Source organism: Canis aureus, chromosome 26, assembly GCF_053574225.1.
Source record: "Canis aureus isolate CA01 chromosome 26, VMU_Caureus_v.1.0, whole genome shotgun sequence".
Lineage (NCBI taxonomy): Eukaryota > Metazoa > Chordata > Mammalia > Carnivora > Canidae > Canis > Canis aureus.
In genome coordinates, this window is record NC_135636.1 from 52701372 (window position 1) to 52967493 (window position 266122).

Genomic DNA, 266122 nt, shown 5'->3' on the forward strand with positions numbered 1-266122 from the left:
CCCGGGATCGAATCCCACGTCGGGCTCCCTACATGGAGCCTGCTTCTCCCTCTGCCTGTGTCTCTGCCTCTCTCTCTCTCTCTCTGTGACTATCGTGAATAAATAAAAATTAAAAAAAAAAAAGAAAAGAAAAGAGTAACAGGAGAGGAGTTCTGCCAAATATGAAAACACCCTGTGCAGCTGCTGAGTGTGGTTCTGGAGCACAAGGGGACAAGCCGTGGGCAGAACAGAAAGTCCAGAAACGGGCGGACTTGCAGAGCTCCCTGCGCAGCGGGAGACCGTGTGGCCGGGAAAAGCTGCTGCCTCCCACCAGCTCTGTTAGGGCTGCTGCAGCTCTACGATTCCGCTAGGACAAGGGGCTAGCATCTGGAAACGAAAATAGGGCGGGGGATCCTCTACACAGGACCTCGCACCTCAATAAAATAGCAGACGGATCAAAGATTTAAACAGGAGAGAACGCTCCTCCTCGGCGCCGCCTGCGGAGGTGGCAGCCGTCGACCGCCGGGCATCACGGCCACCCTCAGACCGCTGGGGAAGCCCAAGATCGTTAAAAAGAGGACCAAGAAGTTCATCCGGCACCAGTCAGACCGATATGTCAAAATTAAGCGCAACTGGTGGAAACCCAGAGGCATTGACAATAGGTAGCAGAAGACTCAAGGGCCAGATCTCGATGCCCAACATTGGTTACGGGAGCAACAAGGAAACAAAGCGCGTGCTGCCCAGTGGCTTCCGGAAGTTCCTAGCCCACAGCGTCAAGGAGCTGCAAGTGCTGCTGATGTGAACAAATCTTACTGTGCAGAGATTGCTCACAATGTATCCTCCAAGAACCGCAAAGCCACTGTGGAAAGAGCAGCCCAGCTGGCCATCAGTCACCAATCCCAGTGCCAGGCTGCGTAGCGAAGAAAAGGAATAGACAGCTTATGTGCGTGTCATATTTGTGTTAATAAAACCATAAAAATAAAAAAATAAAATAAATAAACAGGAAAAAACCGCCAGCCGGAAAGGCACAGAAGGAGCCGTTTGTGCGGGGAGGTGCGGGGGCAAGGCCCTGGTCGGGGGCGCTCTCGGGCAGCAGGTGCAGCGGCCGCCACGTCCCCAGCTCCTCGGACTCGCTTCACTGACGTTCAGGTGCTGGTTTGAAATCCGCCGCGGACGCTGAATCGTGGCTCTCTCTTTCCCCCTCAGAGCGCGGGTAGCCATCTACCAGCACGCCACGAACACATTCAACCACGCGAAAATAAAACAATTCTTTTTTTTTAAAGATTTTATTTATTTATTCCTGAGAGACCCAGAGAGAGAGGCAGAGACACAGGCAGAGGGAGAAGCGGGCTCCATGCAGGGAGCCCTACGCGGGACTCGATCCGAGATCCCGGGGTCACGCCCTGGGCTGAAGGCAGATGCTCAACCACTGAGGCCCCCAGGCGCCCCTGCACCTTGGGTTCAAAAAAAAAAAAAAAAAGGAAAAGCATATAAAGTTCAGGGGCACCTGAGTTGGGTGAGTAGCTGACCGTTGATTTCAGTTCAGCTCATGGTCTCAGGGTCATGGGATCGAGCCCTGCCCTGCTTAAGACTCTCCCTCTGCCTCCCCCACCCTCTTTCCCCCTCTCACTAAAAAAAAAAAAAAAAAAAAAGAAAGATAAAGAGAGAGTGCGCGTGCACGAGCTCGAACTTCAGCTACAGAATCAGAAGAACCAGAAGCCAACTGCGTGGCCGGGGCGGGAGGAAGGCTTTTGCCCTCTCCTTTCTCGTAGGCCTGAGTTTATACTAAGGGCTCGCGATCCTCACTGAAATAGGAAGGCGGAGGGTAAGAGGCGCCGTGCCCTGGATGGTGAAGGCTGCAGAGCGCCGGTTCTTCGCGGTTCTCCGCCGGCCCGGCCCTCACCTTTGGGCTTTGCAGCTCCTCCCGGCACTGATGGGGCCTACGCGGTCATCTGGCGCAGGGCTCCTCCCGGACGTGGACGCTCGCACTCACGCCGTCCTGGCCTCTTCGGCTTCTTCCCGGAGCGCCAGGCAGGCACGTCACTCGATGCTGGGCCCACACCTTCTCCTCTTGCCGCCCCCAGATGGACAGATGGGCAGCCCATCCTCCCGGGGGTCCAGGCGTCCTGGACCCCTCGTGCTTGCCACGGACAAGCGTTCAGACGTCTCCCGGCCTTGGGATCAGGGCTCATCACCCCCACAAGGCAGACACATCTCGCATGGGGCACGGCGCCTGGAGGACACAGCCCCTCCCTGAATTTCCAGACCAAAATGCAAAACCTCTTATCAATCAGGCGGGCGCCTGGGCGGCTCAGCCTCAGCGGTTGAGCATCTGCTTTGGGCTCAGGGCGTGACCCTGGGGTCCCGGGATCGAGTCCTGCATCGGGCTCCCCGCAGGGAGCCTGCTTCTCCCCCTGCCTGGGTCTCTGCCTCTGTCTCTCTCAGGAATGAATGAATAAAATCTTAAAAAAAAAAAATTCACAAGGAACCATCACAGACTCTACTAAATGACACCCCCTGCAAAACCGTCCGGGTCATCAAAGACCAGGAGAGGCCGGGGCACCGCAGATTCTCACACTAAAAACCGCACGTGCGTATATATCGAATTAGGAGGCATCGTTAAAGGGGAAACGTGGATGTGAGCAACCGCCCAAGTCTCCTGGTTTAATGAGTGACAAAGTACACCTTCTTAGGAAGCAGACACTACGAAGTCAGGGGTCAAGGGTAAAGGGCCTGACGTCAGGGGTCAAGGGTAAAGGGCCTGACGTCTGCAACGTGCTCCCAGAGGGCTCAGACATAAGTTTATTTATATAATAAACCAAGCGGGACAGATGTCAGAAATTGGTGAATCTAGGGATCCCTGGGTGGCGCAGCGGTTTAGCGCCTGCCTTTGGCCCAGGGCGGATCCTGGAGACCCGGGATCGAATCCCACGTCGGGCTCCGGGTGCATGGAGCCTGCTTCTCCCTCTGCCTATGTCTCTGCCTCTCTCTCTCTCTGTGACTATCATAAATAAATAAAAATTTTTAAAAAATTGGTGAATCTAGATGGAGGACATAGAAGTGCTTTGCACTATGTTTGCAACTTTAGCCTAAGTTTGTTTGAAATCACATCACATTAAAAATAAATAAGACGTCCACCCAACACCTCCCCCAGTTAACCAGGCCTTCCCCACACAGAGGATCTCCTAGTGGATAAAGCTCGGCCCTCGCCGTCCGCGGCCCTCTGCTGTTGCCAGAACTTCGGGAAAGCCCCGGATGCCCCTACAGACACCACTTGGGCTTGTGGAGGTCCCACTGCGGGGCCGTGGTCCGGCCCGGGCTTCACATTACCCCGTCTGGTCTCAGGTAATCCTTCAGACCCACCTAAAGAGAATTTGAATACCCAGGTATGGCCCCCAGGGACCTCCCAGGGACCCACCCAGCCAGGAGGTCACACCCTGGCCTTTGAGTCTAGGAGTGGGAGGCTCCCAGGGCACAGCCTGGAGGGTCTGTGGAGCGGCCCTCATCCCACCTGACCTGGGGGCAGGGGAGGGGGAGGTCTCATCCCAGGAAAGGTCTACACAGCTCTTTGTCCCAGCTGCTCTCCCCGCCCCCACCCGACCGTGCGGCTGCCCTGCGCCGCCCTCCGTGCACCCCCACCTCGAGCCTGGAACCCTTCCTGGAGCCCCTGAGAGTGAGCTGTGCAGAGTGACGAGGATGGCCGTGGTGAAGACTGAGGACAGCCCCCGAGCCCCCGATGTGGGGGAGGAGCTGGCCAGCCTGGCACAGAGCGCACAAGTCAGACTCCTCCCCACCGGGTCCTCTAGGGTCACCGGTTGGGGGCAGGGCGCCGCCCCGCAGGTGGAGGGCGTGCCGGCAAGCCCTGCAAGGGAGGAGCCGCTCCTGTTGGAGGACTGGCCTCTGGGGACGTCACACACCTGCCTTAGATCCCGGCGCTGGCCCCCTCCCCTCGGCTGGACACCTGGTGTGCTCCCTTGGCGGCTGTACCTGCCTCCACCTCCTACCCATTGGGGGCAGAGCTGAAGCCCCGGCTCAGGATGCGGGTCGGGGGGCCAGAGCCCTGGGTCTCCTCCAGGCCACACACCTGGCCTCTGGGCCTCCCTCCTCAGCTCGCAGCCAGCTCGCCCTGTCCCCTCCCAGGCAAAGTCCAGTCCCCAGCCACCCCCACCCGTTGCCTCCAGGACCTGGCTTGGTCGTGTAAAGAGAAAGTTCAGGACAAGGAAGGCTGATTGCATGGCAGGCGCTGGGCAGGCTGCGGAGCCGCGGGAAGTCGCCCGCCATCCAGAACCATCCAGAACCGTGGGATGCTGGCCCGGTCCACCTGCAAAGGTCAGGAGAGCGCCCAGGCCTGACCCGCAGCCCGTCTTCTCCAACGGCACCAGGGCAGGGACGGCTCTGCCGAGGACGGAGTGGACCCCAGCCCTCCGTCACACCACACTCACTCTGCGTGGATCCCTTCAGTGTCAGGGCCCGACACTAAGGCTTCTAGAAGAGAACAGAAGAAATCACCACAGCCTCCGGGTAGGCAAATACTTCTTTAAAGGAACATGAGAAGCGCTCATATAAAAGAAAAAGTTGGGGCAGCCCTGGTGGCTCAGCGGTTTAGGGCCGTCTTCAGCCCAGGGCGTGATCCTGGTCCTGGGATCGAGTCCCGCATCGGGCTCCCTGCATGGAGCCTGCTTCTCTGTGTGTGTGTGTGTGTGTGTGTGTGTGTGTGTCACATGAATATATAAAATCTATAAAAAAAAATTCCCTTTCAAAAAAAAAGTTGATAAACTGCATTTCATGAATAATCAAAAATCTCTGTTCTTCAAAGACACCAGTGAGAAACATGAAAAAGCAAGACACGGGCTGAAGGAAAATATTCGAAATACACATACCTGATGAAGAGCTCTATGCAGATTATTTTTCTTAATCTTAAAAACTCAGTATTTTTAAAGCATTCTTTTAAAAAATGAACAAATATTTGAACACATGCTTCATACAAGAAAATATGCAAATGACCACAAGCCCGTTAAAAAGGGGCCCAACATGCCTTCAGCTCAGGTCATGGTCCCAGGGTCCTGGGGTCGAGTGAGTCCTGGTCCGGCTCCCTGCTCAGTGGGGAGCCTGCTTCTCCCTCTGCCTCTGACCCTCCCCCTGCTGTGCTCTTAATCTCTCTCCAATAAATTAATAAAATCTTTTTTTTAAAAAAGTGCCCGACATCACCAGGGAAATGCAGATTAAGTGAGATGCCACTCAGACTACAGAAGAGCGGCTGACTCTGAGAAGACTTGGAAAACAGTTTGGTGGTTTCTTCTTCCTTTTTTTTTTTTTTTTAAAGATTTTATTCATTTACCCATGAGAGACAGACAGAGAGAGAGAGAGGCAGAGACAGGCAGAGGGAGAAGCAGGGAGCCGGATGCGGGACTCGATCCCAAGACCCCAGGATCACGCCCTAGGCCAAAGGAAGGCACTAAACCGCTGAGCCACCCAGGGATCCCAGTTTGGTGGTTTCTGATAAAGTTAGATGAGCTCCCAGGTGTCTACCCAAGAGAGAGCAACATGCTGCTCCTGCTCCTTCCCCTGCTTCTTCCCCTTCCTTCTTCTTTCAGAGACAAAGAGCGGACAAGTGAGGACAGGCTGAGGGAGAAAATCTCAAGCAGACTCCACGCCCAGCACGTAGCCTGACCCCGGGCTCCATCTCATGACCTTGAGATCAGGACCTAAGCTAAAACCAGCAGCTGGATGCTCCACCACCTGCCCTGCGGGCGCCCTGCATCTTCATTCCTGGCGAGGCCTGGTCAGCGGAGCTCCTCCTGCGGTTGCAGGGGCTGGTGGCTGTCCTGGTCCTTGGGCCTGTGGGTTCATTGTAACCAAAATCTGGAGACAATGCAAATGTTCACAATCAGGCCACTGGATAAACAAATTCTGGCGTGTGTACAATGACACTCCACTCAGGAAGCCACAGCATTGCCGACGCTCACGAGAGCGTGGATGGATCCGAGGGATGTTCTGTTGAGCAAAAGCATCCTGGCCTGAGAGAATACTTAGCGCATGACTCCATGTAGATGAAGCTCAAGAAAGAGAAATGATCACAAGGTCAGAGAATTACGGACTCATCCCGCCCTCGTGGTGCAGGCTCCCAAAGCACAGAACGGTCACGTAGAGTCTCATCTGGAAACCACAGGGCCTGGCTGAGGCCACAGCAAAACTGTCTTGCAGATGAGTGTCCAGCTAAGCTGTTCCAGCAGACAGGAAACCAGGGGACAGCCCCCTCCCCAGGCCACCAAACAGAGAGTAGGACCCAGACGTGGCTCAGATGGAGAAGCTGATGAACACAAGTATGTCCCAGGATGTTATATGGGTGCCTGACAAGGGACCCCAAAACTCACTTAAATCAACCCACCATGTATTACGCTCCTGAGGTCTGTGGGTTGGAACTGGCACGGGGCCAGCTCCAGTGTCCAGAGCGTCGGCCCAAAGACTCCTGTTCCGTGGTTGGGGTCATCCGAGACCCCTCACTCCACGTCTGGCACGTGGGCCACGGCTGGGAGCGCGGGGGCTCCTTGAGGCTGCCTCTATCTTACGTGGTCTCTCCAGCCTGGCCCCCCATGCTGCAGACCAGCCGCATTCTGAGACACGGAAAACGGAAGGTGGATCTACCGTTGCCCATCCCTGGCCCAGCCCCAGAAGTCACGGCCCTGGATGACCTTTGCCTCGTCCCGGTCGTTAAACGTGAGTCACTAAGGCCAGCTCACAGCAAAGGGAGGGAGGTCCACCTCCACCTTCCGTGGGACGAGTGTCATAGAATCTGCGGACATGGTGTAAAGCCATCAGGCAGAAGAGAGCTGAGCGACCCACACGCTAGGGAAAAAGGGAGGAAAGCAGAAGAGCACAAGGCAACTCGTCACAAACACTTCAGCCCCTAGTCAACTTGGTAAGAGACCTGAACCCAAACACATCAGTACAATAAATGTAAAAGGACTACATTCTATCAAGAGATTGAGAATCTGAGAGAGGATTTTGAAAGAAGGAAAGTCAGAGATGCCAGAGATGCACCCAAACGCAAAAGCCTAATACAGTCAAAAATAAAAAAGGAAACAGGTACGCCAGGCATCTACCAACCAAACATAAATAAGTCAACGCTGACATAGCAGTATTAACTTCAGACGATCTAGAATTTAGGAGAAAAAAAAACACCCACAAAATAAATAGATATAGGAACACGACTTAATGAAAGAGGGGATCCAGCACAGAGTGGTCTTCAAGCTTTTTTGACCAGCATCACAACCAGAGTTTCCAAAGTGCTGCTTTTCCTACGAGTGGCCCCTCTGTGGCTCAGAGGGCCTCAGGGCCGGATGATCGGGTGAAACACGTCTTCATGTTTGTCCAAATCCACAGGTGCTGTGACACCAGCAGTGACCCTGCTGCCCACCTTCCAGCGATGGCCTCTCCAGGTCGCCCGAGCACGGACACTACCTGGACTCCCTCTCGTCCCCTCCGCCCCCGGAGAGGGCTGTGCTCCTCGTTAGTACCCCCGTGACCGCTTTCCCTCCCGACCCTTCCTGTTGGGTGGCCCCCTAGGCCACAGGACATAGACCACCAGCTTCACAGGCCCAGCTCCCGGACGTCCCCAGGGCAGGCCCCACTACCCGCTGCTCCACAGCCGAGGACGAGGACGCAGGGGTGGGGAGCGGCCGCGTCGGGGCTTGCGGTGCTCCTGAGCTGGCGGTTGCTGGGGGGGGGGGCTCCCCACACACTTCACCAACAAGGGCGAGGGGACCCCTGGATGCGGGGCCTGAGAGGAGTGGGGAGTCTTCAGAGCACCGCAGCAGGCGTCTGGTGGTCAAGGGAGCCCCAGAAGGGGCTACGGCGGGCAAGAGGTGGAGGGTACAACAGAGCCCGCAGACCCCCTGCAGACGATGTCCTGCTCCCAGGGCCCACACAGGCCCCCCGGCTGCCCGTGGGGGTCACCCCTGATGCTTCTCGGTCCTGGCGGCAGCTCCCCACCAGGGGCAGGCAGCCTGCTCCCAGCCAGGCTGTGCCACCCTCTCCTGCCAAGTAGCTCAACCTCCTCCCCTGTGTGAGAGGGGGGTCAGGCCGTCCACTGCATGCCCACCGCGGGAACCCCTCGTGTCACCTGCAGCCTGTGGTAAGCACGCACCACCTCTGGGGTGAAGACATGCACACACTCTGCTGGCCTCCTGGGGGTGGGGATGGTGCCGACACGACAACACCGGTGACCTCAGGGACACAGGGAGGGAGGGCCTGGGCCCCGACCACAGTCTCCCAGGGCAGGTGGCATGGCCTGAGCGCCGTCTGCGCAGGACACGCACCTGCACCACCGTGACCCCCTCCATGAGCTCTCATCACAAGACTCAGACACACGTTACGAAAAATGTTTTTACTGTAAATCAAAGTACCAAGCAGATACTTGCAAAACATACAAAGTAGAACCCGGATGCTTCCCTTCCCCAGGCTGCCTCTGGGCCGGCAGCCGTGAGAGAAACCAAGTCCAGTCCTGCTCCCCAGAAGCAGCCCGCGGTCCCGCCCGGGGACTGGAGGGGTGCAGGCGGCCCCCGCGGCCCCCCGACAGCCGGGACTCGGGGCCCTGCCAGGCACAGGTGTCCCCCCGCCCCCCGCCCAGGTGGAGGGAGGGGCTGCAGTTATTTCTGAAGCTGCGGCTTCCGTGCTATGGCTCGGATGTGCACTTCCCTCCAGCCCTGCGGTCTGACTGCCGGCGGGGCGGCGGCTTCAAAGGGGCCGCTTGTCTGACTTTGACAAAGGCCCCAAGGGCAAGATGTGCTTTCTCGCACTGCCCGAGCTGGTGCAGACGCACAGGACAGGACAGGACGCGCCCACCCCGCGGTCACGCTGCCACAGGCATCGGGACTCCGTAACCAGCAGGTAAACACCGTGCTGAAACCAGCTGACCCGTGACCACGGCAAACAAGTATGTGACAGAAAGAAAACAGGAAGGAGCGCCTGGGAGACTCGGGGAGGTGTGGGGCACCTGGGATGGAAGGACAGACAGACAACCCAGTTCCCTTCGAAGCACAAAGTAGGGCAGTGGCTGCGCTGGAGCCCCCTCCCCTTCCGGCAGAGAAGGGTCTTCCGCAGGCAACTGAACTGGCCGCCAGGGGAAGCGTGGCCGCGGGGACGTCCACTCAAGGGCTCGGGCGGGCCCTGGGACCCCTGCTGCTCTTCCTCCTGGGTCCACAAGCAGACCTGCGCATGGCCCCCGGGTGGCCCCGCCGTGACAGACCCTGGTCCAGACCACCCAACTGCCACCCCACACGCCCTCGGGCACCAGCGCCAGCCAGCAGGGTGCACCTCCACCCCTGGGTGGGGGTCCCGGAGGGCCAGGGGCTAAAGCTGTCACGGCGGCCCCGCCAGCAGGCTGAGCACGGGGTGGATGACGAGTTCCCCAAAGGCGGGAGCACCTCGCCCCACGCAGCCCCTCCTCGGTTCCTGTCTTGCTGTGTTCGCACCCGCACCCCCGGAACCAAAGCCGCAGGGGCGCACCACCGTCACCGCCACCCTCCTCCGGGCGGCCCGCCGGGCGAGTGCTCACTGCCGGAGCAGCGGGAACCACCAGCGCAGTCGCCCCGGGGCGGCGCCCACAGCTGCCTCGTACTGAGCACTCTGGAGCCCAGAGCGATGCAGGAAGCCTAGGCACTCAGCATTGCTTAGGATGAAAATGCTAGAAATCTGACTCTTCCTAGAAGCCTACTAATAATTCACTTAAAAACACCCACGGCGCGTGTGCAGGGGCCACCCGGGGGGCCCGAGCGCCTGCAGGGCGGAGGGAGGCGGGCAGACGGCAAACTCAGCTGCTGGGGCCTCTGGGCCCTCTGCTCAGGCGGGTGCCCTGGGGGTGGCACTCCAGCCCCGGGTGCCCAGGCGCCCCTGCCCAGGGCCGCGTGTGGACCTGCAGCAGCACGGCGCCCGCTCCAGAGACGGGAGATCAGGGTGCCGGGACCCGCTAAACCTACAGAAAACTGTGGGAAGAAACCAAATCCATAGGATCCATGGGTTTCCACACTTGGGGACGGTTCCCAAGACTTGTGTTCGTGATACCCCCCCCCGGGGGCCCCTCGCACCCACGGGGTCCGCGCCCTGCTCCCCGGCGGTGCCTCCTCGTCCTCTCTGCCTGGCTCCTCATCAGGCCCAACGTGTAAACAGTATCAATAAGCAACAGATGGAAGAATGTATTTCCTAAGAAAAGGGGGAGGAAGTTCGAGGGGGAGGCTGACTGCACAGGCCTGTCGCTGGCGATCCCTTTCTCTTCCGTCTGTTTGGTGTTCCCTCTCTTTGGTTCAGCCCGACGTGACCCGCGGGGCGGCGGTGCCGTGCTCCCGGCCGGCCGGGGCTTGAGGAGAGGCGGCCAGCCCTGTGCCCACGAGGGGCCTCGCCCTCCACCAGCGTCTACTTGTGCTCGTGGCCCTCCGCCATGGCGGCCACCTCAATGGTGGCCGTGTGCTCCTCAGGCCCCGAGGCGGCCACGGCGCTCTCGACGGCCCCCGTGGGCACTGTCACGATGGTGCTACCCCCAGGTGACACCTGGGTCACGTTCTGCAGGGTGGGGCCCAGGCCCGGCAAGGTGAGCAGCTGCAGGGGGCTCACCACCTTGACCACAGTGCTGCCGTCCTGCATGGCGGCTGTGCTCAGGACTGTGAGGCTGGACGCGTCCGGGTGGATCTCCACGGTGCTAGGAAAGGTGGTGCCCGACGAGGCCAGCACTGTGTAGCCCCCGAGCAGGGGCGAGGCTGGAGAGCTGGCGGAAGCAGCCTGGGGGGGTCCCTTGCCCAGCACGGGGGACGGCAGGGTGGACACCACTTTGCCGAGTGGCACGCCAGTCAGCTGGGAGACGGGCACGCCGGGGCTGAGGGCGATCTGGGCAGACTGGGTGAGCACCTGCGAGGCGATGGCAGCCGGCCCTGATGTGGCCCTTGCCAGCCGGGGCCGCTTCGTGGGGGGTGGCAGGGAGACGGGGGTCAGCGTCATGAGCACGTTGCTGAGGTGCTGAGATTTGTGCTTGAGTTCCTTGGCCCGACGGCGGTGCTCGTCACACTGCTGCTCTAGGGCTGTGGGCGGACAGGGGCAGAGTGTCACTGGGAGGGGCGGGGGGACAGAGCATCACTGTGGGGGGGACACGGGACAGAGCATCACTGCGGCAACAGGGGGACATGGGGGACAGAGCTTCACTGTGGGGACAGGGGGACACGGGACAGAGTGTTACTGCAGGGAGGGGGACACAGGACAGAGCATCACTGCGGCTACGGGGACATGGGACAGAGTGTCACGGTGGGGACAGGGGGACATGGGGGACAGAGCGTCACTGTGGGGGGGGACACGGACAGAGCATCACTGCAAGGACAGGGGGACATGGGGGACAGAGCGTCACTGCATGGGCGGATGGGGGACATGGGACAGAGCATCACTGTGGGGAGGAGGAGTCAGGTGGGGGGGGGGGACAGAGGCCAGTGCGGACACAGGGAGGGAAACACATGTACCCTGACCAGTGATGCTCTGTCCCTGTCCCACCCCATCTCCCCCCAGTGACACTCTCTGCGGTGCCTGTGCTGACTGCCCCTCCGAGAAAGCAGAAATGTCATCTCAAAGGCGGCCTCTAAGCTGCCAGACGAGGACAGACCTTCCCCATTCTAACTTTCTGATCTTTCTAGAATCTGCACAGAAAGTTGCTTTTGTGAAGCATGAAGATACAAAATAGGTCAAAACCACACACGTGAGCCATCTGCTGCACACGAGCGCCCTGGGAGCGCCAGGAAGGAGAAACACACACGTCAGAGAGTGACTCTGGGGGCCCCAGTGGCACGGCCTCACCTCTCCCACTTTTCTCCTGTAAACAGTCGCAGGGGAGCCGAGGGCGGGCCACCTAGGCCCTGCGTGGCTTCCCCGTGAGACGGCGCTAGGCTCTCCTGGTCCTCCCCCCTCCAGACTGTGCCTCCTGTGCTCTCTCAGGAGCAGCTGTCCCACCAGGCAGTGACCAGGGACGGCCACGGGAGCACTGGGCCCAGGGAGGCCCTGGCCACCCGACGTACCTGCCAGGTCTCGGGCGTACTGCTCCCGAGAGCGGTCCATCTGGCACTTGTGGCTGGCCAGCACCTTCTTCACCAAGTCCAGCATGCCGAAGTTCTGCACGATGTTGTTGAGGAGGACGGCATCTTGAAGGCGCGAGCACACGGTGAGAACGGCCCCCACAGAGACGTCCCGCGGACACAGTGACCCAGGGGGCCGGCCGCCGGCCTCTGCTCCGCCCCCTTCCGCCACCAGAGCTGAACCAGGCCCAGCCGGGTCCTGAGTCTACAGGGGCACGGCAGGGCAGGAGGGGCAGCCGGGGAGCGGGGGGAGGGTGGTGCCGGGCACACAGAGCCTCTCACCTCGGAGCTGCAGGGGGGGGTCCTGGACCCGCTGCTGCAGGCCTTTCATGGTCTCCATCAGCTCCTGGTGGAACTCCTGTATGACCTCGTCCAGCAGGCCTGCGTCCTTGAGGCCTCGCCAGAAGGAGAACGTGTCGTCTGTGAGGGGCAGGGGGGCTCAGAGGGCAGGAAGAAGCAGCCACGGCAGGCTTCTCGCCGCAGGCCGGAGCAGAGCTGCCAGGAGGCCTGGGGCTGGGGGCCAGCGTGCACAGGTCTGCATGGGTGGAGCTCCACCGCCGCACTGGCACTTCCTCCGGGAAGCCCCCCGGGCCTGCCTGCAGCCTGCCCAGGGCCACCCAGCACATCCCGCCCCTCACCCCCAAGCAGCCCAACCAGAAGGACTGGTACCTCCGATGGCCGTGGTCCAGTCGCCAGGATCCTCACAGGTCTCTATGGTGATGGTGGCGGGAGACCCGTTCACTGCAACCCAGACACGGCCACCGTGAGCCTCGCCAGCCAGCGAGCAACCCTCCCAACCCACCATCCCAACACGGGCTCTAAAGCTCTCCTTTGCACCAATTTTTTTTTTTTTAAGATTTTATTTATTCACGAGAGACACAGAGAGAGCGAGAGGCAGAGACACAGGCAGAGGGAGGAGGGAGAAGCAGGCTCCATGCAGGGAGCCCGACACGGGACCCATCCCGGATCCCCAGGATCACGCCCTGGGCTGAAGGCGGTGCTAAACCCCTGGGCCACCAGGGCTGCCCCTTTGCACCAGTTTTTATAAAATCCACAAGCACACGTGTGCCAGGGCAGTCAACAGGTTCATATCTCTGAGGTACACCTATTTTTAAGCTTCTGAACCGCACACATCATCAAACACACATGAAGGAGAAAGAACGGAGTCTCCCTGACGCCACCACCAGCCTCGACAAATTCCCACCACTGCACTCGTCTCCAGGCGCTTCCGACCTGCCCGCACACTCCTCGGACCGCAAGGCCAGCACCCGGACCGCCCCTTCCCCGCGACCTCCGCTAGGTCCACAGCGCCCTGACCTCGCGTGTGCCAGCGCCGCCTCCCGAGATCAGGGACCTACGCCGTCCGCTCAGGCTCACGCCCCGGTTCCGCTCTGGTGCCCGCACAGCTGCGGACACAGCGGGCACCTGGCCGCTGAGGCTGCTTCTGATGGAGGCCTGGCTCCACACAGACCCCGCTGAGGCACAAGCCTGCGACTGCCTAACATCTGCGTAAGCTCCCCAGCCTCACACGGGCCTCCTACGACCAACAACGTCGTGCTGAAAAACGCTATGTGCTTAGAATAATTCGGGGCAAAAACACATCTTCTCCATAGTCTAGGTGACACAAAATCTTTCACTAACTACACAACTGGCAAGATGTTCCCTGAGAACTCTGGCTGAGCAGACCGCACGTAGCTAAGTAAAGGAACACACAGCCTCGTCCAGACCGTCGAGACATGACAGCGTTCAAAGAGCTAAATCCTAAACCTGATGTGGCCTTCACCGGACGTGGTGAGTGCTGACTGGAGCGCTCAAAGCCTGGTCCCTTCTTGGAGACTGGAGACCCGTCGTCCCAGGCGGACTCTCATGGCGGAGCAGGGGGTCTGGACCCATAACCCGGTGTCAGCCCTATTCTCACGAAAGCTACGGCCCACTGGGGGTGCAGAGAGGGCTTTGGGGTGACCCAGGCCCTCCCCACACTGCGCTGTGCCTTCCAAGGAGCCAGACCAGGCCCCAGCCTGGGGCTTTGGCCCAGAAAGAAGCCCAGGCCCCAAGGCCCCACATCACTGCAAACTGTAACCAACGGATGAGGAGAGCTGACAAAAGAGCAGCCGGCTCGTCTGACTACCGGCAACTGTGTTCCTGGAGTTTCCAGGAGGGGCTCTGAAGTTCGGCCAGCCAGCCCGTGCCGGCGGAGTGCAGGAGCGGAGCTGGAGGCTACGGTGGAACCTCGCTGTTGTGCCTGAGACTCTCCCCCATCCTCCCAGGACCCCTCCACTGGCCACCGTCTGGCCAGTGACAAGGACAGTCCCTGGCCCCATGGACTGACAGGTATAGTCAGGTTAGTTCAGGTGACATCACTGGAAATGCACCACCTCCAAGTTACCAGCAGGACCAAGGACCGAATTTGCTCTAACTGCAGTTTTATTTTTTACTTTTTTTTAAGGTTTTATTTATTTATTTATAAGAGACACAGAGAGAGAGAGAGAGAGAGAGAGGCAGAGAAGGCAGAGGGAGCAGGCTCCACGCAGGGAGCCCAACATGGGACTCGATCCTGGGACCCTGGAACCACGCCCTGGGCCAAAAGCAGGTGCTAAACCGCTGAGCCATCCAGGCGTCCCTCTAACTGCAGTTTTGTTTTTTTTGTTTTTTTTTTTTTTTTTTTTTTTTTATGATAGTCACAGAGAGAGAGAGAGAGAGAGGCAGACACACAGGCAGAGGGAGAAGCAGGCTCCATGCACCGGGAGCCCGACGTGGGATTCGATCCTGGGTCTCCAGGATCGCGCCCTGGGCCAAAAGCAGGTGCTAAACCGCTGAGCCATCCAGGCGTCCCTCTAACTGCAGTTTTTTTTTTTTTTTTTTTTATGATAGTCACACAGAGAGAGAGAGAGAAGCAGAGACACAGGCAGAGGGAGAAGCAGGCTCCATGCACCGGGAGCCCGACGTGGGATTCGATCCTGGGTCTCCAGGATCGCGCCCTGGGCCAAAGGCAGGCGCCAAACCGCTGCGCCACCCAGGGATCCCTAACTGCAGTTTTAAAAAGAATTTCCTTCTAAAAGCTGGAAGGCTTCCTGGGAACATGCGCATCTACCAGCCACAGCCACAGGCGTCATCGTGGAAGGATATGGAGGGTAGGTCAGCCGAAAGCCAGGAGGTACCAGCACGTGGGCCGAGCACCGGGTGCTACAGGCAGCGCGGGCCTGCGACACAGCTCAGCCCCGGGGCTGAGAGGAGCCCACGTCTGCCACATGGGTGGCGTCCCTGGGTGAGTCGGAGCTGGTGATGGTCACTGGACGTCTGCACTAACCTTCCTTCTACACTTCTCTACTCACAAATTATAACAGTTTACGTTAAAAATGACTAAGAAAAAGTACCCGAATCTTCCCTGTCAACGACAATAACAATCGAGCTAGACTCTCCACAAAGAAGGTGGCGGTGGTGGACACCACAGGACCAGGGCGGGAGGCCAGGCTCCACGAGTGGTGTGCAAAGGCCCACCCCATGGCTGTAGCTGGAGTGGGAAGGCTCAAGCCCCGGTGAGAGCAAAGGCTCCAAGCCAGCACGTACCATCAGCCGTGGCAGGTGTGAGGGGAATGTACTCGGCCGAGGTGGGGCTGCTCAGGGACACGCGGGCGCCTGAGAGATCGATCTTGGTGCTGCGGCAGGTGTTGGAGCAGACCTTGTCGTGCTGATAGAAGTCCAGCTCCCCAGAGTCCATGATCTTCCTGTGGCAAAGGAGACCAGGGACGGAGGACACGTCCAGAGAACCAGTGGGTGCGGGTGGACCTCAAGGTACCTCGCTCCCCTCCCTTCCCCCCACTCCAGCATCCTCAGGTCCTGATGGCAGGGCAAGGAAGGGCTGGCCTGGCGGCAGGTCCCTGGGGAGGTGGCGGCTGCAAAGTGGCCAACCACGGGCCGGGAGCTGGGTGCCCCTCGGGCTCCAGACAGGCCGTGACAGCGCCAGCCAGGGCTCCCTAGGCCAGTGTGGGACCTCCAGCTGCCAGCACAAGTCAGAAGTCCATGGGGACCGCAATCACATGGCTGGTGGCCAGGACAAAGGAGGGTGCTGGCAGGCAGTTGTCCCAGGGATGCTGGTCACGCCCTGAGCCCTCCGGGGATGTTCCGCCGCCTGCCAGCCGCAGGTGAGCAGACCCCCGGCTAACAGAAGAGCCTGACGGCGCACCCACAAGGTGACCGTGAGGCAGAGGGGGACGAGAAACCCTCCGGAGCAGCCCGGCCCTGTGTGTACAGCAACACAGGACGGTGCTGGTGCCTCTGGCTTCTGGCTACACACTCAAGGTGGCTCGTTTCCCATCCTCGACTGCAGCAGGGGGCACGGCACGTCCCTCACCTGCCAGGATCACCCTCCCAGGGAGGCCCTTTATTACAGCCTCTCTGGAGGGCCTGGGTATTTTTTTTTTTTTAATTTATGATTAAATAAATCAGAGAGAGAGAGGCAGAGACATAGGCAGAGGGAGAAGCAGGCTCCATGCACCGGGAGCCCGACGTGGGACTCGATCCCGGGTCTCCAGGATTGTGCCCTGGGCCAAAGGCAGGCACCAAACCGCTGCGCCACCCAGGGATCCCTGGAGGGCCTGGGTTTAACCCTGGGAACACCTCAACTCACCCCCCTCAACCTGTGACAGGGTCGGGGGGCTTGATGGGGCCTCTGCACGGTGTGCCTGCACTGACCTCCAGGTGAGCAGCTGACCCACAGTGCACCTCCCCTGCGTGCTCCTCCAAGGAAACAGCCAGTTGCCTTCTCACAGCTAAGCCACCAAAACACTTTCTAGAAAGTCAGGAGCACGTTTAATGGGTGGGGCTTAGGAGCCATGAGCACGGCAGGATGGGACCCAGCCAACTGCAAGGGTGCCAAGCATGCTCTAGAAGCACAGGTATCAGCAGGCCGGCTGGGTCTCTGGCCGTGGGCATCTGGCCACTTCAAGCCCAGGCTGTGGTTCACAGTGACAGTGAACAGGACCGAGACCCAGGCCTCACCACAGGGCCGTAGGCACTCCTCTGGGCAGCAAACCCACACCCAAGGACAGCACAAAGCCACATCTCCCGGGAATAACCACATAGAGGAGAGCAGCCCCTTTAGCAGCAAAGTGACCCCGTCCAGCCTTGCCAGACACCATCAGAAACAGCAGCCATCTCTGGACTGGCCGGCAGGGGGGGCCACGGAGTGAACACAGGGGTGGGGTGGGGACCACCAGAGAGAGGTGCCCTCTGCTTCACCAGGAGGGGTGAGTTGTTACCACCAAAGCAGGAAATCCGAAAACGTGAAGACTGGGACTGACATTCTGGGCGTGTGAACTTAAAAGCCTAGTCTGTCCTCAGGCTTCTCAGAAGGGGCATCACCATTCCTGTTTCACGAGTGACGGGAAAGGGACAGAAGACCACTGGGGACAGGTCACACACACCCAGGGAGGGCTAGCAGAGCAGACATGGCCTTCACATCGGCTTGAGAATCAGCCCAGGAAAACAAGCGACAGGACCCTTGGGATGGACGCTGCCCGTGGAGAGACAGAGGCACAAATCTGTCTCTATTCTGGGATTTCATGTCGGCAAGGGAGCGGAGAGCCAGCCCCAACCTTTCTACAAATTCCTGATTAATCTCAAAGGGAAAACGAGATCTATGAGGAGTAAGTGGGCACCTGACCAAGAGGACACCACCATCAGCAGCCAGAGACGGGGCACCAACCCAGCACCCCTGACCTGATGACAGGAAAGGTCAGGGATCTAGACTAAGGCCCTCTGGGACCCACTGTCCTGTACCCTGAAAGCAGTATTGCCACAAAAGGTGGAGAATGTCCAGAAGACGGATGTGTGGCCAGCAAACTAGACGTAGTCTGGGTGAGACCCTCAGCAGGCAGACCGGCCGTGCCAGGAAGGGACAAGTGGCCAGACACACCACCCCACCCCAGGTGAGAGACCTAGGCCCCTGCCCAGGCACCCCTGGGTTTAGTGGCTGCGGTGGGAGATGCAGGATGCAAAGGGAGGCCGTGTGAGGACATCAGAATGAGACCACATGCCTGCAGGGCCGTGGCAGGTGCGGTCAGCTGGGTCAGCTGCGCTGCAGGGGACACGGTCAGCTCTCCTGTTCAGAATGTGCCTCATCTTATTAAAAACCAACAAAAAAGCCATAGAAGGACACCTGGCGCGGTCACTTGCACTCCACTGCGGAGGGCTCGCTCTCGCAGACGCCCACCTGAGCATGATGCCGTTCATCCGGATGGCCCTCTTCCAGTCCTTCAGGGTGGACTTGCCAGCCAGGTGCACAAACTCCTTTGGGCTGATCACATGCTCGTCATACTGAGGAGGGAAGCACAGCTGGGTCAGGACGCACATGTGACCCACCTCTCCCGCTTGCCCAGCCCGGGAGAGCAGTGCGGGGTGGCAGGGCAGAGTGCCACGGCCTGGCTCCAAGAGCAGCAGGCTTCTCCTCTCTGATGTTTCGGGTTCAACCAGTGGCAACCCTGACCATGGGAAAAGAACACTTCAGGCAAAATAAGACCTGGCCCTCCGCACGGGGGCTGGCATGGGGACCTGTGGCCGGCACTGCCCCCAAGCCCGGGGAGGGAGCCCAGCACCTGGTGCTGCCTCGAGAAACAGATGGTACGTCTGAGCCAGGGAGAGCTGAGGTGACACCACTCAGAACAGCAAGACGCTCTCTCCCTCCAGCTGGGACTCGGCAAACCCACTCATTCCATTAAATACTCACGTATGTGACATCTAACACAGGACGGTGCACAGGGTAAGCTGTGATTTGTCCCCTTCACCCCACCCGACCCACCGCAGCACCCTCTCACAGCAGGCATCTCTGGCCCTGACGCACACACATCCATTTCAATGTCAGGGTTTTGGGGCCAGTTTTACCCAAACCCACTCGATCGTGTAAAACAAGCAATTGTTGGAACTTAAGAATCAAAATAACACTATAGACAGGAGAGAGATGAGTCACTGGGACTCAGCAGAAGCAGCAACACAAGTGCCGCTGGGCCTCCCCTTCCCAGGAGGCCTCCTCCAGGGCCCTGGGCGGTGTGGGATCGTGTAGCGTACCCTGCTGGGAGCACGGAGCACCGAGCACTGGTACCTCCAGCAGACTGAGGTCAGAGCAAGTGCAAGCAGCCTGGGGACCCCTGCAGATGGGAGTCATTTTCCTAACATCCTGACCACCTACACACACCCTCTCACGGAGTTCACAAAGCCACTCGACCCCTCACTCGAGGGTCGAGGAGATGGGCTGTGAGCCCAGGCAGCGGAGGTAGACACCCCTCTGGCCCCTGCGCAACCAGCAGGACACTCACCCTGGGCCCAGCCTCTGCCAATACCTCCCACACCCCACTCCCTAGACGTGACACAATCAGTGTTCCCCCACCAGACACAACTCCAGTCTGTCCCCCCCAGCTAGTGTGACAGTGTCTGTCCCTCCCCCACCCCACGTGACACCATCTGTGCCTCGGTCCCTGGCCTGCCACAGCTGCACCCAACTGCTCCATCTGTCTGGAGTCTCGTGCTTCCATCCACTTCCCTGCGTCCACACGCTGCCTCCTCTCCTCTCCTGCCACCATCTGGGCTGAGCACCACTCTTGGAGTTCTAGAGTTTTCTCCAGTAGTTGGCATGTCATGCTCGACTCTCAGGGCGGGTGCAGGGCCTACGTGGACTATCAGCGTCCAGAGCTAACTGACCCCATTGCCAGGTGCCGCGTGTTTTATCTGGTCTGGAGTCTTCCTAAGACATGTTGTCAGAGCTATAGACTCACTCACACTTTGGCTCACCCACACATTTCCACTTCCTTTGCTCTGCACGCCTTCAGTACCTAACACTCCTATCTGCCGCAAGAACACTTCCTGGAACACCCTGCAGTGAGGACCTGCTAGTGGCCACCACAGTTCTGTCTGAAATGTCTGCATCCCCCCCAGGTCTAAAGATGATTCCGCCACGTGCAGCTCTCCTCTGTCAGCACAGGACACAGCTCCATTGTCCTCCGGGTGCTAGGACACTTTCGGGAACTCTGCCACAGTCTACTTCCTGAGGAAAAGGTTCAGCTGTGGAACCACAGTGCTCAAACTCAGGAAATCACCATTAGTCTGTATTATCTCATCAACAGGCCACATGCAGAACCTGTGAGCTGCCCCGACAACACCCTTTGGAGCAATGGGTCTCTGAAGCAGGACTCAGCCCAGCCTGCACGCCACACCTGCTCCCCGAAGACTCCACCTTCATCTTCCTGACCTGGACATTTCTGAAGCATGCCAAGTGAATTTCTTGACTGTCCCTCAAGTCTTCTCATGAGAAGAGTCAGGCTGTGCCTTCCTTGTGGGAATGCTACAGAATTCCCGCCTATTCAATCAGGAGAGCCGTGACGGAGGTCTGTCCTGACACCACTGTTATCACTTGGTTGAGGAGCTACCTGCCAGGCTTCCCCTGCAGAGCTGCTGTTTTTCCTCTACAATTTTTTTTAACTTTTTTTTTTTTTTTTTTTTTTATTCATGATAGACACACAGAGAGAGAGGCAGAGACACAGGCAGAGGGAGAAGCAGGCTCCATGCAGGGAGCCTGACGTGGGACTCGATCCCGGGTCTCCAGGATCAGGCCCTGGGCTGAAGGTGGCGCTAAACCAATGCGTCACCCGGGCTGCCCCTCCTCTACAATTTTTTAAAAAATATTTTGTTTATTTATTCATGAGAGACACAGAGAGAGACAGAGACAGGCAGAGGGAGAAGCAGGGTCCTTGTGGGGAGCCCTATGTAGGACTCGATCCCAGGACCCCGGGGTCACGCCCTGAGCTGAAGGCAGATGCTCAACCACTGAGCCCCCAGGTGCCCCTTTCCTCTACGGTTAATACCTAATTGATGGGGGATATTTTGAGCCTAGAGAACATCGTGCTCCCCAACCAGCTCTCACCAGTCAACTTCACTTCTTCCACCTCTACAGGACTTGACTTTCCAATGTAAGAAGCTTTGCTTCTATTTGATAGAAACAGCAGGAAATACACAGTAATAAACATAGACTTCTTTACTCCTACCTTCCAGTTCGTGAACTCTCCTCTCCCTTCAACCGTGTCTAATCTGCACCTATCCACTAAGTGTTCTATTTTTCATTCCTAGTTTGTTCTTCTAAATACGCTTATGCTTTTACGTCAAACTTTAATCTTGAGATAAATTAAACATATAATTCTTTTATGTTTCCTGTCTCAAAATCCCAATGTCTGCAGCATTATGAGTCTCCTATTTTGTGCTTTGTGCACTTGGGTGTTTGGTCTCCTCACATGCTCAGTGTTTCTGCTTGTTTTACACAGTGAGCTGGTTCTTCCTTGAAACTCTGTCTGGTGACATTACTGAAAACCTGTGACAAAGATGAGATCCTCCAAAAGGTCTTTTCATATGCTTGTCAGGCTCCTGCAGGAACTGTCTACCAGGAACTGCTTATAACTAAACACTTAGGATTTTCAGACCATCAGGCTCCCATGCAAATCCTCAAGAGGGTGCCTCTTTCCCTCAGTGCTAAGATGGGTGGCAGGCGGTTGGTTCCCTGTCCCAGGGGACAGGATGGGGCTGGGGCTGACAATCTGAGGTTAGGGGTCCACCTGACACCGAGGGGAGAGACCTTACAAGTAAGAGCCTTACAACCACACAGTTCAGGGAAGCCCTGGCTTCACCTTCTCAACTCCAGCCCTGTGAGGCTGAGAAAGTGGGGGGCCGATGAAGGCTATGCAGGCCAAAGCTGGAGGTGGCACTCGGCCTTCTCCAAACCCCGTTACTCGGGCCCCTGGCTTGAGTATTTCATCCATTTTTGCCAGCTCATGGAAGCATCTAAAAGATGCTTTAGTAAAGTATCTTAACCAGCTTTTTGGGCTGTTTTTAGCATAAGGCCAGTCTGGGCACTCAATCTAACATGGCAGAAAGAGAATACCTCTCGCATTCACCTTACTCATGGCTATTAAATGAGTCTTTCCAAAGCATACACCTCATTCAATCTACCAAAACAAGTAGCTCCCAACTTGGTGACTGTGGCCACCCCCCACATGACCAGGGCTACCTCCCTAGCCTCTTCCCACAGCTGCATTCCAGAAAAAGGAATCGACATCTGATGCTTTCCCCTGCGGCCCTCAGCAACAGTGTCCATCCCTGAAGGCTTACCCCTGGCTCCTCTGTTCTCCCAAACACAGCTGACCCCTGCCTTCTGCACTCCCCTGCACAGGTCATGCCCCCCTTGGACCGAAGTCTGACATTGCTGGTCTCAAGGGTGTGGCACCACGAGGGCCTCCCTCCCCTGTAGTCCTGGCACACAGGTCTGCACTCTGGTTATACAGAAGCCTCACCTGAACACACTTCACATTGATGCCCGGGCACACAAACTTCCTCCAAATCAGGTTGGCTCTGCTGTCTCCGCAGGTAATGGGGTACACGATTTCAGCCTCCAGGCTCTCCTCTTCTTCAGCCACCTTCACTTCTCACAAGGTGTGGTGACAGGGAAAGGGTAAAAACAAAACCAGTTACAACCTTTCCCAAGTACTTCCTTCAGCAAAAGCACCGACATAGCTGCCAACCAGACACCAGAAATTAAGATCCAGGAGGGACTAAGATAGGGCGCAGGTGAGCAGAACATTACTCCTTAGTCTCAGGTTAGAGTTTCAGATAAAACCACAAAAATCAATCTTATGATAATAATGTTAGCATAATTAAAATACAGTTCAATGGAAGAACCACTTAAGGAAATAAAATCAAGCTTTGTTTTGAATAATTCTAGAGAAGCTTGTCGTTTCTATTCTGAGGAGTTCCGAGGCCGTGAGCATTCACTGTGGTCTTACAACCACGGAGAGGGGGGGTTCGGCCCGCCACGGGGAAGGGCTGAGCCCCCCTGCAGATGCCAGCAGGCCACACCTGGGAGGACCCTGGGGCCTGAGCCCGCACCACCCTCGCTGCACCCGGGGCAAGAGCCAGCAGGAGGCCCCCCACACCCCAGGCCCCGGGGACCATCCAGGGGAAAGCGCGTCTGAGCCGCCCGCAGAGGCACCGAGCGGGAAGGCAGGCTCCCTACCTAACACAGCCTCCTTGAGCTGCGAGGACGCCGTGAACGCAGCCGCCGCGGCCGCAGCCGCATTTTCAGTCTCCATGCTGTCCTCCGCCAGCTCGCCCCTAGGAGGGAGGGACATATCAGCTTGCCCCGACCTGCCTGGCGCGCCCTTCTTCCCACATGCAGCCCCCTCCTGATGCGGCCCGGGGGCCAGCACCGGCCGTGCAGGTCGGGGACCTTGCGGGGACAGTCCCGGTGCTGCCGTCCACCCGGCGTCTCCCTGAGGGTCTCCAGTGCCCACAGCACGTCTGTGGAGACAATGGCACTTACATGGCAATTTAAAACCCCCTCCTCTTTCTTTAACAAAGTTTTTTATTTCAGGGTACCTGAGGGGCTCAGTTAAGTGTCTGACTCTTGATTTCAGCTCAGGTCATGACCTCAGGGTCAGAAGATGGAGCCCAGAGTCAGGCTCTGTGCTGAGCGTGGCATCTGCTTGGGACTCTCCTCCTCCCCCTGCCCCTCCCTCCACCTGCTATTATGATTTCAAATGGTTACAGAAACTAACAAAAAATATAAAATATTAGGAAAGGGAAAAAAATACCCAAGGCCTAACCTCATGTTGTACCAAAACAAATTACATAGGAGTAAAAAATAAAGGTAAAAACTAAACCACAACAGTGTCAAAAGGAAAAAAAAAATTAACAGTGGTAAAAAGTTTTCTTAATACAAAAATCCAGGGCACTTGGGTGGTGCAGCAGGTTAATATCCAACTCTTGATTTTGGCTAAGGTCATGATCTCAGGGCTCTGTGCTCAGTGGGGGGTCTGCTGGAGATTCTCCCCCCCCCCCCCGCCCTTTCCTCCCCACCTGTTCATGAGGGCAGTGTGTGCTCTCTCAAAAAAATAATAGTAATAATACAAAACCCAGAAATAAAAGATGTAAGTTTTCCTTAAAAAGTAAAAATAGGGACGCCTGGGTAGTTCAGCAGTTTAGTGCCTGTCTTTGGCCCAGGGCGTGACCCTGGAGTCCTGGGATCGAGTCCCACATCGGGCTCCCTGCATGGAGCCTGCTTCTTCCTCTGCCTGTGTCTGCCTCTCTCTCTCATGAATAAATAAACAAAATCTTAAAAAAAAAAAAGGTAAAAATAAGGCTCTCTGCTCCTCCCTGTTTGACAGATAGCCGCATCTTCTGGCGCAGTGCCAGCCATGTCCCTGAGACACGATGGTGAAGGTCACAGTAAACAGATTTGGTCATACTGGACACCTGGTCACCAGGGCTGCTTTTAACTCCGACAAAGTGGACACTGTCGCCATCAATGACCCCTTCATTGGCCTCAACCACATGGCCCACATGTTCCAGTAGGACTCCACTCACGGCAAATTCCATGGCACAGACAAGGCCGAGAATGGGAAACGTGTTATCAATGGGAAGCCCATCTCCTTCTCCCAGGAGCGAGATCCCGCCAACATCAAACAGGGTGATGCTGGTGCTGAGTATGTTGTGGAGTCCACTGGGGTCTTCACCACCATGGAGAAAGCTGGCACTCACCTGAAGGGTGGAGCTGAGAGGGTCATCATCTCTACCTCTTTTGCTAAAGCCCCCATGTTTGTGATGGGCTTGAACCATGAGAAGTAGGACAGCTCCCTCAAGGCTGTGAGCCATGCCTCCTGCACCACCAGCTGCTTGGCCCCTCTGGCCAAGGTCATCCGTGACAACTTCAGCATCGTGGAGGGACTCATGGCCACAGTCCCTGCCATCACTGCCACCCAGAAGCCTGTGGACAGCCCCTCCGGGAAGGTGTAGCATGGTGATCCAGGGGCTGCCCAGAACCATCATCCCTGCTTCTACTGGTGCTGCCAAGGGTACAGGCAAGGTCATCCCTGAGCTGAATGGGAAGCTCACTGGCCTGGCCTTCCATGTCCCCACCCCCAATGTGTCTGACCCGCCACCTGCCAAATATGATGACATCAACAAGGATGCTGAAGCAGGCACTAGAGGGCCTCCTCGAGGGCATCTTGGGCTACATGAGGACCAGGTTGTTTCCTGTGACTGTACAGTGACATCCACTCTTCCACCTTCGACGCTGGGGTGGGCACTGCCCTCAATGACCACTTTGTTAAGCTCATTTCCAGGTATGACCGTGAATTTGGCTACAGCAACTGGCTGGTGGATGTTATGGTCTGCATGGCCAAGGAGTAAGAGCCCCCTTGACCATGAGCCCCAGCGAGACCAAGAAGAGAGAGGCCCTCAGCTGCTAGGATGTCCTTGCCCGACTCCTCCCAACACACAGAGAATCTCCTGACTGCCAAACGGTTTCTATCCCAGACCCCCTGAAGAAGGGGAGGGAGGCCAGTAGGGAGTCTTCTTGTCATGTACCACCAATAAAGCATACTGTGCCCAAGCAAAAACAAAGCAAAGTAAAATAACAAAATAAAAATAAGAATTTTCTGTATGAAGGAAAAACACCATGAACAATTTCTTTTTAAAAGAGAGAATTAAAAAAAAATAAAAATAAAAAATAAAAGAGAGAATTGAGGGACAGGCATATGGTAGCACAAGAAAGACAGCTTGTTTCTGACGTTACCTAAGGAGCCCTAGGATTGACATGACAACCCTTGAGGACAACGGCCCAAGACCTAGGGCAGAGCCCCTGAGCCATGTCCAGCACACTCGAGCCGGAGACGGTGGGGCCTGGCAGGCAGGCAGCAAGATGCTACACCCCTCTGACCCAGACACGCACTTGTAGGGACTAACCCAACAGATAAGGTGCCCTCACACCTGCCAAGCACCATGGGGAAAACTGGTCTGGGGCCTGGACGAGGCTCACCAGGTGTATCCCCTCATGACCACTGAGGGCATCCGTGCACTTCTCTGTGGGAAAAGGTGTGGTCACACACAAAGGCCCAGTCAGGAATGGCTCACGGGCAGCCATTCACTTCCCCAGCAAACCACCCGAGCCGTGGCTCCTCTCACGGTCTCTGTCAGCGTCCAGGACCCGGCCAGACCTCTCAGAGCACGCTGGGTCTGAGGCTCTTCCCACCCAAATCCTCCCATCCCTCCTTCCTCCCCCAGGGTCAGACCACCTCCCTGCACCCTCCTTTGATCCTTCACAGGCGCTCCTCCTGCACACCGAGCAGACGCACAGCTCAGTGTGGCCTCTGACGGCAACATCCCCTCCCCTGCCCGCTGACGACTGCTCCTGCGGCAGTAGCTCCACAACCCTGCAGCACCAAGGATGGCTGCCCAGGCCAGGCCCACTTTCCCAGTCTCCACCTCCAGCCAGGTCAGAAGTGAGAGCTGACAAGAAAGGCAAACTTGGAATCTGGTCTTCGGGGCCTTCCAGGAGCGACTCCTCCATGAAGAATACTACCAAGGGCGAACATCGGAACTCCAACAATGGTGCACGGACTCAGAGGGAAAGTGTCTTTCCCAGCCATAAGGTGGAAGTGAAAAGGGTAATGACGAAGCTGGGGCACGCCCCTTTACACAGGAGAGCCCCTAAGAAAAGTGAGTCAGGAGTGGGACACAGGGAAGTGCCAACCAAGAGCCAGAGCCTGGCCTCACCATGGGTCTGTGCACAGAGGCAGTAAGCCATCCACGGGGACCACCCTGGGGACACCCAGCCCTCAGGCCCCGCCCTTGACCAAAGGGCCATCCAGGAAGGCAGACACGAGGGGCAGACCCCCAACTGCACCTCCCTCTGTGCCTGCCCACCACACACACCAAAGATCAAACCCCCCACTGCTCTTAGGACAAGCCAATTAACTGGCATTTGTTATTCAAATTTTATTTGAAAAATGTCCACTTAAATCAAATGTTTATAGGAACTGCTGGCTATCTACAAAATGCTACTCTCTTCTTCCCAGCCTGGGCCACGCATGCCCATCGCCATGGCAAAGCAGTGGGTGGGAGGCAGGCCTAGCCGGCTTTCCCGAATGAGGAACATTCCCAAGCTCTCCCCCGAATACCCAGCCAGAAAAGAAATCAGCACCCACAACGAGGTTAACTGGCTTCTTCACTCCACCCTTTTTGTTAAACACACAGCAAGAGGGAATCTCTGCTTCCAAATACTGGGACAGTAAGCAAGATTTCTCATAGACAAAGAAGAGAAATATCCTTGGGTCCTTTAAGATAATCTTGCCCCCACCCCAGCATGGGGTTTTGTTTCCCAGGGAGAAGGCACACACAGCCTCTCCTTTCCTCCATAAATGACCGACCAACATGGGCAGTGCCTCAGTACCCTGGCTCCAGGACCATGGGATACAGCCAGGCCCCGGTAGGTCTTGCAGCTCCCATGCCTACTACTGGAACCTTCCATTATGAAGGCAGCCAGGAAGCGGTGCTGGAGGGTGAGAGCCACGAGCAGAGCGCTTCTGCCCTTCCAGTTAGTGAGGGCGGGCACACTAGACCATCTGGCTGGGCCCAGCAGCACCAGCCTCGGCCAGAACCACTGCCTGGCCGGCCACCGTTTCCAATTAAGCCCCTGAGCATGGGGAGGCCATGCAGCAAACCTAACAAAGAAACTGTACCAGAAATGGTACAGCTGTCACAAAATCCTGGGAGGAAGCACAGAGATGGTGAGCAGGGGTAGGCTGGGGACGGGAGCGGCTGCGGCAGGCTTGGAAAAGGATCCTGCACTATACAGTAGAGGAAAAACTGGCAAAACGTAAGCCACAGTCACAGAGAAAGTGGAAAAGATCCTAATGGACTTGTGTGTGGCTCTCTCAAGGAAGATCTCGGGCAGAAGGCAGAAGGGAACAAGGAGCTTCTCGGAGCAGAAACAATCATGTGTGAAAAAGGGAGACAGTGATCCTGTGGGGTGCAGAATTTACCGGGAACACGGGAGTCCAGCTGCTTCACGTCTCCAGCTTCCCACCTGGCAAAAGACTTCAAGGTGAGAAATGGCCTCAGGATAAAGACCATGTCAAGGATTCGCTTGATGGCCAAAGGGCTTCGAGAATTTTTAGGGCACTGTCCACAGCAGCCTGCCTCCCAGCCTTTGAGGGTCGACCTCAAAGAACCCACGATGAGCAGAAATGGAGGAGAGATGAAAACATGTCAACGTAGAAAAGTGGAGACCACTGATTAACACAAAACCAGAACAAAAAGCACAATACAGCTTGATCGAGCTCATCTGCAGGACTGGAAGGGAGCCTGCGGGGGCTCAGGGGTGCTGGAAACATTGCCTTCGTCTCTGCTTTCTCCACGTGCACTACTATACCGAGTAACAAAAAGGCTTAGAGAAAGAAAGACTTGTGCCTTCGCTTCCAAGCAGGACACCTGGAGGGCCTGCTCCAGGGTGCTGGCGGCAGCAATCTCCAGGTGGTGGCAACACAACCTGCTTTAGTCTTTGCTCAACAATATTTCCTAATTTTCTACCACGTATTTCATAATAATAATTTGTTATTAATTTTTAAGAACCTATTGCAAACTTCCCAGTTAAATAGGAAATAAACATGAGACAGACACTCCACATCCAGAGGCTTGGGCACCGGCTGCCTTTGGCAGCAAGAGTAAGGGACGACAGAGCAGCTCTATCCCAGTCCCAGCCTCACCTGCACAAGACCCTAGAAGGAGAAAGGAGGCCTCCCACTGATAGGGCCTCAAGCACCAGGGGTGGGGAGGGGCACGGGGAAAATCCAAGCATCCTGGACAGTGAGACCCTGCCTGCCCCCAGCCCAGCCCCTAAAACACCAACAGCAGTTGACAGTCACCACCCAGGAAAAGGGTGAAAGTGTGTTGCCAGCGACTGAACTGCATCCTCCCCCAAATTCCTCTGCTGATGCCCGATCCCCAGGATGACTCCCCAATGTGGAGAAATGGCCATTAGCAAGTAATTCAGGTTAAATGAGGTCCTAAGGGTGGGCCCTAATGCAACAGGACTGTGACCTTGTAAGAAGGGGAAGGGAGAAAACTCTCTCCCCACCATATGGGGACATGGTGAGAAGCTGTCCCTGCAAGCCAGAGAGAGTCCTCGCCAGAACCCAAACCCTGCCAGCGCCTGATCTTTGACTTCCCGGCCTCCCGAACCACAAGCAGGTAAGTTTATTTAGTGCAGACCGTCCCGTCTGTGGTACTTTGTTATGGCAGCCAGAGCTGGTGAAACGCCTTGTCTGGGGAGTCTGAGCAGCCCAAGGAGACAGACCCAGACGCGCTTACACTGGCAGCCCCGGACAAAAGGGCAGAATGGTGTCACCCCACAGCAGCAGCCACAGTATCGGGGCCACTCAGGAGACTCTAATGTGGGGCTAGATCCACCCAGGACTCCTCCCTGCTGGGTCAGGCACCTGATGGGGGGGTCGCAAAGCTGGGCTTGACCAGGACCAGAGTACCTCCAGGAGAATGGCTGTGGATCAGGGCTCCTCACAGCATCCAGGGCACCAGGCAGGCAGGCGGAGGGGGCGGGGGGCAACTTACTCCTGACATGGTGAATCATCCCCCACAGGCCGTCCCAAATCCAAGGGAGGGCGCTTGGGTGCCGCCCCCTGGCGGGGAGGGACATGTTGGGGTTGCAACCTGGATAGCTGCCCACAGCAGGGGCATAGACAATGAACGCAAGACAACTTCGGTGGGAAATCCAATTGGAAGGCCCTGCGTTTCCTGCCACGGTGACGCAGCTGAGCATCCGGTCTGTCAAACCCAGGGGCCTAGCAGGAGCCAAGCCCTCCTCCATGCTGCCTGCAGGAAGGCGGGTTAAAAGGCCTCCGAGGCGGACAGCTGGGAGGGGCTCAGCGGTTTAGAGCCTGACTTCAGCCCAGGGCGCGATCCTGGAGTCCCAGGATCGAGTCCCACATTGGGCTCCCTGCATGGAGTCTGCTTCTCCCTCTGCCTTTCTCTGTGTCTCTCATGAATAAAGAAAATATTTTTTTAAAAAGTTAAAAAAAAATAAAATAAAAGGCCTCCATGGGAGGGCACAGCTCCAAAGTGCGGAAATGAGGCAGGAAGAGTCCAGGCGCCTGGAGCCACACGGCAACTCCAAGTTAGCTACACAAGGAGGAAAGAAAACCCAAGCGCCCTCTAGGCCAGCGACAGGGACCAGTGCTGAGGGCGGGTCCTGGTCTAGTACCTTCCTCTTGAAAGTTCTGTCAGACGGAGAAAAGGCAAAAGCTTCCCGCCGCTGCACGGATGTGCTGAGATCGGTGTGAACGTGCCCCATGCAGAAAGACGAGACAAGAACACCACCCCAGCCTAAATCCCTCTGCGCAGGAAGCACAAGGGGACGCAGGCCCCCTGCGCAGGGTCACCTCTTATGTCAGCCCTTCCAGAGAGGGCAGCGGTAGTGGGTGCTGCACAGGCAGGAACCATTCTGCCCCCACAGGCTGGCAGATTCATGAAGTCAAATGTGGACATTTTAGCCAACTGACGTGTGTGTGTGTGTGTATATATATATATATTATTTGAGAGAGAGAAAAAGAGAGAGAGAGGGAGAGAGGGAATATGGGGGGGTAACCTCAAGCAGGGTCCACGCCCAGCATGGAGCTCGGCTCAGGGCTCAATATGATGACCCTGAGGCCATGACCTGAGCTGCAATCAAGGGTCGAACAAGTCCTCAACTGACTGAGCCATCCAAGCGCCCCTTCAGCTAATATTCCACGTGCACCTCTATTACAAGGGATGAGGAAGAAAAAAATTCAGTTTTTGTGAAGAATGTCAAGAAAATCACTGACTTTTCAACTTCATTTTGAAAAAACAGTCCCCAATTGTTCCCGCTGTCCCTCTTACGAAAAAAGAAATTACCATGTGTCTTTAGAAATATAAACGACGTGACCACGTTTCACGTGGGAGAAAAAGGCAAAGATGAAGTGTTATCTTTGCTTCCTGGATGATGTGATGTTCCTATTTTTCCTTCACGCTCTCTACTGACATGGACATTCGACTCCAGTTTAGAACATTTAAGTAAGGGAAACTCCTGCCGCGTCCCCTTATGCCATGCCCAGGACACCCTCACAGGACAGAGGCCCCATCTCACCCATGAGGAGCCAGGTTGGTCGTCACCAGCACAGTCTTCACCTCCTCCACGCCGCTCCCGTCCACTGCAGTGTCTGGCGTGGTCACCACCACCACCTCCTCCATGTGGACACTCACATCCGGGGTTGCCATGGCTCAGCGAAGATGACACCGGAACCAGGAGTGTCACTCCGCCAGGGTCCCAAGCCCTAGAGAAACCACAAGGCAGGGCGCAGGGTCTCAGCGAACCTCTGTTAGGCACAACAGAGCTCCCAGCACCTGCGCCTCCGTACCTCCCAGGCCCGCCCTTCAGTCCGAGCCTGCTCCCTCCTGACACAAATGACAGAGGACTATCCCGGGGCTGCTGGTTCTGGTGAAGATGGAATAAGTACAGCCCACCCATCTTTGCCACTAGAAGAGCTAAAACCCCCAAGTAAAACACAGAGCTGCCGCACGTGGGCCCAAAACTCAGTGGTTATGTAGCAGGGGACAGAGCAGGACCCCAGGACCCAAGCAGACTCCTCCGGAGGCGAGTCCCGTGGCCTCCGCGCAGAGGCAGCCCGCATTGCAGGACCGTGCACAGTAAGCATATGGAGACGAGTACAGGCTCCGGTCTGCAGAGCTGGAAGGAAAACCCACACCAGACAGAAGAGAAGGAAACGCCCTTTTATTATTATTTTTGCTTTTACTGGCTCTGCCTTCTAGCAAGCCTCGGTCCCTGCTAAATCCCTGTGATGGCAGGAGCCCAGCAGGCACCTAGAACTCTGAGGGACTAGAGGCACACGGGTCCACCGACTGGCGGATCCCATTGCCCTCCAGTTGACACTCACCCGAGGCAGACCTTGTGCTGAGGTGTCACGGCACAGAGGACACACGAACACCAAGGTTTCTAGCCAGAGAAAGGGGGCCCTGGGGTCAGAAAATATGGCGGAGACTGTGCAGAGCAGGGAGGTATGGAAAGGGTGCCTGGGTCACCACCCCAGAACTGTCTATGGGGGTCCAGACCCTAAATGGCAAACCAAAGGTTTGGAGAACTCACCCTACTGGTCAGTTCCAAAGAGCACCACACGGGCTCTGAAGACGGAGCTGACGTAATGACCATGCCCATGGCAGGAGCTCCAAACCTGCGGCCTGAGCCTAACCAGGCTGCCTTCCTGCTAGGACAGAAATGTCTACACTCTGAGATTTAAACAAGACCCAGAGCTTCAAAATACGATATTCAAAGCACCCAGAATATAATCCAAACTTTTCTGACATAAAAAGCAGGAAAGTCTGGCCAATTCTCAAGAAAAAAAAAAAAAATCAAGAAAAGCCCACTCTGAAATGAATCGTCAGAGACTTTAAAGCAGCTGGTGTACCATGCTTCAGGGACAAAGCCAGACGTCTTGAAACAAGTGGAAAGATAGAAAGTCTCAGCACAGGAACAGGACCTACAGCCAAATGGAAATCTGAGAATGTGTGTGTGTGTGTGTGTGTGTGTGTGTGTGTATGAAAATAAAAAATTCACTGAAAGGACTCAATAACAGAAAAGAGATGGGAGAAGATGGACGTAGAACAATGAAATGAACACAGCCCAGTGCATCATCCAAACTGAACAACAGACAAAGGTGCACGCACAAAATGAGCAGGGCTGAGTGAACGTGGTAGAGAGGCGGACGGCTGTGTCCCTGGGGTCCCAGGAGGGACGAAGACAGTGTGAAGCCGAAGAAGCGTGTTTCGAAGAAATGATAGCTGAGCACTTTCCAAATCTAATGAAAGGTACAAACTTACACACTCAAGCCGCTCAGCAAACCTCAAACAGCTCCATGCCCAGATCCTAACAAATTGCTGAAAATCAAAGAGAAAGTAAGAACATTTCAAAGGCAGCCGCCAAACGGAACACACCACATTCCCAACAAGAAGCCAAGGGGCCCAGAGCCCTGGCCGGAAACCAGCAGGCCAGGGGGCAGGAGCATCCAGAAGGTGCTGGGGGAACAGAGCTGTCCGCCCAGGATTCGAGAGTGAAGACGTCCTACAGAAATAAAGACGTTCTCAGGGGAAGGAAAAGTAGAACTGGTCACGCGGAGACCTGCTCCAAAGGAGGCACGAGGGGACGTTCTTCCGCCAGAAAGGAGAGGAAACCTGTCCCGTCGGGGACGGAGACAGAGTACCTGGGACGGTCAGATCTGGGCCAGTACACACTGAACCGTTTTCCTCTTATGAGCATACGACGGCTCGAGAGCAAAAGCACTCGTGGTCTGCTAGGGCTTCCAAGGCGCCCAGGCCAGCCAGGTGTGCCGCGTGCCGGGGCCGGGGCAGGGCTCGGCTGGCGGCTCGGCTGGCGGAGCGGCTCTAAGCAGACCGGGAACCGAGTCCTTCAACAGGTGAGGGGATAAACGGGTGTTTATGCTCCACACGACGGAACATCATCCAGGGACAGCGACAAACGGGCTACGAAGACAGAAAAAGACATGAAGGAAGCTTAACTGCACACCGCTAAGTAAGAGGAGCCAGTCTGGGGAGGCGACACGGGGGACACGGTCAGATGAGCGGCTGCAGGGGCTCTGAGGGCGAGAGGCAGTGACAGTCACCGCAGGACGCCGTGATGGTGCCCACGTGATATCACAGAACATAAGCACCGAGAAGAATGTGACGCAAACCCCAGATTTTGGGTAGTTACGATGCGTGCAGACTGCGCCTCGGTCAAACACGCACCACTGGGCGGGAGATGCTGATGGCGAGAGACCGGGTCCTCTGCCATGAGGTCCCACGGCAGGGCCTCCAGGGACCTGAAGCCTGTGCTCAAACGCCTTAAACCAGGAAAGCTGCACGATGAAGTCACTGGCGCTGATGGACGCACTGCCCGTTTCTAAAGTAGAGCTGCTGTGTCCTAGGTCTAAGCGGTAAAACCAAAACCTCTAAACGAACATGAGTCAAAGTCTACCGTAAAATCGTACTTCTGGGGCACCCGGCTGGCCCAGTCTCTCGGTCTCAGGATTTTGAGTCTGAGCCCCACGGAGGATGTAGAGATTACTAATTACTAATTACTAATTACTGCCTGTGTCTCTGCCTCTCTCTCTCTCTCTGTATGACTATCATAAATAAATAAATTAAAAAAAAAAAAACTTTTAAAAACAATAAATTTGTTAATCTTTATTGCACTCAAAGTAACATTGAACCGGTTTAGCTCTCACCAGCAGGGAGCCCTGCTTTCAGTGGGTGAGCTCCGTGGGGCCACGAACGCCCCCTCCACGCGGCAGGAAGGCAGGGTCCTCCCTACAGCAGCTGCGCCCACCCAGAGCAAGAGGGGGTGAAAATGCACACAAGTGAGCTCCTGCCTCTCCGGTGGCAACTGTATTAAGTTTTCAGAACAACCCGGAGGAAAGTTACTTCACAGAACTCAAGGCCTTGATACAATGATGCTCAGCCGCGGAGCGAGGCCCGCAGGGAAGAGCGCGGGCTCCCCCCGGGTTCCCCCCGCAGCTCGGGGTCCTGCGAGCCCACCCAGGCTCCATGTAACGTTCGGGCGAAGGCGATACTGTTACTTTCCCGGGGGCCCTCCGGGGCGATGGTACGTGAATACTAGACAAAAGCGCTAGTGCGCGGTGGGCGCGCGCGGTTCAGCTCTGGCTTCCCACGGGGCTTGCAAGGTCAGGAACGTGCTTCCCTTCGGTAAAAACGCAAGGAGCGCAGCGGAGGCCGCAACAGCCGCCCACGGGCACCGGTTCTCAGATCCTCGCAGTTTTTTTTTTTTTTTTTTATAAACAGAAACAGTCTTTTTTTTATTTATGATATGGAGAGAGACAGGCAAAGACACAGGCAGAAGGACAGGGAGAAGCAGGCTCCATGCACCGGGAGCCCGACGTGGGATTCGATCCTGGGTCTCCAGGATCGCGCCCTGGGCCAAAGGCAGGCGCCAAACCGCTGCGCCACCCAGGGATCCCTCTCGCAGGGTTTCAAACGTTTTTAATGAGTTGCCGACTTTGTGGAAGTTCACACGGCTCGCACATGAAGTCCCGGGTTCCGGGGGGTCGGCCCGCGGGGGGGGGGGGGGGGGGGCGCCCGGCCAAGCGGCCTCCCTTCTCAGCTCAGGCACCAACCGGGTTACTTCGGGCGCCTGACCCCAGCCTGACCCGAGCAGGGCTCCAGGGCCCGCGCGCAGGGAAGCGCCGCTTGCGCCCCGCGCCCCCATGGGGCAGGTCCTCGGGCTCCGGGACCCCAGGGCAGGGCGCCCGCTCTGGCTGACTCGCGCCTCGCACACGGCGGGCGCAGCTCCCGGTGACCCAGCGCCCAGGGCGGGGCGCACCCAGGGGGCCGGGGGCCGCGTCCCACGGGAGCCCTGGAGCGCACGGCAGGTGCACGGCAGGTGCACGATGGCCCAAGGGCGGGCTCGCGGACGGGGCGGGGCAGCGGAGTCCCGGGGAGCCTCGGGCGGGTGTGGCCACGGCCCCCACAGAAGGTGCTGGAAGGTGCACCGCGTGCTCCAGGCCGCCGAGGTGCAGGGCAGGGCTGGGGTCCCCGCGCTGCTCCTCGCAACGCGCCCGCCCCGCGCGCAGGGGGCTCCCGGGGAGGGCCCCCGCCCAGCAGCCCGCCGCCCGCCGGCCGAGCCGCGCGGCTCCCGCCCGGGACCCCCACCCAGGGCCCGCCGGAGGCGCCGCGCGGACGTGGCTCCCGGTGGGGGCGTATGGACGCGGCTCCCGCCGTGGGGGAGGGGGGCCCGCGTGGACGCGGCTCCCGCCGCGGGGGAGGGGCACGCGGGTGTGGGTCCCGCCGCGGGGGAGGGGCACATGGACGCGGCCCCCGCCGGCCGGCGGAAGCGGGGCGGTCGCACGGTCCCCCGGGGCCGGGGTCCGCGCCCAGCCCGAGGGCCATGCCCGCCGCCCGGCCGCCGCCTTCCGGCAAGATGGAGGCGGACGCCGCCGCCGACGCCGCCTGACGCGGGCCCGTGACGCCCGTGACGCCCGTGACGCCCGCCGCGCGCCGCCGCCCCTCCCCCGCTCCCCTCCCCCCGCCGTAACGTCCTGACGCTCCGCAGGGACCCCTGACTGGACGGCGGCGCGCGGCGGAGCGAGAGGCCTCGCCGCGGGGGGGCCGCGGGCTCTTACCTGGGCCGCGGCCGGGCCTGCGCGGGCGCCGGCGGGCGGGCGGCGGCGACGGCGTCAGGCGGGCGGCGGCGGCGGCGGCGGCCGCGGGCTCCGCTCCTTGTTGGGGATTCGGCGGCGGCGGCGGCGGCGGCGGCAGCTCGGGCGCGCGCTTCCTAGTGACGCAGGCGGCGGGGCCGCGCACGCAGGGCGGGGGCGGGCCCGGAGACTTATTTGGCGCTCGAGGGGAAGGCGGGCAGCGCCAAGAAATAAGGCCCGGTGGGGCCCGGCGCGCGTGCGCGGGGGCGGGGGCGGAAGCGGCGGCACCTTCCCCGGGCCCCGCCCACCGGCGCACCTGCGGATTCCGCCCTCACGGGCGGGTCGCGGCCCCCCGACGCCGGCTCCGCGGGAGCACCTGCCTAGTTTAGTCCCGGGCGAGGGCTGGGCCGCGCCGGGGTCTGTGTTGCGCCGCCTCCGCACTGTCCCGCCGTGGCGGCGGCCCGCGTGCTCCGCAGCTTCCCCGCGCGCAGAGACGCCCGACACACCCTGGGGAGGGGGCGCCGAGGTCGCCCGCGCGCTCTTTTTGCTTAATTACAGGTAAAGCCCGTGCATTTCCAGAACGCAGGAAGGGACGTGTTCGCCAGTTCTCGCGGAGCACCTTGACCTTGCAGAGCATCTTCATCTTGCGGAGCACCTTGACCTCGCGGAGCATCTTGACCTTGGGGAGCATCTTCATCTTGCGGAGCACCTTGACCTCGCGGAGCATCTTGACCTTGGGGAGCATCTTCATCTTGCGGAGCACCTTGACCTTGCGGAGCACCTTGACCTTGCAGAGCATCTTCATCTTGCGGAGCACCTTGACCTCGCGGAGCGCCTTGACCTGGAAGCCGGGCACTAGCATCCTTGTGCCCCTCGACCCCACGGGGCTGCTTACGACAGTCCTCTGCCCTGTCCAGAGCAGGCGCGGTGGTGAGGCTTCCCGCTGTCGGTCCAAGGGCCCCGGGAGCCACTGCGGCCCTCCCCTGCCTGCGCAGCGAGGGGCAGGTCCCCGACGGCTCCGGCTCTGCTCTCAGAGCCCGGCACGCTCGCCCGAGCCCTCGGGATCCGGGTGCGATCGCTCTCCCTGCTCACCCCTGCCCCGAGTGTGAGCGCACCGAGAAGGCAGGAAATAAATGCCTGTTAGGGCCAAGCCATGAGCCCGCGTTCACCCTCAAGCACGATCATCACTGAAGACCACTTCCCAAATGGGAAGATTCAAGCAAACTTCATTTAAATAATGCTGTAATTCACTGTTTTCATAATTTAGAGTGCCTTTAAGCCAGTGATGGAAAAAAATTATACTTTTTTTTTTTTTTTTTTTTTAAGATTAAGCTATCAGGGTGCCTGGCTGGCTCAGGTCATTATCCTGGGGTCCTGGGATGGAGCCCAGCTTAGTCGGGCTCCCTGCTCAGCGAGCAGCGTGCTTCTCTCTCGCCCTCTGGCCCTCACCCACTTGTGTACTTTCTCTTTGAAATACATAAGATATTTTTTAAAAAAACATTAAACTGGGACACCTGGGTGGCTCAGGGTGTGATCCCAGGATCCGGGATCAAGTCCTGCATCAGGCTCCCTGCATAGAGCCTGTTTCTCCCTCTGCCTGTGTCTCTCTCTCTCTCTGTGTGTGTCTTTCATGAATAAATAAATAAAATCAGACAGAGAAAGAAGCAGGCTCCCCACAGGGAGCCCAATGTGGGACTCTTCCTGGGACTCCAGGATCATGACCTGAGCCAAAGGCAGATGCCCAACCGCTAAGCCACCCAGGCATCCCAACAAATAAAATCTTTTTTTTTTAAGATTGTATTTATTTATTCATGAGAGACACAGAGAGAGAGAGGCAGAGACACAGGCAGAGGGAGAAGCAGACTCCATGCAGGGAGCCCGACGTGGGACTCGATCCCAGGACCCCAGGATCACAACCTGAGCCAAAGGCAGGCACTCAACCACTGAGCCACACAGGCACCCCTAAAATCTTAAAAAAAAGAAAAAAAAAGATTAAACTATTGAGTTTGTGTTCATGCTGTTATTTTATTATTTGGTAAATATAAGAATGGTTGTGCACAATCTGTGTCTGTGTTATTTACCTGAGTTTCTCGGTGCTCGTGTTCTTGAGATAATACCGATACAGTTAAAGGGAGAAGGCCCCAGAAGGGCAGTGGTGACGGACACCGGGCCCATATGGCATGAGACTGTGCCTACACAGCTGCCTGCTGCCGTGGCTACCTGCCCTGGGAGCTGCAGGGCCACACGTGGGTATGAGGTGGGCATAAATAAGTTCAGCACAGACCAGTGGACTGATGGAAGCATATGAAAAGTTCACTGGCGTGATTTCAGACTCACATTGCGGCCAGCTTCAAAGGAACTGCCCCACGACAAGCTTTAGTTTGGTATTTAAATAAACAATCTATTAATACGTTCCTTCAATCATGGATTGAGGCCAAACTTATTCATCTGCTTCATCCATTCTAACTTTTTTCCCTAGGAAAATGTTGCTCATTTTGTTTTTGTTGTTGTTGTTTTTTTTTTTTAAGATTTTATTTATTCATGAGAGACGCAGAGAGAGAGGCAGAGACACAGGCAGAGGGAGAAGCAGGCTCCATGCAGGGAGCCTGACATGGGACTCGATCCTGGGTTTCCAGGGTCACGTCCTGGGCCAAAGGTGGCGCTAAACCTCTGAGCCACCAGGGATGCCCCTGATTTTTTTTTTTTTTTTTTAATGTAAGTATAGTTGACACAATACTGTTTTTCATTTCAGAATGTTAACATGTAATGGGTGTATCATTTAAATGATTTTTTTTTTTTTTTTTTTTCTGGGGAGATCCCTGGGTGGCTCAGCAGTTTAGTGCCTGCCTTCGGCCCAGGGCATGATCCTGGGGACCTGAGATCGAGTCCCACGTCGGGCTCCCTGCATGGAGCCTGCTTCTCCCTCTGCCTGTGTCTCTACCTCTCTTTCTCTCTCTGTGTCTCTTAAGAATAAATAAAACCTTTATACATAAATAATCAATCAATCTCTGAGTTTTAATTCCTAATGTGGTCACTGTCAATCTGTATCATCCAAATAAACAAAAAGTTTATGAGACCAAAAAATGGGCAAAGTTTTCTCAAACGCCCCAGTATATCCATAAACTAGATGACCACGCGGCCGCTGAAGCAGGTTATGACGTAGGAGAAGTGCTAACGTTACTGTGTGTAGTTGTCAGAGGTTTGAGCACTGGCTTCCCTCGATGCCCCTGATGGAGCGAATCCGCTGTGCAGGAAAGACATTTGGGTGGATCAAGTTTTTTTTTTTCTTTGTGCTTTGCAGTGATGCAGTGAACATATATTACTCATATAACCAGAAAAAATATGAATGTCATAAAAATAATGCCTACTCTGTTTTTTTCCTCATAGTGGGCATTCTGGAGATTAAAAATATGTTAAAGTGGGATCCCTGGGTGGCGCAGTGGTTTGGCGCCTGCCTTTGGCCCAGGGCACGATCCTGGAGACCTGGGATCGAGTCCCACGTCGGGCTCCCGGTGCATGGAGCCTGCTTCTCCCTCTGCCTATGTCTCTGCCTCTCTCTCTCTCTCTCTCTCTGTGACTATCATAAATAAATAAAAATTAAAAAAATAAAAATAAAAAAAATAAAAATATGTTAAAGTGCTTTTGAAAAATCATAAATTGGGGATCCCTGGGTGGCTCCGCGGTTTTGCGCCTGCCTTTGGCCCAGGGCGCGATCCTGGAGTCCCGGGATCGAGTCCCACATCGGGCTCCCTGCATGGAGCCTGCTTCTCCCTCTGCCTGTGTCTCTGCCTCTCTCTCTCTATGTCTATCATAAATACATAAAAATAAATCTTTAAAAAAAAAGAAAAATCATAAATTACAGTGAGTGCAGAGAGTCTCAGTGACTAGCATGAAAGTTCTCACGGGGCAGGGGCTGTGCTCTCAAATCAAGGGCATTCTCTAGAGTGATACACACACTTGTACTAAGTAGCAAGCACTGGCTAAAATGCTGAATATGTGAATAAATGTGTGAATGTTTTTAAGTTAACTATCCTGGAGCGCCTGGCTGGCTCCGTCGGTGGAGCGTGTGACTCTTGGACTTAGAGTTGTAAGTTCGAGCCCCCATTGGGTGTAGACATTACTTTAAAAAGAATAAAATCTTAAAAAAAAAATAAAGCTATGTGTTTGTTTCTACAACTTCTGTTTTTAGCTGAATCACGTCCCCCAAAGCTACATTGACATCTCGATTCTCAGTAACTCAGAATGTGACCTTATTTGGCAATGGGGTTATTGCAGGCGTAATTAGCTAAAAGGAGGTCATGTTGGATTAGGATGGGCCCCAATCCCATGACTGGTGTCCCACAGAGACGCACGTAGGGGAGGTGGCCACGTGACCACAGACATTGGTGTGATGCGTGTGCAAGCCAAAGACTGTGAGTGTCCAGCAGCAGAGCCACTGAGCTTCCCAGTCCCGGGGGAGGACCCCGGCTACGAGGAGGAAGGCAAAGCTCACGAGCCCCCGGGGTAGGAGTGCCAACACTGCCGCCCCCCGCACCCTGGCATTGCGGGTGCCCAGGCGAACGTGAGCAGTCGGGCGCTGACACGGCAGCTGTGCTCACGCAAGAGACACAAGGTGTGCTGGGGCGGCCGGTGGCGGGCACACGCCTCCCGGGCCGCAGTGGGAAGAGCCGAGCCCCGGGTCTGCAGGAGGGCACGGCCGAGGGCGCTGCCCCGGGGCGGCGGGTGGCTCACTGAGCTCCCACCGGGAGGCCTGGCCCGCTCAGGTCTGTGGGTCCCTACCCGTTGGAAAGAAGGCTTCCGGGCCCAAAGCCCATTCTTAGGCGGCTTTGTGCGGGGCCCCAAGATGACCTTTCCCAACAGCAGAGGTTAGGAGGGGCCGGGGGGACCCCAGCACAGGCTTCAGAGGAAGCGGGACCTTGGGACACCTTGATGTGGGGCTTCCGGCCCCAGAACCGTGACAGAGTACGTGTCTGAAGGTCGGGTCGCCAGCCGTGGTGCTGGTCACGGCAGCCCTGGGACCCCGCTGGCGCCTCGGCCGAGGAGTAAGGCCCGTGGCCGTGCTGATGCCCCCACCCTCGGGCCTCTGCGGCCTCCGCTGGGCTTGCCCGGCACCAGGCGGCCCTGCCGCGAGACTGTCCCTGCCACCAGACACCGTCTCCTGGGGCCGCCGCAGCCCCTGGGCACGGAGTGAACGCGCGTGTCCGGGCCGCAGGTCCCTCGGCAGCACCGCGGACCTGCTCTTAAACTCTGCGCGGATTCTCGCCATCCGTCCTCGTCGCGGGTGGAGTCCCCTGGGGCCAGCCGCCCAGCCGAGGACGTCCACGTGGCGAGGACCCGAGGCCGCCTGGGGCCCCGTGGGAGCACCCCCCCCCCCCGCCCCCTGCCCAGCCTCCAGCGCGCAGGGCCTCAGCCGGCGTAGCGACTGCAACCTCAGGGGGTCCCCGCGCAGGCTGCCCAGCTCCTGGATTCCTGACTTAGGACACAGCCGGCCGCGTGAGACACGGTGCTTGAGGTCACTAGTTACACGGGAGGAGGTAACCGAGGCAGGCTTGGCTCCCAGTAGGACCCCACCTGCAGGGAAGGCGTGGGGTCTGTGGAGGGGTCCCCATCCGTGCCCCATGCAGAGGCTCCACGCGGTGAGTGTGTCAAATGCTGTCTGCCCCTAACGGCTGACTAGGGCCCCCTGAGGGGTGGGGCGCCCTGGCCCCTGGTCACCTGGTCCTCTGGGGATGTGCCTGTACGTGGCACGCACGTGTCTGTGTGCCCAGAGTCCCGGCATGCAGAGCTCACGCCTCATAAAAGCATCTTCGGCCACTCCCGTCCTCTCCTACCGCTCTCCCGAATTTTGCTCTCGCAGGTTTCTGATGCCTGTGTCTTCGGGGGCTGCATGTCCCAGATCCTGACTTTCCCACCTCTCCTGGGGCAGGGGGAGGAGGGGACGTGGCGAGAGGTCCTTGGAGCCTGGGGAAGTGGCCAGGACTGCCCCAGGAGAGGCCCGGGAGTGGGGGGGAGTGGTCTCTCGGGGTCTTGGGGAGCCGGCACTTACCCAAGGCCTGAGCATAGCCTCCTCCCTAGCAGAGGGGTCCCTGCTGGGCACCCCCAGGGCCTATTTGGGTCCTAGAGGACAGGCCTACCACCCGTGAGTCTGGGGCTACATGCTCACAAGGAGTGCCCCGTGACCTGTCTGATCCCACAGATGTAGGATGCACGTGGGGACAGTACAGCCACTTAAACACACAGGTTTTGGGGGTTTTGTGTCTTTAATCATTCAATTTAATTTTAAGTTCACTTTCACTACGTGGATGAGATGGGTACATATCACACTAGGCTTCCACTACGAGAGAGCTGCCACTGCGGAAAGGAATCCAGCCCTCCGTTCTCTTTCCGCTTCCCTTTCTGAGTGGGACAAGTGGGACAACTGGGTTCCAATCCTGGCTTGTCACTCCCCTGGGGGCTGTGTGGGTGGGGACGAGGACAGTGGCATGGGTCACTACTTCCCTATTGTGGGGGATCAGTATCCACTGCGCTCTCTGGCTTGCCCTGGGAGTCCACTGGCGGTGTCCCTGTAGGTTTCTGCAGGATGGAAGCCGGTGGAGGGTGGGGGGCTGCAAGCCACCTGGTTTCTGAAGTGCTGGCTCTGTCCCCTCATGCTTTCCACCCAGAGGATGGTCAGCAAGGACCCTGACTTCAGTACTCCGCTACGGCTGGATACCCCCCATGTCCAGCAGGCGACAGTCCTCAAAAGCTGGTGCTGGGAATCTGTGGAGATTCCCCCTAGGCTGAGGGAGGAGATGGAACCCAGTCCAGGAAGGCTTGGCAGGAGAGGCCTGGAGCCAGAGGGGGCCATGGGTCAAGAATGTCAAGGATGGACTAGGCAGGAAGGTGCTCGGGGAACCCTGCCCCCCAACATCTGAATCTGCAGGCAGCTGGTCGCTGACTCCCCCTGCTGTTTGCTCCCGGGGGCACTGGTGACTGCCACTCACACCTAGCTACACCTGTCCAGAGGTGAGCCTGAAACCCGCGTGGCCCGGAGCATCACGGGAGCATCTTTCTACCAGGGTGAGGGCCCGGGAAGGGGCAAGGACTCCAAAGGGCTCTAAAGGTGGGGTCCTCCAAGGGTCTGTAATGCCCCGGCGGTGGGGGGGGAGCGGTGATGGAGGAGGGCACCCTTGGGAGTGTCAGGGCACCCCCAACCCGCGAGTCCAGGGTAGCTTGCTCATGGGTCCCTGGTGGGGAATGCCCACTCCCCTGAAGACTCGGCCAGGCCACATCCCCCCCAGCCCACTCCAGCCACAGGCAATGACTGCAGCCTCCCAGGCCAGCCCAAGCCTCCGACTGCAAGCCAGGTGGTCTCAGAGGACCCCCACCCACCAATTCCAAACGTTCCACTGCACAGGTGGCTCCCATGGCTGGCCATAGTGACAGGCTGACCTGGCCACACACCGCCCAGTCACCCTTCTTTCTCCACCCCAACCCGTGTGCTCAGCCCCTCCCCCAGAAGGACTTGCAGGTGGTGTGGCCTCTGCCTGTGGGCAGGGGGCTGGCTCAGGGGATGTGCCCTAAGTGACAAGGTGTTCGCAGGACAAGCCAGCATAAGGACCCACGTGTTCCTGCTACCACCACTGGATTTATTGAGGCTGTCACCACATCTGCTAAGAGGGCCACCAAGAGGGGGCCTGGCCAGTGCCTGGCCTGTGCCTGAACTGAGGGACCGTGCCACGCCCTGGTGGCTCCTGGAGGGCGCGCCTGTGGAGAGCGACATGCCACGAGGACTGGGCAGCTCAGAGCGGAAAGAGAAGCAGGAGCTGGGAGTGCAGGGGAGGAGGGAGCAGGAACAAGAGTTGCATCTAGACAAAGTGGGACAAGACGAAACCAGAGCCCGCGTGTGTGGACGTCTCCTCTCAGGATCCAGGCGCCTGCGGCCCGCAGCCCCTTAGCCGGACATCTCCTCCCGCTGCCCCTTGTTCCTGCGCACTTCGGCGGCGTGCAGCTCCTGCGGGCACGGGGGGGGGAGCCCCCACAGCAGGCCTCAGGGACCCTCCGAGGTGCAGGAGAAGCCACCGAGGAGGACACCTTGCCCAAGACGAGGCCCGCAGCACCCCCGTCCCAAGTGTGCCCTGAGTGGCGCTGGCCCTCGCTGCCACACGGGTTGCTCCCCAACCAGAGAGAGCTGGGACTCGGGACGTCCTGGGGTTTGCAGGCTCCAGGGTACCCCCCCGGGGGGCAGAAGCAGGGGCCACTCCTAGGGGGCTCCCGCCTCACTCTGGGCTGTCTCCGGGCAGGGCAGGGAGCAGCGGGGCTGCGGAGCGCTGGGAAGGGGCCGCGGGGGAGGAGGGGGCTCCTGGGGCTTCCCTGGCCCCGGCCCTAAGGCGGCTCCTCCCTCCTGTGGCTCGGACCCCATGCGCGTCCTTGGGGGCCGGGGCTGTGGGCGCCGAGTCCCCTGCGCGCCGCCCCCCCGCCCCCGGCTGCTGGGCTTCCCGGGGTCCCCCGCCCGGCCCGGCCCGCGCACCTTCTCCCGCAGCCGCTCGCGCAGCGCCGCCAGGTGCGCCTCGCGGATCTCCTTGCTGAGCTCCATCTTGTGGTTGAGCTTCTCCTCCGCCAGGCGGCTGAAGTTGTTGTTGTCCTCCAGGGCTTTGTGCAGCACCTCGCGCTCGTGCTCGCGCCGCTCCGCCAGCTGCTTCAGCACCTGCGCCTCCTGCGTCTGGGGGGGGGGGGGAGGTGAGCGCCGCCCCCCGCCCGGCCCGAGCTGGGGGGCCGAGGGCTTGGGCCCGCCGAGACCCGGCGCGGGGAGCTCAGCCCCAGACAGGCCCGGAGCCGCGGGGGGCCCCAGCAACGCGGGCCTTGGCTCCCGCCGCCTCCGGGCAGCTCCGCTGATTCAAAACCTCCGGGCTGTCGTGGAGCCCGCACCGTGCCCTCCGACGGCTGCGCCCCGAGCGCCAAGTAGGTGCTTGGTAGGCCCGGGCTCTGGGCCCCTAAGGGGCGGCGCCGTGCAAAGGCCCCCAGGGCTGCGGACACCCGGGCTGCTGGTCCCCACCGTCCAGCCCTTCTGGGGCGGGGACTGCCTGGTGGCCCGCAGAGAGCTGAGGGGCGCGGGCCGCCGAGCCCACCCACGTGTGGTCGCTGCTGGCCACCCCCCGCAGGCCCAGGTCCCCAGGTGTCACGGGGACATGCTCTAAGGGACTTGGAGCCAGACTGCACTCGTGTGTGTGTGTGTGTGTGTGTGTGTGTGTGTGTGTGTGTGTGTTTCCGGCTCCGTGGGGCTGGTGTGAGGGGAAGAGGCACTTCTCCCAGGGCCCAGAGCTCCCAGCAGGCCTGGGCTTTCGGTCCCCAACACATGGGGGAGTCCCCTTCTTCCCCCTTCCCTCCCCTGGAGAGGGATGCCAGCCCAGGCTCGAGTCCCAGGGCCCCCTGCTGGCCATGCCCAAGGACACCCCGTTCACCTCCCTGTCCCATTCTCATCTTCCAAGAGGAGAGCAGGGAACCACGAGACCCTCTCCATCCCCCCACAGCCCCCCACCCCAGCCAACAGCCAAGAGGCGGCTTGGAACACTCTGTGCTTCGGGGACCCATGTGTCCACCCTCATCGGGACCTGGGGGCAGAGGTGGGCTCCTCACCTTCCTTCGCTCCTCAGCAGCCTCCAGCCGCTTCTGCAGCTCCTCCAGGGAGGTGTCCTTCCTCTTGGGGGGAGAGGAGAGCACTGGGCTCTCGGGGGACAGGTCAGAAGGGGACTTGAGGATGACCTCGAAGCTCTGGCCAGAGGCCCTCTTGTCCAGCTGCTTCACCTCCATGTCTGCAAGACCACACGGGGGCTCAGGCTCTGAGGGGACACCTTCCCAGCTCCTGCCCAAATCCAGGGCCGCGGGAGGGGGCGCGGCTGCTCACGTGGGACTCCTTGAGCTCCCAGGGCCACCTCCCACCCGAGGCCCGCTCTCCGGACGCCAGCTGAGCCCAGGTGCGGGGAGGTGGGCGGGAGAGGCCGCGGGAGCAGGGAGCAAGGGGAGGAGAAGGAGGGCGCCCACCAAGTGGGGCACTCACCCCCATACTGGTAGATGGTGTTGGGGTGCGGCTGTGAGTAGAAGCAGGAGCAGATGAGCGACAGCACCGACAGCTCCTTCATCTTCTCCTTGTAGGCTGTGGGCGTGAGGCCAGCAGTGAGGGCGCCGGGCGCCGCCGTCCTTCCTCCCCGGCACCCCCCACGCTGCGTCTCTCTGGAAGCCTATTCTCTTGCCCCCTACACCTCTCCTCTTCCCGCCCGAAGCTGACCAGAAGGGGGCCTGGTCTGTCCCTGGGCGCACCCCCCATGGGCTGTCCTGCGTTCTTCGCTTAGTATCCACCTTCTTCCTCCTTTTCTTTCTAGGCATTTCTGCCTCTTTCCTCTCTGTGGCTGTGTTTTATCCGTCTCCGTTCATCCTCCTTCCTGACTCCTTCTGTCTCTCTCTTTCCGTCTCCGTGAGTCTTTGTCACTGTGTATTTCCGAGTAGCCCTCCTTCCTCCCCTTCCCCTCTCACAGGTATTAACCACCATACTCCTGCCTGGGCCAGCACAGACGTGGAGCTTCTGCAGGCAGCACCTTCTTGGCTTGTACATGTGGGTGGAGCCCTCAGACTTCCTCCTGTGTGCGCCCCCCTCCCCCGTTTACCCCATGACCCAGCTGAGACCCCGAGATCACCAGGCCGGGGCTCCCCGTCGGGCTCCAGCCAGATGCGGGGAGTTGTCTGCTCAGTACCAGAGCCGGCCCTCTGGCCTTGCAGAGCCCGTGCCCACCCAGAAGAGGAGCTGAGCTCGTCCGCTGAGGCCCTGCGCCCTGGCAGGTGAAGGGGAGGAGCCCACTGCCAGATGGAAATAATTGAGTTCTTTGTGACCTATTCGTGACAAGCTAGGCCCCACGGTAGACATGCTGGCCCGGTGTCTCACTAGTGCTTAACAATCTTCGAGCCCAAGACTGTCCCCCTGCTCCACTGAGATGATAGTGGGCCCTGGTGGCTAGGGTGACTTGCCCAGAGCTCCTCAAGTGCAATCCCAGGTGGTCCGTGTCCTTTCCACCACTCTAGCAGATCCCAAAGACTAGGAGGCTCAGAGACCCATCCTCCCCCCTCCCTAGCTGGAGAAGCTGGTGCAGGTCTCCAGAGAGGGGGTCTGGCTTCCATGAAGTGATATTCCAAGGAGCACAGATGAATTTGGACAAAGGGTTTAGATGAACAAGAAACTTCCTGATCAAATTTCACACCGGACAGTGTCTTAAAATTGAGTTAATGTGAGGTCGGGAAAAGTGTTGGTATAGAAACAGGACACGGGACAGAAATTATCAGGCTCTTGTCTGAGGGAACAGCTTGTGGTGAGCAGGGTTTTCCCACAACCACCGCAGAGAACTTTGTCATTTGATCTAAATGTCCTGATGACCCGGGTCCTCCTAGAGAGAGCCCCAGAGACTCTACAGGGAGCACGAAGGAATCCCGGGCAGGCAGCAAGGAGAGACTTTAAGGGGTGTGGAGGGGAAGCAGGGCTAGGATGTGTGTGTTGGTCATTGGCTTCAGGAGGCTGGGAGGCAGGGGGGCCATGGACACAGGCCTCAAAGGGGATTTTGGCTTGACTTGTCAGTTTTATTTTTCACAGGCATAATCTATTTGTGCATTACTTGTGCTGTTAAAAGTTAACTTTAAAAAGTAGGCAGAGGAGTACGTCACACTACATGGCTGGGGAGTTAGAGCGTATAAGACGAGGCAAGGCCAGCTCTTCAGAAGCAGCGGCCCGGGAGACATTTGGGCATTGGGAAGGCTGGGGAAATAGCCGGGCCCCTGCTCAGAGGGAGGCTCAGGAGGGGAACGTACTTGGATCCTGGGAGAGGCCACGAAGGAAGGGGCTGGTCTAACCCTGCCACCACCCGCCTCCTGGCAACAGGCACTGCCTCTCCCACCCTCCAGGTAGTCTTTCCTCACCACACGCGGGAACCCCCAAATGAGTTTAGCACATAGGCGGGGAGCTTGGGGCCTCACAGCTGCTCAAGCTCCTCTCGGCCTTGAGAGGAAGTGTTCCCAGGAAGACGAGCATTTATTACAGAGGAAGAACACGTTTACAGACAAATATTGGGGCAGCTCCCTTCTGAATAACTGTCACCCCTCAGCAGGAAGGGAGGCTGGGCAGCTGAGAGCACTGCACTGCTAGGATAGAGGGGAGAAGGATGGGGGGTGTGCTGGAGACTGAAGTCAGAGCTCTCGGAGCCCTGGGGGGCCAGTGTCCAACCAGGAAAGGGGAGGACTGTGTCCCGCGGCTGGTAATAGGGATGCAGCTTAGTGCCTGACGGTCACAGAGATTCTCCAGCTTTGTTTCTCCCAGGCTGATGGCCCACGAGGAGCTTCCTTCCCAGAAGACTCATCTGAAGGAGACTTGTGGGAAGGGGCACCCCTAGAAGGGGGCTTGGGAGGGAGGTTTGCTCTGTGGTCTGGCTGCGAGTCGGAAGGGACTGGGCAGCAGGTGGGGAAATTGGCCAATTTGTAGAGCTGGGGCTGGAGAGCAGGGCTGGGCCCAGCAGCTCAGAACAGCAGTGACACCTGTGTCCTCAGAGCTGCAGGGGCTTGAAGGCCATGTCTCCCTGCAGAGGGGAGAGGTCGAGGCCCAGACCCTTCTAGGCACCTCACCACAGACAGCTGGGATGTGTTTCTCCACATCACCAGCCAGGACTCGTCTCTTCCTTCCCATCACTCACTTCAGGGAGTCACTAAAAACAAGTCTCTGCCATGAGCTGCATTGCTTTCATCTCCTTCCTTTTCATAGTAAATGTGAAGTATGCAAAAAAAAAAAATGCACGATGGCCTTTGGATGTTTAGGTCCTAGATGAGCAAGAGTTAGAAGGCACCAGGTCAGCCTACAGCGGCACAGAAACCATAATGGCAGCACTCATGAGGTGAGTCCCAAGTAACCCTTAAGACCAGCCGACAGAAACCCTTGTCGGATTCATTTCTACCGAGGGAAGAGAGAGAGGGGGAGGGAGAGTGAGTCCCAGACAGCAAGGAGCCCACCCAGAGTCACAGCACGACAGCATGGGAGCCTGGTCAGGACTCCCAGCCTCCGACTGCACCTTCCTGGTGGGAGCCTCACGGCGGTGAGGAGGGGGCGCCTATCCAGACCTGGGAGGGCAGAGTGCCCACAGATGCCCACACCCCTAAAAGGGTCCCGAAGGCTGCTAATTGCTTCCTGACAGATGGAGCGGATTGCTACTCGGGCCGCCCTCTCACTAGTCAAAGTCAGAAGCAGGACTCTCCAGCAGATTCACCTTCCTCTGGGCAGGAAACTCTGGGAAATGAGGCTGCAAGAGTCATACGGCCCGGCATGGACTGGGCTCCCGCCTCTTGCCAGGCACTAGGCCAAGCACCTTTCCTGAAGTACCCTGTTCATCCCCCAAAACAAGCCCAGGAGAGGCGCTGTCACTATCACCCCCATCCGGATGAGGCCCTGAGGGTTTAGGTCGTGTGTGCGAGCCCTCTCAGCTCCACAGAGTTGCAGAAGGAGAGAAACATGAGCACGAGTCTACAAAAGTGTGTGAAGAGCCGAGTGGGAAGGCTACCAGACCCGGCCACCTCCCCAGGAGTCCCACCAGCACAGCCGTCAGCAGGCGCTCAAGGGAAAGGTGGAGCCACGGCTCTTCAGCCAGCAGAGGAAGAGAACGCTGAGGTCCACCTTGTGCCGACGACAAGGTCATCAGACAAGACTCTTCAAGACGAGATGAAGCCCGCCAGCGAGCTGGGGCAGACAGGCCACGAGGCAGGGAAGGTCAGTGGCTGCTCCAACCAGGGAGGCCTTTTAACAGACAAGCCCCTGGGATTCACTCCAACTGATTTTGGCCACAACTGACGTGCCCACGCAGCCAGTTCCGGGCCAGGCCCCCCGCCTGTCAAACCTCGATGGAGGTGAGCACAGCCGTGTACACATGTGGGCTGCACTGATGACGACACGGGAGGCCCAGCCCTGTGACTCTGGCCAGGGGCACTTCTCCAGCTGGCACATCGCACATCTATGAGGCGGTGGCCGTGCTGGACAAAACTGATGGCGCTTTGCTTTCCCTCTTCACGCCAGCAGCAACGTGGACATCCAGAAAAACCCTGGGACGAAGCGTGGGTCGGCAGTGCCCAAAGCCTGGCGATGGAGACTGGGCTGGCGCCAGGGGGCCGGGAGGTCAGAGCCTGCGCTCCCACCCCCGGGGGCCATCGCCAGGGCAGCTTTGGCTCTGTCCCTTCGCCACCTACCCTGTCTGCCTGTCTGTCACGCAGGAATAAAGCCTACTGAGGAGGGTTTTTACGGAAGAGGTGAAGTAAGAGAAAAGGCTGAGAGCATCTCCCACCCATGCTCGTTGTCTCCCACTGGGGCACGATCCTGAGCCAGGGCCCCAAGCCCTGCCTTGATGGGGGCACTGGGGTGGCACTCTGGCCGTGAGAAGGACAGACCACCCTCCGACCCTGCCCAAAGCTGAGCTGAATATCTCCGAGGAGATCAACCAGAGAGCAGGGGGCAGGTGAAGGCCCGGGTGCAGGAGGGGTGTGCTCAGTGACACACGTGGTCAGGTGCCACCTGGGGCCTGAGAGGCTGGACACGGCACACGTGAGAGTGGAGCTCGCCAAAGCGTGTGTTCCCCCTGGAGGGGACCAGGCTGGCTGGGGAGAGGGGACCCCCAAGAGGGAGGGGAGGGGAGGGGGTGTTGGGAGTGGAGCTTCGGGTCCAGGGGGAGAAGGGGCGTTGCTGGGGGGATCTGCTGCCCGGACGTCCCCGGGGGCCGAGGGCGCAGAGATGAAGTGGGTCCTGGGGCGGCCAGACAGGGCAGGGTGCGCCCGGGGAGCGAGCCCTCCCGGCCAGGGTGGCGGCAGCCCCGCAGGCGCCAGGAACTGCTGGGCCCCGCGGTGGCGGTGGCGGTGGCGGTGGCGCAGGCCGGGAGGGAGGGGGTCGCGGCCTCGGGCGGCGGATCCGCAGCCGGGGAGGCGGGGCGGCGCGCGGAGGAGGGGCGGCCCGGGGGGAGGCTTGGAAGCGGCCGCGGCCCCTCCTCCCCCAGCCCCGCTGCGCCAAGGGCGGCGGCTGGCTGGACCCCGGGCCGGGGGCGGCGGAGGGGCGGCGGCTGGGCTGGGCTGGGCTCTCCTCCCCCGCCTTCCCGCAGCGCCCTCCAGCCCCCGGAGCCGCGGAGGCCGGCAGCTCCCGCCGGGCCCCCCTGCCGCCCCCTCCCTCGGCCAGGGCCGCCAGGGGCCGCGCCCCCCCCCCCCGCCCACCCAGCCGCGCGCCTCCAAACCCGCCCTCACCCCGGGGGCTCTAAGGCGCGGCCCCCGCCCTGGGGCGCCCGGTGCTCGCAGCCCCGGCAGAGCGCGGGCCGGGGGCGGGGGGGAGCCGCCCGGGGAGTCGCGCCCCGCGCCTACCGGACAGGGTGCTGGCCATGGTGCTGGCGGCGCGGGCTGCGGAGGCCGGGAGGCGCGGGCGGCGGCTGGAGCTGCAGTCGGCGAATGCTGCAGTGCCGGGGAGGGGAGGGGAGGGGAGGGAGCAGGGAGGGCGGGAGGCGGGCGCAGAGCGAGGAGAGCCAGAGCCTGGCTGGCTGTGGCAGGGGCTCGCAGCCGTCAGAGGGAGGGGACGGTGGGAGGGGAGCGCCCAGCTGGGCCCGGGGGTGGGGTGCTTCAGCCGGGGCCCATCCACCCACTGCTTACCCCTTAGACCCCCCTGCTGCCCCAACTGGGCTTTGTGCGGGCTTGGAGGCAGGGTGGGCGGGGCGGGAGAGGAGGGGGTCCCCACATCAGGGTGGGGCTGGGGAGCCCACCTGGCCGGGAGGCGCCTTCCGTGTGCCCAGGCCCGTGCTGAGAGCGCGTCACAGACAGTGGGGGTCGGGATGGGTCGGGAAGGTCTCCGAGGAGCATCCCGGAGGGCGAGTCGGTTCTGAGGCAGAAAAGAGGGTCAACGGCAGGGGTGGCGAGGCCTAGAACAAAGCCCTGGGAGCCAGCTGGAGAGGAGAACAACCCCAGCTGACACCCCACTTGCCGTGCGGCTGGGACCCAGTTTCTGACTTCTTCATACGTCTGTTTCTCAAGTGTAAGAGGTGACAACAATGCCGGTGTCCAGATGATGGAGAAGAGGGGTGCACTTGGTCACGTGTGGGGCCACGCCTCCCCTCCTCTCTGGGCATAGGGTTCTGGTTGATACCTGCAAAGGGAGAGCCTGGCAGAGGCGGTGGGCCCCTTGCTGCAAGGGCCATCTCGTCTCCCTTTGGGCCCGGGAAGCCGTATGGATGGAGTGTCATTCCCATTTGAGGGGTGAAGCCACGGAGGTCAAGAGAAGCACTTGCTCCACAACCGAGTAGGTCCTAAGGCCAGGAATCAGACCGTGGAAAGCCTCGGGAGCCTGTGGAGAGGTGAGGCAGGCTCAGAAAGGGGACGGGCCGGGACAGACCGAAGGGTCGGGGGCAGCCTGCAGGCCCGGCAGACGTGAATACAGGCACACCTCCAGGTGCACACATGGCAAGTGGGACGGGTTAACGTGTCCTGTGGTCCACAGTGTACCCCACAGGGCCCACAAGAGCAGGCTCTCCATTCAGCTTTGTTGACTTGGCCAAGATCTCTGCGCCTGCTGGGCGGGGCTGGTCACCGCCCGCCTTGGGGCTGTTTCCTCTCATCTTTTGCGATTAGGTTCAGATGTGGCATCGCCAGTTATCATTTCTAGCGGGCTGGGCAGTCCCACAGAGGACGTGCGACCGGACACCTTGTGCGCTGGCTGTGGTTTGGGCCCAGGGGCCCCGAGCCTGTGGGTCCTGCCTTGCTTTGCCTGGGCCTCCGGGAGCACCAAGGCCTCTGCTCTTAGAAGACGCGGGGGGTGGAAATGAAGAGCAGGACTCAGGGCTCTGAGCCCCGGGGCTGCTGGCTTTAGGCGGTCTGCTCCCCACCGGCCCTGGACCCCATAAGGAGAGGATTTTTTTTTTAATTAATTAATTAATTAATTATAGTCACAGAGAGAGAGAGAGGCAGAGACACAGACAGAGGGAGAAGCAGGCTCCATGCAGGGAGCCCCACGTGGGACTCGATCCCAGGACCCAGGATCACGCCCTGGGCCGAAGGCAGGGATCCCATAAGGGATCCCATAAGGAGGGATTTATCTGAGAGGCCGTTGGGAGGACAAACCTGTCCACGCCTGAGCTGGACTGGAGCGGGTGGGACAGTCCTCTCCCCGCCAGCGGCCCCCAGGCCCCCCAAGCACGAGGCCTCCGGGCAGGGACGTCACGGGGCCCCCCCGCAGCTTCGGGGGCGGCGTTGCCAGGCGGCTGCGGGCTGCGGGCTGCGGGCTGCGGGCCGCGGGCTGGCAGCTCCCCAGAGGCGGCTTCCTCCCGGCGCCCTTCGGACCATGCTGGGGCGTCCGAACAGCTACGCCCAAGGGGTGGGCAGGCCCCGGGCCCACGTGACCCCCCGCGGACGCGGGTGCGGACACCGCCGGGCAGGCGGGGAAGAGCCCCGAGGCGCCCCAGGATGGGGCGGGGCAGTCCCACGAGCCCGGGCAACGCAGGGGCGCGGCCGCGGAGGGCGCTGGAAGGCCGGCGCCGGCGGACGGCGGGGCGGGGGAGGCCGGAAGCACACCACCCCCGTGGACGCGCGGGGCCCCAGGCTCAGGGCGGGGCCGGAACCCAGCGCGCGGACCCTCCACCGCGGGACGGTTTCCGCCCGGAGCCACGCCCTGCGGACCGGAACTGGGAGCGGAAGTGCAGGGCGTCCGGAGGCGGCCGAGCGCCTTAGCCCGCGGGGTCCGGACCGGCCGACGGCGGCCGCGACGCGGTGGCGGGGCCTCGGCTGACCTGGGGCAGATCCTGGGGGCCCCCCGGCCGCGGAAGGCTGTCCGCGGAGACGAGTGAGTGGCCGGCCGCAGAGACCCCGGCACCGGCGCCCCGAGCCGCACGCGCCTCCGGGAACTGCAGCTCCCAGCAGGCCCCGCGCCGCCCGGCCCGCGCGGGTCTGTGCCGCGCTGCATTCTGGGGCCGGTGGTTTTCCTGCGCTCGGGGGCGGGGCCTCGGGGGCGGGGCGGGGCCTCGGGGGCGGGGCCTCCGGGGCGGCTGCGCGAGGGGCCGGCGCGCAGTGTTGGCGCCAACTGGCTCCGGTGCACGGGCGCCCGGCCGGGAGCGGGCCTCCGAGCTCCGCGCAGCTGCGGGATTGCAGGCGCGGCGTGTGCCGCCCTGCTCGGCCCTGGCTCTTGCCCGTCCTGTGGGCCCGGCCGCCCCTCCCCGAGCTCGAGGGACCGGTTTGGGACCGGAGCGCAAGGCAGGCCCAGGGGCTGCGCCTCCCCTCCCCGGTGTCCCAGGCCGGCCGTCCCACCGCGTGGGGCGGCTGCGTCATTGCCCAAGTGGCCTGGCGCCCCAGGAAGGCTGGCTGCAGGCTCCTGGTGCCCCTCTGTGCCGTCGGGCCTCCCGTGGAGCACAGCGTGGGGTCCCAGCCGCGGGCTGGCATCGCTCATCTGCAGTGGCTGAGACCCCATGTTCAGAGGGGTCGTGTCTCTCCCACAGCCTGGGTGTCAGCCAGCCTGTGTCCTGAGAACGGGCCAGCATGCCCAAGATAACCCTGAACGGCGTGGCCGTGGATTTCCCATTCGAGCCCTACAAATGCCAGGAGGAGTACATGAGCAAGGTGCTGGAGTGTCTGCAGAAGGTACAGCCGCGGGTGGGTCAGCACGGGCAGAGCTTCAGCCAAGTCCTGACGCAGCGTAGCTCCACTCCCGGGTCACTCGTGCTGAGCCCTGCTGGGTACCAGGCCTCCTCCCCGGTGCAGGGCTCAGTCCTAAACGGGGCTGGTGTTCTAGGAGACACGGGAGACACGAGGACAGAAAGACCATTGTTGCTCGGAGGGAAGGTCATGAGGTCACAGGCTTGGGAGCACCTTGAGGGCCCTTCTGAGGAGGTGGCATTTGAGCCAAGGCCACTTATGGAGGAGCAGCCAGCAGTTTGAGGATCTGGGGGAAGGAAGTATTCCCACGGGGCTGGATACTCAGCGTCTCGTCCTCGCTTGGGAAGGGGTTTGAGCTCGGGGGGTGCTGGAAGGCAGAGGGGTGCAGGTCGCTGGCTGACTCTTGGCATGCTCTCGTGCATCCGGCTCGGGCCCCCGGCCCTGCAGCCCCCAGCCTTCTGCAGCCCAGCTCCTGGCCGCTGTTGTGGGCACGGACTCCCGTGCCCGGGCACAAGGAGCACGGCGGTGCCCATTTGCCTCCGTGTCTCCCCAGCCTGCTGCTCGGGCTCCCGTCTGAGGTGTATGTGGGTCATCAGGTTCTGTTCAGCACGGACTACCTGCGGCTAAAGTCACGGAGCGATGTTCTGTGTTGAGATTTGGCACCTGATTAGTCACCTTACTATTTATATCAAGTTGAAAAATACCGTCGAGGTTTGAGTAATGCTCTGCAAATTGTTTGCTAACGAGGGCCGAATTAGCTCATAGCTTTTGGCTGGTGGCCTGAGCGAAGCTCTGTCAAGTTATCACTGTCCCCAGGCCTTGTGCTACCTGCGGGGTGGCCTCCGCCTCCGCCTCAGGTGGGCTGTGGTCTGCAGTGCCTCTCCCCTGCTTCCCGTGACCTTGCTCCTGGCCCCATTCAGAGAGTAAATGGCATCCTGGAGAGCCCCACCGGCACGGGGAAGACGTTGTGCCTCCTCTGCAGCACGCTGGCCTGGCGGGAGCACCTCCGTGACGCCATCTCTGCCCACAAGATTGCTGAGAGGGTGCAAGGGGAGCTTTTCCTTGATCGCACCTTGTCATCCTGGGGAGATGCCGCTGCAGATGCCGGCGCAGGTGAGGCTCCTTGCACCTCCTCTGGGGCCTCTGCAAAGAGGTGGCCACGGGGTAGAGCGGGCTGGTGAGGTCCCGGTGCAGCTGCTACGTCCTCTCTCGCCATAGGCCTGAGGTCATGACCGTGTGGCCAAACGAGAAGGCCACACATGTCCCCCTAGGTCATTCCTCGGACTAGGGGCGCAGGGCTGAGGTAGTCAAGTGCCCCTGGGTTAACAGCACACCAGAACTTTGTGTCATGGAGGTGTGACCTGTTCTGCTTCCTTGTCCCCGGGCAGCTTGCTACGCGGACATCCCAAAGATCATTTATGCCTCCAGGACCCACTCACAGCTCACTCAGGTCATCCGCGAGCTGCGGAACACCTCCTACCGGTAGGTCGCGCGCTCACCCTGCCTCTGAGGTATGGGGGGGTGGAGGTGGCCTTGGCAAGGTGGCTCACGGTGCACTGTGCCTGGACCCCACTCTGAGGCTTTGCTGCGCTCCAGCATGTGCCGTGCACTGGGCTGCAGCCAGGGCCACGCTGTCCCTGCCGCCCACTGCTGACGAGGCAGCAGCTCCCAGAGTACGTGCCGCCTTGGGGTTAGCACCCTGCGCTCCCGGGGGGCGCTGCCGCCAGCTGTGGTGGGGGGCTGCGTGCCGGTCGTGTGGAGGGAAGGAGGCCGCCTCCACTGCAGGGCGGGGGCCGTCCCAGGGTCTCACACCAGCCTCGTGGGGCCGGGGGCCTGGTCGGCGGGTGTCCTCCCGTGTGTCCCCTGCCCTGCCTCCTTGCTCACTCTGGGCCGTGCGGCGGAGGAAGCGCCTCCCGAGCCCAGGGCACGTTCTGGCCACGGCCGCTCCCTTGGCTTCCCAGGTGCACACGCGGGTCACGTGTTGAGGTGCTCCGCGGTGGCCCCACAGCTCACGCTTGTGCTGCTGGATGGCACCAGGGCTGGTGCTCTGGTTCCTGGGCCCACGCTCTCCCTCCCGCCAGGCCGAGGGTGTGTGTGCTGGGCTCTCGGGAGCAGCTGTGTATCCACCCCGAGGTGAAGAAGCAGGAGAGCAACCATATGCAGGTGGGTTTCTGGGGTGCACGCTCGGCCTCTGTGGTTCCCTTGGAGCTCTCGGCTGCGCCCCCAGGGGACGGCCCAGGGAGGAGCCGGTGGGCCAGGGCTGGCACGGTGCCGGGCAGCACCGCCCGTAGCGAGTCCCCTGGCCGGCCGGCGCCCCGCCCTGTCTTCACCATCACGCTAGCCGGGCCTGCTGCCTTTTCCTCCCAGATCCACCTGTGCCGAAAGAAGGTAGCAAGTCGTTCGTGTCATTTCTACAACAACGTAGAAGGTAGGAGGATTCGTGGAAGCCACTCTTGCTGGTTGGCGGCACCCAGCCAGGTGGGCTTGGAGCATGTGCTGCTCAGGCCGCGTGGCCTGCTGGCTGTCCCGTTTGGGGCTCCAGAGCGGCCACGTCGGTGCTGCCGGATGAGGTGGTGCCGGGCACTGTGTCCCGACCATGCACCCATTGGATCGTGTGTAGAAGGGCTCGTACACCAGGGCAGGAAAGGCTGTCGTGTCAGAAGGGCGTCCTGGCAAGGCTGGCCTCTCGCGCCGGGGTCTGGGAGCTTGGATGTCCGGGGTCGCCACCCCCTGCGAGGAGGGGCTCTCGGGGCCTAGAGCGTCCTACGCAGAGCAGCTGCTTCCTCCCGGGAGTCTGGGGCTGGGGCGCGCGGCAGCCGCGGCATCTACGTGAGCGGCCCCAGCAAGAGCCCCGGGCTTCTGGCCGGCTGCCCAGCCGACAGCGTTTCACACGTGGCCTCGGCTCGTTCGGGGCATTTGGCCTGCGGAGGGGGTTCTGGAAGCCGGGCCTGCTCCCCAGGACACCTCTGCGGGCTTGTTTCCCGTCACTGATTCTGCTGTGTGTCCCTGGGCTGCGGTAGGGCCCCGTGTGGGTGTGGCTTCCCTGGGGCCCCCCGAGTGCTCGCGGCTCCCAGAGGTGGCTGAGGTGACGGCACAGGGGCATGACAATAGCTGGCCCCGCTGTGGCTTCACGTGTGTGACCTTAGGTGCCCACAGCCCTTGGTGCCTGCTGCTACTTTCCTTAGGCCCTGGGTGGACGGCTGGCCCTGGTCTTTGCTTTTCCCCGGGCGGGTGTCCCTCACATCTGTCCAGGAGCAATGGCAGAGGCGCTTCTCTGGGGGTGGCCTCTGTAGTTTCCTGTCTGCAGTCAGGGCTCGGTGGCTTGGGGGGGTTTCATTGGAGTGGGGTTGGGGTCCCCTGTTTCCTGCTTCAAGGTGGGGACTCAGACCCGGGCTCAGAGGTGACAGGCCCTCGGGCACGCACAGGTGATAGCGCTGGGGTTTGGCGTGCCCAGCATCCAGGGCAGTGCTTGCTCCCGGAGGCCTGAGCTGGGGGGGGTCCCTCACCCCCCAGGGAGAGGCATCCCTGCACCCTGTCCCGGGAACTCACTCCTCGCCACCGTGTTTGCTGTGGTGTCTGCTCTGGCGGCACCGGGGACCCTCGGAACAGCAGGGAAGGGTGCATGGGAGGTTGAGCTGTAGCCTGGCCGCAGGGGGCCTGGACGGGGGTGGGGTGGGGTGGGTAGGGGCAGCTGGCAGCCCGTGTGGCCTGGGGGCCTGGGTGGCTTTTCTCCTTGGCTGGGTCCGCCTTCTACTCACAGCCCTCCTGACTCAGTGCAGCTTTCCCATGGGCCTTGGGGCCCCCTATGGCGCTCATGGAGTCCTCTTGTGCCCCGTTGTGGCCGCCTCCCTCGCCCACGTTCCTGGCAAAGGCGGGGTTGCAGGTGTTCAGCTTACCATGTACAAGAGCCTTTGGGCGGAACCCGGTGGGACCTGCTGCAGCCACCTTTCCACAGCGGTTTGTGGTTCAGCTCTCCACTCTGCAGCCCTTGCCTGCACCACCCCCCCTGCACTGTCCTCACCTGCACAGCCCCTCACCTGCTCCGCCCCTCACCTACGTAGCTCCTCACCTGCACTGTCCTCACCTGCACAGCCCCTCACCTGCATGTCCTTACCTACATAGCCCCTCACCTGCACTGTCCTCACCTGCACTGTCTTCACCTGCACAGCCTCCCACCTGCTCCGCCCCTCACCTACACAGCCTCCCACCTGCTCCGCCCCTCCCCTATGTAGCCGCTCACCTGCAGTGCCCCTCACCCGCACTGTCCTCACCTATGTAGCCCCTCACCCGCTCCGGCCCTCACCAGCACTGTCCTCACTCGCACTGTCCTCTACCTGCACTGCCCCTCACCTACATAGCCCCTCACCTGCTCCGCCCCTCACCTACATAGCTCCTCACCTGCACAGCCCCTCACCTGCACTGTCCTCATCTGCACAGCGCCTCACCTGCACTGTCCTCACCTACACAGCCCCTCACCTGCTCCGGCCCTCACTAGCACTGTCCTCACCTGCACTGCCCGTCACCTGCACAGCCCACCAGCTGCAGTGCGCTCACCTGCAGCATCCTTTACCTTACCTGGTGGGTGCCAGAACAGGAAGTGGCTGGGAGGTGAGTGGAGGGGTGGGAGCCGATGGAAGTGGAAGTGACCCCCCTGCCCCCACTGTCCCTGGCCCTATATGGCGACGTGAGGGTGCCTCAGCTGTTCTGCTGGCTCCAGGCTTCGTCGGCCTTCCCCTGGCCCCCAGCCTTCCTGCTTTGCCCTGGTTCTTGCCGCGTGTCCTGTCGGATGTTCACGGCGCATCCTTGCTGTGCCTCAGCCTCCGCTGCCCTCCTGGCACGGGGTGTGCGGGGGCGTCGCTGGCAGCCACCCAGCCCTTGGGGAGAGTGAGCGGAGCCTCCGGGAGGAGTCCAAGAGGAGGAGAGGCATGTGTGGGAGGAAGGCGAGAGGTGCTAGGGCCAGAGTCCTGCCTGCCTCTGTCTGGGGGAGCAGGCCCTGCTGACCACCTGCAGCATCCACACGCAGGTGGCCGCCGTGGGGCCCCTTCTTGAGCACTTCCCTGCCCTGGGCCACCTGGGCAGCTAGCAGGGAATGGTGCTTATCCTGGGCTGCCATCCTGGGCAGGGGCCCTGAGTGTCAGGCGTCAGATGGGTTCTGCCTCGGGGCGCCCCATCTGCCCTGCCTCAGATCCATACTCCTGCCCTGTTGACGTCGGGGGCGGGGCAGGGAGCAGAGAGAGGAAGTGACTTGCTGCCAGACTGAAGCCTGGTTGTCTGACGGATGCTTCCAGGGCACGGCCTGAGGGCCTCTGGGATGGCGGAGTTAGGCAGGGGGCTGTGCTCCCCCTCCGGTCCCCACGGGTCCCCTGCCCTGTTTACGCTCAATCTCAGGCCAGCAGCTAGCGTCTGAGGTATAGAGTAGGGCTTCCTGAGGATTATGCAGGTTTGGGGTCCCTCCAAGGTCGCTCTGAGACTCACAGTGGCCTCTCGTGAGTCCCCAGGTGGTTGGGTGCCTGGGCTGCCCTGAGGGAGAGTCCTAGGGTGGCCGCTGCCGCTGCCTGGGCATCCCTCTGGGGTCTGTGGTGACTCACGGGGCCTAAGGACGTGTCTTCACTGTTGCCTGTGTCTCCAGAGAAGAGCCTGGAGCAGGAGCTGGCTACCCCCATCCTGGACATCGAGGACCTGGTCAAAAGCGGGAACAAGCACAAGTAAGAGCCCCGGCCAGGCAGCGGCGGCTGCGTCCCTTTAGGACAGGCTCTGCCGTGGTGAACGCGGGCACGCCACTTCCTGCCCTCTGCTGTCTTGACTGAGTGTAAAACTAACCGTTGTCAGGTGGGAAAAACATAAATGGTTTTGAGCATGATGGGGTCAGCAGGGAAGCTCCCCCTGCCTCCGGTGGCCCCTGTGCTGATGGGCAGCCCCGGCTCCCAGCCCGTGGGTTGAGCATTTACGCTTCTCTCCTTGGCTGGTTCCGCTGAACATGCTTGCCTTTCTGACGTTTGCTTTAGGGCTTCGAGTGGTGCTGAGACAGGACAGCATCTGCTTTCCGATTGCCTCGTTCCTCTACCCAGGGACGGGACTGGGGTTTCTTGTTTACGTAGATTTTTAGACGGCTGATCCGCTCACGTTAACAGCTGATGGTGTGAAGCGCGGTGCGGTGAGCCCTCCCAGGGTCCGCAGGCCCGGCTCCGGTCTGGGCCCCCCATGCAGCACGAGGCTCCTTCCTCCTGCTTGCCCATCAGAGGGCGCCTCGGCCGGCGGGAGTGCTCCTTGGTCTGGGCCTCCCTCCCGGCTCCGGTGCGTGGTGCTCACAGCGTCCCCTCTTTCTCCAGGCTGTGCCCCTACTACCTTTCTCGGAACCTGAAGCAGCAGGCCGACATCATCTTTATGCCTTACAACTACTTGTTGGACACCAAGGTGAGGTCTCCGCCCACGTGGTGGGTGATTCCTGATGTCGGGGTGTCCCAGGGCTCGTGAGGGGCCCTCAGAGTCTTTGTTGGTTCCGTTTCTGAGATGAGACCGTCAGAGCGGCGGGCGTGTGGGAGGACGTGGCCCGCTGCCTGGTCTGGGCCCAGTGGTGCCCGGCGGGGGCTGTGGGTCTGTCGTTCTGGGCTCTCTGGGCGTGGGCAGGCTGGTGGACTGGGGAGAGCCATGGCTGCCCCCAGGGCCAGTCCCTGGTGGCTCAGCTTTTCTCTTTCCAGTTGGGCTCCGTGAGGCAGGCCGAGTGTGCTCTTGCATGCTCTTGCCCTCCCTCAGTCACTCTCGGGATGCACGTGTCCTCCCATCTCTGCACACCCCTCTTGTGTTTTTTTTTTTTTTTTTTCTACTCCTCTTGTTTTAATGCGGGGCTCACTCTCCATGTGTGCAGCGGCTTGTCCTCCCTGGAGTGGCCCAGGGCCCCTGTTCTTTCATCCCCTCAGCACCGCTGCAGGGGAGACCGTCAGAGGGCAGTTGTGGGTGCCGCAGGGCTGGGAGGTGTCAGGAGCGCAGCTTTGGAGACCACGGAGCCAGCAGCCGCAGGGGTGCTGGAGGGGGCGGGAGCAGGCCGCCGTGGCGCGGAGCTGGGGGTTTGTGCAGGGCTTGTGCATGGTCTCGAAGACCAGGCCTGCCCCAGAACAGCTATGTCACCCTTGAAAAGGTGGTTCTTACTGATCCTCGGGAAGTGGAGAGAGGGGAGGAGCGGGGCGGTCTGACAGGAGGTCGGGGCTCCAGGCCGCGCTGCCGAGCGCAGACCAGGCCGCTGGCCGCTTGCACGGTGGCGCCGCCAGGGCACACCCATGTGTGGCCCTTGGTTTTCAGCAAGCTTGCGTAGGTATTTCAGCAGGAAAAGGTAGGTTGGCACTTTTTCTCCCTAAAAATTGGTGTTGCAGTAGTTGGATACCTGTTTGGAGAAGAGTGAACCTCAGCCGTTACCTCACACGGTACAGCCTCAAACATAAAAGCCAGAAACGTGACGCTCCTCTAGGACAGAGCAGGGAGGGCAGGCCGAGCTTTCTGAGCTCAGACGCACAGCGTCCTGGCCACAGACAAACCCGTACCTTCGACTTCACCGTAATTTAAAGCCTTGACTCTTAAAAAGAGTGGAAAATTCAGAAAATTACAGCAAGTCATAAAGGGAGAGGGTACGCCTGGTCTGTCTGGGTCTCGAAGGGCTGTGCTGCTTCCAGGACAGCGGGAAAGGCCGTGCACGCCTGCTGGCGCGGAGCGGGCCAGAGGTCGGGCGGCAGGGAGTGGGGTCTCCTGGCCCGGCTCAGTGCTCACGTCGACACCCAGCTGCGTACTGAGAACAGGCACTTTATTTTATGAAAATTGAACATCGTGTGCAGTCGAAGCCCAGAAGTACTAGTGCTGGCCCCCAGCCCGCTCGCCTCGCCCCTGCTTTGGGCGTCCTCCACCCCGTGGCTGTGTGGCAGGCATGGTGTGGGTCGGGCCTGACGTCCAGCTGCGTGGTGGCGGGTAGAGCCAGGTGGCCGTGGCGCGAGGGCCTTCCCCTGCCTGCCTCGTGCCTCTTGGCTCCAGCCCTGCTTCCTTCCCCTCTTGCTGCAGAGTCGCCGGGCACACAGCATCGACCTGAAGGGGACGGTCGTGATTTTCGACGAAGCTCACAACGTGGTGAGTGTCCAGGTGGTCTCTCCGCCACACCTGCCCTCCCCCACTTCCCTGCAGGGAGCACGCAGACCTTTCTGCCCCAGCCCTGGGTAAGACACGCTGGCCAGCCCGTGGCCCTGTCCACGCAAAACCTCCACGGGCCTTCTTGGTGGCTGCCTGGGCTGCTGCTTGCCCCTTGACACCACCACCTCGGTTCAAAGAGGCCACCTCCCGGCCCCTCGCTGTCACCTCTAGCCTGCTCCACCCACTCCTGGGGCGTCTGCTCAGGGCCCTGTTTTTCCAGGAATGGCTGGCCTTGACCAGGGCACGGAAGGAAGGCCACTTGGGTGCTCCGGAGCCTAGTGTCCTAGGTCAGCAGCGGCCACCCTCAAGCTCCCACTTGGTTCCAGGCGCTTGTCCTGGACGACCATAGGCCCAGTAGGCCGGGTCTGGCTTTTGAGAAAAGCTGGAAATCTACATACACTTTTTTAAGTTTTTTTTTTTTTTTTTTAAGTAACTTCTACACCCAGCTTGGGGCTCGAACTCATGACCCCGAGGTCGAGAGTTGCACGCTCTTAGACTGAGCCAGCCAGGCGCCCCAGAAATCTATATTCTAACGGGAAATTTTCCCATGACGAAATTTCAAACGTTGGCGTGGTCGTATGGCTGACGTTGGACCAGTTTGTGACGTGGCCTTAGAGACCGGGGTGGGGCTTGGGGGCCCACTGCTTCCTGTAGCCCCGCACCCCTGCCCCACCCACCCTCCTGGATCCCCGAGTCCCCGCCCGCACCGGCCGTAGCATGGTGTGCTTGGGCCCTCAGGAGAAGATGTGCGAGGAGACGGCATCCTTCGACCTGACCCCGCATGACGTGGCGTCTGGGCTGGACGTCCTAGACCAGGTTTTGGAGGAGCAGACCAAGGCGGCACAGCAGGACGAGCTCCGCTCGGAGTTCAGTGCTGACTCTGTCAACTCAGGTGAGCTCACAGGTGGGAAATGAAAGAGCGGCTGCGAGGTGGTCTCGGGTCCGGAGGCCAGAGCCTTCCCAGGCCCTCCTTTCAGTCCAGTCCTCGTCCGGGCACAGTGCAAACTTCTGTAAGAGGTTTCTAAGGACCTCACAGGCCAGGAAGTAGGTACCACCCCACCATTCCAGCATTTTCTAAGGACCTCTCTGTACTTTCCCAGCCAGTACAGACTTTCCTGCACTGGATAAAATTGAAAACCAGGGCCACCTGGGTGGCTCGGTTGGTGGAGCGTCTGCTTGGGCAGGATCCCATGATGCCCTGGGACCGAGTCCCACGGCGGGCTCCCTGCTCGGGGGTGGGGGGGTCTGCTTGTCCCTCTCCCTGTGCCCCCCACCCACACCCCCTGGCTCATGCTCTCTTTCTCTTCCTCTTTCTCTCTCAAATAAATAAAAATCTTTAAAAGAAAAGAAAACCAAACGTACTAACCGTGAAGTGTGCTGCTTTTGAGTGGCCTATGAGCATTGTTCGGGTATGACCTCCTCTTCTCACAGGTTCCCCTCCGGTGTCTTCCCTAATGCGAGGGTGAGCGGGGTGTGCGTGGACGTCTTTGCTGGACACGGTTTGCCCAGGTGTCCTCCACAGTCCGTGAGGGGCTGACGGGGACCCCGGATGGGTTTGAGCAGACCGCTCTGCAGTAGGCGTCTCCGCTACTTAGTTGCCAGAGGTCATGGGTTTGGGCGTTGTGCTGTGGGCGTCTCCAGACGCTTGCTGTGCCCTGCGCTTGGGCGTGGGCCCCGGCGTGAGCAGCTGGAGCTTCCTCCTTCCCTGCGTGACCACACACACACACACACACACACACACACACACGGACGGACCCCAGGGGGGCAGAGGCCCCGGGCACGCTCCGTCCGCACCCTTCTTGCCCTTCCGGCCTGGGTCTTTTCCAGGACTCGTCTGACTTGCTCGGTGCCTGTGCTGGTGCGGGGCTTGTAAGCGGCCTTTGTCTGGTCAACACAGTTCTCAAAAGTTTGGGTGTTGAGACCCTTTATGTTTTTTTTTTTTTTTTTTAGGAGTTTATGTATTTGGGAGGGAGGGAGAGAGAGAGAATGAGGTGGGGAGAGACAGGGAGATGCAGACTTCCCGCTGAGCAGGGAGCCTGATGCGAGACTTGATCCCAGGACACTGGGATCACGACCTGAGCCGCAGGCAGATGCGCACGCACTGATGCACCCAGGCACCCCTACCCTTTATGTTCTTAAAGCTCACTGAACTGGCTTCCTGTGAATTATGTCTCCTGGTAACTTCTATATCAGAAACAACTAAAAAAGTTACAAAGATTTGTTTATTCACTTGTCACAAGCCATCACATGTTACGTGAGGCTCCTGGGGCTGCTGTCACTCAGCACCGGAGCCGGGAGGCTTGGAACAACAGAGCAGTCCCCCCATGGCGCTGGTGGGCAGGACTGCGGTCCTCGCGTCGGCTCCACCCCACGCCCAGCTCCCTGCTCCCAGGCTCCTGCGGGCACGCTGCTCCGTCTGCACCTGGCTGACCCCCTGTGCGTCTGTGTCCAAATTTCCTCTCTCGTAGGACACCAGTTACTGCAGTAGGGCCTGCCCCATCCGTAGCGATCCCGTACTAACTTAGTCGTGTCTGTAGAGACTGTATCTCCAAGGTCATGGTCACAGGAACCAGGACCCGAATAGGTCCTTTTATTTATTTTATTATTTATTTATTTATTTAGAAAGATTTTATTTATTTATTCCTGAGAGACACAGAGAGTGAGGCAGAGACACGGGCAGAGGGAGAAGCAGGCTCCTCGCAGGGAGCCCCATGTGGGACTCGATCCCGGGACCCCAGGATCACGCCCTGAGCCGAAGACACCCCCAACCGCTGAGCCCCCGGGTGCCCCATCTAACAGTTTAAAAGCATGCGTGGTAATCTGGCTCCGTCGGAGGTGGTTGGGCCTCACAGCTTTCTGCTCTTGGTCTAACGTGGTACCGCTCGCGCGTGCCGTACGCCTTTGCTGGGGCCGCTCTGAGCGTCGCCACGGACTTGGTAGCCTGAAGCTACTCGGGTTTGTTGTCTCGAGGTCTCAGGGTGCGGTGGACGAGCCGCACTCCCCTTCTGGAGGCGCTGCCGGCCGTGGCTCCCGGGCCCACCCCTCTGGCCTCCACCGCCTCTGCCTTGGCCTCCTGCCTCCCCTCCGGTACGGGCCGCGGGTACCCAGGCTCCTCGCCCCGTCCCACGGCCTCTCCGTAGTCCAGTCTGCAGAGCTCCTTGGGCCGAGGAGAGTGATGTCGCCGCGTCCGGGGATCAGGACGCGGACGTGTTTGGGGGCTGTCGGCAGCCTCCGCCGTGTACCCCCTGGGGAACTGCAGCGCGTTCCTGAGAGCACCGGAGGGAAGAGGCGAACCGGGTGTGGTTTCCAGTGGTCGTACCGTGGGGGCCGCTCTGGCCTCGCTCCGCCCTGAACTGACGCGGGCCCCGGCCTCGAGCTCGCCCGTCGCCCGTGGGGCCCTGCCTGTGCCGCTGTCCCCCTGGGGCAGGGTCTCCGAGTGGGAGCCGCTCGGGTAAATCGCCGAGTGCCTGTGCGGTCATCCCGGAGCGGGTCATCTGGATGGGCGGTCGGACGCTTTTCTTAAACCCTGTATCTTGAAAAACTCCTTTTAGAAGCCATATGTTCTTTTAGGAATTTTCTTTTCTCTGAAGCCCTGTCACCAGTCATTGTGTAGAATGTTTCAGAGTTGACGTTTCCGGGCCGATGTCCAGCCTATGGCGCGTTCTTTGACCATGTGGTCTCCAGGGTGCCTTCAGTCTGGGGGCGATCCAGGCCGCGGGCACAGCGCCGGCTCCAGGCTGCGGGGACCCTCGCGGGGCCGCACGCGCGGTCTCCGCCCCCGGCTGCAGAACTTGACCACTCCAAGTCCTTTTGCTACTCTTCCCCGACCTCTAACAGAGGTGCTCCTTCCCCTCCCGCTGCTCTGGCTTTTCTCTTCCCCCTAATTTGACCTTCGTTTGTAAAATAAGTTTTCATTTTTCTCCTAATTCTGTTTGAGTTGTCACTTCATTTCTGAGTGTTTGAAAATTTCATTTATATTGTTTCATGTCTCGTATCTTATTCTGAAAATTTTTTTTTTTTTTTTTTATTCTGAAATATTTTTAAGACAACTTTTATTTTAAAACTACGATCTGGGTGGCTCAGTCGGTGAGGCATCCAGCTCTTGATTCCTGCTCGGGTCGTGACCTCTGGTTGTGGGATGGAGCCCACAGTGAGCTCTTGTGCGTGAGCATGTGCATCTGGCTTTTTCTCTGAGATACGTAAATAAGTAAATATTTTAAAAATAAGTAGAATAAAATAATTTCCAGCTTACAGCTAACTTGAAGGTGTGACTTGTCCACCCAGAGTCTCACTTGGTAGTCTCCTTTCTCCACGGACAGATAATCTCTTTTTCTGTACCCTTCCTTTGTTATTTATTTATTTATTTATTTATTTATTTATTTATTTATTTATTTATTCATTCATTCATTCATTCATTCATTCATTCAGACAGAGAGAGAGAGAGAGAGGGAGAGAGAGAGGCAGAGACACAGGCAGAGGGAGAAGCAGGCTCCATGCAGGGAGCCCGACGTGGGACTCGATCCCGGGTCTCCAGGATCACACCCCGGGCTGCAGGCGGCGCTAAACCTCTGCGCCACCAGGGCTGCCCTGCACCCTTCCTTTGACTGTGTCCTGGCGTGTGTGTCCCAAGAGCAAGGACGTGCTGTGTGGCCACAGTGCCCTGGTCTGATGGGAAGCCCCTGCATGACTGGCCGGGCACCTTAGAGTGTCTCTGGTTGTCCTCATCATAGCCAGAGGCACCCTCAGAGGACGTGCTCTGGGAGCCCCCCCGTCGCCGTATCTCTGCGGCCTTGGAGCTGTGACCTGGACAGAGTCTCAGGTGTCCTCTTCCTTGGAATAGACGCTTTTGAGGATGAAGCTTCGTTACTGTGCTGCTGAGTGTCCTGCACTGTGGGCATGTGTGAGGTGTTGTAGATTCTGTTCAGGTTGTGCGCACCTTTGACAGGTGTCCCCGGAGGCACAGCCCATCTGCCGCATGGTTGGGGGTGCTGACTTGGATTATTCCCTTAGGTGACAACTGCCACCATTGTCCCCTGTGAGGTTACTGTTCCTCCATCAGTAAGTCCTGAGCAATCTGTGGCATCCGTGGGCGACCCCCTCCCCCCAGAATTAAGGACTGCTTGATGTTTATGAAGCGCTGAGTCTCACCCCCACGCCCCTTGCGTCTGGGCCTGTGGGAGCGGCTAGCTCTCCCGCGCAGCATGGGGTGCCCTGCACACCCTGCTGTCCCGTCCAGCGCCGCGCTCGTTCCCCCGTGGTGGCGATTCCGTGCTTCCCCTGCTGGGAGAACCGTGGTCCCGCTTTCCTTGGCGTCTCTTGTGCTCCGTCCGCCCTGGGACATGCAGGCAGCTGTGTACAGCAGCTCCCCGGCCGTGACAAGGCAAGCTGCTCCCCAGAGCGTGTGCGTCCGAGTGCTGGTCGGGAGACCAGGCTCACGAGTCCCTGTTGCCCCCCCGCCCCGTGGCTGCGCTGTCCTTTTAGGGTCATTTCTTATTCAGTGTTTGTCCTCATTGATTCTGTTGCTTCGGTTTTCTTGGGCGCTGGAAACCTCTGTGTGGTTCTGGAGGCCGCGAAGTGTCTTCCTGGTTTCCGGCTTATTCTTGCTTGGCTGCGTTTGTCCCACGCAGGAGCAGACATGCGCATATTTTGTTCACGCTTGCTTCTGCGCTGCACACGGGCCTGCCCCCCGGAGAGCGCCCCCCAGGGCCGCCTGCCTCCCTCAAGGCGACGGCCCGCATCCGGGTCTGCTGCCGCAGCACTTGCCTGGTGATGCCGGCAGCTCGGCCCGGGGCCCGGGCGCCCGCCCCGTCGGCTGGTCCCGGCTGCTGGGGGGCGGGGGGCGGGGGCGGGCTGCCGAAGCCTGGGCCCCGCGTGGCGCCTGCTGACTTGGAGCGCCAGGCCCTCGAGCAACACGGCCCCGGGATGCTTTCGACTTGCTCCTCTCCGAAGTGGGCGTGAGCACTGTCTTCACGCATTTTGTGTTGGAAATGGCCATCCCGGCGGAAGCACAGTGGCTGCCGGTGCTTGGTTTTCCAGTGACGTCCTTGTTCTGCGCCAGGAAAGCCCGCACCAGGCATGTCCCCTCGGCCTGCTCTGGTCCGTGAGCTCTTGCTAAAGCCCATAGTTGGAGGGTCGCCAGGGCCTTTGGTGGCATGTGCCTTCGTTGGGAGGCAACTGTTTCCTCGTGGGTTCCCCGGGCTCTGGGATTTGGGAGAAGCACGGGTCCAGCACGGTTCTTGTCGCGCCCTACGCTCCCCGTGTGGCTGAGGACTGTCGCTGTCGGCTGTTTGTGTCGGGTTCTTCCCCGGTCACGGTTCGCCTCCTTCCTACCCCGTCCCCCGGAAGGGGCTGCTCAGCATGGCCCCGGCGGCTTGCACTCGGCACCCCCTGCCTGGGGCTCGCTCACCCCGGTGTCGCTCCCCGGGCTGTGGCCTCAGAAGTGATGCCGTGGGGACGGCTGGCCGGCTCGGTCAGTGGAGCGTGTGACGTGTGCTCTCTGGGGTGACCCCCTGGGTGGGGGTGGAGGTGACGAATAAATATGGAAAAACCTTTAAGGAAGGAACAAGTGCTGCTGGCTGAGAAGCACAAAGGAAAGAGAGACGCCCGACGTCATCACAGTCCAACTGTTAGGCTTCGGAGATGCCACCGGGACAGCGGAAGGACCGGCCAGAGGACGGCAGGTCTTTTTTGTGGATCACGTATCTGATAAGGAATTTTCATCCAAAACACACAGGAAACTCTTACTACTCAAAGAAAAGACAGTCCCGTTAAAAATGGACAAAAAGTAGGAACAGGCGCTTCAGAGTAGACGCAAGGGGTCAGTGCGCACGTGGAGACGCAGGTCTGAGCGCCGAGCGACGCCCTGTAGGCCCAGTGGCACGGCTGCTGCCAGGCTGATGGGCAGTGACCAGTGTCGGCAAGGGTGTGGCCACCGTCCCTTAGCTTCTGCGGGTGGCAGGCGGGTCCCAGGAAGGAGAGACCTGCCGTGGCCACGCGCCCTGCTTCGCTCCAGCCACCGACCTGGTGGAGCCGCAGATGGGGTGGCTTCAGTCACCGCACTTCGTCTCCGGAGGCGTCTCCGGGCGGCAGGTTCTCGCCGTGGCGACGGGAACACCGTTGCGCTCGGTGCTGAGACCCGGTGGTCACCAGGGCATTGACAGAGGGTCGTGTGCCCCCTGCACTGCTCGGTTTATTGGGGGGGTGACTTCGTCGAGGTGCTCTCACCTCGGCTGTTACTCGGTGACACCGTTCTCACAGGAAAAGGCGGATAGATGCTTGATATTTTGCCCGTTTTTGGATTTGGGAGTTTGAATTTATCCCTGACTTGTGTGATTGGTCCCTTGTCCCCTGAGGAGGAGAGCGTTTAATGTCGTCGGTGGTACTCGTGTCTAAACGCAGACGACAGCCTCGGTCCCGTTGCTGAGCTCGGGCCCCTCTGCAGATGTTCCATGGCCCTGCCAGGCTGACGGGGAGTCGGGACATTGCTCACTCGCTTGCGTGTCCTGCCCCAGACCTGCCATCAGCCGCGTTTCCCAGGAGCCCTGGTTCCTTGTCGCGGGAGATGGTCTCTCAGGACCCGTGGGCGGGGGCCCTGTGGCCGGGTCGGTCGTCCTGGGTCTCCGGTGAGCAGGGCTGGGGAGTGCGCCCACGTGCGTGAGCGTGCCACCGCGTGTCCCTCGCGCTGAGACAGCCCCTGAGCTCACCCTGCTGCCTCCGGCCCATGATCGGGCTGCAGGGATGTCGGATCCTCTTGTCCATGGTTATCTCTGTGCCTCGCCTACTTGGGGACACAGGCGGGAATCCAGCCAGAGTCCTGGCTCGTGGGGACGCGGTTGGCAGAAGTGGGACGTGACCACGCATTTGCTGCTTTCCCAGGGCTGCACATGGAGCTGGAAGACCTCGCAAAGCTCAAGAGTGAGTGCTGGCCTCCCCCAACGCCCGTGGCTAGGTGGGCCGCCCCTCATGACCCCCTCCCCACAGTGATCCTGCTGCGCCTGGAGGCGGCCATCGATGCTGTCGAGCTGCCTGGGGACCACAGCGGCGTCACCAAGCCAGGGAGGTAAGGGGCAGGGCGTGCGCAGCGCTCCCTACGGTGGGCCCCCTGCCCCCGGCCCCGCCCGCACGCCTGTGTGGTCTGATTTGGTTTCAGTGGCCCATGAGAGGCTTTGTACTAGGGTGTTGGGGCCTAGGGCCAGTGCGCGTGCAGGCAGGGCCCCTGTCCCCGCCGCCCCCTCTGGGCCGGCCCTTTACGCTGAGACGCCTCGTCCCCCCAGCTGCCCCTTCCGGCCTCGGGAGCCCCGGTGGCTCTGACCAGGGCGCGGGGCTGCGGTCTCAGCAGCCCGGGGCAGCTGGGGTTCTTTCCCAAAGGTCATGGTCTGGGGCTGGTTGTGGCCCTCCTCCGGGTGCAGCTGGCAGCCGTGCTGGGATCCAGGCTCGGGTTCTGGGGGTCTGGGGAATTCTGTAATGTGCTGGAGCACCGCTGCCTGCCTCCTCCCTGAGCCCGGCTGCTGTGCTCGGAGCCTCACAGGGCTCCACTTGCTTCCCAGAGGAGCCAGGCTGCTTGGCCCGCCCCACCCACCCCTCCACGGCCCAGACGGCAGGCTTCACTGCCTCCCACAACGCCGTGGGGGCCCGGCCTTCTCCTCAGTGCTCATGTCTCTCTCACCTCTGGGTTCGGCCAACTCTGGAGCCCTTGGCGCTCGTGTCCGACTGCGGGGAATATAAGGCCGCTGGCTGGCGCCCCGCATGAGGCCCATTCTCCCACAGCTACATCTTCGAGCTGTTCGCGGAGGCCCAGATAACGTTTCAGACCAAAGGCTGCATCCTCGACTCCCTGGACCAGATCATTCAGCACCTGGCAGGACGTGAGTCCCCAGCCTGCCCTGCAGCCTGAGGGGTGCTAGGCCTTGACTCAGGGCCAGAGCCTCCTGCATCCCCGAGAGGAGCGTCCCCCCCAGACCTCCCTCTCCGGCGGTGACACTGGGGCATCAGCGCTGTTGGACGGGCGTCTGTTTTGTAAAGCACAGCCCAGCTTTCCGTTTCTTGGTCGGGCCTTTAAAGGAAGAGTGCTGAGGGACCTGGTGGGTCAGTGAACCTTGGTGCTGAGCCCCCACATCCTGTTTGCACCCCGAGGCTGCCCTACGGGCCCACTTCTACTGGATGGGGTCTCGTTCTCTTGGGTGACCGGCGTTCTGGGCTCCCGGGCCCTGGGGGTGGGCAGGCAGGCCCAGCCGTACTGGAGCACAGGGCCTCTTTTCTCTTCCCGCTGACTCCGGAGATGTTCTGGGGGCAGCGTGGGAGCTGCTCCCCGGGGGCACGCCCCACAGCAATGCCGGGTTGAGGCTGAGCTTGCTCGTGGCTCCCGGGGGTGGGGGTCGGAGCCTCCCCTGGTGGGGCGTGGACGGCCAGCGGCTGCTGCTCCCACAGGCACGGGGCTGTTCAGCAACACAGCAGGCTTGCAGAAGCTGTCGGACATCATCCAGGTAGGGACGGGCCTGCGGCGAAGGTGCGGCGTCTCCCTTCCCGAGGGCTGTGGAGGGGGGCCTGGAGCTTCTACTGGCTCCAGACTTGGGGCAAGGCCAAGGTGCTTGGAGCCAGCAGCCCGTGGAGTGCACTTCCTCTTCCCCGGAGGCACCCTGCCCGGCCCGGGGGTGGGGGCGGAGGCGGGGGCGTGTCCTGAGTGTGAGGTGTGGGCCGGCGTCATCCCAGCACTTCTGCGAGGGGACAGCAGGCGCCCAGCCTGCCACCGCGCTGCAGCCACGGCCCCCGCCAGGCCCTGCGTTTGTGCTCCCCGTTCCCAGTGCCTTTTCTCGGCCCCTGCAGGGGAGCCGGCCCTGTGCTCTGCTGCCCCCTCCTGCCATGCCCTGCTCCAGGCCAGCCCTGCGGCCCCGGCCCTCACCCCGTCCCGGGCAGCGCCCCCTCCTCCCCAGAGGGCCTGTCCATGCCACAGGATTCTCCCCCACAGCCTCACTGAGCCCAAGCACCCGTCACCCTGAGGGTTTGGGGTTTCCTGTGGCAGCTGCCCTAAGAGGGCCTAGCAGATGACTCCGTGTCCCCTCCTGCCCGGTGCTGCCTGCGGGCCTGCTGCTCGCTCTGCTGTGTCCGTTCCAGCTGGATGGAGTGGGACTGGGCGGCGGCTCATCCCTCATCCCACAGCTGGCTCCCGTGGGCAGGGGGGCGCACTGGGCCAGCCCTGGGACCTCAGCGGGGCAGCCTGTGGTGAATACCTGAAGGGCTGCCCGGGGGCCCCCCGCCGGTGGGAGAGCCTTGCACTTCCCCAAATCCAGATCCCCGCGAAGTCGTGTGAGCAGGGGGTCTGCTGCTGACCGAGCCCGGGGACCGCAGGAGGCGGGCCTTGGAGGGACGGGGGGCACCGAGGGGGCATGAGACGGGCTCAGCCACTGGGCTGGCCCCTGATCCCCGGGCACCGCAGGCCCAGGCACCAGGCAGCACGGGCGCCCCCTCTTCACTCGTTGATGCGTCTGCTTCGGTGCCGTCTCCTCCTCGGCCCTAACCGCCTGTCACCTGGCTTTGCTGGCTCCGGAGTCGGGCAGTCTGGTGTCTGGCGTCTCTGCCTTCGTGCTCCGTCCACGATTTACCCGCTTGCTGCTTCTCCTCGGCTGGTCGCCTTGGCTAGAGTGTAGTTCTCTGTACTTGGATCAGGGATGATTTTTGTCCTTTTACTTGGGGGCTGAACCAGGTCCTTCTCGGGTCCCCACCTGCCACGGACTTGCCCCTGGGGGGAGCGTGCGGACCAGGAGGGGCCTGCAGGATGGCGGCAGGGGGGACTGCCGGGAGGCCAGGCGGCGTGCGCCCCCACCCTCAGCAGGAGGTCCCCACCCGGGATGCCGACCGCTCAGCGCTGGGCAAGGGGATGGGCATGTGTCCTGGGGGGGCTGCGTCCTGCTCACCATGTTTTCACGTCTGCTCTCCAGATCGTGTTCAGTGCAGACCCTGCCGAGGGCACACCCGGCTCCTTGGGGGGGCCTGGGGCCTGTCAGTCCTACAAGGTGGGGGCTCTGGGTGGGGGCCTCCCGTCCTACGAGGTGGGGGTGTGGGTGGGGGCCTCCCGTCCTACGAGGTGGGGGCTCTCTCCAGGGCGAGGGACTCCTGGGCTGGGTCTGGACACTGTCCATTCTGTCCATCCAGGTTCACATCCACCCTGATGCTGGTCACCACAGGAAGGGTCCTCGGTCGGATGCCTGGAGCAGCACGGCTGCCAGAAAGCCAGGCATGCGGGGGGCCCGGGGGCCGGGGGGCCGGGGGCCGGGGCCTGGAACACAGCCCTGCTCGCCCCCGCACGGCGCCGTGTCCAGTGGTGGGTTTCTGAGCGCGGCCTGCTCGGGGAACCTCACAGCTCACCCCCCACGCGGCCGTTGGAGACAGACCTCCGAGCACCTGCTGGGCGTCCACTGAGCCCGGGTACAGCCCGGCCCCTCACGCCTCCGGGGACCGATCCATGAGGGGTCAGCCCACAGGAAGGCCGGGGCGCGTGCTCGTCGGCGCAGGGGTGCTGCTTTCCCGCCATCCCACCGGGTGGACGCGGGCGGGGCGGGCTCTGGCGAGGCCACTGTCCGGGCCCACCCGGTTCCTCAGGTGCTGGCTCTGTTGCCCCGACCCCCCTGTGGGGTCAGGCCTAGCCCTTCGTCCCTGGGCTCACCTGCTTCCCTGTGTCCTAGAGCTGAGGCTGCTCGTGACACGAGGATGGGTCTGTGCTGGGCCCCCTGTGGCTTTTGGTGTGAAGTTGGCCTGCCCTGGCCGAGGTGTGTGTCCGCGGCGTCCAGCCCCGGCGAGTGTCCTGGCCACCGCACGCAGGGTTGAACACCCCTTGCAGCCTGGCCTTTAGAGTGGGGTTTGTAGGACGCCCCCGGGGCGCTGGGTCCAAGGTCAGGGGGCCACTCCTCAGCCGGCCCCGTGGCCTGCCCCCGCCTCCTGTGTTCCGGGCCCGGCCCTTCCACAGCTGCTGGCTGCAGGTCACTTGGGACCACACGCTTCCCCAGGAAAAGCAGGGCCGGGAACGGGGCTAGGGCAGGTCACCTGGCCTGTCAGCAGGAAGCAGCTTCCGGGGGAGGCGGGGAGACCCACGCACAGGAAGCAATTTGCGCCAGCGCCCGAGGCCTCACCTCACTGCGGTGCTGTCCCCGGGGGACACGGACACAGCCAGGGCGCCGGGGGCACGGCGTCCCGAGTTCGCATGCCCGCGAGCGTGAGTTCTCAGAAATCGCCGCTGCCGGGGTTGGGCGTTTGTAGGAAGTTGGTTCATGGCTGAGCTTACCGAGAAGCTAGGATGTGCGTGAGCGACGGGAGGGCCGGCCCTGGCCCCAGGCCTCTGCACGGAGGGGGGCAGCTCCCGGCCCCTACGCCCCCGCCTGTCACAGGGCCGATCCCGACCCATGGGTGGAAAAGGCTTCTTTGGCCCCAGAAACTGGTTTGCTTTTTATGGGAAACACGTCTGACCCGTGACTCCTGTACTGTGGGAGCGTCCTCAGCAGGAGGCCCCCCCTGCCTCCTTGCTTGTGACGCCGCCTCCGGTCCTGCCTGCCAGGGCGCGTGGGCTCCTGCTGGGTGGTTTGCGAGCGGGGGCCAGGGCCTGTGACGCAGCCGTGGTGCCCCGGGCCACGTGTCCGCCTCGGCCCAAGTCTGGGTTGGGGTCGGCGGTGCTCTCCGCCCCTGGCCCCCCCACTCTGGGTCTCCCTGCGCTCCCAGCACGCCCGAGGGAGGGAGGGAGCAGGGCCCCCCAGACCCCGAGCCTCCCCCTCCTCCCCTAGGGAAGGTGCTGAGCTACTGGTGCTTCAGCCCCGGCCACAGCATGCGGCAGCTGGTGCAGCAGGGCGTCCGCACCGTCATCCTCACCAGCGGCACGCTGGCCCCCGTGTCCTCCTTTGCCCTGGAGATGCAGATGTAAGGGCGGCCCCGGGCGGCTGCGGGTGCGGGGCCCAGGCCAGCCCTGGCTTGAGGGTGCTGGGCTCAGGACCTCACAGGGCCGCCCTGCCCCCAGCCCTTTCCCAGTCTGCCTGGAGAACCCACACGTCATCCACCAGCAGCAGATCTGGGTGGGCATCGTCTCCAGAGGCCCCGACGGAGCCCAGCTGAGCTCTGCCTTTGACAAGCGGTAGGGGCCTGGGGGGCGGGGGGCGGGCTGCGTGCCTCTGCCTCTGCCTCTGCCTCTGCCTCTGCCAGGACCCTGGTGGGGACCCTGGTGAGGACCCTGGTGACGCGGGGCTCTGGCTTTGCGCAGGTTTTCGGAGGCGTGCCTGTCCTCCCTGGGTAAGGCGCTAGGTGAGTGCGCGGGGGGCCCCGGCTCCTCCCGGCGGGCGCCCCATCCCCAGGGCGGGCCCCTGCCCGCAGCCCCCGTGAGGCCCTCTTGCTGACGAAGCCGTGGCCTGCAGGCAACATCGCCCGCGTGGTCCCCCACGGGCTCCTGGTCTTCTTCCCGTCCTACCCCGTCCTGGAGAGGAGCCTGCAGTTCTGGCGGGTGCGTCCTGGGCTGGGGCGCGCAGTAGGGCCGGCGGGGCCACACGCACCGTCTCTGACCGCGGGCCGGGCGCCCCCTTGCCTGTGTCTCGTCACAGACCCACGACTCGGCCGGGAAGCTGGAGGCGCTGAAGCCCGTGTTCGTGGAGCCGCGGAACAAAGGCGGCTTCTCCGAGGTGTGGCTCGGGGCTGGGGCCCGGGGAGGGTGCTGAGCCGTCCCTCGGGGGTGGGCGGGGCCCCGGAGCTTTCTGAGCAGGCCCTGGGTCGGCCTGGGCACCCGCGCCCTGCGGAGGCTCGGCCTGCTGGCTCCCCCAGCCGGACGGCCCCTCACCTCGGGACGAGACCCGGGGTGTCGCTCCCACAGACGGAGGGGCTGAGCGCCGTCTCCCGCCAGGTGGTGGACGCCTACTACGCACGAGTCGCCTGTCCCGGCTCCACTGGGGCCACTTTCCTGGCCGTGTGCCGGGGGAAGGTGAGGCTGCCCCGCGGGGGCCCACGCTCCCATCTTCCCCGGCTGGGCCTTTGTGGGAGGAAGCTCGCAGCTCTGACTTGGGGGCTGCGACGTGGTGGGAGGGGCGGTGCGGCCCCCAGGCCCCGGATCCACGGCCTTCCCCGGCAGCCCTCCCGGAGGCGCTGGGTCTAGGCCCTGGGAGTGGGCGCCGCTCTGGGCTCCTGGGAACGAGAGCTCCCGGGTGGGAGGCAGCCCTCCCCGCCCGCACATGGACACCTGTGCCCGGGAGGGTCTCGGCATGGGCGGACGGGGACAAGGGTGCCTACTGTCCCCAGGCCAGCGAGGGGCTGGACTTCGCAGACATGAATGGCCGAGGTGTGATCATCACGGGCCTGCCGTACCCCCCACGGATGGACCCCCGGGTTGTCCTCAAGATGCAGTTCCTAGACGAGATAAAGAACCACAGGGGCCCAGGGGGCCAGGTGAGGGCCAGAGTGGGCCTGGGGGTCGGGTGGGGGCCAGGGCGCCAGATGGGGGGCCAGGAGGTCGGGTGAGGGCTGCGGTGGGTGGGGGGCCAGGCGGGGGCACAGGCTTGTGTGTGGAGGGTAGGAAGCGCTGGAGCCCCCCGTGACCGAGCCTCCCGTAGCTCCTCTCCGGGCACGAGTGGTACCGGCAGCAGGCGTCCAGAGCTGTGAACCAGGCCATCGGGCGGGTGATCCGTCATCGCCATGACTACGGGGCCATCTTCCTCTGTGACCACAGGTGTGGCTCCCCTCTGCTCACCGAGACCCTTGTGCTTAGCCTGGCGGGTGCCAGCCGGGTGCTGGTCCTTCGCTCAGCGAGTGGGAGCTGGGGCTGGGGGCTGGGGGGTGTTGGGCCCCGAGCTGACAGCCGGCGCCCTCCAGGTTCGCCCACGTGGACGCCAGGGCCCAGCTGCCCTCCTGGGTGCGCCCCCACGTCAGGGTGTACGACAGCTTCGGCCCTGTCATCCGCGACGTGGCCCAGTTCTTCCGCGTGGCTCAGAACACTGTGAGTCCTTCAAGCCCAGCTGGCTGCGCCCTGTGCCCGCCGCCCTGCGGGGAAGGGTCTGTGCAGGACCCAACCTCCCTGTGACTGTCCAGATGCCTGTGCCCGCCCCCCTGCTTGCTGCCCCAAGTTTGGGTGAGGGAGCCGCTGCTGCCGTGGTGGCCGCGTTGCCTGGGCCCCTCTCCACCAGGAAGGCCAAGAGTCTGGACGTGCACGTCCCCAGCCTGAGGCGGACACCCACGGGTACGTGTGCCTGGGTGACACGGCTGGGCGGGGCTGCGTGCCGCTGGGGGCCTGGCCCGCCCCTTCCTCTCCTGCCTCCCGCGCCCCCGTGGGCTCTGCGGGTGAGGTCTGTGCTCCCGCAGGGTCGCCGGCTGCCAGGGACACCGAGAGCAGCCTGTGTGTGGAGTATGAGCAGGAGCTGGGCCTCGCCCCGCGGAGGCCTGTGGGACTGCTGGCCGCCCTAGAACACAGCGAGCAGCTGGCCGGGGGGCCTGGGGACAAGGCCCCCCCCGGGGAGGAGCAGGTGCGGGGCCCAGACACACACCCCCAGACTCCGGCACGTGGCCTGGGACACATCTGTGCTCCCTCCTGGAAACCTCCGGGCGGCCGCTGTCCCCGCGCACCCCTGCTTGCCCTTCGGGAGCTGCCGCAGCGCCAGAGGCTAGACCTGTGGGAGCCCAAGCTGTGCGGCAGGAGGGCTCCCTGCGCCCCGGGGCCTGCACCCCGCACCCCATACCCTGCACAGCCCTGGGCACATGCCCACCCCTGCCTGTCCCACTCCCTGGGCCCTGGGGAGCCCCGCTGCCACAGCGACCCCCACCCTGGCCATGGATGCAGTATCCCTGAGCCTGCGAGCCACAAGGGAACTCCCCCCGCCTGTGGGCCCAGTGGTGCATCACGGGCTCTGGGGGCGCTGAGGGCCTGGCCGGACCACAGCCTGTCCCCCTCAGGCACTAGACCTCCCCACCTCGTCCGTCCCACGTGAGAAGAGGGCGGCCCAGGAGCAGAGAGCGGGGCGGAGGAAGATCAGGGTGCTGGGTGACCGTCAGGTACGTGAACCGCCCGCACGCACGCCCGGTGGGGGCAGGAGGTACAGGCGTGCGGCCCCCAGTGCGCGGGGTGTGTGGCAGGGCCTCCTCGCTGCCCTCCCAGGGGCACAGCGTGGCCCCACGCCCTGGGCTGTCCGACGCCTGCGCCCCCCCACCCGCGTGGGCCTCGAATGTTTAAAGGAGCGTCGTTTCAGGCTGTCGTGAGCTCCAGGCCCCTCCGACCGGGGCTCGGGCTGCTGCCAAGCGCCCACCGCACAGGGCCCGACGACCTGAAGGGCGTTTCAGCAGCTCAGCGCCCCTGCGGCGTGCGTGCCTGACCCCGGCCCCACGGCGCCTCCCACCTGCGTGCCCCGTGCTTGCAGTCCCGCACGCTTGGGCCCAGCCCTGGGCCTTCCACTTTGTCGTGCTTTAATGGGACCGCGCTTCGCGGACGGCACGACGGTCCAGCCGACTGAAGGCAGGGCCCGGCCGGAGGCTGCTTGGATGTGGGGCCTGCATCGGGCCAGCTTGTCTGGGCTGCGCTGGGCTCCTGGTGCCGCGTGGGACGTGCCAAGCGTGGGGAGGGTCCACCTTCCCTGAGATGAAAGCGTTTAAGGGCACGGAGGGCCCGAGCCAGGAAAGCCCTGGAAAGCCCCGTGTACCACTTGCCTTCGTCCATCATCCTGGGCTTCTGGGAAGAAACGGGCGGTGCCCAGGGCAGGGCGGCTGGTGCCGTCTGGAGGTGGGCAGGGCGCCAGGGGCCTTGGCATCGGGCTGTGCTGGACGGGGACGCGGGAGGCTGCGGCTGTCCTGTGTGCTTCCCGGGCTTCCTGGCCGGTGGTCCGGGGCGAGGCCTGCGGGCTTGACGTCCCCCTCCACCCAGACGTCCCCCTTCCCCTGGGCTGGCTGTCCTCTGAGCCCGGGCTGCCTCTGCTGTTCCCGAGGGGCATGGCCGTCCCCAGCTGGAGCCACCCCCCGCCCCGGGCCCGCGGTAGCAGCAGCGGCCCCACCTGAACGGCCTGGCCCTGTGCCCGGCAGGAGGGGCCGGCAGCCGAGACGCAGGCGGGCAGGGCCAAGCTGTACATGGTGGCCGTGAAGCAGGCGCTGAGCCAGGCCAGCTTTGACACCTTCACCAGGGCCCTGCAGGACTACAAGGGCTCCGACGACTTCGAGGCGCTGCTGGCCTGCCTCGGCCCTCTCTTTGCCGAGGACCCCAAGAAGCACGGCCTGCTCCAAGGTGCGCTGGCTCGGGGGGTCGCCCGTCCCGGGGGGCACCAGGCTCCGCGCTTGTCCTGGCCCCTGGGGAGGTGGGGTGCTCGGCACGGGGCGCGCCTGCAGGCCAGACGCCCTCCCAACAGGCTTCTACCAGTTTGTGCGGCCGCACCACAAGCAGCGGTTCGAGGAGGCCTGCGTGCAGCGGACAGGCCGCAGCTGCGGCTACCAGCCCGAGCACAGCCTTCCGCAGCGGCGGGCGGCGGCCCCGGCCCCCAGGGGTGAGCAGGCCAGCGCTGGGCCCTGGGTGCAGGGGTGCGGGGTCGGCCCTGCAGGGCAGCTGGGTGGAGCTCCGCTGGCGGGGGAGGCGCGTGCCCCCGGGGCCCCTGGGGTGGCCCACGTGCGGGGCTCCTGTCCTGGAGGCCCCTCCCACACCCACCCGGGGTGCGCCCTGCGCCTCCACCCTTGGGAGCCCCTGTCCCCGTGGTTAGCAGACAGCTGGCCCTGAGCACGGACTCTGCGGCCTGGTGTTGCGGGGGCCTGGCTTAGGAGGATGCTCGACCTCCCGGGCGGGGACCCTCCAGCCTGAGTCGCCCGTCTTCTCTGGGCTTGAGGTCCACTGGGGCCTCTCTGAGCCGGTCCCTGCGGGTCCGGGTGCCCTGCTGTGGTCCCATAGGTCTTGTGGGTCTGTCTGTGTCCCCTGGACCTGCCTCCTCCCCGGGGAGCATGCCAGGCCTCGGGACCAGCTGGGTGGCTCCACATGTGTCCATGTCCTTCCAGGAAGCAGGGAGTGTGACTTTAAGCTGACCCTGTCCCAGGGGGTGGCCAGGCAGCTGGACCCCGGGCAGCACCTGAACCAGGGCGGACCACACCTGCTCTCCGGGCCGGCGCCTGCAGGTAGCAGCCCCTGGAGCTTCAGGCCAGGCCAGGAACAGCCCACGGCGGCTGGCGGGGAGGATCTCGCGGGTGGGGGCTGCTCCAGTTCTGCATCCCAGGGCGAGGGAGGCAGCCCATGTGACGGAGGCCCTGGGATGCCAGGGGGCCCCCCCGCCCCACGTGTCCCCTCCCCTCCAGGAGACCCCAGCAGCCGGCCCGGGGAGGAGCCGAGAGACGCCGCCGCACAGAGGCAAGGCCCGCCTGCCGCCAGCGCCTACTTGGCCGACGTCCGCACGGCCCTGGGGTCCGCGGGCTGCAGCCAGCTCCTGGCCGCCCTCACCGCCTACAAGCGGGACGATGACTTGGAGAAGGTGGTGGCTGTGGTGGCCGCGCTCACCACGTCGAGGCCTGAGGACTTTCCGCTGCTGCAGAGTGTGTGGCGCCGAGGAGGCCGCGGGGCGGGGGCCGCGGCGGGGGGGCGGGGGCAGGCAGGGCTGAGCCCCACCCGCTCCCCGCAGGGTTCAGCATGTTCTTGAGACCTCACCACAAGCAGCGTTTCCGGCAGACGTGCGCGGACCTGATGGGCCCGGCTGCCCCAAGCACAGGGGCTGCCCCAAGCACGGGGCCCGGGTCAGGCCCCCAGGAGGGGGCCCCCACCACGCCGCTGGACCTCACCCCTCCAGGTAGGCTGGGGCCCCGCCCGCAGGGTGGACCGCAGAGCAGCCCCGCCCCGCGCTCACTGGCCGCTGTCTCCAGGCGCCCCCCAGCAAGAGAAGCCGGGGACCACCCAGAGCAAGATCTCTGCTTTCTTCCCACCGAGGCCCGTCGGGGACGTGGGGGCTCCCAGGCAGCCCCCAGCGCCCCGCGCAGGCACGCACAGCCCGAGTGGGGTAGGTGTTGGGGGTGCAGGGCGTGCTGGCGGTGGGGGGACCAGCCGCCACGGTGCCCGTTCACAGACGCCCCTTGCAGCAGGCTTGGCGTGCCAGGGCTGCGGGCTGGAGGACACGGTCCCTTTCCAGTGCCCTGCCTGCGACTTCCACCGCTGCTGGGCCTGCTGGCGCCGGCTCCTCCAGGTTGGCAGCGGGGGCCCTGTGGCACCCGGTGGGCTGGGGGGTGGCCGGCGGCGCTGGGCAGCACTGTCCTGTGTCCACAGGCCTCTAGGACCTGCCCGGCCTGCCACGCCCCCGCCAGGAAGCAGAGCATCGCGCAGGTGTTCTGGCCAGAGCCCCGGTGAGCACGCAGACCCCGGGGCAGGTGGACGATTCCAGGACACACAGCCCGGACATGCGCTCTTCACGGGGTGTGGGCCTGCCCGGAAGGCCCCAAGCCGCCTCGGGGTCGGGGTGGCTGTCCGCGGAGAGGTGCAGGTTGGGAAGCCCCCTTGGCTGCTGACTGTGGGTGGAGCCCCGAGACCAGGACTGGAAGGTGGGGCACCCCGGTGCCCTGCCCTCTGGACCCCGTGGGGGCCCTGGACCTGCTTTTAATCAGGTGACCGGCCGCGTAATAAAGTTGCTGACACTGTCGCGGCTTGCGGAGGGCTGTGAGGTGCTGGGAGGGGGGCCCTCCTGCCAGGTGCACACACGTCCTGCGCGGCTCAGCCTGCGTCCTCAGGGTCGGCCAGGGAGGGACAGGGACAGCCCCGTGTTCACCCGTCCACCCCGGCTGCCCAGGCTGGTGGTGGGCGTGCTCACCCCTGGGGCCCTGGTCTCCACCCCCAGGCAGCCTGGCGCCAGGCGGGGGCAAGGGGCTTCCTGGTGGGGGAGGGGCCGTGGTGACGCTGCCGACAACCCGCCAGCAGGGCCTGGACATCGCGAGCCCTCCCCCGGGGGTGTGGCCTGGCCACCCCATAAAGGCCACCAGCAAAGCGCTTGTGGGAGCAGGCGGCCCGGGGAGGGGCTGCCGGGGCGGCTGGGGCCGGTGCGTGTCCTAGTGTCCCCGCCGCCAGTCACGGCCATGTGTGCACGGGAGAGGCGGGCCCCGCCGCCCCTGACCCCGCCGTGGACGCTGTCCGCCCTGCTGCTGGCTCTGGCGGCGCCCTGGGCGGCGGGCACGGGCGCGCTCACCTACCCGTGGCGGGACGTGGAGACGCGGGAGTGGCTGGTGTGCAGCCAGTGTCCCCCCGGCACCTTCGTGCAGCAGCCGTGCCGTCGGGACAGCCCCACGACCTGCGGCGCGTGCCCCCCGCGCCACTACACGCAGTTCTGGAACTACCTGGAGCGCTGCCGCTACTGCAACGTCATCTGCGGGGAGCGCGAGGAGGAGGCGCGGCCCTGCGAGCCCACCCACAACCGCGCCTGCCGCTGCCGGCCCGGCTTCTTCGCGCACGCCGGCTTCTGCCTGGAGCACGAGCCCTGCCCGCCCGGCAGCGGCGTCACCGTCCCCGGTGGGTGGGTGGGCGGGCTGGGCCCTGGGGGGCGGCAGCGGCTGCAGCGAGGGCGCGGTCCCCCTGACCCCGGCCCACATCTCGCCCCAGGCACCCCGAGCCAGAACACGCAGTGCCAGCCGTGCGGCCCCGGCACCTTCTCGGCCCGCAGCTCCAGCTCGGAGCGCTGCCAGCCGCACCGCAACTGCTCGGCCCTGGGCCTCGCCCTCAACGTGCCCGGCTCCCCTTCCCACGACGCCCTGTGTACCAGCTGCGTGGGCTTCCCGCTCAGCACCGCAGAGCCCGGGGCGGCAGGTGAGCAGCCGAGGGGAGGGGGGAAGGCTGGTGAACGCCCCATCAGGGAGCCCACTGCTCCCCAGAGGCCACGCGCTGGCCAAGTGGGCCCCAGCCCTGCCCCCTGGGGCCCCTCCTACTGGGTCCTGACCTCCCGCAGGGGCCGAGGAGTGCGAGCGCGCCCTCATCGACTTCGTGGCGTTCCAGGACTTGTCCTTCAAGAGGTTCCTGCGGCTGTGGCACGCGCTGGCGGGCCCTGAGGCCCCAGGGCCGGTGCCACCGAGGGAGGGCCGCGTGGAGCTGCAGCTGAAGCTGCGGCAGCAGCTCCTGGAGCTCCGCGAGGCCCGGGCCGGGGTGCTGGCGGGGCGGCTGCTGCGGGCGCTGCGGGAGGCCAGGCTGCCGGGGCTGGAGCGCAGCGTCCGCGCACGCTTCTGGGCGCACTGAGCACCCCGCCCCACGCGGGCCTCACCCCGGCACCGAAGGAACCTTGGCTGACCCACCGGGCTCCTGTTGCGCTAACAAAGTTTATTTTTATAAAGCTGTTTTGCGAAAGGGGTCGTGTGAAACCGTGTCTGCGGGGGGCGCGGCGGGCACGTCGGGTGGGCGGGCTCGGGGGGGCGCGGCGGGCACGTCGGGTGGGCGGGCTCAAGCTCCCTACACCCGCCCCACGCGGACAGACCCTCCACGGGAGGGGCAGCTGGAGAGGCCCAGTGGGCAGCAGGTGTGTCCCTTCCAGCTGTGGCCAGGACGGTGGAGGGCGGTGGCGCCAAGCGCAGGGGCTCTTGGGGGAGTGGGCAGGCTGGACGGCGCCAGCGCCCGCCGGGGATTTCCCAGGAGGGGCGCGGCCAAGCACCTCCCCCGGTGCTTCCTGGGCACTTTCTGGGAAACATGGCTTTTCCCCTCAAGACGGTCTCAGAAGAGGGCTGGACAGTTCCAGAGCAGCTGGGGGACTCCCAGCACCGATCCCAGGAGGAGCCCTGGGAGGGGGGGGGAACCACCCTGTGGCCCATGACTCCCCCTGAGTCACCTCACCTGCAGCTGCCTCCCCAGCCCCAGTCCTGACTCCTCTTTCCCAGTAACTCTCCCATGTTCCCTCGGGGTGTCGGGGTGGGGGGCTGCCAGGCTAGCGGGTCGGACCTCAGCCCCAAACCTGGGTCGCTGGCTCTGGCTCAGCCACGCCCACAGAAGCGGGAAGGCGGTGCCCAGGTAGGCCCCAGCTCCAGCCCAGGGGCCCCTGTGCTGCGGTCACCATGCCGACGGCCGGGACCCACAACCCAGGGTGGGGTTAGGAGGGCGATGGAGCGTAGCCCAGACCGCTGTGGCTCTGGACACACTCCAGCCAGTGCTGGCCCATTGGACTCATGACTGCAGCCAGGACCCCAGGCCACTGCAGGTCCCGGGGGGGGCGGTGTCTGGAACTGCCCAGGTTCCAAGGGGGGGATGCGTCCCGGGAACCAGCCTCACCTGGGGGCCTGTTAGCAGGCACAGGCCCAGGCGTGGGTCTCGAGACAGCTTGTTCCCAGACAGGACAGGGACGCCCCCCCATCCCCCCACTGGGAACAAAGGCCAAGCAGCCACCTGGCCCCACAGGAACGCAGCCTGCCCCTGCCTCACACTGGTCCCAGGTCAGCAGCAGACACAAAGGGGACACTCCTCCTTCCCCTCCTGCTGGGGAGCAAAAGGTGACATCAGGCCAGGGTGGGGAGGACACAGCCTCCCAGGCCGACTCCTGGGGCCTCAGAACCCCCGGGGGCCTACAGCCGCGACGGCAGTCCCCCTGCCTGAGGACACCGCCTCCTCCAGGCCCAGCAGGGACGGAGATGGGACAGTCAGGAGCCCAGCAGCCTCCCCTGCTGCCCGGAGGACCCCTGCCCCGGGGAAGCTCGGCAGGGGTCGTGTCGGGGCCCCGACTCCCCTCGGCAGAAGCCCCGATACCTACACTTTTATGGACACAGAAAAATTTGTCTTAAAGAAAAAACAAAGCAAATGAAAAAAACCCAGAGCAAAGCAAGCCCGCGCCCCAGGACCGAGGCACGGAGCCGGCAGGAGCGCTCCTCTGGCGCTCAGGACGAGCTGTGGGCACCCGCGGCACCAGCCACGCCTACGTGATGTCCCTCTGCCGCGGCGGCCGGTGCACGTTCCGCACGACGCACTTGACCATCCACTCGATGCCCTCGCGCACCCCTTTGCTGTGGAGACAGCGGGCGTGAGGTGGGGCCGGCTGGGCCCCCGCCCGGGGAGGAGGGCCCCACTCACCCCGTGAGGGCCGAGCAGGCCTGGGTCAGGCAGTCTCGCCTGCCGATCTTGGAGGTGCAGTCGCTGAAGGCCGTCTTGATGTCGGGGATCGACAGGCAGGTCTGGGGGGGAAGCCTTGAGGGCAGGACGCCGTCCTGCTGGCAGGGGCTGGGCTCCGGAGGGGAGGAGCGGGCGTGCGGGCCGCAGGACGCCAGGGGCAGACGCAGCCGGGCCAGCGGGGGCGCTCCCCGGGGCAGCAGGGCAAGGCCGGAGCAGACCCCCACCCCAGGACCCCCCTGCGCACAGGGTCTCCCCGCCAAGCCTCCAGCCGCCCCTGCCCTCCTGTGCGGAGAAGGCGCCCGCACCTGGGGAAGGTCATGTACACCCGGGACAAACGTGGCTACGGGGGTGTCTGGGGCAGGCCCCCTGTTGCCCTGGTGGCGGGGGACCGCCCCGCGGGGAGGCTCACCTCCACGTCCTGCTTGTTGGCCAGCACGAGGATGGGGACACCATCCAGCGCCTCACTCGTCACCATCTTCTCTGGAGCGGGTACAGACATGGGCAGTGAGGGCTTCTGCGCAGGTGCGATCACGTGCGCGGCCGCGGCGGCCACAGTCCCATCTGCCTGGTGCGGCCCCACCTCCAGCCAAGGGCAGCCCCAGGGGCACAGGCAGGTGCACTGGACCTGACCAGTCCCCAGCCCCCTCCCAGCCCTAACCCCCGTACCCACCGAATGCCCGCTTGGACTCCGACAGCCTCTCCTCATCCGTGGAATCAATGACGTAGATGACACCATGGCACTCCGCATAGTACTGGGGAGGGCAGAAAGCGGGGTGCTGGGCCACAGGCACCTGGCCACCCCAAGGCCAGCCCCCAACTGGAAGACCCTCCTGGGGCGCCTTTAGGGAGTGGGAAGGTGGGGCAAAAGGACGATGCAGCCCTCATTCCTTTAGAGAGGGCTTGCTGACCTTGGGCAGGGGGTGGCCACCACCCTCTGTCCACTTCCTGGGTGCTACACCCCCAAATCTCACTTTAGCACCTGTTCCTGGGAACTGCCCATGACTGCTGGCCTGACGGCGGCTGGAGGAGCCGAGCTAAGCGGGTCCCCGTGCAGTTAGGGCAGTGGAGGGAGGGGCACCAGCCAGGTCGTGTGCCCGCACGGATGGCAGGCCTGATGGCCGTACTACTGACGAGCCGCAGAAAGGCCACCAAGCGGACAGGTGGGGCTGAGGACAGAGCGGTCAGCCGCGGGCACACATACGGCAGTAGCGTCAGGGCCCAGGGCCCGGGAAGAGTTCTGTTGCAGACAATGACGGAAAGACAGATGCATGAAGTAGGGCACGCGAGGAGTGGGCCCTTGGAATGTGGGGCACGAGGGACACAGCCACAGACTGGGGGAGCCCCCTTCCTACCCCAATCAGAAGAGAGACCGGAAGTCTCCGCATCCGGCAAGCAGCAGCACCTTTGCCGCTTTGCCACACCTGCCACAAGAGCCCAGAAACCTGGGACATCTACACACAACACGACACCGGTGGGATGCGTGAGTGGCCAATGAGCCGAGACCCTGACAACCGGGAAACCCTCAGGGTGTAGCCAGGGCTCGTGGAGAGGCGGGCCCAACGCAGGCAGCCCCCTGGGCTACGCAGGCCGCGAGTCAGTCACGTGCGCACAAGCACTCCTGCAGCCCACGCCCTGGGTGCACAGAGGGCCGCAGGGGCTCTAAGCAGCACGACGTCTCGCTGCTGACAACTGGGAGCCGGCCGGCCCAACAGCAGGTGTCTGCGGCAGGAAGGGGCACCGCGGGGGGCGGGCAGCAAGCCCAGGGAGAGGCTCACCCCACAGCCCCCGCAATGTGTGGCCTGGCCCTGGCAGGTGATGGCCCAGAAGGGGGTGACAGATGGGAGCTGGACATCTGGGGCTGAGCATGACCAGGGCCGGGGACATGGCAGGCTGCCTCGACCCCACGGCACCGCTGATTCCCCACGGCCACACGATGGTCTTGCTGGTGTGGCCTGGAAGGGCAGAGGCCAGAAGTGCCCCCAGGGCAGGCGCAGGGAGTCCACGTCTCATCTGCTGGGAAGCTGTGGCCTAGGCTGGTACGTGGACAGACCACAGGCAGCAGCACTCAGCCTGGATGAAGGCAGGGGCCGTGGGGAAGGGCTACTGGTCACCTGCCAGGGACAAAAGGACAGCAAGCCCAACCACGTCCCAGCGCCAGAGGACGCGGGGGCCAGGCTGCGGGGCGCGGCACGTGGAGCTCTACTCCCTCCGTCCTGGGGACCCACAGGGCCTCTGCTGCCCTCCTCACAGCTCTGGCCAGGGGGTGGCTGGTGTGGTCACCACCCGGGCGGCCCTTTACCAAAGGCTCAGCAAGAGACCTGCTGAGTCACAGCCCCCGACGGCCTGCTCGGCACGTGCACCAGGTGGGTTCAGAGGCCAGCAGAGACCCCGGCCCAGCAGGGATACCTGCTCCCTCGGCGGGAGCTCATGAGGGACCCAGAGGTCAACCGCAGAAGCAGGGCTGAGGGACCTAGGCTCCGACCCTCGTGACGACCCACACCGCTGACAGGAGTGGTGGCTGGGGGGGGAGGGGACGCTGCCAGCTTCGAAGCCCCCCCAGCTCTGCCTGAGAGCCAGCCCTGGAGAAGCCGTGCCCCACTCAGACGTGCGATGGGCTGCCGCGACCGGTGCAGAACCCCGTGGCAGGCAGTGCACCGGGGGGATGAACCCGTTGGTCCTGCAGCACCTATTTTAAGCCAAATGCACCCTCCCCGAATCACAGCCGCCCCAGGCAGCCCACAGTGGTGACCCAGCCGGCAGCTGAGTCCTGGTCAGCTCGGCCTAGTGTGGGGCCGGTCTGAGGAGCGAGCGCCCCCGTGGCCCCCTGCCCGCCGGGACCTGGGCTGACCCTTCTCACCGCCCAGCCCCACATCCCCCCAGGTCCCCGCCCGGTGCTAGTCGTCTAACACATCCTGCCCTGACCTCCGCCTCACAGTCTGCTCCTCAGACCCTGGCCTGTGATGGGACGTGAGGACCCGTTTCACACCCCCGGGGGTCTTGGTTTAGAAGAGCAGGCCCTGGCCTCCTGCGCCTCGGTCCAACTTAACTGGCCGGAGAATCTGCTAGTGACCTTCTGGCTACAGGACAGAAGCTTGGCCTCGTCAATACAAGTCAGGACAAAAAAAACACTTTAGAGGACGACCAAGGTCCCTGCTGCCGCAGTCAGACCAGAAACCCCGACCTGGACACCCGGTTCTAAACACGGGGACGACTGGTAAGGGTCAGGGCGCACGCCTGCGCTCCCAGAAGTGGGGCTGCACCGGAGCCACACCGATCCTCCCGAGGGGCGGCCGAGGGCAGGGCTAGGTGTGTTCTGCTTGCACGCGCCCAACGCAAGGCAGCCAGTGCTGGGGGAGTGTGGGAGGAAGAGTGCACGGGTGTCCTGGACACGCCTCGGACGTCAGGGAGGCAGCTGCTCTAGGCCTCCAGGGGCACCGTCGCCAGGCGGGGAGGAGGACGCCGCAGAGCACAGGTCCTGAGGGAGAACCCGGGAGGAGGCCCCGGCGCTGAAGCCCAGCACCCACAGGCCTCCTGCCTGCCCGCACCTGCTTCCTGGACACCTCTCGTCTCGGCCTGTACTCATCAGAAGCAAATCTCTGAGTTAAAAGGGAACCGGCAGGTCCTCGCCCTCGAGGGTGGGGGCAACGGGGGAGCTGGGACAGGGCTGGGGGGAGCCTCAGGGACACAGTGGGGGACGGAGCTGAGGGGAGGCTGGGCCGGGGGTGTCCCTGGAGGAAGCGGTGCGGGGGGCGGCCTGGGCACGGCCGGCTTACCTTGTCCCACAGCGACTGCAGCTCTTCCTGGCCCCCCAGGTCCCAAAACATGAGGCGAGCCTTTCCCACGTCCACAGTGCCGACTGCGGGGAGAGGACAGAGGACAGCGCAGGCTGGGGACCCGCTGCCCCGCGCCGCCTCCCGGCCAGGCCATGGACGGGCGGCTCTGGGCTCCCCGACGCGGCCCGGGCGGCCCCCCAAGCCCTCCGCCCCGGGGGGGGGGGGGGGGGGCCTTACTGTTGAGGCCCACGGTGGTCGTGATCTTGGAGAGACTCATTCCCTTGTAGTTCTTGTTAAAGCGGGTTTTCGACTGTTCCAGGAACGTCTGCGAAGAGACGCGCGCGGGAGGTGAGGGCGGCTTCCCCGGTGTCCGGTGTCCGTCCCGGGCGGGCGGGGGGCGCGTGGGGGCGGGCGGGGCCGCCCGGAGGGGGAGGGCCGGGGGCGGGCACCCACCGTCTTGCCCGCATTGTCCAGCCCCAGGATCAGGACGCAGTACTCGTCCTTCTGGAACATGTACTTGTAGAGGCCGGACAGCAGCGTGTACATCCTGCCTGCGCAGCGGAGGCGGCGGTCGCGGCGGGCTGGGAGCCGGGGCGCTCCCCTCCCCCTCCGCTCCCCTCCCCCTCCCCTCCCCGCCCCCCGCGCCGCCCGCACCCGAAGGCCCGCCGTGACGTCAGGCTCCCCGGGCTGACGACGCCCCCGCCCCAGCAGGTGCCCGGCGGCCGCGCAGCGGGAGCCCCTGGCGGCGTCCGACCCCCCCCCCGGAAGCCGGGCTGCGAGGCGGCGGCCGGCGGGCGTCGCGGCCCGACGGCGGGTGCGGCCCCCGAGGCCCCGCCCCGCCCCCCGCCCCGGGGCGACCGGCCCGCGCTACCTGGCGCCCGTCGGGGCCGCGGAGCCGCCCGCGCCTGACCTCGCCGACCCGCGCCGACCCCGCGCTGACCTCGCGCGGCGCCCGACGGGACGCAGGCCGCGGGGGGGCGGGGCCGTCCCGACGCTCCCCGCGCGCCGCGTCCCGGCGTCCCCCGCGCGAGGCACTTCCGGCGGCGGCGGCGCCCGGGAGGAAGTGCCGGTGGGCTGCGAGGGCGGAGGCGGGGGCGCCGGCCGCTCTAGCCGGTGAGGCCGGCGGGGCTCTATGGCGGCGGCCCGGAGCCCGCGCGGAGGCGGGGCCCGGCCCGGGCGAGGGGGCGCGGTCTGGGGCGACGGGGCCGGGGCCCGAGGCGACGGGGCGGGCGGAGCGGGCCGGGCCGCGGCGGGGGCGGGGCGGGGCGGGGGGCGGCGCGGCGCTCAGCGGCTCCCCGTCGTTGCAGCCGCGCCGCCCGCCGGGCCGCAGGATGGACGAGGAGAGCCTGCAGGCCGCGCTGCACACCTATGACGCGCAGCTGCAGCAGGTGGAGCTGGCGCTGGGCGCCGGCCTGGAGCCCTCGGAGCTGGCCGACCTGCGGCAGCTGCGCGGCGACCTCCAGGAGCTCATCGAGCTCACCGAGGCCAGCCTGGTGTCCGTCCGGAAGAGCAAGCTGCTGGCCGCGCTGGACGGGGAGCGCGCGGCCCCGGGCGACGCCGACAGCCGGGGCTCCCAGCAGGCGGGGCCCGCGGCGCCCGCAGCGCCCGCAGCCCCCGGGGCCGCGCCGGACACGGCTCCCGAGCGCGAGCGCCAGCCCGAGCCGGCACCCAGCGGGCCCGGGCAGGGGGAGGAGGAGCGGGCCGGCGACGAGGACGGCGACGAGGAGGAGGCGCTGAGCGGCCGCAAGGTGAACGCGCCGTACTACAGCTCCTGGGGCACGCTGGAGTACCACAACGCCATGATCGTGGGCACCGAGGCGGCGCGCGACGGCTCTGCGGGCGTGCGGGTGCTCTACCTCTACCCCACGCACAAGTCCCTGAAGCCCTGCCCCTTCTTCCTGGAGGGCAAGTGCCGCTTCCAGGACAGCTGCAGGTGAGTCCGGGGCAGGGGCGCAGGTAGGCCGCGCGTCCTGGGAGGCACGGTGCCCCACCCTTCGCTGCTCTGGTTCTTTCGGGGGAAGCTTGCACAATGCAGTGTCGCAGCCCCGCAGGGCCTGGCGTGGGGACCGCCCGCTGCCCCCTTCGCCGCTGATCAGCCCTTCCTTGCCAGGCTCGTGTTTGCTCTCTCCTTTGTCTTCCTCCTGTTTGCCTGCACCGTGTAAAGGAAACCGTGGAAGTCACTGGTTTCTTTTTTTTTTTTTTCTTTCATCAATCGATGCTCAAGGTCGCATCCCTGACAAATCCGTAAGTTGGATCTTGTTCATGATGAGATTCACACGACTGTGGCAACGGTGTCACTCTTTCCCTAAAATGCCCGACTCGGCTTTTGCTCCTTATCGCTTCCATCTGTGGAAGGAATGTTTGCCAAGTCTTGCAGATGATTTTCTTTTTGAGTCAATAACCCAGGGAAACTCTCTCTAGTCCTTTGGTCTTTGTCTTTGCTTACGGACCGTTGTTGGGTCCAGAGCGTCCTTTAACACGATCTTCCACAATCCTTTCTTTCCTTGTAAGTCTGATTACAGTGTGGCACCCGTACGGGAAGGTGCGTAAATCATGAAACGTACTGGAGTTTTCACAAAGCAGACCCATCCGTGTGCTGCTGAACAAACAGGTCAGAGAACAGAGCAGCAAGCCCTCTCGTCCTCTCTGCCGTTACCCTCTGGGTGCCTCCACGGGCCCGGGTGATGCCCCTTGTGACGATGAGAGCTGACGTGTCCGTGTGCTGTTCCTCTAGGCCAGGCTCCGGGCCAGGAGTTTCACGTGTGTTGACCCCTCCGTGCAGCAAGCCCCAGGGGTGGGCTCCACCACGGCTAAGGTTGCCTGGCACAGACGGCGGCACGAGCGAGCCTGCAGCGGGCACAGGCTAGCTTTGCCTCAGCCCCCAACTGCTGTGCCTTGCTCTGTTGTGTTAGCTATAGGCACGACTGGCGCAGCCTACGACAGCCACTTGCCACTGCCAGACAGATCAACACTTTTCTTGCATTGCTTTGCATTTTTATTTTATTTATTTTTTAAAGATTTATTTGTGAGAGAGAGAGGGAGGGAGTATGCACCCTCCGTGTAGGGAGAGCCAGAAGGAGAGAGGGAGAGAATGTCAAGCAAACTCCCTGCTCAGCTCGGAGCCGACCCTGAGATCAGGACCTGAGCAGGACCTGAGCAGACGCTCTTAGCTCAGTAACCCACTGAGCTACCCAGGCGCCCCTGCTTTGTATTTTTAAAAATAAAAACAAAGTAGCTGACGCCCTTGAGTCCCGCTGTGTCACAGCCCCTTCTCCTCCCAGGCTGTGATCACAACTCCCTTGTGTTTACCTCGAGCAGATGTTAGCTCTCCGCAGACAGGAGCCTATATGAGAAGAGTAACTTTTCGTGCTACTTTTGAAACAAATGGTGTCACATAGGATGGTTTATTTTGCAACTTGCTTTTTTCATTAAGCAGGGATGTGAGAGGGCATCTGTGCTGGTATCTCCAGAGCTGTTTAATTGGTTTTAACTGCTATGTTCTTTTCTCTCACAAATGTGCCACATTTTATTATGTTCCTTTCTGATGTTTTCCAGTTTTTGTCTGTTACAAACAGCTTGCTGTGAACATCTTAGTAGTGTCTTCTTCTGTACCTGCCTGAGAATTTCCCTAGTATGGGACCGGTGTGTCGAGAGTGTGCAGAGTTCCCGCTTCCGTATGAAGGCCGGTGCCTCGTCCCTCATCCTCTCTATCACTGCCGATTCCTGCCTGCTGAGCGCTGGGAAAATGGGATCATGGTTGAATTTGTGTTTCCTTGGTTCCTAGTGAGATACAGTATCTTTTCGTTCATTTTTTATAGCTTAAGGTCTGTATTTCAATTTCTTTATCTGTAAAACAAACGAGAGTTGTCTTTCATAGTTGTTGGGACAATGGAATGCGTTACCACGTGCAGAGAATTTAGAGTAGTACCTCACAGGTTGTAAGCTCACGGTCGATGTGAACGTTTACGTTACTGTAAAGTAAAATCAGGAGTGGGAAGTAAGTACACAGTGTGGGGATTACTGTAACCCTGAGCAGTCACCACTCAGCTCACAACTGCAAATGTGCCAACCACCCCCAAGCCCCTCCGTGCACCTCAAACCAAATGCAGCCTGCTCCCTCCTCCAAAACGACCGCTATTCTGGACTTTTATTATGGTCACACTCAAGTGTGGCGGTGGTGCAAACACTGCAGTGCCATCTTGCTCAGCTGCTGTCTCTGGCTGTCCACACCCTCTTCCCAGCCTTTCCTGGCCTCACAGCTTTTTGGAGGACTGGGCCCCGGGCCCCATCATCAAACACCCCTGGTGCGGTCCAACACAGTCCTCTGCAAGCTGGCAGCTGGATTGAGGGAGCTGACCACATGCAGGTCCACGCTTTGACAAGACTCTAGGTGCTGTTCCTTCATCGGGACGTACTTGGTGTCTAGCTTTTCTGTTGTGATGTTAGCAGCCTTGGACGCCATTGGTGATCGGTGCCTGATGGCAGATTCAGCAGGGACTGCAAAGTAGAGGTCTTTCTCTCTGTTCATTTCCATTTGTTAGCCGTAAAGAGATGCTCTCCCGCACCTCTGACTTGGCTCCCAGTGGTACATAGAGAAAATACAGGATAAATGCTGGGCTTTCCTGTTCTGTTTACTTCATTTCTAAGCTAATAAATGGTTCTCTTTCATCCTGAGAAGGTAGTGAATTAGCTTTAAAAAAATATTTCTAGGGGCACCTGGGCTCAGTGGTTGAGCATCTGCCTTGGGCTCAGGGCGTGACCCTGGGGTCCTGGGATCGAGTCCCGCATCGGGCTCCCTGCGAGGAGCCTGCTTCTCCCTCTGCCTGTGTCTCTGCCTCTCTCTCTGTGTCTCTCATGAGTAATTAGATAAAATCTTAGGGAAAAAAAATGTATCTAATATTTTTATGGACTCAGGATTTCCATATATTTGACAAATTTCAATCTAATGAGATTCTAATTTTTTTTTATTGGAGTTCAATTTGCCAACATATAGCAGAACACCCAGTGCTCATCCCGCCAAATGCCCCCCTCAGTGCCTGTCACCCAGTCACCCCAACCCCCTGCCCACCTCCCTTTCCACCACCCCTTGTTTGTTTCCCAGAGTTCGGTGTCTCTCATGTTTTAAGATTCTGATTTTCTATACAGGTATCACCCACTTTTCAAAAGTTCGTGTTTTAACACTTTCATGAAAGGCCTGCATTAGAAACTTGTCGGCCTTTTGCTGTTTTTGGACCCCAAAATGAGTCTCATGGGTAGCATAGAATTTGATCATTCTTTTCATCCATCCTTCCAGTTCTGTCTTTTAATTGGAGTTTGCATACTTTGCTTGCAACTAAAATAGTTATTGATAAGGACACACCCCAGTTGTCTTATTATTTTCTCTCCTTTTTTTTAAGGTTTCATTTTTTTTTTAAGATTTTATTTATTTATTCATGATCTACACACAGAGAGAGAGGCAGAGACACAGGCAGAGGGAGAAGCAGGCTCCATGCAGGGAGCCTGATGTGGGACTCGATCCCGGGTCTCCAGGATCATGCCCTGGGCTGCAGGCGGTGCCAAACCGCTGCACCACCAGGGCTGCCCTAAGGTTTCATTTTTAACAAATCTCTACACCCAGTGTAGGGCTTGAACTCACCACCCCGAGATCAAGAGTCCCATGCTCCACCCGACTGAGCCAGCTGGGTGTCCCTTTGTTTTCTATAGGCCTTTAGGTTATTTGTTTCTCATTCCTTTCATTATCACTTTCTTTGGTGTTTGTTTTTTTCTACTTTATCATTTTGATTCTCTTTGATTTTTTTGGGTACACTTTTTTTAAAAGATTTTATTTATTTGAGAGAGAGCGAGCGAACAGTGGGGAGGGGCAGAGAGAGAGGGAGAAGCCGACTCTGTTGAGCAGGGAGCCCAACATGGGGCTTGATCCCAGGACTCCAGGATCATGACCTGAGCTGAAGGCAGATGCTCAACCACTGGGCCCCCCAGGCACCCCCCATGTTATTTTCTTAATGACACTCCCTGGATTATGATTAACATAGCAATCTAGTGTGAATAATGCCAGTTTAGCTTTAATAGTGTAGGGAAACTACCTACAGTCCATCCCCCCATACTTGTGTGCCTGGAATAGAGATTCAGGAGTGTTACTTCATGCATTTGTCTTTCTTTCTTTTAAAGATTTTTATTTATGTATTCATGAGAGACACACACAGAGAGAGAGAGAGAGAGAGACACACACACAGGCAGAGGGAGAAGCAGGCTCCATGCAGGGAGCCCCATGTGGGACTCCATCCCCGGTCTCCAGGATCAGGCCATGGACTGAAGGTGGCGCTAAACCGCTGCGCCACCCGGGCTGCCCTGCATTTGTCTTAAATCATATAGAGGAAAAACAGATGAGTTGCAAACCAAAAAAAAAAAAAGAAAAGAAAAAGAAAAAGAAAGGTAGTAGCGGTTTTATATTTACTTGTGTAGTTGCCTTTATCAGTGTCAGTATGACTTAGGGTCTAATGTCCTTTGGCCCTTTCGCATTGCTTGTAGGGCAGGTCTACTAGAAATGAACTCCCTTCGCTTTTATTTATATGAGAATGTCTTCATTTGTCATTCGAAGGATAGTTTTGCCAGATACAGAATTCTCAGTTGGCAGGGTTTTGTTTTCTCTTTAAGCCTTTAAATATGTCATCCGCCTGCCTCCTGGCCTCCATAGCTTCCAGCGAGAAACTGGCGGGTAACCTTACTGAGGATCCTTGTACATGATTCAGAATTTTCTCTTTGTCTTTGATTAAGGAAGTGTCCCCGTAACGAGCCTTCAGTGGTGTGGTGGTAAGACGTGAGAGAGGGAGGCACTCTAGTCCTCCGACGGAGTCCCCCAGGCGCCCCTCTGGTGCTTCCTTTCCCCTCCCTCTGCCAGGGCATGAGCGGATCTTTCTCCAGTACTCACTGTGGAAAGCTGGTCGAGCTGGAGTACAACTCACAAAAGCGTGAGAGCCCAAGGGTGCTTGGAGCCACTGCCTTCGGCTCAGGTCATGGCCCCGGGGTCCTGGGATCGAGTCCCTTGTGGGGCTTCCAGCTCGCGGGGAGCCTGCTTCTCCCTCTGCCGCTCTCCCCGCCCCCACCTGTGCTCTCACTCTCTCTCAAATAAATAAATGAAACTTAAAAAAAAAAAGTGTGAGAGCCCCTGTGGAGCCCCAGGAGTTTGAACTCTCAGACTTGTCCACGCGGAGCCTTTCTAGCACAGGCTCCTATGGTGGTTCCTGCCAGGCGGTGGGGGGGTTACCGTGGTGGTAGGTTGTGATTCTCGGTATCTGCCTGTTGGTGTCTCCAAATTTGGCATAGCAGTTTGCCCTGTGACCTTTCTTCTCTCACGGATCTAAGAAGAGTTAGTGATTTTTTCATTTTGTTCCGTTTTTTACCTTTGGTTACAGCAAAGGGGTAACTTCCCAGCTTCCTACACACCAGGCTGGAGACCAGCAGTGTCCCAGCTAGTGAGTTTCTCATTTCAGTTATTGACTTTTCACGTCTGTTGTCTTGTTTTTACATATTTTCTTTTTTTTCTTTTTATATATTTTCTATTTACGTTTTAAGATTATTTCTTGAATCATTGTCACATTTTCATTTAGTTCTTTGAACTTACCACAATCTGCTTTGAGGTCATGGCAGATTTTGGCACTTGGACCCACTGAGTCAGATTCCATTCACTGCTTTTTTCCCCTAAATATGGGTCCCACTTTACTGTTTGTGTGCCTGGTGAGTTTTTATTGAAAATGGTACATTTCAGGTAATGTCTTGTAGCAGCTCTGGGATTTGAATCGTTTTCTTTAGTATTTTGTTTTCTTTTAATATATTTTCTGGACCTGGATTACGAAGTCTGTCCCCCCTCATAGTGCGCAGCTTCTGATATATCTGCTTAGATCCTTAAATTTATATTTACTTTTTGACCTGGCTTTTTAGGGGTCCCTTCTGTGTCCGTGTGGCTTCGTGGCCAGGCAATGATGTAGGCAGAGGTTATTTGCAGCCACTCTTGCCCTCAAGGCTTCTCCCCATCAGTCAGTGTGTGTGGGCCGGGGGACACATTCCATGTTCAGCAGTCCCCATCTCCGTTCACGTGACGCTGGCCGGAGTCCTGACTGGTGCACCTTGTTTCCTGGAGAACCAGGGTGTTTGGGGGGGTGGAGCCCTTCTATGGTCGTTCCATTTTCTGGGTATCCCTGTGAATCGTAAGTGACCACTGAGCTGGGCTCACGGCCTCAGGGCTGATGGTTTTCCCAGGTCTCATCCCTGGTCTCACCCCTGCCATACTGCTCCTCGCGGGCACGCAGGGCATGTCCCCCACTGTGAAGCCGCAGACATTCCCACCTCCCATTCTGTCCCAAAGTTGGGCAGTTTTTTTGTTTTTTTTTTTAATTTTATTTATTCATGAGAGACAGAGAGACCAAGGCAGAGACACAGGCAGAGGGAGAAGCAGGCTCTCTGCAAGGAGCTCGACGTGGGACTTGATCTTGGGTCTCCAGGATCACGCCCTGGGCTGCAGGTGGCGCTAAACCACTGGGCCACTGGGGCTGAAGTTGGACAGTTTTTCACAAATAATGACTAACCAGTGTGTTGTCTGTTTCATTCCATTTCCAGAGTTCTGATGCTGTGAGTTTGGACCATTTTGCTTAGTTTCCCTGTTTTTCTCTACTTGGCCACAGCTGGAACTCAGAATATAGTTCTAAGTGCTTGTTTTCACATTCTAGTTTTATTCTAGAGTGTATTTCCATCCATGACTGTTGTGAGGTAGGTGACTGAGTTGGTTTGTCCTTTTTTTTTTTTTTTTTTTGAAGATTTTATTTATTTATTCATGAGAGACACAGAGACATAGGCAGAGGGAGAAGCAGGCTCCTGCAGGGAGCCTGATGTGGGACTCGATCCTGGGACCCTGGGGTCATGACCTGAGCTGAAGGCAGACACTCAACCCCTGGGCCACCCAGTTGGTTGGTTTTTCATTTTTTTTTTTAAAGATTTTATTTATTCATGAAAGATACACAGAGAGAGAGAGGCAGAGGGAGAAACAGGCTCCATGCAGGAAGCCCACTGTGGGACTCGATCCCGGGACTCCAGGATCATGCCCCCGGCTAAAGGCAGATGCTCAACCGCTGAGCCACCCAGGCGTCCCTGAGTTGGTTTTTCTTTTTTTTTTTTTTTTTTTTATTTATGATAGTCAGAGAGAGAGAGAGAGAGAGAGGCAGAGGGAGAAGCAGGCTCCATGCACCGGGAGCCCGATGTGGGATTCGATCCAGGGTCTCCAGGATCGCGCCCTGGGCCAAAGGCAGGCGCCAAACCGCTGCGCCATCCAGGGATCCCTGAGTTGGTTTTTCAATACGGGAAACCAGTTTCTAATCTTTTCCTTATGGAACCAGCAGTCCATCCTTTCCTGACCGGTGTGTAGAATTTCCTCCATCACATGTGAGGTTTTTCGTGTGTGTGTTACTCTTCCCAGGTGCTCGTGCTCATCCTATTGATCGCTTTGCCTGTTCGTTTTAGTTTTAAGTTCATTTTATGGATATGCCTTTAACTACTCCCCGTGGTTGGAAACTTAGGTTATTTCCAAGTCTTTTGAATTTAGTTACCATCCTTTGGGGCAAATCTTTGCATACTTTCATTATTATTTTTCTAGAATCAGTTCTTAGGTGTGTTTTCCTGGGTTCAGAAGGATACCAGATTTTCAGGCTTCTATTATCACTGGATATTCCTGCAGAGAAATGTTAATTGGTGGTTCTGGAGGCATGTGTCTGGGGGCGTGTGCTGAAGTGGGTATTTGGTTGAACTCAGTCCTGGGTGTAGCCCCCCCCCCCCCTTTTGGACCCATTGTCTTCCTCCTTGGCTGAACGAGGATTTTCAACCAGAGTCACCACCGCATTTGGAGCCCAGTCTTGGAGTTGCTGATGCAACTACTTGGGCTCCTACTTGGTCGTTGGCAGTGTCCTGAGGGCCTGAGGACCATCAGGTGTGAGAACGAACTGCCCAGAATCTTGCCAGGGGAGGTGTCTGAGGCCATCTTTGTCCACCCATAGGAGAGGACCGAAGCCCTTCCTTGGCGTTCCCATTATCACCACCACGTCCCGCCTGGAAGGGCTTGCCAGGGCCAGCGTCAGCTCTACGTCACCCAGGAAATGCCAGACCCTCATTGCTCTCGTAGGGTTAAAACGGTTTCCTCTTTGAAAGGCTGGCACGGTAGAGGGGGTATGTGGTTAGTCTTTTATGCCTTTATTTGGCAGAGTTGAGCTTGTCATTCTTTGTCCCCACATTTCTTCCTCTTTCTTTGCCTCCTCTTCTCCCCTCCCCTCCTCTCTCGGTTTTGGTTTTAATCTCACTGGTTCACTGACATCTAAAGATCAAGGCATCACTGTTACAGCTGTGTTCTCCTACTTGATTTGGGAAGGACTCAGTCCCATAAGCGCACACGCACAAACACACCCGCCTCGACGATCTGTTTGTGCCGGGGGGCTCCCTTCTGGTGGAGAGGCGATGGGGAGCTTTCGTCACATGGTTGTCTGCCCACCACATTGTTACTCTAGCCCGGAGAGCTGGAGGGTAATGCGAGGCATCTCATCCCCAGGGTAGCCAGGCCCATCCCAAGAATGAGAGAGTGTGCGCATGTGGACATATGTGCCTGTTTGTGTGCAGGGGTATACGTGTGCATGCCCCCATGTATGTGTATACGTGGGTGGGTGTGTATGCGCGTGTGTCCGTTTGTCCGCCGTGTCTCCCTCCCTTTGGGCTGATGCCCAGGCAGGTGGACTGGGTTCTCCTGGGTTCACTTGCCCCAGTGCGCTGTGTCTGAGCCCCTGCTCCCTGCGGCTGTCTTGGCAGGTTCTCCCATGGGCAGGTGGTCTCTGTGGATGAGCTGCGCCCCTTCCAGGACCCGGACCTGAGCTCCCTACAGGCTGGCTCTGCATGTCTGGCCAAGCAGCAGGATGGCCTCTGGTACCCCGCTCGGATAACTGGTGAGGCTGCCCACGGGCCTCTCAGCCGGGGCCCCTCCTGGAGAGCCCTGTTCCATGCCCAAGAGGAGTGAGACCACCCTTGACCTGGGCCCTACCTTCCTTCTAACTCCCAATGTGGTTCCTACCACCTGTTGAGGCCACTGAGCTGGCCTGTCTTTTGTTCCCTGCCTCTAGATGTAGATAATGGCTACTACACCGTCAAGTTTGACTCACTGCTGCTGAAGGAGGCCGTGGTAGAGGGGGACAGCATCCTGCCCCCGCTGCGCACAGACCCCACGGGATCCTCAGACTCAGACAGTGGCGACCCAGATGACCCCAGCTATGCCAGAGGTATGGCGGCAGTTCAGGATCCCAGAAGCCAGGAAAGTGGGGCAAGGGGAAGTGTCGGTAGCAGTCACCCCAAGAGGCTTCCGGCTGGCAGGGCCTGTGACCCTCTCACCACATCCTTGGAGACTATGGGGGCAGTGCTGCAGACTGTGTTCAGAAGGGGCACGTGTGACTGAGGACACGTGGAAGCCCGCCACAGGCATTGGGGGCAAACGAGAGCGAGCGTGTGGAGTCTGGGGCGGGCCCTGAGGCCTGCAGATGGAATGACCCGGCCCTAGTCTTCAGGGAGCACACGGGATGATCGCAGCTCCACACCCCGCAGGCCGAAGCCGTGTCCACTGAAGCAGGGCTGGCCGGTCGGCGTGCGAGGGACCGGTGGGGCATGGGGGCAGGAAGGAGCGGCTCCTTCCAGTGGTCTCCACGTGGGGACACCTAGTAGCTAGAGGGGAGGCTGTGTCGAGAGAGCCGGGGCAGGAGCTGTTCAGGAAGGGTAACTGGGGGGGATCCCTGGGTGGCCCAGTGGTTTGGCGCCTGCCTTTGGCCCAGGGCACGATCCTGGAGACCCGGGATCGAGTCCCACGTCGGGCTCCCGGTGCATGGAGCCTGCTTCTCCCTCTGCCTGTGTCTCTGCCTCTCTCTGTCTCTCTCTCTCTGTGACTATCATAAATAAATAAAAATTAAAAAAAAAAAAAAGAAGGGTAACTGGCTGAGGGCGTCCAGCCTTCCCAAGGGGTCAGGTAGGATGGAGAGGGGAGGCGTTCCTGTGGAATCTGTCCAGTGAGGTGGTAGTTCCTGAACCCCCATGTCCACGGTGGTGGAGGGGAGGACTGAGCCGCGAAGTCGTGGACTTTCTACGGGGGGAAGAGGGGAGCTCACCGCCTGAGAAGGTGGGTCAGGGGAGGGCTCGGGTGGGGAGGTTGGCCCTGCGGTGGGGGGGCTGGAGCAGACTGCGCCAGACTCTGCCGTGAGTCCTGCCTTAGTCACGTGCCGGTGACAGGTCTGGGCAATCACCGGAGAGCCTGAGGCTCAGGGCACCACGACCCTGGCCCGGAGCTGAGCTCTCAGGCTGACACTGGCTGGAGCCCAGGGTGCTCCCCGTCCAGCGGGGCCGAGCCACTGCCCTGTTTCCTACAGTGGTGGAACCCAGTGCTGCCGAGCCCGGGACCTGCAGCTCCGCTTTCGCTGGCTGGGAGGTGCACACACGGGGCATCGGCTCCAGACTCCTTGCCAAGATGGGCTACGAGTTTGGCAAGGGTGAGTGTGTGCCGCCCTGGGGAGGGGAGGGGGCCGCACAGCGGGGCTCGGGTCCAGCAGCGGTAGCGCCAGCCCCGTGTGCCCCCAGGTCTGGGCCGGCATGCCGAGGGCCGGGTGGAGCCCATCCACGCTGTGGTGCTGCCTCGAGGGAAGTCGCTGGACCAGTGCGCGGAGATCTTGCAGAAGAGGACCAAGGGCGGCAAGGCTGGCGCCCGGAGGCCCCCGAAAGGCCAGGGCAGTGGGGGTGGACGCCCTCCCCCTCGTAGCGTGTTTGACTTTCTGAACGAAAAGCTGCAGTGCCGGACCCCGGCGGCGCTGGAGGCTGCGGCGGCCCCCGCAGGGAGGAGGAGCGGGAAGGAGATGTACCATGCCAGCAGGAGTGCCAAGCGGGCCCTGGGCCTGCGACTCTTCCAGACGGAGAAGAAGATCGAGCAGACCCAGCGGGACATCCGGGGCATCCAGAAGGCTCTCGCCCGAAACACCGGCCGGTACGTGTGGGGCGAGACTTGGGGCAGGGGGCGGCCCCCTGGGTGTCGATGCCTCAGCCCTGCCGTGGGCCTCCTGCCCACTTTCCATGCTGTGCCTTCTCGCCTGCTCGTGAGCTGGAGCGCGCGCTGACCCCAGGGTGGTGGCTGTCCGAGGAGGGTCTGGTGCTTGGAGGAGGAGGGCCGTGGCCACGGGTGTGGGGGCCTCGTGCCAGTGGCCCAGCAGCTCGTGCTGAACGGCAGGCTCCTCCTCAGGCACAGTGTGACGGCGGCCCAGCTGCAGGAGAGGCTGGCGGGAGCCCAGCGGGAGCTGGGGCAGCTCCAGGCCCAGGAGGCGGGTCTGCAGCGGGAACAGAGGAAAGCAGACACCCACAAGAAGATGACCGAGTTCTAGAGCCCTGTGTGCCGTGGACGGGGCTCAGGGACCCCAGCTCCCGGGTGCCCTCGGGGAGACCAGCTGTCACCCGACTAGATGCTCCTGGAAGAGGGGCTGGCCTGCTCCCAGGCTACACTCCACGGCCAGCGGACACTGCTGAGAGGACATGGGGCTGCAGGGCTCCCTTCTGGACACTTCCTTGCCACTGAGCCCACCCGCCAGTGTTTCGGGGGGTCTCCTCAGCGAGGACATTAAAGTGATTGTGTTGTGGTGTCTTTCATTGGAGGCTCGGCTGGCTTGTGGGACCTCGGGGGAGAGGGGTCCCTGCGCAGGCCCGTGGGCGCCGGCGGGAGGGCCCTGCGAGAGCCCGCTGGCCCCTGTCCGGAGGCAGGCGTCCTCTGCTGTCTTGATGGGGCTCCGCCAGCAGCTCCGAGCTGGGTCGCAGCTTGGGGGCCGCCCATGTTGCCCAGCACCCGCAAATGTGTGGGACTGAAGGGGTCGTGGTCGGTGAAGAGCCCTTGGGAAGCCCTGCTGCTGAGGCCGGAGGAAGCCCCAGGTTCTGGAGGCCTCGAGGCCGCCCCGGCCCGTGATCCACGCCGGCCCAGCTCATGGTGGGTGGAGACGCCCGGAGGTAGGCTCGGAGCAGCGCTGGCTCGCCGCACACCCCAACCAGGCAGCGTCTGCACCCCGCGCGGGCTGCAGCCAGTGGGTGAGGCTGTGATGGCGACGGCTGAGTGGCTGAGGGAGATGCAGGAGATAGATGCACAGCAGGAAGTGAGGTGGGGAGCTCGGCTGAGGGCTGCACGCAGGCACCTCTCGGGGGCCCGAGCCGCGGGGCCTGCCCCACACGGGGCTGAGGAGGGGCCGGGTCCGCAGGCCCCCCGGGAGCTGCCGAGCGCTGGGCCCCCTTCCAGGTGAGCCCACCCCCTGGGGCTGGGTGGACTAGCATCTCCCAGGTCAGGAGGTCGGGAGGTCGGGTGATGCCCCGGGAAGACTGCCGATGGCAGGGGCGGTGGGAGGGGAGCGGCGTGAGAGCCTGGGGGAAGGGGTGGGGGTGCTCGCCCGGGGCCAAGGCGACCTCCCCCCCTGCTGACCCCTCCCTTGCTTTCCCAGCCCCTCAGGGGGCGGCCGGGGGCATCACCTGAGAGCGGCCTGGGCCTCAGAGGGCCAAGGCGGGGACTCGGGGCGTCCTTAGTTCCCAGGTTTAGGCTCCGGTGGGCACGGCGCCCCTGGGCCTGGTCGCAGCTGCCCCCCCCACCTCCCGCCGGCTGAGCACAGCCACCCTCCGGGTCCTGCTCCAAGCAGAGCTCCCCTCCGGAGGCGGCGGCGGGAAGGGAGTGCCAGGGCTCCGGCCTCCGTGCTTCTGGAGGAAGGAGGGGCCTGAGCCTTGGGGTTTCCTGTGTGGGAGTCAGCCCGCCCAGGGGAGGGGGCCGCCCCCAGCACCCCTGTCTTCTTGCCCCCAGGCCTACCTTGGCTTCGCAGGATGGGGCCACAGGTGCCCCCAGCCCCGCCTGTCCTCTGGGCCCTAGGGGGCCTTGCCCTGCTCCTCTGGCTGTGGGCACTGTGCACGGCCTGCCACAGGTATGTCTGGCCCGGGGCGGGGAGGGTGGGTGGGGGGTTCGGTGGGGGGCGGGGCTCCGAGGGGTCGCTGGGCCGCGGGTCAGAGGCTGGCACCTCGGCCCCCATAAACACCCCCCTCGCCCCCAGGAAGCGCGCGCAGAGGCAGCAGCCCCCGGGCCGGGTGATGCAGGCGGAAGCGGTGAGTGCCAGGCTGTCCCCGGGGCCAGGGCGGGGCCGGCACAGGACCCACCAGCCTTCCTTGCCCCCAGTTGCTGCTGAGACGACACCCGCTCTGCACCCTCAGCAAGTCCGACACCAGACTGCATGAGCTGCACCGGGGCCCTGGCGGCTGCAGGGGTGAGCCCAGGTGGGAGAGGCGGGGCAGGGGGCGGGGCTTGCACCCCCAGCCAGTGCACTGCCCCCCAGTGACCTCTGTCTTGACCCCACCCCTAGTCCCGAGGCCTGTCAGCATGGATGTCCAGCGCCCGCAGTGGCTGGAGGTGTCCAGAGGCACCAGCCGACCTCTGGTGGCCTTCTCGCCCCGAGAACCGCCCTTCTCACCGGCTGCTGCCTCACCTTCCATCGGCCCCGAGGCCACCTATTCCAATGTGGGGCTGGCCGCAGTCCCCAGGGCCAGCCTGGCAGCCAGCCCCGCGGTGTGGGCAGGGGCACGGCTCACCAGCAGCCGTGCCAGCCCTGGGCCTGAGCCCAGACCCGAAGTGGCTGAGTATGCTTGTATCCGGAGGCTCAAGGGAGCAGCTCAGGGCCCCCAGGGCCTGGGGCAGGGAACGGCCGCGCCGACCCCAGCTGTTGAGGTAAACTGAGGCTGGGCCGGGGTAGGGCTGTGCGCGCCCTTGAAGGAGCAGGATGGTGCCGACCGCGCCCTGGGCTTTCTCTCTCCAGGTGGACATCCTGTACTCCAAGGTCAGGAAGCCTAAAAAGAGGGACCCAGGGACTGCTGCAGACCAGCTGGACCCCAAGGGCAGCGACGCGGTTCTGGCTGTGGGAAGTGACCAGTCCCACGAGACCCTCCCGCTCGGGGGCCTGGGCAAGGATGACGGCCTCCTGGAAAATGTGTACGAGAGCATCCAGGACATGGGGGCCCAGGGCGCCTGGAACCCGCTGCTCCGGCCCGAGGGCACCTGCGCCGGGCTTGGGGGCTCCCGGCGTCCCCAGCCTCAGCCTCGGAGGAGTCTCCACGGCCCCACCTGTTGAACAGCCACGTGTAGGCTCCCGTTCCCTGGCTCCCCGCCTGCGAGGCCCCTGGGGCCCTGGCTGCCGCCCTCTCCCGAGGCCTTAATAAATCCCTTGCGGGCGCCCCGCAGCCCTGCCCCGCAGCCTGCTTTCCTTGCCGCCGGGAGGCCCGGCCGGGACCGGCCGGAGGGGCCCGTCCGCCGCTCAGGCCTCGCGGGACCCTGCGCAGGGGGGCAGCTCCGGGGCGGCGCCCGCGAGCTGGCCGCCCCGGGGTGGGGGGTGGGGGGCGGGGCCTGGGCCCTGGCCCGGAGGGAGCGCGCCGCCGCCCGGCCCCTGCGTTACGTAAGCTCGGGGGGCAGGTGGGCAGCCGCGCGTTAAAGGACAACCTGCTCCCGGGAAGCCCGCCAGCGGCCGAGCCCCTCCCCGAGCCCGCAGCCTGCGCAGGACCCGCCAGTCACCGGGCTCCGCGCTCCGGGCTCCCCGCGGGGGGGCGGGGGGGCGGGGGCGGGGGCGCCGGGGCTCCGCGGGGCCGAGGGCCGAGGGCCGGCGGGGGGCGGGCCGGGCCTCGCGGCGCCAGCCAATGGGAGCGCGGCCGGCCCCGGCCCGGGATGTTGACACGGCGTGCCGGCCAATGGGCGCGCGGCGGGGGCGGGCGGGGGCGGGGCCGCGGGCGGGGCGGGGCGGGGCCGGCCGGCAGCTTCGGGCCGCGCGGCGCGGGCGGCGGCCGATCGCGGGCGGGGGTCGGCGGCCCGGGCAGCCCCGCCCGGCCTGGGGCCGCGTCCCGAGCGCCCGCCCTCGCCGCTGCAGCCTCGGCCCGGCCGGCCATGGAGGCCCAGCGCCCTCCGCCGCCCGCCCCGGGCCGCTGCCCCCCGCCCCGCGCCGCCGGCCGGGACCCCGCGGCCGCGCCCGTCTCGGTGCTCGCGCCGCCGCAGGTACCGGGGGGCGGGGCGCCGGCCGCGCTCGGGCGCCGCGAAGATGGCGTCGGCGCTGCGCGGGCTCCGGGCCCGGGGCGGGGCGGGCGGGCGGGGGGGGCTGGGAGCCCGCTGAGCCTGCCCCTTCCGCAGGGCGCTGCCGTGGGCGGCGGCTTCGCGGGCCCGGAGTTCGCGCCGCCGCGGGAGCCGGAGCCGCGGGCCGCCCACCTCGGGGCCCCGGGGGCGCGGGCGGGGGCGGCGGGGGGGCCCCGGACGCCGTCGGCGCACGTCCCGGTGCCCGCGCAGAGGTGAGCGGGGCCCCGCGCGGCAGGTGCGCAGGTGCGCGGGGCGGGGGGGTGCGGGCACGTGCCTCCCGACCCCCACGCGCGGTCCGGCCCCGGCCCCGGCCCCGGCCCCGGCCCCGGCCCTGCAGCCCCGGAGGAGCGGAGCAGCCGCGCGGGGCGCCCAGGCCCCCGCGGGCCGGGCCTGCGGGCGGTGGAGGACGCTCGGGAGGCCCGGCCTCGGCTGCGGCCCCCAGCCCCGCCCGAGCCCCGCCCGAGCCCCGCCCGAGCCCTCCCGGGCGCCCCACCCGCGCTGGGTCCCCAGGTGGAGGCGGGCCGGGCCCCCTGCTCGCACCGGAGCCGCGGCCGCTGCCCCTCCCTCCCGGGCTGGCCGCGGCCCACGGCTGCTGTTGCACAACCCCGGTCACTGTGTGACCCCGGGGCGGCTGCGCCCGGCCGGAGCGGGGGCCTGAGACCCCGGCCCAGCGCGGTCCAGCTCCGGGCCTGAGGGAACCACCGCGAGCGAGCCCGGGCTGCAGGGGCGCGGGTGCGGGGGGACCCCGGCTGCTGGTTCCCGGTGGTTCCTGCAGACTTGGTCTGTAACCCGAGCCGGGGGAGGAGTCGGGCCTCCAGCCCTGTGCCTGGAGGGAGGGAGCTGGCTCGCTCACACGCGTGCACACACACACACACACACACACACACACACGCGCGAGTGCCCAGGCCTGCACGTGTGCTGGGCCAGGGGAGGGGCTTCAAGTACTTGCTGGACGCCACCCACGTCTCTTCCAGAGCCCCCCCAGGGAAGTCCCGGCTGGATGAGGTCATGGCTGCGGCCGCACTCACGAGTCTGTCAACCAGTCCCCTCCTGCTGGGGGCCCCAGCTGCAGCCTGCAGCCCAGGTGAGACACACACCTGGCCTGGGTAGGGAGGGCAGGACCCGTTGTCGCTCGCCGTGCGCTTGCCCACCCCTTGGGGCAAGGGGAAGTCCTTTGCCTGGGACGCCGCCACCTAAATATCTCGTGAGGCCGGAAACAGACACCAGGACCCCCGTGCCCCTCCAAGGCCAGCACCGCAGTGCCCCGGGTCTGTGAGCCTGTGCCCCCCACTTGCACCTGGCTGGCCAGGCGTGCCCCCCACAGGGTGTCCCTGTGTGTCGTTCCCTGTGTTGGGGAGCCCGGATCTCAGGCAGTGGGGGCCAGTTGCTCCCGGCCGCTGCTTCCTCCAGAACGCTGCACCCCCCACGCTCACCTGCAAACAGGCCCAGCGTGCAGGGGCTTGCGGCAGCAGTTTCTGCCGGGCGGCCTGGGCCCGCCAGGAGCCCTGACATGGGTGCCGGCGCGTCCCCACAGAGCCTGGCCTGGAGCCCTGGAAGGAGACCCTGGCACGGCCACTGGGCAGCTGCAGCAGCAGCAGCGGAGACTGGGGCTGGGACCTGGCCAGTGACCAGTCCTCTCCATCCACCCCGTCACCCCCACTGCCCTCCGAGACAGCCCATTTCCTGTTTGGGGAACCTGCCCCAAGGAAGAGGAAGGTGAGCCTGAGGCAGCCCTCAGGGCGGGGTGGACACGGTGGCCAAGCCTGACCACCAGCCCTTGTCACCCAGAGCTCAGTGCAGGTCCTGTTCCAGTGTCTATGGAAGCGGTGTGGGAAGGTGCTGAGCACGGCCTCCGGGATGCAGAGACACATCCGCCTGGTGCACCTGGGGTGCGGTGGGGCCGGCAGGTGGGGGGGGGGGCAAGCCGGGTGGACCAGGGCCTCAGCTCCCGCCCGTGGTGTCCCCAGCAGGCGGCAGGCAGAGCCGGAGCAGAGCGACGGTGAGGAGGACTTCTACTACACAGAGCTGGACGTTGGCGTGGACGTGCTGGCAGACGGGCTGTCCGGCCTGTCCCCCGTGTGCCCCACGGCCCCCGCGCCGCCCGCCTTCCCCCGCCTGGAGCTGCCCGAGCCACCCAGCCTGTCCAGCCTGCTGCGCCCGCTGGCCCTGCCCCGGGTCCCGCTGCTGAGCTCGGCGGCACCCCGAGAGGTGTGCCGCGGGGACGCCGCCTTCCGGGGGGGCGAGCCCCGGGCAGCGGCTGGGGGAGGGTCGGGGTGCTCGGGCCCGGGAGAGGACGCAGCTGTGTCTCCTCTCAGGGCTGCCTGGCCCCCCTCCGCCTGGAGCCGCAGCCCGCCGCCCTCAGGACCTGCGTGCCGACCCTGCCCTCCAAGCTTGGCGCCAGCCCGAGGTGCGTGATGCGTCGAGGGGCCCGGGCAGGCGTCAGGCGGGGAAGGGCCCGGGCCAGCCTCAGCCCCCGCCGTCTCCGTGTGCCCGCAGGAAGCCCCGAGGTGATGCCAAGAAGTGCCGCAAGGTGTACGGCATGGAGCACCGGGACCTGTGGTGTACGGCCTGCCGCTGGAAAAAGGCCTGCCAGCGCTTCCTGGACTGAGCGCCGCCCCCAGGACTGGGAGGAATAAGCTACCCACCCCCCACCCCCCCCCCCGCCTCCCCCGCGGCAGGGTCTCTGGAAGCCGCTGGCCCCCCCAGGGGGTGGGGGCGTCCCACCACTCAAAGTGCCTCTGAAGAAACCAGCCTTTTGCACTAAAGCCAAACCTCAGGGCTGTCCCCTTGGCCCGAGGCCCCCAGGGTGGCCCTGTCAGGGTGCGGATGGGATGGGCCGCACGGGGCCAGTGTGTGATGCACTTTGAGGGGCGACAGGGAGGGGCCTCCCCTGCCCGCACTTAACCTGCCGGTTCCAGGGCTCCGGGGGCTGACATTTGTATCGCGAAGCTCAGGTGTCTCGGGTCTGGGCCGCGCCAGGCAAGGAGAAAAATTAAAGATGTGGGGTTTTTCCAGAAGCCGTGTCTGCCTCCTGGGGGGAGGGACGCGGGACTGAGACCCTGGCACAGGCCGGCGTGCTGGGGATGGGGAGGCCGGGCCGCGGGCCGCAGAGCTCCGTCCCTGACGCCGCGGGAGGGGACGCTGTGAAACACGAGGCGTCGGCTTGAGCAGCAATTTCCCAGTTTATTGAAAGTGGAAGCTTTGCAAGAATGTCTAGGCTAACCCGTCACAGGAAGGAGACGCCCCAGGCAGGCCCAGAGCTCACCCCGCAGGCGGCAGGTGCGAGACCAGCAGAGGATATCGTCCACCTGCCCTGTGGCTACAGACGGCGACAGCTGTGATTTCCTGCCAACCGCTCACCAAAGTCTTCTCCCAAATATTCCGCACATCTCCGATACAAACACAGGTTTATGATCGTTAATATAAAGTTGATATAATATAGATTATCCCCAAGGAAAAAAAGAAAACAATTTTCAAACACTGCCCTTTTTTGTCTGTTTTGTTTTTGTTGACAGGTTGGAAGCATGTTGAAAAAATAAATATTTAAGAAAAGCACACACACAGCACCCTCACTACAAGTAGTTCCGAAAGGGCCACATACAAAACACAATATAGAATCTAAAAAATAAAAACAACCATTAAGTATGGCTTTCTTAAGCGTTGCACATGTCACAGAATGAGCGAAAATAAGATCATCTTTCATAATATTGCAAAAAGTTCCAGTTTTTGCATTTTCTCAGAGTTTCTTTTTTAAAAAGGAAGATGTGCAAAGTTGGAAGCAGTAGCTGTGTCTCTCGCGTCGAGGTCCCTGTGCGGTCCTGGCAGTGTTATGACTGTTTCCCAAAACCCAGAGTCCAAATGTACAACCTGGTCAGGATCCAGAGCTTGATACAAAAGTCCTAGGGCCCCGTGCCCCCCCAGCCCCAAAGAGCGCGCCACTCCACGGACTGCATCTCCCACTTTGGTGTTGCAAACACCAAAATACAGACACGAACAGAAAAGTACAAAACGTGAAATGTAATCTACACATTTTTTCCTCTTCATAAAAAAATATTTATTCGTTTAAACATTGATTTAAAAAAAAAAAAAACCAGTCACGTAAAAAAAACCCCTTCATTACACTCTTCTCCCTCGGCGCCTCCTGGGAGGTGGTGCGGTCGGCGGGGCGCGGGCAGGACTGGGGCGCGGGCGGGACTGGGCCCCGGGCCGGGACAGTGTTGCTTTGAAGGAAAGAGACGCCCGGTGGCACCGGCAGCGCCCAGCGGGGAGCGGGTCAGAGAGCAGGTGTCCTGAGAGCGGAGGCGGAGGCGGCCGGCGCGGCCTGGGCGGTGGGACCGGTACAAAACCCAGAGACACTGGTGGTAGCAAATGTCTGGTTTCCAAATACATTTGTAAGAAAGTGGGGCGGTTTAGAAAAGGGTCCGAAGGTCGGGGGGTGGGGGGGGGACGCAGCTCTGAGGCCCCGTGAGTGGAGCGCCGGCTCCGAGAAAGGCAGCGAGGGGAGCTCCTGGCGCCCCGGGTGGGGGGGGGGGGCGGGCGGGCAGGGTGCCCCGTGGAGGGGGCAGGAGTGGGGTGGGCAGGGCCCCCGGGAAGGGCGGGGGGGGGCGGCCCTGCCCCTGGTCCCGACCCCACGACCCCCACGAGGCTGCAGGCCACCTCCCCCTACCGCCGTGCATGTCTCCCCTTTCCCCCAGGAAGGAAGAGAGGGGCACGGCCCGCAGCCTGGGGGGGCGGAGGGGGAGGGGAAGGGGCCTGCAGGCCCGGCCTGGGTCTCTACCAGGCCCGCAGGTGCCGCCCGCACGGCCGAAATGTGGGCAAAGTGCGGCGGGGGCGGCGGGGAGGGCCGGGGCGCCTGTGCGCCCCAGAGAGTCTGGCCGAGAGGCGCCCCCGAGGGACAGCAGGACGGCCGGGGAGCGTGTGCGGCCACCCCGAGGCCCCCGTCCCCCGAGGCCGGCCACCACGCGGGGAGGTGTGGGCAGCACGCGGGGCGGCACCGCCCGGGGTTAGCAGCAACAAGGCAAGGCCACCCAGGAGGGTCCGCGGGGCTGGGCACGGAGGGTGGCAGAGCTGGGGCCGCGACCCCGGGCCCCGAGGAAGTGCACGCAGGACGCGGCGCCCAGGCCCCGAGGGACGGAGCGGCCGGGTGGGAGCACCGACCCGCAGCAGAGCAGCGCGCTCCCGCCGCCGCGGGAACATAGCACCTGGGGGTCCTCGGCCGCGGGGCGTCTGCAGCTGTTGGAAGTGAAGCACCAAAGCCCGGCGGCCGCCACCGCGACACGGGCCGCGACCGGGCTGCCGAGGAAGGGGGCGCAGAGCGGGGGCGGGGGCTCCGGCACCGGACCTCGGACTACGCAAAACCTGCCTCGACATCCCCGACGCCACCACGGCGCCCGCCGGGCCGCCCTCAAGGCTCCCAGGGTGCCTGCGCACACGTACCTGCCGGGGACCCTCCACGACCCGCAGACATGTGGGAACGGGCGCTCGGTCTGCCGCCCCCGGGTCCCCTGCTCGGCTCTGGGGGCCCGGGCCCAGGCGGGAGCCGATCCTCAGAAATGCATGCGCCCAGCCCGGGGCCTAGGAGATCCAGAAGTCCTTGTCGGGTGCCCCCGGGGGGCTGCCGGGTCCCCGCGGTGAGTCCTCGTCCTTCTCGGCCGCCAGCAGCGCGTCCTCGTGGGCCAGGCCCACCTCGTCCTCGTCTTCGCACAGCTCCTCCTCCCCGTCCCCCCGCGGGTCGTCGGGGTCCTCCAGGTAAGGCCCGTCGCCGGGGAACAGCTCAGGAGAGCCCTCGGCGCCCCCGCTGTCCAGGGGTCCGGCCACGCCTCGGCCCGCGCAGTCGGCACACACGCCGTGGCGCCGCGAGCCGTGCTTGATGCCCACGCTGGCAGCCGACATGAACACACGACTGCACAACTTGCACACGTACTTCTTGTCCTTGCTGTGGACCTGCGGGGGGACGGGGCGGTCAGTGCAGGGGGACCAGAGGTCGGTGCGGGGCGGGGGTGGTCAGTGTGGGGGGACGGGGACAGGGACGGGGTGGTCAGTGTGGAGGGACGGGCAGTCGGTGTGGGGCAGTCGGTGTGGGGGATGGGCAGTCAGTGCAGGGTGGAGGGGTGGGGGAACACAGGGCGGTTGGTGCGGGGGGCCGGGGCGGTCAGCGTGGGGCAGTCGGTGCAGGGGCCAGGGGAGGGCAGGGGCGGTCGGTGCAGGAGGGAGCAGCACAGTTGATCTCAACTCCTGGCCCCCCCTGAATTCCCCAGAGTCCCGGAGCAACGCGGGAAACCCCATCACGGTGGGAAGAACAGGGCCAGTGGCATCACAGTGGACGAGGTCTGCTGAGCGGAGTCCTTGCTCCGCACCTGGAACGGCCCCTGACCGATGGGTCCCTGTCCTGGGTGCTGCACCGTCGGAGGGACCCCGTTGCCTCCAGCCCGGTGTCTCCACAGACCCTCAGGAACAGCCCGCCCTCCTGGTCGCGCCTTCCACAGACCCCGACGGCAAGATCACGGCTCGAACCTTCACTGCTGAGCAGCGCCGACAGGCCGGGCCCCCACACGTTCTGATTCTAGAAACGGAGCCTCGGACCACGTGGCCCCGGGACCCTCCCTCCCCAGGGCTTCCTTAGCCCCTTCCGAGCACTGATCTGAGAGCAGGCCTGGCTGGGCAGCAGCAGGCGGCACCCCCTGGGGTGCTTCCGGGCCTGGGCTCCCCTGCAGAGGCCTGGGGGCTGTGCCAGGACGCCCGGGAGCGACAGAGGTGTCGCAGGGAGCCACTCGGCCAGCACCAGATGGCTGGGCACCTGTCCTAACAAACAAATGGCAGGAAGAGAGCGGGAGGATGCAGGCGCCATGGCAACCCGTGGCTCATCCTGGGTGGGATGCAGCTCCCGAGACCCCGCCATCCACACGACTCCCGGCCCCTGCGCAGCACACGCAAGCGCCACGTCCACACAGAAGGGCCCCTGCAGGACGAGCTAACATGGAGAGCCCCCACTGCCACCTGCTGCCCGCGGGGTTCAGCTGCGTCCCTGCAGTCGGGGGCCCCCGACTAATTAAAGGGGAAGATACAGAGCTGCTTCTCAGAAAAAAGCGAACCTGCACACATTTGAAGTACATTTTCAGGGATGTGTGATCCTCCCCGTGGCCCACGCAGGAGCCCAGGATGGAAATCCGGCCCCGTCCACGGGCACCGGGCCACGAGCACACTGAGCGGATCGTTGGGATCCACGTTTCCCGAAGCGGTGATGTGGTTTTGCTAAAGAAACGATGTCATCACCCTCAGACACGCCTGTCCTGTCCGGCGCCGGGGCGCACCAAGCAAGCCGCCGCTCCTCTCCCGAGTGGGAACAATGTGGGCACCGGCGGACACACCCCTCTAACCTCTGTGGCTCCCGGGGGCTCTGCAGAAAGGGACGTTCGGCCCAGGGCAGCTGTGGGTGGAGGCCTCAGGGCACCGCAGCCACTGGCCTCACAGACCTGCTGTCTGGGGCCGGGGCTGCCGCTGCCCCGCTCGACCCCGCCGGGGGCGACACTGCAGGCTGGGGCCACGGGACGTCCCTCAGTCAGTGGGGCTGCGCTCCCCCCGGTCCCGGGGCTGCCCCCCAGCTCTGCCGCCTGACCCCAGGGAGCCTCCCTGGGCCTCGTCCCCAGTGTCCTCCTTGGAAGATACAACAACCGGCCAGTGAGCCTGCCCCGAGCTGGGGGCCAACGGCAGGATCCACGTGGGGGAAATCTGGGAGCCGCAGCCCCCCTCCTCCACGGCTCACCCTGCCAGCAGCCAGCCGCCCTCCCCCAGCGCCCGCCCCCCTTGAGCTGGGGCACCCGGGTCACCTCGTCGCCCCGACGCGGCCCCCACGCGTCCTGGGGGGTCTGCTCCTGCCGGGCAGCGGGTCGGCACGCGGGGGGTCCCAAGCCTGTGCACCCCGCAGGCGGCTCCCCACACCTCTGGGGGTCCCTCCCGCGACGAGCCCCGAGCCCCGAGCCCCGAGCCCCAGTGCCCTATCGCGGCCGCCGCCGCCCAGGGCCACCTCCAGCGCCTCGGCCCGGGCCGCCTTGAGCCTGCGTCTCGGGAGACGGGGGACGACGCGGTGCAGGCTGTGCCGGGCGGGGCTCACCTCGCCGCCCGGGCCTTGCCCCACGGGTCCCGGCGAGTCTGCCTCCTGCACCGACCACCTCCCCTGTCGCCTCCCGCCCGGCCAAGCGGATCCACGGCCCGGCGCACCCCGAGTCCTGGCTTGGGAGGCCGCAGGGAGCCGGGGGGGGGGGCTCGGCCGGGGCAGGGGTGACCCCGCGGCGGGACACGGGCCGGGGCCAGGGCGGGAGCTCGTCGGGCGGCGGGCTCGGGGGTCCCGCGCGGCCTGGGCCCCGCGCGGCAGCCGCCCCCGACCCTCGGCCCAGCGCGGGGGAGCCTGGCCGGTCCCCGCCCCCGCGCCCCGGTCCGCGCCCCCCGGTCCCCGCCCCCGCCCCCGCGCTCACCAGCGTGTGCCGCTTCATGTGCTCCCGCCGCGTGAACTTCTTGCCGCAGATGTCGCAGGGGTAGGGCCGCTCGCCCGTGTGGGAGCGCATGTGCCGCTTGAGGATGCACTGGTGCATGGCGGAGAAGCTGCAGTACGGGCACTTGAACTTCTTCCGGATCACGGTGAACTCGTTCACTGCAACGACACGGCGTCAGCCGCGGCCCCGCCCCGCCCCGCCCCGCAGGCCCCGCCCCCGCAGGCCCCGCCCCCTCCCCGCCCCACAGGCCCCGCCCCGCCGGCCCCGCCCCGCGGTCCGTACACCGCCCCGCCCCGCAGGCCCCGCCCCGCCCCGCCCCCGCAGGCCCCGCCCCGCCCCGCAGGCCCCGCCCCGCCCCCCGCCAGCCCCGCCCCCTCCCCGCCCCCGCAGGCCCCGCCCCGCCCCCGCCAGCCCCGCCCCCTCCCCGCCCCCGCAGGCCCCGCCCCGCCCCGCCCCCGCCAGCCCCGCCCCCGCAGGCCCCGCCCCCCGCAGGCCCCGCCCCCCGCAGGCCCCGCAGCCGCGCACCCTGTTCCCCCGCAGCCCCCGGCCTCGGGCCCACCCGCCGGCGCGTCCACCTGCCCAGGAGGAGAGGCGCCGCCGCAGCCGGGAGCAAACGCGGGGCGTCGGCGCACGACCGGGACGGGACACCCGCCCGACAGACCAGGGAGGCCCGGCCGTGCCCAGCCCGCCGCCGGGAGGCAGAGCGCCCCCAAGCCTCGGCCGCGGCCTCCCCGCTCAGCTCGGGCGCAGAGGTGCTGGCGCGGGGGGCGGACGCGGGGGGGGGCGGGGCGGACGCGGCCTCCGCCCGGGGTTGGCCCGCCCCGCCCTGCGCTCCCACATCTCAGGGCCTGGCGTCAGGCCGTCCTGGCTGCGGGCGGCGCGGGGCGCGGGGGGCGCGGGGGGCGCGGGGCTGGCACTCCGGGGTCCGGGGTCCGGGGTCCGGGGTCCCCGCGCAGCCCCACCGTGCAGGGCGCCCCCCCCGGCGCCGGCCCCCGCGAGCGAGCACCCAGCCAGCAGCACGTTAGCCCGAGGACGCCCTGAGCCGTCACCGCCCCGGGCTGGGGGGCGACCCAGGTCCTGGGGGGTCGGGCCAGGGGCCTGCTGGGGGCCGCCCGCCCTACAACCACGGCCGCACCGGCACCAGCGCCCCAAACAGACCGCGGCCCCCCACCGTCAAGAGCGCGGGCCGAGGCCGAGGCCCAGGGGTGCACACCTCGGCCGGGCGTGTCCCGGGCCCCACGAGGGTCCGTGTGCGAGCCCTGGACGCCGCCGCCACCGCCCCTGCAGGCGCCCAGAGGAGGCAGAGAGGAAAACCAATACCCCGAGCAACACGGCCCACGAGAGCGGGACCCGGGAAAGCTGAGGTCACCCAGGGCCCCGGGGCGGAGGGGTGACCACCTCTGTCCCCACAGCACTGCGCCACCCACTGAGCCACCCAGAAGCGGGGACCCTCACCGCCGTCACCCCAAGCCATGCCCACGGCCCCTAAGTCCACTCTGCTGGTCCAACACCAGCCACGGACAACTCACCGGGGAAATGACCCCAAGCACAGCGGCCCCCAGGCTCCCTTGGGCTGGGCTGGTTCTCACACCCCCTTAAACGTGGGGAACAGTGTTTCCCTCTTTTTCTTTAAGTAGGCTCCACACCCATCATGGGGCTCGAACTCACCACCCCAAGAGCTCCAAGGTCCTACGCTCCACTGACTGAGCCAGCCCAGCGCCCTCAATCCGTCTCTGCTGGGTTTCTGTTCTTTTTTGGGGGTTTTTTAAAGTGTTTCTCCCAAGATCCCTTAAAGAGCATCTACATACTTAAGCAACCCGTATTTATTTTCCAGCGAGACCACCCACGAGACGTGCTGCAAGTGCCATCCTCCCACCGTGCACCCAAGAGCTCTGGGCCCCAAGGCCCAGTCCCTACAGGGACACTCCCAGGAGGACATGCACCCCTACTCAGGCCATCACGGCGCCAGCAGCAGGCCGTGTGCACTTCGCCACAGCTCCCAGCGACGCCACAGCCTGGATCCCGGCCGCCTGCTCGCCCCGTGGATGCCCACCCGCCGCCGCGTCCCCGCCAGCATCACGCAGAAGTCCCCATCCTGTCCACAGAAGTCAAGCATCTTCTTACACTTAGGAGCTTCTCACATGTTTGGTCGCATGTGTGCAGGGCGTGCGTTTCGGGGACTGGGGGTGGAAGGGGGTGCCACCCTGGGGGAGACGGGAGCTCGGTGGGACCACCCGGGAGGCCCAGGACGGCAGGTGGGAGCCACATACACCCCCCGCACACCCCCTGCGCCCACGAACATGACCTGGTCAGCAGCCTAACATCTGCGGAGAATCTTTTCCACAAACACGTCTTAAAAACGTGAATTGGAGGGACCCCCTGGGGGCTCAGCGGTCAAGGGTCTGCCTTCAGCTCGGGTGTGACCCCGGGTCCCAGGATCGGGTCCCACGTCGGGCTCCCCACAGGGAGCCTGCTTCTCCCTCGGCCTGCATCTCTCAGGAATGAATGAATAAAATCCTTATAAAAGACCACAGGATTGGGACTACAACGTACAGTTTCAGAGGACAGCTTCCACTTAACACGTGGCGGCCATCTGTCCGTGCAACCCCTTCCAGCCACGTGGAGACGCTGCTGTCGAACACCCACGCGGCTTCCGTGGGTCAGCCCTATGGACCACGACTCGGTGGGGTCCCTACAGGAGTGCGCACGCATCCGATCGCCTCCGGAGCGAACACTGCCTGGCTGTCCCGGCTGCCACGCTCCCTGCGGAGCCACGCTGGGTGTGACGGGACCCGACGCCGGTCCTCGCTGGCACGCACGGCCCACGGCTGGGGACAAGAGGGAGACTCTGGGCTGTGTGTGCAGAGCCAGGGAGCAGCCACCCTTCCCGAGGGAGCAGCTCAGCCTGTGGTCCCGGGGCTGGGGGGGGGCTCCGGCGTCCCTACGGCAGGACAGGGGACAGGGAAAGCTGCGCACCCGGCCCGCGCCCTCCGCCGTCCCTCGGCCCCGACACACTTGCCGCCGTGGCAGCTTTCCGAGGCACGGCGATCCCGCTTTTCCACTATCACCGAATAAAGCAAAGGCGCCACCCACTCCGGGATGGAGAGGGGGAAGAGAGGAAATGAACTTTTATGTTATTTTATTTAAAACAACCTTTTTTTTTGAGAACGTATTTATTCATGGCTTCTATTCTGCTTCCATAAACACGAAAGTTAAAATGCTGAATTATGCATTCTGGCCGTCTGTATTTAACAACGCAGACTTCCACGTGAAAAAAAAAAAATCTGTGTCCGTGGTGAAGTGCTGCGTTTTTTTTTTCTTTTCCCTAGAAAAACAATCTAGAACGCACAGGCAGGGGTGGCCGGGCGGCGACCGGGAGCAGGGCCCACGCCGTGAGGACACGTTTTGGCGTTTCCTGTGCTCGTTTGTTGCCTCTGCCAGAGCAGCGAGGGCGGCTTCACGGCCCGGACACGTTCCCTGCGAGGCGCGGGCGGGGGTCCTCGCTGGGGGCCGGGCGCCGTCCCATCTGTGCCTCCTTCGTGGGCCCCTCGCCGTCCCTTATAAGGACGCACGTCCTTGGATTGAGGTCCAGCTTGGGTTTTCCAAGGTGATCGGACTTGGCTGCACCTGCAAAGACCCTTCTTTCCCACTTAGGGTCCCACTCGCAGGTTCCAGGGATTAGGACCCGGCCGGCTCTTGCGTGGGGGGCAGCAGTCCACCCCTCACTTCGTGAACAGCATTGTGAGCACGGAGGAGAGACTTCAGCGGCTGTCGTGACTGAAAGAGCTTCCTCTTGGAGGGAACCTAAGGCTCGTACAACCTGTGATTCGCAGCCTGGGGCCTTCGAAGACTCCCCACGCCGGGTGGGCTCCTCCTTGGGGCCGCCGGGAAGCCCCGGGAGCCCGTGTGAGGCGGAGCTCGAGCCGCTGGGAAGGCACCCACTGGAACCCAGGCTCGGGCCTCTGTCCCAGCCCACGCCCACGCCCGGGTCGCGGCCCGACGCCAAGGGGAGGCTCGGGACCAAGAAGAGCGGGGCCTCGGGGGCCGCCGCCGGGTTGTCCCCACCCGCCTCTGGTTTGGCAGAAACGCGGCTGCAAGAACAGCAAGTGCCACGCGCGGCCGCCCACCCTGGAGCCCCGGCCTCGCGACGTGCGGCGATCAGGCCCTGGAGGGAGATGCGCCGCGCGACCACGTCAGACTCCCAGGGGCCACGCAGGTGCTCACGGGACCCGCAGGTCGCGGCCAGACGTGCGGGCGGGGGGGGGGGCGGCCTTCTGCCCAAGAGCACGCGCGCCTTCCCTGGTGGAACCAGCTGGATCTCGCCCTTTTTCCTCTGATGGTAATTTCCAGAAGACTACTTCGAGGACGTTTCAGAAACGGATGCAAACACGGACCCCACATTCTGCTCCTCAGCCCTGAGGCTGCCGACCGCTCTGTGCCGGGATTGAGCGATGCTCCGAGGAGCCCAAGCTGTTTCCCGGGGGCTTCCTGACCCAGAGCCCGGAGGGCGCGGGTGTCCGCACACTCCCCACACTCCTGAGGCCCGGCCGCGTCGCTGCCCCCCTCCCCCCCGCGGCCCAGCGATGCCCGCCCCACCTCCGACCCCGGGCGTCTGCTGCAGGGCTCTGTACTGCGGGGCGCACGGGGGGGCTTTGGCTTCTCTGGCCACGCAGTCTGCAGAGGTCCCCCTCCAACTGCCCCACGCGGCGCCTGTCCCCCTTCGCCGTGTGCTGGATCCAATGGCACGACCCCACGACCCCATGGGTGGTGGTGCCCACGCGGCTCCCGGGTGCATCCTCTCCCTCCTACTGGACACAGCCCGATGGCGGGTACCGGTTCCACTGGGGGAGCTACAGCCGAGAGGCTTTCCACGCGGCCGACCAGCCACGCGTGGGTCCCAGCGGCTGCATCTTTGCGGACACCCGCGAGCCCACGCGCCGTCGGAGCCCCCGCACCCGGCCTTGCCGGCGGCCGCCGCCCAACACGCAGAGCCACAGGTCGACTGGCTGCCCGGGCTCCTCACCGGTTCACTGCGTTGCCTGTTTGAGGTTTCTATGGGTCCCGTATCTCGGTACGAACTCGCCACTGATTTACGGCAAACGTCTTCTCTAGTCTGTGATGGGCCCTTTCGCTCCCTTAAAAGTATCTTTAGTGGAGAAGTTAGTAATTAAAAAAAAAAAAGATTTTATTCATTGATTCATGAGAGACACAGAGAGAGGCAGAGACCCAGGCAGAGGGAGAAGCAGGCTCCGTGCAGGGAGCCCGACGGGGGACTCGATCCCGGAACACCGGGGTCACGCCCTGGGCAGAAGGCGGCGCTCAATCCCTGAGCCACCCAGGGATCCCCGGAATCAGTGATTTTTAATGATGTCCATTTTATCAAGTGCTCCTTACGAGCTGCTGAAGAAACGACCGCCCTGAGCGAAGCCGTCGTCCCAGGCCTCCTTCTATAAAACCTGTTACTTTCTAGGATTAGGCGTTTGCTCCAGCCCACAGCGGTGTCTGTGCCTGGCGTGGCTTACAAGCCCGTTCTCCTCCTCGACACCCACGTGGCTCAGAAGCCCCCACGGCCGCCACCACCCAGCCCTGTCAGGGCCCGGGCGGCTCCCCTCGGCGCGCGGCTGGCCCGTCCACCCCCTCCCCCGGGCCGCACCTGCTCGCCGGTTCCCGAGCCTCAGCCCCTCCCGGGTTGGCCCATCCAGGCCATAGTAGCTTCCCCTAACTGTGCCTTTCGCGCGCAGCCAACGGTCCGGCGGCCTTACCGAGCCCTGCTCCTCGCAGCCGTGGGGCCGAGCCCCTGCACCCCGCGGCCCCGCTGCCCCCGCCCTGGCCCCGCGGGAAGGAACCGCTCGTGTCTCCACCTGCCAAACACGTCGGCGTCAGTTGCTCACGGGATCTCCGTGTTACTGTTCTGATACCCACAGGAGCTTAGCGCTCCTTTTCATACCTTTTATTATAACCACCGCTGTCCTCTGTGCGAGTCCGTCACTTCGGATAGGAACACGGTGCCTTTTTTTTTGTTCAGTTTTCTTTGATTTTAAGATTAAAGGTGTTTCCTTGGTTTATCTTTTTTTTTTTTTTCCTTTTTTAAGGACTTTAAAATTTATTCAGTTGAGAGAGCGAACGTGGGCGAGGGGTGGGAGGGCGGAGGAGCAGAGCTGAGGGGGCAGCTGGACTTGGGGCCCGACCCCAGGACCTTGGGACCATGACCTGAGCCGAGGACCGACGCTTCACCGACAGGACCCCGAAGGCGCCCCGAGTTGGTTTATTCGTCTTTTTGCTTTAACGCTGTCCTTACCTATGAGCTATGTCACCTGCGAAGAGTAGAGCTTCTCCAAAGCAGACCTTTTCATCTTGGGGTTGGAGCGTTTGGTGCACGTGTGACGATGGCACAGCCAGGTGAGATGTGCCATCCGTCTCCTCTCTGTCCCTTGTGCCTATTTCCAATGAGCCAAGTGCTACCGCGGCTCCTCTCCTGAGAAGCTGAGCCCAGAGGGGCTGCGGGAACGCCAGCGGCCCCAGCCGGCCCAGACCCCCGGCGCCGTTAGCGTCTACATTACACTCCCATTTGTCAAAAACCCCGTGAGAACCTATCCGTGGTGCCTCCAGCGATGGGGACGGCTCCTGTTCCTCGGAGGCCACTCGGCTGGTGGCCCGAGGGCTGGCTCCAGCCCGTGGCCGGGGCAGCGCCACACGCGTCTGTGTGGACGGCACGTGTGCGAGGACACTCGGCGAGTCCGGGGCGCCCCTCCTTTGCCAGGACCCTGCGGAACACAGGCCTCCTTTGCCGGCTGCTCGAAGACTCCCCTCTGTCGCCGGCCTCCCGGGCTTGGACTGTCACGGGCCCCCGTGCGTGTGGAATGCGTCGTGCTCAGGGTCACGGAGCTTCTGGAATCTTGACGTGTCTCATCGGCTTCGGGAGACTAAACCGCTGTCCCCGGGTGCCGCTTCCGCCCCGTTTCTGCCTCTCTGGAGATCCAGTCGCCAGCACATCACACACTTTGGCCGTGTCCGTGTGTCTGCTTCTCCTGCACTCTCGTGTGCTCTCCCCGTGAGCTTCCGCACGGACACTCTCCAGTTCGCCACCTTGAGGTCGTATCCAGGCTGCTGTTCAGCTACGCAGTGAATCCCTAACTTCAGATGTGCTAACTCCATTTCCAGAAGGTTCCCTGTGTCAGCACCGGTGTCCCCCACCCGCCGCCCTGGCTGGGATTGTCCCGGTGCTCGGCTGTCCAGCTGCTTTCCGAGGCCCCGGGCAGGGCGAGGGCAGCGGTGGCACTTCCCAGGCCGCCAGGCTTTCAAGGCGGCTGTTTCATCGCGGCCGTTACTTCCGAGCGGACAGGGGAGCACCACCTTCGGCCCCTGGAGCTTCGCCTGAGCGCGGCCGGGGCTGGGACTCGTCGCACGCGCCTCAGACCGCGGGGACGGCGGCGGCCCGGGCTGCCTGCCTGGCCTCGCTGCCCCTCGGGCCTGAGCGCCCGTCCCTCCGCCCCAGCAGCGCGCCTCCGCGGGCACCTCTGCTCGCCTTCCCCACCTGGCCGGGCGGCTTCCGCAGGGATCCCGTGAGTGAGTGTCGCTCGGCGCCAGCTCGGGAGGTGAGGGGGCCCTGGGGCTCCTTGTCCTCAAAGATCTGCCCCCGGCCCCAGCTGCCTCGGACGCCCGAAAGACACCCCCGTCTCCAGGCCGGGGAGCACTGCCGCCCTGCACTTAGCCTGTTTCCTGCTCCGATGTGCCGCAAACATGCCAGGAACGAAATCTGGGGTGAAAGCACAGCTTCCCCTGTGTCCCCCTTTTCTCTCCAGCCCTTTGCTGGCCCGTCCCCAGGTTCCATGTGTGTTTGCCAGATTTTCAAATACTTTTTTCCTCGAGATACGTGCTAGTTGTGGCTGAAAGTAGAAGTTCAAAGAGTTTTCAAGTGTTTTCTTTAAATAAAATCCATGCCTTTTCCCCAACACCCGAGCTATGTGCAAGTGCAAGGCCAATGATACTTAAGACGAGATTATACATTTTTAAGTTTGGGGTTTTGTTTTTTGGTTGCTTTTTATTTTGTAAACACTACACCCAACGTGAGGGCTTGAACTCACGACCCCAAGATCAATGAGTTGCATGCTCCACCGAATGAGCCAGCCAGGGGCCCCTAGGTCATTTATTCTAAATGCGATCTAAAAAAATAAAAATAAAAAAAATAAATGCGATCTAAAATGGCAAATCAACATCCCTAAGTGAGCAGCAGCCTTCACTTCTGCGCACGTCCGTGCAGACGCACACGCATCCACAACGTGACGCCGAGTCTGTGGCGTCTCTCACTTCCTACCATACGAACACGGTAAAAAACACCGAAAGGCCCGACGTGAACACAGACGTGGAGCACGTTACGTGCCGGTAAACACACCTAAGTAAGAACCTTTTATTACTGAGATTCTCTGTGTTCAAGAGAGATTAGTGATCCATTGAGAAGTTTCTTTAAAAAAAACCCTCTGGAATTCATCATGAGCTATGACATTTCAACGAGAAATTCAACAAAATGGAAGACGTGGAATTTCTAAACCCACGGGCTGAAAATGTCAATGTTACACGCCTGTGCAGTTTTAAGGGAAATTACGTTCGACGTAAGAACAAAATCAAACAGCCTCAGTTCTAAAACTGTCTCCGGCGCCCCTACCGTAGGACCACCTACCACGACCTAGTTCTTTCAGATACTATGGAATCTGTCCGAAACGTTTCAACTGTTTTAAAGTTTTAAAGATTTTTTTTGTTTATTTTTGAGCTCTCCCGACCCAAGGTGGGGCCCAAGCTTACAACCCCGACATCAAGACTCGCACACTCTTCCCACTGAGCCAACCAGGTGCCACGTTGTTTTAAAATTTTAACAGAAGCTTTTTTTTTTTTTTAAACGAAAGCCTTTCAGTTCAATAGCACAGACTCGCCCCAGCCTGTGAGGCGTCCCTGTGAGCCCCCGGCCCCCACTCCACCCACCCTGGGAGAAGTCAAGGAGCAGCACCCACTGGGCCTCCGTGTCCCCACCCGGGCACTCAGGCTGCTTCTGCCACAGTGCGTCCACACGTAGACAAGCAATCCGAGACCTCACAGCTCAAAGATCCCGCAGACCCTTCAGAAGCAAACCGGGACCCAGATGAAGCCACGAGGACTGGACCTCTTGGAGGGTGACCTGCGTCAGCGGGCCTCTTCACGACCCCCTAAGCCTCTCGGGACACCTGGCTCTGCTGGGTCTTCAGAGCTCGCTCAGCAAGCGCCAGGCCTGCGCAGGGGCAGCGGGAGCGATCCCCGACCACCGCCGGGCGCGGGAGGGGAAGACCTCTGGCCCACATCCGCCTCCGGCCGCTCCCGAGCCCCTGGGGTGCCTGCTTCCGTCCTCAGGAGCCACGAGCGGCTGGGCCGACGGGAGCCTCTGTGGCCTGGACAGCGCCCCACGGCCACGGCCACCCGCTGCGCATAGTGAGCGGACGGGCCGTCTCCCTCACACTCGGAGGGGAACGTGGGCGACGTCGTTCCAAGAACATTGCGGCCCGGCTCTGTCCTTGGATTTCGGGGTATCACACGGGTCGGAGCGACTCGGTTCCCTTCTCCAGGGACGGCGGCGTGCTCTTCTGGGCCCACAGGCGGCGATCCTATGGGATCCCGGTGGACGCAGGCCCCGTCGCCAGGAGGCTGGAGCGCACGCGTCCCCCCTGCCCATCGGGGCCCTGAGAGGCCTCCACCAGCTGCCGGCAGAGGACGCAGCCCGTAGCTAAGCTTGCAAGTCTCACGCCGACGCCTAGTCCGGCTCCGCAGCTGCCCCCGTCCTGACGTGGGTCTGCCGTCACCTGGTAGCCGCCGAACCTGAACAGCAGGCCTGGCTGCGGCAGAGGCGCGTGGGCACGTCTGCTGGGGCGCAGACACCGACGCCCGGGCAGGCCTCTCCAGCCTCGGAGCTGTCATACGCGGCACAGGCATCGGATTCCATAGGGCGCCTCCCTCGTGGCTCCTCTGCCGACTCCACAGGTGAGCCCACCAGGCCCGGGGGGCGCGCTGGCCACGCAGCGTGCTGGCAGCTGGCCCCAGGCCCCCTGGGCAGGCCCGCGGCCCCCACACAGGCCCACCCTGGGGCCGGCTGGGGCCAACTCCAGAGTGGGCCTCGCTGCCGAGCCCAGGGCTCCAGGTGTCAAGGGGCATCGATCTAGAACAAGACACAGACAAGTTACAGGTGGTGAGGACGTGGTGACACCACCTCTTAGCAGGTCCCTGCCCGGCCACCATGAGGACAAGCGGCCCCACATCTGGGAGGGCGAGGCTACGATCAGTTCTCGATGAACGGCCTCTCAAAGGAAAAACCCACGCTAACAGAACGCATCTCCCACCAGACCATCCTGCTGGAAAAGCCCGCACAGGAATCCGTTCATTAATCTCAAAATCCAAAACGTGTGGTTAAGCTCTTCGTGAAGATTTCTTCGTCTCCCGGGAGGCAGCCAACCTAACAGACCTCTCTGCTACCAACAAGCCCCCTGCCCCGAGAACAGGAAGGAGAGCTGTGTCCGTGACCTTCCCGAGGTCCCTGGTCCGCGACGCTCACGCCACCGCCCAGCACGGCCTGCGGAGCCGCCTCGGGACCAGCCTGCGCTCGTGTACGAACGAGATGTCCTCACGTCAGGGGGAGACGTTCCCCGTGGGAATCTCTTAACTTCTACAGGACAGCGTACTTGGGTTCAAATTTACTTAAACGTACGTCTGTGTTACATAAACACGGAAAGGAGCAGCGCGGGCGGGACGCCAGTGGGGGCAGACAGCAGGTGCGCTGTGCTGAGCGAGCTGCCACCGTGACGCTGTGCGCCTGAAGTGGCCTGACCCTGCGCATCCGTGTTGCTTCAAGAGCACCCGCGTAGGACACACGTAATACAAGCGGCAGCTTAACTCTGCAGGACCGAGTGACAGTGGCTGCCGCGGGGCGGGGTCTCCCCTCCCCTGACCGAACTGAGCCTGCAGGAGGTGGCGCGGACGCTCCCTCTGAGCCCCGGGGCACGTCCGAGGACCCGCCAGGGACGCGCCCGAGTGCACGTGGAGTTCGGGGCACGTGCGTGCCGGGTGGGCAGCTGGTCCGGGCGGCCCCCCTCGCGTCTTACCTGGGCCGGGGGGCAGGGCCGTCCTGGGCTTGGTCTGGCCATTCCCCAGAGCGGGCATCCCGGGCTCTGGGTGCAGGTGCAGGGGCCAGAGGGAGGGGCTTCTGCTCTGCGATCAGCATCCCCCCAAGAGTGAGTCGGGCTGGTGCCAGGGCCTAGGAACACAGGAAACGAGTCTCACCCACGTGAACGAACACCAGCTGGTGGGCTTGTTTCAGAGAGTTCCAGGAGCGCCGTGCGTGGTCTTGCTGCTGTGAGCAGAGCTCTGCTGCGTGACGGAGCCTGGGTCTTCCTGGAGGTGGGTGTTCGGGTATTTGTGGCAGCTCGCCACCCCCAAACAGCAGGGGTCTCCGCATGTGACTTGTCTGGGGCGGGGTGTCTCGCCCAGAAGCAAAGTGATTACGACAGAAGGTTCCAGCACAGAACGTCAGGGCCCGTGGTGCAAACACAGAGCCCACACACCTGTGGCCTGGAGAAAGGCTCTTCCGGGAAACACTTCACGATGTCGAGCTGGCTACAGGTCTAAGAGCGTAGTGACACCGCCCAGTGCCCTTTTGCAGAAGTTGTTTAAAATTCCAGTGTCGATCCAGAATCAAGAAAAGGTCCTTGATTCGTTCTTCACACATAATAAGAAATAATCTGTAAACCACAATCAGAACAGAAGCCAGCTCAGCTGTTTCCTGCAAAGTCTCCCGCGAACAGGGGAGGGTGGGCACAGCCGGTGGCTCCCCGGGGCCTCCCGAGGTCTCCCTGCGACAAGCAGGGGGGCACCTGGCGCGTCGTCCTACCCAGACAGGACCGAGCACCGGTAGCTGTTCGGGGGGAGAGCCCCAGCTCCTTTTCCAAAGCAGTATCTATGGGTCAAACGTGGACAGCGCTCGGGGCGACGGCCTGCGGGCCGGAGCCAGCCTGGAAGCCGGAGGGACCAGGCAGTGTCACGCCCGTCCTCCCCCGTCCTCCCCGACCAGCGCGGCGGCTCTCCCTCCCGTGTCCTCCCGTGACTCCAGGCAGCCGGTGTTCGTGAGGGTCCGAGCAGGTGACGCCGGGTCCAGGGCCCACCCAGATCAGTGCACGCTCACAAACAACCTGTACACCAGAGCCACGCGTGAAGCCACAGCCAGTGCTCGTCACCGTTCCTACTCGCGGAGCAGCGACTACGAACAGGCCGGATGCTCGCCTAGCACTGAGAACACAGAAGTGAACCAGTCACATTAAAGCTAAGTCCAAACAAAAAGTACAGAAGGTTCTTTAACCAGTTAAAGACCAGGGATCTGGAAAGAGACCACGAATCTAAGGGCCGAGCCAATGTGCTTGGACCCGTCAGACCTCCCGCGGAAGGGTCCACACCGTCCGTCTGGCGACCGTGGGCAGCTCGGTGCCACCTGCACGTCCAGGGTCCTCTGGACGTAGACACCTGCGACCGTGATCAGGACCGCGGAGACGGAGCACGCAGACGCCCCACGGTGCCCCTGCCTGGGGGAGACCGGACACACCGGGGATGGGCCTCGAGTCCCCCGGGCAGCGCAGCGAGCGCCGACATGCTACCTGGGAAACGTCACACCTTCGCCGCCTTTCTCCAGCCACGAGCCCACGTGTGCCAGGATGCAGCGTGGAGCCAACCAGGGCCACCCCAGAAATCACAGCGGCCTCGGTCCCTCCGCAACATTCAGCCGCCGGGTGCTCCCCGCCCTCACTGCACCAAGGTCTGGGGACGCCCAGCAGGCCACACAGCCCCCTGAGCTGAGGGCCCTTTGCTATCGGAGCCCCAGGAGCCTGGGGGGTCTCGCCCCCGGGACACGCACCCCACCCCTGCCCAGCTTCGCTACCCGTATGCGACGAGCTGGCGGGTCCCTGACACACACACACCATCCCTGCTCACGAGGGCCTGGGGCTCCGGTGAGCCGGCGGAGGCTGCAGGAGGGGGTCCCTGTCCCAACGGTGGGGAACACGCCGGAGCCAGGCCCTGCTGCCCCGTGTCCCACTCAACAGAAAACTCGCTCCCGCCGACAAGGGCGCGTCCAGACTCTAGCGGTGGTGGCGGAGAGGCGACCGCTGTGGCTTCCCCCGGCCCCGATGCCGCGCCCTGAGCACAGAGAGAAACCACGCCTGCCCCCGGGCAGCCGGCCGGCGGACCGCACGCGGAGTGGCCTCGGCTCCCTGGGATCCGGGGCTCAGGGTGTGCGGCTGACACCGACGCCCTCCACGGTGACAAATGTCTCCAGAGCAGGTGCCCGGACAGGTTGCCACAACCACGTCTCAGCCACTGGGTGGCAGCTCGGGCCGCCCACCAGGGACGGAGGGCAGGCTACCGCCGCGGCCGAGCACAACGTTTTGGGAAACAAGGTTTTCATCTGAGTATTTTCATTCTCGTTTTTAGAAGACGTCAGAAGGTGAGATTTTAAAATAAGCCCTTCCCCTGGGGTCCCGGGGCGGGGGGAGGCCGCGGATGCCGCACCAGGACTGGGGTCCAGACCCCCGTGCGGGGCCCACGGCCTTTGGGTCAGGCCCAGGCTGCGGGCAGAGGCTGACACACAGGACACAGAGAAAAGCACTGAACACCTCCCCCCCATTCCCAAGGGGCAGAGGCACTGCTCTGGCTGCAGACCCGCACGTGGCGTTCACACGCGCCTTAGGGGTTACAGGGGTGGACGGGTGTGCCCCCACCTGTGCATACGGCCACAGATTCCCGGCATCCTCCGGCGCTCCTGCCCGTCCACCCCCCAGGGCCCTGCAGGCGTCCTGGTCACAGGGCCCCGCAGCCTCTGCCGGCGGCACCAACACGCGGGAGCACGCGGCGCTCACTCTGCAGACGCTCAAGGGCCCAGACGCGCGCACAACGGCTGTGACGCACCTTCCCACGGGGCCCGAGGCCGGGAGAGCACGCCTGGAGTCACGCAGCCCGGCCGCGGGGCGCTCAGCTTAGGCTCTGGCCTCCCGGCCAAGTCCCGGGAGCTGGCCACGGCGCCCACGCTGCGGGGACGCTGGCCCGGCTCGCGAGAAGCGCAGGGCAATGCAGCGACAGAGCCTCGCTCCCCCGCAGTCTTCACTGGCCGCAGCTTCCGTTGCGGCAGCACCGGGGCTCGGGCACCTTGGCGCTCACGAACCCGAACTTGTATGACGACGCTGTCGTCTTTCTTTAAATTAGAGCAAAAATGGAAACAAGCAGTTTGCAAACCCCCGACACGTCAAAGGGCCTCGCTTCCTCCGGTGGCGCTCGGGAAACCACAGCATCCACCCTGGTGGGCGGCGGGCGGTGACTCAGGCCCCGTGCGCCCCCGTGCGCCCACTCGCACCCCCCACGCCCCGCCCCCGGCTGCGGCGCCCCCCCCCATGGCCCCACAGCCCGCTCTGCTCCGTCGGGCACGCACGGTGAGCGCCACCCGGGCCCAGCACGCTTCCCCGGGACGGCAGGGACGCAGGCACGCAGCGTCCCCAGGCCAGATCTTCAGGGCACCGTGGCTCACTCCGGGCGGGCACCCCGTGGCTAAAAGCCCGAAGCCCCCAAGCGGGGGGCGGGGGGGGGGGGGACGTCCCGGGGCACCCGCGGCTAGGGGCCCCCTGGGCTGCTTCCCGTGTCGGTGTGTCACGTGCTCCCGGAGCCTGGAATGCCGCCGGAGACACTGCAGCGCAACGACACCGACCGTGCAGACGCGCGTGCCGCCGGGCAGGGGTAAGCGGCGTGAGCAGCGGAGACAAAGGGTCCGCGCCGCGCTCCCCACCCGCGCAGGCCGGAAGGCGGCGGGCCGGCAGGGGGAGCCCGAGCCTGTGCCTCCGCGCAGCGCCCCCCCCCCCCCCCAGCCCCGGGCTCCGCTTCCGGCCGCGCCGCCAACCTGGACGAGGTTCTGGGCTCAGATGCCTCGATCTCCGTCTGAGACACTGGAGCAAGCGCCGCCGTCGCCCCGAGAGCACGTGGCGAGCGCCTCCCCCGCCCCACGGCCACGGGCCTCCGCACAGCCTCCCGCGCCCCCGCGCCCACCGCGTCTCCACCGACCTCGCTGCTCCTTCCTAGGCGGCGCGACGGGGCGGCACTTACGGGACAGGGAGTGGGTGCCTTTGGGCAGGTACTCCAGCAGCAGGGAGCTGTCGTCCCCGAGCACGTCGGCCTTGAGAGACAGCAGGCTGTTCTTACTCATGAGTGCCGCCCGCAGGTTGGCCACGGCCGTGGCCTGGTGCAGAGCCTCGTCCTTCTCGGGGGTGAGGGGCGGGCCCAGGTAGCTGGCTTCTCCTCCCAGGAGACCCTCGTCCACGTGGCCGTAGAGCTCAGCCCTCTCCCCTCGGCCGTCAGAGCTGCTGGCCTCGGTGACAGTCAAGTCCGCACCTGGCAGAGGAAACAGAGGGACACGCAGGTCATCTTCGGCTCTCCCAGGGGACCCGCGCACACGGAGGAGCCTCCCCACGCCCAGCTGCTCGTCCTCAAGTCCGACCCGCTTCTGCCCCAGGAGGGCGGCCAAGGCCTCGGGTGGGCGCTGCGCTCAGAACACGGGGGGGTGGGGGTGGGGGTGGGCGGACAAGAGCAGGGGGACCCGCTCCAGACTCTGCCCTGCCCGGAGCCCCAGCTGTCGCATGCCCTCAGCACTTCCACCTCCCACAGAGGAGGCGACGCTCAACACGGAGGAAGGGCGGCGCGGGAGAGCGGGACTCTTGTGGAAGCTCCGAGACCTCCGCTTTGCCATGGGGCTCGCGGGGCGGACACCAGGGCGCGGCCAAAGCTGCGGAGGACACCATCCAGCAAGCGAGAAGGCCCGCGGGCCCATCCCTGGAGCGTGGGACACCGGCCTCGCTCAAGCCCCCCGCCGGGCGCGGCGCCTCCGTGAAGCCAGGAGGAGGGAGGCGGGAACGCGGAACATCCACAGAGCAGCCGCCGGACAGGAGAGCCCACTCCGAATGCAGAGAAGGCTCACAACTCAGTCAAAACAAAAATAACCCCAGTCGTGGTTTTTTACATTTTTTAAGTTCAAATTCAATTTAATAATCCAAGTTTTAAATGGGCCAAGGACCCGAGCAGATATTCATCCGAGATGACATGTAAGCGACGGCGAGCACAGTCCGAGGCCACCAGTCGGCAGGGACACGCCTGGAAACCCCGGAGGCCACTTCACGCCCGCAGCGCGGCCCGAATCCGTCCGACGGTCACCAGGGCCGATGGCGTAAGGACACTGGAACCTCTCCCCCGCCCGTCAGAATGTCCAGTGCCACTGCCGCGGGCGGTGTAACGACTCCTCTGAGGCCACGATTGCCACGCGGGCTCGTACCCAGGGGAGGTGCAGGCACGCGCGTGTGCAATCTCACAGCAACACGTCCATCGGCGGATGACGGGCAAGCAGGAGGGGTCCGTCCTTGCAGGGGACGTGCGCTCGGCCGTGACAAGGCAGGACGTGCCAGCAGGGACGGAGCCTGCGGCCACAGCCGCTCATGCGCAGGCAGCTGACCTCCCCGAGTCCCGACGAACTCCCCGGGGACGCCTCGGAGGGCCAGTCGGGCAGCCCGGTGACCGCGGCCGAGCCTCGTGTGCGCGGGAGGTTCTGGGGTCGAGACCTCGCCCGGACGCCGCTGCCCCGCGGACTTGCCAGGACTCAAGCTGCCTCGTTTACCAAAAGCGTCCAATCTCACATCCGAAAAACGGGCTGAGTTCCAAACACTCATTTGTGGGGTGTTCTCTTCATCCGGACCCATGGACGCGCGTGTACAGGCGCACACATGCTCACGTGCACACGCATGTGCACCTGCACACAAGCGCCACTTCCTCTGGAGGGTCTGGCACGGCTCCCAGGCCGACAGGAAGGCCCTGCCCCAGACGGAGGGACGGCGCGAGCGTGGCTCCTCTGCAGGCGCATCACACGCGTGAGGCAGCGAGGTGACCGCAGGCAGCTGCACGAGCAACGGGAACGGGAAGGACCCAGGCCCGTCTCCTGGTGCTGACCTCTTTTCGATAAAAGAAGCAAACAGGATTAAAAATACCAACATCAGGGGCAGCCCCGGTGGTGCAGCGGTTTAGCGCCGCCTTCAGCCAGGGCCTGATCCTGGAGACCCGGGATCGAGTGCCCCGTCGGGCTCCCTGCGTGGAGCCTGCTGCTCCCTCCGCCTGTGTCTCTGCCTCTCTCTCTGTCCCCCCCCTAACCCCGTCATAAATAAATAAAATCTTAAAAAAAAAAAAGAGCCAAGGTCTCATTGTGGAGGGCAGCACAGCGCTTTCTCCTTCTTCCCGTAAACGATACACCATAACATTTTGAGAATTTAGCTCACACTCTTTAGCTGAAAAGCTGAAAAGAGATTATAATTAAAATGAGTAGAATTTTTTATCAAACTGTATCAGGTGGGGTCAGTCGCAAAGTGGGGTATGAGCAGAGTCGGAACAGAAAAGAGGCTTCCAGCCACGTGAGCTCCGGGGCCTGGGGGTCGTGGCCAGCAGGGGGAAGGGGCAGGGGCGCTGGCCTCACCAGCAGGGTGTCGGGGGGCACGGCCTGCTGGACAGCCCGCACCCGCGGCTCAGGTCTCCCCAAATCTCCACTCTCGACCATTCTGTAAAATGCTCACGTGCCTTGGAGGACGTCTGCACGGAAGGCCCCACCCCGCTCCACCCGACGCCCCGTCCACCAGCCGGGCACCCAGGGTGCGCCCTGCCTACGGCACACGGAAGCTTCCGGAGAGTGTGCACAGGTCGGGGTTGGGGAGACCCAGCGGCAGGTGCAGGCCCGCGCCTGCCCCCACCCCCGCCCGGGGGTCACAGCCCAGGTCAGGCTCACAGGGGGCACAGCACGGTTGGGAGGATCAGTAGCCTCGTCATCTGGCGTCCTTGTCACCTCCGCGTCCAGAACGCACGGTTTCCAACACGTCACGTGTCTTTATCCAAGTTCAAATCCAGTTTCCTCACTTTCTTAACTATCAGCAAGTTTCCACGTCATTCGATGAACCCTCCTTGGTTGAAATACATACGATTGAATGAATTCATGACTGAATCAATCACCTTGCTGACTATACAGCAATTCAGTGAGTAAAAGCCAGAGTTCCGGCAAACAGAGCTGAACAACTAGACGTGCCCAGGGAGATCGTCGGGAGCCACAGGCCTACACGTCACACCTAAATCTGTTAAACTTCCAGGAAAAAACACGTGGGGAACGTTTGTGACCTTCGGGAAAGACTTCTGTGATAGGACTCGAGACGTACGAGCCACGAAAGAAAAAAGTTTGCAAATCGGGCTTCATCCTAGTTTAAAATGTGTGCTTCTCCGCAAACCACGGTCCGTGAAAGCACGAGGCACAGACAGAAAACGTCTGCACAACACACACCTGGTGAGGGTCGGAACCAGAATGTACCCTCGGCTCCGCGCCGGGAAGTGGGCTCAAGACTGGAACAGACGCTTCTGCAAAGCAGAGCACGGGGGGCGTGGGGGGGGCATGGGGGCACGTGGGGGTGCGTGCAGGATATGTGGGGAGCTGTGTGGGGGCACGTGGAGGTGCGTGGGGGCATGTGGGGGCGCGTGGGGAGGCCTGCACGCGGCCCACCGCTCACCCCGCGGCACAAGCCACTCCGGCCGGACCTCATGAAGGGAGCATGTGAAGACAGACACGGAGACCAACAACACGGCCCAGCAGAGAAACGCCGGCGCCTCCGGGACGCGTACAAATCCCGAGATGAGCAACGGCGAACACAGAGGATGTGGAGCCCAGGGGACAGGCCACACGAAGCCAGCGAGAGCCTCAAGTCCCGGCGGGAAGCTCACGCGACAGCAAACACGCAAGTGCACGACGTCGCCCCGCCGTCCCCGCGGCCTGGTGCCAGCCCCCGAACCCCCCAGGAAGCCCGGTGTCCACCAGCAGGAGTGTCACAGCCCGAGCCATTGGTACGGCGTGACTGAGGGATGCGCACAGGCTCGCAGACGAGCCTCAGAAGCACTGTCGGACCCCCAGAGACGGGGGGGGGGGGGGCTGGGCACCTCGGGGGCGGCTGTGGGGGCTGAGGTCCGTGGACTGTGTCCATGAGTGGACGCTGGCGGCAGCGGGGCTGCAAGGTGTGGGCCTGGGGGCAACGGCCTCAAGGGATGCAGGCCCCGCGCTCCTTGGGACTCGTCCTCGCGCACGAGCGGGCCCTCATCCCGGCAGCGGGTGCTCCGGGGCAGCCTGGTCCTCCTGCTGTCAACCCGTAAGCTGACAAAGGGGCCGCTCCTGCGGCGGGTCCCCAGCTGCCACCTGGCGGCACCGTGGGGGTCCAGCACGGGCTCTGCTCACGTGGGGGGAATGCCGGGAGGGCCTCGGAGCACAGTCCTTAGGGCCAAGGGCGTGACGCGGTGGAGGCTGCGGCCCATCCCCGCCCCTCAGGACGCAGGTGTCGCATCTCATTCGGGCTCTTTTACCCCAAAGCACAAGTGCCACACGGAGCAAGACGACAACCGTCAGCCGTGGAAGGGGGCCTCCTCGAGTTGCCCAGCAGATGACGCCCGGGCGCCGGGCACACGCTCCACCCTTCAGGTCTCCAGGAGGATCAGGACCCGACATGTCGGTGAACCAGAAGCCCCGGGTCACCGCCTCTCGGACGCATCCTCCGTGCCCTCCGCGGCTTCCACACGGCCCGTGAGCCTCCTCCCAGCTCACCTCCGCAGACCTGCGTGGCGGCTCCTACGTGAGCCCTTGGGGGGCCGGCGTGGGGCACCCCCAGGCATGGCGCCCGTGCTCCCTCCCGCTGGGGGAAGAGGCCGGAGGGTGGGAGTAGCCAGCGGGGGGCGCACAGAGAGCACCTTCGCCACCGCCCGGCGGTTCCGACGCTTCCACCGCATCAAGACCCGCGTCACAAGGGCTCAGGTATGAACAATTACTTTGCAAAAGCCACGCACCTCATTCGAGCCACGGAAGCCCCTTTTGGCAAAACCTTTCAAGGACACGTGTGGACGTTAGGACAAGCACCCGGGCTCCTCCCTCAGCGGCTTCTGAGCCGGCCTCATCCGGCGTCCGGGGCCATCCCGGGGTCACACGGGCTGGAGCCCCAGGAGGACGCGCGGAAGCAACGTGGGGCGGTCCCAGCCCGACGCGCAGCCGACCTGCCCCCCCCAGCTGCCGCGCAGGCACCGGCTGTCACCCAGAAGTAGACGTCAACGGTCACTTCCTTGGAAGCCACTAGGGAAACATGCTCTTGGCCTTTTGCTCGGGAAAATGGCTCTTGAATGCTCGCGGGCTCAGCATCAGCACCGGTCGTGGGGTGGGGGACACAGGGACGGGACCGGGCAGGTGGCCCTGGCTGCGGAGCCACCTCTGAGCATCTGTGCGGAGCCCCCAGGTGACCTGCAACCACCGCCCGACACGTTCCCCTGGGATAGGGCCCCTTCTCCCACGAATAGGATGAGACGTTAAAATACTCCCATCTAAAAAAATAAATAAAATAAAACAAAATAAAATAAAACAAAACAAAACAAAACAAAACAAAATAAAATAAAATAAAATAAAATAAAATAAAATAAAATACTCTTGTCTAATTTGTTATTTAAAAAAATGCTAAAGAGGGGATCCCTGGGTGGTTTAGCGGTTTAGCGCCACCTTCAGCCCACGGTGCTATCCTGGAGACCCGTGATGGAGTCCCATGTCAGGCTCCCTGCATGGAGCCTGCTTCTCCCTCCTCCTGTGTCTCTGCCTCTCTCTCTCTCTATGATAAATAAATAAATAAATCTTTAAAAAATAAAAATAAAAAATAAAGAAATGCTAAAGAAAGGTCAAAAAATAAATAAAATACTCTTTTGTCTACGGGTAACAAATACTCAATGGACACAACCTGACGTCCCTGCGGAACCGCAACTCGAGCCTCCGCGGCCAGCCCCGGCACACTGGGGAGGGAGTGACCAGCACAGCAGGCAGGCACCGTGCACGCAAGCCGACAGCCCCCCGTCCTTGTCTCTGCGACTCAGAATAATCTAACAGAAGCGGCTCGCAGTTGCCTTGGTAACCCGGGGGATTTAAGACATTAACAAAAGTACGCAGCCGAAATCACTTGTTGGATTCTAAAAACACCTTCTGCTTCACGACTGCATTTAAAACCTCAATCCCATAGGCCGGAGGAGCGTCCGTTCCTTACTAGGCTGACAGGCCCTCAAGTCGCCAGCATCGCGGCCACCGGGGGCTCAGGACCTCAAGCCGGCGTCCGGGGCTGCGGCACCCAGAAGGTTCCACATGAAGCCTCGCCCTCAGGGCGTCCGCCGGGGACCGCAGCTTCTCAGATTCTGCTCAGGGCCGGTGACGGACTATAAAGGGAGCCTGGGGCACGCGGGGGACCTCTGCCGAGCACAGCTGGCGGGGACAGGTGGCTCCCATCAGCTCAGAGACCTCACAGTCCTCTTAGCTCAGCTAATGTCCTACAGTTCCGCGGTCTGCCCGTTGGGGACGTTTAAGTGCCTGGACATGCTCCTGCTTGTCACCAAGCGAGGGGATGGGCTGCTGTTGGCACCCAGTGGCCGAGGCCGGGGATGTTGCTACACACCCGGGACCGTCCCCACGGCAGATCCGTCCAGCCCCAGGCTGAAAGACCACGATTAACCATCGCGTCCCGGGCACGCCAGGGTCTGGCGCCGTGCTCGGGGCTGGGGACGCAGCAGGACGGAGAGAGTGACAAGGCCCCGGAGCACCTCGGGGTCCCCGCTTACTGGATACAGTTTCAGTTCGGGACGACGGAAGCTCGAGATGAGCAGCAACGCCAGTCGTGTGACAGCGTGAGGTATTGCTGCCCCTGAGCCGCGCACCCAGCGAGGGCATCTGCACCCTCGCACGACAATAAAAGCTAGCGAGTGGGGAGCAGGGCCAGGCCGGGGAGTGGGCAGCTGCCCCCGGGAGCACGGCACGCTCGGCATCTGTGACACTTCTCAGGCTCGTTACGCCCGTCTGCTGCCTCCCCTCTGCCTTCCCATGTTCCAGGGGATCTAGGACCCTGCCGGGGGGCCGCCCCGGAACCAGAACTGGCCTAGAAGCCTCCGGCCTGCCCTGGACCATCTCGCCCCGTCCACCACTCAGTCCGGAGCTGGGCTGTGGCGCGTGGGGGCCGTGGGCAGTGCCCGTTCCGCGCTCAGCACCGGGAGGGGCACCTGCTGCTTCGGGCAGCGTCAGGTTTGCCACCTGCTGGCCTGGGACACCTGTGACGCTGTCCTCCAGAGCGTGAGGACCGGGCTCAGAGCCACGCCGGGCCCCGGGGGCCGCACACGGGGCCACGGAGAGCCTCTGCGCGGCCCGTCGTTTGCCCCCCGGAGCCGAGCGTGTCGGGCACGAGGAGACTCCCCTCACTGCGAGGCTGCCCTGCAGCAGACCCTCGCGTCCCCGTCGGGGGAGCGCTCTGCCGCGGACGGAGCACGCGCACGCACCCGGCTGTCCAACAGCCACGCCGATGACAAGAACACGCGCCGGCTGCAGAGCACCCAGAACCGAGGCCCCGAGGTGTGAGGTCCGCTCCCGTCCCACCTTCATCTCACCTCATCTGACGCACTTTCCACCTTTTAACATTTTAACATTTAAGTCTTTTAAAATGGGGGCGCCTGGGGGGCCCAGTGGGTTGAGCATCAGGTCATGATCTCAGCATCCTGGGATCGAGCCCCACGTCGGGCTCCCTGCTCCGTGGGGAGGCTGCTCCTCCCTCTGCCACCCTCACCCCTGCTCGCACTCGTTCTCAAATAAACAAATGAAATAAATCTTTTTAAAATTAAGCTACCCTCATAGTGTTTCCTACAAAAGGGAAGCAGACCCGTCAAGCTGACCCCACACACTGGGTGTCACCCCACTTTCCCGCGACTGGGAGCCCCATCTCTGTGCCGGGGACGCGGGCCCCGAGGTGGCACTCCCTGCGCCTACAGAGGGGACCGCGGGAGGCGATGGCCACGGGGCGGCACCAGCGTGGGGGGCCGTGCTGCTTCCCTGGAAGCCACGCAGGGCGCTGGGCCTGGCAGGGTGGGAGCGCCCGCCCGTAAGAACAAAAGGCTTACTTGAGTCGCGGCTGCTGAACGGCCACCCGGACGTCGGCAGGAAAGAGGCCACTGGGGACCCGGCCCGGCTGTCGTCCTCCACCTGCTGCGTGATATGCCGGACGGTCTCCTTGTTTTTCCGATTCTTCCTTCGACCTGTGGGCTGCCAGCCGTCCCCTCCGGCCTGCTCTGAGAAGGAGTTCTGTATCACCCCGTCCCTGGCGGAAGGCAGCTCGCTCCCCCCGTAATGAGACGGTGAAACCTGCTCTTCCTTGACACGCAGAGACCCATAGCCCACGTCGCCAGGCCACAGCGACTGCGAGGAAATGTCGTCGGGGCCGTCGGCCTTGGGCTCCTGGTCCTCTTTGCCGTAGCTGCTTCCTCCCTCGTGGCAGCTGGCGATGGCCGAGTCTCCCGAAGAGTTGGCGGGGCTGGTGCGCCGGGCCAGCCACGGGGAGATGCTCCTTCCGGCCATCACAGCCGAGATCAGGGCGTCCGTGCTGCTGCCCGGCGGGGCGCTGATCTCAAACTCTGAGAGCTCGTCCGAGGCATCGGGCTTGATGCTGATGTCCAGTGCGGCCTTGATGAAGTCGTGGCACGCCTGCACAATGTCCGTCATCTGCAGGAAGCTGGCGGCGGACATCACCTCGATGACATTCCTGCTGGTCAGGGCCAGGTGGGCCGAGTACATGAAGTCGATGATGGCCTTGAAGCCCTGGGCCGTGACGATGTCCAGGTGTGTGACGGTGGCCTGGTCGGACGTCTTCTGCACCTGGCAGTACAGCGTCTTAAAGTAGCGGCTGCTGCCGAGCAGGACGTTCTTATGTGCCTTGAACACCTTGCCCTCAACCACGACACAGACGTCACACAGGACGCCGTGCTGCCTCTGCTCGTTGAGCTCGCGGAGCAGGTGCCGGTAGTGGGACGCGATTTCCATGTCTTCCTTTCGGTTGTTCATCTGGAAGTCCTGGCGTTGCTCTTCTACAGACTCTGTGGGGGAAGAACAAGCGAGTTACCCACGTGCTGGACACAAACGTGTGGGGGGAGTCAGGCAGGGCGGGGGCACGGCCGGCGGGGTGGACGCGAGGGGCGCGAGGCTGACGGCCACGACCGCCACCACGCCGGGCCCTGAACAGAACCCTCACTCCGCGGCCACCTCCCGGCACAGACACCAGATCGTCCCATTACTTGCTGGAGTGACTTTCTTACCCAAATGTGAACTGTAGGTGAAATAACCCAAGGGACCTCGTCCCGCACCCTTGAGGACACACATTAAAGTCAGTCAAGCGTCCCACTCTCGGTTTCCGCTCGGGTCATGACCCCGGGGTGCTGGGATCGAGCCCCAGTCGGGCTCCCTGCTCCGAGGAGGGGTCGGTCCCCTTCTCTGCCTCTCTCTCCCCGCACCCTCTGCCCCTCCCCCTCCTCACTCTCCCTTTAAAATAAATACATCTTTTTAATACATTAAGGGACTCCTGGGGGGCTCAGCGGTTGAGCACCTGCCTTCAGCTCAGGGCGTGACCCCGGGGTCCTAGGATCGAGTCCCACATCGGGCTCCGTGCATGGAGCCTGCTTCTCCCTCTGCCTGGGTCTCTGCCTCTCTCTGTGTCTCTCATGAATGAAGTGGCTGGGTCCACCTCACACACCTCTTCACTGACTCAAAGCTGTCGCAACACACACACTTTCCTTTGGTGACTATAACACGTTTCCAAACACCACCTGGAATCATCTTAAAAATGCCCCCCTGTGAGATAAAAGGGAAAGCAAAGCAGCGCTTCCAAACTCATTCTGAGGCCAGCATCATCCCAATAGCGAAACCAGGTAAAGACGCTACCGGGAGAGAACTACAGGCCCAATAACCCTGATGAACAGAGATGTAACCCCCACCCCAAAACTAGGAAACCGAATCCAACGGTACATTGAAAAACTCATTCACCACAATCAAGTGGGATTTATTCCTCGGTTGCAAGGTGGTTCAATACCCACAAATCAATCCACGTGAAATATCATCATATCAATAAGAGAAAGGACTAGAACCACTGGATCATTTCAACTGATACAGAAGAACCATTTGACAAAGTACAACATGTAATCGTGACAAAAACTCTCAACAGTAGGTTTAGAGGGAACATATGTCAACATGGTAAAGGCCTTTCACGAAAAACCCACAGTCAACAACATCGGCAATGGGGGAAAGCAAGCGCTTTCCTACTACGGTCGGGAACATGACAAGGATGCCCACTCTCATGACTGTTCAACTTAGTGCTGGGAGTCCGAGCCACAGCAATCAGATAAGAAAAAGGAATAAAATGCATCCAAATCAGTAAGGAAGAAGTTAAGTTTTCACTATTTGCAGATGACGTGATACTATACATAGGAAACCCTAAAGACGCCACCAAAAAACTACCATAATTCATAAATGACATCAGTAGGTTCACAGGATACAAAAATCAATATAAGAAATCCATTGCAAAAAAAAAAAAAAAAAAAAGAAATCCATTGCAGGGCACCTGGGGGCTCAGTGGTCGAGCATCTGCCTTCAGCTCAGGGCATGACCCCAGGGTCCTGGGATCGAGTCCCACCTCGGCTTCCTGCTCAGCAGGCGTCTGCTTCTCCCTCTCCCCCTCCCCCTGTTCGCTCTCTCGCTGTCTCTCGCTCTTTCTCTGTCGAATAAATAAATAAAATCCTAAAAAAAACCCAAAACTCTAGTAATCAAAACAGTATGGTGCTGGCACAAAAACAGACACACAGATCAATGAAACAGAATAGAGGGCCCAGAGATAGATCCACAATTATATGGTCAATTAATCTTCAACAAATGAACAAGAGTGTCCAACGGGAAGAACACAGTCTCGTCCACAAACAGTGTTGGGGAAACTGCACGGCCACATGCGGAAGAATGAAACAAGACCACTTCCTCACACCATACACAAAAATAGATTCAAAACGGAGTAGGGACCTAAATGTGAGACCTAAAAGCATAAAAATCCTAGGAGAGCGCACAGGCAGTAGTACCTCTGACGTCGGCCGAAGTGACATTTTTCCTAGATATGTCTCCTGAGGCGAGGGAAACAAGAGCAAACTAAACTATTGGGACTTCATCAAAATAAAAAGCTTCTGCACAGCAAAGGAAACAACCAATACACTAAAAGGCAAACGGAACAGAAGATGTTTGCACATAATACAGCTGATAAAGGATTAGTATCCAAAGTATAGGAAAAACTTATACAACTCGGGGCACCTGGGGGGCTCAGCTGTTGAGCGCCTGCCTTCGGCTCAGGGTGCGATCGAGTCCCACATTGAGCTCCCTCCATGGAGCCTGCTTCTCCCGCTGCCTGTGTCTCTGCCTCTTTTTCTGTGTCTCTCATGAATAAATAAATAAAGTCTTAAAAAAAAAAAAACTTATAAAACGCAACACCCAAAAACCAAATAATCCAATTTAAAAACGTGCAGAAGACACGAACAGACGTTTCTCCAAAGAAGACCTACGCACGGCCAACAGACACGCGAAAAGATGCTCAACACCACTGATCATCAGGGAAACACAAATCAAAACCACGATGAGACACACCTGTACGTGTCACACCTGTCAGCTCGGCTGAAGGCAGCAACACAGGAAACCACGGGTGCTGGCGAGGACGTGGAGAGCGGGGAGCCCTGTCACCCTGCTGGTGGGGACGCAGGCTGGTGCAGACACTCTGGAGATCAGTGTGGAGGGTCCTCAAAAGATCAGCAATAGAAACACCGTATGATGCGGCAATCCCACTCCTGGCTGTTAACCCAAACAATACAAAAGCACTAATTTGAAAGGGCACGTGCACCCCTGTGTTCACAGCAGCATCGGCTACAAGAGTCAAACTACGGCAGCAGCCTGGGTCCACCAACAGATGACCGGGTAAAGGTGCGGCGCACACGCACACACGCACACACACAGACACTGGAATAACTCGACCACGGAAACGATGAAATCTTGCCATTTGCAACGACGTGGACGGAGCGAGGGCATAACGCTAAGCAGAACAAGTCCGAGGAAGACAAACCCCGTACGATCGCGCTCGTGTGTGGAATCTAAGAAACAAAAGTAATGAACAAAGGGGGAAAAGGGACAAACCAAGAAACGACTCTTAACTCTAGAGAACACGCTCAAGGCCATGGTCGGGTCGGGGGGTGTAGGGCCGCTGGCCGCCATGAGCCCCAGACACTGTACACGCCTGCCCAGTCTCCGCGTCGTACGCCTGCAACTAGTGGAACACTGCAGGTCAACCGCAGCCGATTCCATTCCTTTAGTGGTTAAAAAAAAAGTTACCAAAACTCTCTCTTTTTTTTTTTTTTTAGAAATTTTTATTTATTCATGATAGTCACACAGAGAGAGAGAGAGAGGCAGAGACACAGGCAGAGGGAGAAGCAGGCTCCATGCCGGGAGCCCGACGTGGGATTCGATCCCGGGTCTCCAGGATCGCGCCCTGGGCCAAAGGCAGGCGCCAAACCGCTGCACCACCCAGGGATCCCCAAAACTCTCTTTTAAAAAAATAAAAAATTTAAAAAAAAATTAAAAAATTAAAAAATAAAAATAAAATAAAAATAACAAAAATAACGTAAAAAATAAAAAATAAAAAATAAAATAAAAAAATAAATAAATTAAAAAAAACATTTTATTTATTTATTTGAGAGAGAGAGAGAGCACGTGAGTGAGCACACAAGCAGAGGGAGAGGGAGAAGCAGGCCCTCCGCCCAGCAGAGACCCCGACACGGGGCTGCAGCCCAGGACCCTGGGGTCATGACCCGAGCCGAAGGCAGATGCTCACCTGACTGAGCCCCCAAGGTGCCTGTTTTTTTTTCTCTTTTTTTTCCTTTTTTTTTTGGTTACTAAGACTCTCACCACAAAAAAACTGTTTTGTCCCCATGCACGGTGGGAGACGTTAACTAGAAGTACACAGGGGAGTAGACAACCGTGCCGCGGGCACAGCAAAGAACACTGCGTAGCAGTTAAAACACACACACGAGATCTACACGCGTCGGAAAGACTAAATACCAAAGATGTTGCGTGAGGACGTCCTATTGCAAAGGGGCTACGAGTGGTAACACTTCTTGAAATCACAGGTAGGACCTGCACAGAACCATCCCTCTCGCCACCCTGAGGCTCAGGGGTCATTTCCTATCGGCGAGTCCTGAGGCCGCAAGCACGGCCCGGACCGCGGGCCTCGGGGGCTCGGGGAATCACTCAATGTCTCTGTGCCTCAAGTTTCTCATCTGCAACATGAAAATGATAATCATACTTACCTTTCAGGTTATTGTGAAGATTAAATGAGATACGAGGCACACGGTCCCTATAAGAACGTCTGCACACACCGAGCAGCTATGTTTGCCGTCGTTACTATTGTTCGTAGAGGAAGCATCAACACGCGCGGTGATGCACACGAGACCACGAAGTGCGCGTGTCTGGGAGCGAAGGTGAGCGGAACGGGAGGGGCACACAACCAGGGGATTGCAACTTTATCTGTGATACTTTAATTTCTTTAAAAAAAAAAAAAGGATAAAGGTCTGTAGTTTCCGTTAAAACACAACAATATTGGCTGATTTTGGCCGTCGGGCGCACAGACGTATTCTAACTGTTCTTCTTTGAATTCTTATTTTTTAATTGTTTTTTGTGTCCTTAGCAGTGAGCAGGTGACCTTTGATATTCATCTAAAAGCCACTATTTAGCTGCTGCTTTCACGGGAAGTGTTAAAATTGATAGGCTCTCATTTTTAGCCACTTTTGTATTTTAGTGGCAATAAGGTTCAAATAAATAAAAAAACAAAACAACAAAAGCTGTCATTCTGCTTCAGTCACGGGCGGGGAGGATGGGCCGAGCAAGGACAGGCTCTCACCCCCACCAGGGGTCCGGGTCCTGCACCCCCGCCCCCCCTCCTCACCCCCCTCCTGCTGCAGGAACGTGACGGGCAGGGCCACCCCCAGCCCAGACCCTGGGGCCCCGCTGCTGAACCACCCCGAGCACCGGCCACGGGTCGCGCGCGTTCACGGGGCCGCAGGGAGGCTGACGGCTGTCGGCCTTGGTGCCTCAGGCCCCGCGGGGTCACCACCCAGGGGCGGTGGTGGAAGGAGGCTCCACGGGAACGGCCACCCCACCACGGGGGTCACTCCTCGCACCCGGCCTCCACGGCACCGAGGGGGGCCGACACCTGCCTCAAGTCCAGGAAGCCCATCCAGCGATCAGCCCCGGTCCCCGGAGGCGCCAAAGGCTACAAGGTGCTGGCGGCGTCGGGAGTGTGACCGTCCCTGGATCCTGGCCCGTGGACAGGGCGTCCAGGGCCAGGTACCCACGTTCCCATCAGGAAGCCATGCCCCTCACCGCCCGGTTTCCTCGCAGTAAAGCCGACCCTGTGAGAATCAGGGAGGGCGACGGGGAGGGCGACCGCCTGCCGGGCTCTGCGTCTCAGCCTGTGTGGACAATCGTGGAGTAAATCACCACCCGATCAGGGCGGCTTGCGAATCAGCTGCGAACTCCGCAGTCTGCAGCGGGAAAACCACCGATTCCCGTCGGGAGGGACTTGCATGCGAGAGTCACTTGTACCACCTTCCAGGGCAGGAAGGAGTCTGCTGTGAAGACGCTCAGGGCCCAGGCGACGGATCCAAGCCCGAAGGAGCTTCGGGTCAACCGCGGGGTCTTGGTTCCCCAGCCTCCACCTGTCTGCACCGGCCGAGCTGCCGGGTCCCGCCGTGCGACGCCCGACAGGTCAGACTCAGCCTCGCCATCTGTGGGGTGGCGTCTGTCTGTCCCACAAAATCCGTTAGTTGTGTTTCCAGCCCCACTTCCTGAGACCTTGGACTTCCTTGGGCACAGGGTCGTGGCAGGTGCAACCGCTCGGATGCAGTCCCTCGGTGGCCCTCGTCCAGTGGGACCGGCGGCGTCTGTACAGAGCGGAGGCACGGGGACAGGCGTCCCGGGAGGGCCGGGAGAGATCTGCGGGGGGACTTCCAGCCGCGGCTCCTCGGACGGCCCCGCACTCACACGCCGCTCCCACCGCCAAGGAACACCGGGGCCGCGGTCATCGGGCCGCAGGGGAAGCGCCACTCATCCCGGGGCGTCACCCCGGGCCAACGTCAGCCGCCTGAGGCCCGGCCCCGGGCGCAGCTCCGGCCTCTGGGGTCCGTAGAGGGTTCAGGGCTCGCAGACGGCGGCCCGGGGAGCCACGAGGAGCACTGCTTCCACGCCGTCCTCTGCGGGTCCGACAGCCCCTCGGCGGGTGATACGGGGGCCACGCTACCCAGACTCCTCCCAGCGACAGCCAGCGGGCACGGGGAGGTGCCCCACTTCCGTCGTCCACTCTGCGGCCGCTCAGATCCGAAACTGCAGCCCTGGGCACCCTCCTGCGGCTGGGCCTCAGGTCTGGGGGCGCCAACTTCCAGCCCCTCCCCGGCCTCTCTCGGTTCCCCTCCTTGCCCCGACCTCGCCTGGCCTCCCTACCTGCCTCTGCGTCACTTCCTCTCTCGAGGGCGCCCCCGCCCCCCGGCCGCGGGGCCGTGCGCTCAGGTGGCCCCTGCCCACCCCGCACTGCACACCCACAACTTGCAACAGGGGAGAACTCCGGGGTCTCGCCACGTCACCCGGTGCGAGCACCTGCGGAGGCCACAGCCCCACCTCCCACACGGGCCCCCCCAGAAGGCCCGAGCCCCAGCAGCCGACGGCGGGTCAGCACAAGGTGCAGTGGGGGCGGCTGGGCAGGGGCAGCCCCCCGGGGGGGGTACGAGCCACTGGGGGGCCGCCGGGGGCAGCACACGTTCAGAGGGCAGCGCTGGCCTCTCAAGACGGCCCCGAGGTCCGGGGGCGGGCAGCCCCCCTCGCTGAGCGTGCCCGGGAGTGGGAAGTGCTGGCCCGGGACTCCAGGAGCGCCCGCCTCCGCAGCTGGACACGTCTGCGCCGCCAGCCTGGGCCCAGCGACTCTGCTGCAGGAGCTGACCCGGGCCGGCGTGCGGAGGCCGCTCTGCGAGCGGAGGCCCCCGGCCTCCCGGCCTCGCCCCGGCACCTGCAGGTGCCAGAGCCCTGAGCCTCCGGCCTGGCCAGCCCAGCTGCCGCCCGCGGACAAGAACCCAGCGGCCGCAGAAGCGCCAGAGCTGAGGGCGTGTTTCAGGACGGCTACGGTGCCCGCGAGACCCGGAGACAGAGGCGTCGAGGGCACCGCCCGGGGGGGTCCACATGAGAGCCTGGCAGGGCCCTGGGGACGGCGGGGGCCCTGGCAACCACAACGGGGACGCAGAGGCCGGCACTTCAGGGGGCGAGGCCCCGCCTGGGGGCCTGGCAGGTGGGAGCGGGCCCCGGGGTCGGCGGGGACAGGCACGGCCGGGCGGGCTCGAGGGACACCGGGGACACGGGCCAGCGCCCGCCCACCTGACGGCCCCGGTACCGCGGACTTCTGGTTTCTCGGCTCCCGCGGCTGGGGAGCTGGTCGGGGGAATTTCATCATCTTGTGGGTTCGGGGAGAAAAAGGGGAAGAGGTCAGGTCTTCAGCTCGTCCTCCCAGACGCCCCTGCCAGAGCCGAGCCTCGTTCCGCCTGGTCTTCACGGCCGTCAAGCTCCTTATTGCTCATCCTGGTTTTGCGCGAGGCGTCGGGCAGTGCGGATCCCTCATGGGTCTCAGCCACAAAGGCGATTTCCGGCTGAGTGGGAGCGGGAGGGCAAGCCAGCGGCGGCCGCCGCCTCCAGGAAGCCTCCGGGCACTCCTCCCAGGACGGCCGCCAGCCTGTCGCCGTGGGGTCGCGAGCCTCTGGAGCCGCATCCCCCGCTGGGCAGGCTCGGGGCACACTCTCGGGTGAGCCAAGGACCTTTTTTACGTGAACCCTGCAGAACTGAAGTCCTACAGGTTGAACCTAAGACGTCTTTTTTAAACGTCCCACCCTAAGCGCTGGAGAAGCAGACGGCGCGTCCCGATCTGGGCCAGTGCACTTGCAGGGGGACGGCGAGGCCGCACCAAGCACCACACCCGGCGCCGTCCCAGTGCCACCACATCGGTGCCCAGGAGACGCGGCTCAGGCGGGACAGCGCTCGCGATCTGGGGTGGGCTGTGTGGTGCCCACTGCAAGCCCGGGGGGGACGCAGACACTCCACGGCTCAGTTGTGTCCCCAGAATCCCGTGCTGATGTCCAGCCCCCAGTACCTGCCGACGTGACCCAATTTGAAAACAGGGTCCTGGCAGATTTAACCGGCGTAAGACGAGGTCGAAACCCAACGGTGCTGGTGTTGTCGCATAAGGGGGATCTGGACAGAGAGACACGGGGAAAGACCAGGCGGAGACAGAGCCTCGGGGCCACAGGCCCGGCTCCCGGAGCTGGACGTCTCGGGACAGCAGGCCGGGGACACCCGATTTCAACTCTGGCCCCAGAACAGCCAGGGCAGCTCCTCTGTCATTCCAAGGCCCCGGCTTGTGAGACTTTGTTACAAAACCCCCAGGATAAGCTACAGGGCAACTTGGTTTTGTTTTGTTTTTCTTAAAAAGAAAGCCGACCAGCTTCACAAGCCAGGAAACACATTTCTGTGAATTTTAAGCCTGAGATGTCCTGTGACCGGAAATGTCACCTGTACCACGGGCTCCCGGACACCAAGACAGAAACAGACCCCAAACAGGAGGCCGGAGGCAGCGCCTGCCCCCCAGCAGCACAAGCAGTTGCGGTTTATGCTGAAACACTTTCCAACTATTGGAAAAGTTGTAAGAATAATTCCGAGAACTCCCACCTACCCGGAACCAGACACACCAGCGCGAACGTTCTGCAACATCTGTTCCCATCCAGTAACGCTGCACCTTTAACCTGCACCTCTAACCTGCACCTCTAACCTGCACCTCTAACCTGCCGTTCTTTTCTTAAAAGGTGAGCACCTGAGGGACACCCGGGGGCTCAGCGGGTGAGCATCTGTCTTCAGCTCAGGGCGTGACTCCGGGGTCCCGGGATCAAGTCCTGCATCGGGGTCCCCGCATGGAGCCTGCTTCCCCCTCCGCCTGTGTCTCTGCCTCTCTCTCTCTCTGTCTCTCATGAGTAAATAAAATCTTTCATAAATAAAAATAAAAAGGTTGAATGCTTGGAAACAAGAGAAGCTGCGGGTCCCAATGCACAGGGGCCCCAATGCTGAGCCCCACCCCGGGCCTGGATCGCCCGGAGCAGGCAAGAGCGGAAGGTTCTGGTGGCAGCAGACCGCCCGAGCCCCTCCCCGCAGGGCCCAGCCCTGCGCTGCTCTCGTGTCCGACAGAAGGTCCACTGGCTGCTCTGACACGTGTCCAAGTCCCCCCATCATTTCCGCAAACAGCACAGGCCTTGCCGAGGCAAGCGCCCATCACACTGAATAAATGACGGACGGACGGACGGCCAGCCACTGAGTGAGCCAACGCCACGGCCGGGGCGGGAAGCAGACCAGGTGCGCAGTCGCAGCCGGGACCGGAGACAAGCCCCGTGGCCACCGCGGCCCCGCAGCTTCCCGGATGCACATGGACACCGAGTGTCCCGGAATGGGCCAGGCCCCAGCGATGGGCGGGGCACCCCCACGGCAGCCAGCTGAGCCCCTGCCCGCGTGCAGCCTCCCCCGGGGCACAGCCAGGCCGCAAGAAGAGGGGGGCTGGGGATGGCCAAGCTGGAGCTGAGCCCCGGGGAGTCAGGCAGGTGCCAGCCCGGCAGGCGCCACGGGCCCTACCACGGGGGGGTGGGGGGGAGGCCTGGGGGGGGGGGGCTGAGTCTCCCTCCCCTCGGCGGCACATAAGGGAGGCCGGGCCTCTCCCGGGGAAAGCCCCGCGCGCTAACGTGCTGCTGCCACCAGCCCCAGGGCCCTGTAAGAAGCGAAACTCCGGGCAGCCCGGGGGGCTCAGCAGTTAGCGCTGCCTTCGGTCCAGGGCGTGACCCCGGACCCGGGATCGAGTCCCGCATTGGGCTCCCTGCAGGGAGCCTGCTTCTCCCTCTGCCTGGGTCTCTGCCTCTCTCTCTGTCTCTGTCTTTGTGTCTCATGAATAAATAAATAAAATCTTTAATAAAAAAGAAAAAGAAGAAACAAAACTCATGATTCAAAAGGAAAGAACTGGGTTTCGAGAGGACTCACCGGGGGCCACTGGGGGCTGTGGGGGACGGGGCGGCCCGGCTGGCAGTGACCACAGCTCCCTGAAGGAAGCGGGCGCCCAGAGCGTTGGCTCCGTGGGCCGCGCTGCCCTCAGGCCCTGGGCAGGAAGCTGGCTCCAGGACCCGGCTGCAGGGGGCTCGGGGACAAGGGGCGCTGCCGCACAGGCCAGGCACCGTCTGTGTTGGCCACCCGCCCCCCCGGGGAGGACACCGAGGCTGGTCTGGCCAGGGGTGCCGGGCGAGCCCCACAGCTGGGGTCAAGGTCAACCCTGTGACCTCCCACCACAGGCGTGAAGGACTTCGGGCAAGGCCTGCGAGAACCCGCTGAGACCTCCTGGATCCTAAGGAAAGACCGCGAAGGGGACGGTGGCACGGATGAGGCTGGAGAAACGAACACGAGGTTGCAGAGCCCGGGGACGGTGGTGGGGCGGCCGCAGGGGCCCCGGGGCCCGGGCCTGCTGGAGCACGGGGAGCCCACACTGCGCGTCGCTGAGCAGCGATCTGCTTTGGGACATTCTTCCCCCAAGACTCGGAGCTGCTCACGGATGGCGGCGGCACTATCGGTGACAGCAGCCGTCAGACCTGGCCCGGAGGCACACGGGTGACAACCGAGGAGACCGCCTTAGACGAACAACCGGTGGCGTTTACGTTGATGCTGAGACGTTTGTGACAAATAAGTGGAAGGAAGTGACAGCCGAGCACACGGCCGAAGATGCCGGCTTCCCTCCAAAGCAAGTCGCTTGTTTATAAAACCCAAAGACCAAAGACAAACCTGCAAGACCCTGGCGGGAAGCGTGCGCGGCGGCAGCGGAGCCGTGAACACGAGAGACGTCCACTTGCCTCTGTCCACTCCGCGGGGTCCCCCGAGGCCTGCACCCGCCTGTCCCGGCCCAGCCGCCGGGTCCCCTGTGAGGAGCACGGCCTCCCGGCGCACAGCGGCTGCCAGGGCCCCGACCCAGCTGCGACTCCGAAGGGGCACGAGGTGAGTCCTCGGCGGGCACCGGGCTCGGGCGGCGGGTCCCCTCACGGGTGGCAGCCAAGTGGCTCCCGTCACCACGACCCCGAGCAGTCGGCGTGCGTGCCAGTCACCGCGCTGGCCTGTGAGCGGTCGCCGTCCCGGGCCCAGGTGGGATGTCGCGCTCGCTGGCGCCCAGCACAGACCACGGCCACGCGGTGCGGCCGTTCCCTTCCGGGGGCGCAGGAGACGGCGCGACCAGGGATGGGCGATGACACCCGAGCCCCCCAGCCCTACCCGGGCGCCAGTGTTCTGGAAGCATCGCTCCCCATGCGGCTGCCCCCAGCGTGCGCCCACCCAGGGCTGGCTCCACTACACGGGTCCACGGGGAAACGACGGCGAAGAGAGCAGCCCACGCGCCTGCATGAGGCAAGAGGCGGGCACCGAGATGCTCCGAAGGCAAGACCCGCGCCCTGAGCCCGAGGCGCCGGCACCGACCCCCGGCCGCGGCCCCTCCGCAACCAACTCTCGCCAACGGGAAGGTTCCAAACCCCAGCAAAACTACACCCGCCTCCCCAGGTTAGAGAGGCAGAGGGGAGCTCGATTCGTGTTTTAGCGAAAACTCCATGAAAATCAACTTAAAGTCAATTGAGGCCTTTCCCACAGACTGAACGAACCTACGCGACGTTCCTGTGTTTCATTAACCGCTGACACGCTTTAAATTTTAAAACAAAACTAGGACGCTCGGGGGGCTCAGCGGTGGCGCATCTGCCTCGGGCCCAGGCTGTGACCCCGGGGTCCTGGGATCGAGTCCCACGTCGGGGTCCCTGCATGGAGCCTGCTTCTCCCTCTGCCTGGGTCTCTGCCTCTCTCTGTGTCTCTCGTGAATGAATAGATAAAATCTTAAATAATAAACAGATCTTAAAACAAAACTGCCACAGGTGATCATTGTTTTGAAAATTCCACATATGTCCCATCAAGAGAAAGCACACGGGGCACCCAGGGCTCCGCCGGCCACGGGTCGACTTGACCCCAGCTCGGGTCCTGACCTCGGGGCAGGGGAGCGACCTCGGCTCCGACAACCTGGGATCGAGACCTCAGCCTAGACCAGGGGTCGGACGCTTAACCCCCAGGCGCCCCAGGAACTTGAAAGTCTTGATGTACTCGTCGTTCCTGCAGGTGTGGGCGTCACGCCCCCCCGACTTACAGACCCTCGGTGGGGACGAGGGGGGGCTTCTCCAGGGCTCAGGACACAACCAGCCAGGCCAACACCCAGCACCCGCACCTCCAATTTCTCCACCAATAAGTAGCACAAAAACAGAATAAACGTGATTTCAGAGCCCCACCCCCCCGAGGGGAAGGTGTCGGGACTCCAGGCAAACCCCGAGACTGGAACCGGGTGGGCGCGGGGCTGAGCAGCAGGTCGGCACCCCTGGCACGGCCCCGCCAGGCACAGGAGAATGCGCCCCGAACCCCGGGGGCAGGGAGGCAACAGGGCCAGCGGGTGACCCGACGTGTCTCCAACCCTGCGTGTGTCCGAAAACGTCCAAGGCAAGTATATAAGCACTCGGTCACGGGAGAACCACCGCTTCCACGGTCTCGGGAGAATCTGTGACTGAGCTGGAGACGCTGAGGCGCGGGTCGGGTGTCAGAGCTGCAGGCCTTGGTGCCGCGGCTCCGGGGCTGCGGGGTGCCTGTCACCGGCCCGGCAGGGCTGTGACCCGCGGGGTGACGGCGGCGACCACCCCCATGCGGCCTGCAAGGAGCGCGGAGCACCTGGGCCCCGTGAACGACCTCCGACCCTCCCGGGGCCCCAGGGCCAGCACGTCCCCGCAGCAAGGACCTCGATGGCCAAGGGCCCCGCCCGCCGCACACACCCGCCGACACCCTGTCGCCTGCGTCGCCATCCCAAGAGTGGCGGCATGAGAACCGACAGCAGCAGCCGGGGGAAGCCTCGGTGACGCAAGACCCGGAAACCCAGGTGCCCACGAGACGGGCGTCCCCCGCGGTGGTGCCGTGGGACACATCGCGGCGCAGCCAGAGACCCGCTCCAGTGCTGACGCTGCACCTGCCAGCACGACCTTTTCCAGAAACAGGTCTTTGCAGACGTAATCAGGTCAAGGTGAGTCCTGACAGCGGATCCTGATTCAACACGACAGACGTCCTACGAAGAAGGGAATCTAGGCCCAGCGGGGGGCGGGGGGGGCAGGATCCTGTGGCCGGAGATGTCGGCGCGACGCAGCCCAAGGCCAAGAACCCCAGGATTGCGGGCAGATGCCACAGGCTGGAAGAGGCAGGAGGGAGCATCCCCGAGCCTCTGCAGGGACAGTGGCCCTGCCCCACCCGGACCCAGGACCTCCGGCCTCCAGACCCTGAGGGAGTGGGTCTCTGCCGCTTGCACCCGGGCTTGTGGTGTCTGTTAGGACACCTCTGTCCTGCAGCCACCCACCCAGTGCACGTCGACCTGCGTCCGCCCCACACAACTCAGCGGTGGGGTGTGCGGACGAGCTCACAGGGCCCGGGTGAGCACCACTGGCCCGCTCCGCCCTCATGGGAAGCCAGACGCAGCGCGGCCACGAGTGGAGGCCGGGTGCCGGTCCTTCCCCACGGGCTGCCGCGGGACGCGGGGAGAGCGCCCACCTGAGCGCAGGCCGCGCGGGGCACAGGCCGCTCACAGGCACAGACACGGCGGGGGGGGGGGGGGCAGCACAGCGACACCAAGGACAGTCCTGGCGGGTCCTGCACAAACCACTACCCGTACCCGGAGTCACATGTCCACGTCACTGACGTCAACGCCACGATCCCCTGGATATTCGTGCTCAAGACGAGAGGCAAGATCCTAAGTAAAGAGTAAGATGATCCCGAACGACCTCAAGCAAATTGGGGTCACGCGCTCGAGGGCTGCTGGCGCTCGGCCTGCCGGGCCCTCTCCCGGGGCGGCACGGCCCCTGGTCTCCCGGGAAACAGCGAGCCGCCCCTGCGCCGGGCACCCGCGGGACACCGTGAAGGCCCGCTGCTCGGGGCTGGCCTCCCTGCCCGCCTGGCCACGTGGCTCTGCGCTTGACGACTCCTTCGTCCCACGACGACCTCCCCCCGGCCCATCACCCGCCCCAGGCTGGTGGGGCCGCGTTCTCAGCAGCGGCAGTGCCCACGGAGCCAAGGGGTCAGAGACCTGGGTGTGTCCCGCGGTGTCCAATCAGGGCCAGCAGGCGAGTGTAAACCAACTTCTCTCTCTCTTTCCTTAAATTTTTTAAAGTTCACTTATTTATGTATTTGAGTAGTCCCTACACCCGACGCGGTGCTCGAACTCACAACCCCAAGATGCAGAGTGGAACGCTCTTCAAACTGAGCCAGCCGGGCGCCCCGCGTTAAACCAACTGAACCCAAAGGGACGTCCAAAGACACCGTCACCTTTAAACTCCTTGTTCCGGCCTCGTTCCCCCAACGTAAGAGGAAACGAGAGTCAAGCTCGCCCAATATTAAAAACCACTTTGTTCAGCCTCCCGGTGGGTCGGCGGCCGACGAGCGGGTCCCGTCCGCGTGGACGCAGCCTACTAGGAGCTCTGGAAAGTCCTTCGCGATATTCTCTGGTCAAAGGGGGGAAATCTGCACACGAAGTGAAGTAAAAGCAACAAAAAAATATAGAAACTCGTTTGTTGGGCAGCCCGGGGGGCTCAGCGGTTTAGCACCACCTTTGGCCCGGGGTGTGATCCTGGGGACCCGGGATCGAGTCTCATATCGGGCTCCCTGCATGGATCCTGCTTCTCCCTCTGCCTGTGTCTCTGCCTCTCTCTCTCTCTTTCATAAATAAATGAATAAATGAAATCTTTAAAAAAAAGATAAAGAAACCTGTTTGTGTATCAGCACAGGTGAAGGCGGCCACCGCGTCCCCGTGCACAGGTGCAAAGATCAGCAACAGCAAAGACGAAGGCGACCCGAGACCAGCAGGGGCCCCGCACGGCTGACAAGAGCGCCCTTGGTGAAAGGGCCCGAAGATGCTCCCCTCACTCGGGGTGCCAGCGTCAGCTTTCGTCCTGGAGCCTCCTGGTGCCCCCGCCCCCCCGGTGCCCAGGGTCCCGGCTCAGTGGGTTCGGGGCTGACTCTGGACTTCAGCGGAGGCCACGACCCCGGGGCGGTGAGACGGGGCGACTGTCCAGCTCTGCGCTCGGTGGGGCGGGGAGGCTGTGCCGGAGACGCCCCCAGCCTCTGCCCCCGACCCCACTCCGATCTCTGTCTCTCTCTCAAGTAAATAAATAAGCAAACAAATAAATGTCATTTAAAAAACAAACGTCCTTTAGTTTGTCTTCAGATATAAGGAATTACAGCTGCTCACACAGCCAGTCAGAGTCACTTCAAATCACAGGATAGGGGTCCCGGGGGGCTCAGGGGTTGAGCGCCTGCCTTCAGCTCAGGTCATGACCCCAGGGTCCCAGGATCGAGTCCTGCATCACGGTCCCCGCAGAAGCCTGCTTCTCTCTCTGCCTGTGTCTCTGCCTCTATCTCATGAATAAATAAAATCTTACAAAAAAAAAAAAAATCACAGGTCAGGCACCTTTGCATCGTCACTAAAAACGTCAGAACGTAAGGAGGTTCCGCAGGCGGCCCCAGTGCTCACCGGCTGCGAGGACCGGGTCTGCGACAGTGTCCACCCACGACCTGCTCTCACTTAAGGGCTTCGTGCAGGAGACCCCCCCCCATCCCCCACCTGTGACGCCTGAGAAGTAGGTGGAGGAAGTGCGGACTGGGCAGGACCCAGACACTGAAACGGGGTAAATCAAGGCACTTCCAGCAGCGGCGGCGGCCCGGAGGGCGGGGTCACAGCTGAGCGCAGGCCCCGGGCAGCGGTTCCGAGTGTGCCCGTCCCGCAGCAAGCCCACCCCCCGCCCGCGGGGCCCGGCACCCAGGCTGGGAAGCTCCCGCCGACAGCCGCCCACGCAGCCATGGAGCCCGCGGGCCCAGCAGGAGGAGCACGAGGCCTTCAGGCCATAAGGCCCGGGCCGGCCCTGTGACCCACCGGCAGGGCTCCGCTGCGCGACCCACAGGCGCACCTGACGTGCAGTCCCCGCTGCTGTTGGGGACACGGACCCCGCACACACGGGGAACCACGAGCGAGGGCGCCCCACAGGCCGTGACGGCACAGCGGCGGGCCCAGCACCGGACCCACTTGGCACGTGAGCATCTGACCGGCCCACGGGCACTGCCAGGCCTGCAGCGGGTCCGCAGAGCACCTGGGCAGTTGGCTGCCCTCCGCGGGGAGCACGTCCCCCGCTAACGCGAGCCGGCCACTTCTGCTCCGAAAGGGTCCCGAGCCCACTCCGAGCCTCCTGAGACGGTGCTGCTGCTCAGAAGCTCAGCTACCTTAAATGCAACCGGATAAGAAAAGAAAATAAACCATTTTAAGATTCAAATAGGGCCACGCCAAGAGAAGACCACAGACCACGGTCCAGCGGCCACGGCACCACCTAAAACCACACGCGCCCCAAGGCTCTCATCTTCCTCTTCCTCCTGCTTCTGCAGGGCCACCCGCGTGGGGTCCTGGCGCGGCTCTGGCCCCCACTCGCCACCCCCCACCGCCCAGCCCCCGCGGGGCCTTCCCGCTCCGCAAGGACGGCTCCGGGGGCTGGCGCGCCAGCTGCTCCGTGACAGGCTGTGCCTCTGCCAGGCGGGCCGCTCAGCGCATCACGTGAGCGTGGTTCTGGAAGCCCACGTCCGCACCGGCCCCTCGTCGCCCCAGAAAGCACGACCTCCGCCACTGCGGACGCTCAGAGCATGGACAGAGGGCCTCAGGCAGACCGCCCGGCCGCGCGGCCACCGCACACGGGCGGACAAGGCGACGACGTGCCCAAAGCCCCGCAGCCGTGGCGCCCACCTTCCACGGAGGCAGCTCTCGGCGCGGAGGGTCCTAAAGGCCTCCTTCCTTCCTACAAAGAGGACGAGGCGGGACGTCGGATGCACCTGCACCGGTGAAGGGCAGGCTCCGCGGCAGGTGAGACGGGGGCGCGGCTCGGAGAGGAAGGAGCTCTCACCCACGCACGTGCCGTCCAAATTCTCTATAAACAAGGCGGTTTAGAAAGGTGATTATTCCCACACACGTGGGTCTTCGTACTCTCCTTGGCAAATGGGAACCCCAACTGCTGACTTCACCGAGGAAGGGGCACGCACGCTGCGAGGGGCAAGGGGCCACCTCGCCGCACCTTTTCCAAAAGACCGAGTGGCCAGCGTGCCCCGTGGGAGGCGGGATCCGCGACTGCTCTCCCTGCCCGTCACCCCCAGCAGCGCCTGGCCCTGCAGTCCCACCCTCTCGCCAGCCGTCCTCCCGGCACAGCAGAGCTCCCGACAGAGTGTGCCCCACAATACTGGACCCGGGGTCAGCGCCCCACGGGGTGGGAAGGAGTCTGTGCGGATCCCCTCTCCCTCCGCAGCCTTTGGGATTCAGACGCCCCCTTCCCCACCAGGTGGTCTGCACGCTGTCCCCCCTCCAGGCTCTGGGGCTGTTTCACTAGCATCTGTCACCTACACTGGGTCCCATTACTGGTCCTGTGTCTGAGGGATGCTCGACTTGTCCCAACAGATCACCAAGCCCTGCAGAAATGCCGCCCCCAGCCTGGCCCAGGTCCTCGGCAATGCCCAGGGTCCCTAGGAATGAGAACCCCGGGAACGTCCCTCTAACGTGGCTCAGAAACTCCGGTTGAGACACAAAATCTCTATAAATGCTGTTGAAAGATACGTGAATGTTATTTCTCAATTTTTATTCTAAAATACCTACGTTAGCGGTTTTTGAATCCAAATTATGTTAAAAATATTTAATAACTTTTCAACCTGAATATGACTCGATAGCATTACTGAGAAAAAAATGAGGAAAAGGGGCACCTGGGTGGCTCAGTGGTCGGGCATCTGCCTCTGGCCCAGGTTGTGACCCCGGGGTCCCGGGATCGAGTCCCGCATCGGGCTCCCCACAGGGAGCCTGCTTCTCCCCCTGCCCGTCTCTCTGTCTCTCTCTCTCTCTGTGCCTCTCGTGAATAAATAAAAATAAAATCTTTAAAAAAAGAAAGAAACTGAGCAGAAAACTCTGTGTCAGAGTTGGCCAGCCTAGCTCCTTTTATCCTTCAACGCACAACTTATTTGTCGAGAAAGGTTTTTTTCTCTTTTCCATGACTTTTTCATTGATAAATAACATCACGGGTCGCGTTGTGCCATCACCAGCAGGCCGGGACACAAAGCCTGCGTGTGCACAGATAAGCTACACAAAGTATTTAGGCTGGAACGACAGAAAAGGTGGAAAACCTGTGCCGAGCTCACGGCGTGAGACCACAGCCACGCCGGCCGTGCCACAGCCGCAGCTGCGGGCCGGGGACGTGCGAACCATGATCGGGACGAGGCAGGGTCTCAAACACTTAGATCAGCCTGTGGCCTCAATAGAGATTTTTAATCATCCACTTCTTAGCAGGGAGGCCATTAAAACAAACTGGGAGGATCTCTTTTTTGAGGGGAGGGGCAGACACGGGAATTCTTGACCATTTGCCATCACTCAACAGACGTGAAGGTAAAATACGTTAGGTCAGAAGAAGAAGGAGCCCGCACGTTTACGAGAACGTGAGTCGGGGGCAATGTGAAGCCCCCAGAACCGGGCAGTGCCGTGGCAGGTGCTGGGACACAGGCGTGAGGGCGGGCGGGCAGCAGCACTGGCTTCTAGAACTCTCTCCTCGCTTTAACCCAGCAGCCAAGAAGGCACCTGGGCACATGACATATGGGAAAGTGAGGAATTAGCTCAGGTTCCTGGGCTGTGGCGCTCCTAAACACCGAGCACTAAATGGGTCTCCTTGGCGCTCAGAGGCTGGTCTAAGACCTCTGATAGAGAACAAAGCAGGAGTGCTGTACAGCTGTCCCAGAAACACAGACCACAGGGACAGAGTGGCCCAATTTCGCTTAATTTGAAAAGCCCCACATAAGGACAACGTTGGAAAGTTCATTCTGCTAAAAACTTAATTTTGTGTAACGTGTTGGTAAACAACACCCCGTCTGATGGCGGCGGGACTTCAGGCTTGCGGGGGTCCGCCCATCCCGAGGTGGTCTTGCCTTTCCAGGAGTCCGCCTCACGCCTTCTGCCGGCGTGTGAGGGAGGGCCGCAGGTGCCACGGGGGCGGGGGACCCCCGGGCCTGATGTGACCAAGTGCATCAGCCAGGGTGGCTGCCCCGTGGGCGACAGTCGGCCGGTCCTGAGCACCCGAAGGTGGGTGTGCGGAGGGGTGGGGGGTGGGGTGCCCGGAGCACAGGAACGACGCGTTGTTGAACAGAACACAGCCCACCCTCGGCCCCTCGGCAGGAATTCTCTCATCAGAACGACACTCTTACACCCAGGATGATGTCAACGAGAGGCTTATTTAAGTGTTGTTCCAAGGCTGGCCTCCAGGAAAGGCTGCGTTTGGGGGCGTCTGAACAGCCTCAAGGGAGTGCCTTCGACCGTCACCCCCTAAAGAAAACGCACAACAGCCCCCGCCCCCCAGCGAAGGACACGGAGATGAGGCCTGCGGCAGAGGGGACCCAGGGCTGCGGTGTGACGCCCTCGCCTCGCCACGCCTACCACTCACTTCCTCCCTGCTGGAATGCCGAGGCGTCCCAAAGTTTTCAGCTCAAAATACCTGAACACTATCACGAAACACGCCGAGGGGAACAACTCGAGGATGGCGAGACGCTTCGGTTTCCTTCACTCTCCTTGCGGAAAGCCCCTTCTCTACATTTCCCTTCGGGGAGCGAGGCATGAGCCGCTCCCGCAGGGTGCAAACAGCCTCGCACAGGCGGCGCGCGGGGCGGCCACGGAGCGGATCCACAAGTCTGTCACCCGCTCGGAAAGTTCGCTTTGACGATAAAACCCAAAATGAAAGATTCTGCAGGCGGCACCCTTAAAAACGCGCGCGGGCGCTCCGTGCACAGGTGTCCGCGCGCCTCGCAGTTTGCAAAAAGACCTCCCCCCCCTGCGCTGGCTCATTAGCATTTCTTGAAACAATGCTGATGGCGATCCTGTCGCCGGCACCGCAGCGCGGAGAGCGCGGGCGCATTCGCAGAGGATCTCAGTGAAACTTTCTTTTGTCTGTCTGTCCTCGGTGTCGGGGGTACCTGGGGTCGCCGCGCTGGGTCTGGGCCCGGGTCCTGGCGCGGCCCTATTGTGCGCGGCCGGCTCAGCCCCGCGAACGGCGCATCTGTCGGCGGGGCCGGGCCCGGGTGGCCGCAGCCCTCCTCCTGCGCGCAGGGCTCCCCATCCGCCGCCGGATTGAGTTGTCAGGAGCGGCTCGTGCTCCCCTGCGGAACTGACATGTCTATTTACGGAGAAACAAAGACGCGGCTGGCGGCGGACCCGCTCCCCCCGCGCCCCGGGCCGCCCCGCGCGCCCCGTCCGCCCGCCCGCCCCGAGGCCGCGGCGCCCCGGAGGCTCCCGCGGGGACGACGGGGACGAGGCCGGCGCCCGCGTCCGCCGAGACAATGACCCCGCGCCCCGCCGCGCCCCGCCGCGCCCCCGCCCGCGGGTCCGACTCTTGGCAAACTCGGCGCGGGCGGGTCGGGCGCGGCGGGGCGCGCGGGCGGGGGGCGCGGGGCGCGCGGGCGGGGGGCGCGGGCTCGCCCCGGGGCCGCCTCCCGGGCCGGGCGTTGACGCAGCAGAAATTACGGCCGGAGAGAATTCCCCCCGGGGGTGACGGCGGGGGGCCGCGGCGGAGAGGGGCGCGCGGAGAGGGGCGCGGGGCGCGGGGCGCGGGGCGAGGGCCGAGGGGCGCCGGGCACCCCGCCGCCTCCGCGCGCAGCCCCGCGGGGACCCCGCGCCGCCCCCGCCCCGCCCCGGGCCGCCCCGGCTCCGAGCCGCTTGGCGCCGCGCACGGGCCCCCGCCGCCCCCGAGCCGCCGCCGGGCCGCGCCGACCGCCGCCGGGAGGGCGCCCCCGCGGGGCGGGGCGGGGCGCGGCGCGGCGCGGCGCGGCGGGCGCGGCGGGCGCGGGGGGCGCGGGGCGGGGGCGGGGGCGCGGCCCGGCCGGAGCGAGCGGCCCCGAGCGGGCGGCCCGGGCGGCCCCGCGGCGATGCGCCGGCCCGGCCGCGCGGACAATGAGCCGGCGCCGCTTACCTGTGACCCCATGGGGCGCGGGCGAGGGCGGGCGAGGGCGGGCGAGGGCGGGCGCCGCGGCCCCGGACCCGCGCGGGGGATCGCCGCCGCCGCCGCCGGGAGCGCCGCGTCCGGGCGGGTCCGAGCTGCGCGCTCGCCTCGGCTGCTGCGCCGTCTGTCCGGCCGTCCGTCCGTCAGGCCGGCGCGCGCCCCCGCGCCCGCTCCAACCCCGCGGCCCCCGCCGCCCGCGCGCGCCCCGCCCGCGGACCCTGACCCCGCCCCCCGGCGCGCGCCCGGCCGCCGCTGATTGGCCCGCGCGGCGCCCCGGCCGCGGCCGCCGCCCCGGCCCCGCCCCCGCCGGCCGCCCGCCCGCCCCGCCCCTGCCGCCCCCCGCGGGCCCCGGCGCGGCGTCGGGGGGGGCGGGGGTCGCTGCCCCGCGGGCGGCCGGACGGCGCAAGTGCGGGCGCGGCTCGCTGGGCATTGTGGGAAGCCCCCTCCCCTGGGCGCGGCGGGGCGGCGCGGGGCGCGGGGCGCGGGGCTCGGCGCGGGGCTCGGCGCGGGGCGCGGGCGGCGGGCGGGCGGGGCGGGGCGCTGCGGGCACGGGGCCGCCCCCTTCCCCCGGCCCGGGCGACGGAGGGCGACGGAGGCCGCGGGAGGCCGCGGGAGGGCGGGGGAGGGCGGGGGCGCACCGGCTCCTTCCCGGGCCGCGCGCCCCGGCGATGCCCACGCGCCCGCTCGTCGGGGGCGCGCGGGTCCCGGGGCCCCAGGTCGTCCCCACGGCCCGGTGCGCGGTCCCGCCGCGCGCGTCTCCAAAGTTCCGGGCTCCCCACCTGCTCGGCGGGGCGCGGGGCGCGGGGGCTGCGCGCCGGCGCCGTCGGGGCCCCCGGGGCGCCCGGGCTCAGGCCGCCCCGCCCCGGGCCCTGACCAGGGCACGCGGGAGCGCGGGGTCCTCCCGCCCGGTCCTGCGCCCCCCTCGCCGCGCTCGGGCCGGGCTGGGGTCGGGACCGCGGCCGCACATCCCCGGCGCCCCGTGGGGCAAAGGCCGCCCCCCCAGCCGGGCCGGAGGGCGCGGGGAGCCGAGCGCCGGCCCCGTCCAATGGCGAGCCTCGCGCCCTGCCTCCCCGGCCCAGCGCCGCGGAATTCCTCGGGGGCGGGGGCGGGGGCGGGGGCGGCCCCACGGATGCCTGCCCGCCGTGTGAGGAGCCATTCACGGGGCTGCGGCGGGGGAAGTCTCCCCGAGCGAACAAGGGCGAGCCGCGGTCTGGCAGCCGCGATGAAAGGCTCGGACACTCCCTCGCCTCCAGCCGGCGCCTGGAGATGGCTGCGCAGACACCGTCCCCCGCGCCGCTCCCCAGCCCCCCCAGCCGGCCCCGGCCTCGGCCACATGCAGCCCCGGGAGCCGCAGGCCCGGGAAGCCCACACCTGGCTGCCTCCGGGCCCCCCGAGGGCCCACTGGGTCACCTGCCCCTCCGAGGCCACGGGAGGCCCCTGCCCGGAGCACCCTGAGCCTAGTGGGAAAGGGCCCAGGGAGCCGGGCACACGGCCAGCGCGTGGGGCCAGACCCCTAGCGCCCACCCTCCCCTCCCGCGGAGGAGAGAGCCCGTCTGTCCCGAGATGTCGGTCCCCTCAGGCGCCCCAGGGAACGGCCTCGCGGAGGTGCCACCCCCACCATCCACGCAGGAATGCAGGACTCCAGAGGCTGCCTCCCTCTGCACACAGTGGTGCTCAGTCATTGCTCAGCAGACCTGCCCACGAGAACCAAGCCTCTGTCTCACCAGTACCAGAGCCCATCCCAGTCGAGGGCCTTTGGCCTCGATAGAAGGACTTGCTGAGCCCTGGAATAAGTCCCCGGGGCGCTGGCACTGTCTCCCCTGTTCCCCTACGTGACCCCTGCAGCCATGCGGGTGCTAGAGGACTGGTACTCCCAGCCTCTCGGCCCCAAGAACAGACAGAAGGGCGAGCAGCCTGAGGCTGAGGCTGAGACTGAGGACACCAAAAAAGCAGCACCAAGTAGAGTTCCAAGACCCCTGATCAAGCCATACCCGAAGCCCACCGTACTTCCAGATGGTTATTGTTCTATGAGCAAATAAGCCTCCTTACTTTTTCAAAAAATATTTTATTTATTCATATATTTATGAGAGACACACAAAGAGAGAGAGAGAGAAGCAGAGACACAGGCAGAGGGAGAAGCAGGCTCCATGCAGGGAGCCTGATGTGGGACTCGATCCCGGGACTCCAGGATCACACCCTGGGCCAAAGGTAGTGCTGTGCTGAGCCACCCAGGGAATCCCCTTTCCTTACTTTTTAAAAAAGAAAGAAAGGAGAACCAACAGCAGCAACTGCGGTCTCTCAACAGAGCCGGGAGCAAAAGGGAGATCGTGCGGCTGGACTCCCTGGAGCCACCCGGTGCACGTGCTCGGCGGGGACACGGGAACCCCACACTCCTCAGTGACCAGCATTATCCAAGGGCTACAGGAGGCAGATGCCAGCCTGGGCCGCAGGGCGTCCTCCCTCTCGTGGGTTCCTGCTGTCCATGCAGGCGATGTGCCCTGCACCTGAGCCCCAAGGCTGTGCACACCCTCGCAGGTATGGGCTACCTGGCCGTCCGCTGGTCCTTCACCGTCTGGAGCAGGTGGCCTCTGTGAGGGCAGCTCCGCCCTGGGGACGGCTCTGGGGCCAGGAGGGGACCGAGGCTGCGGCCTCGCCAGCATCCTTGGACTAGGGCACCTGCATCTGGGGCCTACGTCCAGCCGGTGCGCGTCTGAGGGGGTGCAGGGCACAAGGTGCCTCCGTACCATGGCGGAGCCGGGGGACGTGACGGGGGAGAAAGGGGCAACCAGGGCTCTGCCCCGGTCAGCGCGTGCCGGTCGTCCTGCCACCACCAGCTGTGTGCGTGAGGCGTCTGGGGCCTGGAAGGAGCAAGCCGGGGCGGCCGGGGCCTGGGGGCCGACGTGCGGCAAGTGGGCAGGCGCACAGGTGTGCGGGCTAGGACACCCCCGGGGACAGGCTCCGCTGGGTGAGGCATGTGGCTCCCCCGAGGCCCTGGCGCTGCCCCCTGCGCGGTGCTCAGGCAGCCCGGTGCCTGCCCCCCCACCTCGCCCTGTGGCTTCGGGAAGGGCCCCAGCCCCACGCCAGGGGTTCTGATGCCCCGGGGGCGCGGGGACCTGCCTCCCGCAGGTTTGCTCCCGAGGGGAAGCCCAGCAGGGGCTGGGGAAGAGAGGACCCGCAGCAGATATTCTTCGGCGTCTTCCTTCCCAGGCTCCCCCCGCCCCCCCAGGGCCCTCACGGCCGCAGCCCCTGCCCCGGGGACCCCCCAGCGGCCCCCCAGCCCGTCCTCCCCCAGCTGAGCTTTCTGAGCTGTCTTCGTAGCGGTCACTAGTCCGAGAACTTGTCTGTTTATTCTCCAACCAGTGATGTGGCTCCAGCGTCCCCATGGCAACAGCCCTGGGAGTCCTGCCCCCTCCCAGGGAACTGCCCAGAAGCTGCCCCTGCCCTCCGCAAGCCCCCGCTGGAAGCTCGCGGGAGCCAAGCAGAGGGCAGGGCGGGCCTGGCGGTGCTGGGGCGGCTCGGCGGGACCCGCCCCCCGCGCGTCAGCCGGTCCCGCGGGTGGACTGAGCCGCTCCAGGCTGCCGCCAGCACCACCCAGGCCTACTCCCGGGCCTGGCTCAGCCCGCGTCTGTGGCCAGCTGGCCCCGCTCTCCTGTGGGGCCGCCCCGAGACCACCCTCCAGAGCCGCTCAGGGCCGGGGGCTACCTGCCAACCCCACGGCTGCCCCACCCCGACTGTCCTCGGGCCCGCGCCCCTGCCAAGCCCCAACTGCCACTCCAGCTGCCACCGCCAACTGCCGCCCCATCTCCATTCCAAGTGCTCACCCCCAACCGTCCTTCCAAAACGCCGCTACCAACTGCCAGCACCCTTCCTTCCTGAGCCCCCTCCCACCTCCACCCTCAGGCCCCGCACCAGGGCTGTGCATTCCAGACCTTCCCTCCGGACCGGGGCTGGGCCACACCTGCTGTGCTCCCGGAGGGGCTGGTGCCAGGGGGCAGAGGCAGGAAGCTAGAGGGGCATCTGGGGGCCACGGGCCCAGCGGAGAGGAAAGGGTGGGAAGAAAAAGGTGCAGAAGTCGGAGGCAAGACGAGCAGAGGCGCCGTCCCCACTGCCAGCTGCATGGCCAGGCCAGCTCGGGGGTGGGACTGCGGCAGGGCCCGGCCAGGGCAGCTGCAAGGGCTGCAAGGAGCCTCCCGGTCCTCTCTGACCTTGCCCTGGCCCCTCCGGGCAATGGCCAGGGGCACGTAGCCTCCTCGCTCTCCAGGCCTCTGTCGGGGGGGGTCTCTGGCCTCCGCAGACCCAGGTGGGCCCCGTTCCTGGTCTGGGCTCCCCACTGTGTCCCATCCCGCCCCCCCTCCTCCCGCCGGGCACCCTGCACCAGCCCCAGCCCCTTTATCACCCACCCCCAGGTCCAATCCTTCACTCCTCTGTCCCCTCTTCCTTTTCCGTACTGATGCTGCGGTCCCTGCGGTGGCATCCTGTGCTCTGGAGATGCTCCCCTGACCCTCGCACCCCACGTGGGGTTTCCACAGCCCCCGCGTCCCCCTGCGGGGCACGCAGCAACCACGCCATCCGCACGGGTCCTTGCGTGGCAGGGCCAGGAGGCAGCTCTCCGTGCTGCAGGTGCAGCCTGGGCTGTAATTCCATCTCGGGCAGGCCCTGGAAACCCATCCTCGGGGATCCGGCCAGTCTGCGCCGGAGCGGGGTGCGGGGCCGGGGCCTCGGTCTCCGCCGGAGGAGCCAGCTGCTTTCTAGGGCTGCAGCCACCGAGGCTCACGTTGCAGAGGCCGCGATCTGCAGATAGCCGCCGAGGGTGCAGGACACCGCGGGCTCTCCCCGGTGGCCCCTCCGGGAGCTGCCAGGCCGCCGCCCTGCGGGGGACGCGGGGGCCACGTCACCGTGGCCCGCCCTGGCCTGTCCTAGGAGAAAAGGACGAGACAGAGCCCCCCTCCCAAGCACCCGCCCTGTGCCGGGAGTCTCCCCGGAGGGCAGCAGTACCAGGGCGGCCCGGGCCTCCTGGGAGGCAGCGGGCAGAGGAAACAGGTGCTGCGGCCCCGAGCCCCACGGATGAAGGGCCGTGTCCCCCCTGGACGAGGCACAGGCACCTCTCCTCTGCTGGACGAGCATCCTCCCAAGGCCCCTCGGTGGGCATGGAGAGGCCCCGACCCCGCCCAGTGGCACCTGCTGCCTTGACCTCCCTCCTCCTCCTGTCCATGGGGTGTATGGATGCCCCCCCGGGCCAGGGCAGCTGTAGTCTAGAGAGCCGATGAAACTCGGGGTTCTGGAGGGAGCCGGGCAGTGAGCCTCTGACTCTTGGTCACGACTCCAGCATCTCAGGGCACAAGGTGGCCTCCGCTTAGGACTCTCTGCCTCTGCCCCTCCCCCTGCTCCCACGCTCTCTTTTCTCTCAAATTTTAAAAATTTAAAATAAATTAATACATAAATAAATTAATTAATTAAAAAATGAAAACCTCGGTCATCATTGTCTCAGCTGAGGTTGCGGCAGCTCGCACCTGTGTCTCCCCCACCGTGGGAGTCTGAACGAGATTCACCTTGCCACCTCTGCTGAGCGTCCCCCTGTCCTGAGCATCCCCCTCTCCAAGTGTCCCCCTCTCGCGAGCATCCAGGGCTAATTTCCTGGTGACAGTGTCATGAACCCCTGTGTTTGTACACGTATTTGTGTGCACTTCCGGGGGTTGTGCTCATGCATGTGTGTCCTTGGGGTCCAGGTGTACGCCTGTGACCCGGCCTCGTGTGCGCCCGCGTGTGGGCGTGTGGACCTTGGGAAGTGGAGAGTGTGCAAGAGCGTCCGAGCGGCTGCTCTGTGTGCTTTGGTCGGCTTCCGCTCCCGTGGCTCCCAACTCAGCGGACGCGCTTGTGAGTCAGGCCCAGTTCTGGACGCTGAGCAGGACACGGTCCGGCCTGAGCCTCCAGAATGAGGACAAGAGGCCGTGGGTGGAAGTCAGGGACCCGTGGTCGTCGGTGCCGCGCCCGCAGGTGCTCCTGGGGGAGGGAGCCATGGAGGCCTGCCGGGCTCCACTGGGCTGCGGCTTCTAGGGCTTTCCACAAGCTACAGCGTGCCACTCAAGACTTTTGAACAGGACAGCCTTGGTCTAATAACGATTCAGAGAGATTCTGAGGACGTAGAGCTGAGGACCCTGGGCGCGGCCCATGGAGGAGATGCCTCTCCACTTGGCAGCAGGGGGTGGCTGCCGGTTAGGGGACAGGAAGCCAGGCGGTGCTTGGGAGTGGGCGCCATCCAGGTGGTCCTGGCTCGGTTTGAGCAGATGGGCCCCCGGCCACAGTTCGACACGGGGAGGGCAGCCTCCAGGGCGGCGGAGCAAGCTTGGCCCCTGTGACAAAGGGGCAACCCCTCCCGGGAGTCACCGGGGCACAGCGCCCCCGCCCCAGTGCCACCGGGGTCAGGAGGGGCCGTGGGCGGTCCTCCCTCTTGCTCCCGGGGGGCTTTGGGTGCCACCTGGATGGGCCCAGCGCAGAGCCCCTTCCTCCAGTGCCTGGGCAACTCCCAGGCCCCCTGGTGCAGACCGCACTTGGTCCAGGGCTCCCCTCTGCTGCCCGCCTCCCCCTCAGACCTGCGAGCCCATCCTGGGTGCCTCTCGCCGCCCCCCCTCCCCGCGGACGGTTGGGACGCCAGGCCTCGGGCCCACGGCACAGCCCTCGCTGGGGATGCAGGCTGCTGGCGAGGCCCCACACAGGTCAGCCTCCAGGGCCGCACAGCCTGGGGGGAGGGAACCCTGAAATAGAATCCCCCCGCCCCCCGCGGGCTGCGGCCTCTGTCCCTGCCCGCCAGCCTGCTCGCCAGCCTCAGCCCGCCCCCCTCACCACGCACCCTGCAAGCTGTACCTGCAGCTGGTCTCATGACACGTGGATCCCGTGCCCACACACCCTGCTCGGCTGAGGCACTAACGGAGCCAGCGCCCACGCCCGCTCTCTGCCTCTGCGCCCCCTGCTCGCACTCCCACCGCCCACCGCCCACCCGCGGGTGCCAGGCCACGTCCTCCCGCCCACCCAGCGCCGCTGCTCCCTGCCCTCTCCCTCGGCTGGAGGAGCCCGCAGGGCCCTGCCCCTGGCCGCTGTCTGCCCTCGCTGTGTGTCTGGCCTTCACCCTGCCCGGGCTCCCGAGGGCAGGGCTGTGCTGGCCCCTTCGGGCTCGGGGGCCGGCGCGGCCGGAATGGGGACCAGCGCAGCTGTGCGGCTCGGGGCAGGCGGCTTACTTCCCTGAGCTCACTGTGCAGCGAGCGGCCCCCCCACGGCAGGGCCCCCGAAGCAGCCCTGGGAGGCGCCGTCTAGCTTGGCAGCCCCATCACACGGGAGTCTGCCAGCGAGCAGTGGGCACGGGCAGGGGGCAGGGCCGGGCTCCCGGGCTCTGGGCTCTCGGCTGCAGGCTCAGTCCCGGGAGAGCCGGCGGCGCCCTCCCCGCTGGGCTCAGCCTCGAGTCGTCCTGGGACGCCACCACGAGGGTCGTAGACCTGGGGGACGGTCGTGTCAGAAGAAAGGGGCTTGCCTGGGCTGCCGCGGGGTGTCCCCTCGGGGCCCGGCCTGCCCCCCACAGGCTCAGGGAGCATCAGAGGAAGCCCGGGCTGCCGGGCCACAGAGGGCCTGGCGCCTTGGCCGAGGCCGGGGGAGGCCCCCTGGGGGCGGCCACCTGTCCCTCCCGGGCTCCCAGCCCCCAGAGCGGGCAGCCAGGACCTGCCCGGTGCTTGCACAGTGCCCGGAACCAGTCCCACCCCAGCCGCCGCGGGCTGCCTGGGGCTCTGTCCCCCTCCCCTGGGGGGTCCTAGTGCCGGGGTGGTTTTGAAAACCAGAGACTGGAGGCCTTATCAGACCACAGGTTTTCCTGAGGAAGGAAGGGTGGGCCTCCAGGATGGAGCGCCTCCTCTGGGCGTGCCTGGCTGCGGAGGGCGCACCGGCGCTGCCCATCCCTCCCGGGGGGAGGACAGCTTCTCCCCGGGGGCCCTCGCCCAAGACCTGGCCTGGCGGAGGACACACAGACCCTGAAGGCTGCAGAGGCCAGCGCTGGAGGCTCGGAACCGAGGGTGGGGCGGGAGCAGTCCTCCCTGAAATCCTGAGCACTTTCTAGCATTCCTAGGGGAGTGTCCGTAGCGCCCCCATAGTCCCCAGAGGGCCCCGTGGCCAGTTCAAGGTACACGTCCACTCCCGGGGGTGCCCAGTGAACATCCGTACCTTGGGTTCACCAAAAACCATGAGCCAGGATGTTCAAAGCCATCCTGTTGGTAACACTCCAAACTGGAAAAACCCAAACGCCCCCGAGCCATCGAGTAGGTGACTAAAATACGGCCTGTCCCAGCGTGGGATCCGGACCAGCCACAAGAAGCAGCCACCCTGGATCCCAGGCACGGCCGCGGCACCGCCCCAGCGTCCTCGAGAGCGGAGTGAGGGGTGTCCACGGCACCGGTGGGACCGCGGAGCCAACACGATCGCGGGGGGTGGCCTTTGGGCCCCCCGGGGCTGGCAATGGCCTGTTTTCCTGGTTTGGGAGCTGGCAACAAGATGCGCTCGGGTTACGATAATTTATTCAGCCGCACACTTCAAAGTATGTGCACTTTTCTGTGTGGATGTGACACTTCAATAAAAGGTCATACAAACCCCCCCAAGCTCTCTGCTGCCCCTCTCCCCGGGGGACCCTGTCCTGGGTTCCCTCTGGGCCTCCAGGGACCCTCCACAGAGGGAGCAGAGAAGACGGCTGAGGGCAGCCCCCGGGGGCACCTCGGGGGCACTTCCCCCCCGGGGACGGGGAGCCAGCTCTGCCCTTCCCAAGGGGCCGCGGGTTGCGGGTCCTCCTGCGGATGTGCGGCCCACCCTGCTGGCGCCTGACCAGCTGGCCTTGGAATGCTGCTGCAACCTGGGCCCGCCCGCTGCCTGCTGGGCCAGGGGTGCCTCTACCCCTTCCGCTTCCAGAGGCCCTGGGGCTATTTTTAACTCGCTGAACCGCCTCTGCGAGGGTGGACCGAGCCCCCTGTCGGGTAGTGGGGGGGCAGGAGGGAGCCCAACAGCTGCCTTCCTGCCCCCTGCCCTCCCCAGGTCCACAGACACGGTGTCCACGGGGCCGCATTCAGACACAGGCCGGGATGCCGCTTCACACGCAGGAGCACATCGTGTACACACACGCAGGGCTCAGGGACCTGCTCACAAATGTACGGGACAAGACGCCCAGGGACCCAGGGTGCATGTGGGCACGATTCCCCCGAACTCTCCCCAGAAACCCAACCCACCTGGAGACGCACACAAAGGCCAGGGGACCCGAGCACAGGTGCCCAGCGACCACCAGCCGGGGGTGCAGGGAGGGCCCTCGGGGCACAGCCACACGTGCACAGCCGGGAGGGCCCGGCGGTCAGCGGCCACCCCGCTCGGCCCTGCTCCCAGGGCAGCCCCCCCATCTCCCTGCGGCCCACTGGGGCTGAGCTCCTGGAGCCTCCTGCATCTTTCCACCTGATATCCACCACCCCCCCCTCCCCCCCGGGCCTCCTCTCCCCGTGATGAGGGCAGGCTTGTGGCAGGAGCTGGAGCTGAGCTGGTTCACACCCTCCTTCGCTCACATCCTCGCCCACACACAGGCTCAGGGCAGGAAACCCGGGAGAGGGTTGGGGGAGGCAGCTCCTGGAGAGGTGGCCTCAGCGTCTCAGCTCAGTCCCTTCCCCTTCCTCTTCCCTGCTCCCTGCTCCCCCTCTCCTCTCCTAGCCTTTGTTCCTGGAGCAGCGACCCCCCCCTTGCTGTGGGAATAGGACTCAAGTGCTGGGAACACCCCAGGTGCGGGACTGGGGGCCCCTGTCCCTGCAGCACAGCCGGGGGTGGGGAGGGACGGGCAGTGGGGGACAGCCAGCTGACTTCCAACTCCCCTCCACCCCCACACTCCCACCTCTGCCCCAGGAGGCCCCAGAGGGATGGAGGAGGGCGGGGGAGTTGGCCTGAGGACAGGACATCCTCTTGGCAGGACACAGGACGCCAGGCCGGAGGTTCCCAGCCCCAGTCAAGGCCACAGGGGGAAAAGGTCACTGGGTCCTGGGCTCACCAGTTCCAAGATTGGCCAGTGTCCTGACAGCCAGTCCCAGCTACTTCAAACAGTGACTCCAAGGAGAACAGCAGGGCCTTTGCCAGTTGAACACCCCAGTCCCCTTGCCCAGACCCCACCAGCCGGCCAGGATGCAGGACAGCCCACATACCCACCCAGGGTGGTGCCCGCCCCAGGATCCATCCTCACGGAACCCCACAGATGACGGGGGACGCCAGCAGGCCCGGGTGGTCACTGCCTCTTGCCATGTGGGGACTCCGCCTTTATAGGCTTGCCTTCACCTCCTGCCCAGGGGCCCAGTGCCCTAGCGGAGAGGCCCTCCCCTGCCAGGACAGCAGCCCCAGGGACGGTTCGGCCATGGTGAAGGCCATGGGGACCCCTTGCTCTCACACACCCGCTCCTCTGGGGGCAGCAGCCCAGCCCGGCCTTCTCTGAGCTGGCACCCCGAGCTGAGACCGGCTGACGGTTTGCTCACTGGTCTGGGAGACGAGGGTCCCAGGAGGTGCTGGAGGACACGTCCCAGCTGCCAGGACAGTCTGGGCCCGGTCTACTGGCCAGTGGTGAATCCAGACCAGGACACCCCCACTTGGCGGGGAGCCCCGGGGGCCTCACCGGCCCTTCCACACCAGTCTCCTGGCTTCAGTCTCATGCCCCCCATGCCCAACGCGAGTGCCTGCTGGACATTCCAGGCAGCTTTGGCCAGACTATTCCAGTGACCCGAGCAGGAAACGATTCTCATCTAAAAACAGCCTATAGGGCACCTGGGGTTGAGCGTCTGCCTTTGGCTCAGGACGTGACCCCGGGTCCCAGGATGGAGTCCTGCATCGGGCTCCCTGCATGGAGCCTGCTTCTCCCTCGGCCTGGGTCTCTGCCTCTCTCTCTCTCTCTCTCTGTGTCTCTCATGAATAAATACATAATAATCTTTTAAAAATCATAAAAAACAAAAACAGCCTATAAAAGAGAATTATCTCAGGGATCCCTGGGTGGCTCAGTAGTTTGGCACCTGCCTTTGGCCCAGGGCGTGATCCTGGAGTCCCGGGATCGAGTCCCGCATCGGGCTCCCGGCATGGAGCCTGCTTCTCTCTCTCTATCACAAATAAATAAATAAATAAATCTTTTAAAAAAAGGTGAATTATCTCAACTCACAACTTGAGTCTGGATTTGCCTCTTTTTACTTAAGAGTTAAAATCACCAAATGGGATTTTTTTTTTAATTTATTAATTCAGGGGAATCCCTGGGTGGCTCAGCAGTTTAGTGTCTGCCTTTGGCCCAGGGTATGATCCTGGATCATACCGGGATCGAGTCCCACATCAGGCTCCCTGCCTGGGGCCTGCTTCTCCCTCTGCCTGTGTCTCTGCCTCTCTCTCTCTCTCTGTCTTTCATGAATAAATAAATAAAATCTTTAAAAAAAATAAAAATAAAAGATTTATTAATTCAGACTGCGCACGGGGGGGAGGGGCAGAGGGAGAGGGAGAGAACCTCCAGGGGACACAGCGCCGGGTGTGGAGCCTGACGTGGGGCATCACGACCTGGGATCGAAGCCTGAGCCAAACCCAAGAGTTGGACGCTTACCCAGCTGAGCCCCGGGCGCCCCACCGAATGGGATGGGGAGCGGAGAGTTACCAGGTGATCCTGCTCCCCTGTGCCCCAGGGCCCGCCCAGGAGAAGCGATGCCTCCTCCAAGAAGCCAACCTCCGGAAGCCAGCCCCTTCCAGCGCCTCAGCCTCGTCCCCGTCACCCCCTCCTGATGTTTTCGTGTCACACGCACGGTCTTTACATCTTTTCCAAAGCTGAGCTCTTCCGAGGTCTAATTTATACACAGACACTCGCCGAGCGTGAGCGAACGACCTGCTGCGCTTTGACAGACGGGGAGTCACGGGACCACCCGATAGCACGCCGGAGGACACCCCGCCGTCCGAAGGGGCCCCCGCACCTCTCAGCGCCCGCGCGAGCCTCAGGCCCTGCCAGCCGTCAGTCGGCCTCCTGGCCCTGGACTTCCTTCTCTTCGGGGGTCGCCCAACTCCGTGGTCCGGGCCTCGGCCGTGGGGCCTCCTCTCATCAGCGCAACGCGCTTGAGCTTCATCCTGTGGGAGTGAGGGGTTCACTCCTTCCTCCGTCCGACAGACGGACCACAGCCCGCGCGTCCGTCCGCCCGCCCATGGCCTTTTGGGCGTTTCTCGCCGGGGACGTCACAGTCAGGGCGCTACGGTCGAGGACGACTGTGGGAGCGTGTTGCATTCCTGTGGGCACGCAGCTGAGAGCCCGGCTGTGGCCCTTCCCCGCTCATCTCCTGCAGGTCCTACGGCGTGTTTCCAGGCCGCCCCACCAGACCGGGGGCTCCCGAGGGGTGGGCGCGGTGCCTGGGACTGGTGGCCATGCCCTCGCAGGGTCTGTTCTCCACGGACGCCGGTCGCGGGCGGGCAGGTGGCGGCGGAAGCCAGGGCGGGGCCAGGGCAACAGGGTGATGGCGGGTCGCGTGGCAGGGACAGAAGTGGCCTCTGCACCAGTGAGGACTGGAAATGTCGCCTTTGTCCCTCCTCAGAGATGTCAGGTGCCGCAGGGACGTCCGGGCCCTCCTCAGACGCCTCCTCCGCCTCCTCACCTCCCAACACCTGCCCTAAGCCACCCCCAGGGGCACACCTTGCAGCCAGCGGCCACCGAAACCCACGCCCACTCGCAAGTGACCGTGTCTACCGTCGTCTCTCCGTGGCCACACGGCTGGGACACCCCACTATGCCCCTCACGCAAGGAGGGCCCTCCCGTCCCCTGGGGACTCCGCCCCCCCACTCCTTCTCATCAGGCGTGGGGCTTCTGTTCTCTCTCAGGAGCACCGGCAGCATCGGCAGCCCTATCCTCTCCGGCACCGTCCGCGAGCACCCCAGGCACCCTCTGCTTGTTGCCACCCCAGCGCTGCTCATGGCTCGGACAACCCAGCTGGAAGGCGAGCGCCACGGCAGAGCCAGGCCCAGCGGGCACGCGTGCTCCTGGCCCACCGTGTCCCTCCTGGGCCCGCCGTGCACTGCGTGCTCCCACCCCACAGAGGCCGCGGGCACCACGGCCCTCGCTGCCCCGCTGCCCCGCTGCCCTCCGCACCTGCTCCCACCCACCTTCCTCCACAAAGCGCTGACCTCTCTGAAACACAAAGTGAGGTCATTTCTGGAACCTTCTTGCTGAGAATCTTTCAGTGACTTCTGAGAAGTGGTTTCCTTCCAAATTCCTTGCCCTTGGGATGACCGGGGCGGGGTGGGGGGGCGACCAGCAATTGAGCATCTGGCTGGCTCAGGGCTGGACCCCGGGGTCCCGGGATCAAGTACCACATCAGGCTCCCCGCAGGCGCCTGCCTTTCCCCCTGCCTGGGTCTCTGCCTCTTTTTCTCTCTGTGTCTCTCGTGAATAAATAAAATCTTTTAAAAAACAAAACAAGGGGATCCCTGGGTGGCGCAGCGGTTTGGCGCCTGCCTTTGGCCCAGGGCGCGATCCTGGAGACCCAGGATCGAATCCCACGTCGGGCTCCCGGTGCATGGAGCCTGCTTCTCCCTCTGCCTGTGTCTCTGCCTCTCTCTCTCTCTGTGACTATTGTAAATAAATAAATAAATAAAATTAAAAAAAAAAATAAAAATAAAAATAAAAAACAAATTCCTTGCTGTCGCCTACAAACTATCCCTGATCTGCCCTCAGCCCTAGCCCCATTCCTCCCCGGCCCCTACCACCCCCAGATGCAAGCCACGGGGGCCTTGCCTTGTTCCCCCGAGCGGCCAGGTTCCCAGGGCTCTCCCAGGGCCAGGCCCCACTGAACAATCCACTTCAAGAGCCAGTTCCTGCCCATCTTTCTGGTCTCAGCTGCTGACCCCTCTCCCGCTCTCCCCCTTCCAGATGGACAGTGGTGTTTGCTCCTTGGAAGGTCCTCCTTTGGGTTAAGCCCTGGGCCCAGGAGGCACCCTGGGGCAGGGATGCATCAGGGGCCGTGCTCAGCCCTGTCCCCACCACCAGCAAGCAGGCCCTCGAGGATTATCTGTGCAATGACCGGCTCTGGTGGGAGCGTGACCGGGAGGCGGGAGGGTGGGATGGTTCAGGCCGCCACCAGGTGCAGAGGCCGACCGGGAGGAAGAACTGCCTTCATCTGCCTTCTGGTGCCCAGAGCAGGACATCAGCCCAGGCCCAGGAGGACGTCTTCAGCGGGGTTAGAGGAGCCCACCCTGACGTCTGAGGCCTAGCCTGAGGGACCCAGAAGATCCCTGCCCCACGTAGGTGTGAAGACACCACTTGGGACTTTCCAGGGGTCTGTGCCTGCTGACGAGAGCCTTTGCGTGGGGGGTGGGGGGCAGTGCACCAGGGCATTTCCTGCCTAGCCTGGCTCCCCAGGGCCCAGCCCTGCAGCCCTGCTCCTTCCTCCCCCGCCCCAGGGGCTTTCCACAAAGCCCGAGGCCTGCTATTTTTAGCTGAGGGAGAGGGACCGATTCCTGGCCTCACTGGCTCCCGCCATGGGAGCCTGGGTGACGCTGGGGCTGAGGTTGGGCCCCGGAGGCCAGGGAGGCAGCCTCTTCCTTCCTTGCCGCCCACCAAGCCCCTCGCCTGGTTTGCACCTGAGCAACCAAGGTGCCTAGCCCGTGGAGACAGCTGGGGCCGGCTCCCAGCCCGGCGCGGAGGGGCTCGAGCCCTTGGGCAGGGCTGGCCCAGGGCCTGGGTGGGCTACTGCCCACTTCCTGGGGCCGTGCCTCAGCACTTCAAAGGCCGCTGGCGGCCCTGTGGTCACTCCCTGGCTCCCACGCAGCCGGAGGGGCGGGCCGGCACACGAACCCTGGCAGCTGGGTCCTGCCCCCGGCAGCTTCAAAGCAGCTGGGGTGGGCAGCCCTGCGGTTAGTGCTGATCCCCAGGGGAGGGTGGGGGCCAGGAAAGGGGATAACGGGGCTTTCTCTGCTTCTTGGTCCTCCCCACCCCCCTGCCTTCCTGGGTGGGCCTGTCCTGGAGCAGGGGCTGCCTGGGGGCGCTGATGCCTTCGTGTCTGTGCACCGTGGGTGGGGTCCGGGGGTCACTCTGGAGTGCGGCCCCCATTAGAGAAACCACAGCGGCCAAGGTGGGAGGCACCTGGCCGGGCGAGCAGGGGCCAGCAGCCCCTTCACGTCCTCCCTTGTCTCCCCATTTCTCTGCTGAAGCCCGGGGGACAGCCTGGAGGGAGGGGACAGAGGGAAGACAGGACTGCCTGTCCGGGCCGGCCCACCGCAGAGGTGGGCTTGACTCCTCGCCAGCTCCCCAGGGAGCAGCGGGGTAAGAGGGGTGGGCGAGTGAGGGCCTCGGAGCAGCCGCCCGGAGTTCAGCAGATGCGGAGAACAGAGAGTGCCTTGAGCAAGGGGGGTGGGAGGGAGGAAACTTTCAGGGTCCCCTGGGGTCAGCTCCGGGACAGTTGCCGTTTTTAATCTGCGCTAGAGACCTAGCAGGAGCCCAGAGGGCTGTAACCTAGATCGGCTCGGAGCTCGGAGGTGTGCAGTGTGGCCGAGAACAGCCCTCCCCCAGCCCCGCACCGCAGGCCGCGGGGACACTGGCCATCCGGGTCCTGTCCTGCGGGCTTCCCCCCGCCAAGTGCGTGGCGGCCTTGCGGGGTCCTGCTCCCCCCTGGGCGGGCTTCCCCTCACCATCCTCCCGGCTTCATTCCTCCTCCAGGGGGTGCCCAAGTCCCCGGGGGGGTCTGGGGCGGGGGCGGGCGGGGTTCTCCTCCATCTGGGGTCCTGAGAATGTGCCGCCCCTGACCTGGGGCCCCCCAGGAGCCAGCTGCAGCCCCCTGCCTGCGCCCCAGGAAGCCTGACCGACCAAGGGGCCTCTGGCGCCGCCAGCCCTGGGCTCCCCGCCCCGCCCCGACCTCTGGCGACCTCCCCAGGCCGTGCCCCCCGCCCACACCCACCGTGCCCTCAGCCTCCCATGGGGGGCACTGCGGGCGGCCTGATGCCAGGGACAGCCCCTCGGCGCCGCGGAGCCTGGAGCGGGGGGCGGGGGGTGGGGGGCGCCAGAGCTTGGGCAGGGACCCGGCCGCCCAGGCCCTCGGGGGCGCTGCTGAAGAATCCACATTGCCACGACCAGGAAGGGCCAGGAAGGGCACCCGCGGCGCCCTCAGGAGTCAGAGCCGCCCCCACGCTCGGCCCAGGAGGGGCGCCCCGGGCGGCTGGCTGGGAGCTGGTCGGTGGCATCCCAGACCCTCCGGCGAGGCCCCTTCCCGCCCACTGCCGGTTTTCGGGGTCCCACAACCGCCAGGCAACGTGCGGCAGCCGCCGAAGGCCTGGGCCTTGCCCGTCGCACAGGGTCCCCATCTTCCCGTCCCCCCATCAAGCCCGGCCGCTCCACTCTCTCCCCCAGAGCCAGGCCTGGCTGCATAGCTCCAGGCCGTAGTTTCTGTCTGGGGCGCGGTGGCCATGGCACCGGGTCCCCCAGGTGAGGGGTCACTGGGGGCAGCGAGACACAGAACACCAAGGGGACCGCGGCGCTGCTGGGATGGCTTCCGGGGCGCCCTGGGCGCGGGGCCGGCTCAGCTCGCCGCCCGTCCCCGCGGGAAACCCCAGCAAGACACAGGCCCACAGTGGCTGGCGCCCCTTCACCCAGGCGGGCCTCGTAGGGACCTCCGGGCAGGGAGCACCCAGTGCTCAGGGCGGCCACCGCGGCCCAGGGGAAAGGCCTGGAAAGGCAGAGCCGCCGAGAGGGGAGGTGTACGGGGCCCGGGGCCTGCTCCCTGGAGCGATCGCCCTCACCAGTGCTGGCGGCGCCCCTGAGCAAACAAGCGGCGGGGTCCCGCGTTCGGCACATCGGCTTTCCTAAAAGCCCTCGTCCCACTACACGTCGTGCACGTTCGTAGGCAAAGAGGGAAGGTGCACAAGGTCGCGGCCAGTTCGGACCGTCGCCGCCAGGGAGCTCGGAGGGGGCCGGGTAACCCTTCCGGCCTGTCTCAGGGGTGGCCGAGCCCTGCCTAGTCGTTGTGAACTCCGGGACGTGAGCACTCTCCTCACACCGGCCCCTGTGCACGCTGTCACTGTGGTGGCAGAGGGGACCCTGACTGGGCGCGCGGCCGCCCCTGTGAGTTGGTGTTGAACTTGGTCATCGGGGCCGTTCCCGGGCACGGGGCCGCGCCTGCCTGCACGACGCCTGGTCTGCAGAAACGGGCAATACCCGGGCAGGGGGCGGGGGGGGACTGTGCTCCAGGGAACTTGGCCCCCTGGGACCAGCCTGCTGGGCTCCTGACCCCAACCCAAACTTTACCCTGATGGTGGGGGTGCAGTGGGAGGAGACTGGCCCTGCTGGGAGGCAGGAAGGAGAGGGCGTGGGTGTGTACTGCTCCCCACCAACCCCACCATCCTTGAGGGCTCTGGGTAATTCTCTGTGATTCCAGATGTTCAGCAGCTGTCTTGGCCATTTCCGCCCCTTCTTTGACCCTGCATCCGCCAGGAAGCGTCCCCTCCTGTCCTCAGGCTCTGAGCCACCCCCCACCTTCCCTGCACCCCATTTCCTGAGCAGAGGCGTTTGTGCAGACTCAGCTCCCTCTCCCGCCAGGGTGGCTTCAGTTTTCCCAAGGCCCGGGCTCTGCTCCCAGAGCCCCGGGCTGCTGTGGTCAGCTCACGGCTGCCGCCTGGCTGGACACCCTCTGCCAGGGGCTCTGATCCCAGCCCCCACCCCTCCAGCCTCTGGGACTGGCGTTTTCTCTCTCCCTCCACTCTTGCTCCAAGGTTGGCTGGGTCTGCTCCTGCGGCATAAATCAGGGCCTCCAGGGAGGCAGAGCAGAACCGGCCAGGAGGGAGCACTGCCTCAGTGGGGGAGGGTGGAAGCCCCGAGCGTGAGGGCCAGAGGTCACAGAGCCCAGCAGGCTCTGCGGGGGTGGGGTATATGCTCAGATGTCTGCCCGGCAGACCTGGGGCTCGAGGGGGGGTTGCCTCCTCCAACTGAGACCTGATAATTGAGATTACGGCCCCACCTTCCCTGAGCAGATGGGAGGGGGAGCACAAGAGGTCATTGCTGCTGCAGCTGGTCCTGTCTGGGGGGCTCTGCTCTTCTGGAGAGGGGACAGCAGGAGGAGGTCTCCCTTCCTGTCACATGCTTTCCTGTCTCAACAGGGCTGGTGGTTGGGGGCACTTGGGCTCCCATGGGCTGGGGGGCAGGGCTGGTGGGGTCAGGGGCCAGGCCAGACACAGGCTACGGGCACTTCCAGCCTGCTGATCTCTGCTCCTCGGAAGCTGGCCTCTGCTCCCCCTCCACCAAAGCCACCTCTTCCTCCAGGCCTCCTGCTCTTCTAGGGCGAGCCAAGGGCAAATGGACCTGAGTGACGGAAAGTCTATTTCCAAAGACAAGTCTCAGAGCTCAGCAAGCCGAGAGACTGTCCCCAGGAGGACGGGCTCCTCCAAGCCCCACGAGATGTGGCGTTCTAACATACTTTGAGGACAGTCTTCCAGGAGACCCCTGTGTTGGTTTGGATTCAGGCTGAGGACCCAACGAGGCCTTCTACTCTGCTGTTGGAGGTCATGCCTCCGATCTCACAAAGTGAGCCGGGAGCTTCTGGATCTGGCACCCCCACCCCCAGCTTCTGAGTTTATGAAAAGGGTTCCCAGAAGAGTAAGTGTCCCCACTCTCGCCCACGTTTTTTCACTCCCACTACTAACCCAGGACCAGGGGGCACATTTCGGGAGGACCAGGACCACCAATCCCCGTGGGCAGCAGTTATGCCCACCCCTTGACCTCAGGCAAGGCACCCTGTGGGCTCTCCTGGGGTAGTCTCCCCACGGCCCCTGCTGCCACTCAGACCCAAGGAAAAGGTGAGGTGGTTGCAGGGAAGAGGGAGCAAGAGGGGACCCTTGTCCAGGTGCACCAGTGGACCCCGAGTCACCCCACTGGTCCTCAGGACCTGACCACGGAGCACAGCAGCCCAACCTGGGATATGAGCTGGATAATCAGGAAAATCTGGATCTCAGTTGGCTGGGGGAGGGATGCGGGGCGGGGGGGGGAAGGTGCCAGGCTGAGCAACAAATAATAAACAAACCTAAAAACAGGATATCCAGTTAGAGCTGAATTTCTGACAAATAAGGTTTATAAAAGTATGACGCATGCAAGTAGGACACCCTTCTACTCAAAAGTATTTATTGTCTATCTGAAATTCAAACTTACGTGGGCATTCTGTGTTTTAGCTGGAGAGCCCAGTGGAGGGATATCCAGCCTCCCAATTCACTCTGTCAACCCCTCCTGCTTGCCAGCCCCTAAGGACCCCAGCAGCCTGCAGCTCTGCTGCACAAGCCTGGTGGGGACTGGGCTGCAGGGGACGCACCCACACGGAGCAGGGGCGCAGAGCGGGCTTGCGGGGGCCTGGAACCCCCTGCCCAGAACACTCTGGGTCTGTGAGGCGGGTCCGGCTGCCCGGCTCCAAGGCTCTGCCTCGGTTTGCCCAATTTGCTGTTTCCGGTCCAGGCGACTATAGAACGAGCCCTAAGAGCCTGGCTCGACCCCTGTCCCCTCTGCCCTCGGGTGGGCCGGCCCTCTCGAGCACAGGAGAAAAAGAGGAACCCACTGAAGCCCTCCAGAAAAGAGGAAGGTACAGCTTGCGGGCTGATTTGAGTGAGGAGTGGGGAGGAGGGCTTGGCCAGGGGCTGAAAATGAGGAACACCCGCCAGGCAGGACCTACCTGGAGGTCACTGCCTCTGCTGGCACCCGTGGAAAGAGGATGCAGAACAGGTGGGGGGTTTCCAGCCCAAGCTCACCCCCTTTCCTGGAAAGGAAGGTGTGGGGTGGGGGTGGGGGGACAGGACCTTGGACACACACTGCCTCACTGCTCTGTGGCACCCCCGTGGCCAGACTCAGTTTCTCCCCTAGGGTGAGGAGGTGCATGGGATTCCTGGGCCGAGAACTGGTACCAGCGGCCTTCCTCGGGGCCTCCAGTGCCTGAGCTCGCAGCCTGAGCACCCCTGTTTCCCCCTTGGGAGCACCTGGGCAGGCGGGGAGCCATGGTGGCCCACAGCGGGCCTCGGCCCGGGCCAGGGAGGCCCTGCGTGTTGCTGCCGAGGCCGGGCTCCTGGCCAGGAAGAGGCCAAGGCTGTAGGTTTCCGGGCCGCTGCCCGCCCTCCGTGGGGGTGGGGGTGGGGCTGCTCAGGTGTGACGGGCGCCCACGGGAGCCGCAGGCACGGGAGGGTGGGCGAGGGCGGGCGGCTGCGCGCGGGGCGGGGCCGAGGCCTTTGTCGCCGTCACAGGGGCCGCCTCGCTCCCAGCAACAGTGACTCACGTGGGGGCACGTGCGCCGCCGCGGACCCCCAGGCCCGGGTCACAAAGGCCGCAGGGCCGGGGCCTGAAGAGGCGCGTCCCCAGACGGCCGAGCGCGGCGCTCCCCCCGGTCCCGGCCCCGCAGCCCCCGCGGCCCCCGCGGCCCCCCGCAGCCCCCCGACCCCCGTGGACCTCCCCGCCCCCGCAGCCCCCGCAGCCCCGCCGCGCGCACACGGCTCCCGCGGAGCGCCGGCGCCTCGACGCCCATGTGCGTGGTGTGCTTCGTGAAGGCGCTGGTGCACGTGTTCAGGCTGTACCTGGCCGCCAGCTGCAGCTCCGGCCTCTGCGGCCGGCCCGTGGACTTCCGCTGGGACGCGGTGCGCGCGGGCGGGGGCGCGGGCGGGGGCGCGGGCGGGGGGCGGCGGGCGCTGACGTGCGCGGCGGCCGCGGCGGGCCTGTGGCTGGTGCTCGGCGGGGCGCGGGGCGGGGGCGCGGCGGGGCGGCCGCGGGGCGGGGCGCGGGGCCCGGCGCTGTGCCTCCTGCTGCAGCTGCGCGAGCTCCCGGGGCAGCTGGCCTGCTACGCGCTGGCGCACTCGCTGGGCCGCTGGCTCGTGTACCCGGGCTCCGTGTCCCTGATGGCGCGCGCGCTGCTGCCGCTGCTGCAGCGGGGCCAGGAGCGCCTGGTGGAGCGCTACGGCGGCCGGCGCGCCAAGCTGGCGGCCCGCGACGGCGGCGAGATCGACGCGGTGTTCATGGACCGGCGCGCGCGCCCGGGCCGCGGCGGCCGCGGCCTGCGCCTCGTCGTCTGCTGCGAGGGCAACGCCGGCTTCTATGAGATGGGCTGCCTGTCGGCGCCGCTGGAGGCCGGCTACTCGGTGCTGGGCTGGCACCACGCGCGCGTCGGCGGCGGCTCGGGCGCGCCGTCCCCCGAGCACGACGCCAACGCGGTGGACGTGGCGGTCAGGTTCGCGCTGCAGCGCCTGCGCTTCCCGCCCGCGCACGTGGTGCTCTACGGCTGGTCCATCGGCACCTTCGCCGCCGCCCGGGCCGCCGTGACCTACCCGGAGCTGGGCGCGCTCGTGCTCGACGCCAGCTTCGACGACCTGGTGCCGCTGGCGCTCAAGGTCATGCCGCACAGCTGGAAGGGGCTCGTGGTGCGCACCGTGCGCGAGCACTTCCACCTCGACGTGGCCGCGCCGCTCTGCCGCTACCCGGGCCCGGTGCTGCTGCTGCGGCGCTCGCGGTCCGCCGCGGCGGGCACCCCGGGGCCCCCGCGCCCCCTGCCGGCCGGCGGCGGGGAGGGCAACCGCGGCGACGAGCTGCTCCTGCGGCTGCTGCGCCACCGCTACCCGGCGCTGATGGCGCGCGAGGGCCTGGCCGCCGTGACGCGCTGGCTGCGGGCCGGGAGCCCCGCGCGGGAGGCCGCCCTGTACGCGCGCGCGCGCGTGGACGACGAGTGGTGCCTGGCGCTGCTGCGCTCCTACCGCGCGCGCCGCGAGGCCGAGCCGCCGGACGCCGGGGCCTGCGGGCCGCACGGGCCGCCCTTCCCGTGGCGGCTGGGCCGGGGCCTGAGCGCGCGCCGCCGCCGCCAGCTCGCGCTCTTCCTGGCGCGCAGACACCTCAGGACCGTGGACGCCACGCACTGCAGTCCGCTGGAGCCGGAGGACTTCCAGCTGCCCTGGAGGCTGTAGTCCCCGGCCTGCGGCGGCCGCCGGCGCCCCGCGCCCCCTCCCCCCTCCCCACGCCCACGCCAGTAAAGCCGGCCCTGCCTGGGGATCCCGACCTGCTGAATGGGGAGGGCGCCGCGCACCCCCTCGCCCCTGGTCCCCCCCGCCGAACGCCGCGGACCTCCGTGCGCTCCCAGCTCCCGGGAGGAGCCAGAGCCCAGCCCGACCCAGCGGTGGTGCCTCGATGCCCCCGCGGGATGGCGGGAAGGCGGGAAGGCGGGAAGGCGGGAAGGCGGGCGGGGGGCTCCCCGAGGTGCCCCGACCTGGCCTAGGAGACAGGACGGTCCTGGGAGGGGTCCGTGCCCGTCACCCCTCGCTGTGAGAGGACGGTGGTCCGTAGCCCCCGCGGCAGGTGCAGCAGGAGAGCGACGTGGGCGCCCGGGCCCCCTCCCCGCCTCCGCGTTCCTGGTGCTCAGGCAGGCCGCGTGGGGCGCAGGCACACCTGCGCTGGCCACCCCAGGGCAGGGCCGGGCCGGGCCGGGCGGGGCGGGGCTCCCGGCCCAAGGGTGCAGCGCTGAACCAGACGCCCCTGGGCGCAGCCGAGCTGACGGGCTGAGCACGGCAGGAGGTGGGGGCCCCTGGCTGTCCCCGCCCCAGGACTGCGGCCAGCCAGGTGGGCTGAGCGGCAGCCGGACAAACCAAGGTGGCGAGTGGGGCAGATGTTTACTGCACAGGCCACGGCAACACGTGGCTGTGATACTCCAGAGGCGGGGGGGGGGGGGGGGGGGGGGGGATATGCCTGTGGCCAGGTGAGGCAGGTGCTGGGGGGGGGAGGACATCTGCAGCCAGGTGAGGCAGCTGGGGGATACCTGTGGCCAGGTGCTGGGGGGGACACCTGAGGCCGGGTGAGGCAGGTGGGGGGGCACCTGCACCCAGGTGAGGCAGGCACTGGGGGGAGACACCTGTGTCCAAGTGAGGTAGGTGGAGGGGGGTCACCTGCACTCAGGTGAGGTGGACTCTGGGGGGTGACACCTGTGTCTAGGTGAGGCAGGGGACACTGCACCCAGGTGAGGCAGGCACTGGGGGCAGACGCCTGTGTCCAGGTGAGGCAGGTGCTGGGGGGTTGGGAAGGACACCTGCAGCCAGGTGAGGCAGGTGTAGGGATGCCTGTGGCCAGATGAAGCAGGTGCTGGGGGGGGGGGGGACACCTGTGTCCAGGTGAGGCAGGTGGGCGGGTCACCTGTACCCAGGTGAGGGCTGAGGCGGGCACTGGGGGGCGACACCTGTGCACAGGTGAGGCAGGTGGGGGGCACCTGCACCCAGGTGAGGTGGGCACTGGGGGGTGACACCTGTGTCCAGGTGAGGCAGGTGCTGGGGGGTTGGGAAGGACACCTGCAGCCAGGTGAGGCAGGTGTAGGGATGCCTGTGGCCAGGTGAAGCAGGTGCTGGGGGGGACACCTGTGTCCAGGTGAGGCAGGTGGGCGGGTCACCTGTACCCAGGTGAGGGCTGAGGCGGGCACTGGGGGGGGCGACACCTGTGGCCAGGTGAGGCAGGTGGGGGCACCTGCACCCAGGTGAGGCGGGCACTGAGGGGGCGACGCCTGTTTCCAGGTGAAGCAGGTGCCCCGGGGGGACGCCTGTGGCCAGGTGAGCCTTGAGCGATACACGAAGGGGCTCTGGGCAGCGCGGTCCGCAGGCTCAGGTCCGGAGCGTCCCACCACGTAAGGGTTTGCTCGCAGTGGCGACTCCGAGCCAAAGCGGGGAGGCCTGGGGCCTTGTTTCAGCACCACCGGGTGGTCCAGGGCTGGCTCCCGGCCGAGAAGTCCGGCGTTTGCTGGTGACCCCGGGCCCATCCCTCCGGCCTCGCGCCCCCCACCCCCGGCCCGGCTCCGGGGCTGCCGGAGAAGGAAGCGCAGGGGCCCTGGGGGATCGCGGTACCGGCGCTCGGGGCCTGTCGGTAGGTCGGGGCGGAGGGGGCCCGGCCGGCAGCGCATGCGCAGACCGGGGGGGGGGCGGGGGGGCAGCGGCGCGGACCCGCCTTTTCCCACGTAACGCGGTGCGATCCCCGCAACAACTGAGGGGAGGAACCACCCCCAGAGTCAGGCGGGCGGGCCTCACGGGGCCTCAAGCGGGCTGTGCGCGGCGTTAGCCTCGGCGCTGCCTGGAAGAGGCCAGCCCCAGGCTGCCCGGCGCCATGTCGGACAGTCCTCCCACTCCCACTCCCACTGCCCCCTCCCCGAGGCCCCGCGGCCTGTTCCACCTGCGCCCCGCCGGGGGGCCGACGGAGGCATCCCTTAGGACCGGCCGCCCCTTCCGGCTTCGGCCGCAGCCTCGGCCAATCAGGTTGGGGCAGGTAATAGGGACGGGGCCGAGCCACGCCCTCATTGGCCACAGCCGGCGGGGGCGGGGCAGGCGGCAAGCGGAAGTGGGCCGTCGCGTCGCTGATTACGTCACGCCGCCGTGGCTGAGGCGGTTCCGCTGGCTGGCGTGGACGCGGCTGGCGAGCCCCGGTGCGGCCCGGCGCCCGAGACCCCGGCCCCGACCCCCCTGCGGCCCGGCCGCCGCGCGAACATGGACTCCGCAGGCCAAGGTACCCGCGGCCGGCGCCTCGGCGCGTCCCCGGCGGCGCGTCTCGGACCCTCGGGCCCGCCGCCTCCGTCCGCCGCGCGGCTCGCCTGCAGCTGCGAGCCTCAAAGCTTCCGACGGCCGAGGCTCGGCGTCCGGGCCGCTCGGGCGGGTCCCCGGCGCCCCTGCCTCCGCCCGGGCCGCTGGCGGCGTGCCCGGCCGGCCTCCGTCCCCCTCGGGTGGCAACGCGGCTCGGAGCCCGGGCTCCCTGGGGGCGGGCGGCCGAGCGGAGCTGACGGCGCGTTCCTGCGCGGCCGCCCCGGGCAACTGCGGGGCTCCCGGGCTCTGAGACGGTCCGCGGCTCTTCCTGCCCTAGCTCGGGTGCGGGAGGCTCGGCGTTGGGCCTGCTGCGGAGCTGGGCGGGACGAGGGGAGCTGCTTGGCGCCTGCTGCGTGCCGGGTGCGCTGCAGACCCGCCTCGCACGCGGCCTCGCTCCGTTTTCGGGGTGACCCCTTGAGACTTGCTGTGTTGTCCCCATGCAGGTGATGGATGGCACAGCCCTGGGCAGCGGGGACTCCCCGGACCGCCGCGCCGCGCCTTGGCCTGCTTGCTTAGTGCCCAGCCTCTCCCTGGGGTGATGCCTGTGGGCTCAACGTGTCCGCGGGCATTCGTTTATTACCATTATTATTTTTTAAACAGAAGAGAAGGATAGTGGGGATTTTAAGGCATGTAGCAAATTTGAGCAGGTTCAACGTAGCAGATACAAACGCAGAAGTCAAGTCAGGTAGGTTGAGCTCAGGATCTGTTGGTAAACTGGACACGCTTTATGTCGTGAACAGGTTGGCCAGGAGGTGCTGACCTCAGCTGTCCCGGGGCGTGTGAAGGGAATAAGCCAAATAGAGCATCTTTGGTTAGTTTGTTTGTTTAATATTTTATTCATTCATGTGAGACACACAGAGAGAGACGGAGGCAGAGGGAGAAGCAGGAGCCACGCAGGGAGCCCGACGTGGGACTCGATCCCGGGACCCCAGGATGACGCCCTGGGCCGAAGGCGGCACTAAACCGCTGCACCACCCAGGGATCCCAGCATCTTTGGTTTTAAGTGCAGTCTATTTTTAGCACACTCTGGGATTTCCACTAGAGAAACATAATCTGCGACTAAAGAACTTCTTTCCAACCTTTGTGACTTCACATTTATTTTATTTGTTTCCTTCTTAAAAAGTTCACTTATTTAACGTCTACAGCTCCCGTAGGGCTCGAGCTCCCAGCCCTGGGTTTAAGAGCCAGCCAAGTGCTCCTGTGCCTTTACTGTTAAATGTGCTAGACATGGTGCCGATTGCGTGGTACTGAAGGACGGCCGTGGGTTCGGAGCTGGGAAGAATTGAAGCTGACGCATGTTTCCTCGTGTGGCATCTCACCAACTTTTAGTGCAGGCGGGAAGATGCTTTTAAATCAAAGAGAAGATAGTGTAGGAATTGGAACCCGATCCGGTGCAGCAGAGGTGCGGAAGCAGTGTTGCCTCTGCGCCTCGCTGCGTGTTGCTGTGGAGCGAGGGTCGAGGACAGACTACAAGGCGTATTTTGTTTTGCTGACTCCCGGCTGGGGCTGGATGACGGGCATACGCTCCTGGTGTGCAATTTTAGTGTGTGTTCTGCGGATTGGTTGATTGCAAGTGGTGCTTGTGTTTACAGCTGCATTAGGTTTCTCCGCTCTAAAACTTACATCTGTTAGGTCTGACAGCTTTGTTTGTGGCAAAGGTTTCCCATCTCAGGAAAGTGCACTCGCATGGGGGAAGCAGTTAGGGTCTGGCTGCCTTTCTTGTGCCCTGAAGTAGCACCTTAGGTGGTCTGAGGCGCCCTTGGCCTGATGCCAAACCATCCCTGCAGAGCTTGTTCGGGCAGAGGTGTTGGTTCTCTCCACGGTCCCCGCCGCCCAGCCTGTCCTCTCGACCTCTCCTTCTTCCTTGGTGGAGACCTCGACCTCGTCCACTTCTCTTTAACTTCGTATTGACACCATCTGGCCTTATGTCTCTGGCAGATATCAACCTGAATTCTCCTAACAAAGGTCTGCTGTCCGACTCCATGACAGATGTCCCTGTCGACACGGCGGTGGCTGCCCAGACTCCTGCTGCAGAGGGTCTGACCGAGGCTGAGGAGGAGGAGCTTAGGGCTGAGCTTGCAAAGGTGCTGTGTCTTGGCCATTTTTCCTGGGGTAACCATGAACTAATGAGGGGGCAGAGAGCTGGCTGTGCTCTGCAGAAATTGCCCTGGGGGGGCATTCCTAGAGTCCTTCAGAAACTGCTCTTTGTGGCCACGTTGTCTGTGCTCAGCGCCTCGTAAATACTCCATGAGGAGGACGTCTGCATGGGGACAGCTGCTCTGAGCACACCGTCTACTGGGAGTTTCTTCATTAGAATTAACACTTGATAGTTTGGAGACTCCACAAGCCATCTGCCCTGGATCTTCATTTTTCTTTTAAAACATTTAATTTGTAAAAAGTGCTTCATGTGAGCATTTTGTTTATTTATTTTTAAAGATGCAGAGAGGATCTCCTCTTTTTTTTTTTTAACATTTTATTTATTCATGAGAGAGAGGAAGAGACACAAGCAGAGGGAGAAGCAGGCTCCCTATAGGGAGCCTGATGCAGGACTCGATCCCAGAACCCCGGGATCATGCCTGGGCCAAAGGCAGATGCTAAACCACTGAGCCACCCAGGTGCCCCTCATGTGATGATTTTAAAGTGAGTCTTTTAAGAGGAAATGGTAATTAAGACCCAAAATTTCCAAGTACAATTTTTACTTGTAGCTTCTGCTGGAGATGTTTCTTTTTACTGTGTGATGCAGAATCTAGTGGTACTCACTTGGGATTCAAAATCTGGGGACATGGGGCAGCCCGGGTGATGCAGCGGATTAGTGCCGCCTGCTGCCCAGCGTGTGATCCTGGAGACCTGGGATCAAGTCCCACGTCAGTCTCCCTGCATGGAGCCTGCTTCTCCCTCTGCCTGTGTTTCTGCCTTTATCATTCATGAATAAAAATAAATAAACAAAGCAAGCAAGCAATCTTTTTAAAAAACAAAACCTGGGGACATGAACTTGTCAGTATCTGAGTGTAGCATCCGTCAGTCAGAGCTGGTGTGCTGCCTGTCACAGGCCTCTGCGCTGTCTTCAGAGATGAGCCCTGTGTTGATAAAAGAGCTAGGTGGGCAGATGAACCTCAGCCACAACCAGGTTTCAGACCAAGGGGGAAAAGGATTCAGCGGTTTCTGAGTTGAGTGAAGATGATGGGAGTAGCAACAGGCAATGCAGTGAGGCTCATGCTTTGCACTAGGTCATTTCAGAGTTGAGCTGCAGAGTGGAGAAGTTCTAGGTCACTTAAAATTTTCAGCGTGAACTTCCCCTAACACAGCTGGATTGCACACCCTCAAGCCCTGTCGATCATCACACCAGAGTGGAATGTTCTAATCACTGGTTGTTACTGCTGGAGTAACGTGTAATAGTTGGGCCTTAGATGATCCTGTGTTTCTAAATTACATCTTGTTTCAACTGTTTTCTGATGGAAAACTAATGATATAAGGATTCTGAGCTACTTTTTATCACTTTATTCCAAACAACCACTTTTTTAAGAGAAGGACCCCCCCCCCCCTTTTTTTTTTTTAAATGGCAGCTGTTGACACAGGAGCTGAAAACAGACATCTGGTGTTGTGAAACTCCAGAGAATGCTTCTTTCTCAAGTTGCATCCTTTTTTTTGTTGTTGTTAATTTTACGGCCTCAGAAGATTCAGGTCTTTATTGTCAGGAGAGTTTCTCTTACCAGTTCAAACTACTTTAACACAGAAGGGAATTTACTTTTGGCCTGGGTAACTGCCTTTCCCAAGACCTGAGATGACTTCAGGAACATACGCGTTCCCGTAAGGGCTGTTGCTCTGTTATCTGGGTATCTGGCTGGCCGGCCATCTGTTTGCAGCTCCCCTTCCCAGTGCAGATGGGTCCTGACTGCCAGTAGTTCCAGCTTCTGAGCCCAGAAGGAGAGGGGCTTGACTCTTCAGACACCTGTGCCCCATTCGGCGGTGGGGGGGATGGAGCTGTGATAGGCCTGGCGTGGTGATGCGTGGGTGGGCACAGTGATTGCAAGCCCCACCAGAGCCACTTGACTTGGGGGGATGAGACAGTCTTCCCGAAGAAGTTGGAGTGCCAGTACCAGAGAAAAACAGGGTGGTGGTTGGACACAGACTCCGTTCTTAACGCAGGTTATGTTTCTGTAAGCGGAAAGTCCTTAGAGCATTCCGAGAAACTTCTCATTGCAGTGTGTGTGAGGATGTTAGTCACTTCCCACAACACTGGTACTAATCAAGTCAACTGTGTGCTTTTACAGGTGGAAGAGGAAATTGTCACTCTGCGCCAGGTCCTGGCAGCTAAGGAGAGGCACTGTGCGGAGCTGAAAAGGAAGCTGGGCCTCTCTGCCTTGGAAGGCCTGAAGCAGAACCTGTCCAGGAGCTGGCATGACGTGCAGGTCTCGAACGCGTAGGTACCTGCCCTGGGGACTCAAGTATGCCTGTGTGCAAGCAGCCAGCCAGAGGTTCTGAGTCCTTGACCTAACCCCTGGTGTGCAAAGAGCTTAGAGTCTACACATGCTTTTAAAAGGCAGTTGGACGTGCTAGCTAGTTGTCGAAGCAGAAACTGACAAGAGTGTGTTCCAGTGTCCAAAGTTGAGAGGACACTGATGAGGTCCTTAACGAGGCTGATTTTCTGTGATCCCATAGCTCAGTGTGTGCCGAAGCGGACACGAGTCCTTCTCATGAGCACGTTGTGATCACAGCCCCAGGACCTCTGACCCAGATGTGACTCAGTTCTCTGAACTTGGGGAGTGCAGCTACGTGGCTCTGAAACACATCCTCCGACATTTGGAGGGTCGGTTTGGGGAAATGTTTCCCATTAAGAAGCCACGTCCCTGCCGAGAGGTTGAATCACATTTCATGAAAATCACCTACAAAATCTTATTTCTCTGTCTTAGGAAGCCCTAGATTTTGAATCCGAAGGGTGACTGCCTTCCTTGCTCCTCACAGCAGTCCTGTTCCCCAAGCGCTGTCTTCCGTGGACTGTCCAGGCCCTCGCTTGGCATGACAGGAAGAGGACTGATTGGCTCTGCCACGGCCTCCCCTGGGCCTGCCCAGCAGGTGCTGAGAGGAGGGACAGATCCTGTCCTCAGGCGGGCTGCACACCCAGCATTGCTGCTCTCCAGCCCTCCTCTGTGCTCCCTGGCCTTGCACCTGTAGTTTGAAACCTTAGTTAAAATAACTGTTCTACGTGATTTACCACAGACTTTCTGTTTTTAGCTATATGAGAACTTCTGAGAAACTTGGAGAGTGGAATGAGAAAGTGACCCAGTCAGACCTGTGAGTGCCTTTGCCGTCACACCTCCCTCCCCCTCCTCTTCCTCTCTACACTCCTAGGGACTGGGAGGCTGTGGCACTTGGCACAAACCTGGTTTGGGTGTCTTTTGGCTATTTTATTTTTAGTATTTTTCTGTTCTTAAACACAAATGGAAGTATAATTCTTGTGAAATGGGTGCCTCCCTCTGGTTGCCACGGATGCATCCCTTAGATGGGAGGCCTAGCTGGGTCTGGGAGCATCTCTGGCTGTTAGGCAGCCCTCAGCCTTCCGAGTGGGCAGACTGACCGCCATTGGGACTGATGCTGGTGTTCACTTGTGGGGTGGGGGGGTCTTTCTCCTGCAGACCTAGCTCCAGAGGAGGGGTTCTCACAGCTTCACTCAGACTTAGCGCTGGTTCTTGGGCGAGGGCTGCCGCACAGGCCATGCTGGTGGGATCTTGGAGGAGCCGCTTTGGTCTCGGGGGCACCAGGTGTCAGCCACACAGGATATTAGCAGAGTAGGAAACACACAGATCGGTTTTCGTGTCCGTCAGAGCTGTAGTTCAGAGTGAGTCCTGATGTTTTATTTGAGATTCTTACTCATGGTAATAGCACTTCATTGATCTTTGCTTCAATCTGATTATAATTCCTTTGAACTGGGTGGGGTCACGTGTTAAGCTATTCACTTTCGGGGATTCTTTTCCCTTTTGTTGAGGAGGAAGTGCAGTGGGGGCTCCCAGAGAGCATGGCGGACAGTCCTTTGTGTTTGGAAGGAAATGGTTGTTAACGAGCTGGTCTTTGTGTGCCTGGGACCCAGGTCAGCTGGCTCTGTGCTCGCAGTCGTCATAGCCTGGTGGCACCAGGGGAGCTGGGCACCAGGGCGCTCTGGCGGGTCCTGCGGTTGGTGTGGTTTGATGTGACCGCAGCCATGGCCACACCCTGGCGTGTTGTTTCTGCGGGGCTGTATCGGAGGATGCCTCCACCACCTGCAGACGTTCTTGAGGTTGAGACAGTGGCTGTCATCTGTGTAGTTTGGGCACCAAGCAGGCTCACGGTGTGCACTTAACCCGAAAAGAATCTCGGGAGACTTTGGTGCTGTTTGTAAAACCGGTTGACAACAGGTTGCTAGGATAGTGTCTCAAATAACTACAACTGTGACTCCTCTGAGAAGCCTGTGGCTCTGGGCATGGAAGTGGCTGGTGGGGTGGCCTTCCCAAGCATCTTGCCAGACGGCGGCCATTCCCCTGAGGCCTCACCCCAAATTCCGTTTGTGGAGCAATTGCCAAAGTGACACTCCGGGGGCTGGAGTGTCTCTGCAGGGACGGCCCAGGAGGACGATGACCCAGCTCCTGGTGGGATGACTGGAAACATTGGCTGCCTTGCGCTCCCTGGGGTGAAGGTGCCTGCCTGGTCATTGCTGCAGGAGGCCACTGGTGGGGTGCGACTGCCCTGAGCGTCAGCAAAAATATCTGTGCCTGTAGCGCTGCTTTTCGTGAAGCCGTGCTGGGCATAAGCAGTGTCGATGCTACGCGTGCTTTCTCGTCTCAGGGAACTAGTTCTTTATTCAGACTGCCATGCACAAGAGGTGTGTTCTCTTCGTTGGGTCGCCTAACCGGCTTCTGTCTGTTGGTAGACAGAGCTGAAGATGTGCAGGTGGCACCAGGTAAACTCCGTAGTTGTGGTTGGTGTGTCGAGTCCTTCGTTTGTACGTGACAGTGCAGATGTAGATGGTGTCGGCCTTGTCCGACTCCTCCCTGGTGCAGGAGGGTGCCCTGCAGTTCAGATTCGAGTCATTGTATTGCCGCCCAGCAGCAAGGTGGCCGCTGTGGGTCTCGCTGGACTCTCAGTGTGGTCAGGGAGCCGGAGGCAGCTCTGGCTGTCCAGACTGGGATTGTGCCCACCCAGAGTTAGAGGTGGCATCGGCCCCCAGGGGAGGGGCCAGGAGCAGGTGCATCCAGCCGATGCCCCATGCTGACTGTGATGGAGGGAGGCTGGTATCAGTCAGGGTCCTACACTTTTGTTTTCCTAAAAGGTAGAAGTAATTTCAGAGGGGTGCTGGCCAGGGTGGCACAGCGCAACCTTGAGCGTGTCTGGGCCTGAGTTCCCTGCGTGTAGACTCTGGCTCTGCCCCCCAGCCCTGTCGCTGCCTGAGCTTGGCCTCCGCGTCAGGGACCCTCCAGCGCATCCACCTTGGTTTGGAGGTTCCCGTCCCTGATGGAGTCACTCGTCACTCCTCATTTCCACACCCCAGAGCTCCTGAGGGTGGTGGGGTGTGGGAAATCTCTGCGTGGCTCTCCAGCGGGGGTGGTGCCCTTCGGCGTGGCCCATGGCCAGGGTCTCCTGTCCGTTGTCTCGTGGCCGGCTCCAGTCTGAGTCAGCCTCGGGATGCGCCTCCTCGTGGCCCGCGGTGCTCGGCACACGCTTGCCGGCTCTCCCACTGCAGTTCGCCTGTGGACACAGTCTCTGAAGACTTTGCCTTCAGTTCTCTGCTTCAGACCATTTGCCTTCGACAAACAGTTTCACCTGGTCTTACGTACCCGTTATTTCACGAGAAATGGCTTGAAGACGTTTTCTGAGTGTTTTCAAAACGAAATGCGCATTTCATTTCATAAGTTACCTTGTAGTTGGTGTTTTATCAGCAATGGCCAAGGCTTCCAGTCTGTTTCTTGCAGATAACCTATTTTAGCTCACTTTGAAGAGCGCAGTTTGCCAGGCAAGGGTGAGGGGTGGAGCAGCCCAAAGCACTACCACAAGTCAGGGGCCCCAGAGAAGGTTCCAGAGCCTTTCCTTAGCCGGCTGTGTTGTAGAGGGTGTGCAGCACATTTCCCCTTCCCTTTATTGCCACGGTTCTGCTGACCCCGGGCGGGTGTGGTGCAGGTAGCAGCTCCTGGCCAGGGCTCCATCAGGTTGGAAGGCGGTGCCTCGGAGGATTTCAGCTGGGTGTGTGGAAAGCGTCCCACGAGGAGTGTGTGCACTTCAGTGTCTAGTGAGGACCAGCTGCGGTCGGCCCCTCCGCCGGGCGGCCCGTCTAGGTCCCAGCCCCGGAGTTCTCGGGGCTGCTGCCGCACACGTGCTTCCATTTAGTTTCCACTCCCATTCAGTTCTGTGGTCCTTTCTGTCACGGGGGAAAGGATTTCTGGGAGCCAGATTTGGCTAACGGTTGGATTCAGAATTAGACTTTAGTTATTGCCTTAGGAGATCCAGAGCAAATCTTCCAGTAAAGATTTTAGATTATTTTCTCTCCATAATTCATACGTTCCTGGATTCATAGATCTTCCTAGAAAGTAAGGTAAACTTCCTGTTCTGGTGACTTCACCATGTTTTCAAACTCACCTGCTAGAAAGCACATGTTTTGAGTCCTAAGCCCTTCTGGGCACCAGAGAAGCCCAAGGCCCCACGTGCTGTGAGAGAGCCTGCCAAGTAGAGGGAGGCCCCTCCAGGAGTGCGCAAGGCCGGGCTTCCCCAGGACAGGACGGTGGGGACAGACGGGGTGGCGCCTGGCGGGGGCGGGGCTTGGAGGCTGTCTGGAGTGGTCAGGAGGGCCGGGGAGGGGGAGCAGCAAGCACCCAGTGGGACCTCCTGCAGATGACACTGGGGGAGCGGATGGGAGGGAGGGGTCCAGAAGCCCTGGTGCTGCTGGTGCTGCTGGTGCCATCTGACCTTCCCTGCTCTGACCTGGTGACACCCACAAGGCATCAGAGAGTAGGCAGGCGCCTCGAGAGCCTTGCATCACAGGCTGTTTCCTTAGGTTGGCCAGAAACGAGCCCTCGACCAGGCTGCTGGTCTTTTGTTTATGGTGGCAGCTGAACAGGGACTGGCCCTGCCAGGTGTGGCCAAGGTGGGCCCGACGGTGTCTTTGTGGTCCCTGTGGCCATCTCACAGACATTGCAGTCATGGGTCCATGTCTGGGATGCACGCGCGCCCAGGTGGATGGGGCAGGAGGGCATGGAAAGGGGGGTGTTTACTGATCCAAAGCCACCATTTGCACTGAGATGAAGGTCCCCCAGCTTAGAAAGGCGGTCATAAGACCGCAGAGGAGGATGGGGGCTGGAGGGGCTCCCGAGCCTGCCAGGGCTGCACACCCACACTGTCCAGCGCATCTCCCCACGGGCTTGGTGGAGTTTTGATAGGAGAGGCTCTCCAAATAAAGTAACAGAATGAGGGGTTTTTCTGGGTTCTGTCCCCAACCCAGAGCCCCTGTGGGTCTTTCTTCACCGCAGCAGGCAGAGGCTGCATGTCCCAGGTAGTCAGCGTCGTGAGCACTTGAGTGTTAGATGCGGTGGCGTGAGGTCAGGGGGCGGTTGTTGCAGAGCTGGGAGGTTGTGGCCCGGCGCACGCTCACTAACGGCTCTCTCTTCCTTCTCTTGGGGTCTCTGGCGCCTCGCCTCCTTGGCTTTGGGTGGCAGCTGCCCCTCCTATTGGGTTGGTTCAACTGGTGTTTCTTCTCAGCTACAAGAAGACTCAGGAAACCCTCTCTCAGGCGGGACAGAAGACTTCAGCTGCCCTGTCCACCGTGGGCTCCGCCATTAGCAGGAAGCTCGGGGATATGAGGTGAGATGCTTCGTCGGGTGAGGGTTCGGGGGACCTAGAGCTGCTGGAGGCTCTGCAGGGGCCCAGGCTCAGATGCATACCCCTCGGGGGCCCCTTGGCACCCACAGATGCGGACACACAAGCCTGGACCAGTCGGTTCCCGGTCCCTGGTCTGTGGGCTGCCTCTTTGCCATTCTGTGTTTCTTGGGGGAGGGGGTCACTGTTTCTTTTGAGTAACTTCTAATGCTTGGGACCCGTAAAGGCGGCTGCTTCCCTTTGAAGTTCCACAGAGGGAAGACGGCCCCGTCTGGGGGTCGGTGTCGGGGTGGGGTGTCACTCTGGGCGGCGGTGGGGGTGGGGCATGTTGTTTCCTCGAGTGTTTGCCCTGCCCCGGTCTCCGAGGTCTCAGCGTTTGGCTGCAGGCCAGGGGCCCCTCCTGAATGGTCTCTCCCAGAGCTGCTGAGACCTTCCTGGCCCCCACAGGTACCTCGAGCAGGGCCTGGGTCCAGGAGAGTGGAGCAGATGGCCACTTGGCTGGGCTGCAGCCTCACGGCTCCGGCTTGCCCAGCCGTTTCTGCTCTGGGCTCCGGCTGTACCTGCTGGCCCTCCTCTGCTACCCAGCAGGGAGCCAGGGGCATGGCTGCCTCCCTGCTGTGCCCTTGGCAGGCCGTCCTCCAGGACTGTGGGGGCCCAGCGTGCACCGTGGAGCAGCAGTGTGCATGTACTTTGTGACCGTTGCCAGCGTCCTGGCCCCCGACGCACATGGGACCAGCCCCCTCACTTAGGGATTCCGGGGGAACGTCTCCGCTCCCCCACCCCGTGCTGAGGCTTCTGTCTTCTCAGTTGAGAGTCACACTGGTGATGCCTGTGGGCGTGGTGTGCAGCGTTGGGGTCATCCCGCCCTGGAGCCCCTCCTCCCCTCGGGGGCTGCCTCCCCGCCTGCTTAGGTTGGGCACTTCCGCACCTCACAGGCCTGGCACTTGCCTTGTGGGGCCGCAAGGTGGGAGCTCTGCCCTGGTCCCAGAGCCACAGGTGAAGCCACAGACACTTGGACCCCATGGTCGATGCCCACAGCCTTTTTTATTAGTTTCTTGTAATTAGCCCCCCTCCGATTTTTATTTTGAAAAATTTCAAATTTTCGGAGAGGCTGAACGGTCAGTATGCAGTCTGTGTGCCTCAGGAGTGCGCGCTTCTGCAGCTGAGGATCCGGTCGTGCTCCCAGCACCTGTGCCTGGGGGGGTCCTTTGGGGTCAGCCTGTGAACGTAGGCCTGGAGCACAGTGGCTGTGAGGTATTTGGCCCTACAAGCTGTGGCGCGGAGTTGACAGCAAAGCGGGTGTGCGGTGGTTCCTCCCATAGGCGTCACGGTAATGTGTAATGCTGACTTTGTGGGTGTGTTCCTGTAACAAATCTCATTTGAAATTAGATGGGACGCCATCGCTGCTGCGCTCTGGGACACCTGCTTGGCCACGTGAGCCGTGCTGTGGTAAGCCCGGTGACAGACTGATCACACGCCACTGGTGGCCTGGCCTTGGTCCCAGGGAGTGCCACGGAGGGCAAGGCGGGCCGTCCCAGTGCCACCGGAGCGAGCCGTGTGTCAGGTTGTGCTTGTGCTCTCAAAAGAGAGCATTTGAAGGAGGCAGGGAACGTCTGCAGTGCCTACGTTCCGTGCTCACTAGGAGTGTCCTCTGTCACTCTGGGCAGTACTCGCTCATCTTAAGTGTCCTTACGGTCAAGTGTGTGCAGTGTTGGCGCTGAGGCGCATGGCTGCGGTCGAGCTGTCGCAGGCCATCTTGATGGGGCTGCCCTTGGACGACGGCACATTTCTCCGTCTGTGCCTGCGTTCCCGCCCTTGGCTCTGGGAACAGGCATTTGCTGCTGAGCCATGGCATGTAGCCTCCGGTCCCGTGCCTGGCCTCCCTGTGCCTGCCACGGGTCGTGTTAGCACCTGTGCTGCATGTGCGTGGACCGGCCAGCGGGAGGAACCGGGTCCTAGGAGGAACCTTGGTGCCCAGGGGCACTGTCCCGTTTACCGGTGGGCCTTGCCCTGGGGCTCTTTGGTTTTATCCTGCTGTGTTTGCAGGAGTACGGGGAACTCGGACCTTTCCGAGTACTTGATGTGCCCACCATTGCCTCACACATGGTCTCAGGTGGTTTCTGAGGCTGAGGCCTCTTAACCTTGTCAGTTTGCAGCCGAGGTTCAGGACTCCCCACTTCTTGAGAATGAAAATGAGGCCTAGGGAAGTTTCTATATATTGAGATGTTTGCCCCAAATCCGTGTCCTCAGTGGGCTTGTCCTGGAGCAGCCCTGGCCTGAGAGCCTTTTTGCATGCTCTGGGCCCGAGGTGGCAGTCTGGGAGAGAAGACTGGATTTGGGTTCCAGCAGGGAAGGGTCTCTGGTTAGCTTGGTGACCTGTGACAAGGCACCTGCCTTCCCTAATCCTCAGACTCCTCCTCCACCTGGAGATGGCAGGGCCTGCTGCCCATCCACGCGGGTCACTCCTGAGATGACCTCCACCTTGGGGGGTAAGAGGTGGCGGGCCTGGCTGCGACGTGGAGGACGTGGCTGTGCTGCCCTTGGACACTTGATTTCTAGCTTGGAATCTGTCGTCCATAGTGATGCAGCCAGAGTGTAAGGCCCTCGGCTCCAGGGGTGTCCCCGGTCCTGTGGCAGGATATGTGTGTGTGCTCTGGTCCAGCCCGGGCCCTGTGGAGATGCAAGCCAACCTGTTGCCGCCTGGCGTGTCAGCTGAGCCTGGCTGGTCTGGGCTCGCAGGTGTGGGGAAGGCACACAGACCCGGGGCTGGAGCCTGCCTCAGCACACCGCACACCTCTGCACCGCTCCTCTCTCTGTGGCTTCTTCCCTCTAACTCCAAACAGGGTCATGGACATGCGGGCACCTCGTCTGTGACCCAGGTGGGGTTGTGTGTGTGCGGGAGCAGCGGCCTCTCACAGAGTTGGGGCTTGGGGAGAGTGGAGGCAGGGTGCATGGCCTGCTCTCCCTGGTGGTGTGAGGACCGGGGGTGGTCGTGGGGGTCCCTGCGTGGCCTTCTGGAGCTTGAGTGAGGGTCTGGGTGGGCCCTGGCCTCCCTCTCCTAACGCTGTGTTTCTTCTCCTCCTGCTGCCACCTCTCAGGGCTCGTCCGTTCTCACACTCGTTTAGGTAAGACTGCGGCTGGACGTGCCTGCGAGGCTCTTCCGAGGCAGGGCAGGGTGGTCTGTGGCTGGCCTGCGGGAGGCCGGGCTGGAAGACATGCTGAGGGGCACCATGGCCCCTTGCTGGCCGCTGTGACCGCGTGGCTCCTCGCTGGCCTGCAGCCCGGCCTCAGGGAGCTTGCCCTGGAGCTCATGCCCCACGTATCCCTGGGAAGAGAGCTGGTCGTGTGGGCGGGTCATGCTGACTCTCACTGTTGTGTCCCGTGCATCTTCCTCCAAAACGCTGGCTGCTGTTTTCTCCTCCCCCGAGAGGCAGGCCTGTCCCCGCAAGCCGACATTGTCCCGTTGGTCCCGTGAGGCAGCGAGCAGCACTGGGCCGCAGTCGGGCCTCCCGAGGTCCCCACTCTGTGCTGATTCAGTGGCGCTTTCCTAGCCTGACGCTAGTGCTGCCGCCCCGTCACACACCCTTCCGGCCTGGAGGCCTGGAGCCCAAATCCAGAACAATGTGTGATTGTAAATATTTTTACTTACTTGACCTGGTTCTTTCTCTTTTGCCAAAAAGTCACTTCCCTTGCTGTGAAGTCATGGGAGGACACCTGACAGTCCCTTGTACCAGAAGTCTTTTGAAGCCCCAGACCTACGTGTTAAAGCTCTCCCCCGCAGGGTGCCGTTTCTGGGTCAGCTTTGGGGGCCGGGGAGAGGACCCTGGGGTCGGGGGCCTTCTGTCGTGCGGTGGCCAGAGCTCGCCTGCCCTGCAGAGGTCGGGTTCTGGTGGACGAGCCGATGGCGCGGTGAATGCCAGTCTGTCCCTGTGCTAACTCCTGCTTCCTTCTCTGCCTCTACCATGCTTGCGAGCAGCAGCTCTTCAATCCGCCACTCGATAAGTATGCCGGCCATGAGGTAACGTGCACTCGTGCTCCGGAGCTCTCAGAGCCGGGGTGGGAGCCGGGTGGGAGCGGGTGGCTCCTGCCGGTCAGCCTCACACATCCCGCGTCCCTGAGCCAAAGACCATCTTCCCCTGGCAGCCTCCTGTGGGCCAAGGGTTAGAAAGACCCCATCGAGGCTAACGAGCTAGTGGGGAAGAGGCTCCGAGGAATGCATTGTGCCAAACAGGCTCCATCTGGAAGTTTCCAGAGCTGCCCGTGGAGCTGGCCAGGGAGGGGCAGAGAGAGCCATGCACACACCTGGCACCCAGGAGGCCTGAGATGCCTCCGAGCCTACTATGGAAACTTTGATCCGCACCTGGAGGGGAGTCCTGGTCTCAGATCACCCAGAGGTGTGGCCTGTTCTGGAAACCTTCCCTGTGGTGCAGCAGCAGAGCCCCCGTCCTCGTTACAGGAGAATCTGCTGTGGCTGCCGCCCCCCACAGCCTGTGTGCGGGTCCTTGACAGGCTGCTACCAGAGGCCTGAGGGCTGGGGGCTGGGCCAGCCAGGGGGGCCGGTGGGGAAGGGTGCCGGCTGGGGCCGGGCCTGGCCTGCTTCCTCCTGCTCGCTCCCTTGTCCCAGAACTGTCCTTGGTTTTCCTTTGCTTGACTTGTGTCAGAGATTGGTGTCAGGAGCACCCGGGACGTTCCGTGACCTCAGCATGTGTGTACCTCGGGTGCGGTGACGTGTGCCCCACACTCACCCACCCGCTGGCGACGTGCAGGCGCTGTGCTTGCAGTTGGCAGGTGTGGCCGACCTGCTCTGACCTGGAAGCCACCAGGATGACCTGGCCTGGGCCGTCTTCAGACCTTGCTGTGCCCCCCTCCTGTGGGGCCTGTCAGCGTTTACAGTGAGGTCTCAGGATGCTGTCAGGGATCTTTCTGGAGCTTGACCCTAAAGCCGAGATTTAGGAGGGCAGCACAAGCACTTGCTCGCTGCACTGATCTCTCCTCCTTCTCTCTTTAAAGGAATTCTGCGACCTTCAAGTCCTTTGAAGACCGAGTTGGGACCATAAAGGTAACTGTATCTGGACCATTCACTTGTCTTGTCAGGGTGTGACCTGTCCTTTACGTAAACTTGCTTAGTCACCGTAGTTCCCGTGCAGCGACAGGAACTAACGCAGGGGGGTCCTTGTACCTTTTACACAGTTTCCCCAGTGATCCCGTTTTGCGCCACAAGCAGGATAGGACAGTGGTACAGCCAAGGTGGACAGTCTCATCCCCACAGCCGTCCTTCCTGGTGCTCGCCTTCCTCCGGCTGCCCCACAGCCACTAATCTGTTCTCCATTTCGATGACTTACCATTTCACGAGTGTCATGGGATTGGAACCATATAGCGTGGAGCCTTTGAAGATTTGCTCTCTTTACACTGCATAAGTCCCTGGAAATACTGCCAGCCTGTTGCCCGTGTCGGGGATTTGCTCCTTGATATTGCTGATCGGTGTCCATCCATGTGGTGTAGACTCTAGGGAGCTGAGCAGCTGGGATTCCCAGCGCCGCCTAGCGCCTGCCGGGCATGGTGTACTCTGTCTCAGGGTTTGGTTTTGTTTTGTTTTGTTTCTTGGTTTTTTTCCCATCTGTAGTCTAAGGTTGTAGGTGGCAGAGAGAATGGCAGTGACAACCTTCCCTCCCCGACCGGGAGTGGCGACAAGCCCCTGCCCGACCACACGCCTTTCTAAGCCCATCGCAGCTTTGCCTGGCCACGGAACAAGTGCAAGCACACCCTCATCGCCACTGCAGCCCTGCCCCGGAGCAGCAGCCCGCCAGGCCGCAGGCGGACGCACACAGCTGGTTTTGAGGAGAGTCGTGCCGTTCACATGTAGACGTGGCCGCTGTGTTCGCATGAGTTAGAGAACACAGTCTTGTACGCAGATGCTTTACATTGAAGTTGGTAGATGCAGACCACTGTGCCGTCCTTCCTGGGGCGCAGGGAGTGGACGGGACCGTGGGCCCTTGGGAATCTTGCTCGTTGGTGAGAACGTGGAAAGAGCAGGAGAGCGATAAGCATGAGATAAGTGGGATTTCCTCAGCCTCTCCTTTACTAAGTTACAGAAGGAAGATCCATCCAGAAAGCCCTACCCGATCTTCAGTTTTTATTTCAAACGCTAAATGAGAAACTGTCCCATTTTCTGAAACCCTCCAGAAAAGAAACTGGTTATCAGCAGCCGCCTAATTGTTACACTAATGATCTAGCTTTAACAAAGCAAATTCTTTATTTTTTAAATGCAGTGAATTTTTCAGAAATTAAAGCTAAGCAAAGCAGCTTTAGCCTCAGTTAGAAAACATTATTTCTTTGGACTCAAGCTGAAATACAACGCCTTACATCGCCTTATGCTTTATTTGTTTATAATGTTTTTATATATAAAAATAAGGGTTCTTTAGTGGGTTTTGAGCACTATGTAGACTTCTGCATCTAGCCCGGAGGGCAGCATGCTTGGACATTGGTGTGTTTTGTTTGCCGATGCACTTCACCCCAGTGTATGAAGCCTGCTTCTCTCTCCTCTAAAGGACTGGGGCAACTCCTGCTGGCCAGAGGGCTCCTGGGCCTCTGGGGGCGGGGGTGGGGCAGGAGGAAGAGCCGGCACCCCCCACAGGGAGAGGCTGGTGCCTTCCGTCCTCCGCTCCAGCCTGCCCGTTTGCCACACGCTGGGGACGGCCCTGCGTTGGGGTCGGCTGGAACTCTGCTGTCGCCTGTTCTCAGGAGCTACAAAGATCTCATTCTTGTTCTGAAGCTGCCACACCCCAGCAGCCTTGCATTCAGGGCCCCACTCGGGTGTGTCTGGAGGGGCAGCTCCGTGCCTTACTGGCTCCCAGCAGGCAGAGACCTGCGTGCGCAGCTGTGCACCCCCTGGGGGAGGAGCCACCGCAGAGTCCACTTCGGCGGACAGTGGCGTGCTCTGGGTAACCCGAGTGTCTGCTGGTCAATTCAGGCACCTGGGGGACTGCAGGCCAGGCTAGTGCCGTGGGAAGAACTGCACTCGGTGTGTTTTCTTCAGGGTTAGAATCACAGATGGGGTGTGGTGAGAAGGCGGGATGCAAGTGTAGTAGGTGGTATAACTTTTCCTTAAAGTGAATAATGGGTAATTTGTCAATAAAGCATTCCTTTGTGGAAGAGCCCACGTGAGCTTGTGTGGTACGTCTCCCTCTGTTCGTGAAGGTGAGGGGAGAGTGGCCTGTCCCCCCCGCGGAGCCCACCCCCAAGGCAGAGGGGGAGGCGGGCAGGAAGCGGATAAAGCTCGTGCAAATCCCAAGTCTTCCATAGCATGGTGATGCATCTTGGGTGTCTGAGGAAGGGGAACTTGGCACTGGAGACCCAAACTGGCCCAGGTCAGGGCGCAGCAGCGGGGGTCCTGCAAGCCAGGCTCCAGAGAGGCTGGTCGGCCAACCAGATTGCCCCGTTGAAGGGTTTGGGCCTAGTTTGGAGCCGCGTGGAAGTCCTGCAGTCACACCTGGGCTGTGAGGACAGGGAGGCCACTGAGCGTGCGGTGGGCGTCCTGAGAGTCCTGCTCAGGCACAGCTGCCCGTCCTTACGACTGGTGGGCCCTGTGAGCAGAGGTAAGTGATGGCCTTGAACACAGCGACTGCCAAGTGAAGCTCTTGAATTAAGGTGGCTCCCATGGCAGAGCTGGTGAATGTGTCCGCTGCCACTGGAGGCCTCGGTGTGTGCAGGGACACTGGTGGAGCGGCCCCGAGACACTTGGAGGACTCCTTTGTTGATTGTTTTAAGGCACTGTCTGCAAGATTCAAAAGTGGATACCAAGTGGGCTCAGAAACAGGCTCTGGGGCAGCCCTGGTGGCACAGCGGTTTAGGGCCACCTGCAGCCCAGGGCATGATCCTGGAGTCCCGGGATCGAGTCCCACATCAGGCTCCCTGCATGGAGCCTGCTTCTCCCTCTGCCTGTGTCTCTGCCCCTCTGTGTGTGTGTGTGTCTCATGAATAAATAAATAAAATCTTTTAAAAAAAGAAAAAGAAACAAGCTCTGGTCCTCCCCCCCCCCCCCATGCCATGACTTTTTTTTTTTTAAGATCTTTTTTTTTTTTTTTAATTTTTTATTTATTTATGATAGTCACACACACACACAGAGAGAGAGGCAGAGACGCAGAGGGAGAAGCAGGCTCCATGCACCGGGAGCCCGACATGGGATTCGATCCCGGGTCTCCAGGATCACGCCCTGGGCCAGAGGCAGGCGCTAAACCACTGCGCCACCCAGGGATCCCAAGATCTTATTTTAAATAATAAATAAAGATCTTATTTATTTGAGAGGTGCCTGGGTGGTTCAATCAGTGAAGCATCTGCCTTCTGCTCAGGTCATGATGTTAGGGTCCTGTGATCGAGTCCCGCATCTGGCTCTCTGCTCGGTGGGTGTCTGCTTCTCTCTCTTTCTCTCTCTGCCCCTAACCTCACTTGTGCTTGCTTGCTGTCTCTCAAATAAATAAAAATATATATTAAAAAAAGATTTTTAAAAAAGGTTTTTTTTAAATATTTCTGAGAGACAGGCAGAGGGAGAAGCAGGCTCTCTGCAGGGAGCCCAATGCGGGACTCGATCCCAGATCCCGGGGTCACGCCCTGGGCGGAAGGCAGGTGCCCAACCGCTGAGCGTCCCTTCCAAAAAAGATTATCTGAGTGAGAGCATGAGCAGGGGGAGGGACCGAGGGAGCAGCAGACTCCACTGAGCAGGGAGCCTGACCCGGGGGCTCCATCCCAGGACCCTGGGATCATGACCTGAGCTGAAGGCAGCTGTCACCAACTAAGCCACCCACGTGCCCCCTGTGATGACCCACATTACTTGTTCGCCTTCCTGCATTTCATGAGAAAGCAGGCAAATTTTTTTTTAAAGAATTTTATTTATTCATTTATAGAGACAGAGAGGTAGAGACACAGGCAGACGGAGAAGCAGGCTCCATGCAGGGGCCCGACGTGGGACTCGATCCAGGGTCTCCAGGATGACGCCCTGGGCTGCAGGCTAACCCTGCTCTCCCTTTCTTAAGACACGATGTTCTGTGCTCTGCTTTTCCTCCTTAATGCTCTGCCCTGGGGTGCCAGCCATACCTACTCCCTAAGGCCCTTTGAGGGAGACCCTTTCTGATGCCTGGTGCCACAAACGTGTCGATTCCTGCTGTCGGGTGTTCCAGGTGGCCAGTGCCTTCACTGGGAACATCAGACTTCCCTGTGGGATCAGAGAGCAGGCTTGTTCCAGATGGAATAGCAGGGAAAGCTAGTGACTTCACATTGTATGAGCTGTGCACCCCACATGACGGTCCAGTACAACAGTCACCTGGTATAAAGGGTGAAAGTCAGTATCGTGGCCTGCAGCCAACATTTACCCTCATTTACTTTGGGCATGGGTTCCATGTAGGTATTTTTGTTTGTTTTTATTTTTTGTGGTGTTTTTTTTTTCTTTTTCTTTTTTTTTAAGATTTTGTTTATTCATGAGAGACAGAGGCAGAAACACCGGCAGAGGGAGAAGCAGGCTCCCTATGGGGAGCCTGGTGCAGGACTCGATCCCAGGACCCCAGGATCACAGCCTGAGAAAGGAGGACCCAGGTGTCCTCCTCTTTCTTTAAGTAGGCCCCATGCTGGGCACCCCAACATGGGGCCTGAACTCAAGACCCTGGGATAAGACTTGAGCTGAGCTGAGTCAGACCCTTAGCCAACTGATCCACCCCGGGTGCCCCATGCAGTCTTCATGGGTGAGAGTCTGTGAGGCTTCGCGGGATAGAGGATTCTGATGCAGACGCAGCCCTCCACGGCTTTGCAATTCTGTTTCTTGGGAAAGACAAGGAATTGTCTGACATAACAGACGTGTGAGGTGAGCTCGGAGAGTGAAGAGGAAGCAGGGACACAGAGGAGACGCTGTCGGAGGGTGCAGCCCGCCTCCTCTGGAGCCCCACCCTGAGCTGAGGGTCACTAGGTCCTCTGTGCCTCATCCAGGGGCATGGGGAGCACAGGCCCTGAGGACAGCTCCTGCCCACTGCCCACGTTTCACAGGTACCTTCTCTGTCTTGTTTTCTCTGCACAAGTTGGGTTGCTTATTTATAAACACACTTGTAAGGATGTACTTTTTATATCCTGCATCTTGCTCATTTACTTTCAGGAACCATCACAAGAATTTTCTATGCTGTTATGTAGCCTTTGTTATGTTATTTATATATTTATTTATGAGTGACACAGAGAGAGAGAGAGGCAGAGACACGGGCAGAGGGAGAAGCAGGCTCCATGCAGGGAGCCCGACATGGGACTCAATCCTGGGTCTCCAGGATCAGGCCCTGGGCTGAAGGCAGTGCTAAACCACTGAGCCACCCGGGCTGCCCAGCCTTTGTATACATTTTAAATAACTACAGTGGTCCTGGGCCGCCTGGGGGACTCTGCGTTGAGTGGTTTGGGCGCAGGTCCTGATGTCAGGGTCGTGAGGTTGAGCCCCAGGTCAGGCTCCACACTGAGCCTGCTCAAGAGCCTCCCTTTCCCCCTGCCCCTCCCTGCCTGGTCCCCCTCTCTTCAAGAAACAAAACCAGGGACGCCTGGGTGGCTCAGCCGTTTAGCGCCTACCTTCGGCCCAGGGTGTGATCCTGGGGACCTGGGATCGAGTCCCGCATGGGGCTCCCTGCATGTGTCTCCCCCCCCCCCCCCCGCCTGTGTCTCTCCCTCTGTCTCTCATGAATGAATAATAAAATCTTAAAAAAAAAAAAAAAGCCAACCCACAGAACTGCACTGTTCCGTCTGGGTGCGCTTGCCCGCACGCTTGGGCAGGTTTTATAAGCAACACCATCAAGAGCAGACAGCTTTTTCTATATTCAGGAACATTTTCTTAGGAAGGATAACCCTAGATTAGGGGAGGGGGTTCATTAAGGCCGGGCCCGTCATTCTTGCTTCAACAGCTTTCTCTGAAATTGGTACCAGGTCTCCTATGTCCTGTGATCCTGGAATCCTTCATGCTCTTGAATCCGTCCTTTCCTTGCTGCGTGCTCCATGCCTGCTGACCTCGGCCGACCCCGACCTCGGCCTCCTGGCGCTCGCAGCCCGGTGTTCTGGGAAGCCTTGGATGTCACCAGGTTTTTCTTTTCTTCTCTTTTCTCTTTTCTTTTCTTTTTTCTTCTTTCTCTTTTCTTTTCTTTTCCCTCTCCTCTCCGTCTCCTCTTTTCTTTCCTTCCTTTCTTTCTTTCTTCCTTTCTTTTCTCTCTATTTATTTATGAGACACAGAGAGAGAGAGAGAGAGAGGCAGAGACACAGGCAGAGGGAGAAGCAGGCTCCACGCATGGAGCCCGACGCAGGAGTCGATCGGCGACCCCGGGGTCACGGCCTGGGCCGAGGCCAGATGCTCCGCCCCTGACCCCCCAGGCGCCCCTGCCACCAGGTTTCTAAGAAGACAGCTCGAGAGTGGGGAGAGTGGGAGGTCCGTCTGGGCGGCTCCCGGATGGAGATGGCACGTGGAGCCCCGGGTCCCTGCTACCGCGGACGGTCACGGGCCGGCGGGGCGGGCGGGGAGGTGGGAGCACCTCGCTCCTCCCGCCGCTCCCCGGGCGGGCGGCCGGACAGGCGCGGTGGCCCGAGTGCACCGGCCCTGGCCCGTGCCGCCGCCGCCGCCTTCGCCACCCGCCCCCGCCCCGCTCGGCGGGGACGATCACGTCCCCCCGGTCCTCCGTCCGGCGCTGAGCACGCCCAGCCGCACCGCGAGGCCCCGCCCGCTCCCCCGGGCCGGCCGCCGCACCTGCCGCCGCACCTGCCGCCGCCCGAGCGCCCCCGGCACCTGCGCGAGGCTCCGCCCCTGCGCTGCGGTCCCGCCCCTGCCGGGCGCAGGCGCTTCCGGCTCCGCGGCGCGGGCTCCGCCCACGGCCGCCGCGGCTTCCGCTCCGGCGCTGTCCCTGGACGCCCCGCCCCCAGGTGGGCGGAGCCCCGCCCCGCGGCGCCCACGTCCGTCCGGGGGCGCGCGCGCCGGTGCGGGTGCGTGCGTGAGCTGCGTGAGCGTGCGTGAGCGTGCGCGCCCCCGCCGCCTGTGCCGGTGCTGCTCCCGCGCCCTCTGCCGCCGCCGCCGCCGCCGCCGCTGCCTCCGCCGCCGCCGCCGCCCGGGGACCCCGAGAGCAGCCCCGGCGGAGGAGCGCGTCGGCCCAGCAGCGCCGCGGAGCCGAGGAGCCGAGCCGCAGAGCCGGCGGGCGGGCGGGCGGGCGGACTGGTGAGCTCGCGGCGGGCCCCGCGGGCCTCGGGTCAGGCCGGGGCGGGCGGCGCGGGCGGCGCGGGCCGCGGGGGCGCGGGGGCGCGGGGCTGGGCGGGGGCCTGCGGGGCGGGGGCCTGCGGGGCGGGGGCCGGGCGCCGCTCCCTCCCTCCGGCCGGGCTCTGCTCCTGCCCGGGCTGAGAGCCGCGGCCCGGGGGCGCCGCACCGCCGAGCGGGATGCGCGCGAGCGGCTCGGGGTGAAACAGGCTCGGAACGCGCCGCGGGCGCACCTTGTAGGTCGGGGTAGTCGGGCGCTTACCGACACGCTGTGCGGAGCCGGGCGCTCGGGCGGCGCTTGGTGCGGCGGGTCGGGGCCGCGTCGGGGCTCCCGGCTCAGGCTCCAGCCCGTCCGCGTGAGGAGCTCCCGGCTCCTGCGCCCGCGAGGCGGCCCCCTCCGTCGCGTCCTGCGGGAAAGGGAAGCGAAAGTTGGATTTTATCTTATTTTATTTTTCAGGTGTAGGCCCGCTGGGGGACATCTTACCAGCCAGGTCAGGGCCTGATCCGCGCTGTTTGAACTGTCAGACGGCTTCGTCCTTAATTGGTTGTCCGTTGGGCGGAAAAAGGAGAAAAAAAAAAAAAAAAAAGCACCTTAAAGATGAAAACAGTTATGTTGCCCCAGCTATTAATTAACGTGGTCGCCTAAAGGCAGGACTCCGGCCGGTGCTTCTAGGATGTTTTGTTCCTTTATTGGTTTCTTTCCCGTTGGATGTGCCGCTGAATTTCGAGACTGAGTAATCTGTGAAGCAGGAGGTGAAATTGGAAGCCAGGATCTGAGGGTTTGGGGAAAGTTGATGATTTTAGTGTGTGCGGCCCTCCTTTCACCTGGGCCCGGGGTGATGGGTGCTGGGGACTCGGTGGCTCCCCCGAGGGCGTGTGGCCAAACCGAGAGCTGTAGGAGCTGGTTCTGGCTGCTGGCTGTGATGCAGATGGCCTCATACCCCCAGGGTCATCGTGGATGGTCATCGTGGATGGTCACCGTGAGCAGCGCGGGCTAGAAGGGCTAGAAGGGACGTGGGATGCAGGAGCCTCTGTGCCTGCCCCTGGGCCCTGGTGCGAGCAGAGCGCCCAAGGGTCAGGGGCGAGCAGACAGGCAGGCGCGGGCAGGATCCTCTGAGGCTTGCCCAGGGACCGGCTCTGCTGTCCGGCCCCTCCCACCCCCTGTGACCAGGCTCCTTCCTACCTTTGCCCCCCCCCTCCCCCCTGCCATAGCAGCATTCCCGCCAGTCTCTTGGCAGACGCGTGTGCTGCATCCTCCAGTCCACCCGGAACACTCACTTCCTCATCCTCACGCTCCACGAGGCTGGGCCTTTCCTGACTGCCCTGCAGAGAGTCTCAGCTGGACACCTCCCATTTCCTGTCTGCCTTCTCCCTTAATTTTCTTACAGCACTTGGTTATTTTAATGTCCTATTTAATATACTTAACTATATTTATTATTTTACCATCAGATGAGGTCCATAGGGAGGTGGTTTTGTGTAAAGAACTGTTGCTGGCACAAACCCAGGACATACTTGTTGAGTGACTAATAGCGATAGCTCAGTGACTCCTGTGCAGTACAGTGACTTTGTCACTCGGAAGACGTTGTGAGTACTGAGCACTGAGGGGCTCTGGGCTCTGAGGGAGGTCTGTGACGAGCAACCAGCCCTCTGGGAAAGGACAGCCAGTTAAGCGATCAGAGAGATGCTTGAGCCCTCCCTGTAAATCTTCTTTGCAACGTCTAATTTAAATCATCTCGAAATGAAAAGTTACTAAAGTCAGATCTGCAACTGGTAAAAATGCGTCTGGAAATTTTGTCTTTCATTACGTTTCTCCCTCCCCTCCGCTCCCCTCCCCTCAAAAAAAACCCCACTTGCTAGTCTTAATACTTGGTGACATTTGTTGATTAAGTGGATTGAGATGGAGTAATCTGTTAGAAGAACCACATGAAGTGAGCTGTTCCTGATTCCTCAGCCGGAGACTCCTTGCTGCGGTGCTGTGACAGAAGCAGGCTGAGTCCTGCTTTGTGCTGAAGGACTCTGGAACCCCTTACCTCATGCCCCTGATACCTCAGAATGAGGGAATTTTCTTCTGTTTCTAAGGATGGTTCTATTGAGATATAGAAATCGAAAGGATGCTGCTTGTGTCTCAGCCTTTTCTGTTCTTGAGTCCTTCCGGCGTGCACGGGATAGGTGGCAGTGTGCTCCGCTGTGAGCTACCCTGGAGACCAGTGTCTTGCTCAGTCTCTGACCTGGAACTTGAAAATTTAGGCCTTCTGTACCCGTTCCTGTGCTGAGCACCTACCCGACACCACCATGCAGAGTCCCCTAACAGGCTACTGGGCAGTGCATCTTTAGAAGCTAAATATGAGATGCTCACGTTGATCCTGGGGGGTAGGAGAGAATGACTAAATTGCGGTGGAACTGGGGGCTTGTGATAAGATAGAATTTTGTCTAAGGTGAGAGTTTGCTTCTAAAGTCAGAGTAAGGGGATCCCCGGGTGGCTCAGCGGTTTAGCACCTGCCTTCGGCCCAGGGCATGATCCTGGAGACCCAGGATCGAGTCCCGCATCGGGCTCCCTGCATGGAGCCTGCTTCTCTCTCTGCCTGTGTCTCTGCCTCTCTCTCTTTCTGTATCTCTCATGAATAAATAAATATAATCTTTTAAAAAAATAAAGTCAGGGAGCAAAATGAGCATGATATACACAGATATAATCACCGTTGAAAAATTCCTGAACTCTCCTTTAAAGCCCCCTGTACAGGCTTTGGAGTATATAATGCTATAGGCAGACGGTGCCTCACCCAATGAGGGCAGCCAGTTTTCCAGTAAAGGGACAGACCCCTGTGCCCTCTGGGGCCTGGTGTCAAGTGGAGAGGAGGCTGCTAGCCCTCAGTGGTGCCCTCCTCAGTCCCTGGGTGCTCTGAATGGCAGCGCAAACTACAGTATTCCTCACATGAGGCTTATTATGATACCAATTGGGTCGGTAGATCAAGAGCATCTCTGCTGCAGGTGTCCCAGAGGAAAGGTGTCTCATCAGCTCCTCCCTAAATATAAGGGACAGAGATGCTGGGAAATGGTTAACAGTTCTATTTTATGAAAATGCTACCCCTAATTTAAGAGAGGGAACTATTACACTTTGACTGTCCTGACGCCAGGGCCAGCTCTCAAATAGTGACCTCCTCCGAAGAGGATTAGCAGCTGGTCTGTTATCGGTAGCTCAGGAAGATTTAAGGGATTAGATTACCAAACAACCTTCAGTTTAGATTTTGTCTTTCATTATTCTTTGTGTTAGTTTTGAGTACATATGGGTAGTTAACACTGAAAATGCAGAAATGGAGTATAGCATCTCATTCTCTGAAGAAAGTAGTATGTAGTGAGACCAGGTGTGGGATGTCACTGAAAATGCCATCCTAATTGGTTTCCTTTTTTTTTTTTTTTTTTATGACCCATCTATTTAGGGGCGCCTGGGTAGCTCAGTTGGTTGGGCATCCAGCTCTTGATTTTGGCGCAGGTCATGATCTTGGGGTCCTGGGATGGAGTTCCACATCAGACTCCTCTTCCAGCAGGGACTCTGTTGGAGATTTTCTGTCTCCGTCTGCCTCTCCACTTTGCACATTCTCTCTCTCTCTCCCCCCCCCTCAAATAAATAAATAAATCTTAAAAAAAAAAGACCCTCCCACTTATTTTTTAGAGTGTGTGAAGGGGAGGGGCAGAGGGAGAGAGAGAGTCCTTGCTGACTCCCTGCTGGCTGTGGAGCCCGATGGGGGGCCCCATCCCACAATCCCAAGATCATGACCTGAGCAGAAACCAAGAGTTGGACACTTAACCGAATGAGCCACCAAGCACCCCTTAATCAGTTTCCTCTTTAAGGACTGACCTGTGTATATTAAAAGTTCACTTCATTCCAAAATCAGTCTATCTTGTTCATGGAGCTACATAAATGATTTTCAAAACTTAGTTTTGTGGCAGAAACCCAACTAATATTTTTAAATTTTGTGATACATTATGAGTAATCAGTGAATATTCTTTGAATAGATAAGTGTGAATGAGCCTTATTTGTCATCATGGGCTGATTTTATTATTTTAAAAAATTTTTCTACATTGAATGTGTATCCCCAGCAAATATGGTGGTTTACAAGATGAAATGTTCGGTCCTATGGTGTCTCCATTGCTATGTTCTGAGGAATTCTGTGCCAATTGGTTGTGAAGTTGCAGTCCTGGGAGTCAGAGGATTGGAATGCTGACTTGCCACCCCTATCAGCTGTGCCCCACCCTGGCTCCCTCTGGGAGGGGCAGCCCCTTTCTTAGATAGCGCTCTCGGCTTGCACCTCTGCTTTTGTCACTGAGTGGAGTAGAAATGTGGTGTAGTGAAACCAACAGAACCCAGATTTTCTGCCAGTCTTGTCCCTTTGCGTTGGTTCAAGGGCTGGGGGCTGGATCCAGGTGCTAGGAGCCCAAGACCGTGATCTCCCAGCGCAGTGGTGGTGAGCAGACCAGAGGTGCACTTCCCAGCTCAGTTGCAGGCCCTGGGAGGGAGTGCCTGGGCTCTGCAGAGCAAGCCTGTGCCACTGCCTGGCTATTTTGTTTCCCTGTCTATTATTGGAAGGGATTAGCAAGCAGCATAGCAAATGTTTGATTTTTTAGCTAGGCAGTCCCATTGAATTTTTCTTATTAAATTGGAGTGTCTTTTGTGAGAGGGTTTCTCTAAGATAAATAGTGAAAAATTTTTAGGTCAAGAGCACAGACTTTATAATTTTTGCCATGCATTATGAAGTTTATCTTCTCCGTGGCAGTGTGTGTCATTTCCTCTTCACATGGGATTTTAACACTTTATATTATGGTGCTCATTTACCTTCTGCTGTAGGGTTTGATAATAAAATCTCAGGGTTTTTGTTTTTGGTTTTTTTTTTTTTTTTTTTTTTTTTTTTTTCGCCAGTTGCAAAAAAAAAAAATTATGTTGTTAAGAATTTAGTTATAAATAAAATGAGTTTAGGGGATCCCTGGGTGGCTCGGCGGTTTGGCACCTGCCTTTGGCCCAGGGCGTGGTCCTGGGGTCCTGGGATCAAGTCCCGCTTCTCACCTCCCTCCTCCTGTGTCTCTGCCTCTCTCTCTCTCTCTCTCTCTCTCTGTGTGTGTGTCTATCATAAGTAATAAGTAAATCTTAAAAAAAATAATAAAATGAATTTAGTTATAAAAGAACTTTTAAAAGTACATGTAACCAGTATCTGTTTTTAACTTAAAAAGAAGTTGTGTTCCGGGTAAAGATTTTTGCTGGATGCACTTATCTTGTACTTTGAATCATGAGGCTCCACACATCTAAATCTAAAGTTCAGAATTTTTAGTATAATCTAATGATCTAGTTTTATTTTGAGATGAAACTAGAAAGTCTACACTTAAAGGATGACATTTATCTATGAAGTATTTCTTAACCTGTCCAAGCAATGTTGACACTGTTTGAAATGGTATGTTTTCTCATGGAATTCACTTAGAGGATCCCTCTCCTCCACCCTCTAATAGCAAACCCTGTGAATTGACCCCAACTACTATTTCTGAACAGGCTGGTTTATTTAATGCACATCAACCATAATTCCCAGGACAGCCTTGCAAGGTAGCTATTATCCAATTTCAGAGATAAGGAAACGGACGGTTACATATTTTCTCTAGTATAAAGGTGTGGTATTGAAGAATAAGCACAAATAATGCCATCACATGTTAGAATGACAACCTACAGAATTTACACCTTTTAAAATGCTGTTTCTGTTGGTGCTGTTCTGTTGCATCATCTGCCTGGTTGTGTAAGCCTAACTGATTGTTAGCAACATGTCCTTCTTCCTGGTGTGTGTCCTCCCACATTTGTTTCATCTGCTTCTGCTTTTTCTTTCATAAAAATTTACTCGTGGAAAAGATAACTGTGACATCCTCTGAGGGACCCTGTCTTGACAGCCAGTATAGGTCAGTCTGTCCAGCCAGCTGTTCACATCATCCTGTCCTCAGGCCATTGGATGGCATTGCAAACAGGTATTAATGGTGTGGGCATACTCTTGAACCTGCTGTAGTTTGGGAGAAATACGCAGACCTTCATAAGTGTCTGCAATTTGTACCTTTTACTTATGGCATATTTTAAACTGGTCACAGAGTCACAGCATGTTGTGAGGCATTAGTGGGTATCAGCCCATATGCTCCACCCTGCAGTGGGCCTGTGGGCTTCGTCCTGGCCTCACCCTAGAATAACCATCGAGCTGATGGACAGCTCACCTTGGTGGTGGTCACAGGTGCAGATCAACAAATAGTTCAGTACAACTTTACCTAATTAGGTGCCCCTACCCCACCAAAGCCTTGAAGACAGGTTTTCTATATTTTTTAAGAGGCAAATGACAAGACAAATTAATAACGTGGATTTTTTTAAGTTTAAGATGTAAAAAGAAAAAAACTTTTACATCTAAAAAGTATGCAATTTTAATATTAATGTTTGATTTATTTTAATTTAATTAATTTTAATTTAAATACTAATATTAGTGTTCAAGCTGAGAGTTATGGAAGCTAAAACCAACATTGTTTTTTTTTTTTTTTCAACATTGTTTTTATTTAGCATTGTAAACTTTTCTTTTTTAAAAATTTCTTTATTTATTTTAGAGGGAGAGAGAGAGAGCCAGAGTGAGCATGGGATGGGGGGCAGAGGAAGAGAATCCCAAGCAGACTCCCTGCCAAGCACAGAGCCTGATGCAGGGCTCCATCTCAGGACCCTGAGATCATGACTTGAGCCGAAATCAGGAGCCAGATGCTCAACTGACAGCCACCCAGGCACCCCAACAACATTGTAAACTTAGTCTATGTATGTGTTTGTTTTTATTTTTAAAATACGGTAAAGGGTTTTAATGTACCTTATTCGGATGAGGCTTAATGCATAAGAAAGTAAGTTATTTGTGTTCTGGGTAGAGGTAGATTGGTCCCATTTGTAAAACAGTTCACTGAGAATCAAGTGTTACAGCGCCTGTAGGTCAGACTTGGATTTGAATGGCAACCCCACCAGTCCCCAGCAGAATGACTTCATGTAGATTACTCCATGTTTCTGAGCCTCCGTCTCGTCTGTAGATTGGAGATCATAGTAGTCGTAACTAAGGTTTATTGTGTACAAGGCACTGTTCTAAGCACTGAGCAGGAGCTAGGTCACAGACATACCAGCTAGATATTTCCATTCCCGTTGGACAGAGGGGAGGTAGAGATGTTAGTAACTTGCCCAGGTTACTGAACCCATGAGTAGCTGAGCCGAGTTCCAGATCAGGCAGGTGACCTCAGAGCTGCCCTCCCACCACCCATTAGACCAGGTGCCTGTCCACCAGACTTCTTAGGGGGCATTCTGTGGTGTGCAGGGCACGTGTGCCTCTAAATACCTGTACATGGTAAGCACTCCCTAAATTGTAGCTGCCATGTTGGTAAAATTACAGCCTCAGTTGCGCCAGCTTTCTGTTTTGAGGTGTGTGTATGTATTTTGACACTGCTTTGACATCAGGCACCTCTTACAGTTGAATTATCTGCGTCATACTTGGTTTTGTTCTAGATTTGTTGGGATAGTTTGATGCTGGCCATGGCTACAGGAAAGGGTCACTCTGAAGCCTTGTCCATCTTCATCAAAGGCTGGCTATCTCCCAGGGGACTTTAACACTGAGTTGTAGGGATCTGTAGGGATCACAGTGCAGGAAAGTCACGCCATTTCCAGCAGTGTGTTTGGGGGTGTGTTCCTCTTGGAGACCCAGAAGACATTGGGCCTCATCTATCACATTTTATGGACTCTTACCCACTGGGTTTTAGAAAATTCTTCCTGGTAGACATTCCCTTGTTTGCCTATCACTTTCTGCCCTTTCTGCCATGATACAAAGTTATCTCTGGATTCCTTACACCCAGTCTGCAAAGAGCCTGGTATTTACCTAGGTTGAAAAGTACCTGTGACTTTAATATCCTGAGATTTTAGGTGTTGTGAGGTTAAAACACCAACAACCAAAAATCCCTAATGCCCACTACTTTTATGACAAATAATTTGTCTTCCACTGTCTAGTTTCATGTTTAGATTTGGGGATATATTTATTTTAGTAGGCATTTGTTAGAGGACAGATTCTCTCCCAAATTGGTCCATAGGTAACCTCCTTTCTGAGGAATAAACTTTTGAGAATGTTCAATTTTTATTCATTCATTTATTTTTTAATCTCACAGCTAAACATGTATTTATTGTGTTTTTATTCAACTTCTGACTTCCTTTTCCTTTTATTATTGTATCCTAAACATCAGTTAACTAAAGAAAATCCTTATTTGGCTTTTGGACATAATCATTATTGATAAAATTAATTCAACAGGGGCACCTGGGTATCTCAGCAGTTGAGCATCTGTCTTCGGCTCAGGGCATGATCCCAGGATCCAGGATCCAGGCCCATATCGGGCTCCCTGCAGGAAGCCTGCTTCTCCTTCTGCCTGTGTCTCTGCCTTTCTCTGTGTGTCTCATGAATAAATAAATAAATCTTTAAAGAAATAAAAAATAAAAATAAAATAAAATTAATTCAACAAACATTTACTGAATACCCTGCCAGGACTTGGGGCAGCTGCTCAGTCTGTAACTTAGAGGGCTTGAGGGAGCTAGGTGTGTTCTTGTGTTTTGGCAGCCATCAGTTTTATGTCTTACACGTGTGTTGACTCTGGCTTAGAATTTCTTAAATATGTAAATAGAGTTATTTGGTGCCAATTCTATTCTGCAGCATATTGATCTTTTCCTTTCAGAATAAATAACAAATTCAGAGTCAGACATTCAGACCATTGGCTTCCTGAGCTTCTTCACTGGGTTCTGAGTGTGTTCAACACTTCTAGTGCTGGTCCTCCCCTGCCTGAGGCAGGTGCTCCACGTACACATACTTTTTCAATGTTCTTTGGCAGTAGGTATTAACACGGTTCATTTTTTTTTTTTTTTTTTTTTTAGATTGTATCTATTTGAGAGAGAGCTTACGGAAGGTGTGGGGCAGGAGAGGGACAAGCAGACTCCATGGGCTCTATCCCACGACCCTGAGGTCCTGACCTGAGCCGAAACCAAGAGTTGGATGCTCAACCAACTGAGCCACCCACCCAAGTGCCCCTATTGTATTTCATTTTTTAGTATTTTCATTTTTAGCAGTTTTCTTTCTTTTTTTTAAAGATTTTATTTATTTATTTGAGAGAGACAGAGGTAATGACAGAGATAGCGACAGAGAGCATGAGCAAGGAGAGGGAGAAGCAGGCTCCCTACTGAGCAGGGAGCCCGAGGCACTGGATCCCAGGACCCCGGGATCGTGACCTGATCCAAAGGCAGATGCTTCACCGACAGAGCCCCCCCAGGCACCCCGTTAGCAAATTGTCTTTTTTTTTTTTTTTTAAGATTTTATTTATTTATTCATGACAGACACAGAGAGGCAGAGACATAGGCAGAGGGAGAAGTAGGCTCCACGCGGGGAGCCCGACGTGGGACTGGATCCCAGGTCTCCAGGATCACGCCCTGGGCCGAAGGCAGACGCCAAACCGCTGAGCCACCCAGGGATCCCAGCAAATTGTCTTCTATAGGGTTAGGTCTAGAGCGCCCAAGGCAAAGGAGCAGTACCCTTTCCAGACTTCACCCTTCCTCCCCAGAAGTGTTTGCTGGTGGTCGCCCATCACTGTCCCTGTGCCCTGCCACGCCGCGGTTTCCCCACTCGTCGCTTGACGTATTCCCTGTACCTTCGGCGGCAGCACCTCTGTCCTCCTGCCCCCGCGTGACCGCCTTCTGGGTAGTGCTCGTGTGCTTACTGTGGGGACCTTGTCCTGCTCCAGCACGGCCCGTGTTGTCTCATCTCCCTGATGTCATGGTGTCAGCGCTGCTCTTCCTCCCTTTCTTGTTTTTCTCCAACTTCTATCGTCTGTCCTTTGAGCTTTATGCTGTCACAGCAGAGAAATATACTTTGTGTTTTGTGACCATAAAGTTGCTTGTCTGTAAGTTTATCTTTGAACATCCATAAAATAGTTACATTATTTCCACTTGTGAAAGCAATGTTTATTGTAAAGCCTGGGTCCTGTTGACTGATTATATTTTCTTTCCAAACTAATGCCCTCCTGCCTCTGGGCTCTAAGCAGCCCTCTGCTGCCACCACTGCTGCCTCCTCCTCCTCCTCCTCCTCCTCCCTCCTCCTCCCTCTTCCTCCCTCTTCCTCCTTCCTTTTAATGTTTTCTTCTTTCTTTCTTTCTTTCTTTCTTTCTTTCTTTCTTTCTTTCTTTCTTTCTTTCTTTCTTTCTTCTTTCTTTCTCTATTTAATGTTTTTATTTATTTATTTATTCATGATAGACATAGAGCAAGAGAGAGAGAGGCAGAGACACAGGCAGAGGGAGAAGCAGACTCCATGCCGGGAGCCCAACTCAGGACTCGATCCCAGGACTCCAGGATCACGCCCTGGGCCAAAGGCAGGCGCTGAACCGCTGAGCCACCCAGGGATCCCCATCCTCCCTCTCCCTTAAGCTTATTCTTGGCTTCTATTTTTTCAAATTCCCATCATATGGTGTATTATCTTTGTGTCCTGAACTTCCATTTGGGCACTTTGTCCTCCTGGCCCTGGCCAGACAGTGGCTCCTGGGGCTACATGTCCAGCCACGATCCTGGTTTGACCCACAGTGGATAGAGAGGCTGGAGAGTGCTGGATGACAGCTGTAGAGGCCACTGCATCTTGGAGGAAGATCTCCAGAGACAGTGAGAAAAAGCCCTTGGCGTGGCCTTCACACTGCTTCCTGTCTTCATTGCTGAATGACAGTACCTAGTTTTCAGGCCGTAAAGCCTGGGCTTGGGGGACCATGGAACAAACCTCTGCACACTGAGGAGATGAGCTCACAGGACTTACCTTGCAATTGCTTTTAAAGACCTCCTTGAAAGAAAAAAAAAAAAGACCTCCTTGTCTTTGTACCACATGCTTGTATTAAAACACAATTGTTTTTCAGTAGCATTTATCTAATGATGTGTGTGGAATACCAAAGAATTACAGCTTGTAGGTGAGACTGCCTCAGATAATTTCAGAGATTTTTTAAATAAAGTATGCTGAGAATGGAACAAAATAGGGAACCCCCCCAATAGACCTCACATGTGGAATTTTTTTATTTTTTAAAGATTTTATTTATTTATTCATGAGAGAGAGAGAGAGAGAGGCAGAGACAGGCAGAGGGAGAAACAGGCTCCATGCAGGGAGCCCGATGTGGGACTTGATCCCAGGTCTCCAGGATCACACCCTGGGCAGAAGGCGACGCTGAACCGCTGAGCCACCGGAGCTGCCCCACGTGTAGAATTCTATAGTAAGCTACAGGCACGCTGCAGGTGTTGGGGAAAGACAGGCCATTTACGAGGGTCAAGGGCTTCTAGGGCTTGGGGCACTTGGTGTCACTAGGACCATTGAAGCTGGTCTTTGCCTCATGCTGTGCCCATATTAACTCTAGATGAAGCAGATTACAGCAGTTTTGTTGATGACAAAACTTCAGAAGAAAATACAGAAGAATTTACTTTTGGCTTTGGGATGGGATGGAGAAGGACTTTTGAACAAAAGCAAAAAAAAAAAAAAAAGGGAAGCCAACAGATCATCAGTTTGCAAAAGTTTGATACATTCAGTTACATGAAATTAGGAACTTGTGAGATCTGTTGCACCATAGCCTGCATGGAGTTAACAGTACTGAAGTGTGTGCTGAAAAATGGTTAAGATGGTACGTTTTATGTTTTATATCACAATAGAAAAATGTAAGAACTTGTGTTCATCAAAAGATATCATCATAACAAATAAACTATGAACTGGGAGAAGATTTTTGCTGTGTTCATAAGCAGTAAAGGGTCGGTGCCCTGGCTGCAGGTGTGCAGCAGTCCACACAGGATGAGGACTCGGGTGGAGCAAGGCGCCCTTCTGCCCGCAGATGATGCGGACTCGGAAGCCTGGCGGGGCCCGTTGCTTTCCGGAGGGTGTGGGGCCACGCGATGCTCGGGGGGGCAGGTGGCACCCTCACCCAGTAGACACTGCCAGCTCTCTGGGACCCTGGAGTTCCACTCTTACGTACTCCCAGCAGCAGTTCTTCCTAAATGGTTGTGATGAAGGACCACATTTTCTCTAATTTCCAGTCTGCCCTACTTTTGTAAACGACAATGAAAATGACTAACTAGAAAAATATATGACAAACAAAACATAAAATACAAGCCCAGATTTTATTTTCTCCTTTTTTTTTTTTAATGAACATACATTAAACTTGACTCTGGTTTGTTTGGTTGGTTGGTTGGTTGGGTTTTTTTTAGATGTACGCTTCTCTGAGTTTAATACTTAGAGATTTGCATAACCATCACCATACTCAGGAGATGGGGTACTTCCATCAGCATCCTCTTGGGGCGCCTGGGGGGCTCCGTCTGTTAAGCATCTGATTCTTCGTTTTGGCTCAGGTCATGATCTCAGGGTCGAGCCCAGAGTGGGGCTCCTTGCTCATTGCAGAGTCTGCCTGTCCCTCTCCCTCTGCCTTCCCACCCCCATTCATGCTTGCTCGCTCCCGTGCTCGCTCTCTCACTCTCTCTCTCAAATAAATAAGTAAAACTCTATTTAAAAAAAAAAAACTCGGGATCCCTGGGTGGCGCAGCGGTTTGGTGCCTGCCTTTGGCCCCAGGGCGCGATCCTGGAGACCTGGGATCGAATCCCACATCGGGCTCCCAGTGCATGGAGCCTGCTTCTCCCTCTGCCTATGTCTCTGCCTCTCTCTCTCTCTCTCTCTCTCTCTGTGACTATCATAAATAAATAAAAATTTTAAAAAATTTTTAAAAAATAAAAATAAAAAATAAATTCTTCCCAGCCTGTTTTGAGGAATCAGAGCATGTAACCTTTGAGACTGGCTTCTATCACTTGGCATACTGTCGTTGAGAGTCATCCACGTTGTGTACAGAGTGCTTTGTTCCTTTTTATAAGAAACTTTCAAACTCTTATTCCAGAGTGGCTGCCGCATTTTGCATCCCACCAGAGTGTGAGGGCTCTGGTCATTGTTTATCCTCATCAGCCCTTGCTGTTGCCTGGTTATTTATTTTTTTAGCCATTTTCATAAGTGTGTCCTGATACCTCACTAATTTTAATTTGCTTTTCCCAAATGAATAAAGATGTTGAGTATCTTTTCCTCTGGTTATTTGCTGTTGCTGTAACAGTTTGTGAGCACTTGCTGGCAAGTTCTGCAAGTATCACTGAGTCTGAGCCGACAGTCACTGGCATAAAAAAGATTTGCACTCCAGGAATTGCTCAGCCATGTCCAGAGCAGCATTGTAATAGCAGATCCTGGGAATGTCCTCAGCATCCTTCCATAGAAGAATGGACTGATAAGTTGTGGTCTGTTTATAAACTGGGATTTATCCAGTGCTGGAAATGAAGTATGGGTACATCTAGCGATGTGGGTGGGTCTTAGAGACATACTGAGATTCGAAAGCAAGTCCTAGAAGGTTGCATATACTGTTAGACCAATTTTTTAGATTCAAAATTTTAAATAATGTTTACGGAGAAACATGAGGTAATATTTTAAAGCAAGAGAGTCGTAAACATTAATTCAGGGTAACATATGATGGGAAGAACATGGAAAACTTCAAGGTTATTGGTAATTTTCAAGTTTTTAATTTGAAGGATGGGATGGTGGTGTTTATCACTATGTGTTATAACTTACATGTTCCCCGGGTGCCTGGGTGGCTCAGTTGGCTAAGCTTCTGACTCTTGATATCAGCTCAGGTCTTGATTTCAGGGTCGTGAGTTCAGGCCCACACTTGGCTCCACGCTGGGTGTGCAACCTACCTAAAATTGTGTGTGTGTGTGTGTGTGTGTGTGCACGCGTGAGCACACGCCATGTATTTCATTCTGTGTATTACATATTACATAAAAAAATAATTAGAACTAAAATAGCTTTCCTTTTAAGGTGTTTTCAAATCTGTTCTTCCAAAGTTGACACATACTTCAGTTTTTCCTCTAACAGCAGCTTTTTAAAAAATGTGTGCTGTGTGCTGAGACCACAACTGGGAATTCGGGAGTCCAAGTAGTTGGCTCTTTTCCCTAAAGGTCTCTAAGCATTCAGAGGAGCATAGACGGGACCTGTGAGTATGGAGATTTTTGGCTCTTTTGTTTATTTGGTTCACTGATAAATCTCCAGCTTTGAGAATAGAGCATGGCATGTAGCAGGTGCTCTCAAACATTAGTGAACAAATGAGCAACTCAGACATGTGCTCAAGGCCCAGGAGAGCTCCACGGGACGTGATGGGCCTCTGCCATGTGTGCTGGGAGCAGTGGCCAGGGATGTCTCTGCAGGGCTCAGGGATCCATGTAGGAGCTCTCTGCATGGAAGGGCTTGGGGCATTGTTTTAGGAGGGCCCAGGTATTCCTGTGTGACAGCACTGTGTCTGCCTAAGAGCCAGTGGTGGGCAGTCAGGCCCCAAGACCCAGTGGACACAGTGGTGGGAAGATGCTGGTGGTGGGCAGGTCCTGTGTCCAAAACGGCCTTGAAGTGGGGCAGACCAGGGAGCTAGAATTTGCTGCTGCAGCCCATGGGGTATCAGAGAAGGACTGGAGAGGAATGGTGATGGGAACAGAGGTGTGCACCACAGAAGCTCCCTCGCAGTCGTGAGAGGGACAGAGGAGGGCAAACCATGTGTCTTCCAGGAAACTCTCCGTCCTAGCAGATTTCTGCCTCTTGTGCCTGGCAATCTCTGACCATTTTAGAGCGCACTGTTCTTGTGTGTGTATGAGCCTTCTTGTCTGCCCGGCCCTTGCGTTGCTCCAGCAGCACAAACCAGGATGCACTACAAGGATGCAAAATGTGGCCCTTTGTTTGTTTTTAAAGACACGGTGTTACTAAAGAAGATCCAGCCCAGAGATTGTGGTTTATCCCTCCTGGAGTGAAGCCCGGGAGCAGACCTCTGAGGGCAGTTCATCAATTAGGGCAAGTGTAGTTCAGGTAGGCGTGGCTGCTCTCCAGACCTTGAACGCGGGTCTCAGGACTGCCTTGAAATTACCAAGAATAGATTTAGGAACAACAGCCTGGTGCAGGGCTGCTTCAGAGATAGGTGGTAAATTCCCACATCATCACCCCAAGGACATGCAGAGACATCTAAAGGTCTAGACCCCGTGAAGACTGCTCACCGAATCAGCCCAGCTGGGATATCACGGGATCTCATGGCTGGTGGCACTTTCGTGGGATCTGCCCCTGCCGCCGAGCCTGGAGCTGCCTGCCTGTGGCACCAGATGCTGGGGAGACGGAAGGAAATACGAGGGGAGCAGAAGACACGTGCAAACCAGCAATTCACAGTGGCGGAGAAGCGTCACCAGGGACAATGCAGTGCTCTCTTCACTTTGTATGTTGTAGGGTCAGGTGTGTAAGGTGATCTGCTTTTCCTGTATCGGAGAAGTGTTTATTTCTTCTAATCACTATAGTATATCTGCTCATTATAGGAAATACGGACAATAAAGTATTAAGACAATAACTTTTTTCTTTTTTTTTTTTTTAAGATTTTATTTATTCATGAGAGACACACAGAGAGGCAGAGACACAGGCAGAGGGAGAGGCAGGCTCCATGCAGGGAGCCCAACGTGGGACTCGATCCCGGGACCCCGGGGTCACGCCCTGGGCCAGAGGCAGGTGCTCAACCACTGAGCTACCCAGGAGTCCCGACAACAAGTTTTTTCAGAAGTTGAATTTAGGGTTTAAAAAAAAACCATGAAACTTCTTTCTTTCTCGCCTTAACTGTTTTCTTTCATATGGCCTTTCATAACCTTTCTGTTTGCCCATAGCTTCCTGATGGATTTCCCAATATCACATATCCTAAGATTGGAATAAGGTCCTTCCATTTATAGTTTGTCTTTTAGTTACAAGACTGTGTTCCCACTGAACATGGAACTTTCAGGGGTGCATGCTGCCTAGCAATGGTTTCTAATTAGAACGTGAATTTTTGGGACGCCTGGGTGGCTCGGCGATTGAGCGTGAATTTTTGAAATGTGTGTGAAGTGGTGTGGAAATTCAATAGTTTTTATGCTTAGAAAGCATCTGTTTCATCTCCTGATTCAAAATATAAAATACCAATTTGAGTAATATTCACGGCAACTACTTTTTTCCTTAAAGGGCCAGACAGTATTTTTAGGCTTTGTGGTTAAACAGCCTCTGTCGACAGCAGCCATAGATGTAACAGAAAGAAATGGATGTGGCTGTGTCCAGATGAGAGTTCGTAAAAATAAGCAGCTGGTTCTAGGTGATTGGAGAATTTTATATTCTGTTTGAACTTCTCATAGTGTCTAATTTGCTTTGAGAACAAATAACGTTAATTACAAGAGATTGCTTTTAAATGCAGGTAAAATTGACATACAGTTAAATACACAGATCTTAGTAAACTTCAGTGAGTTTTGGTGTATGTACGCATTTGTGAAATCACTACCCCAATTAGGTTAGAGTTACCCTCACCACCCTCAAACGAGCAGCTTTCTGGTTTATATCACAATAGATTGTTTGTCCTGTTCTTAATCTTCTAATAAATGGGCTCATTCTGTGCCCAGCCTGTTTGTCCTCCGTAATGTGTTAGAGGGGTGTCTATTTTATTGCTTGTGTCAGTAGGTCACCCTTTTTGTTTTGGTGAGTGGTAGCCCATATGGAATAGACCGGAAATGATCAGTCCTTGTTGCTGCCATTTGTGGTGTTCACTCTTGGAGCTGATGTCTCTCACTTGTGCACAAGGAGGGGCCCCGAAGTGGAGGCACCTCCTCCCTGCCCCGTTCCTCCAGCGCACGCGAGTCCTGTGTGTTTCGTGTTACATTTTAAACTCTACAAGCCAATGTTGATAACTTTTGCTTTCAGTTCTATGTATTTTTTTAAAACAAGAAGGAAAAAATTATCCTTGACTTTGATTCCTTCCTGAAGATGCTGGTTTCTCTCTGATACTGGTTCCCTTCAGCTTCAATAACTCTCCAGCCTCATTTACTGTAATTTAGGTTTTTGTCATGGGTTCTTTTAGTCTCTGTTTTTCTAAAAAGGTCTTTATTTCACCTTTGTTTCTGAGGGATGTTTTTGCTGCAAATAGAATTCTGGTTTGACGGGTTTTTTATTTCAACACTTTAAAGATATGCTCCGGTGCCTTCTGGTTTCCAGGATTTCTGATGAGAAGCATGGAATTCAGATGATTGTTCCTATGTGATAATGTCAGTTTTCTGTTTACAAGATTTCCTCCTGATCTTTGGTTTTCAGCGGTTTGCTTGTACCTAGGCATGGTTTTCTTCATATTAATTGTATACCCTGCAGCCAGAATAATCTTAAAACATAAACAAGGTGTTTCTGTTGCCTGTTGCCATAAAATGGCTTTCTTGGGGAACCGCGTTCATTCTGATTTTGGGTGCCCTCCTTCCCTGGACTCAGTCCCTGCTCTCAGATTGTTATCTCCTGTTCATCGTGGTGCGGTGCTCCCAATGCCTGGCATGTGAGAGACTCACTAAATAATTTTCAAATAAGTTATTATGGAGGATGATAAATGCCACGTGAGCCACGTGGATATATGGTCTTTGTCCTTTAGGTGGGGTGTTGCCCTGTGCTTGTGCCATCGTATGTAATTATTCGTAGTAATGGGAAATGGGTGAGTAGGGCATCTTCTTTAAGAACACGTATGCAGGGGATCCCTGGGTGGCTCAGCGGTTTGGCGCCTGCCTTTGGCCCAGGGCGCAGTCCTGGAGTCCTGGGATCGAGTCCCGTGTCGGGCTCCCGGCATGGAGCCTGCTTCTCCCTCTGCCTGTGTCTCTGCCGCTCTCTTTCTCTGTCTATCATAAATAAATAAATAAAATATTAAAAAAAAAGAACACGTATGCATTTGATGCAGCAAGTGGACTTTCCTCTTAGCATTGCAGAAATGATCAAAATAGGGATCTTGTTTCTGTTTTCTTTGATGGGAAATATTATAAAGATAGTTCCATATTGCATGATAATTTAATTAAAATTCCAGTTGGAAAAAAAACACAGAATATGTTGATAGCGTGTGATTGGAGGGTCATGCATGAGCTGTGACAGTCTCCAGTGGCCGTCCTCCGCCCATCCAAGTGTCAGGCGCTTTGGATGCCAAGCAGTGTGTGTTAGGGAGCCGGGATCAGTGAAGCAGCAGGGCACAGTTCTCCTTGCTGGGGGTGCAGTGCTCCCTGGGAGTCCTCCGCAGCTGTAACAACCACTGCATTTCCTTACAGTGGGTAGCACTTGTTTAACTTTTGGTTGTCTTCTGGTTTAAATTTTCCCATTTGTTGTGGGCTACCTTTCCAGTTTGGTTGCCAGAGGAAATAGTGAATAAATCATTAACTGAAGTAAGAAGAGTGGACTGATGGGATAACGTTGACTTCTCTTGAATGGTTTCTGTTGGAAATGCCTTCACCTCGGAGCACAAAGATGGCTTAGTTAACCATGTGACTCTTGATTTCAGCTCAGGTCATGATCACAGGGTAGTGGCATCAAGCCTCAAGTTGGGCTCCATGTTCAGTGGGAAGTCTATTTGTTTCTCTCTCTCTCTTTTTTTTTTTTAAAGATTTTATTAATTTATTCATGAGCGACACGGGGGGGAGGCGCAGAGACACAGGCAGAGGGAGAAGCAGGCTCCCTACAGGGAGCCCAGTGCGGGACTCGATCCCAGGACCCCAGGATCATGCTCTGAGCCGAAGGCAGGTGCTAAACCACTGAGCCCCCCCGGGCGTTCCCCTACCCCTGGTTTCCATTCTTGACTGCTACCTTTTGGTTTGTGTCTTCACTGGCTGGTGTTTTGACAGATCATTTTTTCTAGAAGCTTCTTGTTCTGTAAGTTCTTGTGTCCGCATGAATATTAGTCTATGCCTCCGTCTGTGGAGAGCTTGCCTGATTATAATATTATCGGGTCAGAAATGTTCAGATGTTGCTTCAGTAACATTCTGATGCTCCGTGTTACAGATTTGTGCTACTCGAGTTACAAGGGAGAAAGCTGCCAGTCACAAATGACTCAGGATGCTAAATAATTTTGTTTTTAATCTCTGTGTTTGAAGAGATAACAATATTTATTTATTTATCTGTTTGTTTATTAATGAGTAAGCAAGAGAGCACACAGGCAGGGGCAGGGGGAGAGGGAGCGGCAGACCCCCCACCGAGCAGGGAGCCCACCGATGCAGGGCACTCTCCCGGACCCCGAGATCATGACCTGAGCTGAAGGCAGGTGTTCACTAACCCAAGTGCCCTAGGTATAGTTTTTTATTAAGCAAATATTAGCCTTTAAAAAAGTTTGGAGGGATCCCTGGGTGGCGCAGCGGTTTGGTGCCTGCCTTTGGCCCAGGGCGCGATCCTGGGGACCTGGGATCGAGTCCCACATCGGGCTCCCGGTGCATGGAGCCTGCTTCTCCCTCAGCCTGTGTCTCTGCCTCTCTCTCTCTCTCTCTCTCTCTGTGACTATCATAAATAAATAAAAATTGAAAAAAAATATTTAAAAAAGTTTGGATATAGTTACTGGCAATCCATTGAAACTAAGAAAATTAAATCTAAATTTAATGGTATTGGTTTTTCTTAGGATAGTTCTGAGGCTAGGAAATTTTTGACATTCATTATAGTCACATCTGTGATATCTGGCTTACCACTGACTTGTAAGTAGTACTGGTGAATCATAATTTAAAATGTGAAAGTTTGGGGGCATCTGGGTGGCTCAGTTGGTAAAGTCGGCCTTAGGCTCAGGTCGTGATCTCCGGGTCCTGGGATGGAGCCTCTAGTCGGGCTCCCTCCTCAGCAGGGAGTCTGCTGCTTCCTCTCCCTCTGCCTCTCTCCCCTCCGCTCCTGTGGGCTCAGTCTCTCTTTCTCTCCGTCAAATAAATAAAATCTTTAAAAAAAATAAAATGTGAAAGTTTCACAGGGTTAAATTTAAGTAGCTGACTGCCTTTAGATATCATCAACATGTCTCCAGTGTGTGTGGTGGGTGTGGTTCCAGGAAAACTGCAGTAAAGCAAAGCAGTATAGTGAGTCAAATGAATTTTTTTGTTTCCCAGTGCATATAAAAGTTATGTTTATGCTGTACTGTTGTCTGGTAAGTGTGCAGTGGCATTATGTGTTTTTTAAAAAAGGTACATACCTTAATTTAAAAATACTTTATTGCTAAAAAATGCTAACCATCATCTCAGCTTTTGAGTCAGAATCACTGATCACAGATCACCATGATAAATATAATAACAATGAAAAAGTTTGAAATGTTACAAGACTTACCAGAATGTGACAGAGAGAGTAATAAGCAAATGCCGTTGGAAAAGAGACTAGCAAAAAAAAAAAAAAAAAGGAAAAGGAAAAGAGCCTAGCTTGACATATGGTTGCCAAAAACCTTAGATTTGGTAAACAAAGCAAAACACCATTATCTGGAACATGTAATAAGAAGAAGAATGCTTGTAGTTGATTATTTTTACAGAGCAGATGAAAAAGTATTAATTATTAATGTTTTTCTATAGATGGGGTCTGGAGGTCAGCTATTTAGTAGATATTGGGTAACTGAGAATAAAAACCAAAGCAATTACTTAGTGGGCAGCGATTGGACAGGCCGTGGCTCCCTGTCACGGACCAGCTGGAGGAGATACTTGGTCCTGGGCGGCCGGCTGCGACGTGCTGCCTCACCCAGCGTCACCAGGGGCCCTGCTGGCCCCGTGCTGGCCTGCTGCCGCGAGGTCCACAGCGGAGGAGGAGACTCCGCGTGGCAGGGACTTGCCCAGGCTCACGCAGCTGGAAGCTTGCAGAGCTGGCCTTAGACTTCTCCCTCCCTGATTCCCCGAGGTCTCCCTCGGATGGCGGGGAGACGTGTTTTATTGTGTGTCCGCCATCATCCCTTAGGCTTAGGGTCAAGGGGTGATGCCCTTGGGTTTGGGTTCAGATCCTGACCTCACCTCTCTGTATTTCCGTCTCTACATCTGTGATGTACCTGCTGGGGAGCCTGCTGGGGAGGGCGGGAGGCCCCATGGGCTGCCACCCTCCAGGAGCCCAGTCTGGCGATCCAGGTGGGCCTGCCCCCAGTGGCCGTCAACCCAGCACCCTTCCTGCCCGGGTGAGCCTTTGTGTTGTCATCGGGCCAGGAGGGAGTGGAAGCCTGTGGCCTGGGTCCTGCGTCTCACTGTCTCATCCCGGGTTTTCGTCTTCCCTCTTCTCTCTTTCTGCCTTCATTTTAGAAGGCAGGAGCCGTGCTCTTCCCAAACTTCTATTTGCATACTTTGTGCTTGGTGGATGATAGAATTTTAGGCTGAAAATCTTTTTCTTCTGGAATATGCAGCTTTTCTGGTATTGGGCAGTTCTCAGTCCTGCCCTGGTACTTGATAGCGCTTTTCAGTTGGCACACCTGTGTTTTCTTACCGCTCTAGTTTTGGTTCCTTTTTTTTTTTTTTTTTTTTAAGATTTTATTTATTTATTCATGGGGGTGGGGGGTGGGCAGAGACACAGGCAGAGGGAGAAGCAGGCTCCATGCAAGGAGCCAGATGCGGGACTTGACCCCGGGTCTCCAGGATTACGCCCTGGGCTGAAGGTGGCGCTAAACCGTTGAGCCACTCAGGCTCAGGGATCTCCCCCCCCCATTCCTTTTGTTTTTAATTGGCTTTCCCCCCCCCATGTTTGCCTGTATTATCTTTCAACTTCCTGCTACACAATTTCTCTTCCTATTTTGTTTGCTTTGTGCCAATTCTCCCTGGAAGATACCCCGACTGTGACTTCCTCTGCACTCTGTCCCTCACGCCCTCGGCTTGTGCTGGCAGAGGGACGCCTGCCTGCTCAGGCGCGAGGTCCCAGAGCGGTCCTACTCCTTGGCACTCCCTTGTCGTCCTAGTTTACTCTTTTCCACAGTTTCTTTTCATTTATAGGCATAGTAGCCTTCAACCTCTGGGGATCGCAGAACTGAAAAGCTTGCCATTCTTCCTCGGCTCCTCAACTCTCTCTTTTGTACTTTGTTTCCTGGTTGATGGCTGCTCAGCTTCGGGGTTACAGAAAGATTGGACAGAGCGTAGAGAGAATTCTCATATGTTCCCTTCTGCTGCGCCACCCCACGGCTCTCCTGTCCCCGCACAGCTCGTGTTGGTGTGGCGCGTCGTTGGCCCGCTGACCCACCAGGGTTGATGCGTTACTAACCCAAGTCCATAGTTTCCCTTAGCGGCACTCTGGTGTTGCACCTCCTGTGGGATTTTGACAAACCTGTGATCACATGTATCCGCCACCGTAGTGTCACACGGTTTCATCCCCCCAAAATCCTCCGTGCTCTGCCTCTCATCCCTCCCTCCTCCAGCCCCTGGCAACCACCGATCTCTGTACTGTCCCTGGAGTTTCACCTTTTCCAGGATGTCATAGAGATGGAGTCACCCAGTGTGGAGCCTTTTCACGGCTCAGTAGCTCATTTCTTTCCAGCATCGAAGAATATCCAGTGTCCGCATGGTCGCAGTTTGTTTATGCACTCGCTCTGAGGGACATCTTCATTGCGCCTAAGTTTTGGCAATTATGAACACATTAGCTTATTAAAGTAGTAGGCTATCGTCACATAATAGATTATTAAATCAGTATTGAGTTTAGGAATTAAATCCATCTCCTCGTTTTTCACATGGTTGACTTCTGGGTGTGATCTGCAGGCGTGTGATGGGGCCGGGTGCCACCGAGGCCTGTCATGCTCCCTTCACAGAGGCAGACATAGTGCAGAGATTGGAAGCCCTTTTTTATTTTAGGGGTGTCCCTGTATTTCCTGAGAAGGTGGTTTGTTTATATTTTTTTGTTAATGTTAAGCAGCAGGAAAGACAATTCAGCTAGTCACAACTTTTTTTTTTTTTAAGATTTTATTTATTTATTCCTGAGAGACCCAGAGAGAGAGAGAAAGAGAGAGAGAGGCAGAGACACAGGCAGGGGAGAAGCAGGCTCCATGCAGGGAGCCCGATGAGGGACTCGATCCTGGAACCCCAGGGTCACACCCTGAGCCAAAGGCAGGCGCTAAACCACTGAGCCACCCGGGCGTCCCCAGCTAGGCATAACTTAGGACAGTGTGTCCTTTTGGAGAACCAGAAGGCCGACTCACCTTTAGTGTGGGTGATCCCTGAACTTGAAATCAGCAGTAGCTTCTGGGCCTGCTTCTGTGACTAATTACTTATGAATTTTGGTAAATCATTTTGCATCTTTGGGCTTCCTTCCCTTTGATAATCTGAAAGAATTGGGCCAGGACCTTGTATCTGAGGTCGTCTTTTCCCACTGTTCTCTTGCTTCCAGCTCTGCTAGATCTAGCTTTTGTTGCTGGTAGCAATATGCTATGTTCTCTCCAGTTAAAGCTTCTTTTTTTTTTTTTTTTAAGATTTTATTTATTTATTCACGAGAGACAGAGAGAGAGAGAGAGAGAGAGGCAGAGACACAGGCAGAGGGAGAAGCAGGCTCCATGCAGGGAGCCCGACGTGGGACTCGATCCCGAGTCTCAAGATCAGGCCCTGGGCTGAAGGCAGCGCTAAACTGCTGAGCCACCTGGGTTGCTCAAAGCTTCTTTTAATGGTCTAGACCAACCAAGTAACTTGAATTAGAATAGTAATGAGCTGTTAATTGGAATTTTAATTAAGATGATTGTAAATTCATGTGTAGTCATTAAGAAAACCAGCACTTTGCTGGTTTTTCCCAACGGTGACATTTTGCCAAACCTTAATTTACTATCCTCACCAGGATCCTGGTGTTGATATAATCTACCAGCCTTACTCCGAGTCCTCATTCTTTACTTGTACTTATTCGTGTGCGTGTGTCCCACCTCTGTACAGAGCTGGCACCTGTGCAGGTTTGTGTGTCCACCACTGGACCCAGGATACTGGAATCCTCAGTACCACAGGTCACCCAGTGAGTCCCACCCACACCTCTTCCTTGACCCTTGGCAACCAGCTGACCAGACCCTCTTCAGTTTCTAACATTGTATCATTTCCAAAGTGTGGTATAAATGCAGTGGTGTAGTGTGTAACCTTTTGGGATTGGCTTTTATCTGCTCAGTTTAATTCCCCAGGGTTCATCCAGTGGACACATGCAGCAGTGGTCTTGTTGCCAAGTCCTGTTACATCCTGCCCATGCGTATTGCAGTTTCTAACCATTTAGTTGAAGGACATCTGGACTGATCCTAGTTTGGGGCTGTTACAAATAAAGCTGCTATGAATGTTGTAGATTTTTATGTGAACACGTGTTGTGTTTCTTTTTCTTTTGGATAAATCAGCCAGGAGCAGAACTGCTGGGTGCCACGGCAGGTGTGTGCCAGGTAGTTGTGCAGAGTTACCCTGAGCCCTTGTAACTCGTCCCTCTCTCTGCCTCTGCTTTCAGACCACCTTATATAGATGACTTTGCATTTGCTAGAGTTTCTCTTTAAGGTCCGGCCCCTTTCGCTCAGCAGCATGCTGAAGAGTCATGCGTGGCTCATTCCATTCCTGCCGCGTGGTAGTCCGCTCTGCGGTAGACCCCTGTTTATCCATCCACCTGTCAAGGGACTTATTTGTCCCTCACCTGTCCGACTTATTTGTCGAGGGACGTTTGGATTATTCCCCAGTTTGGGGTATTGTGAGGAGAGCTGCTGTGAACATTGGTGTAAGGTCTTTGTGTAGACGTGTGTTTTCAGTTCATGTAGGTCAAATACTATACCGGCAGTGGAATTGCTGGCTCGTACGGTGAGTGTACGTCTAACCTCTTCACTTAAGGCACTACCAGGCTGTTTTCTAAAGGGGTTGTACTGTTTTACATTTTCAGCATGTATGAGAGTCCATGTTCCCTTACATCTTTGCTAACACTTGACGTGGTTCATTTTTCAATAGAAGCCATTCTAGTAGGTATGTAGTAGTACCTCCTCTTAGTCCGCATTTCTGAATAACTAATGATGAACATCTTTTCATGTATTATTCCTGTGTACCAGCGTTGCTGCAGCTAACATATGCCCTTTGTATTTCCATACAATTTTGAAGTAATTTTCCCAGTTTCTGCAAAAAGGCCTGCAAGGATTAGAGTTAAGATTGTATAGAACCGTACATCGATTTGGAGAAGATTGATAGTCCTGAGTCTTCTGATTCATGAACATGATAAAGCTCTGATTTTTTAGATCCTTTGTTTCTCTTGGCAATGTGTAGTTTTCAGTTAGAGGTCTTGTATGTCTTTTGTTAATTTTTTATTCCTAACTAAGTCTGTGGTTTGGGATGCTGCTGTAAATGAAACTTGTATATAATATTATTTTCCAATTGTTTACTGCTCTCAAGTAAAAATACAGTTTTAAATGTTTATATCCTGTGACCTTGGTAAATTCACTTATTAGTTGTAGGTTTTTGTTTTAATTTGGTTAGTTTTTGTTCTGTTTTCGTTTTTTGTTGATCCCTTAGGATTTTCTATATAAACCACCAAATCGGGATCCCTGGGTGGCGCAGCGGTTTGGCGCCTGCCTTTGGCCCAGGGCCCGATCCTGGAGACCCAGGATCGAATCCCACATCGGGCTCCCGGTGCATGGAGCCTGCTTCTCCCTCTGCCTGTGTCTCTGCCTCTCTCTCTCTCTCTGTGTGACTATCATAAATAAATAAAAATTTAAAAAAAATAAAAATAAAAAAAATAAACCACCAAATCCTCTGTGAGTAGGGACAGTTTTATGTCTTGATTTTTTTTTTTTTTTTTTTTTGTCCCCTGTCATGGTGTTCAGGGTCCAAGAACAGTGTTGGCTAGAACTGGTGAGAGCAGACATCCTTGTCACATTCTGATCTTAAGGGAAAACCATTCAGTATTTCACTAGTAAGCATATCAGCAATAGATAGGTTTTTCAGACTGAGGAAGTTATCTTCTATTCCCAGTATATGGAGAATTTTTTATTTAATGTAATTTTTTTAAAAGATTTTATTTATTTATTCATGAGAGACACACTCACAGAGAGAGAGAGGCAGAGACATAGGCATAGGGAGGAGCAGGCTCCATGCAGGGAGCCCGACCTGGGACTCGATCCTGATCCTGGGTCTCTAGGATCACGCCCTGGGCTGAAGGCGGCGCTAAACCGCTGAGCCACCCGGGCTGCCCCTGGAGAATTTTTTAAATCATGAATTAGTGTTGAACTTTGCTACATACTTTGAAGAATCTGTTGAGATGATCATGTGATTTATCTCATTTGTTCTATAATATAGTGGATTATATTGGTTTATTTTGAAATGTTGAATCAGGCTTGCATTCTTGGGATAATTTCTGTTTGATTAGCTTTGATTTGCTAGAATTTTGTTAAGGATTTTTGCGTCTGTGTTTGTGAGGGATTTTTTTCATAATGTCTCTGTGAGGTCATGCTGGCCTCCAAAAACAGAAAAGGTTTTTGAGAAAGTTTGCCTGAGATTTATAGTTGGATAGTTGATAGAAAAGTCATCAAGGCCTGGAACTTTGTAGGAAGGTTTTCTGTTACAGATTCAATTGTGCTAATGCATTTAGAACTAACCAGATTCTGGTTCATCCTGTGTTAATTTGGGTAAATTGTATTTTTCAAGGTATTTATCTGTTTCATCTAACTTATTGGCATAAAGTTGTCTGTAATTTTCTGTATCATCTTTTTTGTGCCTATAGGGTCTATATTGATGACCTGTCTTTGTTTCCTTCCTCATGTCATTCATTTCTGTTCTTTTTTTTTCTTTGGTCAGCTGTTGATCAGTTTTGCTATTGTTTTCAAAGAGCCAGCTTTTGGCTTTGTTAAATTTCTCTATCATTTATCTATTTTTTATTTTGATTTTTTGCTCTTTATTATTTCCTGCTTTCCATTTCCTATGGGTCTGCCCTGCTGCTTCTAAAGCAATAGAACTTGAATCTTAGATCTTGGTTAATATATTTTATTATTCAACTCAGAGTAATTTTTCTTGGGGCACCTGGGGGGCTCAGTTGATTGCCTTCAGCTTGGGTCATGATCCTGGGGTCATGATCGAGGCCCACATCAGGCTCCCTGCTCAGTAAGGAGTCTGCTTCTCCCTCTGCCTCTCCCCCTCTGCCCCTGCTCGTACACTCCTGTGTGCTCTCTCAAATAAATAAAATCTAACAAAATCCCCAAAAAACAAATTTTATTTTAAAAAAATACTTGAGGTTTTCTTAGGTATCTTATTGTTGGGTTCCTAACAATTTTTGCCAAGGTCAGGGAACACACTGTGTATGATTTCAACCCATATAAATATATTAAAACTTGTTTTAGAGTCTTAACATGTGGCATGTTTGGGTGATTTAAAAAAAAACTGTTTACATGTTAGGTGTCTCTAAGTATCAGGTTATGGTGGTTGATAGTGTTTTTCAGATCACCTATTTTTCTTGTTTTGTTGTGGTTTGTCCATTCTGAGAGAGGGGTGTGAAGATTTCTATAGCTGTGGGTTTCCTTTTAATTTTGTCAGTACTTGTATTAAAGTCTTCTGAGACTCTTTTTTTTTTTTTTAAATATTTTATTTATTTATTCATGAGAGACACAGAGAGAGGGAGAGACACAGGCAGAGGGAGAAGCAGGCTCCATGCTGGGAGCCTGACATGGGTGGGATTCGATCCTGGGTCTCCAGGATCAGGCCCCGGACTGAAGGCGGCGCTAAACCGCTGAGCCACCCGGGCTGCCCCATCTGAGACTTTTTTTTTTGAGACTCTTTTTAAAGTGTGTAGTTGGGTCTTGAGTTTTTATCCATTCTGACAACCTCTTTATTTCACTTTTTAGTATAGAGACGTCATTTCCCTCTTTCTTTTGGCTTTTCACCTCTACTACTTTGCATTTTTTTATTTAGAGGTCGCTCTAGGGAGGACAGTAAGGACACTCAGTTGTTTACAGTGTGTGTAGCAGTAGTCCAGCACCCCACAGGCACGTCGCAGACTCTGCCTCTGCTCCCCATATGGGACCACTCCCCACACCCCTTTGTGTTCTAGTTGGATGTATTGCGCCTGTGAACCTCACGGCCCCCAGTAGCAGGGCTGTGATAGCTCGCTTAAAGCAGTCCTGTGGAATAAAGTCCACCAGCTTTGCACTTGGAATCTTTATCTATAGTTTTTGATGTTTTCTTTGCATTTTTCTTGTAGATTAGCCTACCATGGCAGACCAGAGACAGCGCTCACTCTCTACCTCTGGGGAATCACTATACCATGTTCTGGGGCTGGACAAGAATGCAACCTCAGATGACATTAAAAAGTCCTATCGGTAAGAGCGCGCACTGCAGGAGGACCTTGTACCTCTTGTGCTTTGATCTGCATTTACCAAGAACCACGCCATGGGTTCGCCCGCTGACTCTGTGTGTGACTGGGAATACTTCCATCTACCTTTGTATGGTAGCGTGTTCCCTTGTAGCTTAAAATTCTTATATTGGTATTTTCTTGGCAACAAAAAAGTAACAGTTGTGGATAATCCACGCTGTCTACCCTGGAGCAGCCAGTTCCGGGAGGCAGGTCTGAGTCTGTTCATCAGAGCAGACTGGGCTTCAGTGTTGAATGATTTCCTCCTTTCAACACCGGGATGACCGTCTCCTCCACGTAGCCTTCACGTCGAACTTCCGTTCGGCTTCCTTGAGTGCACTCGTTAATCTGTACCCTTCGAGTCCTCTCCTGTGTTCTCCCCGTTGTGCAGTTCTACACAGCAGACAGTAGGACCCTTGCTCATCACTTTATTCGGCTAAATGTGCAGTTAGCCCGCGAGGACGCTAGAGGTCAGCAGTAGGTTCACCAGTAGGTTCGCCTTGGCGCCGTCCAAGAGGGATGGGCTGGTGCAGCCAGGTCAGGGCCAGGAGGTTTGCCCCAGACGACTGCACAGGTGCCTTCCCATCTGACATTCTCCAGCTCCGTGGTGAGGTTTCCTGCCCTCTCACGGGGGAATGTGGAATTAGGGACAAAGAAATGGTTTTGGTTTGCAGGAAACTTGCCTTGAAATATCACCCCGACAAGAACCCCGATAACCCAGAGGCCGCAGACAAGTTTAAGGAGATCAACAATGCCCACGCCATCCTGACGGACGCCACAAAGAGGAACATCTACGACAAGTACGGCTCGCTGGGGCTCTACGTGGCCGAGCAGTTCGGGGAGGAGAACGTGAACACCTACTTCGTGCTCTCCAGCTGGTGGGCCAAGGTGAGGGGGGCAGGTGACCTGGTGCCAGCTCGGGTTTCAGGTCTCGCGGGGTCAGGGTGTTTGGGCCAAGGGTTTGTGCCCCTGGGGAGTGGTTTCCGGGCAGGGGGCAGCCTTTGCCCCCATCCCGTGTGAGTGCCCGGGTTCCACCACGGGGCCAGCGGTGCCACTCTGCTCTCTGAGTCACCATCTGCTCTTCCACGGAGGCGGGGGGGCCTTTTCCCGTCACGCGGCGGGTAGGTGTTCTGTCGCTAGCAGGGAAGACTCGTTTGGAATCTCTCTGGCTTGAGACACTTTGGACGTACCATGTATTTGTACCCGTTTGGAACGTTCGTCCTTGCCCTAACTTTACCCGAAGGCCGAGTCGCCTGCAGGCGCCAGGCCGGGGAGGCCGCTGTGCGGTGCCGACAGCCCTTTCTTGAAGCGAGTGAGCTCTGTCCTTCCGTCTTCCCGCTCCTGGGTCCACAGGGGCTTTCGTGGCCCGGGCCCTCGCCTCTCCCCGGGGCTGGCGGTGGTGGGTGGGGGTCAGGGAGGCCCCCACCAGCGCCCCTGTGTCCGCCCATGCAGGTCCTGTTCGGGGTGTGCGGGGTGCTCACCTGCTGCTACTTCTGCTGCTGCCTGTGCTGCTGCTTCAACTGCTGCTGCGGGCGGTGCAAGCCCCGGGCGCCCGCAGGGGAGGACGCCGACTTCTACGTGTCCCCCGAGGACCTGGAGGCGCAGCTGCAGTCGGATGAGCGGGGTGAGTGCCGCCGAGGGCCGCCGCGTGGGGCGGGGAGGGGCAGGGCGGGCCCTGAACCGTGTCGACCTGTCTTGTCAAACAGGAGGGCACTGACACTGTGCGGGAGTGTTTGTGGTGGCGGCTGGGACTGTTGAGGTGTGAACGTGGACACTTGAGGTAAAAGCAGACGCAGAGGGCCGTCCCCACCCGCGCACTGAAGCGGCCGGAGTTCGGCGGGACCGAGTAGGTGGGGAGGGCCCGGGGGCTGGCGGCGACCTGAGGCGACTGAGGCAGGCTGTGTTGGGTGGAGGTCCGCAGCTAGCCTCTCCCCTCCGACCTCTGACCCCAGCGGAGCGGCCAGGCGACGGAGGATGGTCACACGAGGACGGTGTTGTCGGGGCCACGCGTGTGCTGCTGCGGCCGATGGCCAGGCCGCCGCCCTCACACGATGAGCATGCGTGTGCTTGCTTTTCAGAGGCCACAGACACGCCGATTGTCATACAGCCAGCGTCTGCCACAGAGACCACCCAGCTCACGGCCGACTCCCACCCCAGCTACCACACCGACGGGTTCAATTAAGTTCAGGAGCAGCTGTGATAGAGGATAGCGCAGCACCCGGCCACTTCACCCTTAGAATCATGAACTGTAGTCACAGAGATGGGGGGAGCCGCCCTGGCCACGGAGGAGGGGCAGCCGCCGCCCGCCGGGCCCTTCCCACCTCTGTGCCCGCCCACCCGTCGCCCCCAACACGTGAAGTGCGTCGCATGCGGTATTTAAAGCAGTTTAGCTACAGTCTTCTTCTTCTTCTGTTTTCTCCTTTTTTAATAGCATGTACGGGGTTATGTTCTGTGTCTGTCCGTGTCGTGGACGTGCTGCGGCGTGACCGCACTGAGCAGACGGTGGAGCCTCCTCGGGGCTTCCCACACGCTGCACGGACCGTGGCTGCGTGGTGCCTCCCGGGCGGGCGGGCTCAAACAGGAGGGGGGGCCTCTGCCCCGGGTTGGTGAGGGCCGCGGCCGGGGCTGCTGGCGGGAGTGGGGGGCCTGAGCCCCACCGAGCGCTGCCGGCTGTGTGGCCCCAGGCGTGCCCTTGCCGTGCTGTTGCTTTGTGCGGGTCTGTGTGCCCTGGTCGCCGGGTAAGTTTGTTGTAGAAAGTGTGGGGGGCTCCACTGACCCCGGGACCACATGGTGTAACTGGTGCGGCCTCAGTCTCCGCGTCTCACGGTCCTCTGAGCTGCTCCCTCGCCAGCCTGCGGGACGTGGTTGTCGCAGTCTCCCACGCTCCCCCCAGGCCACGAGCTGGATCATTGGGGCCATATTCCCGCTACCTCCTCTCCCCTCCTGCCACCCTCCACATTCCTTCACGCCCGCGTGGCCTTCTGGTCCTTTCTGAACCTCTAAGAACCGCACATGGCAGCAGTGACCCCATTTGTTGTTGTTAGAGGGGCTGCGCGCTGGCTGCTGCTGGAGCACGGCCGAGCAGCCCTGGGAGGCACACGCGGGGAACACGGCCGGGTCCCTGCTTCCCGGGCCCGTCCCCCACCCCCACCCCCACCCCCACCCCCGGTCCTTCCCCTGGGCCTCCGGGCACTGTCGATGGTTCAGGCAGAGCTAGAGACGCCAGGTTCCTGGCGGAGGGACCAGCTGGACCAGAGGCACGGCCTGGTGCCCGTGGCGTGTGAGGCAGCGGCCAGGCCAGGGGACCCCCACTGTCTTGAGCAGCACCTTCTGTGAACCGTTGTTGGAAGTCGGTCTTTCCTGTCCTTGTCCCTGAGCTGTGGTGGGGCCCCTGCTGCGGAGGATGGGGAAGGGCCGCGCCCGAGCCAGAGTCCAGGCTTGTCCCCAGCAGCCCTGGGTGTGCTGTGGCGCCGGCCTCCCAGCTGGGGTCTCCGCGCGGCAACCTCGTGGCCGCTGCCGATCGTCTCCTGGATTCCCAGTAGATGAGAACGATGGGGAGCGTGGCCGAGAGCCCGAGGGCCCGGGGGGCCGGCGGGGCCGGCGGGGGGGGGGGGTGGGGGGGTGGGCAGAGCCGCGGGGGGCACCGGTGGCTGCGGAGGAGCTGGTCCTTGGGCAGCTTTTTGGTCCCCCCCCCCTTTTTATTGGCTTTTGTTCATTAAAACGATCGTGAAGACTTTCAGTGAGAAGGAAAATAGGCATATGATGTTAAATTAGAAATGGTTTGCTCAAGTCCGTCGTCACGAGAGGATCAGGTCATTGGCTGAGCCCGGAACCGGGGAGGAGGCCCGAGCGCAGGCCGCCTTCTCCGCCCCCGGGTGCAGCGCAAGGGCGCAGCCTCTGCCGTGCGTGTGCAAGTGACTTTGAGCGGTTTTTCCCTGGAATGGCAGGAACCGGGGTCAAGGCGTGGCCCCCAGGGAGCGAGCGTCCCCACGGCGGTGGGGTCTGCGGGGGCCTCGTGGGGTCTCCACGCACCCACCCGGGCGGCTCCCCTGGGGGGTGCCGGCTGTTGAGCCCGGGCTCCTGCAGGACCGGTGAACAGTGAGTGAGTTAGCAGTGGTGACAACAGCCCCCGATGGTGGCGAGGCCTGCCCGGGACAGGGCCCGGGCTGCGGCGGCACCGGGTGGGTCGGAGGCCGAGCCCCTTCCGCAGTCTGCAGGCCTCGCCTGCGTTTCCCGTCCCCAGTGGACTGTGTGTGTCCCCGGGAGCAGAGGTGCCGAGTCGGGGGGGACCTTGTTGGCGGGCTGCGCAGTGAGAGCACCTGGGCCCAGGGTGGGGAGCACGGAGACGCCGCAGGGTGGCTGCTGGCACACGCTTCTGTCCCTGCTCAGTGACGCGGTCTTGTCTTCCTTTGGCTTTACTCTCCCTTCGAACTGCTTTAGATATTAGCCCTCGTGTGAGCGCCGGTCCCGGGGGGAGGCCGGGGGTGCGGCCGGGGGAGCAGCCCGCACAGGGAATGCCCTTCCAGGCCAGGTCGTGGGGGCCGCCTGTAGGGGGGGATGGGGGCCCCCCCGGCACCGGGGGGTGGGGGCGGGAGCTCATCCCGTTCCTGGTCAGCACGCCGACCTGGGAGCCCCGGTGTCCCGGGGCCGCCCTGTGTGTTCTCGTTATTTTGGTTGTGAATCCTCCTGTGGAAATCGGCAGAAGCCGCGTCCTCCTGTCCTTCCGAGCACGGTTGGCGTGTCTGGGCCGTGGGTGCGGGCCGTGGGTGCCTCTGTGCGTGTACATATGTGGATATGTATATACCACGCCGCGGTGTGGCTGCTGTTGTCCGGCGACAAGTACAATAAAAGTTTGGCTCCGAAACGGCCTCGGGTTTCTTGGTGAGTCGGGTCAAGAACAGGGTCGTGGCGGGAGCGCTCCGCCCGGGGCCCAGAGGGGACAGCGGCCCTGTCACGTGCCTGGGTCAGGGCGGCGGGTGGCTCCCCTTCCCCGGGGAGGGTGCCGGGCCCACCCGTCGTGCTCCCCTGCCCTCCAGGTGAGTGTCCTTTGTGACATCTTCAGGCTGGAAACCCTTCCCTCCCTGAAACGGTAGGGCCAGTTTTCTGAGCGTCAGATACAACCAGTGACCGAGTGCATCCCGAGGGGGACGCGTCCTGGCCGCGGGGCGCCCTCCGGGAAGGGGCAGCACCCTGGGAGGTGGTTTCCCCGGAGAACGGGACCGTGTGTCAAGCTACATGAGGGGCGGTTTACCCTGAAACCTATACACGTTGTCTTCAGATGCTCAGAGCAACTGCATGGCCAACCGTTGTCCCCGGGTTCCGGGGGGTGGGCCTGTGGCCCCGAGTCCCACGTGCACCCCGAGGCCAGGCCGGAGGCTTAGGATGGTTCCGTGCTGATGTCCATCGCGTATGTCTGAATGTTGACCTTAAGATGAAGATAACTGTTGTACAATAAATGTTTTCACTGCAAACCAGCCTGTGTCTCCTTCAATGAGCCCTGGAGTCCTCTGGGGGCATCGCGCTCGGGGGCAGGGTCTCCCTCCCGCCTGCCTGGCCCGCGCCCCTCGGCTGTTTCCCCCTTGGTTCTCTAAGTGCAGCGCGCAGAAGGGGTCCCCTGAGCCCACGTGTGGTGAGGACAGCTCTGCCCCCCCAGAGCCTCCGTCCACCCGCCCAGAGGGGAGTTGGGCCGCAGGGCTCTGCAGCAGGCGGAGGGGACGGGCCTCAGGGCAGCCTCCCAGTGGTGCCCGGCCTGCTGCCCCGGGGCGTCCGTGGAGGCCAGAGGCCCCGCGCCTCCACCCTGCTGTTGCGCCTTCCTGGCTCACGTCCAGGCCACTGGTGAGCTGGTGCTGCGCCGGCGTCTCCCCGCGGGGCCGTCGTCCCTCACCCTGCGGCCGCCTTGCGCCACTGCCCGGCGCACAGAGGGCCCAGCCAGGCCTCCCTGCACCACGCGGTCCCCACGCAGGGCTCCTGGCCTCGCCTCTGTCCCAGGGCAGGTGTGTCCCTGGGTGTTCGTGTCCCCTTCTGCACATGTCAAGCGGGTGGGGGGGCTATCAGTGGAGTGGGGCTGACCTGAGCACCCATGGGTGCTAAATGGGAGACCCCCAGCCCCTGGGTGTGACCCCTGGGCTGGGGCTTCTGTTCCTCCACCTTAACTCAGGACAAGGCACCAGTATTTTTTAAAAAGCAGCATAAAAATACTAAATCGTGTAAGCAGCGTGCAATAGACTCGCGTGGGTGTAGGAAATGGGAATCCTGTGACTGCGGGGACCTGCGCCCCCCTCCCTCCCCCTCCGCGGTTCTGGCCAGTGCTGCCCCTGCCTCCCAGGGACCCGGTGTCATCGTCATTTCCTTGCTCTGGAGTTTGCACAACGTCCGCCTGTTGCCTTCCATGTGGGTTTGCCGGGGTGACCCCACCCGCCGCCGGGTCAGCGGCCGCCCTGCGAAGGAGGGTGGCACAGGGCTGTGCCCGCAGCAGGTGCAGGCAGCTCAGGGGCCGCCCGGGCACCGCCCCCCGCCCCCCGGGGCCCCTCCCCATCGGGCAGACCGGTGCTCACGGGGAAATAGGGCCCCAGCTTTCCTGCTGGGCGTCCACGGTGGTGGGGGTGGGGAGCGGGGCGGGCTCTGGCGGAGGGACCCGTGCCCAGCACCCGGGCTCCCGCGCGGCCTCTGCTCCACTCCGGGGGCGACCTGCACCCCTGCGCGCTCGCCCTCATGCGACCGGGGCTGGAGGGGTTGGAGGGTGCAGGGGAGACACGGGGAGGGGGGAGACGTGGGGGGAGACCCCGGAGGCTGGGGCCCGGCGCCCGCTCGCCCCCCAGCCCCCGCGGCTCTGGGCCTCCAGCGGGAACCGCGGTGGGGAGCGGAGGAGCCCGGGCCGAGCGCCCCCGCGGCCCCGCCCCCAGCCCCCGGGGGCCCCACGGCCACGCCGCACGGTGCCCCCCCCGCCCCCCCCCCGCCCCCGCCCCGACTCACCGCGCAGCTTCCTCTGGCCGAGGCGCTGCGGTGCTGGGAGGGGGGGGTTGGGTTGGGGGGAGGGGGCGGCCCAGCCTCCCCTCCGGCGGGGCCAGGGCAGGGCCACGGACCGAGCCAGCGGCCGCCGCGGGGAAGGGGCGGCACCTCTCGGGCTGACGAACCTGAGACTGACCGCGGGGACACACTCTCAGGTTGGACAGTCCTGGAGGCGCCGCCCGGGCCCGCGGCGAGGCCGGTCAGTCCGGGAGCCTCCGGGTCGGGGCCCCTCTGGATGAGCGCGGGGACTGCGGCTCCCTCGGCCGGTGCCCCACACTGTCCCTCGCACTGTCCCCGGCGCCGGCCCTGGACGGCAGTGTGGGCCCCCGAGCACTGGGCGCCGGGTCTTCCCTCGGGGAGGAGGCTGCGGGGTCGCCCGGGTCGCCCGGCCCTGCCGTGACAGTGACCCGCACAAGGCCCACCCTACCCATGGCCCAGTGTCCCCAGGTGGCCTTGGGTGACCACAGCCTGAGGGGCGGCTCCTGTGCCCCAGGTCCCCTCTGCCCTTCAAGAACAGGGTGGAAGTTGCACCCCCAGCCCACGCGTGCGTCTGGACATGGGCCGAGCGCCACAGCACAGGACAGTGTGGAGCGTGTGGGGGGAGCTGGGGGCCCAGCTGGACGCGGGAAGGCCACAGAGGAACGACCTACCGCTACCCCACCCCCGGAGCTGGGGAGCCCGGGCTGGGCTGCCAGGAGGGCGCCAGCAGCCTCCCCAACAGGGCCAGGCGGGGGCCCCAGCCAGTGGAGCCCGGGACATGGGGCCACTCACCTGCGTGGCCAGGAGCCCCTCCTGCTGACCTCCGGGCCCCCTCTCCATTCTCCTCCTGGTGCCATCCTGGTGCAGGACAGCCTCCTGCTCTATCTGCCCGCCTCTGACCTGCCCCCCCAGTGACTTCCTGTCCCCACCCCCACAACCAGCTTTTCCACGACATGGCCTTTTGGGGTTGGGCGGGGGTGGGGACACCAAGGAGACCCGCAGGGCAGGAAAGAGGCCAGAGACAGGCCTGACGTCGGAGGGGAGGGAGCCGGGGCCCAACAACCCAGTCCCGTGCCCGAGTGCGCCTGTGGCACCCCACCCAGGTAGGCCGGCCACTGACGCCCCAAGCCACAAAAGCAGGGCTGGCGGAGCTGCCTGGCCCTCAGCACGGCTGCCCCTGATGCTGCTCCCTGATGCTGCCACCGATGCTGTGGCATCTCCCCTGCACCTGGCGGCTCCCCCCACGGCCACCACACAGACTTCCGCCCTTCCCGGGCAGTGCACACACGTGGTGGGGCGGAGGCCCAGGCGGGAGCCACCCCAGGGCCCCAGCTCTGCACCCCCCAGTCTGACCGCGAGGCCGACCCTGCAGCCCGGATAAGGCTGGGAAGCCGCGGGGCAGCTGACCACGCTCGCTCGTTTTCCTAAACTTTACTTTATAAAATGTGTGGAGCAGGTTACAGCGTGAACATCCTTTTCAATCAAAGCAAGGACGTCTGTGCGGGCGAGGCCGGAGGCTCGCGGGAGCTAGCTGGTGGACGCCGCTTCCTCCTCGTCGCTGCCGTCGGGCGCCGCGTCCGTCCCAAAGTAGCGGTCACCGAAGTTACCTGGGGACAAGCAGGCCCCTGCGGTGGCGGCTCGGCCTGCAGGCCCCGCCCACCGCTGATGAGCGCCGCGGCCTCACCGATGCCCGGGATGATGCGGAACAGGTCGTTGACGCGCTTGTCCACGGCCGTGGTGATGATCCGCACTCGCGGGAACGCGTAGGCCACCGAGTGGACGCCCATCTCCGCCATGAGCAGCGACAGCAGGAAGATCTTGTCCTCAGGCACGTCGTGGTCCTGCGGGGCCGCCGGTGAGCCCCGCCCCGCCCCGCCCCGCCCCGCCCCCCGCGGCCCACTCACCAGCAGCACGCGCACCGCCATCATGGCCGCAGCGCCCGTGGACACGGTGCAGTCCATCAGGATCACGTGGTCGTCGCTGATGTCCTTGGGCAGCCGCAGGTAGTGGAGCTGCACGCGGCCAGGGTCACAGGCAGCCCGGAGCTGCCCTCGGGCCGCGCCCCGCCCCGGCCTCGGGCCCCCGCCCCCCCGGGCCTCGCCCCACCTCGGGCTCCCCGGTGTGCTGGTTGGTCTGGATGAGGATCGTGCCGATGCGCACGTCTTTGCACACGGCCCGCAGCGCCGGCTCCATGGTCTCACCCGCTCGCAGGATGGACACGCCCGTGATCTGCGGGGCAGGGGCGCGGGGCGTTGAGCGGCGCGGCGGGCTGGCCCGACCCCCACCGCCCCGGCTGCCCGCCCGCCCGCGCCCCACTGCTACCTGCTTCCCCGCGTAGCACTTGCCCGCGTAGTCCTGCCCCTGCGGGGTCTGCACGACGCAGTCCTGCGACGGAGGGCGGGGGCGCTCGTGAGCCGGGGAGCCGCCCCCGCCCCGCCCCGGCCCGGCCCGGCCCCCGCCCGCCCCCGCCCCGCCCCGCACCTGGAAGGGCAGGAAGGAGAGCGCGTGCTCGATGAGCAGCCGCATCAGCCTCTTGGAGTAGAAGATGAACTCGTCGCGGCTGGTCTCCTTGTCCCTGCGGACGGCGGGGTTAGGCCGGGTGCGGGCCGCCGGGGCCCCCTCGCCCCTCGCCCCTCGCCCCTCGCCAGGGCCCTCACCTGATGATGGTGTGCATGCCCCGCACCTGCGGCGTGCTCTTGAGGACACTCAGCGTCCGGGGCAGGGGGTGGCACTGGTGCGCCGAGGCCAGCGCGGCCCTGGGAACACAAACCGTGGGGACTCAAGAAGGGGGGGGTCTTCCCCCAGGGCCCCGTCCTCCCCCTCCGGACACTGACAGTGTAGGGGGCGCAGGTGACGGGGCCAGGGACGTGTGCAGGCGAGGGCCGCCGCCTCCCCGTGGCTGATCTGCGGGGCCCAACCCCCGAGTCGCCCCGCCAGGCGGGGGCGAGCAGAGCAGCTGACCCTCGGGTGGGGAAGCGCGGGGCTGCGGTGCGAGCCCCCTCCCAGCCCCGACCCCCTCCTGCGCGGGCTCGGGGACGGCAGACGGGGGCCGCGCCGTGGGCCGGCGGGCGGGCGAGGGACTCGGCCCCAGGTCGTGTCTCTGGGCCACAGCTGAGCCTCAGAGCCAAGCCCCGCCCAGCCCCTCCCTCCGGATGACGCGCAGCCCCTCGGGGGACGCGGGCGAGTTTGCAGGCCCGCCCCGCCGCACCAGGCCTAGGGTGGGGGCGGGGCGGGGGCGGGGCGGGGGCGGGGCCGAGCCGGGGAGGGGCGGGGCCCGGAGAGTAGAGAGGACTCAGGAGAGCAAAGGATCGGGGCGGAGCCGGGGAGGGGCGGGGCGGAGCCGGGGAGAGGCGGAGCCAGGAGTAGAGAGGAGTCAGGAGAGCAGAGGGGCGGGGCCGAGCCGGGGAGGGGCGGGGCCAGGAGAGTAGAGAGGAGTCAGGAGAGCAGAGGGGCGGGGCGTGGGCGGGGCGTGGGCGGAGCCGGGGAGGGGCGGAGCCAGGAGTAGAGAGGAGTCAGGAGAGCAGAGGGGCGGGGCCGAGCCGGGGAGGGGCGGGGCCGAGCCGGGGAGGGGCGGGGCCAGGAGAGTAGAGGAGTCAGGAGAGCAGAGGGGCGGGGCCGAGCCGGGTAGGGGCGGGGCCGAGCCGGGTAGGGGCGGGGCCCGGAGAGTAGAGAGGACTCAGGAGAGCAAAGGAGCGGGGCGGAGCCGGGGAGGGGCGGGGCGGAGCCGGGGAGAGGCGGAGCCAGGAGTAGAGAGGAGTCAGGAGAGCAGAGGGGCGGGGCGTGGGCAGAGCCGGGGAGGGGCGGGGCCAGGAGTAGAGAGGAGTCAGGAGAGCAGAGGGGCGGGGCCGAGCCGGGGAGGGGCGGGGCCAGGAGAGTAGAGAGGAGTCAGGAGAGCAGCGGGGCGTGGGCGGGGCGTGGGCGGAGCCGGGGAGGGGCGGAGCCAGGAGTAGAGAGGAGTCAGGAGAGCAGAGGGGCGGGGCCGAGCCGGGTAGGGGCGGGGCCGAGCCGGGGAGGGGCGGGGCCCGGAGAGTAGAGAGGACTCAGGAGAGCAAAGGAGCGGGGCGGAGCCGGGGAGGGGCGGGGCGGAGCCGGGGAGAGGCGGAGCCAGGAGTAGAGAGGAGTCAGGAGAGCAGAGGGGCGGGGCGTGGGCAGAGCCGGGGAGGGGCGGGGCCAGGAGTAGAGAGAAGTCAGGAGAGCAGAGGGGCGGGGCCGAGCCGGGGAGGGGCGGGGCCAGGAGAGTAGAGAGGAGTCAGGAGAGCAGCGGGGCGTGGGCGGAGCCGGGGAGGGGCGGAGCCAGGAGTAGAGAGGAGTCAGGAGAGCAGAGGGGCGGGGCCGAGCCGGGTAGGGGCGGGGCCGAGCCGGGGAGGGGCGGGGCCAGGAGAGTAGAGAGTCAGGAGAGCAGAGGGGCGGGGCCGAGGAGAGAGGAGGAGCCAGGAGGGCAGAGGGGAGGAGCGGAGCTGGGGAGGGCGGGACCAAGCCGAGCCGGGAGAGGGAAAGCGCAGGAGCGAGCCGGGGGCGGGGTGGGGCCGAGAAAAGGGCGGGGAGAGGGGGCGGGGCCGAGGGGGCGAGGCCAGGGAGGGCGGAGCCGAGCCGGGGGCGGTCAGCGCAGGAGCGAGCCGGGGCGGGGCCGAGCGGGGAAGGGAAGCGTAGTTGCGAGCCGGGGCGGGCGGGGCGTGGGGAGCAGCCCGCGCACACAGCGCACAGCACAGCACCGCGAGCAGCGCGCACTCTGTCCTCACATATCCCAGCGCAGCTTCCTCTACTCGCCAGGTGAAGAGTGTGTTCAGGGAGGGAACAGGGCAGGAAACCCAGGGGTTTACAAAGAGGAGGAAAAGAAGAGAAAAAGACCATTTAGCAAGGGAGCGGTCCCGGCGGCCAGCAGCCGGCCTGAGGGTTAGAAGAGGCAGGTGGCGGGGCGGCAGGGAGACCGAGGCTCTGCGCTCCGCCGCCGGGGCTCGGGAGGGAGGCCAGCAGCCCCCCGGCCACCCGCCTGCGCCCTGCGCGCCCGCAGCCGCCACCTCGGCCAGAGAAGGGAAGCAGCCCGCTGCGTTTAGGCGTTTTTCCAAGTTTGCGACCCTGGAAACTATTCCGGCCACGAAGGCTTCCAGAGGGCCTGACAGGGTAAGACCTGCAGGTGCCCGGGTCTGGAGGGGAGCCAGCGGGGACTCCTGCGAGGGCAGCAAGTGGCCCTGGAGGCACTCCCAGTGCAGCAGCTTCAAGGTCCCAAGCATGACCCAGAGGGTCTCTCTGTGCTTCCCGAGTCCAGAAAGCCCGGGCTAAAGGCAGGTCATTCGTGCTGGACACTGTGGGACGGGGGCTTCGTCCGTTCTCATGGGCCCCGGGTGCACTCGGAGCTCCTCCTGGTCCTCTGTGCCCTGGGTGCAGGGCCAGAGTGGGCAGGGGGCAGGGGGCTGGGGCCTCACCACCATCTGGGGGAGTCCAGACTGGACCCTCAGATCAGGCAAAGGACCCTCTGGCTGCTGAGGGACATGCCTGTGACCACTGACCTGGGCGGGGCCAGCAGTGCTGCTTCTGTGCCCTCTGGCGTCAGACCCCATGCAACCAGCCCCTGTTGGGGAGAGGCCTCCAGAGAGGTCTCACCAGTGTGGTCGGGGCACTGTGTGGTCCTGGGCAAGTCCCTTAACCTCTCTGTGCCTTAGTTTCCTCATCTGGCAGCAAAGACAGACAAAAGCAGCATGGGGGCCACCACACCATCCTTTCTGTTCCTGGGGCAGGGCTGCCACAGGGGATGGGCATGACAGGAGAGGACCCTCCCACCTGCCCAGGTGACAACCCAAATTCCGAGCTGCCAGCAGATGTTGGAAATGCCTCCGTCCGTGCAGACAGGTGTGGGAAGTCTTACCTGACACTGAGCTCACGCTGCGGCAGCGACACGGGGAGACACAAGGGAATGGGGACGGCACGTCAGTGGCGGTAGCACCGCTCACCTCGCAGTCACCGGACAGCACCGCCGGTGGCCACTGTGCACCTTGGCCGGCCAGGCCACCCCACCCAGGAACGGACCGGCCACAGTCCCAAGGGTTAGTCCCAGGTGGCCGCTGACCACAGGAGGGAGCCCATAACCTGGGCACTGTCTGGTCTGGGCAGTAAGAGCTGGGGCTCCTGGGGCTCCGCTCCTCAGACCTCAGGCCTCCAGCACCCCACCTTGATGCCTGCCCAGAGTGGAGGTGCCCTTGGCCAGCCCAGGGCACGTAACTTCAGCTTGAGGCATCCCTCTGGGAGTGCTCAGGATGTGGGGCTCAGCACTACAACCCAATGGCCCCCGAAGGCTTAGGAGGGACGGGAGTGTAGCCTTCCACTCAAGGCTCAGCTCAGCCCGGGAGGCTCCTCTGCACCCCTACTTCCTCAGGGAACCCAGCTGCCTCTGCCAGCACCAAGGGCCGGGGGCTGACCGAGCAGGGACATGGCAGGGGACAGCAGACACACAGGGGCTGCAGAGCAGGTGTCTGTGGGTGGTGATGGCAGGGGAGCAGGGAGTGGGGCCTGGTGGGCTACGGGGACCCGGGAACCTGGCCCGGGGGCTCACCTCCTCCAGCTGGCTGTGCATGTGCTGCACGATCAAGTCGATGGCCACCGTGTTCCCGCTCCCTGGGATGGGACAGGTTAGGAGGGTGACTTGGGTGACCAAGGCTCCACCTGCCCACGTTCCCAAGGGCAGGCAGCTCTGCAGGCTCACCCCAAGGCACCACGATGTCCGCCACGCGCATGGTGGGCTGGATGTACTGGTCAAAAGCAGGTTTGACAAACTTGTTATACTGTTTGATGACACCCTCGATGTCTCGGCCTCGCTCACTAATGTCCCGGCGCAGCCGCCGCACGAGGCGGATATCAGAGTCTGTGTCCACGAAGATCTTCATGTCCAGGAGCTAGATGGGGAGAGCAAGGTGCTGAGCAGGGTGCGGCACCAGCAGGGCCAGTGTGGACGACACGGGGACCAGCTCCTGCAAAGACCTCTGGCTTGGGCGCTGGCCTGGGAACAGACCAGGCCTTGGGGCACCTCGCAGGTCCAGCTGGCAGTGTGCACGGGGGTGGGGAAGCGTGTGGGGCCACGTACATGCTGGGGGGCTGCTGTCCAGCGGGGGACAGTGGCTGCAGAGGCAGGATGCACCTGGTGCCGTGACTGTGGGTCATCTGCCATCTGTGTGCTGTCACACGTGCTCCCAGGGACTGGGGACTCGTTCTCCCCCCACCACAGTTCTTGGGCTTAGTGAGTTCAGGTCTGGTCCTGAAGGTGCTCCTGGGGGGCTGCGCACTGCTGCATGGCTGCCAACAGGGTCCCCTGAGCCCGAGCCCAAACTCACTGGCCTCAGAACTACAGGGACCGGAGCACGGCTGGCTGTGGGCACAGGCCTTCCTCATGGACCTCGGTGGGGGCCGCCCCCAGCAGGCCTGGCAGGAAGGACGGAGCTATGCACGCCCCCCCCCCACCGAGGGCGTTTCCGTTCTCACTTCGCCGAGCGTCCTTGACCCACTCTCCGGAGGGCAGCCCTGTATCCCCCAGTACCCGGCACCTGCACCACAGGGATGGGACAGGTGACCACGCGCCACAAGGGCAGAGCAAGTGGCTGGGCCTGGGTTAGAACGACAAGCGGAGCAGGGAGCTGAGTAGGGACGGGCGTCCCCGCGGCCGCAAGCCCTGCCCTCACCTCCAGCAACGTCTTGTCAGCAAAGGCCATGATGCCCTCGAAGATGATGACGTTTGCACCGTAGAGAGTTTTCTGCAAGGGAACCGTGCAGCGTGTTGCCCGCCAGCCTGCTGCGCTCCCAGGCGGGCAGGCGCAGCCCGAGCCCACGGGCCTACCCAGTCCTTCTTCCGGCTGTGCGTGGTGAAGTCGTAGACGGGCACCTTCACGCTCTTGCCCTGTTTCAGCTTCTTGAGGGTGGACACGATGAGGTCAAAGTCAAAGGCGTCTGGGTGGTCAAAGTTGAAGTTGTTGTGGGCGGCCTGCTCCTGCTGCTGCGTGGTGAGCACCTGTGGGGGGAGCAGCGGGGGCTCTGTGGCCTCCAGGCGGGGGGCGGGGGGGCGGGGCAGGACCTCCCACCCACGCAGGTCGTGCTCCCCACCTTGTAGAAGGAGTCCATGGACAGCAGGACCACCCAGGGCACGTCCAGGGCCTCGATGATCATCCGGGCCACGGTGGTCTTCCCCGAGGCGCTGCCACCGCCCAGGCCTGTGGCAAGGGGCAGAGAGGGCCGGAGCGGGCGGTGCGGCCGGCCCCCGGGACGGGCTCACGCTCTGCCCCAGCTGCAGGGCCAGCACTGCCTTCCAGCTGGGATGCCAGCCTCCGCCCCACGCTCCCCGGGGCGGGCAAGGCAGTCGCGTTAGTGGCAACGCCAGTCGGGTGTTCGGTGGCGGGGCCCGCCCGGCCCTGGCCTCCCGCCCACGAGCCTCGCTCACCAATGGCAAAGGCCTCCTTGGACTGCGTGCCGTGCTCGTTGTACCAGGGCGGCCGGCCGGCCGTGTAGATGGTGCGCTTGCTGGTGCGCAGCAGGGGGGGCTCAGACTTGCACTGGCTGGTGGTGCGCTTCCGGGGTGAGCGTCTGGCACCCACGGGTGGGAGGAGCCTGTCCAAGGATTCCGCGTTGCTGCTGCAGAGGAAGAAGACGCACTCGCCTCTGCCCAGGTCCGCCGGCTGCCCCCCCCCCCTTCCCCCGTGTCAGCCACGTGTCAGCTGGCGTGGCCGCAGGAAACCCCCCACCCCGCGGGCCGGGGAGCACACGAAAGCTCCTACAGCCCCCTCACGGGGGGCGGGCCTGGGACTGTCACTGCCCGCAGCAGTGCGGGGGAGCGAACGCTGGGGGAAAGGAGGAGTGCCGTCCGGGCTGGCTGCTGGCCCCTCGGGTGGGGGGGCACCCCACGGGCCGTCGGGACCCATCAGGGACTGCGCTCCGCCCCACGACACTCTCTGGAGAGCCCTGTTGTCTTGTCAGGGCCGACCCCTGCCACCCCGTGGGCTCTGGGACAGAGAGCGCTGGCAGGGCGGCTGAGAGGGCGGGGCGCAGGGCGCGGGGCGCAGTCCTGGGCTGGCAGGCCCGCAGGGGAGCCCTCGCTTCCGCCCTCCAGCACCCTGCAGGCAGAGAAGGCGCCAGTCCCAGGGGCCGGGGGCTGGAAAACCCAATCTGGGGAAGGGTTAGGACAGCAGCTGTGCCGCTCGTCCCCAGGTGGCACGCTGACTTCTCCGTCAGCTCCTGAGCGGCACGGTGTGACCGCTGGCTCAGGCCCCAAATCCCAGCAGTGACAGCTCTGGGGGGACTCGATGTGGCCGAGGGGCCACCTGGGGGCAGTGCCTGCTTGAGGCCTGCTCAGCGTCTGTGCTGACAACCTGGTCACCAAAGCCTGCTGTCAGGGTGGCCGCAGGGCCAGGACCCGCTCGGGGAACAGAGACGTGGGGCCGGCCAAAGGATCCCGGGCCTGCTCTGGGGCCTCAGGGCAGGAGGTGGCCCCGGCGGGTGGGAACAAAGTGTAGCGAGTCACGGGGACGCACTGAGCAAGTGGGTCCCTGCAAGAAGCTTCCTGCGACACGGCCTGGCCAGCACGCGGGCCCCGGGCCCCGTGACCACTGCTCCGGGGCTCGAATGGGAGCCTGACGACGCAGGAGAGCGTCCTCGAGGCCGGGGAGTCGGGAAAGCCGACAGCCACGGCGTGAGCCCACTCGTGCAACCAGCCGACACACACTGCTCAGTGCACACGCGGCCTATGTGCGTGGGGGGGCACAGACGGGCCAGGATCGCCCTGGGGACCGGGGTCAGGCCTTCCGCCCCGCTGCAACTCAGCAGCTCGGACCAAGCCGCGGCCCGTCTCCGGCCTGCCACCGCCATGGCCACCGGCAACGCCAGGACACGGGGTGCCCGGTGAGGGCCCCGGAAGTACCTTCCTGCCTGTGGAACAGCCTGGGCATCTGCACCTGCGGCGCGCCGGCCCTCCCGGCTGTGCGCCCGGAGCCAGGAGGACACTTGCTCACTCGAATGTCTGGGGGTACGAGGCAGTGGGGGGAACCAGCTAAAGCCAGAAGCACGACAGGTCGCAGCGGCGGTGGCGCGCTCGAGAGCCCCGAGGACAACGCAGACTCGGCCCAAGGGATGGACGGGCGGGGGTGGGGAGCTTGGAGGGAGCGCGGACCAAGAGGTGGCAGCCAGGACACGCGCCTCACACTGGGGGGCAGCGCCCACCCCCACCAGCCCCAGGGCTCCCAGGCGCTGCCTCCCCGCAGGTGGCAGATGGCCCAAGTGGGGACAGTGGAGCCGCCTGGCAGCTTCTCGGTGGCCCTGGAGGGGACGAGGGGCAGCCCAGCCCGTCCCCGTGCCTCCTGGGAGACAACCCTAGCGGACAACCCACTGCAAAGGAGGAGGGCCCACCACCGGCTGACCTCCTGACCTCCCGCGTGCACAGCCGGATGGGGAGCGGGGCGGGGGCGCAGGCCTGGCCCCGATGGCGCCCATCCCCCTGCTTCTCACCGCGGGGCAGGGGCCTGGCCTCTCCAGCAGGAAACTCTATTCCCTACCTGCGAACACCCCTAGTCCTACGAGGTAGTGACGGCCACCGCTGCCGGCGACCTCTGAGGCCCATGCTGCCAACGCCTGGGGCAGACACCGTCCCAGGGAAGAGTGCCCATGCGCCAGGAAAAGCGGAAAGTAGGCCAGAGAGAGCTTTGCCAGAAACCCGCCCCACGTGGGTCTGACCGGCCCCGGGGCGGGTGTGCAGCCAAGCCCGGCTCCGCCGCCTTCTCCAAAGCCCCATCTCTCTCTGGGAACCAGGGACGAAGCCTCACTGTGACCTCAGCGCAAGCCTCACCCCATTTTCTCAGCGACACGACCCTGGAAATGGGAAGGTCACCCCAAAAATCTCCTTTCCCAGTCTACACGTGGACGGGGTGCTTCTCGCTACAGGGACGAAAAGTAATTTCAAGCCAACGGGTTCCGAGCCACCAGGGACACAGACTCACCTGAAACAGAGAGCCCCACGCAAAACGAGTCCCTGCTCGCGGCCAGCCCTGCCTGGCCCCTCGAGGGCACCTACCCAGTCTCCTGACGTCTGCGAGCGGCCACGACACAGCAAAGGCAGTCGCCTCACCACAGCTGCGGGAGACACAGGCCTGCCACTCACCTGCCTTCCGCTCCAAGGGCCCAGCACCCCGAGATCCTGATGCCAGGGTAAGCTGGGGGGCTGCTCATGGCTGGGGCAGGGGATAGCGGACGGCAGGGCGAGCCCCGGAGTCTGCAGGAACATCCCCTGTGCCACTCAGACACACAGTGGCCCCCCAGGACCGCTCAGGAGCCGCCCCCCAGGGCTGGGAGGCCGCAGGGCAGGTGCGGAGCCGGTGCGGTCCGAGGAAGAACAGTGCTCGCTGGCGGCCTCCGGGGCCGAGGATCCAGGCATTAAGAGGATCACCCGGCGGGGCTGCGTGCGCTCCCGATATTAATAGCACTGACCCTGCCGAGAAGAACACTGCCGAGCGGCCCTGGCCGGCCCTGGCTGTCAACTGCCCCTCCTGGGCACTGGCTGCTGTCCCGCTGGCCCAGGCCTGGAAGGACCGCGGTGCACCCCTCCTAGAACTCCAGACCCCAGGCCTGCTTGGGACTGCAGAACCGACCCCCTCCTACCCACTCGTGGCACAACAGGGAAATCAGAGTGTCTTGGGGCCCAGCGTCGCTGAGCCTCGGGGCTGAACCCTGCGTCACACCCCTGGCCCCAAGGTGCCTTCCAGAGGCGCAAACAGCAAACAAGCCTGACACTCGAGCCGCCCGCCCCGCCCCCACGGGGTAGGCTCGGCGCCCCAGCCAGGGCACGGGCCACTGTCCAGCAGCAGGAGGGAGGTGGGGCTCGGCCCGGGAATCTAGGCTGCAGCGTGCAAAGGGGTCTGCACTCCTTCAGCCCCTCCCTGGGCTCCTTTCCGGCTTTCCCCCTGACTTGGCTTTGAACCACACGGAGGCTCAGGGAAGGAGGCCCACACACCTGAGCGCAGGCACTCCTGGGAGCTGCCTCGGGAGCAGCCTCTCCTGGCCGCCCAGGTCACAAGGGCGTGTGCCCCCCAGTGCAGAGGCGCCTGGAGGGAGGGCCGAACCGCCCATCCCGGCTCACGAGAGCTCTTCCCTGCTGACCCCTGGCCTGGACCCCATGGTTCAGGGGCTGGTCCACGCTTCGGAGGCTGGTGCGGCCCTGGGCAGGCCTGCAGGGTCGGGCCTGCAGCACCAGGGCCTCCACTCGTACCCGACACCCTGCTCGGTTTAGGGAAGTTTGGTGGGTGAGCAAATGGGAGGCTAGACGGAGGCAGGCGGGGTTGACGGCTGGGGCCAGGCCCCGGGGATCCCGGACTGGCTCAGGCACGGAGGCAGCAGCAGCGCTCTCAGCCCACGAAGCACTGGCGGGCTGGGAGGCTACGGCCCCGGAGGGAGTGCCACGGGCTCGGGAGGCTCGCAGGGCCCCTTCCCAGCCTCCTGGTTCCTGCTGCTCCGGGCCCAGCCCGCCTCCTCCCTGTTCCCAAAGCTGCAGAGCCCGCCCGCCTGGGCCGCATCCGGAGGCTGCCCGGGGGCACCGCTAGCGCCCGTGCTCCCTCAAGGAGCCCCCGGTCCCCGAGCTCGCGGGCGGGCCCTCGAGGAGCACCGGGAGGCGACGGAAGGGGCGCAAACCGCTGGGCCGGGCCGCCCGGAGGGGAAGCAGCGGGCAGCGCGGCGGGGGGGCCTGGAGGCTCTGGGCCGGGGCGCACGGAGGCAGCGCTCGGGTCCCCGCCCGGGTGGAGCCCTCCGGCCTCGCTGAGGCGCCCCGGCGTGACCTGGGCGTGACCTGGGCGTGACCTGCGGCTCCCGGGGCGCTCGGGGTGCTGCGCGGGCAGGTGCGACCGTGCGGCCCCGCGCCCCCGAGACCCCGCGCGCGGCATTCCCGCCCCGAGGAGCCAGACCCGAGGGCGCGGGGAGGGGGGCCCGGCCCCCGCCCCGGCTCCCGCCCCGGCGCCCGCTGGGCCTCCCGGAGCCTCGGGGGGGCGGCGCGACGGGGGCCGAGCCCGGGGTCCCGCCGCCGAGCCCGGGGCAGAGCGACTCGGCTCCCGGGAACCCGCCCCCCCGGGACGCGAGGGCGCGTGCGCAGCCCCAGCCCGTGCTCGCCGCGCCTACCAGTCCTCGCGCGCGGGCTCGCTCCTGTCCGCCGGCCGGTCGGGCCCGTCTCCGGCGGCGGGCGGCGGCGGCGGCGGCGGCGGCGAGCGGGGCGCGTCCGCGGAGGCTGGGGGCGCCGCCATGGAGCTCGGAGGCCTGGGCGCGGGGCGCGGGCCGCGGAGCTGCGGGCGGCCGCACGGGGCCCCGGGAGCCGTAGTTCCGGGCTCGGCGCCGCGCACGGCCGGCGCGCGCCCGCGAACTACAAGTCCCAGGAGGCCGTGCGGCCGCGCATGCCGGGACTCGTAGTCCGGCCTCCCACCCGCGCTCGCCCACAAACGCAGCCGCACAAGCCCCTGGAAAAGAATCAATAAACATTTATTCGATACAGTCATATTGAATACATACAGCTGATGGCCCGCCCCGCGCCGCCGGGGGCCGGGGCCGGGGCCGGGGACGAGGACCGGGGACAGATGGTCACGCGGCGGGCAGGGCCCGAGCTCACCGTCAAACATCTTGCAAATAAACACTTTGTAGATAGAATATATATGTATATATACGGGTACAGGTGATAGCTGGAACCTCTCTTTCAAAATGCACTTATGTACGGAGAACTGGCGTTAGAGACCCGAAGCGCGGCTGCGAGGCTGCCAGGCCCGAGGTGCTGGCCGCCCCCGCCCGACCCCGGCGACCCGGCGACCCCAGGGGCCGCAGGGCTGCGGCTGCAGGAGGACACACCCTCATCTGCCTTTGCACAAGCAAATAAAGTGCATCCCGTGTTCGTGTGAAGCGGCGGCCCTCTCCTCTCTCGGGCGAGGTGGGGCGGGCGGGCTGGGCCAGAGGTAGATCTTCAGAGAGGGCCCTGGCCCCGCGCCGGCTCGGGTCTGGGGCGCCCACCTGGCCCGGGTCTGCCCCTGCAGTCCCCTCCCGTTCCAAGGTGTCAGCCAAGGCCAGGGGGCCGCCCCGCCAAATTCCCACCAAGTGGCAGGTGGGCAGGCCCCGCTGAGGCCCCCAGGGCGCTGCCCCTTGGAGCCGGGCTCACCAGGGCAGGGAAGCGGGAAGGAAGGGAGAGGGGTCCGACCCAACAGCCATGTTTGGCAGCAGCTCCCCACACCCACTTTAAAGACAAAGAAGGGGGTTAAAGTGCTAAACATCAAGTTATCCAGGACCCCACCTCTTCCCACACATCTAGGCGGGGTTCCCAAACCAGGGACCATCTGCGGACTTCAGGGGGCGACCTGGAAACTCACCCCCCAGCAAAAATCCAGCCCCCCACTCCCCAAGGGCCAAGTACCTGAGAGGCCGGGGCGGGCGGCCGTCCCCAGCAGAGGTGTTGAGGTCCAACCTCCTCCAGCCATTGGTGACAAGGACAAAATGCACCCAGGGCTCCTGCCAGCACCTGCATCCCCTCCCTGCCCCTGCAGCAGCTGCCTGACTGCACCTCTGCCTCCACCAGCTGTATACCAAACGACACCCAGAACACGGAAAAGAAAATCCTTCTGCCCACGCAGTCCGAAGCCCTGCCCCCGCTGCCCTCCCTTGACCTGTGACACTGGATCACCCCCTTCTGCCCATGCCTCCACCCACCCTTCCACCAAATCCAGGTGTGTGTGACTGGGGTCGGCCATGTCTCTGGCACCCTCTCCCCACACATGAGGCCAGGGTTGCCCAACTCAGAGCCTTTTGGCCGAAGGAAGAAGCTGGAGACACACAGCGTGACGAGTCCCAAGGCCCCCCTGGGCGCTGTCTCCCTACTGCAGGACCAGGGGAGCCGACCCGACGTGGAGCCCCTCCTCTCCTGGGACTAGATGAGGACGGGCGCTGGGGGGCGGGAGGGGGGAGGGCAGAGAGGTGCCCAGTCAGCACTGCCTCCCTGAGCAGGGGAGGGACACCCCTTCAGCCCCCAGATCCACCGTCGGCACCAGGAAACCCTTAGCACCAAAATGTCAGATTGTTGTGTTTTTGTATAAAAAACAGAATAAAAAAAAGGTTGTTACTTGTCACAGCAACAAGACTGGCATCCACTACACCCAGGAGACACACGCACACGGGCAAATATCAAAATTCACATCGTCCAGGATCGGCAAGGCCGAGCCCTCAGCCCCCCACCCCCCAGTGGGAACCAGCCTCTGTCCAAACCCAGTGGCTCTGAGCATCGTCGTCCTCCCCACATTGCCAAAGTCGGAAGGCGGGGCCCCGGGAGGCGACCAGAGGCAGTGCGGCCACCTCCCCTGGGTGCCCTGAACTCCAGCCCGAACCCTGGTCAACCTGCAGACCCAGCCATCCCCTTCGGGGCCCAACACAGAGCTGCCACCAACACAACGTGACCTCGGCCAGGCCCCCTCTCTGGCCTTCAGCTCTCAGATCAGGAGACCACACAACCAGAAACAAAAGGGCAGGTAAAACGGGGGAGGGGGCTCCCACGGGAGCTCAGCCACAAGCCAACCCAGCCCAGCACACGGAAGGCTGATTCCACAGGGTTACTCCTCGGAGCTGGGCCCCAGGTCCACACCCCACATGCCTGTGGGCCCCAGGTGGACCCCGGAGCCTAGACTAGCCCATCCCCAACCCACTGGGCTGCCCCGACCCAGACCCGTGGTGGCAGCAAAGCCAGAGACTGGGAGCAAAGCTGTGTTCCACATGGCCCCCGGCCCCCCTCCTGCAGCCCTGCAGGTGAGGGCAGGACCCTCCCCCTGTCCCAGGCAGGGAGCACCCACGGGCGTGGGATGGCGGAGTGCCCTGCTAACAGGGCCACCCCCACCCAGCATGGTGCCCAGGGGCCAGCGGGCGGGAGCCCAAGCGCAGCAGGGGTTGCACAGGTAGGGGGAGGGCCTGGAGAGGTAGAGAACAGAAGCAGAGGAACCGGAGGCGGAAGGACGAGGGAGGCCACGGTGGGGCAGGCCGTCAGGTCAGCACGGCAGCAGTCAGCCTCGGGGCCTGTCCTGGGAGGTAGCTGGGGGTGCTGGGGTCCAGTGTCGGGTGGAGAGGTGAGGCTGCTCAGGTGCCCTCATCAGCCCAGAACCGCGGGTCACCAAGGACCCCCCAAGCCTTGGGCCTGAGAAAGCAGACGGGGCACGGAGCTCACACGGTGAAGGCCACCTGCCCGCCCTGCGCTGCCCTGCGGCACCGAGGCCTGGGCTGCAGACCCTCCTCCTGCCCGTCCAGGGCCCCAGACCCTGCCGAGCCCGTGAGCGCCCCTCCACGCTATTGCACTTCTGTGGCTGCCACGGGCCCTCCCCTAAGGGACCCCGCCACGTGTGCCCTACACAGCCTGCACGGGGGAAGGGCCATCCTCGGGAAAGAGAGAGGGGCTGGCTGCCTCCACCGGGCAGGTGAACAGGTGGGTGCGGGGTGGAGACCCAGAGGGCAGGAGGTCCTGGAGCCAGCTACCCCCCTCAGCAGTGGACCTGGCGTCCAGCGTGGGGACCGGGCCCCACCCACCTGCCAGCCACCACGCTCACTTCTCAGGAGCCTTGCTGGCTCCCGCCTTCCGGCCAGTGGAGCCCCGCGCCCCCTTGTCTCTGCCTCCTGGGGGCCAGTCATCCCGACGGGGGGGCATCTTGGGTGCAGGCTCCTCAGGGGTCCGCTCCTTGGGCTTTCGGCCTCGCTTCTTCCCACCCGCCAGGCTCTTCTTCTCCTCCTTCTTGGGTGCCAGCGAGTCCTGGCTCCTATGTTTGGGAAGTGGGTCTGCAGAAGTTCGAAACCAGTTCTGGAAAGGAAAGAAACCACAATGAAGACCCGGGGACAGGAGAGTGCTGAGTCCTGGGGCCAGGCAGGTGGCTCAGGCGGCTGAGCGACAGGGCACCCACGTGAAGCGTGCCGCCCGGGCAGGGCACGGGGGTAGGGCACCCAGGCTTCTCTGCTCCTCCAGGGAAGCCAGCAGCCGCTCTCAAGGGAAACCACCAGCTCTCCTAACCTTGGCTGCTCCCTCAAAGGCCACACAAGTGACTACTCCGCCACTCCCACCCTGGCCCATTCCCCGCTGTGAGGTCAGCCCGTCTGCCCCAGGCCCAGCAAGGCCCCCAGCCCATCCCACCTCCGCATGGGTCTTGAGGATGTGATATTTGACGCCACTCTCAGAGCTGAACTCCTTCGGGCACAGCAGACAGCAATACTTCCCCACCAGGTGGTCTCCCTGCAAAGCATGGGCCAGGCCGGCCACCAGACATTGGACCCCACCCCCAATCCTTGCAGGACCAGAAGCATCAGACCCAACCAGGGCACCTGCCCCTCCTCCTGCACCTGTGTAGCTATAGGGTCAGGGAAGCCACAGCTCATGGGGATGGGCTTCAAGGACCCACACAGCTTCTCTGTGGCAGGACCTCTGAGTTGCCACCACTAAGGAAAGGTGACGGATAAGGAGAGAATGAGAAGAGGCAAGTGCTCCAGGGCACAGCCCCTCACCCCAAGCCCAAGTTAGTGCTCACACCCACATGGACAAGGAGCCCCTGTGGACGGAACAACTTTGAGCGGGAGTGTCCTGGGCAGGGCTGGCCACCAGGCGCTGGGCGGTCCCTGGGCTCATGGAGGAGGCTGCCCCACGGGGGTAGGGTCACACATCCAATGTGTGGGGACCTCTAGGGGTTGGCTAGGAGTGCCGAGCACCCAACCCACCACGGGAACGGGCCAGGGCACTGACCTTGCTGCAGCTGGCGAGATGAGCCTTAAGGCCGGACACACTGGAGTAGATGGCTTCACAGCACTGGGGACAGGAGGCAGCCATGGGAGAGCGCCTCCCAGGAGATGCCCCCGCACGAATGCACACGCACCCCTCACCCGGGGGGATGTGGGGCTTCTCTGGGCTAAGTGCAGGGCTCGGCCCCAGGAAGCCTGAGCTGTGGGCAGGCTGGACCTCTAGGGCTAAGGTCATGGGGTTCCATCTAAGGGCCCTGCAGGTCACAGGTGAGCTGGTCACTTGGAAGCCTCCTCCCACCCAGGGTCACACCTGGGCTCTCTGTCCTTGAATCCCAGTGCCCTCACACCGCCCCACCAGCCCACCCCAAAACTCACATCATTGGGGCAGTTGACATGGCCTTTCTCCTTGACTTCATTCTTCCATGCTTCCAGAAGCTGGGGGTTGAGCGTGGGGAGGCCTGGCCGAGTGTAGTTGAGCTACAAGAACAGACGCACACCAGCGTGAGCCCCGTGGGCCTGTGTAACGGGGGCCCCGAGCGCCAGGTCAGAGCTGAGGCCGGATAGCCCCAGCGGCTCTGAGCACCTCGGCTGTGCCCTCCGCAAATGGGGATTTGGACCTGGAAGGTCAGCCAACGGCCCAGGTCACAGGGGCAGGGCCATCACAGGGGAGACCCTGAGCTAAACCACGTCCTGCTCAGACACGGGAGTCGGGGACCCGGCGGCAGCTCACCCGGGCAGTCTCGGGTACCAGGTCATCCTTCACCCGCCGCTTAGTCCAGTCTCGAGCCAGTTCATCCTCTGCAATCTCCTGAAGGTGGAACACGGCCACCTGGGCCGACGTGCGGCGGATGCGGCCACTGGGAGTCCGCTCAACCCCCAGCAGGTCCTCCGTTTCGGGGGGCTTGTCTTCAGGCTCCTCGGGTGGCTGCAGAGCAGAGGGGCCAGGGTGAGCAGCAGGGGCCACGGGGCATGGAGCGCAGGCGCACAGGCACAAGGGCATGGGCCGCGAGGCGCAAACACAGAGGCCCCGGGGTCCCAGGCTCCCGAGTCCCCACGCCCGTGGCCCCCAGGAAGGGAGAGTGCGCACGGCAGGTGGCACGAGACACACAGGCTTGGGCCCAAGGGACAGGAGGACCCAGGCCCCAGGCTGCTCACCGGGGCCGTGTGCTCCGAGCGCATGTGGTAGTCGTGTCCGGCCTTGGAGCGGTAAGTCTTTCCGCAGTGGGTGCAGGGGAAGGAGGGGCTGTCCACCTCACAGGGAGGCTTCCCACAGCGTCGCTGGTGGTACTGGTAGCCCATGAGGCTGGAGAAGGCGGCCCCGCAGCCCTGGGGTCGGGCTTGGGTGAGTGGCCAGCCGGGGGGCTGCTGCGGCTCATCCCACGCGAGCCCCGCCCCCGGCCGTCCCACTGACCTCCTGGGGGCAGCGCAGCCTCCCCATCTGCTTCAGCACCTTGCGCAGCCGCTCCCGCTCCTCCTGTTCACTCCCCTCCGAGGCCTCAGCGTCAGAGGGCTGGGGGGCAGGCCCAGCCTTAGTATCCCCACCACCACAGGGCCCCGGCCCCTGCCCCGGGGTCAGGGCCTGAGATGTCCAAGGTCACCACGGAAGCCAGCGAGCTCTGCTGCCACGTGGCGATGAAAGGTCAGTGGTCAAGGGAGGGAGGGTGGGGGGACGGACTAGGAGGCAGGGGTCAGTGGGTCTGGGCGTACCTTGGCGCTGTGTTCAGCCATGGTGTGGTAGTTGAGTCCCGCCTTGGATTTGAACTGTTTCCGACAGTGCTGGCACTTGAGAGCGTCCTGCAGCTGCACACGCGTCCCTGCCGTGAGACGCTGACCCTGGGCACCCCCCGCCTGGGACCCCGGGGCAGCCTTACCTTCTGACAAACCTCCATGTGCTTCTTGAGCCCCACGAGGGTCTTTCGGGTGACCACGTTGCAGGTGGGGCAGACGGCCTCCCCCCGTTCGTGGATGGCCCGCTGCCACTGCTCCTCGGGGCCACCTGTGGGGCAGGGCCAGGGCCTCAGGGGCTGGTGGGGGCTCCCGGACGCCCTGGATGCCAAGCACAGGACCCACGGTCCACGCTCAGCCCCCAGTCCCTGTGGTCCAGGATCCGCCCCAGAGCTGACGTCTGTCCTGGGCCCCGCCTCGCGGCCGGCCCCCCACCTGGAGCTGTGTGGGCCGCGGGGGCCGGCGCTTCCTTGCTGACAGTGCTGGCGGGAGCCAGCACCTTCTTCCGCACGTCCTCGGGGCCCGGCCCCTCCGGCTTTTTGGCACGGTGCATGCGGGATTTGTCCTCTGCCTTGGCCAGGCCTGCGAGCACACAGGACAGGGCGGCTGTGAGCCAGGGCTGCGGGCACACCTGTGCACGCACGCGGCCCGACACCCAGGGACTAGGGCCCTACCTTTGAGTCCGAAGGTCCCTGAGATGGACGGCTGCTCCCCTGTAAACTTCTTGGGTGTTTTCTGTTTCCTTCCTGACTCGGGGGAGAGAAAACAGGGGTCGAAATTGAGATTCTGGTCAAATAACCATCGGGAGGCCGGCACCAGGCCTCCCCACCCCGGCCCCTGCCCCCCCCGCTCTCCTCTTACTGTGCTTTATACGCTCTGCTCCCTCGTCAGGTGGGGACACGGGGCCCGTGGCCCTCAGGCCCTCCTTGCTCCCCAAGGGCCTGCTGCCCAGGGAGAGGGGGCTGCCGCCGGGGTCTGCGCTCAGCTGGAAGGCCGAGCTGTGGCCCGTGGTGGAGGGGCCGTACTCCCCGTTCTCCGGCCTCGCCTGCTTTGGCAGGATGGGGCACGTGTCCAGGCTGTCCGCTGCCCTGCGGGGAGCAGGCAGGTGAGGGGCGGGAGGGCCCCCTTTGGGCCCTGTTGCCACCTCCAACCCCGAGGGACACCCCATACCTTTTCTTACCGCTGCTCCTCCCTGTGGTACGAGGAGTTTTGTTCTCAGACTTGGTCAGCAGCACCATTTTGCAAGGTGGTGTGTGTCTGCTGATGGCAATGGGCCTGCTGACCGTCACCGGCTTACTGACCACAATGGGCCTGCTGACCGTCACCGGCTTCGTGACTGGGACGGCTTTCGTAACTGTCACAAGCTTTGTCATCGGCACCGGTTTGTTGACGGTCACCGGTTTGGTAACCGACACAGACTTGGTGACTGGCACTGCCTTATTGAGAGTCACTGGCTTGGTGACCGGCACAGGTTTGGTGACCGGCACAGACTTGGTGACTGGTATGGGCTTGGTGACCGGCACAGGCCTGCTCACCGTGACCGCCTTGGTGACTGGCACAGGCCTGCTGACCGGCACTGGCTTGGTGACCGGCACAGGCCTGCTGACTGTCACTGGCTTGCTGATGCCGATGGGTTTGCTGACACCCACAGGTTTGCCAATAGTGACAGGTTTGCTCACTCCGATGGGCTTGCTGACCCCAACGGGGCGGCTGATAGTGACCGGCCGGCTGACCGGCCCAGGCTTGGGGGCAGGCACGGGTCGGTCCATGTGGTTCCAAATGCGGTGCTTCTCCAGCTGGGTCTTGGAGGTGAAAGCGGCCTCACAGAAGGGGCAGGGAAAGGTCAGCCTTTCTGGGATGGCGCCCTGAGGGGACACGGTGGGCGTGAGGAAGGCAGGTGGGGCGGGATGGGCCCCAGACCTCCTCCTCCCTGCCCCACGGCCCCTTACCCCTTGGCACCGCTGGTAATGGTACTTGAGCCCGTAGATACTGGGGAATTCCAACCAGCACCCTGAGTTTGGACACTTTACCCTTGAGTGTGCCTTGAATTCATCTTTCCACTGGTTCATCAGGGAGAGCTGGGCATGAAAAAGGTGACACTGCTGACCCCTGGCCAGCTGGGCCTCTGCCAAGCCCAGCCCCAGACTCAGCACCCTCCCCAGGCCTGCAGGGCAGGCAGGCTTGCAGAAGCCCTTCCACTTCAGGACTGCAGCAGGATGCAGGCCACCTCAGGCGGCGACGGCATCCTAGACCTGCTCGAGAAGCCCCACAAACGCGGTGCACCAGGTCCCAGGCCACACCAGGAAGCCTTAGAGCATGGAGCGACCCCGTGACGCAGGCTGAGAGAGCTTGGTGCTGGCTGCACGGCAAGCCAGCAAAGACAGGGCAAGGTCTTCACAGGCAGACCCCAGCAGGAGTCCCACCCCAGCCTTCGGGGAGCTCACAGGAATGTCTCGCAGGGCCTGGTTCTCAGCTTTCGGACGCCCCTTCTTCTTCCCTTCCGTCCTGTCACTGGCTGGACTTCCGGGATCAAAGCAGAGTGCGGCCTGGCTGGGCACCGTCGGCCCACCCCGGACCACTGGCATCCCTGCAACAGATGGTACGCCAAGATGCGGACGCTGTGCTTCCCACAGTCTCGCCTGCCTCCTGGGGGGCTGGTCAGGACTGGAGTGAGCCCTGCTTCCCTCAGAGTGAAGCGTGGGGAGTGGGAGACTGCGGTTGGCACAGGGTAAGAATCCGGGCTGCCAGGCTGCCCCCACCCTGGAACGGCTCTCAAGAGCCCAGGCGGCCCAGCTGGGTACCGAGGGTCTGGCCCACGGGGGAGGCGGGAGGAGTGGCTGCCTGTGGCCACCTGGAGTTGACCTTGGCCTGACCCCTCTTACCCAACTTTGGTGGGTCGTGCAGCACAGGAAGTCGGACCTCATTCCGGCCGCCATCCTTCCCAGGTCCACTCTTGGTAGACCCCGGGAGCCGGCGGCCTCCTCCAACGCAGAAGGGATCAGTCATCTCTGCAAAGCAAACAGACAGACCCGTGAGGCCTACCAGGCCTGGCTCAGGACTTGAAATGGGCTGGGCCTGAGCCCCGTCCCCAGACAGGCCCCTCTCAGGCTCAGGACAGGAAAGCCTGCCTGCCTCTGTATTTAGCCACATGGGAAAGGCGGCGACGGAGACTTCTGGTTTAGGGGTTTAGGGGAGGGACTGCCCAGCTGAGGTCCCCTTGGATTATCCAGAAGATACAATCATCTTGGAAGCACCTCACCCTGTCCTGAAACCCTCACCGGCTCCTACAGACTTCCTCTGTCCGCACACAACAGTCCCAGAGAGCGCCAAGAATCACACCTGCTACTGGGCTAGGCGCGGCCCCCAGAGAGGTGGAGCGCTCGGGAGGAAAGAGGTCAACAGCATGCGTCCCAAGGGCCGATGATGACACCGGCACGGCTGCTGGCTCACAGGCTGTGCTGGCCCAGCACCTTGGGACACCTTTCTCCACAGCCCCACCCAGGCCAAAGGCAATGCCACCCCACCGGGGTGGGTACCCCGGATCCTTCTCTTCGGAACACAGGTGGAAGATGGTCGAGGTGGGCAGATCCGGGATGGAGGGCCCTAGAGCCTCTGGCCGCGAGCCACCCCGGGTGACCCTCTTCTCAGCCCCGTCTCCGCAGGAGGCCCCCAGCCGCCCTCCGCCAGGCTCACCCACCGCCTCCCCACCTGCACCCTGCAAAGCCTCTGTGCCCCCACCTACAGGCCCACCAGTACCTCCTCCAGAGACCACCCGCCACCGAGGCTGGGCCTGCACGGACCTGCTGCTGGGGCCCGCACCCTGGGGGCTGGGGAGAGGGACTGGACACTCAGCCCCGCTGGATCCTTCCACAGGGACGCCCAGGGCCGCGGGGGGCGCGTGGGGGCAGCTGGGCCGGCAGGTGGCCCCTCCTCTGGCGGGGGCGACCGCGGGGGCCCAGGCGCCGAGTCGGGGCGCGCGAGGTCACTGCCCCTTGCCAAGGGGGTGCCCGGTCCTGAGCCCGGGAAGGTGCGCGTCTGCGGGGCCTCAGCCAACTTCTCTCAACTCCGGGAGGAGCCCCCCGCCCCCGCCCGCGCCCCCGCCCCCGGCCTCGGCCCGGGACCCACTTTCCAACGTCGCTGCGGCCGGCGGCGGGTGGGGGCCCGGCAGGCACCCGCAGG

The 266122-nt window shown here is 61.4% G+C and overlaps 14 protein-coding genes, 3 long non-coding RNA genes and 1 pseudogene across 80 annotated transcripts in view; 10 read left to right on the forward strand and 8 right to left on the reverse strand.

Annotated features, from left to right (window-relative positions):
- Positions 1–8350: 8350 nt before the first annotated feature.
- GMEB2 (glucocorticoid modulatory element binding protein 2) lies at positions 8351–36207 on the reverse strand. 4 transcript variants are annotated; one of them, XM_077873942.1, is made up of 10 exons: positions 36137–36207; positions 31075–31261; positions 23131–23228; positions 22412–22539; positions 18295–18398; positions 15651–15808; positions 12753–12824; positions 12366–12503; positions 12027–12149; positions 8351–11048 (listed from the first exon to the last, which is right to left on the reverse strand). In XM_077873942.1, exons 2-10 carry the CDS (start codon positions 31203–31205, stop codon positions 10390–10392), a joined length of 1611 nt encoding a protein of 536 aa, XP_077730068.1. In that variant the 5' UTR covers positions 31206–31261; positions 36137–36207; the 3' UTR covers positions 8351–10389. The 4 variants fall into 4 exon arrangements, with proteins under 4 accessions (XP_077730068.1, XP_077730065.1, XP_077730067.1 ...); XM_077873939.1 differs by having other exon boundaries at positions 22412–22542; XM_077873941.1 differs by lacking the exon at positions 36137–36207 and adding an exon at positions 33203–34051 and having other exon boundaries at positions 22412–22542.
- Positions 24327–25553, forward strand: LOC144298711 (glyceraldehyde-3-phosphate dehydrogenase pseudogene; annotated as a pseudogene).
- LOC144298712 (uncharacterized) lies at positions 36056–38212 on the forward strand. The gene is made up of 2 exons (XR_013365636.1): positions 36056–37393; positions 37946–38212. It is a non-coding gene; the product is annotated as an uncharacterized LOC144298712 (long non-coding RNA).
- Positions 38213–43758: 5546 nt separating this feature from the next.
- STMN3 (stathmin 3) lies at positions 43759–52514 on the reverse strand. 2 transcript variants are annotated; one of them, XM_077873967.1, is made up of 5 exons: positions 52317–52514; positions 46188–46283; positions 45767–45942; positions 44661–44852; positions 43759–44144 (listed from the first exon to the last, which is right to left on the reverse strand). In XM_077873967.1, exons 1-5 carry the CDS (start codon positions 52417–52419, stop codon positions 44085–44087), a joined length of 627 nt encoding a protein of 208 aa, XP_077730093.1. In that variant the 5' UTR covers positions 52420–52514; the 3' UTR covers positions 43759–44084. The 2 variants fall into 2 exon arrangements, with proteins under 2 accessions (XP_077730093.1, XP_077730094.1); XM_077873968.1 differs by lacking the exon at positions 52317–52514 and adding an exon at positions 51545–51698.
- Positions 52515–53846: 1332 nt separating this feature from the next.
- RTEL1 (regulator of telomere elongation helicase 1) lies at positions 53847–82572 on the forward strand. 13 transcript variants are annotated; one of them, XM_077873943.1, is made up of 37 exons: positions 53847–54005; positions 54655–54808; positions 55732–55924; positions 56200–56293; positions 56773–56974; positions 57179–57239; positions 60441–60516; positions 61141–61225; positions 62855–62920; positions 63719–63872; positions 70856–70894; positions 70961–71039; positions 71747–71844; positions 72407–72462; positions 73915–73989; positions 74129–74210; positions 74659–74742; positions 75748–75880; positions 75978–76091; positions 76218–76258; positions 76369–76454; positions 76552–76629; positions 76848–76925; positions 77240–77386; positions 77551–77666; positions 77810–77933; positions 78026–78173; positions 78296–78456; positions 78884–78982; positions 80000–80198; positions 80320–80454; positions 80954–81070; positions 81248–81481; positions 81568–81732; positions 81806–81939; positions 82019–82122; positions 82203–82572. In XM_077873943.1, the coding sequence occupies exons 2-37, from the start codon at positions 54695–54697 to the stop codon at positions 82531–82533; spliced, it is 4302 nt and encodes a 1433-aa protein (XP_077730069.1). In that variant the 5' UTR covers positions 53847–54005; positions 54655–54694; the 3' UTR covers positions 82534–82572. The 13 variants fall into 13 exon arrangements, with proteins under 13 accessions (XP_077730069.1, XP_077730073.1, XP_077730075.1 ...); XM_077873947.1 differs by having other exon boundaries at positions 82022–82122; XM_077873949.1 differs by having other exon boundaries at positions 76218–76246.
- Positions 63645–75062, reverse strand: LOC144298720 (uncharacterized). Of its 2 annotated transcripts, none has more exons than XR_013365638.1 (3): positions 73891–75062; positions 64347–73627; positions 63645–63988 (listed from the first exon to the last, which is right to left on the reverse strand). It is a non-coding gene; the product is annotated as an uncharacterized LOC144298720 (long non-coding RNA). The 2 variants fall into 2 exon arrangements; XR_013365637.1 differs by having other exon boundaries at positions 64347–73632.
- TNFRSF6B (TNF receptor superfamily member 6b) lies at positions 82530–84257 on the forward strand. Its single transcript, XM_077873961.1, has 3 exons — positions 82530–83432; positions 83523–83726; positions 83866–84257. Exons 1-3 carry the CDS (start codon positions 83003–83005, stop codon positions 84147–84149), a joined length of 918 nt encoding a protein of 305 aa, XP_077730087.1. The 5' UTR covers positions 82530–83002; the 3' UTR covers positions 84150–84257.
- Positions 84211–90767, reverse strand: ARFRP1 (ARF related protein 1). 4 transcript variants are annotated; one of them, XM_077873963.1, is made up of 8 exons: positions 90645–90767; positions 90227–90320; positions 90011–90098; positions 89774–89856; positions 86671–86752; positions 86410–86480; positions 85962–86075; positions 84211–85894 (listed from the first exon to the last, which is right to left on the reverse strand). In XM_077873963.1, exons 2-8 carry the CDS (start codon positions 90317–90319, stop codon positions 85769–85771), a joined length of 657 nt encoding a protein of 218 aa, XP_077730089.1. In that variant the 5' UTR covers position 90320; positions 90645–90767; the 3' UTR covers positions 84211–85768. The 4 variants fall into 4 exon arrangements, with proteins under 4 accessions (XP_077730089.1, XP_077730090.1, XP_077730088.1 ...); XM_077873964.1 differs by having other exon boundaries at positions 85962–86062; positions 90227–90324; XM_077873962.1 differs by having other exon boundaries at positions 90227–90324.
- A 25-nt stretch (positions 90768–90792) lies between these two features.
- ZGPAT (zinc finger CCCH-type and G-patch domain containing) lies at positions 90793–103468 on the forward strand. The gene is made up of 7 exons (XM_077873957.1): positions 90793–90886; positions 91081–91706; positions 100613–100746; positions 100921–101076; positions 102208–102327; positions 102416–102815; positions 103068–103468. Exons 2-7 carry the CDS (start codon positions 91105–91107, stop codon positions 103204–103206), a joined length of 1551 nt encoding a protein of 516 aa, XP_077730083.1. The 5' UTR covers positions 90793–90886; positions 91081–91104; the 3' UTR covers positions 103207–103468.
- Positions 103469–103605: 137 nt separating this feature from the next.
- On the forward strand, positions 103606–106079 carry LIME1 (Lck interacting transmembrane adaptor 1). Of its 2 annotated transcripts, none has more exons than XM_077873958.1 (6): positions 103606–103819; positions 104652–104769; positions 104896–104947; positions 105018–105105; positions 105202–105563; positions 105652–106079. In XM_077873958.1, exons 1-6 carry the CDS (start codon positions 103648–103650, stop codon positions 105961–105963), a joined length of 1104 nt encoding a protein of 367 aa, XP_077730084.1. In that variant the 5' UTR covers positions 103606–103647; the 3' UTR covers positions 105964–106079. The 2 variants fall into 2 exon arrangements, with proteins under 2 accessions (XP_077730084.1, XP_077730085.1); XM_077873959.1 differs by having other exon boundaries at positions 103676–104102.
- A 687-nt stretch (positions 106080–106766) lies between these two features.
- On the forward strand, positions 106767–110432 carry SLC2A4RG (SLC2A4 regulator). Its single transcript, XM_077874065.1, has 7 exons — positions 106767–107161; positions 107924–108033; positions 108484–108665; positions 108738–108838; positions 108917–109157; positions 109265–109356; positions 109446–110432. The coding sequence occupies exons 1-7, from the start codon at positions 106767–106769 to the stop codon at positions 109555–109557; spliced, it is 1233 nt and encodes a 410-aa protein (XP_077730191.1). The 3' UTR covers positions 109558–110432.
- ZBTB46 (zinc finger and BTB domain containing 46) lies at positions 110113–160706 on the reverse strand. Of its 4 annotated transcripts, none has more exons than XM_077873970.1 (5): positions 160628–160706; positions 138497–139465; positions 130586–130870; positions 115421–115596; positions 110113–112892 (listed from the first exon to the last, which is right to left on the reverse strand). In XM_077873970.1, the coding sequence occupies exons 2-5, from the start codon at positions 139431–139433 to the stop codon at positions 112524–112526; spliced, it is 1767 nt and encodes a 588-aa protein (XP_077730096.1). In that variant the 5' UTR covers positions 139434–139465; positions 160628–160706; the 3' UTR covers positions 110113–112523. The 4 variants fall into 4 exon arrangements, with proteins under 4 accessions (XP_077730096.1, XP_077730097.1, XP_077730098.1 ...); XM_077873971.1 differs by lacking the exon at positions 160628–160706 and adding an exon at positions 159636–159815; XM_077873972.1 differs by lacking the exon at positions 160628–160706 and adding an exon at positions 159161–159551.
- Positions 160707–180944: 20238 nt separating this feature from the next.
- On the forward strand, positions 180945–182693 carry ABHD16B (abhydrolase domain containing 16B). The gene has a single exon (XM_077874002.1). The coding sequence runs from the start codon at positions 181186–181188 to the stop codon at positions 182608–182610; it is 1425 nt and encodes a 474-aa protein (XP_077730128.1). The 5' UTR covers positions 180945–181185; the 3' UTR covers positions 182611–182693.
- Position 182694: 1 nt separating this feature from the next.
- Positions 182695–201026, forward strand: TPD52L2 (TPD52 like 2). 19 transcript variants are annotated; one of them, XM_077874005.1, is made up of 9 exons: positions 182695–183259; positions 187189–187334; positions 189522–189670; positions 190483–190542; positions 194968–195069; positions 198183–198209; positions 199061–199102; positions 200095–200143; positions 200708–201026. In XM_077874005.1, exons 1-9 carry the CDS (start codon positions 182710–182712, stop codon positions 200801–200803), a joined length of 1221 nt encoding a protein of 406 aa, XP_077730131.1. In that variant the 5' UTR covers positions 182695–182709; the 3' UTR covers positions 200804–201026. The 19 variants fall into 19 exon arrangements, with proteins under 19 accessions (XP_077730131.1, XP_077730135.1, XP_077730132.1 ...); XM_077874009.1 differs by having other exon boundaries at positions 200275–200850; XM_077874017.1 differs by lacking the exon at positions 182695–183259 and adding an exon at positions 185025–185176.
- LOC144298730 (uncharacterized) lies at positions 196199–208500 on the reverse strand. 2 transcript variants are annotated; one of them, XR_013365642.1, is made up of 3 exons: positions 207813–208500; positions 207591–207735; positions 196199–202858 (listed from the first exon to the last, which is right to left on the reverse strand). It is a non-coding gene; the product is annotated as an uncharacterized LOC144298730 (long non-coding RNA). The 2 variants fall into 2 exon arrangements; XR_013365641.1 differs by lacking the exon at positions 196199–202858 and adding an exon at positions 203199–204292.
- DNAJC5 (DnaJ heat shock protein family (Hsp40) member C5) lies at positions 207270–240963 on the forward strand. Of its 3 annotated transcripts, XR_013365640.1 has the most exons (6): positions 207270–207292; positions 235343–235460; positions 236167–236380; positions 236945–237116; positions 237199–237272; positions 237571–240963. XR_013365640.1 is itself a non-coding variant. In XM_077874027.1 (5 exons), the coding sequence occupies exons 2-5, from the start codon at positions 235354–235356 to the stop codon at positions 237672–237674; spliced, it is 597 nt and encodes a 198-aa protein (XP_077730153.1). In that variant the 5' UTR covers positions 207273–207292; positions 235343–235353; the 3' UTR covers positions 237675–240963. The 3 variants fall into 3 exon arrangements, 2 of the variants coding, with proteins under 2 accessions (XP_077730153.1, XP_077730154.1); XM_077874027.1 differs by lacking the exon at positions 237199–237272 and having other exon boundaries at positions 207273–207292; XM_077874028.1 differs by lacking the exons at positions 207270–207292; positions 237199–237272 and adding an exon at positions 213298–213322.
- Positions 240964–243895: 2932 nt separating this feature from the next.
- UCKL1 (uridine-cytidine kinase 1 like 1) lies at positions 243896–255744 on the reverse strand. 14 transcript variants are annotated; one of them, XM_077873987.1, is made up of 16 exons: positions 255608–255744; positions 250899–251086; positions 250565–250671; positions 250302–250472; positions 250147–250218; positions 249177–249366; positions 249027–249088; positions 248343–248359; positions 247182–247238; positions 245137–245235; positions 244961–245054; positions 244802–244864; positions 244586–244708; positions 244384–244491; positions 244164–244320; positions 243896–244086 (listed from the first exon to the last, which is right to left on the reverse strand). In XM_077873987.1, exons 1-16 carry the CDS (start codon positions 255727–255729, stop codon positions 244007–244009), a joined length of 1710 nt encoding a protein of 569 aa, XP_077730113.1. In that variant the 5' UTR covers positions 255730–255744; the 3' UTR covers positions 243896–244006. The 14 variants fall into 14 exon arrangements, with proteins under 14 accessions (XP_077730113.1, XP_077730112.1, XP_077730121.1 ...); XM_077873986.1 differs by having other exon boundaries at positions 250899–251089; XM_077873995.1 differs by lacking the exon at positions 255608–255744 and adding an exon at positions 254454–254980 and having other exon boundaries at positions 250899–251089.
- A 1785-nt stretch (positions 255745–257529) lies between these two features.
- The window catches only part of ZNF512B (zinc finger protein 512B), a 10783-nt gene continuing 2190 nt past the window's right edge, over positions 257530–266122 (reverse strand). For 3 of the 6 annotated variants that reach the window (XM_077873980.1, XM_077873983.1, XM_077873984.1), the window contains exons 2-18: positions 264826–264951; positions 264388–264530; positions 263893–264021; positions 263114–263808; positions 262805–263031; positions 262618–262693; positions 262379–262525; positions 262090–262264; positions 261926–262018; positions 261630–261728; positions 261374–261544; positions 260949–261143; positions 260594–260695; positions 260223–260285; positions 259620–259718; positions 259045–259292; positions 257530–258638 (exon numbers count right to left, since the gene is read on the reverse strand). In XM_077873980.1, coding sequence (XP_077730106.1) covers positions 258581–258638; positions 259045–259292; positions 259620–259718; positions 260223–260285; positions 260594–260695; positions 260949–261143; positions 261374–261544; positions 261630–261728; positions 261926–262018; positions 262090–262264; positions 262379–262525; positions 262618–262693; positions 262805–263031; positions 263114–263808; positions 263893–264021; positions 264388–264530; positions 264826–264949 — 2844 coding nt within the window. In that variant the 5' untranslated portion in view covers positions 264950–264951 and the 3' untranslated portion in view covers positions 257530–258580. Of the gene's footprint in view, positions 258639–259024; positions 259293–259619; positions 259719–260222; positions 260286–260593; positions 260696–260948; positions 261144–261373; positions 261545–261629; positions 261729–261925; positions 262019–262089; positions 262265–262378; positions 262526–262617; positions 262694–262804; positions 263032–263113; positions 263809–263892; positions 264022–264387; positions 264531–264825; positions 264952–266122 lie in introns of those variants that run through there. The other 3 variants (XM_077873982.1, XM_077873981.1, XM_077873985.1) reach the window with 3 other exon arrangements.

Excerpts from the sequence above, each read along its gene's own strand:
- DNAJC5 (XM_077874027.1), top strand. The coding sequence starts at position 235,354 with ATGGCAGACCAGAGACAGCGCTCACTCTCTACCTCTGGGGAATCACTA. Across the intron at positions 235,461-236,166 it reads GACATTAAAAAGTCCTATCG|GAAACTTGCCTTGAAATATC; the intron begins GTAAGAGCGCGC and ends TTTGGTTTGCAG. Across the intron at positions 237,117-237,570 it reads GCTGCAGTCGGATGAGCGGG|AGGCCACAGACACGCCGATT; the intron begins GTGAGTGCCGCC and ends CTTGCTTTTCAG.
- ABHD16B (XM_077874002.1), top strand. The coding sequence starts at position 181,186 with ATGTGCGTGGTGTGCTTCGTGAAGGCGCTGGTGCACGTGTTCAGGCTG.
- UCKL1 (XM_077873986.1), bottom strand. The coding sequence starts at position 255,729 with ATGGCGGCGCCCCCAGCCTCCGCGGACGCGCCCCGCTCGCCGCCGCCG. Across the intron at positions 251,090-255,607 it reads GAGCCCGCGCGCGAGGACTG|CAGCAACGCGGAATCCTTGG; the intron begins GTAGGCGCGGCG and ends CTTCCTCTGCAG. Across the intron at positions 249,367-250,146 it reads CTGACAAGACGTTGCTGGAG|CTCCTGGACATGAAGATCTT; the intron begins GTGAGGGCAGGG and ends CTCCCCATCTAG.
- TNFRSF6B (XM_077873961.1), top strand. The coding sequence starts at position 83,003 with ATGTGTGCACGGGAGAGGCGGGCCCCGCCGCCCCTGACCCCGCCGTGG. Across the intron at positions 83,433-83,522 it reads CAGCGGCGTCACCGTCCCCG|GCACCCCGAGCCAGAACACG; the intron begins GTGGGTGGGTGG and ends ATCTCGCCCCAG. Across the intron at positions 83,727-83,865 it reads CGCAGAGCCCGGGGCGGCAG|GGGCCGAGGAGTGCGAGCGC; the intron begins GTGAGCAGCCGA and ends GACCTCCCGCAG.
- LIME1 (XM_077873958.1), top strand. The coding sequence starts at position 103,648 with ATGTTGCCCAGCACCCGCAAATGTGTGGGACTGAAGGGGTCGTGGTCG. Across the intron at positions 105,106-105,201 it reads GGGCCCTGGCGGCTGCAGGG|TCCCGAGGCCTGTCAGCATG; the intron begins GTGAGCCCAGGT and ends CCCCACCCCTAG. Across the intron at positions 105,564-105,651 it reads CGCCGACCCCAGCTGTTGAG|GTGGACATCCTGTACTCCAA; the intron begins GTAAACTGAGGC and ends TTCTCTCTCCAG.
- STMN3 (XM_077873967.1), bottom strand. The coding sequence starts at position 52,419 with ATGGGAATGACACTCCATCCATACGGCTTCCCGGGCCCAAAGGGAGAC. Across the intron at positions 44,853-45,766 it reads CTGCTGAGGAGCGAAGGAAG|ACGCAGGAGGCGCAGGTGCT; the intron begins GTGAGGAGCCCA and ends CCCCCCCCCCAG. Across the intron at positions 44,145-44,660 it reads GCGAGCGGCTGCGGGAGAAG|GAGCTGCACGCCGCCGAAGT; the intron begins GTGCGCGGGCCG and ends CCGTGCCCGCAG.
- RTEL1 (XM_077873943.1), top strand. The coding sequence starts at position 54,695 with ATGCCCAAGATAACCCTGAACGGCGTGGCCGTGGATTTCCCATTCGAG. Across the intron at positions 74,211-74,658 it reads CACGGCTGCCAGAAAGCCAG|AGCTGAGGCTGCTCGTGACA; the intron begins GCATGCGGGGGG and ends CCTGTGTCCTAG. Across the intron at positions 81,071-81,247 it reads CTCCGGGCCGGCGCCTGCAG|GAGACCCCAGCAGCCGGCCC; the intron begins GTAGCAGCCCCT and ends CCTCCCCTCCAG.
- ZBTB46 (XM_077873970.1), bottom strand. The coding sequence starts at position 139,433 with ATGAACAACCGAAAGGAAGACATGGAAATCGCGTCCCACTACCGGCAC. Across the intron at positions 130,871-138,496 it reads GTTCAGCAGCCGCGACTCAA|GTGCGGACTTGACTGTCACC; the intron begins GTAAGCCTTTTG and ends TTCCTCTGCCAG. Across the intron at positions 112,893-115,420 it reads ACATGAAGCGGCACACGCTG|GTCCACAGCAAGGACAAGAA; the intron begins GTGAGCGCGGGG and ends GTCCCCCCGCAG.
- SLC2A4RG (XM_077874065.1), top strand. The coding sequence starts at position 106,767 with ATGGAGGCCCAGCGCCCTCCGCCGCCCGCCCCGGGCCGCTGCCCCCCG. Across the intron at positions 108,666-108,737 it reads CTGCCCCAAGGAAGAGGAAG|AGCTCAGTGCAGGTCCTGTT; the intron begins GTGAGCCTGAGG and ends CTTGTCACCCAG. Across the intron at positions 109,158-109,264 it reads GCTCGGCGGCACCCCGAGAG|GGCTGCCTGGCCCCCCTCCG; the intron begins GTGTGCCGCGGG and ends GTCTCCTCTCAG.
- ARFRP1 (XM_077873963.1), bottom strand. The coding sequence starts at position 90,319 with ATGTACACGCTGCTGTCCGGCCTCTACAAGTACATGTTCCAGAAGGAC. Across the intron at positions 86,753-89,773 it reads TGCAGTCGCTGTGGGACAAG|TACTATGCGGAGTGCCATGG; the intron begins GTAAGCCGGCCG and ends TGCCCTCCCCAG. Across the intron at positions 85,895-85,961 it reads GCCTGCTCGGCCCTCACGGG|CAAAGGGGTGCGCGAGGGCA; the intron begins GTGAGTGGGGCC and ends CTGTCTCCACAG.
- ZGPAT (XM_077873957.1), top strand. The coding sequence starts at position 91,105 with ATGGACGAGGAGAGCCTGCAGGCCGCGCTGCACACCTATGACGCGCAG. Across the intron at positions 101,077-102,207 it reads TGACCCCAGCTATGCCAGAG|TGGTGGAACCCAGTGCTGCC; the intron begins GTATGGCGGCAG and ends TGTTTCCTACAG. Across the intron at positions 102,328-102,415 it reads GGGCTACGAGTTTGGCAAGG|GTCTGGGCCGGCATGCCGAG; the intron begins GTGAGTGTGTGC and ends GTGTGCCCCCAG.
- TPD52L2 (XM_077874003.1), top strand. The coding sequence starts at position 182,710 with ATGGGGAGGGCGCCGCGCACCCCCTCGCCCCTGGTCCCCCCCGCCGAA. Across the intron at positions 187,335-189,521 it reads TTAGGGCTGAGCTTGCAAAG|GTGGAAGAGGAAATTGTCAC; the intron begins GTGCTGTGTCTT and ends GTGCTTTTACAG. Across the intron at positions 190,543-194,967 it reads AAAGTGACCCAGTCAGACCT|CTACAAGAAGACTCAGGAAA; the intron begins GTGAGTGCCTTT and ends GTTTCTTCTCAG.
- GMEB2 (XM_077873939.1), bottom strand. The coding sequence starts at position 31,205 with ATGGCAACCCCGGATGTGAGTGTCCACATGGAGGAGGTGGTGGTGGTG. Across the intron at positions 18,399-22,411 it reads TCAATGTGAAGTGTGTTCAG|TATGACGAGCATGTGATCAG; the intron begins GTGAGGCTTCTG and ends TTCCCTCCTCAG. Across the intron at positions 11,049-12,026 it reads GTACGCCCGAGACCTGGCAG|CCCTAGAGCAGCAGTGTGAC; the intron begins GTACGTCGGGTG and ends GTCCGCCCACAG.